General features: G+C 40.9%; 3 protein-coding genes and 1 non-coding gene across 26 annotated transcripts; 3 read left to right on the top strand and 1 right to left on the bottom strand.

Moving 5' to 3' along the window:
* Positions 1–28,639: 28,639 nt before the first annotated feature.
* Positions 28,640–108,685, top strand: Ddc (dopa decarboxylase). The gene is made up of 14 exons (XM_027953369.2): positions 28,640–28,840; positions 32,226–32,339; positions 35,387–35,506; positions 41,605–41,739; positions 49,192–49,335; positions 65,965–66,031; positions 72,313–72,407; positions 76,869–76,936; positions 89,963–90,039; positions 95,677–95,696; positions 99,607–99,705; positions 102,451–102,552; positions 106,167–106,385; positions 108,304–108,685. The coding sequence occupies exons 1-13, from the start codon at positions 28,640–28,642 to the stop codon at positions 106,365–106,367; spliced, it is 1,443 nt and encodes a 480-aa protein (XP_027809170.2). The 3' UTR covers positions 106,368–106,385; positions 108,304–108,685.
* Trnaa-ugc (transfer RNA alanine (anticodon UGC)) lies at positions 35,176–35,249 on the top strand. Its single transcript has one exon. It is a non-coding gene; the product is annotated as a tRNA-Ala (tRNA).
* A 3,375-nt stretch (positions 108,686–112,060) lies between the features above and the next one.
* On the top strand, positions 112,061–118,924 carry Fignl1 (fidgetin like 1). Of its 3 annotated transcripts, none has more exons than XM_027953380.1 (2): positions 112,061–112,068; positions 116,201–118,924. In XM_027953380.1, exons 1-2 carry the CDS (start codon positions 112,061–112,063, stop codon positions 118,239–118,241), a joined length of 2,049 nt encoding a protein of 682 aa, XP_027809181.1. In that variant the 3' UTR covers positions 118,242–118,924. The 3 variants fall into 3 exon arrangements, with proteins under 3 accessions (XP_027809181.1, XP_027809180.1, XP_027809179.1); XM_027953379.1 differs by lacking the exon at positions 112,061–112,068 and adding an exon at positions 113,101–113,130; XM_027953378.1 differs by lacking the exon at positions 112,061–112,068 and adding an exon at positions 115,609–115,655.
* A 13,812-nt stretch (positions 118,925–132,736) lies between these two features.
* Ikzf1 (IKAROS family zinc finger 1) lies at positions 132,737–260,214 on the bottom strand. Of its 21 annotated transcripts, none has more exons than XM_071614698.1 (11): positions 260,165–260,210; positions 245,232–245,285; positions 238,396–238,515; positions 198,642–198,701; positions 190,877–191,137; positions 184,980–185,147; positions 180,501–180,626; positions 175,321–175,455; positions 165,418–166,072; positions 134,063–134,153; positions 132,737–133,283 (listed from the first exon to the last, which is right to left on the bottom strand). In XM_071614698.1, exons 2-11 carry the CDS (start codon positions 245,269–245,271, stop codon positions 133,164–133,166), a joined length of 1,776 nt encoding a protein of 591 aa, XP_071470799.1. In that variant the 5' UTR covers positions 245,272–245,285; positions 260,165–260,210; the 3' UTR covers positions 132,737–133,163. The 21 variants fall into 21 exon arrangements, with proteins under 21 accessions (XP_071470799.1, XP_027809162.1, XP_027809163.1 ...); XM_027953361.3 differs by lacking the exon at positions 260,165–260,210 and adding an exon at positions 259,588–259,621; XM_027953362.3 differs by lacking the exon at positions 260,165–260,210 and adding an exon at positions 259,382–259,581.
* Positions 260,215–261,761: the final 1,547 nt, after the last annotated feature.

Genomic DNA, 261,761 nt, shown 5'->3' with positions numbered 1-261,761 from the left:
CCATCAGGGTAAAGCAGAGAAACTGGTGTTACTGGGTGTGGGTTCCCACAAAGGGATGTTCGAGGCAGGTTGCATTCTACCGCCAGTGAGGGAAAGATCATATGAGGAGAAGTTGAGAGGGACTGCGGCCAGGAGGGGCCTTTCCAGGGAGGCACAAAGAAAACAGTTTTTGGGATTTAGAATGGGGACTGTAGTGTTTAGAAATGCCAGTGTATTTTGGATGATTTTGATCCAGGTATGGATTTGAGAACTGGGTTTGGAGGGGTCTGAGGAGGAGGGACCTTGGAGTTCCTCTATCTGCTTATTTAGGACTTTTTCAGAGTGCTGTATGTCTGAGGTGAGGATCGTTGACTCAGATGAGGTTTGTGTTACTATGCTTCTCCCTATCCATAAATATCCAGAGGGCTTGGTCTGGTAGTTAGCCCAAAAGGCGGCTCCTGTGACTCCTAAGGCCCATTGTGGGTGGGCTGGGCCATAGATTTTTAGTGCAAAATGGTATTTTCTCTTTCTACCCTGTGCTCTGGCCTCTTTCCAAGTCTCCTCAGGTATCAAATGGAACATACTGGTATGTGATTTCCTGTCATAATGATGGATTCTACATGACCAGTAAGGACAGCCTTTATAGGTGTCTGGCCACCATGTACAATAATCTTCAGTCTGATCGAATAGAAAGCAGAGATAGGGTCCTATTGAGGCTGTTTTGTAAAATCGAGAATTTGCAAGGGAAATGGTCATGGGGGCAGTTGAGTTGAGGGGCATATCAAAAGTGGCAATTTGTTCAGTTTTTAATATGGATCCATCTTTCCATTGATCAACTATTGTGAATCTCCATATGTAGGATCCTGAGGAGATATGGAAAAGAGAGGCATAGGCTAAGAGGAGGTAAGGGAGGTGGACCCAGATCTGGAAGTTATTCATTGTTTTTTTTGGAGGACCTGGTGAAACGAAGTTTCAGTGGGTTGGTGGGAGAAGGGCTGCAGGCATATGCCGGTGAAGAAGAGGTATCCGCAGACTCAGGCTCAGGAGCTGATGCAGGTTTTAACCTGGAAATGTGAATCCAGGGAGTTAGCTTTGTTGGAGACTCCTGAAGCCTTGCAGCGGTGGGGGTACATAGGGTAACTTGTAAGGGACCTTCCCATTTTGGTGATAAGGGACAATCTCGGTGTTGTGGGGGAGAGAAGAATACCCAGGTTCCTGGTGTTAGGGAAAAAGAAGTGTGGGGCCTTTGGGGGTCTGGGAGTAGGTTTTCTTGTTTTTTTTTTTCCAGAGCTGAGAGCATATAAAAGAAAGAAGAGGGAAAGAAAGACTTTCTGGTAGAGTCCACTCAGAAGCTGCAACACCAGGGGGAAGGGCAGGGCAGCCGTACATAACCTCAAACGGGAAGAGAAGGGTGGGTTTCCTTGGTAATACTCTAAGTTGGAATAGGGCAAGGGGAAGGAGTTTGGTCCAATCTAGGTGAATCTCAAGTGTAAGCTTGGTTAGAATTTCTTTTATTGTTCGGTTGGTACGTTCCACCTTTCCAGATGACTGTGGATGATAGGGGATGTGCAGGTGCCATGGGATGTTAAGAGCTTTAGCAACATGCTGTGTGATCTGAGAAATGAACTCGGGTCCGTTGTCTGACTGAAAAGAGGTGGGTACTCCAAATCTGGGTATAATCTCAGAGACAAGGATAGAGGCAACTGTGGTAGCCCACTTGTTGGCAGTTGGAAAGGCTTCAACCCATCCTGAGAAAGTGTCCACTAGAACTAGTAGGTATTTAAGTTTGCGGACAGGTGGCATGTTGGTAAAGTCTAGCTGCCAGTCGGCTGCTGGAGTGGCCCCGTGCTTGATGTGTGGGGAAGGTTCCTGGCTTTAAAGGGGTTTGAGGATTTGTTCTTTTACAGCTGGGGCAGTTAGAAGTTAGCTGTTGCAGAAAGTGAACAGCCTCGGGGCTGAGTGTGAGAAATGAGCTTGTAAAAGCTTTGAGGCTTTGGGAGTTAGTGTGAAAGATGGAGTGGAGATATGAGAGCATGGATCGGGTTGACACTGGGGATTTGGGTTGGGGGATAACGGGTGCTAGGGTACAATATGGGGCAAGGGCTGCTAATCGGGCTTCCTGATCAGCCCTTGAATTGCCTCTTATGATAGGTGAAGAGTCATGTTGGTGTGAGCGACAGTGTGTGATCCCGATTTTAGTGGGAAGGAGTGAGGCTTTAAGGAGATCAGTGATGAGCTTAGCATTGGTGACTGCAGAGCCCTTAGTTGTAAGGAGTCCTCTTTCTTTCCATATGGCAGAATGGGAGAGGATTATGTGATAAACATATTTAGAGTCTGTGTATAAGTTTAGGGAATGGTCAGCTGCCAGGTGGAATGCCCTAGTGACAGCTATTAATTCAGCTTATTGGTTGGTGGTGTGTGGAGGCAGGGATTTTGCCTCTACTGTAGAAAATTTTATGCTGAGTGGATCAGCCAAGGAGATAACAGCCTAGCCTGCATAATGATGACCATCTAGTGTGAAGGCGCTGCCGTCAGTAAACCAAGTGTAAGTGGCATCAGGCAAAGGCCCTTCGTGGATATGAGTGGGGCAGGGCATAAGGTTTTTTAGTATTTCAAGGCAGTGATGGGAGGGAGGTGTTTCAGTTTTGGGAAGAAGAGTTGCTGGGTTTAGGGCTGAGCAAGCCCTAAAAGAAATAGAGGGATCGTGGAGGAATGAGACTAGAAGGGAAAGGATGCGGCAGGGAGGAAGGGTCTTTAAGCTTTTGTAGGTGAGAAGATCCTCTAGAGTGTGAGGGGAAATGATAATAGTTTGTGCTCCGAAAGTTAGTTTCTTTGTCTCCTGTAGTAAAACGTGTGCTGCAGCCAGAGCACGCAGGCATGGGGCCCACCCCCTAACAGTTGGATCTAGTTGTTTGGAAAGGTAAGCCACAGGGGCAAAGGTGGGCCCTTTATTTTGACCTGACACCCCAAGGGCTAAGCCTGTTTTTTCATGGACATAAAGAAGAAAGGTTTGTTGGATATCTGGGAGATGTAGGGCTGGTGCTTGGAGGAGGGCTTGTTGTATAGAGAGAAAATAAGATTTAGGTGACGAGGGGAGGGGATCCTGTTTGTCCCCTTTGGCCATTTCATATAGTGATCTGGCCAGGAGTGAGAAATTGGGAATCCAGGCCCTAAAATATCCTGCTAGACCCAGGAAAGATAAAATTTCTTCCTTAGTTTTTGGGATGGGGTAGTCACGAATTAGAGCTTTTCCATCTAGAGTGATTGCCTTTGGAATCTTGGGAGAGTTGGACTCCAAGGTAGGTGACCTGAGGTTGTGATAATTGTACTTTTTGAGGAGACACCCGATAACCCTTGTCAGCCAGAAAGTTAAGAAGCGTGTTGGTGTCAGTTTTGGAAATGTTTAGAGTGGGACTGCAGAGGAGTAGGTCATCTACATATTGGAGAAGAGTTGAAAGAGGGGGGTTGAGGCCCTTTAGATCGGGCGGACAATGTCTGACCAAAGAGGTGTGGGCTGTCTCTAAAGCCTTGAGGGGGACAGTCCATGTTAGCTGCTGAGATTGTTGAGTATCTGGATCTGTCCAGGTAAAGGCAAAGAGGTCTTGGGAAGGTGGAGCCAAGGGAATAGTAAAAAAGGCATCCTTTAAATCTATAACAGAAAAATAGGAAGTTGAGGCCGGAATAAGGGACAGGAGAGTGTATGGGCTTGGAACTAGTGGGTGGATAGGTTTAATTGCCTCGTTCATGAGACGAAGATCTTGGACCAGGCGGTAAGTCCCATTGGGTTTTTTGACTGCAAGAATGGGAGTATTATATGGTGAATGTGTGGGCCTAAGGAAGCCCTTTTTAAGAAGGCTGGAAATGATGGGTTGTAGTCCCTTTTGACTGGACCTCGGGAGGGGATATTGAGGCTTATTTGGAATGTGATAGGTATTTTTTAAGTGAACCTCAACTGGGGGACATTTAGCCAGGGATGGAGTCCAATGGGTTTACTTGGTCTTGTGGAAGCGGAAGGGGATGATCTGGTGTAGCCTGTAGGGCAGCCATGGCTATAACTGAGGGAGGGAGGATGGTGGAAACAGCAGAAAGGAAATCATGGCCTTAAATTTAGATAGAACATCCCTGCCTAAAAGGGGAATGGGGCATTGGGGCATCACCAGGAAGGAGTGTGAGAATGAGTGGCCTGAAAATAAACAGGGTAGGGGTGGGGTGGTTTGGGGATATATTGCTTGTCCACCTATCCCAACAATAGGGGACTGAGAGGGAAGTAAGGATCCCCAAAACTCCTGTAAGACCGAGAATGTTGCTCCAGTGTCTATTAAAAAGAGAATTTTGTGACCATCAACCGTCACTTGGACCCTGGGTTCCTGCATGGTGATTGGACTTGTTGGGACAAGAGTCTTGAGGCCCCATCAATCGTCAGTGGCTAGTCCCATGAGATTATGGGGGCAGCTAGGGCCTGACCGTGCACCCCTTCAGGTACGAGGACAGTCCTTCGAAGCCCAGTGGCCTATCATGGAACATTTTGGGCAGGGTCTGGTAGGTGACCTTGGATTGGGGCAGGCTCTGCTCCAATGTCCTTCTGGTCCACACTTAAAGCAAGCCCCAGGGGGTTCTGGTTTTAGGGGATGGTCTTGCCACATGGGAGATGAGTTTTGAGAGGGCCCACGGAAGGCCTGAGCCAGCATTTGGCACTTTAGGCGTTTAGCCCTTCTCATCTCGACTGTGATAGACCTTAAAAGCAGTAGCAAGAATCTCCGTCTGGGGAGTGAGGGGCCTCGTTCTAATTTTTTTAAGTTTGATCCGAATATCAGGAAAACTTTGGGCAAAGAAATAAGTCATTAGTAACTGTCGGCCATCAGGGGTTTCTGGGTCCAAATTAGTGTATTGCAGGAGGCAGTCTAGAAAGGCTGATGGGTTCTCATGTTTATCTTGGATGATTTCCTGAAGTTTTTCAAAATTAACTGCTTTTTGGGCTGCCCTTGTTAGGCCTGCCAGAATACAAGTGGTGAAATGATCTCTGTTTGTGATGCCGTTATTGGTGTTGTAATCCCAGAGGGGTCTTGGTCTGGGACGGCTTGGGGCCCAATGGGATGTGCCGGGTTGGTCTGATGGATCTCCTCTGCATGAGTGCGAGCCTGTTCCCAAGCCCATCTTCTCTCCTCAGGAAGTAAAGTATGGAGAGGATCATATAGACATCATGGAAGGTGAGGCTATAGGCCTGTGTTAAATATTGGAATTCTTTGGTATATACAACTGGGTTGGTAGTATATGAGCCTGGTCGTTTTTCAATTTGGGAGAGGTCAGCCATAGAAAAGGGGACATGTATTCGGATAATGCCTTCAGCACCTGCTACCTTACGCAAGGGGGCAATTATTTGAGGAAGGGCATTGGTTTGGGTTTTTGATCTAGTGAGTGGAGGGGAGAAGTCAGGTTGCTGAGGTGAGGGTGACGGCGGAGAGTCTGGGGCAGAAGGTTGAGGGTGAGAATCTATTGGAGCTGGGCGATAGGGTGGAGGTTCATCAGCAGGGTCAAAAGTAGTGGATGAGTCTGGAGAAGGAGAAAGTTGGGGATCGGTGGTAGGGAGGGTTGGCTTGTAGGCTAGAAGAATTTGTAGAGGTTTGCAAGAGATGCAGAGAGCGGGATTGGAACGGAGCAAGAAGAAAGCCTGGACATAAGCGATCTCTACCCATTTTTTCGAATGCTCACAGTAATTGTAGAGATCCCTTAGAATGGAGGGATCTAGGGACCCAAAAGGGGGCCATCTGCTTTGGTTGTCTAAGGGATAAGTGGGCCAGGCTTGGGTGCTATATTTGATCAATTTTTTGGGTTTGATGTCTGGTGTCAAGGAGAGGGTTTTGAGGTTATCCAAGAGGCATTGTAGGGGAGAGTCGACCGGCAGAGAGGACACATTACCCATGTCGCAAACGTAGTATAAGGAGGAGGGAAGAGGACGCAAACGTAGTATAAGGGAGAGGGAAGGAGACGCAAAGATAGTATAAGAGAGAAGGAGGAAACTGATTTATTGGCAAAAGGGGCGTACCTGCTAGAGCCAAAAATCAGGATTGCCTTAGTGGCAGGTTCGAGCTGCAGAGATTGGTCATCACCGAATCCTGACAGTCGAAGCTCTCGTCCTGGACGGAGCCGGAGCCGTGGGAGACCTTGGCCAAGGCTTTTCGGGACCCCTCCTGGAGAGGCCGGATACTCCCAGGGCCGGAAAGAGAGAGACAGGGGAAGAGAGAGGAAGGGGAGGGTAAGGTTCTCTCTGGCGGCGGAGTCTTGAAGTTGAGGACTAGGACTTTAGGAAAGCCACTGAGACCATGAAGGTCTGGGTGGGATGTGATGTTCAGTTCTCTGTTATGTGTCCCTGGAGGTTACACAGTCCTTTGAGGGAGACCTACAAAGCCTTTGCTGGTAAAGTACCAGCTGGGAAGGGGAAGGGGAATAATTTTGAACCCAGGAGTCTAATCTGCCCTAGGAAGGAGTCCCTGAGGGCCACCGTAGCCTTGAAGGCTATGGTGGGGTGTTTTCCTCCCCACAGGTGGGCAAAGAGGTTTGCCGGACAATCAACGGTCAAATCCTCCTGACACCATCATAGGGTTTAGGACTCCAGGAAGGGGAAACTCACCAATCGAAGGCCGGTGGTGGATGGAGTTCTGGCGATCGAGAAAATGGGTTCAGGTTGTCCGGTGAGTGGCACTTCCGAAGGAAGAGGGACCCAAAAGTGGGTTTTAACCCTCTCCCGGGTTTTCGGCACCAATGAAAGGAAAGTGACCACAACACTCGGAGAAACCAAGAGATCTTTATTGCAGCAGTGCAACAAAGAGAAAAGAAAGAAGGAAAGAAGTGGGAGGGGGCAGCTGGGGAAGGCTTTTATAGCCCTTCTGCTGTGCTGCCTAAATCTAACAGGGTCTCTGGGTTTGCAAGCTGCCTTGTTGGCACACAAGGGGGTTAAGTGCTTGGCCTTGAGCGGCAGGCTACGTGTTCAGCCTTGAGCAGGAGGGCGAAGCGCTCAGCCTTGATTGGGGGCTTGGGCGTTTGGGCTTGAAGCAAACAGGTGATAAAGAATCAGACAGAGGGTTTGAGCGGCCAGGTCACCCTGCAGCTAACTTTGTTTGGCATGCCCTGCAGACAGCTTACTCAGCCTGTCCTGCACCTAACACATAACAGTAGAATCTACTTTGACATAATTATACAAACATGGAATTTATCTTATGCTAATTAAAATGCAAGGCATTATTATGGTGACTCTTTATGAAATGGAAGTTTCCACTCACAGCACCATTCCCCGGGTCTAGGCATTTGTATCCAACTCCTCACCATAACCTGGGCTTTTGTGTGTAGCCAGTATTATTTGGTATCCTGTTCTGGATAGAGCTATGTGTTCTTCAACAACCCACTGGAGTCCTGTGTGCACATATTTAGCTTAATGGAGTCCCCCAAGCTCCTGGTCAATCCTGCACTCCAAGTTCCCCACTTGATCACAGGTATCTGAGCAAGGTCAAGCCTGGGCTGCCTTTGTACCTCAGGACAGGGAGGTGTTAGCTTAGGAGACTATTTGTTCAGCTTGATACTGGCTCTTCCTGCAGAGCTCCAGTCCTGCCTCTCCTCTGTGGTCAGGGCTGAGCTCCATATGGGAGCCTGAGCCATCCTCCTTTCTGTTCCCAGCTCACCCTGATGGTGGCGCCTGGGGCGCTCAGGAGCTCCCATCTGTGCAGACCAGCCTAATCCCCTTATGCCTTTCTGCTCCACGTGGCTGCTGCCCACCCCACCCGTAGGACCAGGTCCTCTCAGTTATCCTCAGCCATTCCCTGCTCCTTGCACTGCAGCCCTGCCGCCTTGTGAATCCTGATGCCCTGGAGGGCTCTGCCTGCATCCTGGCTCCTGCTCCTGTGCAGAGATCCTGCTTAAAGCTGGAGTTGGACAACTCTCCTCATGGAAGTCATGACTCAGGACTGTGCCATGGCCCTGAACATGTATATGCGTGTGTGTGGCCCTGAATATGTATATGTGTTGTGCCTGTATGTGTGTGTACATGCATGTGTTAAAGTGTACTCATATGTGCTTTAGTGCATGTGTGGCAAATGTGTGCATATGGACACATGTGTGTGCATGCATGTGTGAGTGTGGGACAGAGGAACCTGCATGCTGCTGCTTATCTGACTTGACTCCTATTCTCCACCCTTCCTCATCTGCACAACCCAGACCCTTTGCTAGGCTCACATGATTGTGTGCACATTAAAGAGAAACTAAATTCAGCCCCTTGAATTGCACTATCAGCCTGGATGCTTCTTCCCATTATAGCCCACGGGCAGAGGAGAGATAAGTGCTGCTTTGAACATCAGCAGGCTGAAGGGTCGCAGAACAGGGCTTGGAGTGAGATGATCCTGGGTTCAAATCCTAATCTGCTCCTGGTTTCATTTTCTGATCCAGGAAGCAGCTTGGCACCCTGCATCTCTCTCCCTCCTGCATAAGGAGAGTCACAGTAGTCTCCCACAGAAGGAGCAGACCCCGAGAAGGGCTCCTCATATGCGGGGCTGACCATTTATTTACCCATGGAATGGAGCCTGTGGTTTCTGAGTAGCCAGAAGAGTGCCCGGGAGTGCTGGCCCTGAATCCCATACAGGGACCAGGAACTCGGGGCTCATATTTCCCTGGCCACTTCCACGGCCCCCACAGACTGCACTGTTCCACTTCGTCCTGCCGGGCTCCTGGATGACTCTCACATCCTGTGGGGGGCAGGAGGTGCTGGGAGAGTGGGAGATGCTCTGGGTAAATAATGCAGAGCAAGCTGCGCTGATTGGCTTCAGGGAGGCGGACACTTTGTCTACATAAATGGCAATCGCATCCTCTGTGTCTTTTAACTGTCACCAAGGAGAAGGGAGAGAGAGAGCGGACAGAGAGAAGCAACTCCCGGCTGCCTGTGAGTACGATTCTTTGTCCTCATGGCTCAGGGCCAGACCTTAGCGTCCACATCCTGGAAGGCTGCAAACCTGGGGGTCAGGGTGGGTGCTTTGCAGTTGGCTCTACCTGTCTGACTCCCTCTCCTTCAGAAGGAAGGCTAAGACTGCCAGAGGAGACAGCTGAACATCTAGTGTGTGCAGGTGGTGGGGGTGCTATGGGAACTTTTTAAGAAATTAGGTACCAACCTAGGTCAGCCTAATTCTTTTGAGTCTTCTCTGAGCAACAAGTACAACAAAGAATCTGGAACTTTGAATGTTATTTTTTAGCACATGTTCTTTGAGCCATGATAGCAGCATAACCAAGTGAGTGGAAATTGATTTCCAGGCTGGTTCCTGTGCACATAGAGCCCTAGAGGCTGTGGAGTGAGGTGGGGAAGGAGGAGGCTGTGGGGCTCAGGGACCGGGTGTGCTCTGCAGGTGAAGGAGAGCTACTAGCATCTTCCACACGGGACTGGAGTAAAATATAAATAAAATAGGAGGTCTGATTTTATAAAGGGTCAGGCACGCAGTAGGTGCTCAATAATTGGGAGCAAGTAAATGACAAGATGCTGCTGAGTGGTCCACTGAAATTCAGCAGGTGACCTGGATTTTCCCCTTAATCATCTTTCTCTCTCAAAGGCTTGCAGGGTTCTGCTCCCTACAGATAATTTCTCATTCACATAAGCAGTGTTACTCCATCTGAAACAGAATCAAAATAAAGGTGCACCTGCTGTGTAACCACTGACCCTCTTTGCAGTTGTCAAGGGTGTCAGAGAGAAACAGACTCTTTTTGTTGAGGGCCACCCCATGCTCCAGCTGGTGGTCTTACGAGCCCTAAGCAAGGACAGCAGACATCCCGGAACAACGATGCAGTAGCATATAGAGGTGTCTGGATGTTTTTTAAGGAGACAAAATCCTGTCTACCTCATCCTCTTTTTCTCTCTCCTGGGCACAGGGTGGGTAAGCTTCTGTGCACAGTCAGTGTGAATAAAATAATTAAAATAAAATTCTCCTTTCAATCCTCCGTGCATTGGAAGAAATGGCGGGGGATCTGGTGATATTTGTTTTCCCTTCTTGGAAATGTCAATTATTCTGTAGGCTTTACCCAATGCTCTTGGAACCTCAACTTGTGTCTTGTGGGAAGTCTGGGGAAAGGTTCTGGGGAAATTAGAACCCTAAGCAATTTAGAAGAATGGTCTTGATGTTTTTCTCAGTGCTTATAAACATTTCTGAATGGAGACACTCAGGGACACAAATACACCTTGCCAGGATAGGGAGCATCCATTGGCACATGGGCTTCTAGGAAATATTGAAATCCCACGGCATTCTGAGTGGTGGCTGAGGGACCCTAGGCAAGAGGGAAATGGGCTTGTCTTCCATATGTAAAAAAGCCATATGTAAAAAACCACTCTGGAGCTGCATGGGCTGAGATAAGCATGTGCTTGCCCAAGTTGATTTCCTCTTTTCTAAGGGTGGAGTGGGGGGCGATGTTGCTGCTTTGCAGAGCTGATGTTCAAATAGAGAAAACAGGCAGAGTGCTTGCATGGTGCTCTGTACGGCACCCATTCAACCCACTTTATTTTGGAGAAGATGAGAACAAGCACCTCTTTGGGGCCACAAAGGAGACCAGAGTTTGTTCAGTCTCTGTTTCCACTGAGATCAACCCATGTGAAGAGGCGGATGAGGAGGCTCATACTTCTTACTGGAAGCCACGTTCTCCTATTCTCCTGTGTGGGGTGAATGGGCAGGATCCCTAGAACTGCATTTCAGTTGCAGATACTGCCTTCCCAGCCTGTGTGGAAGGCCCTGTTGGGGTCTGGGATCTATGTGATAGACTCTCAAGCTATCATAACACTGGCTTGTGAGAATATGACACTTTCTTGTGCACTTGATGGCCTAATAGTAATAATAATAATAATAATACTCAGCTTGCTGTTTTGTTGAGTGATAAATGAGAAAATACATACCAAATGTTTAGTGGGAGGTTAGGCAAAACTGATTTTTTTTTGACAATAGAAGCTGGCAAGCAAATGTAAATGTGTTCTTGGGATTTGACTTGGAAGAGCCTCAAATCTAGGCTTCTTGGCAACATCGGGTAATAAGCCGGCAACTGTGCAATATAAGGAATAATGAAGGGTCACAGTGAACTGGGAAGTCAATATTTACTACTGATCTGGCTCATGAAAAAAAAATGAGACTCCCCAACGAGAGTGCCAAGGCATACCAAGTAGATTCACAATGCCAGGTGTCCAATATTTATAATAGATGATAAACCAATATATGACATGGTCACAGGATGTTATTAATGTTTTGAAAAGAAGCAACTAGCTAGAACATAATTCAAATCATGTCAAGCCTATAAGAAAAGCAGATGGCTATGATCTCTTATAGACTATTAATGTGACTTCAAAAGCGTAAGAGAAAGAGGGAAAGAATTGAGGGGGTGAATAAGGAATAAAACAAACATGTTTAAGAAGGTGGGAGAATGCTTTCTATCTAAGGAAAATCTTTCCTGGCATAACACTGAAATAAAATGGGAACGAGGGAGAAATGTTAAAATTAAAATGACATAGTAGTTCTTATCTAAACTTTTAAAAATAGCAAACATGAATGAAAGTGATAAGATTCAAATGATTTTGAATTTAAATGTTTTACAATTTAAAATTTAAAATTTGAATGGATGAGAAAAACTAACAGAGACTGGCGTTCATGCTTATAATCCCTCCATGGTGGTCTTTCTGTGCTCTCCTGTTTTTTTTCCTGAAAGAAATGTGACAACTCACAGAAAGAACTGCACAACTCCCTCCTCTTGAGGGCACTGGGGAATTAATATCCTTGAGGGACAGATTGGGTGGGTGTCACCTGCATCATGGTGCTGTAGTGCACGACTCTCTTAACACAAGCAGTGCTGTTCATAAGAGTAAGTGCCTGCAGACATACTGAAGGGGGCAGACGGGATCCTGGTGACACTGAGAAATCCCTGCCCAGCAGTTGTAAGCAGGGCAAATTGGCATACTATGTCCATGTAATTATGTATATTGTAATCAGGCACACAGGGACAATGTCAAGTGCAAGAAGGCTCCCCAACCCCACAAATATTTTCACTGCAACTATTTGAAATGTCTTTGGTCAGGACTCAATTGAAATAATATCAATATCCCAGACATTCTTTGTTTTGCTTAAGTTATGGATTTTTTCAGCCGTCTCTTCAATGCAGGCTACCGCATGTTTCCAGAGATGTGATTAGAAATAGTGGCATTTTCCCACAAGAGTGAATGTGAAAATCATCACTTTCTGTGTGGTTCTATGCCATAGTGAATTGTCAACCAAGAAAATACCCAAATGGGGCATTATTGGTTAAACGGGGAATGAATGAGGAATCATGGTCAAATCCCCAGAAGAGAAAGTCATTCCCATGGATTTTGATCTTAGTGGTGATTTTCTCCCTTTGGTCTCCTGTTTCCATGGCTGTTCCTATCACAGTGAAATCATCTGACCAGCTCAGGGGTACAGGCTCCCACCTTGCTTTCATAACATCAACAATAACACACACTAGACACGTATTTGAAATCCAAATTGCTTTCTGCCTACATCATTTCTCTGTCCTGTTTTGCTTTACAAATGAGGTAACTAACTGAGACTCAGAGAGGGCAAGGCATTGGCCAACAGCAGCACAGACTCCTACACCAGAGCTGGACTCAAGGAGGGTTTCCTCTTAACGCAAATCTACTGCTCTTTCTATTCCCTGTGGCCGTGGAGAGAAAGAATGCTGTCATAGAGAACTGTGATATTGAAAAGTACAATATTGTAAAGTGCAGGTCCCCCTGTAGAGGAGACACTAAAGTGAGTCCTTATCCCTCATTTCATATGAAGGCATGGGGAGAAGTCAGCAGTTCACCGTCTAAGAGGAGACTTCACAAGAACCTGTTCATGATCTTAGACCCCAATGCCCCCCACCCCCGGGACTTTGCAAAATGAATATTTGTGGTTTATAAGCCACCCGGTCTGTGGTACTTTGTATAGCAGCCTGAATGGACTAAAAGAGGAGACCAGAGAGCTCAATGGGCTTAGCTATGGTCACACCTCCAGCAAAGAGCTGTCCAAACCCACCCCTTTATGCTTTGCTTTTCCATTGGCAATGAACATGATCCCTTAGCCAATCCCTTAGCCATAGAGCCCCCCTGCTGTGTCCTCTAGGAACTCATTAGCAATTAGGCTCTGGGAGAAGCTGGGTTTTTAAACCTCTCATCCTGAAGTTGCCTTTCTGCAGGGTTCATCAACACACAGGCATTTGCCAGATCTGTTAGGCATGCTCTCTGAGTTTGAGTCCAGAGCCTTCACTTGAGCAAGTGCCTACAGAAACTGCCCCAGTTCAGCTGTGACCTGACCATGCCAGCTGTGGAGTCTTGGTCTAGTTGCTTAGCCATTCTGTGCCTCAAACTTACCATCTGTTAAAGAGGATAAGAATCTGGAAGAATCTTTTATTTGTGAAGATTATAAGCAAAGACCTTAACATAGTGGTTGCCCACACCCTCCGGTGTGTCTGCAGGCACTTACTGTGATGAACAGCACCGCCTGTGTTAAGAGGGTCTTGCACCACAGCACTGTGATGCAGGTGACACCCACTGAATCTGTCCCTCAAGGACGTTAATTTCCCAGTCCCCTCAAGAGGAGTTCCAGTTCACACAGGAGCTGGAGCTGGACAATTAGAAAGTGGCTCCTGTGGCTTATTTAAGGGGGTCCATCAAAGGCCGGGGTAAGGTTTCAAGTGTGGAGTCTTGCTTTGGGACATCCTGCAATTAGTGGTTGGCACTTAAAGAGAGGGCTTACTTAAAGAACTCTGTGATTTATATAAAAGCAATTGTATGAGTACAAGAAAGTGATAAGTGTGCGTGAGTGCATGTGTGGTATTTGGTATGATGTTCACTGGCTTAATTTTTTGAATTCTAATAGAGGAAATTCGGCATAAAGGACAAAGGAAACCTTGAGTTCTGCCTTATCTTTGCTACCAACCAGCATCACGTCTCTAGATTTCAGATTCCTCCCCTGTAAAATGAGGAAAGTGATTGTGCCTGCGGAACACCGCATCGACAAATTAAAGCTATCTTCTCCTCTCAGGTCTCTGCCTACAGATATAGTCCTGTCTCTGCCCTCCTGACCCTCAAAGATTGTCTCTCGGATTCCAGCACCCCTGATTTCTGGGACCATTTTGCTATTGCCTTTTAAGGTGGCAGTTCTGCACCAACAGCCTGAGCCCTGGCCCCAGGAGCAGTGCCCTCTAGTCTGGAGCCAGGGTGGGGGGGTGAGGCACCGAAGCTCAGAGAGGTTAATAAGTTTCACAGGTCACCAGAGGTAACTAGTTGATAAGCAGTGATAAGATAAGACCCAAACTGAGAACTCTGGACCCCTGGAGTCCACTCTCCACCCACAGCCAGAGCCATAGCCACCTCCAGGGACATTTTATCTTTCTGTTGCTGTGATATCAACCCTCTTTTCCCACCTTCTCGAGGGAGGAGTCCATGGCCGTCCCTCTGCAGTTGTTAAAGATCACTATGCAGAGGACCTGAGTGAGATTACATTTAGATGTGGGACAAGACCTGAGAGCTAAGCTCTTGCCCCAGTTCCCCGACCTTGTTTTGGGGTGCTATTTGGTGCTGTGGATGGAACCAAGGGCCTGGCACATGCTAGGCAAGATCTGTACCCCTGAGCTATACTCCCCTCCCATCTTGACACTTATTAAATAATCTGACTAAACAGCACTGAGTCTCCAGAAAAACAAAGAAAAATTAAAAAAAAAACAACAACAGCGGTTTCAGAACAGTGATTTCTGCGTTGTAAACAGATGAATTTGTGAGACAGGGAAGAGAATTGCACATGAAATCATGATTCCTAGAGGAAAAAAGAAAGGAGCTCCCAAATCATCTAAAGTCAGAAAGCGGGGTACTCTTCCTCCATTAATATCTGATTGGTTTGGGCTTTCACTTTTTTAAAAAAAAATAATTAAGATATTCAGAGCCATTTCTGGTTTGCAGGAAATTTTTTCCTTGTCTTGAAATTTCTCTCAAGTAGTGCATTTTCTGGGCTCCAAATTAACATGGGGTGGCCAGCACCTTGTCTGGGCATTCTTGCCTGCTTGGAGGAATAAGCCTCCTGAGGAATTAAACTCTAGAACAATTAGTGAAGAACAAAAAAACAAAGAGTTAGAAAGGATAGTTTCAAAGATGGAAGCCCCTGATAGGTCCAGTCCACACAGGAGCTGGAGCCAGACAATTGGAAAATGGCTCCTGTGGTTTATTTAAGGGCGTCCATGAAAGGCGAGGTAGGGTTTCAAGGGTGGAGGCTTGCTTGAGGGTGTCTTGCAGTCAGCAGGTTGATTGGCATCTAGGCAGGTCATACCCATCTCAGAGAGGCTGTGTAGCTACAGCAGGTCACCCCATCTCCAGTGCTGTGTGGGACCTTTCTAGCAGAGCGAGGGATTGGAGGAGGGGTGTCACATGCATTGATTGGGTGGTTTTCTCTGTGGAAGAGTCACAGGAAGTTCCAAATGCCAGACCTATTCCCTCCCTGGCTGCGATGCCAAGAAAATGTCCTCATGCATTTCACCGATGGCTTCCCACAGGTTTGGGTTTTCACTTAAGGAAAAAAAAAAAAAAAAAGAGAGAGAGAGAGATGTTTAGAGCTGTTTCTGGTTTGCAGGAAAATTGAGCAGAAGTACAGAGTATTTTCCTATATTGTCTATTCCCTCACACAGCACTTCCTCTGTTGCTAGTAAAAGTTTTTACTGAGCATGGGCTGTGCCTGGGTACGTAACACACCACTTTGTGCATGTGTCCCAGCAGCGCTCCATGGAAGGTATTTTCATGCCTGCTCACCTTTGCAGAGGCTTTCAGAAAGCCCTGGAAAGGTTGGAGATTGAAGGACAAACAGTAACGGAACTTGAGGTGCTCCTTGACCTCAGGTCTGCCTGACACTTCATGGAGTACCCCATTTCACTCTTGTGAACTGATTGGATTATTCATGCCCTTTGCGGTTCCTGGCAAAAATGCTCACCTAAAGCTGCTTAATAACATGTTTAATAAGTGTATTAAGAGTTCAAAAGTAATTAGAGGATTGGAGGATTTTTTTTTATTTTATGCAAGGTATCAGAGTCATTCTTCCAATTCACAATCTCTTGTGGTTAGAAACTTCTTCATGGTCTTGATTGGAAACATTTCTCCCATTGTATTTATTTATGCTCTTTGAATGCACAAAGAACATGTTTATCAAGAAACCAGTTGATTCAGGGGAAAAGCAGCCAAATTATATTTTTGTAAAAGTTTTTAATTTGTTTTAATTATTTATGCATGACAGTAGAATGTATTTATACACTTTGATATATCATACATAGATGGGACATAATTTCTCATTTTTCTGAGAGTACATGTTGCAGAATCGAATCGTATTGGTCATGTAGTCACATATATACATACAGTAATAATGTCTGTTTCATTCTACTATCTTTCCTATCCCCACATCCCTGCACCTCCCCTTCCCATCACTTCCCTCTACCTAATCTAAGGTAATGCAAAGGGCCTAAGTCTTTGATCTACTTTGAGTTGACTTTTGTGCAGGGTGAATGATAGAGGTTTAATTTCATTTTGCTACATATAGATTTCCCAGTTTTGCCAGTACCGTTTGTTGAATAGGATATCTTTTCTCCAGTGAATATTTTTGGCACCCTTGTCTAGTATGAGATAACCATATTCATGTGGGTTTGTCTCTGTGTCCTCTATTTCTGTACCATTGCTCTACAAGTCTATTTTTGTGCCAATACCATGCTGTTTTTGTTACTATAGTTCTGTAGTATAGTGTAAGTTCTGGTATTGTGATGCCTCTTGCTTCACTTTTCTTAATAAGGATTGCTTTAGCTATTCTGGTTCTCTTATTTTTCCAAATTTCATGATTGCTTTTTCTAATTCTATAAAGAATGTCATTGGGATTTTAATAGTAATTGCACTAAATCTGTATAACACTTTTGGTAGTATGGTCATTTTGACAATATTAATTCTGCCTATCGAAGAGCATGGGAGATCTTCCCATCTTCTGAGATTTTCTTAAATTTCTTTCTTTAGTGTTCTGTAGTTTTCATTGTAGAAGTGTTTCACCTCTTTTGTTAGATTGATTCCCAGGTATTTTATGTTTTTTGAGGCTATTGTGAATGGAGTAGTTTTTCTAATTTCTCTTTCAGTGGGTTCATCACTGAGGTATAGGGATGAGTTTGATTTATGGGTGTTGATTTTATAACCTGTTATTTTGCTGAATTCATTTATTAGTTCTACAAATTTTCTGGTGGAATTTTTTTGGATCTTCTAGATATAGAATCATGTCATCAGCAAATAGTGTAGTTTTGAGTACTTCTTTACCTATTTATATCCCTTTAATTTCTTTCTTTTGTTTAATTGCTCTGGCTAGAGTTTCAAGGATGATGTTGAATAGAAGTGGTGAAAGAGGACATCCTTGTCTTATTCCAGTTTTTAGTGGAAATGCTTTCAATTTTTCTCCATTTAGAATGATACTGGCCTTGGTTTTAGCATATACAGCTTTTACAATGTTGAGGAATGTTCCTACTATCCCTAGATTTTCTAGTGTTTTGAACATGAAGGTGTGCTGTATTTTGTCAAATGTTTTTTCTGCATCTATTGAGATGATCATAGGATTCTTGTTTATAAGTCCATTAATATGATAAATTACATTTATTGATTTCTGTATGTTGAACCAACCCTAAATCCCTGGGATGAATCTCACTTGATCATAGTGCACTATTTTTTTTAACCTTTTTGTATGTGATTTGCCAGAATTTTATTGAGAATTTTTGCAGCTATGTTCATCAAGGATATTGGTTTGAAGTTTTCTTTCCTTGATGTGTCTTTGTCTGGTTCTGGTATCAGGGTGATATTAGCCTCATAGAATGAGTTTGAAAGGGTTCCCTCCTTTCTCTTTCATGGAATACTTTAAGGCGTATTGGCATTAATTCTTCTTTGATAGTCTTGTAGAACTCAGATAAGAATCCATCTGGTCCTGGGCTTTTCTTGGTTGGTAGGTTTTTGATGGTGTTTTCTATTTCATTACTTGAAATTGACCTGTTTAAATCATATGACCTTCTCATTCAGTTTGGGTAGGTCATATGTGTCTAGAAATTTGTCAAAGTCTTTGATATTTTCTATATTATTAGAGTATAAATGTTCAAAATAGTTTCTAATTATCTTCTATATTTCAGACATGTCCATTGTGATATTTACTTCTTCATCATGTATTTTAGTAATTTGAGTTTTCTCTTCATTAGCATGGCCAGGGATTTAACTATTTTATTTATTTTTTCAAATAACCAACTTTTTGTTTTCTCAAATTTTTCAATTGTTCCTTTTGTTTCACTTTTATTTCCTCTTAGTACTGCCTTCATAGTGTTCCAGAGATTTTGATATGTTGTGTCAGTGTTCTCATTTACCTCTAAGAATTTTTTATTTCATCCTGATTTCTTCTACTATCCATTCATAATTCAATTGCATATTATTTAGTCTCCATTTGTTACAGTAGCCTCTTATTTTTTATTTATCACTGACTTCTAATTTCATTCCATTGTGGTCTGATAGAATGCAGGGTATTATCTCTGTTTCTTTTTTAAAATTTATTTACTAAGAGTTGCATAAGATATGGTCTACTTTAGAGAAGGAGCCATGTGCTGCTGAGAAGAAATGGATGAAATATTCTGTATGTATGTGTATATATATATATATATATATATATATATATATATATATATATAAATTATTGATTGTGTTTTTTCGTTCCATAGTTTCCTTATTTAGTTTTTGTTTGGGAGATCTGTCCAGTAATGAGAGAGGTGTGTTAAAGTCACCCAGTTTTATTGTATTGTTGTCTATTTGACTCTTGAAAATGAGAAAGGTTTGTTTGATGTACATAGATGCTCTATTGCTTGGGGCATAAATATTTATAATTGTTATATCCTGCTTATATATACTTCCCTTAAGAAGTATAAAATGTTTTTCTTTGTCTCTTCTGATTAACTTGGTTTGAAGTCTACTTTATCTGAAATGAGAATGGAAATCCCTGCTTGTTTAAGCAATTCATATGAGTGATAAGCTTTTTCCCATACTTTCACCTTCAGCCTATGGATGTCTTTGCCCATGAGGTGAGTCTCTTGAAGACAGAACATTATTGGCTCTTGCCTTTTAATCCAATTTTCCAATCTACGTTTTTTTATTGATGAGTTTAGGCCATCAACATTCAAGGTTACTATTGAGATATGATTTGTATTCCCTGTCATTTTGATTTATTTCTGATTTGTCTTAGTTTCCCATTTGGTTGAATATCCCTTTAGTGTAGATCCTCCCTTTCTGGTTTTCACTTTTTTTTCACCTCATCCTCATGGAATATTTTGTTGAGAATGCTCGGTAGTGTAGACTTTCTAGTTGTAAATTCTTTAATTTTTGCTTATCATGGAAAGTTTTAATTTCACCTTTAAATATGAAACTTAGTTTGCTGGATATAAAATTCTTGGTTGGCATCAGTTTTCTTTTAGAGCTTGAATGATATTATTCCAGAACCTCCTAGCTTGAGAGTCTGGGTTGGGAAATCAGCTGAGATCCAAATTGGTTTCCCCCTACACGTAATTTGATTTTTTTTTTCTCTCACAGCCTAAGATTTTATCTTTATTTTCTGTGTTAGTCATTCTCATTATAAATGTATTGGCATGGGTCTGCTGTAAATTTGTACATTGGGGATCCTGTAAGCCTCTTGTATTTGATTTTCCACTCCATTCTTTAGGTTTGGGAAATTTTTTGCTATTATATAACTGAAAAGATTGTGCATTCCTTTGATTTGTATCTCTACTCCTTCATCTATTCCAATAACTCTTAAATTTTATCTTTTCATGTTATCCCATAATTCTTGGATGTTCTGTTCATGGTTTCTTACCATCTTCTCCAAATGCTCAACTCTACTCTCAAGATTAGAGGTTCTTTCTGAGGTTCTGTCTTCCAAGTGGTCTAGTCTGTTGGTGATGTTTTTATTGAATTTATAGTTTGGTTTACTGATTCATTCATTTTGAGGATTTCTGCTTGTGGTTTTTTTTCATGATCTCTAACTCTTTATTAGAGTGGGTCTTTCACTTCTTGTAGTTTTTATTTGATTTCACTCCTCATACTATCCTTTAGTTTACATATTACTGTTAATGATGTATAATCTGAACTCCTTCTTGGACATTTCTTCTACTGAGTTATCAATAGCTTCTGTTTTTGAAGCATCTTGGTTTGTTTGGGGCACTTTATTCCCTTGTTTTTTCATGTTGTTAGTGTGCTTTCACATCTAAAAGTATGGATCTAAGGCAGGATAAATGCTATTCTGTAGATTTTTAGTGTCCCTTTTCCAGCACTTCACCTTTACTTGTGAGACCAATATCAACCACACCCAGCATACACATTTATAGCCTTAAGCCTAATAGCTCCCACTAAGGCATCTACTGCTTTCTCACATTAAACCAAAATGATGAGTTCAATAACTATCTATAGTACAAATAGAATATCTGTTAAAATGTTTTAGAATTTTAAGTAGTGGATGAGAGAACAGTGGTAATGTAGTATGCAATATTCATGAGGGAGGAAGAAAGAATCTAGAAGTAAAATTTGCAGGAAGAGTGGAAGAGGAGCTGACAGAGATTGGCTATTGGTTGGAGAAAAGTTGGAAAGAAAATAGATGAGAGAGGAAGAATACAAACAAAGAGAAAAAACTAAAGACATAGAATACAACAAAAATGCAAACCACCATTCATATATCATTGTCCTCCACACCCTGATGCATAAAAAACATTCTGTTCCAAATATGGTAGGAAGATTAGTGAATCAAAAAATAAAATAAAACAAAATAGATCTTGCTGGAAAGTCAAACTGTCTGTCAGTGTTCAACAGTTTCTCAGCCCTGTCTCTGACATCTCCGGGGATCATCAAATCCAGATCAGCCCTCACAAACCCAGTCTCTATCCCACAGATCTGGGCTTCAGATATCTCAGGCTTGGCCACACTGAAGTCCCAAGATGTCAATGCTACTCCTAGTTGCAGAGAGACCACCAGGGATATACTTATACAAAGGAGCAACTCTGAGTTGCAGCAGCAAGAAGGGCCACCAGCACTCTCAGCAGGAAGACTCCAGGCTCCTCCAAACCCTCAGGCACCCCCACACTAGACCTGCAGGTGCCAGCTGGAGTCCCCAGACAGAGGCCCTTGTGGTGGTAACCTGTTGACACCCAGGCCCCAGGCCCAGGCTGGTGTCCCAAAATGGGTGCAGCCATGTACAACCAAACCTGGAGTCTCCCCCAAAGCAGTCCTCTAGGCCATGGCAGCAGAGGTAGTAGTGATGGTTGTTGGCAGCAGGCAGAGGGTCAGCAGTAGCAGCAGCTGCATGGGGCATCTGAAACTGCAGCTATGGGAGCAGCTTGACCAGGCAATCTCCAGGGGTCAACAGCAGTGTCAGCTTCAGTTGCAGCTGGGGCAACAGTTTCTTCTGTGGCAGCAGCACCCAGAAAGAAGACCTCCAGGAGATCTCAGGCTGGCAGCAGTGGAATCAGAGGCAGCAGCAATGGCAATAGTGGTACAGGCCCCAAATTAGATTTATACATATATACTCAAGCAGAGGGCGGGCAGGGGGGAGAGACTCTCCCAGTTCCAAAGGGATCAGTGTTTTTGAAATATAAATTATGGTTCATATTGTTTCCTGGAAAATAGTATAAAAATGTTAACAATATTCTTTTCATCAAGATAGGAAATGAAAGTCTAGAGGGGTTAAATGCAGTCTCCAGGGTTACAAGGTTTGAAGTAAACTGTCCTGTGTGAAATAATAGGCAGGACCATGGACAGATACAAAGCACTTTGTGGCTGTCCTATCCCTCAGCATGCAAGAAAGTGACTGGCTCATAGACACAGCAGTGGGGCTTGGTTGGTCCTGTGAGATTCAGGTTTGTAATCCCCAGCAACAGTACGTCCCATGGAGGCAGAATTCCCACTTCACATCCGTGGTCTGTACAAATATCATCCAGAGGGCTGGATCATGTTCTGGGCAAGTGGCTGTGGCAGAGGAGTCTAAGGAGTGAAATTCCAGTGTCTGAGAGTTGAGTCAGAGGTGTTGGGTGGTAGAAATGGGTCAGAATTCCATAGTGGAAGAGGACTGCTGTTTCCAAGTCATTAATGTCTCTGGGACTCTTGTGGCAGAGATGTGATAGGCTGCTGGTGTGGGGTGTCTTAAATTTAGAAAGTAGGGTCAAATATAGCATATAACCAGAAATAAAATAGAGGACCAACTTTCTTTCTTTCATTCATTCATTCATTCATCATTCAGCAAACCTCCACAGTGCTTCCTATGGCCTGTAGCCTGTGATTGACCCTGAGAATATAAAAATACATGAGCTGAGGACCCTGCTTGGAGAATCCTATGGTTAGCAAATAATATCTTTGGGAAAAAAATATATATGTTTATATAAAAATCTCATGATTGAAGGTTGATCAGGAGATCTGAGGGAGTTCATATCTTCCTGAAGCACATGGGGTTAGAGTTGGACTCTATCACTGAAATAAAGTACTGAGCCAGAAATCTAGGGAAGTAACTGACTCACTATGCATGCACAGCACACAACAGGGGCTGCATGTAAAATAGTGTGGAGTGCAGCTGCTGCAGACACACATCAGATTATGTCAACAGAAGCTCTTTCAAGGGCCTGGAGAGGCATAAGCCATCGCTGTTATCATAGTCTACATCTTCCAGCTAATATTTGCCAAGCTTGGGGGCATGAAATATCAAACAGCTTCAGAATGAGCATAAGATTCTCTGTGGCTTTGCACTAACAGCCTTCTGAAAAGGTCTTGGTGGAAAATAATCTGTGAATAAATGACAGAGGATGATTTAAAAAAGAATAACCAGGTCCTATCCTACAATTTGACTGGTAATATTTCTTTTGGTGTAAAATTCGTATGTGTTTGTTTGTTTATTTCCTACAGCCTTTCATTTTGGGTTATGTTATAGTCTATTACTGTTACAAAGAGGCAATTGATCTCTGAGAAGCCAAGCATCTTTCTTAATTTCACACATCTCCTTCCGAGTCTTCAGTTTATTGAATTGTATGTGCTTCCTCTCAGTAGGGTAAATAGAGACTATTAGAATACACATTTTAAAAGGCATTTCTCATAGTCATATACACGGTCCGAACCATAAAGAAAAGATTATAAGATTTTGCTACATTGAAATTAAAATTCTTTTAGGTTGGGAGAAAAATCATAACCAAAATTAAGTCAAAAAATGAAGAAAATGTAAAATATGCTAGAGATGTAATAGTGGGTGGCAGTGTTAATATATTAGGACTCTTGCAATTAAGTAAGAAATAGCTAGTACCCTAGTAGAAGAGTACACGCTGAACAAGTAAGTCATCAAAGTATACATAAAAATGGCAAAGAAACATAAGACAACTGTTCAATGTCATTGGAATAGATTAAAATTAACACTCAAATCCAGTGATTATATAGCAAAATGAGCATTCTTACAGTCTCACTATTAAGAGTAAAATTTGGTGAAACAATGTTCCAGGGAGAAATTTTGCAATGTAATTTTAAAACACTAAAAATATTTATATTTAGAAAAAAAATCTATTCTAAAGGAATTATAAGATAAATGTTCTCCTTTTTAGGAATATTTTATGCAAAACAAGTGTGCAAAGATGGAAATAAGAGGGGGTATTTTTAAAAAATTCATTCTAATTAGTCGTACATGATATCAGAATGCATTTTGGCACATTGTACGTAAATAGAGTATAACTTTTCTATTATTACAAAGGGTAATAATGTCTGATTTATTCCACCCTCCTTCCTACCTCCATAGCCCCTCCCCTCCTTTCACTCCCCCACTGTCTAATCCAAAGTACCTCTATTTTTCCCTAGCACCACACCACCATTATGAATTGGCATCTGCATATCAGAGAAAAAATTAGGTAGGCCTTTGGTTTGGGGATTGCCAGCTCCACCCATGTACCTTCAAATATCAAAATTTCATTCTTTTTTAAGGTTGAGTAATATTGCATTGTGTAGATATACTACATTTTCTTTATCCATTCATCTGTTAAAGGCCATCTAGCTTGGTCCCTTAGTTTGGCTATTGTGAATTGAGCTGCTATCAACATTGATGTGGCAACATCACTGTAGTATGCTGATTTTAAGTACTTTGGATAAAAATGAGGAGTGCGATAACTGGGTCAAATGGTAGTTCCATTCCAAGTTTTCTGAGGAATCTCCATACTGCTTTCCATTTGGTTGTACCAATTTGCAGTCCCACCAACAATTTAAGAGTGTGCCTTTTCCCGCACATCCTTGGCAACATTTATTGTTGCTTGTATTCTTGATAATTGCCATTCTGACTGGAGTTAAATGAAATCTTGGAAGCACATTCACAATCCATGAGTTGTAATCAGGAGAGCTCAGACTTTTTTATTTTATCTTTATGTGGTGCGGAGGATCTAACCCAGCGCCCCGCGCATGCCAGGCGAGCGCGCTACTGCTTGAGCCACGAGCCCAGCCCATTAGATGAAATCTTAATAGAATAGTTTTGATTTTTATCTCTCCAATTGGTAGTGATATTTTTAATTTTATTAAGAAATATGAATGCAGTAATCCCTCCTTATTCTCAAGGTGATATATTCCAAGACACTCAGTGGATGCTTGAAACCAAGAATAGTACTGAAATACATATGTACAATGTGTTTTCCCTATACACGCATACCTGTCTATGATAAGGTTTAACTTATTAATTAGACATAGTAAGATATTAACAATAATTAATTAGTAAAATAGAACAATTACTGCATTAAATAAAATAGGGGTTACTTAAATATCAAGCACTAGAATATCATGACAATTGATCTAAAAACTAAGGCAGCCACCAAGTAATTAACGGGCAGGTATCCTATACAGTGTGAGCGTGCTGGACAAAGGGACAATGTTTCCTATCCTGAAGGAGATGGAACAAAGCTTTCATCATGCTACTCAAAATGGTACACAGTTTGAAACCAATTAACTACTTATTTCTATAATTTTCCATTCAATATTTTTGGACCAGGGTTGACTGGGAGTAACTGAAACCTTAGAAATTGAAATTGCAGAAAAGTGGGGACCACTATAACTGATATTTATTGAGAGGTTATTTTATACCACTGTTCTAAACTTTTTCCAAGCACTTCCTTAATGATCACAAAAATTCCTCAAGATACTACTACTGTTACCGTGATTTATGTTTTCAGTTTAGGAAAATAAGATTTAACATGTTAGCAATTTATGCAGGATAAATATGAATCAGGGTCTCATTCTTGAGTCTGTCAGCTCTAGATCCTGGCAAGTCAGCCCCTAGGACCCCACTCACTCACTTGTCCCGTGTCTTTTTTCTTTTGGGGATTGAATCCAGAGGTGTTTTTGCAACTGAACTACATCTCCAGTCCTTTTTATTTTTTGAGACGGTTTCTCCCTAAGTTACTCATGCTGGCCTCCAACTTGTGATCCCCCTTCAACAGCCTCCCCAGTAGTTGGAATTACACACATATCACCATGTCTGGCCTTCTCACATCTAATAAATATAAGATTCAGGATATGACTCTGAGTCCTTCAGCTCTCGATGCTGAAGAGTTGGCCCCTAAGATCCATGTACTTTTCCCACTAATATAAGTGGAAACTGAAAATCATCCAAATGTTCAGCAATAGAGGCACACATTGTGAACATCATTAGAAATCACATGACAGAAAAAAAGTGTATCACTGTTGAAAAGGGACTCAGTAATTATATAATGAGAACCTGAACTTGCAAAAAGAGTTTTGGTGTGAGACATTTTGGTTGAATTCTAAGAATCTCACTTTCAAGTCCCTTTCACTTAAGGTGAAAACAGTTTCATTCTGTGTCCAAACTTTGAAATAAGCTGAGTCACTTCAAATAAAAAAATTAATTTTGAAAGCTATAAGACACTAAGAATTGTGAACCAGAAGTTTTACCACATGGCTCTGATATTTTAGCTGAGGAGTGGAACCGTACACAGCCCTTAGTTTATGAAGTGCAAAGATGCAATGTAAATTCAAACTGTCAATGTGGGTTTTCTCATGCTGTTAGTTTGGTATTAGCTGTTGCTATAATTTAGAGTCTTATCTTAAGTCCCAATCACTGCTTCTCACTCACTGAAAAATGTGCACCCAAATAATAACTTTAAAATGGGATTGAATCTAATGGCAGACCTTGAAGTAACCTACAAAATGCTATACATTGTTCATTTATCAGAGATCATTCTGAAGAAGGATGCTTATAAAGATTGCTGAGAGAAGAAAAACCATCTTCCAGCAGGTTCACCTTGGACAAAGGCTCAGTCCTTCAGCCAGTCTCCCTGATTCCTCTTCTTGTTTGGTTTTCTCTAGATTGCTGACACCAATTTTAGCAGGAAATCCTGATAAGCCAGTTTGGTAACAAGGCCCCATCCTATATATCCAATCAAGTTCATCTACTTTCACCCCTGGCATCTAATCAAGCTCTGCTTCCTCTTCACCCTTGAGATTAACCACATTACTCCTACTAATTTTCTATCCACTAACTCTCTCATCTGCCCCTTTGGCTGTTGTATTGAAAGTTAAGTTCAATAGTCTCTCCCCTATTGCAATAATCTTCAAAAAAATCTGTCTTACTACTTTTAACAAGTTATTGGTAAATAGATTTTCAACACCTTAACATCACAAAAAAATGTCAAAAATCCCAGAATGGACAATGAGGAACATGGAAAAATGCTGAGAATTTAATGTCAGGGTCATCCCTATTGCTAATTACAGTAGGTGTTGATTCACCCCTGAACTCTTCACAGGGAAATTCGTCTTGAATTATGAGGTTTTGGACTATGGAAGGAATCAGAACTGCATCCCTTGCTTACCATATAATTGTCTAACACAAATATAGGAAATAATCTGAAAGAAGATGTGCCAGAATTTTTGGCGGTGCCTTTCTAGATACCTGTTTTGACAATGCAATCTGTTCTTCCTATCTGAAGATTCCATACATGCAAATTCTCCTACTAGCTAAAATGTATTGATCCTTGTAATCAATGCTTTGTGACCACATATGCAGCAAGGGAAAAAATTTGAGTCACCAGATGTGCATGTTCACAGCTGAGGTTGAACAAGGCGATAATCTACCCTCTGGTTTCAGCTTTCATACTAATAGCAAGTGTTCTGCTTTCCATATATTTAGTGTGACATTCTTTACAATTCTGTGCTTTTTCTTGGTGTTTTTCCATTTAAAATGATCTCCAAAAATGTAGTGCAGAAGTGCTGTCTAGGGTTCCTAAGCAGACTGTGATGTGCCTCATGTAGAAATATGTGTTACACAAACTTCCTTTGGGCATGAATTATAGTGTGAGTGGCTGTAGATTTAATGATTAACATTAAATACATATTAATCATTCAATACATATTACATAAGGTGTCTTTTAAAGCAACACACAAAATGGTCATGTATTGAAAAAAATATATACTCTTGATTACTCTCCAGGAACCTAACCCTGTGTTTTCCCTATGAGGTCTGGTATAGTGTTCACTAATTCAGAATTCATGGCAATTTTTTTAGGACATAATTAATCATTAGAATTGCCTTATGTAATAATTATTACTTATGTAATAAAAGTGCATTATTTCTGAAAATCAGGTTGTATGTTGTTTTAGTCAGCTTTTTGGCTGCTGTGATTTAAGGACCCAACCAGAACAATTGTGGAGGAGGAAAAGTTTATTTAAGGGCTCTTGGTTTGGGAAGTCTTAGCCCATAGAAGTCTGGCTCCATTTCTCTGGGCTTGAGATGAGGCTGAACATCATTGTGGGAGTGTGGCTGAGGGAAGCAAAAAGAGACAGACTCCACTCTCCAGATACAAAATATATACCCCATAGCCAAGCCTGCCTTGAACCACTTCCTCCAGCCACACCCCACCTGCCTCCAGTCCCACTCAGTTAATCCCATCAAGGATTAATTCACTGATTGTGTTGAGACTCTCACAATCCAATCATTTCTCCTCTTAACCTTCTTGCATTGTCTCACATGTGACCTTTTGGGGGACATCTCACATCTGAACCATAACATGTAGCGGCACAGGTCCACCTGAAGATGGAATCCAGAGGAAAGAAGATGGTTGTGGACTGAGCCTAGGTAGAATGTTCAACCTCAGCCTTCCTCAGAGGTCGGAGCTGTTACAGTCATCCCTCAGCTGGGAAGTGAGGCTCAGGGGTGGAACTTGTCTCTGTCAAATGACCAGGCAGAACCTGGACCAGTGTTTGTCATTGAAGTTGGAATGGACCATGATTATAAATGCATGCTTCTAGTGCATTTTATCAGTGTAGAAAATTAAATAAAGAGATGTTGTGCTGTCTTCAGTTGAGTAGCTGGCAAAGAATAGAATGAGCTACAGGACCCAAAGCCTATGTCCTGTCCGCCTCATCCACTCACAAAAGGAAAGGAGAACTGACTCTGTACTTGGGTGGCCTCCAGGGTATCGGGTCACTGCCCATGTACTTCTAACAGCTGACTTGGAATTGCCCTCCTCCAGACCAGAGGCTGTTATGTTTTGTCAGCTGATTTCTTCTCTCTCTTTGCAGTTCCACCTCTGAAAGAGCTCAGTCACCATGAATGTAAGTGAATTCCGGAGGAGAGGGAAAGAAATGGTGGATTACGTGGCTGACTACTTGGAAGGCATCGAGGGGCGCCCCGTCTACCCTAATGTGGAGCCTGGCTACCTGCGGCCCCTGATCCCTACTGAGGCTCCCCAGGAGCCAGAAGCATTTGAGGACGTTATCAATGACATTGAAAAGATAATCATGCCAGGGGTAAGTGTATATCCAAAGTCAGAGAAGAGGAAAGCTAGTGCTAATGTAGCACCTACTGGACGCTGTGCAATTCACATATATTATTTCCAAGAATTCTCAGAACAGGTTAGAGAGAAATTTCTATCATTTTTATCTTATATCAGAGGCAACTGAATCTCAAGAGATTAGGTGCTCCACTTAAGTTCACACATCTAGTAAATGGGGGGAGCTTGGGTGCCAATCCAGATCATGCAGACTCCAAGTATCACAAGTGGGCTATCTTCTGAGGCTCAGTCCCTGCCGCAAGACACTTGGTACCTGCAGTGTGTTATCATATGCTGGTAAGAGGAAACAAGTCCCTGATTTACTGATTGCAACTAATTAATTGCCCCAAACAAAGCATACTCCTATCATTGTTGTGCTCACCAAATGATAGATCATATGGATAGAGAAAAAAATTTGTTCATTTTGTTTGAGTGGGCAACATGACACTGCTTCACTCCAGAGAGTGCAGATCAGCCCAGCCCCAAAGAAGCAGGACCTGTTGCCATCCCTGAAACCCAGTGAGGGGAGCAGAGGGTTGGCATGAGACCTCATTTCAGATCTGTGTTTCTACAGTATGATTTTCCCCATCAAGGAATTCATCTCAAAGCCCTTGAATTACTGTGGTTCTCTGAACAGGCCGGCCTCCCCCTGGCACATGGATGAGGATGGTCAAACCTGTCATCCTGTGTGGCTACTTTAATTTCCACAAACAATATGCAAAGTCCTAGTCTGGCACTGGTGGCGTTGGCAGATGGATCCCAACCCTCTGCGCTTCTGTGGTTGCAAGATCAATAAAAAGCAAATGTATTAGACACAGAGCAGGAGGAATCTAGGATCATTGAGATTCAGTCCCTCATATCAGACAGAATGCAGAGGCCCTGAGGTGGACCCAGGTCCAGGGCCTGGGGGCTGAGACTTAGGTCCTCAACTTCAGAGACAGTTCCTTGAAACAGGGCACTTCTTATGGCACCCTCCTTTCATAATACATAAAACCCAGACAGAGGAGTATGGGAGGGGGACATTAAAGTCCTCCTGCTTGACTAGACAGGAGTATTTACTGCTCAGAGCAAAGCTGGGAAACACATGGCTGTGGGGCTGGGTCCCTGGGGGTAGTTCCAGGCCTCCCTGTTGCAGGTCTGTGGTTGCAGGGAAAGTAGGTGAGTGCTCTGCTCTAAGTAGAGAGTGAGATTGGGACCATCAGCCCAATGTGGTTGTGATTCTTAGCAGAGAGTGAAGCAAAAAAGTACATGTCCCAGTCAGGAACGACTCTTGCCTTCCCCAGGTTTCCAGAAGCAGGTAAGGGGGGAAGAGAGCTGGAAGCAGTGTGGGGCTTCTTGTTCCCTGAAGGGAGGCTAAGACCCCAGGCCACAGTCTTACTGTCATGGGCCCTGGGAACTTGTACCTTTTTAGGCTCCTTTCTTCATAGAAATATGCAAAATTAAGCTGAATATATTAGTGTTATAGGTACATTTTTTCCCCTTTTGACTAGCAAGTTCACATTTTTTTCTGATCTTAAAAGAAAGCATGTCCTGGCCCCTAAATCTTTTGTGGACCCCCAGTCTGCTGTAATGAATGCAGCATTTCACCTGTGCAGCTCCTCATGGCTCTAAGATTCACTGTCACCTTCCACATTAGAACCTCAGCCCAAATGCACTAAGCATCTTCCCCTCCCTCTCTCCCTTCATGGATCCCTAGTCCTGGCTGATTTGGAAGTGTCCATAGTTTCAGTGGGACCTATGGAACACTCTCAGCTCTTGGTGAGCTTTCTTAGTCAACTACCTTCCCAATCAAGATTTCTCATGCCACATCTTGGACATTATATACTTAATAACTAGTTTCATGGAGAAAATTAATATTTGCATCTTTGTCCAGACTGTATGAAATGATGTCTCAGTCAGGTTTCTGTCACTATAACAAACACCTGAGATAATCATTTTATAAAGAGAAAAGGTTTGTTTTACATCACAGCCTCATATGTTTCAATTCACGGTCAGTCGGTCCTATTGCTTTAGGTCTGTGGTGAAGTAGCACATCATGTGGGGGAGCACATGGTGGAGCAAAAAACCACTCATCTCATGGCTGAAAGAGAAAACAGGAAGGGACCAAGGTCCCACACTCCCCTTCATGGGCATAACTTCAATGACCTAAAGACTTCCTTCTAGGCCTTACCTCCTAAGGGCTCCACCACCTTCCAATAGCACCACCCTGGGGAGTGAGCTGCTAACACAGGAGCCTTTGGGGAAAACTTAAGAACCAAACTCTAGCAGCGGGTCAGAACAAAGGCTGTGCCTACTTAGGTGGCTTCAACGACATTGATTTCTCACAGCTCTAGAGGCTGGAAGCCTGAGATCAAGGTGTTAGGTTCTGGGAGGCCCTCTTCCTGGGTAACAGAAGACTTCAGATATTCTCACATGGAGGAAGAGAGCTAACTCTCTGGTCTCTTCTCAGAAAAGCCCTAATCCTGTCAGGAGGACTCACTGCCATCATTTGATGGGTTGGAGTTTCAACCTGTGAATTTGGTGTGGGCGGGGGAGGGGGGAGAAACATTCAATCCATGGCCACCAATGTTGGCTTGAGGTGGCTTCCTTGCTACTCTGGCTCCCAGCACCCCTGGGCCCCTAAGGGTACTAACTAGGTCACAGAATGGTGACTGTCAGTTTATGGACCTCCTCCTCTTGTCCACCTTGAGCTTTTCCTCTGTGCCTAATTCAGGTCTGGCACAGAGCAGGTGTTTCCTTGGACTGGGATGGAGGAAGGCAGGCAGCTGGGGTTCAGTGGCCAGTCTGAGGGACGGAGGGGGCAGGGAGTATGCCAGAGGGATGCTTGGCAGGAGGGACTGGTTTGTACAGGAGAGAGTTAGGAGGCGGCCGTGAGACAAGATGTGTGTTTGGGATCTGACCGAAGAAACCTAAAAAATCAGAAATTAAAAAAAAAAAAAAAGAGAGAGAGATTTAGATTTGATTTTTTAGAGCCCTCAAGAGAACAGTGCCTTCTCTGACCAGACACCCTGCTAAGAACTTAAAACACGAGGCCATTTTTAGAGACTTCACTTGTTATGGCTGTTTCATTTTAACCAGTGATAATGATGTTCCATTTTTACTTTAAGGATATAGTATTTCCTTCTAACCTAGCAAATATATACAAATATAAAATAAAAAGAGTTCCTTTACTGTAGTATCAGGTGAAACGTAGATGCTACAAAATGTTTGGAGGAAGGTCTTAGGATGACTGAAATTGAAGACATGCATCCAAGCCAAGCTCAGATGCTCCACCAGCCAGGAGCACAGAGGGCACCTGAGTCCCTGCTCCTGGTGTGGCCTGCTTCCCCTCTCCCCTGAGTAATTGCTCCGCCTTTCCACAGGTGACCCACTGGCACAGCCCCTATTTCTTCGCCTACTTCCCCACGGCCAGCTCGTACCCATCCATGCTCGCAGACATGCTGTGTGGAGCCGTCGGCTGCATAGGCTTCTCTTGGGTGAGTGTCCTGGTGATCCTCGGGGGGCAGTCCCTGTATAGGGAGATGGCCTCTGTATACACAGGACATGAGCAGATGGCTGTGCTGCCTGTGGGCTGCAGGTCATTTTGCAGGGAGGAGGAAAGGATTAGCTCCAAGAGGGTGCCTTTAAAGGAGGGAGATTTCCAATGGGGAGAAGTTGACAGAGAAGCAAGAGTGCTTTATGGAAAGGTCTCCACAACCTGAGGTCAATCCTACACACTGATGTTTTTTATAAGCATTTAGTTTAAATTAAAACCACAGCCCAAGGCTGGGAATCTGCATTTCCCTAAAACAGACAAGAGGATTTCTACACATTCCAACGTTTGAGACCGATACTGCCCCTGTCTCATTCCATCTGCCTTTCCCCAGGGCTACTGCCCCAAGAAAGGCCCCAGCCCAGCAGATGGGCCCAGTGTGCAGTGTGCGGGTGTCTGGAAATGGGCCCATTGCCTGCATGATGGCCACTAGTCTCATCTATCTGGCATAAGATGCCTAGAAAGTTCCTTGCTCAGAAAGCAGTAAGCCTGGCTCTTCCTGTGGTTCTCTGCACCAGCACAGAGCTTCAGGGAAGATTCCTTTCAAAATTCAGAGAGGTCAGAAGCAAAAATTCCTGCTGACCATCACTGGGCCCAGGGATGCCCATGCTGTGAGGAGTTCTACCAAACTTGGAGTCTGTCTCGGACCTTCTAAGTCTAGAGTGTTCTCCTGATCTGTGCCTGGGAGTGGATGGCCTTCTGTATATTAACTCATGTTGAGGGCCTGGGATACTGAAAGGAGAGGCTGATTTTTTTTTTCAATTCACAGCACCAAGAAGCAGGGCTCAGCTCAGCTGGTGGCTTTATCTACTCAGCACCAATTGTTCTTTCGACTGGAGGTCAGCAGGTGCTGGTGCTGGGTCAGCAGGTGCTGGTGCTGGGTCAGCAGGTGCTGGGCCAACAGGAAGGGCTGATGAGGTTCATCCAGTTCCTACCACAGCTGACTGCATTGCTCCTCTGTTGAGAACCCGGGCTGCCTTCCTTGTGAGTCATAGCTGGCCCCGGGCACTAGCAGTGTAACCAGGCCTGGCACAGCCTCTTCGAAAGAACATTTTCTTTTCATTAGATAGTGTAGCAAGTTTTGTGTGCTTCTGCTAGTCCCAAGCTTTCTGTTCCTCCAGGGCGACTTGGCACATCAATCTCCAATTATATCTGTTCTTTCTAGGATAGTCTGATTCTCTTGGGCCTTTGAAGGGGTACATCCCTGTCTTGGAGGCTGTGTTGCCTGAAAGCTATAGTTCCTATCAGGGAGTACATCTTCCTATGCCTGAATCTAAATTAAGTCAGGATGGGGTATAACCTACCAGGATGGAGCTGACCTGACCAGCAGGGAGAAGGACCTCACTTCTTTTTATGCAACGCATCATCATGCTGATGTACACAGGGAGACATGAGAACACCCTTAGCACCACATTTGGGTCCTTTACGTGGAGCCTTAGATGAAGATGGAGGCTTAATCCATCTTTGGATGGGAACAAGGCCCACCTGCCACCTCCTGTTTGCAATAAGGGAGAGTCCATAGGCCCAGGTCATCAGGAGCTTAAAATACAAGATCAATGGCTTATCCAGGGATGTCCAGTGGATAAAAGCAGCCCAGCACCCACTTCCTTAACTCCATCCTATACTCTTTCTATTCTCTTGTGACCATGGAGGACGGCCCACCAGTGGGTCTTTCTAGATCCTTCTATAAGCAATGAATACTGAGCAAGTATGCAGTGCCCATGGAGTGAAGCACACTGGAGTAAGGTTCACGGTGGTACCCATGCACTTTTTCCCAGCCTTGCATGGTTCTTAGTTAAGTAGCACATATTTGAGACTTGTTTCAGCTATTTAATGATATCTGAAATTGGGTGATTTTTATCTAGGGTTCAGCAGGTGTTTAATTCCTTCTGCTCCTCCCAAAATTATGTGGCATCTGGCTTCCTTGCTCTGGCAAATGGCCCCTAGACAATCCATGATTGTGTGTGTGTGTGTGTGTGTGTGTGTGTGTGTGTGTGTGTTCGAGGTGACATCTCTAGGCACAGTTCAGGGATCACCTCATGTGACCCAAGTCTGTGATGGAGAAATGATAAGGATGGTAAGTTCACCATGTCAGGAAGGGCCACTGAGACATCCAGAGACTTGCACATAGGAAGCACATCACTTCTAGTGGCAGATCTAGGAATTTTTCCAAGTGAAGGACAGGGAGGCAAACTCCCCTTTATGAAGGTCTCAGCACGGTTGCTCAGAATAGTCCTTTAGTTATATATTAGTCTGGGAGAGACGTGGAACCCTACTGCCAGCCCTCCCATGGAGTAAGGTACTGCCAGCCCTCCCATGGAGTAGGCTGCTGGTTCTCTGAAACTAAGAAGGGAGAGCATACCCTTGTCTTTGTCCATTTTCTGATACTATAGCAGAATGTAAGAGACTGGGTAATTTGTAGACAATTGAAATTCATTTGGCTTAGAGTTCTGTAGGCTGGGAAGTCCAAGAACTTGGTGTGGTATCTGGCCTTTTTGCTGCATCATAACATGGTGGAGGAGCAAGTGAGCATGCCTGAGACAGACTGGACATCCGGCTACACTCCTCCCTTTTAAAACTAATGCACTAATTCATTCATGAGGGTTATGCCCCCATGACCTCATCACTCTTAAAGGCCCCAACTCTTGATACTCTCACATAGGGAGTTCCATTTTATGCAATTTGGGGAAACATATTCAGATCATAGCAAGCATACGACTAATTCCTACCCAGGAGTGGATGTTTTAAATAATTTAAAAACTTTTTTAAAAAAATAGGGCTGGGGATATAGCTCAGTTGGTAGAGTGTTTGCCTTGCATGCACAAGGCCCTGGGTTCAATCCCCAGCACCACAAAAAAAAAAAAAAAAAAAGAAAAGAAAGAAAAAGAAAACAGATCGAAATAAGTTACCCTTTGTCTTTCCCTTGTATTCCAAGCAGACAAGAAGCAGAGGGCAGCTGCCCTTGGTTTATCCCTTCTCTCTCACCCACAGGCAGCGAGTCCAGCATGCACAGAACTGGAGACAGTGATGATGGACTGGCTTGGAAAGATGCTGCAGCTGCCAGAGGAGTTTTTGGCTGGAAAAGCTGGAGAAGGGGGAGGAGTGATCCAGGTAAGACAGGGTAAGGTGGGGAGGGCAGCTTGATGGGATTCATGGGTTCCACAATGGCCACAAATGTGGGTGGAAAAGGGGGCACGTGTGCAGCTTTCTGCTGTGTCCTCTTTATTTCTTCCAGAGAATAAACAAAGCTGAGCTCTGAGGAAAATCCAGGTCTTGGAGAAGGCAGGATCTGGATTTGGATTCCAAGCTGTCTGTCACTAGCTTTAGGCAGGACACTGACTTCCCCAGGCTCCCAGTCATGATTGGTAGCATAGTGGCTAATACATTGCATAGTGGAGCAGGTGCACAGAAATAGAAACAACCAAATTTATGTTGGTTTTTCCATTGCCTAGATCCCGGCCATGTAAGCTCCATCACATAGTCATTCCCAACAGATATATGTCCAGTGTTAATAATCCTTTAATTTTCATAACAGCACAATGAATTAGGGAGCCCTATTTTACAGAAGATGAAACTGAGGCACAGAACATCAGTTAACTTCCCTTTCGCTCCAGGTGGTAATTTATAGGCCATATCTTTGTGACACAGAGACTGTAATCTCACCACCACCACCACAGGACCCTGTTCCCACCTTAAGTGATAGTTGTGGCTGCATTTCAATGAAGATAAATGTCACTTATCTATGAACCAATTGTTCACCTAAAGATGCTGCTGTTTCTATGCATACATTTAATTCATTCTCTTCACTTAATATGTATCCTAATTAAACTAGGAGGCAATCTCCAGTACTGAGACTACTCAACAGGACTAAGGGTTTTAAACCCACATCTATTAGGTTTCTATTGCTGCCTAACACATTACCACCCGCATAACACATGTTAGTGAATTCAAACAAATTTATTATTATCTTACAGTTCTGCTACTCAGAAGTCTGACCTGGGTCTTATAGGGTAAAATCAAGGTTGACACTTTGGAGGTCCAAGGGAAGAATCCATTTCCTCACCTTTCCCATCTTTGAGAGACTTCTGGAAATCCTTGTCCCATGCCCACACCTCCATCTGCAAAGCCACTATGCTACTGCTCTCTAACCTTTCTTTCATGGTCACTTTTTCTTACCACAAATGAGAAAGTGGGTCAAAACACCCATGTGATTGGATTGGGTCCACTCAATAATCTAAGATAATCTCCCCAAGTCAAGGTTCTTAACTTAATCACATCAGCAAAGTCACTTTTCCCTGTGAGGCAAATAGTCACAGGTTTGGGGGACTGACACCTGAAATCTTTGGGGATGGGAGATACATTATCTCAGTAGCCAGTATGAGCTATGGGAGAACGTGTGTACATGTTCAAATTCAACAGATCTTTGATGGGTGCAGCCCTGTGAATTCTAATTCCTTCTGATGCAAAATGAGCAGGTCACACCAGTGATGGATGGTTTACTTCTCTGTGACCACCTGACCATGGACACACTCAAAACTGTTCCCTCTGTGAGCTCATCTCACCCCACACATTCTCTGGTTACCTCACTCTAGCACATATAAGTCATTCTGAATGGGAAGCTGATGAAAATGAAATATTAGCTATATTGTAAGCTTTGATAGGATGGTGTGAACCCCACTTTTAAATACAACAGTGACAACATTCTTGCAAATTCAAAATACCTCAGCTCCCCAAGACAGGTTTCTTCTTATCAGAGATAATGAGGCCACTCCCATACTCTCTGGTCAAGGTCAAAGAAAAGACACCATGTATGGGCTGGGGTTGTGGCTCAGTGATTCAGTACAGTGCTTGCCTAGCATATGTGAGGCACTGGGTTCGATTCTCAGCCCTGCATATATATCGATAAAATAAAGGTCCATTGACAACTAAAAAAATATTTTAAAAATAATAATAAAAGACATCATGTCACAGGTGCCCTTTGGTCTTGTGGGCAGGCTGCTGCTCCTGGGCCCCACAATGGCTGGTCAGTTTCATTTCCCCGGGGTGAAGTGCAGACAGGTTTCTCATTTCTGGTATTTGAGTCCTGATTCTCCATAGGATGCTGTTTGTCCTCCTTGTCAAAAAAGAGCAAACCTGAGTGTTCAGAGACAGAAAAAAAGGCAGCTGCGATCAGGATGGGAGTGGTGCAGAGGAACTGCTCACAGGGGCCCTGGGTTTGGCTCTAGTTGACCCAATCCCAAGCTGGTCTCACCCTTCACAACAGGCTTGATGCTGGAGGCAGACTCACTTTTTATTGTATTCCCATACATTTTGCCAAGATCTACTTTTCCATTAGTTCATTCACTTGGGCCCCTTAGCATTTGGTAACTCCTACTAATCCAAGACTCAACTTACATTAGAAGATTTTTCTTCTAATGTATCTTAGTTAATGTTTTAAGTCACTTCTACTCTGTTTTTCACATGCTTCAATTTCTACATAGTGGAAAATGCCTCTTCCATAATTTCTGTCTTTAAATAATTTCCTTTGTTTTTGTCATTTTCTTCTGTATATTTTAGGGAGAATTAGAAAGGGGGAAATTAGACATTCATTGTAAAAATAAATGAATACAGTAACCATTTTGGGGCATGATTCCCCTCAGAGTTATTAGTGTTTTTTTAATACCTACATAGCTACACACACACACACACACACACACAAACATACATTTGCAACAAAATTGAGGTAATACAATACAAATATGCTTTCTGTATGATGTTCCATTTTATATTAATTGTGAGCGTTTTCCATTTTTAAAATATTCTCTAAGAACGTTTTTATGCATGATTTCCTATGATGTGACAAAATTTATATAACTAATACCTTATATATATATTTATTTTAATTTTTATTCTTAAAAATAACATTTCAAATGATATCCTATAGGGTGGGGTATGATAGTCTTATTGGTTTCCTCTTGGAGGCTCCTAGTTGTAGTCCATGTGAAACATTCACGCCGTTCCCAAACTTAAAAGAGCACTACCCCAACAACAAGAGAACTTTTCTGGGCTATTGGATCCTGTTCTTGTTGTTGTTTATTTTTAATTTTTTTTGTGTGTGTGGTGTTGGCAATCGAACCCAGGGCCTTGCATATACTAGATAAGTGCTTTACCACTGAGTTACATCCCCAGCTCCTCAATGGATCTTATAATAAAAACACTTTTATGTTTATATCTTTTCCAGCACCCCAAGATAAGTCTTATGATTTGATACATCTCAAAGAAGTTAAAAATACCCCATAATCTGAAGTGTGTCTACTATAATAATAGCTACATTTATTGAACACCAGCTACAAACTTGGCTATGTTTTAGCTTATTTCTTATACTTTGTTATCACTTTTTATCCTCAAAATAGTTAGTGGATTGATTGCATTATCAAGAATCTTTTGCATAATTGAGGAAATTGAGGCCCAGAGTGGTAGTGTAGTATGCATGTTCCAAGAGCAAAAGCTATTTAAAGACAAAGCTATTACGGTGGATCCCTGATCATTTGTTAGGGCTAGTAACCAGAGGTGTACATGCTATCATGGGTTAAAATATCTTTTTATTAAAGATGATCCCATTTTTGAAGCAAAAAAAGAGGGGAGAGATCCTAACATGTGGTTAGGAATAGTCCTGGTATCTCAGCTCAGGCTTCAACACAATCCCTCTGTGCCCATCCCACTCAGTTTTGCTGGAAAAAAGCAGACTGCCAGACCCGTGTTTGTGGCAGGAAGCTTGCCTTTCCCAGATGACAAGGCTGATTGACTGTAATTTGCAAGACCCCAAAGAGCACCGAGGCTTTGGGTAACAGCCGGTGAGCCAGCCTGCCGCATCGATTCCCTAAGAGCTATAATCACAGCTACTGGGCATCTGCACAGTGATGGGCTTCTGAGCCAAGTGGCAAAGCATCATTGTGAAGCTGAACAAATGTCACCTGGAAGAATGGTCTCCAAATTAGCTTAAAAGCGCTCATGGAAGAAAAGCTCCCAATTTCTTGCCCTGTATGGGGCGACACTTGAAAAAAAACAACAGAAGATGAAAAGGCAGTTCTGCTCATGACATCAGCAGCCCCAGCATCAGCTCTCGCCACCATTCCCTCCTGTATCCTGAGCAGGCTCACCATGGCAACCGTGGTCTACCGGAAGCAAAGCCATCAGGCACCCTCACTGCTCTCTTACCAAAGAACAGTCGCCCTCCCTACTCTTAACTCAGCAAAGCTCTGCTTCCAGCAAAAGACAAAGATCCACTTGCCTTCCTGCTCAAATCTGCCAAAACCTGCTGGTTGCACTGGACCTGTTGTGGTCTGGATGCCATACCAACAATTGGTTTCATTGAGTGTTGTTGTTGTTTTCATTTTTTTGTTACCTAAAGGAGGAGAATTTTTTCTCAGGACCTGGAAAGTGCCCCCCTCCCAGCCCATGATGAATCAGCATGGTGACTCAAAGCCTTTCATTAGATCAGAGAATGAACATTTGGAATCCAAAGCTTCAAGCAGCGTAGAATTTAGATAAGAAAGTTGCAATCATAGCTCAGTTTAAGGGAAACTGGTCTTCCTGGGCCAGCCGTTTCATCTTCCTCAGGTGCATTTCTTTCATATGTTCTAAAACCATGTTTAAAATAATTTCTCATCAAAATACAGCTTGAAGACCCATTTTAGATGTTGAATTAAGAGGATTCTCTTCTGTATATTTGAGCTCAAGCATTGGAGCTACAGAAACATGAATAAATGAATTTATCTTCAAATCTTATCCATCTCTCTAAGGGATATAACTTGGTTCAAAGAATAAGTAAAAGCAGTGGAATGGGAAAATCAAAATGGAAAAACAGGCTCCATGAAAGGAGGATAAAATGTTAATAAGAGATGTGGACATTTCTATGTAATTATTCCATTGTATTTTTCTCTGTATAACGCTGTAACTTTGTAAACCTCCTTCATAGTCAGAAAAAAAAAAGCTACCTTCTTTTATTTGTCATTTCTAATGTTAGTACTGGCCAGCGGGTGGTTGTCTTCTGGGACTGGCTGAAGAGGAAAGTGCACACAAATGCAGGGAGGCTGGAGCCATCCCTGAAAGGCCAGATGTGTGTCCACTGTTGACCATGCCACTCCCTAGCTACTGATTTGAGGGAAGTTGTGTAATGTCTCTGAGCATCAGTTTTCCCGTCTGTACGCGCCAACGTTTAAAAATGAGCTTTTGCAAATTAAATGGGATAACGTCATAGACACTGAATCCATATCATGCACCACTGTTAACTTCAAAGGAGAAATTTTGAATAGTTCTTTACTACTTTTTGCTAAAATAAGTTGTTGAAATTAGTTGTATTAGTTTGTCAGGGCTGCCTTAAAAAAAACAAAACAAAAAAAAAAAACAGAAATTCATTGTCTCAGAGTTCTGGAGGCTGAAAGTCCAAGATCAAGGCATTAACAGGTTCTATTTCTGCTGAGGCCTCTCCTTGGCTTGCACCTGGCTGCCTCCTCGCAGTGTTCACGTGGTTTTTCCTGTGTATGTGTGCATGAATCTGGTGGCTAATTTCTTCCTCTTATTGAGATACCAGTCAATTTAGACTAGCATCCACACTAAAGACCCCCTTTTAACCTAGATCCTATTAAAGATCCTATTTCTAAATAGCTACATTTTGAGATATTGAGGTTTAGGGCTTCAACATATGAATTTGGGGGCAGGGTACAATTCAGCATGTAAATTCGGGATTAAAATAAGTACTATAAGGCCATCTCAGCGTATCAAGGAAAATGTACCTGTATTTTATATACAAATTGCTCTGTCTGAGAGTATATGAATACATAGGTGCCTTGGACCAGTCTCCTTTGCTGGAGATATGAACAGTATATCCCTGGCCAGGCTTGAGGTGCCCACAGGAGAATGCCTGCACAGCCAGTTTAACAATGCAATGTGTGGCACATGCTTAGTGTTTGCAACTGTTGGCTACTGCTGATATGGGGGATAGACAAAGCAATGCTAAACTCACTGTATGAACTAAAGAGGCCTCCACAGGTGTTAGATTGTGTTAGATTGTTCCTTTACAAAAAATAAAAATAAAAAAAGAGTGAGCTTTGCAATTTCAGGTTTATCTTTTAAGAAAACAATGGATAAAAAGTATGTCTTGCAACGGTTCAGACACTGATTCTTTGACTGCATTTTGAATTTCATTTGGACCTTTCTCCTGGATTTAGGGGAGTGCCAGTGAAGCCACCCTGGTTGCCCTGCTGGCTGCTAGGACAAAAGTGACCCGGCGGCTCCAGGCAGCATCTCCAGAGTTGTCGCAGGCTGCCATCATGGAAAAGCTGGTAGCCTACTTCTCTGATCAGGTGAGTAAGTGCATGTGTTGGGAGGTATTGGGCTATAGCCCCACAGACATTCAAGGTCTGAATCCAAACAAACGTTACTATCGTTTCAAATCCAAGAACAGTTCCTCACAGATCACTAGGACAGAGACTTATACTAATTCTCAGGTGGGAACTTGAGAGATCAAGTTGAAAAGAAAATGTATGTACTGAGAACTCCCCAATGCTGACTTGTTACCATATGTAGCAGCATGGACTTAGATTACACTCATCTGGCCCACCTTCAGAGCAGCATTGTGTAGTAATTGGATGTTAGACTCAACAACCTAATCGCAAATCCCAGTTCTGCGTTTTTAAGCTTTGTGATCTCAGGCAAATCACGTAAATTGTGAGAGCCTCTCTTTCCCTCCTATCAAACAGGGATAAAAGCATCCATCCTTGGTATAGCTGCTCAGCTCAGCTTGTGGCTGAGCATAAGGGGAAAGATTTAAAGAATTTTGTAAGGTTTAGAAAACTCTGCAAATAGAAATATCTAATCTGATTCCATTGGTCAACCCATTAGAAAATGGTAAACAACAGCAACAAAACAAAGCCCAGAATTATGGGGAAAGGAGCAAGTGGAAAGAGAATTGATCAGCATGAAGAGAATAACTCTATTAGAGAAACTATGATCAAGAGGGCATAAAAAGAATAAAAACTGTGCCACCTTCAAGAAATTAGATTGCACAGGGAATTGCCAACTTAGGTTTGTCAATATTTTTATTTTCAGTGAATTCCTTAAGCCACACATTTGAACTATAACCATTTTTTCTAGGAAGTACTTAGCCTGAAATAAATACAATACCCATATTTCAGACCTAATTAGGAGGATTATATCTTTGTATCCTAATTCCATCCATTAAGATTCTACTTACATATGAAGAAAATTGTTCATTTGTACTTAGGACTCCCTTGTTTCCCAGAAGACTTAAAAAAATTAACACATAGGCACTCAATAAGTATATACTGATATCCACTGCTATGAATGTTAGGGTTTAGCCTGTCCAGCAGGGCTTCTGTGAAGGAGCTTATCTCACCAGGAAGTGGCTGGGCGAGACAGAACTAGCATCATTCCAGATGCCCAGCAGCTCAGGATGCCAAGGACGCTATAGCATCTTTCTATGGATCTCTGTTAGGTTCCCCAGGAACTATACAGGGCTTGTGTCAATTTTTTTTTCTTTTCACTGTTTTTATTCTCATTTTCCATTTTGACATTTTGTAATTCTGTGTAAATTAAGTCACCATCACATTTTAAGTACGAGGTCAGCTGAATTAAGAAAACAGAACAAAGAAGCCAGAATGACAATGTTTTTAGAAGGAAATGGCAGTATTCATATCCATATTCATACTAACTTTAATTGAGTAGCTGAAAGGGGAGTTAGAACACAATGCAAACATGGTGGTTCATGGAGAATTCCCATCTCTATTCTGTGCTGCAGTATCTCATGGGTACATTCATCATTAAGATCTAAATTAGGAATGAAAGTAATAAAACAAATGAGAGATCTAAACTTTAGTTCAAATAAATGAAAAGCTGTGGGCTGAGATCTACTTTGTTCCCCGAGAAAAAGAAAGATACAAATGAGGATTATTATGAGTTTGGGGGACCCAATGATCACAAGTCAGCTGTAGGAATGCACTCTGTAGCAGCATATGTTGTTGTATCAATGCCCTCAGCAGAAAGTTCATGCTTGTGTGGAGGTACTGCTTGGACCAAGCTGGTGTACATCTTCTGCAAAAACTGTGCTAACTGTGAAGCAGGCATATAGTCATCTGTGGCCTTGTCTTCCCCGCTTTTTAAAAATTCACTTTAGTTTTACATAACTATACATAGTTATACAAGCATGAAATATAATTTGCTCTAATTCAGTATGCAGTAATTTCCCCTTCCTCATTCCACCTCTCTCCCCCTGCCTTCCCTTTCTCTATGCTACTGATCTTTCTGCTATTTATTTATAGTTTTGTTTTAAACTAGTGCCTTGTAGATATACATAAGGTGAGATTCATTGTGGTATATTCATATATGTACATAGGTAACTTAGGTCAGATTCACAGTTCTTCCCTTATTCATTCCTTCTCCCTACCCCCAACCCCTTTCTCTACTCCACTGATCTCTATTCTATTTGATTGACACTCCCCCTCCCCACCTAGCTTCTGCATATCAGAGAAACATTCAACCTTTGACCTTCTGGGTCTGGTTTATTTCACTCAGCATTGTGGTCTCTCCAGTTCCACCCATTTACCAGCAAATGGCATAATTGTGTTCTTATTTATGTCTGAGTCATATTTCATTATGTATATACAACACATTTTCTTTCTCCATTCATCTGTTGATGGATTCCTAGTTTGGTTCCATAGCTTGGCTAATGTGAACTGTGCTGCTATATACATTGATGTGTCTGTGTCCCTATAATATGCTGATTTTAGATCTCAGGAGTGGAATAGCTAGCTAGGTCATATGGTGGTTTCATTCCTAGTTTTTTGAGGAGTCTCTATACTGCTTTCCAGAGAGGTTGCACTAATTTTTAGTCCCACCAACAATGTATGAGTGCACTCTTTCTCCATGTCCTCCCTAACATTTATATTATTTGTATTCTTGATAATTGCCATTCTGACTGGAGTGAGATGAAATCTCAATATAATTTTTTTTTAATTTTTAAAGAGAGAGAGAGAGAATTTTAATATTTATTTTTTTAGTTTTCGGCGGACACAATATCTTTATTTGTATGTGGTGCTGAGGATCGAACCCTGGCCGCACGCATGCCAGGCGAGCACACTACTACCGCTTGAGCCACATCCCCAGCCCTCTCAATATACTTTTAATTTGCATTTCCCTGATTGCCAGAGATGTTGAAAATTTTTTTTTATATATTTACTGGCCATTTGTATTTCTTCTTTTGAAATTTATTCACTGGGCTATTTGGTTTTTTGGTTCTAAGTTTTTTGAGTTCTTTATATTTTCTGGATATGAATATCCTATTTGAGGAGCAAGTGGCAAAGTTGTCTCATTCTGTGGGCCTCCTCTTCACACTCTTTGTTGTGCAGAAGCTTTTTAGTTTAATGCCATTGAATTTTTATTTTATTTCTTATGCTTTAGATGTTTTATTAAGGAAGTTGATGCCTGTGCCAATATGTTGGAGCGTTGACCTACATTTTCTTCTATCAATTGCAGAATTTCTGGTCTAATTTCTAGGTCTTTGATCCACTTTTGAGTTGGCTTTTGTGCAGGGTGAGAGATATGGATCCAGTTTTATTCTTCTACATATGGATATACTGTTTTCCTAGTACAATTTTTTTAAAGACTATCTTTTCTCAGAGTATATTTTTGGCACTTTAGTGTAGTATGAGATAACCATATTTATATGGGTTTTTCCCTGTGTCTTCTATTCTTTTCCATTAGTCTTCCTGTCTGTTTGGGGGCCAATACCATGTTGTTTTTGTTACTATAGCCCTGTAGTGTAATTTAAGGTATGGTATTATGATGCCTCCAGCATTGCTCTTCTTGCTCGGGATTACTTTGGTTATACTCTTTTATTCTTCCAACTGAATTTTAGAACTGTTTTTTCTAGTTCTGCAAAGAATGTCATTGGCATTTTGATGGAGGTTGCACTCAATCTGTATAATGCTTTTGGTAATATGTCCACTTTGACAATATTAATTTTGTCTATCCAAGAACATAGATGATGTTTTCATATTCTAAGGTGTTCTTCAATTTATTTCTTCAGTATTCTATAGTTTTCATTGTAGAGGTCTTTCACTTCTTTGTTAGATTAATTCCCAAGTACTTTACTTTTTGAGGTACAGTTTTCCTAATTTGTTTTTCACCAGATTCACTGGAATATAGGAAAATAATTGATTTTTGTATGTTGATCTTGTATCCTGCTACTTTACTAAATTGTTATCAGCTCTAGAAATTTTCTGCTGGAGTTTTTAAAAATATTCTAAATATAAGATTATGTCATCAGCAAGAAGAAAATTTGACCTCATCTTTTCCTATGTGTGTTCATTTAATTTCCTTCTTTTGCATGATGGCTCTGGCTAGAGTTTCAAGGACTCTGTTAAGTAGGAGATGTGAGAGTGTATACCCTTGTCTTGTTCCTATATTTAGAGGAAATATTTTCTGGTTTTTCTCCATCTGGTAAGAAGTTGGCCTTGGGTTTGTCATATATAGCCTTTACAATGTTGAGGTAAGTTCATTTTATCCCTAGTTTCTCTAGTGTTTTAAATATAAATGGATGCTAGACTTTGTCAAATGCTTTTTCTGAATCTTTGAGATAACCATGTGATTATTGTCCTTAACTTCATTTATGTGATGAATTACATTTATTGATTTTCTCATGTTGAACCAACCATGAAAACCCCAGTGATGAAATCCACTTGACCATGGTGCACTGTCTTTTCAATGTGTTTTTGTATGTGGTTTGCCAATATTAATAAGAATTTTTGCATCTATGTTCAAAGCATATTAGCCTGTAGTTTTCTTTCCTCAATGCAGCTTTGTTTGGTTTTGGTATCAGGATGACACTGGCTACATAAAATGAATTTGGCAGTTTTCTCTCCTTTTCTGTTTCATGGAATAATTTGAGAAGGATTGGTATTAGTTCTTCTTTAAAGATTACGTAGAACTTGGCTGAGAATTTGTTGGGTTCTGGGCTTTTCTTTGTTGGAAAACTTTTAAAAGCTGTCTCAATTTCATTACATAATATTGGTCTGCTTAAGTTTTCTATATTCTCATGGTACAATTTGGGTAGGTCATGTGTCTGTGTCTCTAGGAATTTGTCAATACTTCCAGATTTTTCTAGCTTATTGGAGTATAATTTTTCAAAATAATTTTTAATGATTCTCTGGATTTCAGGTGATATTTCCCTTTTTATATAATTTTGTTAATTTGAGTCTTCTCTTTCTTTTGGTTAGTTAAGTCTATCAATCTTGTTTATCCTTTCAAAAAAGTCAACATTTTGTTTCATTGATCCTGTATAATTTTTTTATTCTTAATTTTATTGATTTCAGCTCTGATTGTAATTATTTTTTATCTTCTACCAATTTGGGTGATAGTTTGTTATTTTCTAGGACCTTGAGGTATAACTAGATTATTCATTTGGTATCTTTCTATTTTTTTAATGTAGAAACTCAGTGCTATAAACTTCCCTTTTAGAACTGTTTTCACACTGTCCCAGAGATTTTGATATGTTGTATCACTATTTTTTAAGAATTTTTTTCTATAATATCTTATGATACCCATTTCTTATATGTCCACCATTTACTGAGGGACTACTCACTGGAGTGAGGACCTAGAGAAGTGAAGTCAAGTAGGGAGAGGAGAAAACAAGGATATGGTCTCTGGGAAACTCTAGATCAGCCTTGTGCATAGGAAATGCTATAGAGTGTGAACTGTTCCCTTTTTGGGCACAGAACTGAACTGTTCCCTCCCTGGTCAAGTGCCAACTTTTTGTGCGTTGTACAGTTTGTCCTGCAGTGGGTTTGTGGCAAGCTCACCCTGTGAGGAGAGGTGGCTCTCCAAAAGAGGGGACAGCTGATCAGCCAACATCCACTGCAGCTTGGCATGCACAGCTTTGTCAAGGGGACCCTGGAGCATCACACAGGAGGGAGGAGCACATGCAAAGAACTCTCTCTTAGGGACAACTTAAACTCCTGTTGTCATACTCCTCTCCACTGCCCACACATCCTTCTGTGACAGCCTGCCTCCCATTGTCTCCTCCTGAGTTTAGTCTGCATTGCAGGCCAGCACACACCCCAGAAAGCTTGGGGTCAAGGTTTTGTCATAAGTTAATAAATTTATCACCTCCCTCAGCCTCTAAAGGGTAGAATGATGCACAAAGATTATGAAAAGTACAACTTCCTAATGTGTCGCAAGTTTCACAGGTGATTTTTCAAGCCTAGTAAAAGAAGAAGAATCTTAGTTTAATTTTTCTATGCAAGAAACCTGCCTGACACACCTTGTTGTTGTTGATCACAACTATACTTTGAAGTGGGTATTTTCTGTTTCTCATTGTTTCCACAAGATCACAGAGGGTCACTGTGCAGAGTAACCTGGCAAGGGTCCCACAAGAAAGGTCTGAAGCTGGGAGCCCCAGGGGCTCAGAAGCTGAACATTATCTTCTGGAGCTCCTCTGCTAGAAGAGATGTTCAAAGAACAGCCAGGGAGCAGCAGGCCCCACAAAGGATCAAAGCTAGAGACAATGGGTGCTTCAGGGCAGAAGTGGCAGCTTCAGTAAGAATCCACTTTCCTGGGAGTCTCTGAGAAGGGTGGACCCACCATCCAGTGAAGTGCCACATCATTTGCCATTCATCTCAGAAGATTCCATGTCCATGGATTCAACAACCACAGATCAAAAATATTTTTTAAAAATTGTGTCTGGATTGAACATTTATGGACATTTTTTCTTGTTATTATTCCCTAAATGATACAGTATGACAACTACTTATATAGCATACCATTTGTATTGCATTAGGTATTATAAGTAATCCAGAGATGATTTAAAATATATGGGAAGATATAAATTGATCATAGGCAGATACTATACCATTGCCATTTTATATAAGGACTTGGGCTTCTGTGGATTTTTGTATCCACAGAAGCCCTGGAACCAGTTTCTCATGGATGCCAATGAATGACTGTAGCATCTATTGACTGAGCTTAGCCACCAAGCTGCGAAAGTCTCCACAGGGAAAGGCAGGGTTTGAATCTGAACCCAAGATTTCTAAGTCCACCCATGAGCATGCTTTCCAGGATCTCACTGCTAACTCTTGAGTTCAAACAAATGAATGAACTCATCACTTTATGGTTCTAAGTGCTTAATTAATTATATTTGTGGTTTAGATCTGAGGTGTCCTCTGAAACCTCACATGAGAGACAATGCAAGAACATTCAGAGGTGAAATGATTAGATTATGAGAGGTATAACCTAATTGGTGAGTTAATCTACTGATAAGAATCAACTGGGTGGTAACTATAGGCAGGTAAGTTGTGACTAGAGGAAGTAGGTCACTGGGGTGTGACTTTGGAGTTTATCTTTTGTCCTTGTGAGTGGAGCTCTCTCTCTTCTTCTTTATCACCACATCCTGAGCTGCTTCCCTCTGCCATGCTTTTGCTCCATGATGTTCTGCCTCACCTACCTTAGGTTCAGAGCTATGGCGTCAGCCAACCATGGACTGAACCTCTGAAACCATGAACCAAAATAATCTTCTTCTACTTTCATTTGTTCTTGTCAGGTATTTTGGTCACAGCAAAGAAAAAAAAAGTACTAACTAAAACAAAACTTAAAGAGCAAGGTTCCACATAAATAGAATAACAACTCCAGGAAAAAGAGGTGCCGCTGTGGTGTCAGGTGTCAGGTGTCAGGTACCCACTGCAGAACCAGGAACTTAGCCTGTGTGAGCAAACCTGCACCGATCTAACTCTAATCTTTCTTTCTAGGCACACTCCTCTGTGGAAAGAGCTGGATTAATTGGTGGAGTGCAAATGAAAGCAATCCCTTCTGATGGCAAATTTGCCATGCGTGCTTCTGCCCTGCAGGAGGCCCTGGAACAAGACAAGGCAGCTGGCCTGATCCCATTCCTTGTAAGTCTATCAGTACATGTTGCAGATGGTACCATGGGAGCCTCTCCCCCGCTGCCTAGGGCGTGTGTGTGTGTGTGTGGGGGGGGGGGGGGTGTATGCAGTGTATATGCCAGGGTCACTTTCTAGGCTGCTGTGATAGTCACAGGCCAGGCATGAATTTTGTTATCTCCTTGAGGAAAGCTAGAAACTCCACTTGTTTTTTTTTTTTTTTTTTTTCTTTCCACATGCTTTAATCTCAAAAACAAGTTACTACAACATCCCAATTTGGAGGATTGTACTAAGCCAAGGAGTATAGTTTCTGTTTGTTGTCCAAAGGGACAGCTATCCCTTAGCAGCCCTTTGTGCCATGGTAGATGCTCTAAGCAGTATGATGAGTGAACCAAACTGAAAATGCAAAACAGGCTTTGCTTCGTACATTAGTGGTTCAGAGTAGTTAATAAGATGTGTCATCTGTAAAAGGTTTGTTGCAAGCAGGCAGTGACTAATCCCAGATAAAATATCTAATTAACCAAATGACAGGCTGGTTCTCTTGCTCCCAGATATGCATTTTCCAATGGGGAAGAGTTACTTAGTATTGAAACTGAATTGTGGGAATTGTCACATTCCTGGCATGGTCCCAGCAGTATGTCATACATGGGACTGATACATCTTGTGTGATGCAATCAAAATGTCATGAGTATGGCCATACTTGGGCATTCAACCTAGCCACACATTAGAGTCACCTGGTAAGTTACTAAAAAGTCTAATGTCCAGGAATTCCCCCTGACTGATCTTGCCAGAATCTCTAGGGATGGAAGCAGGCATTGGAAAAATGTTTACAACATTAAGATTCTGATGAGCATATAGGTTTTAGAAACATGCTCATGGGGATACTCCTCAGTGTCAGGATACTCCTCATTTCTTAATCATTAGAGCAATCTACGTTGGATAGATGTTTTATGGGCCACACATTAATAACATCCACCACTTTTCTTTTGAGAATTAATCTTTTTAAATGCTTTCCTTTCTCTGAAACATTTTTTGCCAATTAAAATCAATAATCATTTGGTGAATATCTAACACACGTCTGTACTGAGGAAGTCACAGAAGGTATGATTTTAATATAAGTCTATCCTAATCTAAGGAGCTCACAGGAGAATCGGGAGCATAAACACATGTTTATAGTAGAAGAATTGGCAAGTTTCAAAGGTAGCCCAGAGAATGAAATGACAATCAAGTGAGTTTGAAGGAGACAGAAATCAAACTGTGGGTACAGATTCAACTTCCACCTTGCCCTAGACATCTTTCTCAGTCCCCTTAACCCTGCTTGATTTTTCCCCATTGCATGCATCACTCCCTGCAATACCCATTTATTTACTGCCTTCTTCCCAACAGAATGTACACAAAGGGAGGGTTCATTTTGATCACTACTTTATCTCCACTGCAGGAATAGTACAGAACTGATACCAGGAGAAATTCAATTAATACAGTTGTTCCTTGGTATACACAGGACATCTGCTCTAGGACCCTTCACAGATACCCAAACTCTTGGATGCTCGAGTCCCTTATATAAAATGACATAGTATTTGCATATAACCCATATACATCCTCCCACATACTATTTTAAAAAAAAAACATTTATTTTTTAGTTATAGGTAGACACAATACCTTTATTCCATTTTTATATGGTGCTGAGTATGGAACCCAGCAGCCCATGCATGCTAGGCTCTCCCTCTGAGCCACAACCCCAGCTCCATCCTTCCACATACTTTAAATCATCAGTAGATTACTTGTCCTACCTAATGGAAATGATGTAAATAGTTTTTTAGGGAACTATGACAAGAAAAGAAAGTGTGTGTTCAGTACATTAAAAAAACAAAAACACATTTTAGAACCATGTTTGGTTGAATCCATGATTGTGGAATCCATGGATATGGAGGGTCAACTCTAGTTGTCAAATATAGAAAGATTTGAAAAGATCATCTTTAAAAATCCCAATTATAAACCGGGCACAGTGGTGCATGCCTGTAATCCCAGCCACTCAGGAGGCTGAAGGAGGAGGATTGCAAGTTCAAAGTCAGCCTCAGCAATAAGCAAGGGGCTAAGCAACTCACTGAGTTGCTTATTAGTGAGTTGCCTCGAAATAAAATACAAAACAGGACTGGGGATGTGGCTTAGTGGTCAAGTGCCCTGAGTTCAATCCCTCATACTCCACTCCCCCAAAATCCCAATTATAGCTGGGTGTGGTGACGCATACCTGTAATCCCAGTAGCTTGGGAGGCTGAGACAGAAGAATCCCAAGTTCAAAGCCAGCCTCAGCAACAGCGAGGCACTAAGTGACTCAGTGAGACCCTGTCACTAAATAAAATACAAAAAAAAAAAAAAAGGGCTGGGGATGTGGCTCAGTGGTTGAGTGCTCCTGAATTCAACACCTGATACCAAAAATAAATAAATCCCAATTACAAGTTTAGTGCACTTTTGAAGGATTTTATTTAAATGAAGTAAAATATTTTTAAACCTGTAGTGTCAATTTTAAGTCACTGAAATTTTATATCTAGGGAAAATATATATATTGAAACATACTCCTTCATATTTGAAGAATGAAAGCAATGGAGAATACATCACATAAATGATGAAAATATTTTATAAAAATTACAAAGCTCATAACTAATAGTAAAAGGCAAATGTGGGTAGGAACTACTGATAGGACATATTATAAAGTAAATCTTAAAAAAAAGAAGGCTTACATATCAATAAGTAAGGAAGGAACATTTCAATGATAAACATGCAAAATATATATAAGAAATCAATTCCACATTCAAACACACACACACACAAAAAAAAAATATAGACACAAAACCATTCTGATCATGCAATAATCAAAGAAATGCAAATTAATTAGTGGTTACAGAGGTGTCAGTTTCTTTTATATCTCTAAACTTTACACAAATTCTAAAGGTCAGTGATGGGGTATATGCAGATTTAGAATCGTCATCTTCTCCAGAGAAATGACTATCTATTCTTAGGAAAGACTAACATCTAACTATCTGGATGGATATACATGTTCATTTCTCTGGGATGAATGCCCAAGATTGTGCAATTAAGGATCATTTTGTAGTTATGTGTTTTAAAGAAACTGATAAAATCTTTACTGGAATGGCTGTACTATTTCACATTTCTTCTAGCAGTGCCTAAAACAATCAAGTGTATTTTTTGTTTTCATTTTCACCCATGTTTGGTATTATCATTATATTTTTTCATCTTACCTGAATTAATAGGTGTATAGTAATATCTCATCACACTCATAATTTTCATTTTCCTAAAGACTAATGAAGTTGAACATTTTTTTCATCTGCTTATTAACCATTAACACATCCTTTTTTTAGTAAAACATAAATCTATGTCTTTGTCCACATTCCAATTGGATGATGGATTGATTTTTTAAATTAACAGATTTATGTTAGAACAGTTTTAGAACAGTAAGCATAATTAAAGAGAGTTCCAGCACTTACTTAAATGTTTTACAAATACTTCCTCTCAATCTGTGGCTTTTGGTTTCATTTTCCGAGCAATGGTCTTTTGCCAGTCAAAAATTTTCAATTTCACTGATGTTCAGTTTATCAAATTCTTTCATGGATTATGCCTTTATTGTTACATCTAAAAACTTACTGCTGAACCCAAGATCATCTAGATTTTCTCCTGTGCTATCTTATAGACATTTTGCATTCTATAATTTAAGTCTACTATGTATTTTCAGTTAATTTTTGTGAAAGGTGTAAAGTCTGTGTCTAGATTCTTTTCTCTTTTTTCTGCATTGGGATGTCTAGCTGTTCCAGCATCTGTTGAAAGGCTACTCTTCCTCCACTAAATTGCTTTTGCTCTTTGTCAAATGTTAGTTGACCTCATGTATAGATCTAATTCTTTTCCATCAATAAGTTTATCTCCTTTCCCAAGATCACACTGTTTTGATTATTTAAGGTTTATACTAAAGTTGGGTAAGGTCAGATATGACCTCAGTCATTAGTCAATATTATGTTCAATATTATGTTCTTTTTAGTCTTTTGAATTTTTATATAAAATTTAGAATCAATTTGCCAATGTGTACCACATAACTCACTGTATTATTAAATATGATTGCAATGAATCTATAGATCTAGTTGGAAGAGCTGACATCTTCATGATATTGAGACTTCCTGTCCATGTACATAGAATCTTTCTGTATTTATTTATCTCTTTTAAAAAGTAGTTGCATCAGAGTTTGTAGTTTTCTTCATGATTATTGTATACATATTTTGGTAGATTTATATGTATTCCTTTTTCCCCTTTCTGTGCTAAATGTAAAGGCAATTATGGTTTTTTAACTTCAAATTCTATTTTTTTTATTTTTATTGTTGGTTGTTCAAAACATTACATAGTTCTTGATATATCATATTTCACACTTTGATTCAAGTGGGTTATGAACTCCCATTTTTACCCCGTATACAGATTGCAGAATCACATCAGTTACACATCCATTGATTTACATATTGCCATACTAGTGTCTGTTGTATTCTGCTGCCTTTCCTATCCTCTACTATCCCCCCTCCCCTCCCCTCCCCTCCCCTCTTCTCTCTCTACCCCCTCTACTATAATTCATTTCTCCCCCTTGTATTTTTTTTCCCTTTCCCCTCACTTCCTCTTGTATGTAATTTTGTATAACCCTGAGGGTCTCCTTCCATTTCCATGCAATTTCCCTTCTCTCTCCCTTTCCCTCCCACCTCTCATCCCTGTTTAATGTTAATCTTCTTCTCATGCTCTTCGTCCCTACTCTGCTCTTAGTTACTCTCCTTATATCAAAGAAGACATTTGGTATTTGTTTTTTAGGGATTGGCTAGCTTCACTTAGCATAATCTGCTCTAATGCCATCCATTTCCCTGCAAATTCTATGATTTTGTCATTTTTTAATGCAGAGTAATACTCCATTGTGTATAAATGCCACATTTTTTTTTTATCCATTCGTCTATTGAAGGGCATCTAGGTTGGTTCCACAGTCTTGCTACTGTGAATTGTGCTGCTATGAACATCGATGTAGCAGTGTCCCTGTAGCATGCTCTTTTTAGGTCTTTAGGGAATAGACCGAGAAGGGGAATAGCTGGGTCAAATGGTGGTTCCATTCCCGGCTTTCCAAGAAATCTCCATACTGCTTTCCAAATTGGCTGCACCAATTTGCAGTCCCACCAGCAATGTACAAGTGTACCCTTTTCCCCACATCCTCGCCAGCACTTGTTGTTGTTTGACTTCATAATGGCTGCCAATCTTACTGGAGTGAGATGGTATCTTAGGGTGGTTTTGATTTGCATTTCTCTGACTGCTAGAGATGGTGAGCATTTTTTCATGTACTAGTTGATTGATTGTATGTCCTCCTCTGAGAAGTGTCTGTTCAAGTCCTTGGCCCATTTGTTGATTGGGTTATTTGTTTTCTTATTGTTTAATTTTTTGAGTTCTTTGTATACTCTGGATATTAGGGCTCTATCTGAAGTGTGAGGAGTAAAGATTTGTTCCCAGGATGTAGGCTCCCTATTTACCTCTCTTATTGTTTCTTTTGCTGAGAAAAAACTTTTTAGTTTGAGTAAGTCCCATTTGTTGATTCTAGTTATTAACTCTTGTGCTATGGGTGTCCTATTGAGGAATTTGGAGCCCGACCCCACAGTATGTAGATCGTAGCCAACTTTTTCTTCTATCAGATGCCATGTCTCTGATTTGATATCAAGCTCCTTGATCCATTTTGAGTTAACTTTTGTGCATGGCGAGAGAAAGGGATTCAGTTTCATTTTGTTGTCAAATTCTATTTTTTAAAATATTTTTTTTTAGTTGTAGATGGACAAACTGCTTTTATTTATTTGTTTGTTTGTTTGTTTGTTTTTATGTGATGCTGAGGATCTAATCTAGTTCCTTACATTTGCTAGGCACGTACTCTACCACTGAACTATAACTCAGCCCTCAAATTCCATTTCTTATGCTAAAACATAAGAAATAAATTAATTTTTATCTATTGCATGTTTATCTTCCTATAATTGCTCATTAGTTCCCAGAGGACTTGCCTTTGGTTTATTCTTTGGTATTTCTACATTGACAGCCATGTCATAATGATCTATCTTTTATTGTTTAGTCATATCACACTAACTAGATATATAATGTTAAAAAAGGTGTTGAGAACAAATATCCTTCCCTGATTTCTAATCTTAGATGAAAAACATGTAGTTTCTCATCTTAAAGTATGTTAGCAGTTGTTGTTTTTGTTTTTGTTTTCTGATGTCAGTTATCAAGTAAGTTCCACTATAATCCTAGTTTGCTAAGAGATTTTTTTTTTTTTTTTGGTGTATTTGTTTGTTGTAAATCATGAATGGATGCTGGATTTTGTCAAATGGTTTTTGTGTCTCTATTTATTTAATATGATTTTCTTCTTTAGCCTGTAGATATGATAAGCTATGTTAATTTATTTTCAACTATTGAATTGGTCTCCATGCTTTAATCAATCAAATTCCACTTAATGGCATATAATATTCTTAAGTATTGGACTCAATTTGATAGTCTTCTTGAGACTACGGATCTATAATTTCTTTTTGCAATGTCTTTGTCTAGTGTTGGTATTAGAGTAATGCTAGCCTTGTTGAGTTAGGAAGTATTCTTTTTTGCTTCTATTTCTATAACAGATTGTAGAGAATTGATGAGATTTCTTCCTGTGCTTACCAGTGAACCTAATTGGGCATGGTGCTTTCTGTTTTAGAAAGTTATTAATGATTGACAGATATAGCCCTATTGAGAAGATCTTTCTCTTTCTGTGAGTTTTGGTAGATTAAATCTTCAAAGGAATTTGTTCTTTTCATTTGCATTTTCAAATTTGTGAGCAGAGTCCATAATATTCCTTTCCTATCCTTTTAATGTTTAGGAAATCAGTAGAGATGGCTCCATTTTCATTCCTGATATTAGTAATTGTGTTTTCTGTTTTTTTCTTAGTTAACCTGGTTAGAGATTTATCAAATTTAATCTTTTCAGAGAACCAACTTTTTCTCTATTGATTTCCTGTTTCCCATTTCTTTGATTTCTACCTTAATGATGAATATTTTAATTTTTTCTTATGCTTACTTTATATTTAATTTGCTTCTTGCACAAATTTTCTTTATTATTTATAAAGTGGAAGCTTAGTTTATAGATTTTAGATTTTTCCTATTTTTCTAACATATGCGTTTAATGCTAAAAATTTCTCTTTAAACAACTGTATCCACAATATTGATGAATTATATTGTCGTTTTCATTGAGGGCAAAGTATATTTTAATTTCTCTTGAGAATTCTTGTAGGACCTTCAGAACCATATTGAGTTTGGTAGTATTCCAGCCACATTTTAAATTATTGATTTCTAATTTAATTCCTTTTCAAATGTTTTTAGTAGTTGCCCTTGAGTTTGCAGTACACATTTACAACTCATCTATGTCCTCTTTCTAATAACCCTGTTATACTTCATGGGTAATGCAAATACCTTGTAAAAGAGTATTCCCATTCATCCCTCCCACCATTCTCACATAAACATTGTTAACAATCATTTTAGGTATCTCTAAGCTAGGATAAATGAATACATTGTCACTCTTATTATTTTGAAAAAAAACCTCCTTATCTCTGAGACCAGAAAAATAGAGATTCTATTTTATCTTCACATCCTCCTAGAATGCTCTTGCTTTCTTTATGTAGGTCCACATATCTAACAGAAATAATTTTTCTTCCTTCTGAAGAATTTCTTTTAATATTTATTGCAAGGCAGGCCTACTGGTTACCAATTCCCTTAATTTTTGTTTGTCTGAAAAAGTATTTCTTTTTCACCTTGGAGGGTAATTTTGTTAAACACAGAATTCTAGGTTGTTGGTTCTCCACTTTTAACACTTTAAATGTTCCACTCCATTCCCTTCTGTCTTTCATGATTTCTAAACAGGAATCTGACACAATTCTCGTCTTTGCTCCACTGCAGATAAGGTATTTCTTTCTCTTGTATTCTCATCCCTTCAGTAGCTTGTCTAGAATCACTAGTTTGCTACAAGCTAGTATGTCATAGCTAGAAGCTAATCTGGAAATGCAAATAAACCAGAGTCTCATAACACTCCATTCTTTCTTCTTTTTCTCCTCCTTCTTCTTCTTTCCTCCTTTTCCTCTTCCTCTCCTCCTCTTTTTTTCTCTCCATCCTTCCTCTTCTGGTGCTAAGAATCCAAGCCAAGGACTCATGCATGCTAGGCATGCCCTTCACCACTGAGCTATATCCTCAGCAAAAGTGTATTTCTTTTTTAAATTTTATATATATGTGTGTGTGTGTATATATATATATATATATATATATAAATTTTTAAATTTGTTTTAGTTAGTTATACCTGACAGTAGAATGCATTTATGCACTTTGATATATCATACATAGATGGGATACAATTTCTCATTTTTCTGAGTGTACATGTTGCAGAATCATATTGGTCATGTAGTCACATATATACATACAGTGATAATGTCTGTTTCATTCTATGTCTTTCCTATCCCCACATCCTTTCCCCTCCCCTCTTATCACTTCCCTCTACCTAATCTAAGGTAACGCCATTCTTCCCTAGTGCCCCCCAGCCTTATTGTGAATTAGTATCTGCATATTAGAGAAAATATTTGGCCTTTGGTTTTGTGGGATTGGCTTCTTTCACTTAGCATGATATTCTCCAACTCTAATCATTTACTGGCAAATTCCATAACTTTACTATTCTTTAAAGCTGAGTAATATTCCCTTGAGTATATATACCACATTTTCTTTATCCATTCATTTATTGAGGGACACCCAGGTTGGGTCCATAGTTTAGCTATTGTGAATTGAGCTGCTGTAAACATTGATGTGGCTGTGTCACTATAGTATACTGATTTTAAGTCCTTTGGGTATAAATCAAGGAGTGGGATAGCTTGGTCAAATGGTGGTTCCATTCCCAATTTTCTGAGGAATCTCCATACTGCTTTCCATAGTGGTTGCATCAATTTCAGTCCCACCAGCAATGTATAAGTGCACCTTTTTCACCACATCCTCACCAACAATTATTGTTGCCTGTATTCTTGATGATTGCCATTCTGACAGGAATGAGATGAAATCTTAGAGTAGTTTTGATTTGCATTTCTCTAATTAGAGATGTTCAACACTTTTTCATATATTTATTGATCAATTGTATTTCTTCTTCTGTGACGTGTCTGTTCAGTTCCTTATCCCATTTATTGATTGGGTTACGTGTGTGTGTGTGTGTGTGTGTGTGTGTGTGTGTTTTGGTATTAAGTATTTTGAGTTTTTTATGTATTCTAGAGATTAATGATTTATTGGAAGTGGATGTGGTAAAGATTTTCTCCCAATCTATAGGCTATCTCCTCACTTTATTTTTTTCCTTTGCTGAGAAAACCTTTTTAATTTGAACTCTTCCCATTTATTAATTCCTGATTTTACTTCTTGAGCTTTAGGAGTCTTGTTAAGGAAGTCAGATCCTAGGCTGATGTGGTGAAGATTTGGGCCTACTGTTTCTTCTATTAGGTGCAGTGTCTCTGTTCTAGGGCCTAAGTCTTTGATTCACTTTGAGTTGATTTTTGTGCAGGGTGAGAAATAGAGGTTTAATTTCATTTTGCTATATATGGGTTTCCAGTTTTGCCAGCACCATTTATTGAATAGGCTATCTTTTCTCCAGTGAATGTTTTTGGCACCTTTGTCTAGTATGACATAACCATATTTATGTGTGTTTGTCTCTGTGTCCTCTATTCTGTACCATTTGTCTACAAGTCTATTTTGGTGCCAATACCATGCTGTTTTGCTACTATAGCTCTGTAGTATGGTTTAAGGTCTAGTATTGTGATGCCTACTGCTTCACTTTTCTTGCTAAGGATTGCTTTGGCTATTTTTTGTTTCTTATTTTTTCAAATAAATTTCATGATTGCTTTTTTTAATTCTATGAAGAATGTCATTGGGATTTTAATAGGAATTGCATTAAATCTGTGTAATGTTTTTGATAGTATGGCCATTTTGATAATATTAATTCTGCCTAAAAGTGTATTATTTAAAAAATATATTTATTTTTTAGTTGTAGTTGTACACAATACCTTTATTTTATTTATTTATTTTTATGTGGTGCTGAGAATCAAACCCAGGGCCTCACACATGCAAGGTGAACACTCTACCACTGAGCCACAACCCCAGCCCTAAAAAGTGTATTCTTAATGAAGAAAAAATCTTCCATTTTTATTATACATTTTTCCTGATTTTAAATGTTAATCAATTTATAAATCTTGTTTTATTTTTTTTTAATTTGGTAGTCATAGGAAAGCATAAGAAGTCAAATAAAACCTAAAGGAAAAACATGTTAACATTTTGATTTACATCTTTAGGCCCCTTTCTCTTTAAGATATACTAATATATATCTGTCTCATCCCTAATTTGTGATTTTCTTTCTTCATTTCATACATTTTAAATATTTCCCCAGGTTGTTATACATTATATGAAATGATATTCTGTTTAAAAGTTTCACAGCACTCCATTATATTTCTATTTTCTCTTTCTCCATGCATGCACACACACACACACACACTCACATATGGATAGCATACATAAATAAAATATTATTCTTTTCATAGGAATTTCCAGGAGAGCAGCATCCTCTGTTAAACATTTAGACTATTTATCTTACATTGCTTCTTGTAATAATTAGTGTGTGTAAAATATTGTACTTACTTACTTGTTTCCTCATCTTATATCTGTCAGCATTTCCTTGGGAACTGTTTCTAGCCCTGGAATTACTTGACCAAAGAGATGTTTTTCCCCCCAAGATTTTTGATATGCATAGCTGTATGCACTTTCACAAAAATTGTATCAATTGACACCAAATGCTTTATTAAAAGCTACTAAAACAGTTGTGAAATAGTGACTTCCATGGTAAGAAATCTAATGGTAGTGATAATGTTGTGAGGGAGAGTGATGAATTATTTATTAGAAATTTCCCGTGCTCCCTTTTGCCCATTTTGTGTTCTTTTATTAGAATCTTAATTTTTCACTTGCATTAAAATTTATATTTTAATCAAAGTCATATGTGAACCAATCTTCAATTTGTTCTGTGCATCTTACAATACCAAACCAAAACACAGGGTCCACTGAACAGTACCACCCTCCTCACTCATGATCTTTCTTCTCTAAAGGCTATACAGCTTTCTTTGCTTTTAGTGTTTCTTGTGATCCTTTGAAAGGAATTGAAATGTATGGATTGAGAAATATAAGGTTAAAAGAGAGTTATACAGATAGACAGATTTGGAGAAGCTGCTAACGTTTTAACACCTGGAGCACAATGTGAATGGAGGGATGTGTGATACTGTAGAGGACACCGTGGAGGGACCAAAATGAACATTAACCTAAGTACAATGGGCAGTCAATGAAGGGCTTTTAAGACAGGAAGCAACACGTAAGATTTGTACAGTTGACCCTGTGTGTCTGTAGGTTCTGCATCCATAGATTTAACAAACCATGAATTGAAAGCATTCTTAAAAAAAAATAAATAAAACAAAACTGTTTTTGTATTGAGCATTTACAGAATTTTTTCTTGTGGTTATTTCTTAAACAATACAGTCTAACAACTATTAACATAGTAATCACATTGTATTAGGTATTATAAGTAATCAAGCGTGATTTAAAATATACCAGAAGATATACAGAGGTTATCTGCCAATACTATACATTTTATATGATGGATTTGAACATCTGTGGAAATTCATATATATTATTAGGCCCAGGTAAGGAAGGGGTGGTAGCTTGGGCTTTGTCTTGATGCCCACTTGTCCTGGGGTGGTTGTAGCTCTGTGTGTGTGCATAATGAACACACGCACCCTCTTGAAATGCAGAGGCATAGCCTTCAGAATACTCTCAAAGGGGTCACAGTCCTCTCCAAGTTCAAGACCTGCCACTGAGAGCAAGGGGTATATTTGGCAGAGTCTGAATCAGGCAAACTAAATCTTTGCCCCTTCATGAACTCACTTGGGTCATGTGGTAAAGTTTTCCTATTTAACTCAGGATGTTTTGCTTCTCTCACGAGTTGACTTAATAACATCAGGCCACCGACAAAAGGCAGTGCCTGCGAGGCAAGTACGTGAGGAGACCAGGCTGGAGGATGGGGCCAGGACAGCAGCGGGGGAGGTCACGCTAGTCTCTGCCACCAGCAGGAAAGCCCCAGGCTCTCAGAGATGGAGACTTGTGCCATCTCTTGCCCCTCCCTCCCCTGTTCAAATGTGATTATGTCTCCCAGAGCAGACGGAAATCAGGTTAGTGTCACTGAGCAATGCTGAGCTGAGGTAATAAGAGCCCGCAGCAGAGCAGGTGCTAGCTGTAATGTGGCTTCGGAGAATTAGGACAAGCTGACTTGTAGCTCAGTGCCTCGTGGACATTGGAGGAGTCATTTCGAACACTGTCCACGCGGCCCCTTGCTGCTTCTGCAGCCTGGATCCCTAACACCTGCCCACTGTCCTCCCTCTCGAGCTACAACATGCTGGGGCTTGTTGGAAGTACATCTGGCGCTACCCCAAACACTGAGTTCTTTAACTGGCAGCTCAGGGACAATGCTCCAGGAATCCTCTCTTTAGGTGTGACAGGACAACAAGGTTAACTAAACCTGATGTCACTTTTGGTCTGTTCCTGCTTTTGTGTTTTCTTGGACAATTACCTACCTCTGGGACTCTACATAAATTGACTATAAAGTAGGAATTTTGATCCCATCTAATTCATTAAGGCTGCTGGGGTGATTAAATATGATTTAGAAAAAGCTCCTGACACCCAGCCTGCCATCAAGTAAACACTCAAAAAGTATCATCCCTTTCTAGTCTCAACTGAGGCTGAGCTCAACAACAGGTAAGGGGTTTAAAATGTAAGGTGTATTCATAAAAATGTCATATAGCTTTAGATCATATTTTCTTAAAAATTAGTTCATGAGGGCTGGGGATGTAGCTCGAGTGGTGTTGCGCTTACCTGGCATGCGCGAGGTGCTGGGTTCGATCCTTAGCACCACATACAAATAAGATAAAGATGTTATGTCCACCAAAAAATAAATATTAAAAAAAATTCTCTCTCTCTCTCTTTAAAAAAATTAGTTCATGATATGGCTAAATCATCACAAAATGAAATAAAAATGCAAGATGCCGAGTCATATCTTAATTACTTTAATTTGCTGAAAGAAAAATTGTAAAATTACATAACCTGCCGTATTGTATATTACTTGCGTGACCTTGGGCCTATCACTTATCTTTTGAACTTCAGTCTCCACTGCTCTCAAGGGACAATCATAACACTTGCCATGCCTTTCCTAAAGAGTCAAATGAGATATATTCTTGGAAAGCACGAGACCAGTGCAAAGTATCGCCCACATCCCGTTGGGCGATGGAATCGGGATCACTCTGCTTGGTTCCCGCTGGCGTGAAAAGACCACAGGGACACGGAAGTAGTTTTTTCACAAAGAGGGCTTTGCAGATGGCTCTGTGACCTCAAGGGTCCTCTTCCATTCTGGAAGGCAAGAGAGCGAGTGCACCTGGATCCCCTTTATTTATAGGGAAAAGACATTTGATAGAATATTCTACCCAAAATAAGGCAGGGGATAAGTTTTCAAAGGGGGTTGCCCAATCCTATTGGGTAACACTGAAGCCCAGAGCTGAAGCACTTCTTTGTCGAGGAAGGTAAAAGCCACTTACTTAGTACATAGCGCTTGGCATGCGATGCCAGTCTGATACCCGCTTTACTCAAGGTTGAAAGGGGATGCTTAGCTCATGGGCAAGGCGCCCTCCCCTCTCCCCCGTCACCCACAGCAAAGGACGAGGCATAATTTTATGGTTTCTACAGAAATGTTTCATGCTTATTACAAATAAATCAATAATTACATTAGAGTGTAAAAAAAAAGGTGTGTGTTAACCAGAATCTCATCTCAGGAGATGAGCAGTCATAATAATTGGTGAACATCATTCTAGAGACTCTTCTATGCATACAGTAATAGATAAAAATAATTTTAACAAGGGAATATTTAATATGTATGCAATTTTAATAGCAGAAGTTATTGCATTTAGTCCAATTAGCATTTAGCAGAGAATCATTAGCTGAAACTGAAAGAATTGCTACACTACAGTTAAATCATTTCCAAAAGACTGGTAAAATGGAGAAAACACAATAACAAGCAATATTAATGTCTTGAGTCATTCTGTGGTTTTATCAAGTACATAATTTTCACTTTTAATGACACAGACAAAGCATTCTAACAGTATCATCTCTACCAACTGAGCTAACCAGGTGCCTTAAAGCATTTTAACATTCAATTAAATATCAGGATGAAATTGCAAATATCAGAGAAAAATAACACACTCAGTTGATTCCCACTAAATGCCCCAACTTGTCTAAGTAGAACAAGTGTGGAGAATGTTGGATGCTTGCAATGAGACAGGCGCACATAGAAAGATGGACAAAGAGGTTTGAGGTTGCCAGGAAAAGTGGAGCTATGGGACTTTAAGTCCATGGGCACCTTTTTCAAGGGTGGGTCCCACGTGTGCTGTATGCTGGGAAGACTGGAGCCCAGCAAGGTGCCTGCCAATATAACACAGAGCTGAGTCACCAACCCAGATCTTTTTGTTCCAAATACATGGCTTAATTTTGAATTAATCTTGCTTTTTTAATTTTCTGTGTTTCTGATGCTTTAACATCTTTGGGACTTACTGAGGAGGGACTGCCTCTCCTGGGCTAGCCAATTCCCATTGATATTCAAAGATTTGCTAGACCTTTCATATGCAGACTAAGCTATCCAGAGCTCCAGGCTTGCTTCCCTCCACCTCCACTGCATTTATGAAGCTCTAACTCTGGGCCATTGTCTACCTACTCTGATCGCCTCAAACTAGGTACCACAGAACAGGCTGCATCCCCTGTGCCCCAGAGCCCAGTGACATTGTTCAAAGCAGCCAATGCTAAACCTGCCTCATCTGTAATTCTCCACAAAAACCACAATAAAGGCTTTTGCTCACATTTTCTCCTCACTCTTCCATCTCTTGACCAATCCTGATGTGTCCCTGTATGCCCCCCCCCACCCATGGCATGGCATGGTCCCCCTCTTGGGTACCATGAAAGACAAGCTAACTTCACTGGCAGTCATCTCCTGATCTACTGGGCTCACCAAACTTAAATAATGATAAAACCCACATTTTGCAACAGCCTGCCTCTTCTGGGCCTGTGAGTAACCTCTTGTGGAGTTGACTCTGCTTGGGCACAGCTCAATGATAAGGGAACTATGCCCAAACAGCACCTGAACATCCTATGAATGACTGGGCAGCAGGGGAACTCTGGTGCTCCGACATTATTTTGCCCAGACAGGACCAGTTGGATGAGCTACCCAAAGGCAGATGCCATGCTACCTTGGCAAAAACATATTGATTCTCACTGAAGTGAATTTGTCTCTCAGATCAATCGAAGGTAGTCATAGGTGAGATGGAACCAGGAAGACCTACGCTTGGGGTTCTTACATGTGAATTCCTGACCTCTCCAACTTTATCCTTATGGCTCATGGTGTTGCTGAGACCTTAGTGGGGGCTTGATAAAGGCTGCATACATTGTGTTAAGTTTTACACTATTGTCATATATAAGGAATAACTTCATTGTCCAGACAGTATAGGACATCCATAAATCAATTAGACTCTTTGCTTTTGGAAATGTTATTTTTTTTCCTTTGGAGAGAATTTCAACTCAGCAAATATATTTAAGCATCTATTCTGTGTTATGCATAGAGCAAATTTCCAGCATTACAAAGAAATAAGACACAGACCGTGGTTTCAGGAGCATCATGGGTCTAGAGAGACAGTGAGTGAGTCATAGGAGAACAGCATAGGTAGTGCTGGTGTAGTCACAGCAGCTCAAGGTGGTCAGGGGACAGGACAGAGCCCAGTGAATGCTGGACCACATTTCCTAGTTATGTGATCTACAGCTCTCAGTGCTTTTTCAGAACACTGCTTTCATAATTATTTTCAACATCAGCGTGCTTCCTCATGAATCTTCTGACAGCCCAAGTTAATCTTTTGGGAAGAGTATCAGGATGGGAAGTGGGGCAGATAAAAGTTAGTGTCAGATACTCTTGGTCAATGCCCTGATGTGGTTCTTAACAGATCCCAAAGATTCTTCTAAAAGAATCATTTCACTGACGCCTTGGGCAATTCCAGCCTTGCGGAACAAGGATTATTTCTGATGTGTAGTTCTCTGCTCTGCCCACACACTCCTGCCTAACCCCAAGTGCAGAAAAAACTTTCATCAGAGTAGAAACTATGTTCTTATATTAAATAGATATGTTTAAAAAATAGAATATAGGATTATCTATCCATAGCCTAAGGCAACATACATGGGAAATCTTTTCCAAGTTCTCTATTATCTAATTTTACTTCTCAGGTTTCTGTCTGCAAGTTTGTTTCTCTTAACCTGCAAGGATACTTTCATTAAGCATACATTTTTGGATTTCCATTCATTGAGCACCAAGTTAAGATCCTGGGCTAGCCCCTGGCAATGGTTGTACATGTGGAAGTTACAGCAATGACTAACACAAGAGAGTTTCAAAGGTTGTCTCTCTACTCTCCAGGTGGTTGCTACTCTGGGGACCACGTCTTGCTGCTCTTTTGACAATCTATTAGAAGTCGGCCCTATCTGTAAGTATCTAATTCCATATTCTTTTTAAAAACTGTTCTTAGCCAACCTTTCTTTTTGGATTTTATTCCTTATCATTCACTTCATATTGTGATGATTTTTCGAACTCTTCTTGCATTTCCAATACTACAACCTCATTGACTAGAATTCTAAAAACTCAGAATTTGGTATAGTTGGACAAGAGCTGAGCTTAAGTACACCAACATTCTATCTGCATGGAAAAAAAATGCTACAAGCAATATCATAATGTTACAAAATTGCAGGCTATGCTGGCCCTGTTGAGGAGAATAAATTCTTCAACATCTTAAAGCAACTACCATTATATGAGGTTTCATTATATATACGTGACATCTATATTGCTCTCGCTTACATTGAGTTTTGTGGCATATTTTTTAGCACTACCCCCCCTCCCTGCCATTTTAATATTACAATCATGCACTATATAACATTTCTATTGAGGACAGACCACATATAGGATGGTATATGCCATATGGCCTCGGTATGCAGCAGCCTGGACCATCTAGGTTTGTGTAAGAACTCTATGATGTTCTCACAGTGACAAAATCGCCAAATGACCAACTTATTTCTCAGGACCTAGCCCATCATTCAACAACACATGGCTGTGCTGAATGTACTTAAGCAGATTGCTTAAAGTAATTTAGCAAATCAATAGGTTGAAACTGGATTTCTCCAAAGAATACTCTGTGATTCACATGATGTGCTGACTCACGCCTACCTCTTCCTCCCTTCAAGCACTTTGGTTTTCTCATGGAGACTATGATTCTGCTTCCCAAGGTACAACATGAATAAGTGGCTGTGTTTGTAAAGTTTCAACTTCAATGGGAGACTCTGGAAACTCCACAGGCCTTGGAGCTCTTTCTAAGGATGGGAAAACTCTCCTTGGGCACCAAGGAGACACTGGTCCATGAAACTCTCCCTTTCTTTGTCCCTCGGATATAAACATTCCAGGTAGAGCTGCCTCAAAGTCAGGCTCTCAGGCTGAGCATGGTGTCGTACACCTATAATCCTGGGGCTCAGGAGGCTGAAGCAGGAGGACTGCAAATTCAAACTCAGCCTCATCAACTTAACACGCCCCTAAGTAACCCAGTGAGACTCTGTCTCAAAATAAGAAAATAAAAAGGGCTGGGGGATGTGACTCAGTGGTTATTGAACCTCTGGGTTCAATCCCTGGTACCAAAAATAAATAAATAAATAAATAAATAAAAGAACAAAAAATGTCAGACTATCATGCCTATGTCTTGTGCCAAGCAACATGCCACTTGCTTGGCACTAGGCCCAATTCTCGGTCTGCATACATCAAGTACGTTTCTCATATCTCCTAACCCAGGTTGCTCCTGTGCTCTGTTCTCAGGAGTGGATCCTCCTCCCCAGGACTACTGTCCTCTGGTTAGTGTCTGGGGAAAGTGGGTGCTTTAGGTACTCTGCAGTGATGGTGGGAGACCATGGCCCTGGCCACAGAGAAGCTGTGGTCCATCCAGCCCAGGCCTGCCCCTTACAGCTGTGTGCCTTAAATTCTGAATTTCATTTTCCATATTTCAAAATTGGAGGGAAAATCATCAGTTGTCATTGAAAAAAAAAAAAATTTCCTTCGGAGGATTGTTCCGAGAACGAGATAATGCAGGGGGACGACTTGTTAAAGGTGGACAGTGTTGCTTGTGCTATAGGGAATGCAATGCTAGTTACGTACTCTGGGAAGTGGGGTGGGTACACACTTTCCCGTTCACCCAGGATTTTGCTCCACCCATTATGAACTATGGCTGAAGGCAGCCAAACACAACCAGGTGGAGAAGAAGAGACAGAACTAACTGGCCGGCACAGGGTTTCGGTGTAGCATTGGCCTCCTTAACTGCAAACCTTCACTGGCTCAGCCAAGCAACTCAAAGTCCTCTGACTCAGATGTCAGGCTAAAAACTGAATGTCCTGGCCAAAAGCTGGGTCATGTAATTCCCTAGGGCTATCAAATTTAAAGGGCCAAGGTCTTCTGTGGCTGCTGCCTCCTTAGCAGATCGCTGTCCACCAGTGGAAGCAGGTGATGATAACCAGCAGGTGACATCTGCCATTTGTGATGACCCAGTGATTGCATCTCCACGGTCCTGCTGTCCTGGTTCCCTCTGCTTTGCAGGGTCTGGAGACTGTGGGTAGAGCTTGGTTTTTGTTTATGTTTGGTTGAAGCCCAGAGGTTGCTTCTAGGTTATGCTTGGGGAGCTGACACAGGTGAAGGCAAAACCCTTTCATCCATTGCCATAGTTTTGTACTTGAAGATGAAATTACTAACTTTGGGTTGGTATTGCCTTAGCAATTCAGACAGTACCTTTTTAACCTAATTTTCCTCATCTCATACCTCTCATTTGACTATCCTCAAAGAGTTACCATTCTTCAAACCCAAGCTGCCTTTTCTGAGACCCTGAGCTGACCTCACCTTAGAGTATGATTAAAATAATCTATTAAAACAATTCAAGGAAGTTTTTCAACCACCATCATTTGACAAAGAAACAAAGCAGAAGATGATTGCCCTCAAATTTCTGTCTTAGGAAAGACAGTTTCTTTTTAGTCACTTTGAAAATGAATTCCCCAAAAAAGTGGTTGCTACTAGTTCACTTGGACAAGGTAGTTGCCCAGGAAGGTTCTAGTGAGATACAACAAGAAGATACTTGATGACAGTTAGAAGCCAGGTGTGCAAGTGTGGAAACTGAGACTGAGACATGGCTGAATAGGTGAGGTGGTCTCATGGAATGAGGAAGGGGAACAGTGTAGGGGAGGCAGACAAAATTCTGTCCTGAGGGTCAGGATGGCCGTGAGGAGAGCATGAAGCTGGAGGGGCAACCTGGCCTTGTAAGAAAACAGGTGCCTGTAGCAGGAGGCTGTGGAGGTAGCCCCTGTCCTCTCCACCCAGGTGACCTTGCTCAAGGGCTAGTTGTATCACCGACCCATGCAACTCCTCTAGCTCTGGCTGTGGATCTTCTGTGTCCACCCAGTTCCTAGATGTGCCCACATATGTGGGAAGGAAATGTGTGTGTCAACCAATCACGTACAAGGTGCACATGACAGAGGTGGCATCAACCAGGCTTTTCTTCCCCAGGCAGAAGAGAAGCCGACATGGAAAGAACTTACAAGGAGTGTCTATGAGTTCCCTTCTGTTGGAATTTTAGGCCAATACAAGCTTAAAGGGTGGTCCATAAGACCACCTTGCTCTGACTGCCCTCACTCTGACACCTATTCCAAGTTCAAATCTTCCCCACCAATTCCTTGAGGTTTGATCATCTTCTAAAAGACTAACAGTATTCAGTAAAAGCTATGCTCCTGGTTATGGTTTATGGCAGGGATTAAAATCATCCAAGGAGGAGACACACAGGTCAGAGACCAGGAGTGTGCGAACATGGAGCTTCTGGTGATCCTCTTCCATGGAGTCATGAGGGCATGGACTCTCTCAGTCACAATGTCTAACCATATGCATAGAGAAGGGAGATTTTTCTAGCATGCAAATTCACCAGACTCTTTTCTGTTGGATTTACTTTTATTCTTTTTAAAAAATATTTTTGTGGTGCTAGAGATTGAACTCCCGGCCTCATTCATGCCAGGCAAGAGTTCTACCACTGAGCCATGTTCCTAGGTCTCTTGTCAGTTCTCATAGGGCCTTGATCATACTCTGCCTGCTTGGCTGACCTTTGGTCTCCAGTTCCTCTTGGAAGCCCAGCTAATACCTTTAGTAATCAATTTCTCAAAAGGTCAGAACTGATATGGCATAGTCCAATGCCCCCATCATAAATCATATTGAGATTATCTGAGGCCAAAGGCCCAGGCAAAAAAAAGGAACTTGTATTAAGCAGGACATTCTTGTATTAAGCAGTGGCCCAACTCCCAGGAGCCAAGGGCAAAGGCTAGATGCTTTGGTAGTAAGTTACATCTTTATTGCATATCTTTTATCTGGTGCCCCCTTCCCTTCTCTCACTAGTTCCCTTGGTCTTTTCTTACCCATCACCCCCTCCCCAGGTGTCTGATGCATTCTGGGATGGCTTGGGTGCTGACATCCTTCTTGATCCCATCCTGGGGTTCAGGACCTCATCTCCCCTCTGGACATTCTGGAGGAGGTGCTGTGAACTGAGGGGTTGTGGGACTGAGTGCCTTTCTTTCTCTTCTCTATTTTGCTGTGTTACCCACCAATGCCTATGCATGGTGGCTATGGGAGGAAGAACAAGGAGTAAGAAAGAAAGAGAAGCTCCTTGACTCCATCTGGATCCTGCCCCTTGCTCCTCCCATCCTGTGTCTGGTGTGTTCATCCATCTTCCTGTCCAGTCTCGGAGTCTTGCTCTGCCTCCTGCCTTCATCCAACAGTCCTGAACTGAACACAAACATTGACATCTATCAAATTCTACCAGAGGGCCTCAAAGAGAAAAGGAAATTCCATCACTAAAAGTCTGTGTGTGGCCCAAGCAGCTCCCATGGGAAGACCAAAATTGCCCGTAGTCCATCTGGGCTGCTTAACAAAATACCATAGACCAGGTGGCTTATAAACAACAGAAACTTGTTACCTCATATTCCTGGTGGCTGAAAATACAAGATCAATGCTCTGGCAGATTCAATGTCTGGTGAGAACCCATTTCCTGGTTCACAAATGGTGCCATCTGTGTGTCTTTACATGATGACAGGCATGGGGCTCTCTGGGGTCTCTTTTATGAGAATGCTAATCCCATTTTTAGAGGTCTACTCTGATGAGCTAACTAACTCCCAAGGGCCCCACTCCTAACAGCATTTCCCCTGGGGTTAGGATTTCAACATATGGTTTGGGAGGAACACAAGCATTCAGACCATAGCATGCTATGAAATTCTGTGCCCTCTCTTATAAAGGAATGTGAAGTTTCTATTGACCCCACACACATCTGAGCTGTAGCTGTTCTAGTCATCCTGTCATCATCTCCTGAATGACTCTTCAGGAAGAAGCCCCATATTATGCTAGGGCCTTGTCTCCTGCCTCATGCACATGGGGTCATGTGACCACCAGTTGGGTCTGATTGTTGGAGAGGTGATGAACCCAGACATCTTGGCCAATAAGCCTTCCTTCAGGCCATTCAGGTCACCCTCTGCACAACGGTCTTTGGCTATGGTGCCCTGACGTGTGCCCTTACAACACATTTGATCTTGATCCAACTGAGAGTTTTAATCCTGAAGATCAAACCGAGTCAAAGATTTAAGATGTCTTTTGTATCTTTTATCAGCAGAGTTCAGAGTGACTTATCTCTCCTCAAAGTACACTGGTTCATGAGAATCATATATGGAAAAGTGAAGGGTGGCTCTGCTGATCAGCACAAGTACGGGTGCTGACTCTGACATCTGGCACCCTCATCTGTACAGGGCACAGCTTCCTCCCACCCGCTCCGCAATTCTCACTTATCTTGTGATTAACTGGTGCCTGGAATGAGGAAAGACTAGTCATGGAAAATGCATTTATTTCTCACCAGCCTTGTGCTGAGGGTTGTGATAGGCATGCTGTGAAGATTACTTAATTTATTGCTCAGAGTTATGGGTACAACTTGGATGTCCATTTTGCCTTTGAGGAGAATGGACCTTGGAGGAAGCAGACAAAATCATAAAGCTTCTGAGCAATTGGAGCAGGAGCTGAACCCAGATATGTCCAAATTTGGGGAGCATCCCTGTGCATGAGGCTCTCTCACTCCCCACAAAAGCTTCGCCCCTGCTTCCAGGCTCTTTTGGTATGATTGGAAAACAGAAATCCACTTCATGATTAAAGATAGTGTAAGATGACTAACTTCATGGTGGTGATGGAATGGGGCAGAGCATGTGGATTGTGTGCCAGACCTTTCCTTAGAGGATGTTGTGAGAACTTGAGAATGGGTTGGCAAAGAGGATAGGGGAGGAAATTCTGGGTGGATGAGATCAGGGAGGACTGTAAAGGGTGGTGTTCCTTGAAGACAGTGAAAGGGTAAAAAAGGGGGGCAGAGGTGGCGCTTGCTGGCTCCTAAGCACTGTACTGAGCAGTGAGGGTTTGGCAATGGATTCTGTCTCCCTTACTTTCCAATCACTCACTGAGCAGCTGGCGTGTGTCCAGGGCCAACGGCACACACCTCTGCTCTCAGCTTCAGTACTTCTAAGGACAGGGGCCCTTTGGGGATCCATTCATTAATTCCACAAATACTATGGATGAGCTATATTTACAAGAAGGATCCTGGGTAGGATGAGGTCATCTATCCGACTACACATGGACAGGGTGACCATGTAAGAACTCAACAATTGTTTCTGGCTTCAGGCAAGAAGGAGGACATGTGGCTACACATTGATGCTGCATACGCAGGCAGTGCCTTCATCTGCCCTGAGTTCCGGCATCTTCTGAACGGAGTGGAGGTGGGTGAGATTTTTGCTGTGTAATAAGGTGAATTTTCTTTTTGTTTGTTTGTTTTACATCTGTGTGAGGTGCTGGCAGTCAAACCCAGAGCCTTACACATGCTGGATAACACTATACCACTGAGCTATGCCTCCCAGACCAAGTTTTTTTTTTTTTTTTTTTTTTTTTTTAAGCACTATGTTTATCCTTTATGAAGATCTGACACTCAATTTCTCACTGTTGTGGTTTGTTTCAGCAAGTCATTTTCCAATCAATTCCACTGATTATTGGAAATTATGCTTCCTCAGGGTAAGGGCTGAGAACTTTCTCCAGTCCTACAAGTCAAACAGCCTGTCTTTTTGAGGTCCTCCAGATTTTGACAGCTATTTTTCAGTCTACGACATCCTGGGCAGAGTTATGCTTAATAGGTTACATTTAACTTACAAAATTATGGGAAAGTATTTAGTAACAAAATAAAAATTTAATGCATTTTATTCACAAGATAATTTGAAGTCCCAACCTGGAATCATCTACAATCTGGCTCATTGTGTTATTCACATTCTACTCCTACATCTGAGCATGATGGTTACTTTAACCAACATCAGCAGCTACCAAAGCTTTTAAAGTCCCCATGCACCCTTCAGGAAATTATAAAATGTGGCCCATAAAACCAAGTAAAATACCTGCTTCACTTGAGAAATAGCAATCAAAATTATTGATCAGTTCTCTGCTTTTCCAGAGAACTATGGAACATGAAGTGGTACAGACTTGCACCTGTGGCTATGCTGACTTGTTATTTTAGACTCGTCCTTGTAACAACTCACAGGGTACAAAGCCTTCCTCCCCAGAAAGCAATGAAGGGTTCTAAGAAGCTGCTGTTGGAAATGTGTCCAGGGAAGGAGATACTGAATCAGGGGAGTCGTAGTATTGACCAGGAAATAATTGCTTTCTGCTTATGGGTGGAAGGCTTGGTGAGATCTCCCCCTGCATGTGATTAGGATGAATGGTGCAAGTTTTTCCATTAGAATCCCTGGTTTTGTTACCAGAATTGCAGGTTCTGCTCTTGTAGTTCAACTAAAGTTGAGAGGGCAGAGGTTGATGAAGGAAAACAAGTTTATTCAAAACTGGCGCTGGGGAAGATAGAAGAAACCTCTTCTGTTTCGAATCTACATTTTGCGAGGGCTCAAAGGCATGAACAGCTTTTATGAGAGGAATGGGATACAGTGGACAAGATAGGAAGTATGCATATGTAGATTTAATTGAGCAGCTAGCCAAATAATATGCTAGGATTTATGATTCCAGGAGTTAGAGTTAGGATTCGAGCTTTTCTTTTCCTTTTTTTTTTTTTTTTTTTGATTTCAGGAATTGAACCCAGGGGCACTCAGCCACTGAGCCACATGGCCAGCCCCTACCCTTTAAAATATTATTTTATTTAGAGGCAGGTTCTTGCTAAGTTGCTTAGGGCTTTGCTAAGTTGCTGAAGCCGGCTTTGAACTCAAAATTCTCCTGCTTCAGCTCCCCAAGCCTCTGGGATTATAGGTGTACACCACAGTGCCTCACTGATTCCAGTGTTTCAACCTTTGATGGTACCCACCAAGATTTGGGGGCCAGTTCCTCAGTTTCCATCCTCAGCTTAAGGAATTTCAGCCACCAAAAAAGAAAAAAAATTAATCAGGATACTGGGGAGACTGGGGCTCTGTTACAGTTTTGATCATTTAGAACTAGCTGTGCACCCTTGGGCAAGTTAGGTATTCTCTCTATGTCTCATAAAATGTATTTCATAATGATGCTTCTTTTATGAGGTTGTCATAACGAGTAGATGAGTCAATCATATTTAAAGGGCTTAAGAACAGTCTGGCACACAGGAAGTACTGAGCATGCATTAGATGCTTTTATTATTTTTCACCACTGCTTAGAGAATTTTCCTTAAAACCTCTCTCTGCTTGCATGTCAGGGTCAGGCTTACCAATCAATTTTCTAATTACTGTTTTGAATTCTCATAGTGCTGTAAAACCAGAAAAGTGAATGTCTGAGGTATAGAATACAAAAGCCCCATCTTTGAAGAGAATAATCCCCTTATTACTAATGAATAAAGTGTCATTCTTGTTTATATCTCATCATATTTATTCATTCACCAATTGCTTATCAAGTGCTTCATACATGCTAGGGCTTAGAGGGATCCCTGAGGATAAATGAAGCTTCCAGAAACATATGTAAGTCCTGGAGTGGGGGTTAGCTTGCAAGATGTTCTCATAATGTGATGGGAATACCAGCCCCTCTATAGTTCATTGCTGATAGCTAGTTTTGTGGATGCTTAGTGCTAGAAAATGAAGAATAAATTTCTATATAGATTGAGCACTCCTAATCTAAAAATCCAGATTCCAAGATCTGAAGCTTTTTGATCTCTGACATGACATCACAAATGGAAATTTTCACACTGTGAAACTTTGCTTCACACACAAAACTTTAAAAATATTGTATAAAATTACCTTCAGGCTATGTGTATAAAGCGTATCTTGAAACATATTTGAATTTCATATTTGGACTTGGGTCCCTTCAACCAAGCTCTCTCATTATGTATATGCAAATATTCTGAAATGCAAGAAATCCGAAATCAGAAACACTTCTGGTCCCAAGAATTTGGATAAAGGATACTCAACCTGTGCCATGCAAATACCTTTAATTATGGAGATAATACTCATTGCTTGGAAAGACTGTCCCTGGACAGCTTCAGGGAAATTCTTCTTGAATTTATGTGCTTCTCTCCAGAGCAGGGCCTGGGCCAGAAGCTCCAATCTAACTCCAGGTGTCAGGTTTGAGAGTTTTATGATCTTTTCTTTTCCCCATGGATTGACAACTTGAAGTTTTTCCTTTCATAGAAGGGTGCCTAGCAGTCAGACCACCTCCGAGATGAGCACTCCCACCAGATCCTATCAACAGCAGACAGTGTTTCGTGCCCAACAAGGAGTCATTTCAATTTTTCCTCCATTATTGTTCTGGACTCTCTCCTCGCCTGGCTGAGGGCTTTGCTGCTCAGTGGGTCAGATAAGCGAGCTGCAATATCCTGTGGTGGCCCTACCCTTGGAGATAAGAGCCTTTCTCTCTGTCAGCGGGAGGAAAATGTCACTGTTGGGTAATGAAAGAAGTTTAAACAGATCAGCCTCAGAGGAGGGAACTAATAAAATTCCTAGCAAACAAAGCTCCTCTTTAACCTTTTGTTTCCTTTTATCAACAAATGAAACTTGCTGTAATTTCCTGTCTCTTTCTCAAAATTACTTTTTTTGAAACCTGGAAGGAAATGAATATGTACCTCCAGAGTAGGTCGATGTGGAAGGTTGCCATCTGCTGACCAAATGTCTCCCTGCTGATGCTGACCTGGCCTCTTCAATCTTTGCTGCCTCCTCAGTGCCCATCCCAGGAACCAAATAGAGAAGATGGGTCAAGGCTTGGACAGATTGAGAATTTTTCCCGTTAGAAGATGGGGCCAGACTGGCTGCACAATGGCACCTCCCTCTATTTCTGCTTCATTGTGTCTTTAGACATGTGTCCAAATCCCCTGCATTTCTGATGAACTTAGTTCCTATTTATCAATCAGATGGTAAACCAGAGGGTGTATTTTGAAAAATCGAAGAAAGTCTCATGTATGGCAGTTCAGTGAGGATGAACAGTGCCCTCCGCAGCCACTCGAGGTAGTTGAAATCTCTCTTTTTCTCCTTGAAAATATGGTGGATGAAGCTGCTGCTTGGTTGTTTGCAGCTGCTACACATGATCTTCCAGCCATGGAATCTATAACTTTTAGGAATACAATAAACTTGGATATTGTTTTTAAGAATAGAGAAAAATACTTAGGTAAAGGGGAAGAGTTGTAATCTTATGGCATGTTGGCAAAGGAACTAATCAATTGCATGAAAAAAATGAGTTTCTAATTACTGTAAATTAGTTATGAAATTTTCACTTTCTCCTGGTTCATGATGATACATATAATCTAAGAACTCTGCTTGCTACATCATGGAGTTGAAAGAACTGTGGACATAAAAGTATTTCATGAGCACAGTAAGTACAATTTCTAGACATAGTACTTGTGAATTGAATATTCCAAATATCCTAGTACTTTGAAATACAATAAAGATACATTTTTAAAAAATGTATTTTTAGTTGTAGATGGATACAATGCCTTTATTCTATTTATTTATCTTTATGTGGTGCTGAAGATTAAACCCAGTGCCTCCCATGACAGGACAAGTGTTCTACCACTGAGCTACAATTCCAGCCCAAAATATGGAAAATTTTGATGTGACTTTAGACTATGTAAAATCTGAAAGTGCTTTCATTTGGAATATAAACTCTATTTATTTTGATTCCCTGTAGTATATTTTAACTGTACTTTTTTATCCTTTGAAAAATGTAAACTTTTAAAGGTCTTCTTTTATACTGAAACATCTATAACTAGTTTACTTTTTATTGTTCTTATTCTTTGACAGTTTGCAGATTCATTTAATTTTAATCCCCACAAGTGGCTTTTGGTGAATTTTGACTGCTCCGCCATGTGGTAAGTTCCCTTTCACTGGACACCAGTTACAGGCACCCCCTGCTCTGCAGAGATGATAGCCCACCTGAGGGAAATCTGGCAGAGAAGGATGAGACAGCTGAGGGGGCTCACCTAGTCGCTCAGCTCACTGCTGCTTTCGTTTCTGAACCATTGATGGAGTTCTTACTAAATCTTACCCTGGCTGTAAACTTTCATCTAGAACATGTTGCAACATACTGGCATGAGAAAAGAGAAGGCAAAGAGAGACAGTCTGAAATATGGTTGATGTAGCAGAAGAGAAAACAAATCCAAGGAAATTTCAGTGCATACATTTAATTAGATTGCTTCTGCATTTTAAATCTTGGATTCATCATCATTCTTGGTCTGATGCTAAGTTTAAGCAATCCAAGTCTAAATGCTTGGAAGCATTTGCTAAGAGAAAACAAGAGCAATTCTGTGCTCTGAAATAAATTTCCCTGGAAATTCTTAATAACAGTGCCACATACATCACTTTGGCTTTATTTAGAAGTAGAAAAAGAACTCAAAAATTAAAGTGAGTGATATTGTCCTACAATAGATGGTGTTTAAAGAAATAATGATGACTAGAAGTGGCACTAGATAAAACACAGAAACTTGTTCTTACAATTTTTTTAGAGTAAAAAATTGATTTATCAATCATAAGACCAAGGGGTCTTGCATGAATTTTATACAGTATGCAAGATGGCAAATTTTCAGCACTTCCAGTTATGCTTTGCTTTGCAAAATTGTTCAGTATGTAATCAAATGAATGATTTTTTTAACCTTAAAAAATGAGGAGGAATATAGCTCTCACACAATCAAACTCATGTCAGGTCTCTCATTTAAACAAATGAATAGTTTATTCTTTTACTGGTTTATCTAAAAGCAAACCTCATTTACAATTCTTTTGTTCACATCAAATTCTTTGTGTCACAGTCTTTTCCCCCAAACTTTTGATATGTGATTTTAAAAACTAATTGGCATATGGGCATTTCAGATTTAGTTTTGTCTGAAATACTAATCAGGATTTGTAAAATCTTCAGCTCTTTTGAATGTGAGTGCTCTTTTGTACTCGTGTGGATGTGTTCTTCCATTTTATTGAAAGAAGAGCACAGCGGTGATCCCTCATACAGTGTGTCAAAAATCTCTTTTGTCAAGTTTAATTTTAGTAGAAATTAATTTGGGGGGCGGGCTGAGATATTTGGTCCATTAGAAAGCTGGTAAGGAACTAGAGTTTTGAGAACTCTGTCAGAGAGCCAACAGGGGCTCACTCACTAGAACAGGTACAGTTAGCATCCTTAGATGAGAGGGAGGCTTCCAGAAGAATAAGACACAAAACCATTCTGAGCTGGGTATCATGGAGCACACCTGTAATCCCACCTACTTGGGAGGTTGAGGCAGGAGGATTGCAAGATCAAAGCCGGCATGGGCAACTTAGAAAGACTTTGTCTCAAAACAAAATAATAATAACTTTTTAAAGGATAGGGATGCAGCTTAGAGGTAGAGCACTTGCTTAGCATGTGTGAGACCAGGATTCAATTCCCAGCACTGAACAAAAACAAATCCTGCCAGGAGTTGCTGTGTGAGGGCTGTTGGGGAAGGGATGGAGATCTGCCTGGCAGAGTTGGCCAGAGGAAGGACTCTTGGTGTGACAAGAGTTTTATCACAACCTGTATAAACCAATAACCTCCACAGTAGTTATACAGCAAGAATCAAATAGGTGTGGGCTTCATTCTAAATCCTGTACTTAGGTAGCTCAATAGAACCTCCTGAGCAGCCCTTGGAGGACAGGAAATTACTATGCCCTACCTTTACAGATGAGGAAACTAAAGCTATCATGGACCAAAAATATTTGGGACCAAAAAATATTTGGCCTATAATAAAAATACTGAATCTGCTAAGGAGGATTATAATAAATGGGGTATCTTGCTTCTTGTTCTGGACAAGCAGTGCATTCAATAAGGCTGAGAAAGCATTCTGTACCAGTGATGCGGTGAGAAACATTTGAGCCTTCCCCAGGCCACTGTGTGCTTGTCCCCAGAGCTGAGGTTACCCAGGATGTCAGTCTTTCTGGAGCAGATGCTAGGAGAACTGAAACTGGGTTTTCATACGTCTCAGACAGACTCTACCTAGCATTCAGACACCAATCTGTAAAGAGAAATTGGATAAAGTGGAGATGACATAGGGAGGAGACACAGGAAATGTGTTATCCTGAGCCCAGGTCATTTGGAGAAGGAAAGGAAGAGAGTAGGATCACTTGTAGAAACAAACACGAGTCCCAAGACACAGAAGTGGCCTCTGGTGTCTGAGAGCTTGCCTGAGAAGGTGATGGAGTTGGGGTGAGGAAAGCCAAGGGAGGGGTTGTTTGCAGGGTTTCAATACTTGATAAATTTTCTACTTCCCCATGGATTTTAAAGGCCAAAATGTTGTATTTAAATTATAATAGGAAATGTGCTCTTTCTCTTCTGAGCTGGCGGGTTCTGAATAGAATGGTTGTCAAGAATTTTTTGTGAGAGTCTTAGGAAAATGAAAAAAAATAAAAAACAAAAAACAAAAAAACAGCCTCTCCCAAACCCAAGATATTGTTCATGACACCAAAAATTGCATGAATGTTGACTGATGGAATCTGAGTTTGAATAGTGTGTTAATATAAATATTGCTAAATATTTACTATTTGGGACACTGTGCTTGTTTTGGTTGGTTTGCCAGACCTGTCATAACAAAGTACCACAGACTATACAGTTTACATGGCTGAGATTCCTTCTGGGGGACCTGGAGGCTGGAATTCCAACATCAAGGTGTCCATAGGGCTGGTTTCTCTGAGGCCTCTCTCCTGGGCTTGCAAATGATGCCTTTTCCTATGTGTTCCACATTGTTGCCCCTCTGAGCGTCTGGGTCCTAATCTTTTTTCCTTGTAAAGACGCCTGTCATATTGGAGTAGTGCCCATCCCTATAGCCTCATTTTAGCTTAATTAACTCCCAAAGGCCCTATTTCCAAATACAATTACAATTTGAAGTCCTGGGTCTTGGGGTTTCAACAGGTGAATTTGGGGAGTACACAATTCAGACCTTAACAGTGCTTAGAAGAAATGACTGAAGCTTTAAGATTAATATCTAGAGATTTAAACCTGATTAGCTTAGTTTAAACCCCATAATCCGAATCACGCCAACTACTTCCTGCTTTGTTTATTTGATTCTTACTAAACTTATGTTTCTTTTCGTCTCACTTACACCTAAATATACAATTTCTTATTTTTTTCCTCGTTGTTCTTTTCACCAAAGAAATTGTATTTTCCTTTTCATGGTGAATACTTTTCATATTGCCGTTACAGTGATGGCATCGTTGCTTGTGCCATAGCCTTTCAAACATCTGTCTAGGCTCTGCTCCCGGAATTACAGTGCAGGTGAAGCTGGACAAGCAGTTTCTGAATTAGGAGTAGCCCAGGTGTGGTTTTAGTCTGATTTCTAATACTATAATCAAATAAATGAGATAACCCATTTAAAAAGAAGAAAGGTTTATTTTGGCTCACGGTCTCACAAGTTTCAGTCCAAGATGGATTGGTCCAGTTGCTTTGGGGCCTGTGGTGAAGCAACATGTGGTAGAATAAACCACTCATCTTATGGCTAAGACATGAAAGAGAGATAGCAAGGGGCTGACTATGCACATCCCCTTTAAGGGCATACTCCCTTGTGACCAGAAGACTTCCAACTAGGTCCAATCTCTTAAAGGTTTCATCAGTTCCCAATACTGCCATGACTAGGGACCTGAGTTAATGGGCATCTGGGAAATATTGATCTCAGTTATACTAGGCATCTTATTCCATTTGGGTTGCTATAATAAAATACCATAGATAGTTGACTTACAACCAAGGAAACTTATTTCTCACAGTTCTGGAAGCTAGAAAGGCTTGACTTTGATCAAGGCTCTGGCAGATTTTGTGTTGGTTGAGGGTCTACTTCTTCACAGATGACAACCTTTTTTGATGTCTCCTCACCTAGGGAAAGGGATGAGGAAGTTTTCTGGGTTCTCTTTTTTAAGGGCACTATTTTGATCAGCTTAGCATGGCTGTGACTAAAATATCTGACAAGAAAAATCTTAGAGGGGCTGGGGTTGTGACTCAGCGGTAGAGCGCTCGCCTTGCACATGTGAGACCCTGGGTTCGATCCTCAGCACCACATAAAAATGAATAAGTGAAATAAAGGTCTTGCGTCCAACTACAACTAAAAACTAAATATTTAAAAAAAAATCTTAGAGGAGGAAGTTTATCTTGGCTCATGTTTCAGAGGTTCAGTCCAGGCTTGGTGGCCTCCATAGTTCTAAGGTGAGGCAGAACATCATGGCAGAAGGGTGTGGAGGAGGAAAGCAGCTGAGGGCATGGCATCCAGGAAGCAAAGAGAGTACTCCACTCACCCAGGACAAAATGTCAACCCTAAAGCAATCATATCCTACCTGCCTCTTGTTACCACCCAGCTAATCTGTATCAGTGGATCAATCCACAGATTAGTTCACAACTCCCCTAATCTAATCATTTCACCTCTGAACATTCTCGCACCTGTCTCACACATGAGGTTTTGGGGAACACCTCCCATCCAACCCTTAACAGGCCCTTATCCCATTCCTGAAGGCTCCATCCTCATGAGGTAATCACCTCCCAAGTCTTAGTTTTGCGTTAGTTTTCAGACAAAACTAAACTGAATCTGCTAAGGAGGATTGTAATAAATGGGGTATCTTGCTTCTTGTTCTGGACAAGCAGTACATCCTAAGATCATCACCTTAGGGGAGATGGTTTCAACATATAATTCTGGGCAGAGACAAAGCATTCAGAACATAGCAAGAGGGAAAAAGTCACCATTTAGTCGAAAGGGCATTTGATTTTTGAACATTTTGGAATTAAAACTGGAGCAATTATTTTTATACTTTGGGAGTCTGATCCAGGGGATGGAGTTTCCAGAATATAGATTACAACTGAAATAAATTAAGAAACTAATAAAATAAATTACAGGCCAATGCAGGTGGTGAGCCAGGTGATTAGAAAGATGTGAAGGGAGGGGCTTGGAAAGACAAGAGAGAGATTTAGGTAGAAAACAAGAAAAGGACCCATAGGACAGACAGTGAATTAACTCTATTATTCATTGAGTGATTGTTTGTGATAGGAAAGTCTGGAGAAGCTTCTTTGGTGAAGGGGCATTTGACCAGAGAGCTGCATGGGGAAAGAGCAAAAGGGAGTGAGTGCATAATGTGCAAAGGCACTGAGGTACGGAGAACATGACACTTAATTCATATCAGCTAAAAGACTTATAGATCATTTTGTTTGGTCCACGTGGGTTTAAATTTATTTTGAGTAAGCTACATATATGTAAAAAAATTGATTTTTTTAAATAAATAATTTTTTAATAGCCCTATAAATAAAGAGGGCTCTTTAAAGTGTCATTTCCATAGTTACAGTGATCTGGAGCAAAGCAGCCCTAGGCAGGGCACCCGCTTTCTAATTTGGCATAGCCTGACTGGCCTGCCACACACAGGCTGTAAACCTTTCCCTGTACACATTTGAGTGTGAGGCTCCTGGAGAACACACTTGGAAGATTGACAGCTCCTCACAAAATACTTCTGTTTTGAAGAAGTGCTATGCCAAGTTAAATTACAGCATCAGGATTCTACAAAGAAGCAGAATATAAGCCTAAGTTCTCAGGCTCTCTGGAGAGAATCCCCCTACTCTATTCCAGGTCCTTCCTGTAATTTGGCAAAGTGGTGCATCTAAACCCTCCAGGAAGGGAACCTGATTCTGACATTTATTGCAACAATAGTGCCTTCTGAACAGTACCTGCTATTTATGTAGCACTTCCTTTTCCGGTGCATCAGCACATCTAATCCTCTCAGCAGCTTCCTTGGGGTAGCAATTATTAATTATTCCTACTTATAGATGAGGAAACTGGAATTCAAGATGTTTAATCTAGCAGAAAATAATGATACTTGCAGTCCAAACTACTGGGGTGGGGCTGGGGTCTGAGGCCAGAGGTTCACTTGAGCCAAGGAGTTTGAGACTAGCCTGGGCAACAGTGAAACCATTTTTCAAAAAAGAAAAAAAGACAACAAAAAATTTAATCCATTCTCAAAGGGCACGTGGTTACCCATGTCAGAGCTGGCGTCACAGATGCAATGTTTAATGGCAACAGGAGTGAAAAACATTGTATAATCTAATTTTTAGAAAGAAGAGTAGATAGAATTCTGTATCTCAAGGCTAACCTCATGAGGTTTAAATTTCTAGATATTAATCAGGTTTAAATCTCTAGATATAAATCTCTAGATATTAATCTTAAAGCTTTAGTCATTTCTTGTAAGCACTAAACTAAAAGTCCATGCCTGCAAAGGGATTCCCATTTTACAAACACACAGATGATGTTGAGATCATTCCTTGTGGATACAAAAGAAGTTGAAGAAAAAGGGCTGTTTTAAGTGAATTAACCAAAACCATGTTCCCCTTCTATTTACACTTTTACTCAATTTGTTAATTGATTTTGATTTTTCTCTGAATTCTGAAAATAGCCCTCAATTTTAGCCCAGGAGGTACAGCCTAATGGCAAAGGATGTAGATCATCCCTTTTTCTTCATTCACCTAGCTGAGAAGTCAGATCTATTGAGCATGCTCAGTCAAGGATGGTCCCACTGCCTGTCTGCAGAAGGTATGAAGGCAGATGGCATTTTTGCAAGGTAGCAACAGGAAATGGAGAGAATGAAGTCTGAGAATTTATTCAGAGGCCCCTTGCACTGAACTGAGTACACATGGAATAAAAGCTAAATATTTTTCTAGTCTCAGAAATTATTGCAGTAATGTGAACTACTGCATCACAATAGAGTATAGATTATAAAGATGCTTATAAAAATCAGAATTCAGAGAAGGGCAATTTTTTTTTTAAGATTTCACTAATACAGCAAAATCACATTTAAATGGACTTTTTTATTGCTTTCATTGGCTTTTTTTGTATTCTTTAAAAAATAGTGTCTTTCTTTTGTTTAATGAAATTTTACCAATGGTTAGTCCATAATTTAACATAAACACTTTGGTCCTATTCTTTAAATATTGAAATGGACAAGATAATTGAAGTTCTAAAATTGGCAATCATTATAAGCACAGTAAATACATTTCCTAATGAATTCATTATCCTGTTCATAAGTGTTTTACTGTTCATTTGATATTTTGAATCTTTTATATGTAAATGTGAACAGCTCTGCTCAGAGCTTAATATCCCTTTAGTATCAAATATCTTTCAAAGAAAGTCTCAACATCCACGTACCCCAAAGGTATATATTATCCCTATGTTTTTAAAAGGTATGAGTCCCCAAATTAAATTTTATCACAAATTGTTTTATAGTTTTTGTACACCTACATTACACAGGAGATTTCTCCTCATCTTCTCTTCCTCCTTCTCCTTCTAATCTAGTTACTTTGAAACAGTTTTAATCACTTCAGTTATGGTAAGACTTTATTCTTGAACTTGTTTCACTAATGGAAGGTTTTCTATATATCTTTTTGATTCCTTGCCTAATTTTGTAGACTTTTGGGCAGGGGGGAGAGAGTTAATTGGGGATTGAACCCAAAGATACTTTACCACGGAGCTATATCCCCAGCTCTTTTGAGACAGGGTCTCACTAAATTGCTTAGTGCCTTGCTAAGTCGCAGAGGATGACCTTGAACTTGCAATCCTCCTGTCTCAAGTCTCTGGAACTGCTGGCATTACAGATGTGCACCACTGTCAGAAGAAGCTAGACTTCCAAACCAAAACAAAGGCCATTTCCTCAACCCTTAAGAATTTTCTGGTGATAGAGAAGGGCCCATGCAATGTGAGATGACTCTGATGCCACAAAAGCAATCTTTCTGTGTGTGTATATCTCTTATGTAGAGGTATATGAGCCTCCCCCACACACTTATTTATTAAAATAAAATTTATTCTCTTTATAGTATTCATTAAATGCTACAAGGAAATGCAAAGTTGTCACCTAAATATCGAAGAGGAGATCACTATAGGCCCATTAGAAATGGGTCAATGAATAAAATATAATGGGAAATTGGAAGTATTTTGAAGTACCAAGAACCAAGAAAAAAATAAAGATGCAACAAAACTTGTGTCATGCAACTGCTGTACAACTTAGAGAACAGATTTAACTAGAAAAGAAGAAAGCCAGAAAGTCATGAGCTCAGGATACAATGAAGCCAGGAGACAGTGTATAATTAAACCCTCAAACAGTAAATGGAGGAGAACAGTTAAAGTTAACAGAGGTAGTAAAATTGACACAGTAGGGAGAGCCAACAATGCCAAATATTGCTCCCTGACCTGGCAATTAAATAAATGATCTCTGGAAACACCAAACAGATATAAAAAGAGGACCGGGGATGGATCTCAGTGGCCTAGCATGTGCAAGGCCCTGGGTTCAATCCCTTCGAAATAAAATAAAATAAAAGGAGAAATCACTGATAAACTGCTGTAGAAAAAAAAAAAGGTCTTCACTGTAGTATGTAGCTATACATCCTTACCTGTATGTACTTTAGAGATTTCAAAAAATCATAAGGGAGAACTTATGAGTAAAATCTTGCCAAGAATTGCCCCACAAAATACACATCATTACAAAAAACACTTTTATCAAAACTGACTCAAGAATAACAAAAACCTGAACAATCTTACAAAGTTCCAATAAAATTTTCCTACAGCAGAAATATCTGTATTCTTTTAACAGTGAGTATCCTACTCAACTGCCAGGGGAGATTTCTATCCAATCTCAAATTTGATTCACAGAGAACAGCAAGTGTCACTTATGTCATAGAGTGGGTTTTGCAGCGATTCTAAAATCAGGTGAGAAGCAGAGAAAGAAAATCTGTAGAACAAACTCAAACTTAAAAGTTAAAATTCAAAGTCAAATGTCAGCAATAAAATCCAATGATTTAAAAAAAAATAGTATTACATGACCAAATTGTGTTTATTCCAAATATGCTAGGGTGGTTTAATATTAGGTTAGTAAATGTCATGCTGAAGGAGAAACAAAGTTATCAACACATCAGGCACCCCCCCAAAAAAAACTACATAAAATTCAATACCCAGGTAGGACAAAAAGTTTTAGTAAAGCAGGAACAGAAGAGAATTTAAACTGATAAAATGTATCTACTGAAGAACTATAGTAAACCCATTCTTAATGGTGAAATATTAGAAGCATTCTTTTAAGATCAGGAAAAAAATTATTCCTATCATCATCACTTCTATTCAACATTGTGCATTCCTAACATGCATAGTAAAAGACAGAGAAGTGCAAATATAGGAATTGGAATGGAAGATACAAAACTCTCATTATTCTCAAATGAAATGACTGAAATAAAGAGAATCTTCAAGGCGTTGTCGTTAATAAGAGAAACAGAAAAATTTCTAAGTAAAATAACTTTTAAAGTTGCATTTTTTGTGTGTCTACAATTAACAACACATGAAATTTAAAAATCCTTTTTATAATACTAAGAAAAGATATGAGGTTATTATGTATAAATATATCAAAATCTATTCAAACTTTTATGACAAAAATTCTGTATTTTTGGGGAATTCATTAAAGAAGTCCTGACTACATAGAGTGATGTGTTATATGCATGGGTAGGAAGCCTTAATATTTATTTTAATAAATATCCCAACTGCCATAATATTTTTATGGGCCAAGAATAATGAAGAGAATTGTTAAGAAAAATATGGTAGAGACTTTGCCTAATCAAGTTTCAGTGCATGTAAAGCAACTGATTGAGCTGATCTTGTATAGGACAGGTGTGACAGAGAGATTAGACCACAGGAGAACCTGGAGCAGGCCAACCAAGTATGCAAATTAGTATTCCTAATAATTCCATTCCATTATGACAGAGACAAGCAATCACACAGAAATATGAACAAACTTTTCCTCACCAAATAGGAAACTCTAGATATGGCTTCTTAGTGAATGCAGAGTTACTCAACCTCATTCATTATCAGCAATGCAAATTAAGCACCATTAAGCACTATGAATTTTTGGAAATGAAATCTCTCCAAATGATATTTGGTCAGGATATGGAACCAGAGGAACTTGTACACTGCACAACCATTGTGGAGACTAATTTAGTGCTATTTGTCCAGTAAGGTTGTAGACATATTCGTACAACCTTAAGAGTACTCTGTGCCATTTCCGTGAAGAGATGAATATTCTACAAACACAGTGGAGATGTGCTGGAATGCCCACAGAAGCAGATACTAACAAATGGGAAACAACACAAGAATGAATGGGTTGTAATATGTTTGTACAATGAAATCCAATTAGATAATAAGAGAGAATGAACCAACAGGTGTGGAGATACACACCTGTAATCTCAGCTACTTAGGAAGCTGAAGCAGGAGGATCACAAGTTTGAAGCCAGCCTGAGAAATTTAATGAGACCATGTCTCAAAAAAAAGTGCTGAAGCTCAGTGGTAGAGAACTTATCTAGCATAGGAGACTAGGAGAGGCCCTGGGTTTGGTTCCCCAGTACAGAAAGGGGAAAAAGAAGTGAATGAATGCGATGGGTACGGTGACACATGCCTGTAATCCCAGTGGCTCGGGAGGCTGAGGCAGGAAGATCTTGAGTTCAAAGCCAGCCTCAGCAAAAGTGAGGTGCTAAGCAACTCAGTGAGACCCTGTCTCTAAATAAAATACAAAATAAGGCTGGGATGTGACTCAGTGGCTGAGTTCAATCCCCAGTACCAAGAAAAAAAAAAAAAAACACCAAAAGTTAATGAGTGCAAGTGACTTGTGTGAATGAGTGTGAAATTCAGTCTGTTTTTATAAGAAAAAGTAAGTTGTAGAAAAATACGCAGAGAAGGATGACATTCATATTTAAACACCTTAAGTTGTTACAGTCTATTTAGAAACAAAACCATACTATAGATTACTTGGGGATTTGTGCAAAAGATTTTGTAGAATGACGTAGGCATGGTAAACCCAAATTCAAGATTGTGGCCTCTGTCATGGACTCCAGAGAGGAAGGGGCTAAGGGGAAGGACACACAGGAAGAATTTCTTTTACTTAAAAGTCAAATTTTATTTCGTAATCGGGGGACAGAGAAATTGTTCTTTCTGCCTTTTATATGACTTCATAATATTTTTAAATTAAAAAATAATGAGTTCAGGGCTGGAGTTGTGGCTCAGTGTTAGAGGGCTTGCCTAGCATGTGTGAGGCACTGGGTTCAATTCTCAGCACCACATAAAAATAAATAAAATAAAGGTCCTTGAACAACTAAAAAAATAATGAGTTCAAACATCATTTCTGGAGTCATTAATGAGAGAATTCTGGTCTTCATGAAGAAGGAATTCTATTGATAGCTGTAGATAATCATACCCCTTCTTCTTTTTCTTTGTCCATGCTCTTTAACGCTAGGCTCAGAGCTTCCCCTAATACAGAGGGACCCAAAGAAAAATCCTCCAGGGACTTCTTAGAAAAGGCTCATGATGTAGCAAAATGCCCATGTGCACACACACACACAATGTTTGGTACAATAGATTTTCTTCCATGCGCCAAAGAGAGAATATACACTAGACAACTTATGATTGCCCACTGACATGGTCTGTCTTTTAACCCTTTAAAGAAACAAAGCCTCAATTATCTTCCATAAATAAATCTAACCTCTTTCTCTCCCATCTCCTCATTGTTAAGCCTCATCTGGGCATCCTATTTCATGCTCACTGGATTGGATCTCTCAGGGACTCTCACACTGTATTTGTTTTCAAGCCCAAACTACAATCAGATTAACATTTCTTCTCCAGTTGGTGCCTAGGATACTTTATTTGCCATAAAATGGCTTTGAGATGATGTCCCCACTGCCAAATGAAGCAGAGCAGCAATTAGCATAATTGCCCTTCAAATCCAAGTCCTAGTGAGTGTTGGACCCAAGTTATCCAGAATGGCGATTGCTGTGAGCACTCCACAGGCAGAGAGGTGGACAGAGATCCATGTGCACAGCACTAGGCATCTCTCAGTGTTCATCCAGTGTACAGTCACTGACACCATCAGGGGCCAAGTGTTGCACTGGGCCCAGGAGCCACAGAGGAATAAATACAACTACAGAGCTTTCTTCGGTCCTGACACCAGTTGTCCAACTCTGCAGACATCAGTGGGGTGTTTCACAAATCAATTCTATTCTGTTTGCAACAGACCCCACAGGTTTTGGGATTCAGCCCCACAAGATGGCTTCAATTTCAAGTACCAGTCTCAAAAACCAGACCCCCCGAGTAGCACCCTTCTGTCCAACATAGCTTTGATGCTGGGGGTTCTCATAATCCCCCACTCTGAGTTGGATAAATTGCTAGAACAACTAAGAACTCAACAAAATGTTCTACTTATGTTAACAGGTTTATTATAAAAGTTACAAATGAACAGGCAATGAATAAATGCACAGGACAAAGTGTAGAACCAGGCAGGCAAGAGGGCTAGGTTTGGAACTTCCACATCGTCTCTGGAAAGAGAGCACCTCAAAATGTCAATCAACCCAGAAACTCTTAGGTCTCTGATTTTCAGGACTTTTTCACAGAGATTTCCTTACTTAGCATGATTGATTAAAACGACCAACTCAGTCTCCAATCCATCTTCCTTCCCCAGAGACTGAAGAGGGGGCCTGAAAGTTTGACCTGAGTCAGTTTATGCCATGAGTTTTTTGGCGAGAAGTCCCCATCTGAAACTATGTAGGATCCCCAGCCATTAGTCATCTCACCAAACTCTTATCACCACCAAACTTTTAGGAGCTGTGTGCCAAGAACCAGGAACAAAACCTACTATTTATTTATTTATCTATCCCCTTCTCCCTATTTCTGGAAGCGGTGCATGCTGGGCTGGAGTGAGACCAGGGAACTGGGGACAGAGGAGGCCATGTATATACAGAAGTATGTCCAGAGAGGGCCCTGGAGGCAGGTGCCTAAGCAGAGCCACAAGGGGACAGCAGACAACATGGACCAATCCAAAATCCTACATCTTGAGCCCTATCATTTCTTTTTTTCTAAACCCAGGGTGAAAAAGAGAACAGACTTAACAGGAGCCTTTAAACTGGACCCTGTTTACTTGAAGCACAGCCATCAGGATTCAGGTAAGTTGGGTGCTTGCTCTTGCAATCTGTTCCCACATATGTTTTCATCAAAGCTGCATTCGAAGGATCTAAGAGCCAGGAGTCGGTCGTTCAAGTCTGGGGAGACACCAGAGTGGTTGGGTGCTGCGTGTATCTGTACTTGCCCCTCACATCTCTTTTTTGTGCTGGGAAATCCAAAGATCCCTTAACCCATCTATGGAGCCAGCACTGATCAGGACTGGGGCAGAAGCAGCATCTGGAGCCAGTGGTGCAGCCAGGGGACTTCAGTATAGGTACAGATACTTCCTGTTAATAAGGAAACACCTTTACAAAATGTCTGCTCTAACGTCTTTCCAAAAAAAGAATTTTCATGCCTTCCAAGAGGAGGGAAGAAAGTAAATGAAGAAGATTCTACAGGGGAGGAGAGTAAAGAAAAAATATGACAAAGCCCTGGGAAGGTTCAGTACACCAATATGCATGTCACTTGTTTAATGGCAGGCCCTCTGTGCCAGACACTGGTGACAGAAGTGGTGACAAAGACCCAGTGCCTGCATAACCCAGTGAGGAAGGTGATGAGCACACAGTATAGTGAGTGCCCACATCATAAGCCAGGAAGCAGAGAGAGAGAGAGGCAAAGAGAGAAAGAGAGGACTGGCAGAATGCCACACTCCCCTTTGAGGGCACACCCCCAATAACCTAAGAGACTCCCTTGAGTCTCCACCTCTAAAAGGCCCACAGCACCTTCTTACAGTGTTACCCTGAGGACAAAGGCTTTACATACCTTTGAGAATTATTATTCCTATGAGACCATTACAGTGGTTTAGGGTTAGAACTTTTCTTACAACAGAGATGCCTCCATGCCTTCTCATAAAAAGCATTTCTAAAAGGCAGCAGAATTCCTACAAAACATAAAACATCATGTTCTACACAATTACTACTCTTGTTCATAGGCCACAATCAAATGCCAAATCACGAGTTAGCACAGCAGGGTTCTGAGAGGGCACCCAGGATGTGGAAATCCAAATTTCCCTGAAAGGCAGTGCCGTTTAAAGTCTGATAATGATGAGAATGACCTCAGCAACACCAAAATGTGTGGAGTGGAAAATTTCAAAATGTTCACAGTGCTCACATCGAGATGCTGCAATTATTTGTAAATGCTCTCAATTTTCTCTATGCTTTCAAAAACAGAATCATTAGCAATATTATCCTTAAATGTCAAGGCTCATGCATGCAGCACAGAAAGCCACCTACATGATCCCTAAATACAGGGCACTATGCACAGTGGACCCCTGACAGCAAGGAGACTCAGCTCACCATTAGTCATTTTCAGTCTTCTCCTCCTTTTGGTTTCCTCTCCATCACTCAGAGACAGGATCCCTGGGTCTTGGTTAGTTGTGGCTGTGTTCATCCTTCCTTAACCATGCATCCTAACTGAGCCTGCCTGGTACAGCCCCATGTGTACCAGGGCTCATGCCCCTTCTATTCCCATCTGGTCTCCTTTAACATTTCTTCTCAGTTGTCTTCAACCACTCCAAACTGTCTTTTTTTCCTTTCCCTGTAACTTCCTTTCAGCCAGAAATACCCTTCCTGGTGCCTGTGTTGCCTACCTATTGAAATTTTAAGGATTTCTAAAAGAACACAACTTTATTAAAAATATAAAATTGCTATACATTTATTATCTTAACTGTTGAACAAAGCATTTTCTTACCCAAGGAGGAATAAAATAATACTTTCACCAATTAAAGAAATGTAATACATATATCATCATCACATTGAGTGCTGTACTACCATGAAAACATTCTTTTGAGGTCAGAAATAAGGGTGTTTATTATCACCACTTCTATTACTGGGCACTTTCAGAAGGATCCAGCCATTGTTATACCACATTAAAGGAATACATCTTTTAGTGTAAGTTTTTGTTTGTTTGTTTGTTTTGTTTTGTTTTGTTTTTTTAGGGATCATTTGAGATCCTGGTCAAGTAAAATGTATAAGAGCAACCTAAGCCAACACCCTCCAGTGAATTATTATGCTACTTTTAATCAACCTATGAGGGTAGTTGCATATGTATCTCTCCCTGAGACACAGCACCTCCTGATGGCAGATCAATTTTCTCATTCCTTTTGAAATCTCTCATTGCTGCCAGCTTGGTGGCTGTGTGTGGGCTATCTTGGGGCCTGATGCAGCACAGAGTGTGAATTAGTGAGTGAATGACAGGCCACATCTTGGGGAACTTCTATTATCTTCAAGAGTTCTTGGGTCCACAGAACCATAAAATATTAGTGAGAGAAGAAACCTTACAGAACACTTGATCCCACCACTTCAATTTATGGGGGAGGAAATAAACTCTGGACTGGAAAAGGATGTAATTTTGGTCCCTGGGTAGAGCACTGAGCAGTGTAACAGAAGTGAAGGCAGAGGCGCCAATGTCTGCCAGCCAAAATGGCAGCAAACTAAGACTTTTGCCTCCCAGCAAACAGGTTGGCCTTAGGAAAAGATGATAATGTATTGCCTGGTCTTCCTTCCATTGCAAGGCTCTGTGGAAAAACACACTCTGGCTTTCTGCCTGGCCCTGGAAGCCTGTCCCTTTTCTATACACAACACCCTCAACTGGTCCCTGCATGGGCATTCTCCAGAGGCCTCAGGATGGATGTGTTCTCCTTGATGAGGTCTTTCTGGGCCTTCCCATGGCCACAGGGCCCTTGTCTCAGCAGCCTCAGGTCACTCTGTGCTCTTCCTGGATCTTGTCTCCAGCTGCAATCATATAGCTCCCTGGTTTCTTGTCTGTTGTTCATCTTGCCCACCAGAACACTATATCTGCAAGCAAGAGCCTTGCCATCCTGTTCACATCTCCAACAGGAGCTGAGTGAATGGAGCACACCCAGCAGCAGGTGTTACCAGGACGATGATCAACCCCCGTGTTAAGGCTGCACTTCACACATGTGGTCTCAGCTCACCCGGGCCAGTAGAGTTGGCCTTACATAACCATAGGTCTTGCTCCACTAATCCAACCAACTGTGAATAAAAAAAATGCTCAAAAACAAAAACAATTGCACCTGAGCAAAGCAATTACAGACTTATTTCTTGACATTATTCCCTATGAAATACAGTATAAATATTAACATAGCATTTACACTGTATTAGATATGATAAGTAATCTACCGATGATTTAAAGTCTACAAGGTGATGTATGTAGGGTATATGCAAATACTATGCCATTTTATGTAAGAAACTTATGCATCCTTAGATTTTGACTCCCACAGTAGGTCCTGGGAACAATTCCCCTTGGATAACAAATCAGTGTCCACAGATGCTTAGTGGAAGACATTGAGCTAGAGTCAAAATAAATGAGTGTTTTCTTTATAACAGAAAGTTCTGTCAGAATTCTAGTGAGAAGGGAAAGTGGTCACTCCTGTTACACAGGCTTTTCAGATAGTCTTAATTATTAAAGGTTTATATTTGGAAAACAGAAAACAGTCAATGCTAAGCCAGAAGATTTCACAATCCAACCACTCAAATGCCAACATTATTGATATATTGTTGTATTTCTCAGCAAGTCTTCTTTTATGCCTTGTTTAGTTGTACTGTTTTATCTATACATCATTTGAAATTTATAAGCTGCTCACACCACATATATCTTATGAAGTTTTAATCTCACCATCATGTACATTCACAAGTCACTAATTTAACAAAAAATAACTATAAGTAAATAGCAGAAAGATCAGTAGAGTAGAGAGAAGGAAAAAGGGAGTGGGAGGAAGGAAGGGGAAGTACTGGGGACCAAATTAGAACCAATTATATTCCATGCTTTTATAATTATGTAAAAATAAATTCTATTGTCATGTCTAGCTAAAAAGAACCAATAAAATAATAAATAAATAAATGACAGTAGGCACATAAGACCTATTAAGACACATTAAGCTCTTAAGACAGTGTAAGTGTAAGTAAGATCATTGTCATGGGAAAATAATGGTTTATAGGAATTCATTATTGTTTACAGTAAATGATTGTTCAAGGAAGCTCCAAAGTTGAGCCAGTTCTTCAAGGAGTCCTTAAAGAAGAAAGCAGATTCACTGAGAAGCCAATTCCATCTTTCATCAATGGTGTTTTGCTATACTAGCTGCTGTGTCTGAATCCTTATCTTTGAAACTACAAGTTGCACTGTACAATAAAATTTTCTACAGTAAAGGAAACATTCTATAATTTTGCACTGTCCAATATGGTAGACAAGGGTGGCAGGTGAAACCTTGAAATGTGGTTCATCACACTAAAAAACTACTTTTTACAATTTTCTATAGTTTTAACTACCTAAAGTTTCAATAGCCACATGTGGCTATTGGCTACCATATTAGATAGAATAGTCATATAAACTCATTTATTCATTTTTTATTTATGACAGTCATCTGGGTATTTAACAAGTTCTCTGAGTATCTACAACATGCCAAGTACCGTGGCCTCTGTGAATCACTGTCAGTTTCCTTCTGATGACTCTGCTACTATGTTTTATTTATTTAAGAACTCTGTTACTAATGAGAGACCACAGGGTATAAAGGAATGAGAGAATTGGGCAGGAGTTGAGACAGGCTATGTGACTGTGGGCTTCCATATCAGGGTCTTCCAAATCATTAAATAAGGGACTGATACTGATGGTCCTACATTTTTCTCCAACACTGCCATTCTTATCCTAGCTGAGAAAAATACCTGGTCTTTCCAGGGAACCAGATGCAGTCAGGGAATGACTTCAGATTTCTTGTAAATATAGCGTGGACATTCCTTTGTAGTGGATGTGGGTTCTATTAGGTTGCTTGTCCTGGCTGAACATGGTGAAGTTCTGCTACAACCACTCTGCAGTCGATATTGCACAGGAAATAGGGGATGCCTACAATGTGCCTTGCCTGGTCTACGTTGGTGGAAAAGATTTCCATAGCTCGTAACTCCTCTACCAAGCGGTGTAGCTACTACTGCATATCCTTATAACTCTTACCTGATCCTTTGACAGGGTTACTTGTAGAAACTCATCTGAGTCCTCACCCAGGGTACTTTTCCCATGTGATCCTGGGATGTATTGCTTTAGGTGTGAGGGAAGATTAACGTTCAAAACATCCATTTTTTTTATAACCAATGTGGAGCCACTGAATCCAGAATGAGGAAACTGACTCGTTAGATACATATTCATGGAACATCTGCTGTGCGTCAGATGCTGAACTAGATCTGTGAATACCGAGATGAATACTCCCATCAGGTTCCATTTTTTTCTTTATTATTTTTATCACTCTTTGAATCACCAATTCACCTTCCCATGCATGAATGAATGGATGATGAATGATTTACATGATTTGAATGTAACTTACTACTGGGCACTAGATGAAATCTCAGCTTTCCATTCTTCTGCAACTGCAGAAAACAAAACTAATGGTGCTTCATTAATAATTCAGCATTTTCAATGTGCATCCTGAACATAGTGCTTTCAGAGGACTCCCTTGGAATCTGTTACCTTGAGATGTGCCACAGGGAACTCCCAGGCCCAGTCAACCCTCGAGCAGTTTTACATCTGCCTCAAAAGATTGTGTTTGTGATACAGAAATATACCTTGAAGATGAAAATGATTATGTATGTTAACATTTTTGTCTAATGGTTTCTTTTTCTTTCTCTTTTCTCCAGGGCTTATCACTGACTACAGGGTAAGTGGACAACTTGTCTCATCAAACTAGGTCCATTATAATCCAAAATGTGAATGGCATGCTGTCCCTCACTCTCCTGAGCAGGATTCCTCTGCAGAGCACCTTCTAATTGGGTCTCAACTGACCAATCAGGTGGGCTCTGTCAGGCACTGGGTGGATCTGCTGAGCTCACTATTCAGGGGTTCCAGGTTAGGTAGAATAACCTTGAATGCACCCTTAGACAGGGGGAAGGAACTTCTGCACCCCTATTCCTCTGGAAGGAAGGCTCTCTCTCCTGAGACAATGCAGCCCCTTCTTTCTTTGTTGCAGTTATGTTGCTGAGGTGGCATCCTGAGGAGTGAGAGAATACACAGATACCAGCAAAGGTGCTCAGACAGAAGGACAGTTATCTCAAATCCTTGCCTCAAATTGCTTTGCTTCTCTCTTCTTTTTATTTGACACAGTGTTCCATAAAGTTTATTTTGAAAATACCGGGTTGTCCTAGCCTTACTCTGGAAAGGTATTTGAAACAATAAATAGAGTTTGGAGACTTATCACGTGAGTAGGAGCTGGGGACACGCAGGAGAAAAGAGGTAGGGTCACAGCATTGGCTGCTTCCCCCTCATGACTTGTACCCAATTCTTTTTGTGTCAACTCAGAGGTGATCTGAGCCGATTCTTTTTGTGGTGGGCTTAAGATGTCATCAAGGCAAGGGCTGAGCTGTCCTGACAGAGGTTATGTGGCTGAACTGTCAGGGCCAGCATGTCTCCAGCTGATAAGCTAGCAGGGGCTGTGCCTCAAAGGCATACCTTTTCCTTTCCTTTTCCTGTAGTAGCTACAAGCTGGGAGTGCAGGGGACCAGGAAGCCTTCCCAAGCCATCATGGTTTATCCTAGGACAGAGTTTTGGTGAAGTTTTCCAGGAACCATCCAGTTGTATGCCAGGGAGAAAGACCAGGGTATATGAGAATAGGGGCATGACAGGGAGATATGAACATGAATGATATCATTGTTTCTTTCAGAGACTGGAAAACCAAACTGAAGACCATCAGAGCCACCAGGCAGGGGAAAGGACTCCCAGGACAGAATGTTGCCCACTGGGCTAGTCAGGGAAGTGAGGGATGACAGAAGTGAACAGGGTGAGGCAGGTCTGTGGACCCACCACTGAATGAGGGCATGAGGAGACAGTGTTAGATCTAAGAGGTGGCTGTTCAGGACATATGGTTTGGCAAAGTCATTTTGCATTCTTTCTGGTTATGAACTGAAGACCAAAGAGGTAAGGATAGCATCATTTGCCCAAAATTTACATGATTATGGGCAAAGTGGGTATCCTTATGCTCATTGCATAGGTGAGGAGATAGAGGTTCAAAAAAGTTAGAGAAATTTCAGAACCCAATTGAAAGAAAAAACATAGGACCCAGGTCACCAGCTCATCCCATTGAGCTGTACCTTTCCCCAAACTATTTGGATGAGGAAACTGCAACTACTGGTACATGTTGGTAGCTTACCAAGAGTGGTTCAGTGTACTGGTTTTTAAATTGTTGATTATAGAGGAAGAATGTCCCAAGAAATAGATGACTAATGTCTGGAGACTCACATCGAAGCACCAGAGGTATAGCTCAGTGGTAGAGTGCTTGCCCATATGCACAAGGCTCTGGGTTCCATCCCCACCACCTCCTAAGAGACAATACAAACTGACTTCCACATGCAGAGTCATTTTGGGTGACCCATGTGAGAAGGTAGAGGGATTTTCTTGCTGATTGCTTCAGTATGTAAGTCAACAATATTCCCTAAGGTGAGGATGGGCTGCTCTGAGTCATACCAGGTGCTGGGCTTGGGGCCAGGAATAAAGTAGCAAACTAGACAGAGTCCCTTTCTACAAAACTTACATTCTAGCAGGAGGTGAGGCTGATTGCACAGGAAATCACAGCCCTCCTGATGAGTTACACTCTAGTCTCATGCAGGTGAAAAGGAGTGGTGGGCGGGGGCATCTCATCCAGGCCTGTGTCAGGCTCAGAGAGGCAGTACAGGCATTAGGGAGTCATGTTTGAATGAGCAAACAATAAAACTGTGCACATTTTCACTCAAGTGTCATAAAAATTACGTTTGCCTTGTTTTTCCTCCAAACGTTGGACTTAAATCACATTTCGATTGTCAGGAGGTTGACTTGGCAAGGGATGGTTTTGGAACGCCACCTCCGTGCTGAACAATGGCAGGGAGCCATTGCTTCACTGGCTGTTAGTTAGTTGTGTGGTGAGAGGTTCCTCTTTTAGATTTTCCAAAAAGGTAAGTTAGCCTAATTCTTCCTGAACCTCCCAACAGCTTGCAGACACATGGTTAAATCACAAACAGCTGTGTGTACGCAGGTACGATTCCAGCTCTGCCACATTCTAGGTTGGTGACATTAGACATCTCATCCTCCGTGCCTGCTTTCCATCCCATAAAGGGAAGATCTGAACCCCTATTCCATAGCACTGTTAGGAAGATGAAATGTGATGAAGTGTGAATACACTTAGCACAGTGTCCTGCATAAAATCAGAGGGAAACCACTGTAATCACTTCTGAGCCTAGCTATTGGGTCCATGTTTCTCTTTGCAACTTGAGAAGCTTTTCCAGTTTGGACATGGCTGCTCTTCATTCATTTTACACACTCTGTAGTCATTCCCACTTAACCACAGTTTCACTTTCTGTGGTTTCAGTTACTCATGATAAAGGGCAATCTGAAACTGTTAAGTACAAAATTCCAGAAATAACAATTCGTAAGTTTGAAATAACTTTTATTACAGCATACTGTTACAATTGTTCTGTTTTATTCTTAGTCATTGTGTTAATCTGTCTCTCTCTGAGGCTAATTTCTAAATTCAACTATCACAGGTGTGCATGTACAGGAAAGAACAGAATATGTAGGGCTCAGTACTATCTGTGGTTTCACACCTCCACTGGGGGTTTTGGAACGTGTCCCCAGTGCATGGCGGGTGACTGTATTTAAAATACACCTATGCCCTTCCACTCAGGAGCCGTGCTGGGCTTAGGCTGAGCTTCTCTGGAGCCCCAGGTGACAGGCAGTCCCAGTGAGTCTGGGGGTCCTTCCTCACCTTATCATGACACCCTGCACCCAGCAGGGGGCCCTCTCTCATTCCTCAAGGAAGAGAAGATACAAAAGAGTTGCCATCAGCATCTTGCTAAGTTCTCATAGAATATTAATGTTTTTTTTTTTAAAAAAGCCATGATATGCTACCAGACGGTCTTCACGAATTGCCCATCCTTCTCTTCCCTGTCCTTTTCCAACTTACTTTGTTACATTTTCAACCTTCCAAGAGTCACACCGGATGCAAAGTGCAGTCAGCCAGGAAAGTCTGAAAATTCAAGGGAAAGCAGAGGGAACACTTCTTTGAGGACCAACACATGGACACATGCTATGTCTTTCAGTAGAGGGGTCTTGGGTGTCACTCCCCTGCAGCCACTGAGATAAGAAAGGAATCAGTATTGGTCTAGAAAACAGTGTCAGGACATCATGGGAAGCATATGGCAGACAAATGTGGGTTTCAGCTTTCTCCATCCCTGCAGACAGAGACACCAGTGCAAAACTCTGCTTGCCCCCACTGGTGGTAAGCTTCCTAGAAATAGGGCCACATCTTTCCTGTTAGCTCGCTGACGAGCCTTTTTCCCAGAACAGTTGTGAACTCAGCAAACATTTGTTGAGTGAAAACAATAATCATCAATGCCTCCCAAGTCAATAATCCCTGTCCTCATTTCCCTCAGAGGAGGTTTGCAAAGGCAGCCTCCCTCTGTGGCCCCCCTGCTCATACCCCAGGATGGAAAATGTGCAGCCAGAGTGGGGTAGACACAGGGAACTAGTTGCCTTTAAGAGAAACAAGCCAACCAGTGGGTTAGAAAGGAAGCACTGATACCCCATATTATATTTTATTTCAGCACTGGCAGATCCCACTGGGTCGAAGATTCCGCTCTTTGAAATTGTGGTTTGTCTTTAGAATGTATGGAGTTAAAGGACTGCAGGCTCATATCCGGAAGGTACTGTCTTCATTCTTTATCTCAGTAATACTATGGAGGGCTTAGGGGACTTAGAAATGAATTCAGATGTCTTAGTAAGTAAATACAAGCACGCATTACTTAACAACGTGGATAGGTTGTGAGAAATGCATCATTAGGTGGTTTTGTCATTGTGCCAACATCATAGAATGTACTCGCACAAACTAGGATGACTAGGACCATATTGGAAGATACAGTCCATGGGGACCACCATGGCACATGTGGTCCATTGTTGACTGAAATGTCACTACACAGATTGGGGCTGTATATGGTAAAGGATGCAAACTGTACTTTGGGTTGTCGAATGCACAATTATGGATCTTTGAGGACACCTCTATTAGGATTACAGGTTATCAGCTCCAGGGTGATGATTGTTTTAGTTAGCCTTTATACTGCTGTGACTAAAAGACCTGACCAGAACAATTGTAGAGGAGGAAACGTTTATTTGAGAGCTGATGGTTGGTTTCAGAGGGCTCAGAACATAGACAGCCAGCTCTATTCCTTCAGGACTCAAAGTGACGCTGAACATCATGGTAAAAGAGTATGGAGGGAAGCAGCTCACATGATGATCAGAAAGGGAGGGGGAGAGAGAAAGAGAGATATCTTATCAGACACAAATAATATATACCCCAAAACCATACGCCCATTGCCCCACCTCCCCACCTGCCTTCAGTGACCACTCAATTAATCCCATCAGGTGATTAATTCACTGATTGGGTTAAGGCTCTCACAACCCAATCATTTCTCCTCCAAACCTTCTTGCCGTGTCTCACACATCAGCTTTTGGGGGACATCTCACATTCAAAACATAACAATGGTCAAAGTAAAAACATTATGTAGGTTGTACTTTTGGCACAGTGAGTTTCAGTGAGCAAAGAAGCAAAAGTGAGAATATAATGTGTTTTTCTTCAGAAGATTGCCAAAATAGGAGAATTTTAGAGTTGGTGTGGAATAGATACCATCTACACCAATTGTTCTCAAACACAGTTCCTGACCTACAGTGCCAGTGGCCTACGGCAGGTCCCAGCAACCTGCTTTAACAAGCAGTCTAGTCACATAATATGCACTTAAATTTGACAACCACTGATCTACTTCAAATCCCACTACTCTACCATTTTTGTTCATCAGCTGGGGAAACCGAGGCCTGAATATGAACCAGGACTTGCCTAAGGCCCACCCAGTTTGCCAGATGCAGGAGGCATGCTGACTTCAAGCTGGGTCCTTCCTTCTTCTGATCCTTTCTAAGCCAAGGCCTCATCCTGATGGTCAAAAGTCCCCAGGCTTCACAGGAAAGGCATGCCTGTAGTTTCTAACCCTAATGATATGACAATGCTTAACTTTAAGTCCTGGTGCTGCTGCATCACCAACTGTGCAGCTAAGGGCAGGGGTCAGATATGTTAGGGTCCTCCCTGTGACAGAGATGCAGAAATGCATCTATTTTCAAGCATTTGCTAAATGCTTGAAGCCACAAACTGGTACCTGTCTGCTTCAAGCCCATTCTAAGAAAATTTATGGAGCATCAAGCACTATGAGAGTCTATCTGGTTAAAAAAAAAACTAGAAAAGGAACATGTGTATGAATTTATAAATAATGTATCTTATGTTCTTAATTGAGAAAAGTAGCAGGAGAATTGAATTCAAATTATTTGGAGAAAGAAGGCTAAAACATTAGTGGCTTATCTATCCACAATGATTTCATCCATAAGCTCAAGGACAATGAGCTGTGATTATGCTGCCTCATGTTATAAACACATCACGCCTCTTTTTGAAAGGATTCCCAGTCCTACCTTAGCAGGAATGTGGGAAAGGGCTGGATCAAAACCTCCTCCCTAGGCAGGAGCCTGCTTTGGGGATACCTGAGTCCAAAGTCTTTGGCGCCCTCTGGTGGTCATAAGAGGGATTGCTTATTTCCCAGCAAGCTTTGGTCCAGAACTTGCGCAGAGCTCCTCTGGTGCATTTACCACGTGATGGTGACCAGAAGCGCGCTGGATGCTCAAGGTTCTGGATGAAGGACAACTCCTAATCCGCGAGAGGTTTTTCTCCATGGATCACAGATAATTCGAATCAGTTTTTGAGTTCTTAACATCTAGGAGTTAAATCAGGTTGACATCAACCTTATTCAGTGACAGGAAGGCAGCTCTTGAATGTGATGGTGTATGTGTGGTTTCTGTGTCTCTGGGGCAAGCACCATGGAACTAGAGCCACACCAACCGCAGAACTGAAAGTCTCATATTAGCTGCATTCGAATCCTAGCTCCGAAGGCATGGCAATAGGATATTGGGCATGTTAACTCTCTGACCCTGTTTCCTGAACTGGAAAATGGGTATAAACCAGTATCCATCACTATGTTGTGAGTTGTCATGAGGAAGAAGTGGTAGATGAAGGTTAGCCTTTATATCTTCTACAGTGTTCCAGCACCTCTTTGCAATTTTGTTATAAAATTATAAAAGACAGATTTTTCAGGGGCAAGGGTGTAGAAATAGCCCCATGAACAGAAGAAAATGGTGTTATTTTTTTTTTCTGAGGACATTAAGCCTTTCTTCATAGTAATGAATGAGTTTCTTTGGGAACAGCTGGTGAGGGGACAGCACAAACACTTGAAGAAAATTGCAGAGAGTATGTAAATGAATTATGGATGTGCAGTTTAATAGGGTTTTCTAGATGGTTAAGTTTTGAATTCAGTGATGATGAGAAACTCAAGCACCTTTCCCCCTCTCTCTCTCTCAAGCACGTCCAGCTGGCTCAAAAGTTTGAGTCTTTGGTGCGCCAGGATTCCCGCTTTGAGATCTGTGCAGAAGTCACTCTGGGGCTAGTCTGCTTCCGGCTAAAGGTTTGTTTATGTCTATCATCGACCTCATCATTTTCTTTGAATGGGACAGAGGGGCAAGTCCCATTCTGACCTCCACACTCAGATGTCTTCATCAGCAGCGTCCCAGGAACACTGAACAAAAACCATGGTATTTAGCCCACAGCCCTGAGGAAATCTGGCTTCCTGGGAGGCCCTGCCCAGATTGTCCTGCATGGACCATTGATGTTCAGCTTTCTTGGAGACATACTTGTAGACTTCTTGCTCCTTAGTCCTAGATTTCTCCCTATCTTTTCCATCCCCAAGACTCTGTCCCACCACTGAAATTCTCTACGGGACGCCCATCTGTGGCCTCACTAACTTGAGCTTCTCTGTGGAAGCATGGGCCCCATCTGGGAGCTGGTTAGAAAAGTAAATCTCCCCAACCTAGCCACCCTGACTCCATATCTCAACAAGACCCCACACAGGAGGGTGAGGTATTCCAGGCTGTGTGTTCCATGTGCATTCACTAGGTGAAGGAGTCTGGTCCTGGGGAGTCAAGATGAAAGTCATCTTGTTGAGATTCTTGATAATATTTCTCAAAAGGACCTATGGCGTACTGCATGCATACCCCATTAATCTTTGTGGTGTAAATGAAGTCAGATGAGAATTAACAACCAACTCTCGGACATCTACAGAGATGGCTTTTAGTACAATGAGAGGATTTTATTGTCACTGTTTCAGTGCTGGGGATCCAACCCAGGTCCACACACACACACACACACACACACACACAGACAAATGCTCTATTACTGAGCTAAACCCCTAGCTCCCTTACCCTTTGGGTTTTGCTGTGTTTCCCAGCTGGTGGGGAATTTGAAATCTTCCTAAGTAATTGGGAGGTACATGCTACCACGTTTTACTGGCGTATAGTTTCTGAATCAGTTTGAGGTCTTCCCATAAGGCCTCCTATTTCCAATCACAGACAGAAATCAGGAACAGGAACAGACTGGGTTGTGTCATTGTCATGGTACTGTCACTCAAAGTGTGGCACTGCCCCTCCATGTATTGTCTCCTTTCCCTCACCTGATTCTTGGAGCTTTGCAGTGAGGATGAGATCCAGGTATGGAAAAGTCCGGAGGCAGCAGGACTAGAGGGGCCTTATAACAAGAGAGAAGCCTTGGGTGATGGTGTCCAGAACATGGTTATGCAGATGACATGATGTGGCAGTTCCATCAAAGTTGGGGACTGGCATTTTGCTCAGACTTGTCTGCCCCCAAGTGGTTGCATTGTTTTTATTGCCAGTATTCTTGCAGGAACTTTTTATTTTAATTTTTATGATTTATTGAGATGTAATTCACTTAAATTGCCCATTTGTGTGATTTCTACTGTATTCACAGGGCTGTGCAGACATCACTAATTTTAGAGCATCTTCACCCTAAAAAACAAAACTCTCACCCATGAGCACTCATCCTCCATTCCCCAGCTTAGGTTGATTAATCTGATCTCTGTCTCTAGACATTTGCCTATTCCAGACATTCATATAAATGGACTTTTAAATATACGTTGGCTTTTGCCACTGACTTCTTTCAGTTAGCATAATGTTGTCAAGGTTAAGACTTTCATTCTAGTGGCATAATTTACTAATTATGCCAAACCTATCTGTGCCTTAGTCCTTTCTTCTCAAGTGAACTGTAATGTGTGTGGCTCTTACATGCAGGAAACTCAGGGAAGTTTTCAGTTAACAAGCTGCTTCCATCCCATGAATCTGGTTTCTTCTTGAAGAAGCACGTTAGTTAAACGTTATGGTTCATTTTTCTGCCACTGTAACTATTATATTCTCATTATTTTCTCCTCATCCTATTCCTCTCCAGTAGGAGTTTCAAGTCCTCCACATCACTTACTACCTTAACATACACTTGGCTCTTTATTTAAGCTGAAGCATGTGATGTTGTGATTGTGTAACTGATTCTCTTTCCCTCCATCCTTACCCTGGTCAGTCTCCTCCTCTGTCTCATTCAGCTATTTTTGTCTTTGTTTCACCTCTGACCATTTTTCCTGTTTGCCATCTTGCCTTTACTTACACATATCTAGTCCAATTCATTTGGAAATTGCAAGCAATTTTTTTCCCTAAATCATTTGCCTTCTTTTCTGCACTATATAAATTTCAGACTCATACTTAATCTCTTTAATAAAATTCCATTCCCTTGGTATCAATTTTTTTCTTTCCTTCCTCCCTCCCTTCTTTCCTTCTTTTTGTTCTCCACCTTGAATTTGTCTACCTGGTATACAAGGCAGCAATTTCTCTATTGTCTGTGGCCCCTTCACTGTGCACTTGGGCTCTGAAGGCAGCCACATTCTAGCTCATAGCCAGAGTCGTGGTGGATTTGTCCAAGGCCAAAGCCATTTTCCAGTATTGAGCAGGTGTTCAGCTAGAGTGGACTGCCAAGTAGACTGGGCACTTCCCTCCTCCCTCTTCTTCTTTCTCTGGACTTTGAAGAAAGGGCCAGAAGAAGTAGCACAAGTCTAAAAGGGTCATATGACTAAGATGCAATGCTCTACATCCAGCCCTTTCTATTTTCCACTTAGAGGAAGGGGGGCCACTATGAGAAAACTAGACAGAGGCAGAAACTAGAAAGGGCAAAGAAGAGCCTTAAGCCTGGCTGGCTGAGTGCACCAGCGGTTAGTAGGGGAAGCACTGACTTCCCATGTACTGTTTGATACAGACCTCTCAGCCCTGATTAGTAAGCAGGAGCTGTGCACGTGGCCCCTGGCCCCCAAGCTGGTTAGCTGTTCTCTTCCTAAGGGGCTGTGTGGAGGCCACCAATGATCCCTCGATCCTGTGGTTCATGGACATCTTCCCAGATTTGAACAATAGCTTGACTATTGTGCTTCATTTTCTCTGTTGTTGAGATTTTCTCTGTGTTTCAGTACGAATTTAGACTCCCACTCTGGTGCTATTCAGAATCCTCAGGCATGTTGTTTAAACTCATTCATTTGAAATCAATTAAAAAAAATAAAGATATAGGTCAAAAACAATAGTTATAAAATTAATAGGGCTTACTAATTTTAATAAAATTTTATATTATATATGCAGATTAAAAAAAGCAAAACTCATTCATTTGTAGATGACATCTCTAGGGATCTTCATTTTTCTTAAACAAACTTGGACCATATGAGGGTCATCTTTTGGGGGGGTGGGAGGTACTGGGGATTTAACTCAGGGGCCACTGAACCACATTTCCAGCCCTATTTTTTATATATATATTATTTAGAGATAGGGTCTCACCGAGTTGCGTAGCTCCTCCCTTTTGCTGAGGCTGGCTTTGAACTTGCTATCTTCCTGCCTCAGCCACCTGAGCCGCTGGGATTACAGGTATGTGCCACCCCGCCCAGTGGGGGGGTGGGGTCATCTTTAGACAGTACATTAGAACTTGGAGGAATGATTTTTGTGAGGAGAGGAGATGGTCTTTTAGCCTGTGTTACTATTATTTTATGGAACTTAAAAACACTGTAAATGAAAGGTGGATTGGGAAGGTCTTTTTCACCGGGCATCCTAGTCTTACCAGACTTGGTGTTACCCAATGATGAGATGAGTTGAATTTTAGGGACCTCAGAGGAGTGAACGTAGTTTTTTCCCTTCGAATCCCTCCCTCCAGGGTTCCAACCAACTGAATGAAGCTCTTCTGCAAAGAATAAACAATGCCAAAAAAATCCACTTGGTTCCGTGTCACCTCCGAGACAAGTTCGTGCTGCGTTTTGCCATCTGCTCTAGCATGGTGGAATCTGCCCACGTGCAATTTGCCTGGGAGCACATCAGAGAGCTGGGGGAAGACGTGCTGAGAGCAGAGAAGGAGTGAAAGTGAAGCCCGCTGCAGGTAAGCCACGTGTGCCAGGAACATCCTGTCCTCCTGGAGTCAGGGTCAGAGTGGGGATCCCCGACTGGCTCAGTTCTGGCTCTGCCCCTCAGCGCTGCTGTGGACCGAATTTTCTCTTTGGTAAAGTCAGAGAAAATTCTATCATGCTTGGTCCAGAGGAGTGGAAAGAGTGCTATCTGTAATGATTCTCTACAGATTTTTGGTTATTTATTTTAAATGAGAACATCGTTTTCTATCATTCTTTCCCTTCAGATTTCCCCAGTTAATTAAGCTAACTTGCTATCATAATGAGCTTACATATCAAACTGGCAAGCTTTAGATAAATGAAAACAATAAAACAGGAATTTCATGTGAGTGATAATTTACTGTCAGGAAGGACCCAGGTCTTGATGGTTTAGAGAAAGAGCCTATTTAGACGACTGGGCTTCTTGGTAATAATGAGGGGTTTTAACTACATCAATTAAGCCCTGCAGAGAGCACACAGGTAACTCATAAGGACAATGTTTTAAGCAAACGCAGCACTGGCAACAGGAAGACTATTTAAAATTATATGTGTGGGAGTTAAAACAATCTTAAACGACTTCATTAGATTATTTTAAGAATATCATTCAGAAAGGGAAGGTACTGGAGAATGAAATCAACCAAATTATGTTATGTGCATGTACAAATATGGCATAATGAATTCCACTATTATATATGATTTTAATGCACCAATTTAAAAAACAAGAACACACCCAACAGCAGCCCTCCCCACCAAGAATGTCATTCAATTGGAATTTTCTACTTTTTTCTGTGTCTATCATTTCTTTCTTTTTGCCCCATTTGGGGGAAGGGTAGTAGACCCCCCTAACCTCTGCTTGTCTTTGTCTCTCTCCTCTTCATTTCTCCATTGACCTCATTCATAACCCATCATAGATGCAGAACATAGGGGTATAGTGTAATTTATTTGACCAATTGCATGCAACTTTATCTTCCTTGCTCCTAATTTTAATTGAGAATTCCTGAAATATAGTGCTTAAAAAATCCAATAATAAAATTGTATTTTATTACATGAGTGAACAGCCTATGGATGGTCGATTTCAGTAAGGTTAGGCCAAAGAAACCACCTTCTCAGTGGAAATATGCCCAGTAATACAAGGCCCTTTTCCTGGTGTGGTAAGGGCCTTCCTCCACGCCTAAATTAAGAGACCTCCCTCCCCAGAACAACTCGATCATACATCCAATATCTCTGGAAGTTATCAGGAAGAAGCTCATACTTTGATAGTATTCCATTGCTCTAAGCATATGTTAGTATACACAAAACAAGCAACCCTACAAGCAAGTACTACTGATTAGCCTTTCTGCAAACCTATAATTGCAGATATCTAACAAGTATCTATTATGTCAGAATCTTATTCCCATATGCTCAAAATGATACACAGAGAGACTATAGCTCTGGAAAATAACGTGGGGAGACTGTAGCTCACAGGCATATTTTCAATAGAAATCATAATTCCTGTGGTGTCATTATTTGCTGCAGATTCAAAAGGTAAAAATAAGCTTCAATTTTCTTAACAAATATATAGAGGATACCATAGTAAAGTATAATGCATGTATATTGTTTTGACCAGATTAATTGGAATAATGAAAATCTTAACACCTTGGATTTACTTGTAACTACTTGATGTTGTCATATCATTTTTAGGTAATCACAGTTCTAAGAGAAAGTAGGAGCTGTTTCTATTTTACAGAGGGTGGGAAATTAGAAAGTCTATTTGATGTTGATAAAATTTGTCAGTTTGTTAATAAAAGTTCCTTTCTTTCAATTCAAACTATTTTACATTTACAATTGACCTCCTTCACTGGAGAAATAGTATGCAAATTTTTATTCTTTATTTTCTTAATGTAGCCATATGCTCATTGTATTTTTTTTCTATAGAGATGAAAAGTTGAAAGGACATATATCTGAAAACTGAAATAAGAAGAAAATAAATATCATCCTGATTCTGTGGAACTGAGTCTGTATGTGATCTCCCATGTCTGCTCCAAAGTTAACCAGACACCTGTCATTATGTCTTTTAACATTAATCAAAGTTAATCAGACCTGTCATAGCGTCTCATCAGTGAACAAATATTTACTATATGGAAAGTTTATCTCAGTGACTACAGTTTTCATTTCTTATTTAACTATGGTTTTTCATGATTAAAAATCATAAGTTTTCATGCTTTTGAATCAATCAGTGTGGCAAAAGAGGCTTATTGAAATATTTTCCAGGGCAGTCTATGATCATAACTAGAGATTATACCTGTGCTCCTAAATTATCCTGTCATGTGACTAAATGCTTAATAAACAGTTGATGTGAAATGCTAATTGTGGTGGGTAATCATCTTGTTCTACATTATATCAATGGAATCTTTTGATATAAACTTATTCTTTCAACTAGCCCAAAACAGCATTCTTGGATATTATCAAATTCATTCATTTTTTCAAACATATGTTATTGAGAGCCTTGTATGCATTAAAAAAAATCTATTCTAGATGCATTCAAAAGCACATCTTACTTGGAGATGACTTCAACTTCTAGGGAAATAAATTCAGAACACTAGACAACCTGGATTCAAACAATGAGCTCAAGAGTTATATGACTTTCTGGGCCATGGCTTTCTTGTCTGATGAATCCATCTGCTATATTGTATCATGACTAATAAGCAATGGAAGAGCACCCATAGAAACATAAATTCTAATAAGGATGTGGTATTTATTGAAATAAGTTCCTATCTTTATTTGGAACCATTTTTCTTTTAGAAACGTGTTGTTATTCTAAGGTTAGTTATTATCCTCTAGATAATAACTGATAACTATGTAAAGTAATTGAATGATATGATCTGTTATTCCTAAATCTGGAAATTCACCAGATGCTATGTAGTTCTCCATCTGATTTTGGGAGGATATTTGTTCATCAGTGAACCAGATCTGAGTTCTGTCATGGGGTGGGGACATGGGATGGTCCATTAGGCTCCACTGGGGTTATATGTGGTAGAGTGTGTGTGGGTGTGGAGACCTCAGATCATTGAGTTGAGGCCGGAGCACCTAAATTTTACAATGAGATGTTTTTGCACCTGAGTGTGTCCTTGTGTTAAGATTACTGTAGCCTGGCAAGATTGCTATAGCCTGGCACAGTGATACACACCTATAATTCCAGTGGTTCTGGAGGCTGAGGCAGAAGAATCACAAGTTCAAGACCAGTCCCAGCAATTTAGCAAGGCTCTAAACATATTAGCAAGATCCTGTCTCAAAATAAAAAATAAAAAGGGCTGGGAACATGGCTCAGTGGTAAGGCTATAAGACTCCAAGATGAGCCACTAGTCACTGTTATTAGCCTTCAGATTTTTGCAGCAGCTCCATCCAGCCTGGATCATAAATATACTTTGGGAAGATGGCTGAGACCTAAATTCAAGACAGGGGCCTAGGCAGAAGTAGCACTAGAGATATTGCACAGATGGAAGGCAGGAGATTAGCTGTCTTCCAACTTTAATTTGGAAAGCCTTCTCTGTAGCTCCAAAGAGTGACTGATAAAAAGACAGGTCTATTAAACATGAAGAAAAACTTAAAAGTCAACCCATCAGCAAATGAAATATGTTTTCTTATAGGGGAGAGAATTCTCCACCATTGTGGAGACTCAAGTTGAGATGGGGAAAATCAAGGTTTGGGAAGTGGTAAGGAACATTCTTGCATGAGACAGAAGTTGGACTAGAAAGTAGGCAACCTTCTATGTAAGCCCTCTCTTATGCCTGAGATTCTGATATTCTGTGAAAATAAAAGAGAATTTGGCTACATTATTAAATAGCAAGATTAAGGAGCTTAAAATGTGGAAAAACTACAACAAGGTAGGTTAGTTTTCAGTACTAACCTCTAATCAGGGAAACCTCCATGTTACAAAGGGATGGCTTCAACATAATAACAACCCCAACACATAGGCAGTGCTAACTGGGGCCCAGGCAATGGTCTAAGTGCTATTTAGGCACTGACTATGTTTATTCCCAGCAACACTTGGTAGTGACTGGTGAGCTGCAGAGTAGGCACTTGAACCCTGGAAAATCAACCCCACAGGCCCTATGATCCTGTCCCTTTACAATTCCTCTGGTGCTATAAGAAGAGGTATTAGTTTCCTGGAGCTAATAACAAAGTACCACAATCTTGGAGTCTTTAAACAAGAAAAAATTATTCTCTTACAGTTCTGGAGACTAGAAGCCCCAAATTAAGGTGTCACCAGGCCACTTCACCTCCAGGTCCAACTTCTGGTAACCCCAGACATTCACTGGCTTCTGAGGAATCACTCCAATCTGCTTGTGCCTGCCATCTTCCCTCTGTGTATCTCTTCCTTGTGTTTATAAGAACACCAATTGGATGACTGACTTCCCTAATCCAGTATGACCTCATCTTAACTTGTTTAAGACTCTTTAAAGACACTATTTGCAAATAAGGTCAGATATACAGATATTAGGGGTTAAGATTTCAACATAACTGTGTGGGGGACACAATTCAACCCATAACATATCAAACTAGAAGCACCTAAGAGGACAGACTCAGGTTGGTAGCATGGTTCTGGAGGAAAATAACCAAAGTAGATTGTTCCTTCCCACTCTGCCCTGCCCCATATCAGGTGTTAAGTAAAAATATAGGAGACCATTATTTTGGGCTGAGCTCCTTCACTAAGCCCCAACAGACCAGACCAAACCAAAATGGAGTCACTCATGCCAAGTGCTCTGTAATCAAACTGAAACTTTAAAGAAAGAGGATCCCCAAACAGACCAGTTCTTCCTGGAAACAGGATATTTACGGAAACTAACTGGAGAGAACTCAGTTTACCTGAGTCAGCAGAATAAGCAAGTCCCTCTACTATAACCCTTACTTGAAAAGTAACTTGACATAACCTGAGGTTAACCCATCAGTTCTTTTTCTATTGTCCTGCTTCCCTATTCTGACCTTACAAAATCCACCCTTCTGCTTTTGCCCAATGGAAGCACTCATTGTGCCTCTGGCTCAACGTGCCTCTAATTCATGAACTGCAAATAAAAGCTAGTTAGAACTTCGGTTAAATTTGTGGGCATTCTGTCTTCTGACATAGGGAAAGGTACCACCTCCCAACTCATGGGTTCTGTTTAAGATGGTGATGCCAGGTATAGCCTCTTCGTATCCCTTTATGATTTTCTGTGCTGCTGATGAAAATCTCTCACTAGAATTGTGAATTTCCTCTACTCCAGGGCAGCATGTCTTCTTTATTGGAGGGCTAAATACTGTCTCTTAATCCTCATTCTGCCTTCTTCCTCACCACAGAATTAGGAAGCTGAAAGGTTTGGGTTATCATTGGGAATCTAGCTACATTCAGGGAATCCCACAGAAAAGGAACTAGATTTAAATTTGTCTTATCTGCTTTCCTATCTCCTCAAGGCATTGGTCTCCCAAACCCACCTACAAACACATCTCACTAAACTTTTACAAAGTAAATCTCCTGGCAGAAAAGGATGCACATTATTTGGGGCCATACTATCCCTCTGTTCAAAAACAAATGAGCTCACTGAACAAACACTAGCATTATCCAGAGACCATGTTTACAGCATTCATGAATATGGAAATGAATAAATAGCTCCCAGAATCCCTCACACCAAAAGGACTGGCACTCTGTCTGCAGTAGATGGAAACGTCTTCCCTGAAGGTTAACTACTAACCAGGAGAAAAAAAAAGAGTCTATTACACTGTGTTCTTGGAAGGAAAGACTAATATTTATATAGCTCAAGCTAGTGCTTTCATATTATGTTAAATTATTAGGATGCTATTACAACATGTCAGGTTTTAAAAAGATGGAAAAGTCTTGTATAGCATAAGGTTTTGAATCCCAGTAATGGCATTTTTAGTAACAATAAAAATTAAAGAAAAAAAAGATATCACATCTTCTGTTAAATGTCTGCCACGTGCCAGTTACTGCTTTGATATCTCCAATTGATTGTGGACTTTACAATAGCATTCTGAGTCACAGATTATTTCTGTCTGAAAGAGGAGGAGATAGGGAACCTACTAATGGTCCGCGAGGAGAGAGATCCCCAGGCTACAGCGAAGGCAAGGGGTTGGCAGGCCCCAGGACTCAGCCTAAGGACGTCTTGAATAATTCCTAACTTAAACGCAGTCACTCCTCCACCCCCGCATGCCCCCACCCCTCTTTGCTTCTAGCGCAGAAGGCGGGCGGTTTGCTCACCCAGGTGAGTCCTGGAAAATCACAATCTATCGGAATCCTTCGAAATTTCATTCAGCTCTCATCACTACTTCTCTCTATTTTGGAGCACTTTAAAAATTTATGCTTCAACTCATTGAAACGAAGACACTTAAGGTAAATCCATCCACATCACTTAAGGTAAATCCGCCCCGGCTGGACAGATCGCAAGTCTCCGTTCGCAGAATATCTGCAACAAGTCTCCTTTATCAAAATGTCACCATCCAGCACCGCAAAAATAAATAAACAAAAAGACAAGAAAAAGAAAGTGAGAGAAAGAATGCATGAATGAATGAATGAAAAGGAAAAGAAAAAAAAAAAAACCCGCTCGCGGCCCCCCATAGAGCCGCGGCCTGGCGCGCGCCCCCGCCTCCGCCGCGCACGCGCCCCCGCTCGCACGCATGCACGCACGGCGCGGGCACGAGCACGTCACGCTACGCAGGCGCACGTCGGACCCCGCGCTTTTCGGAGGCTGAGAGCGACTCGGCCAGCTGCAAGTAGGCTGTGGTGAGTCCCGCGGGGTTGGAGACTCGGGCGCCTGGCAGGTAGTCTGCAGAAAAATCTCTGTGGGCCTGTGGGGCGCGAGCAGGGGCTCCGTGGGAGGCCAGTGACAGGTCAGAGTCCAGCAAGTGGCTGCGGGTTTTCTTTTGGGGCTGTATCTTCCGTGCCCCATTCTTTCACGTTTGTCGTACGGGACGGTGTGGTCTTGGGAAGTTAGGATGAGGTGACGATTGGTAAACCGGAGTGGGCTTGGCGGCGGGCTGAGAGCGGTTGGGTGCGGTTGAGGACAGGTTTGGGGCTGTGTCTGCCACCGCTAACTTCAGCAAAGACTGGGAGGGCTGGAGCCATTATTGTGTAAACGTACTGAGTCTCAGTATCTTCTACCATTATCGGCAATACTCGTAGTACAGGTAGAACATCCTTCATCAGAAAACCCGTATTGCTGCAGAGTCTGAAACTTTTTGAGCCCTTACACGACATTACACGTGGAAAACGTTGCACCATGAAACTTTCCTTAACAAAATTGTTAATATTGTATAAAATTAACCTTCAGGCTGTGCTTATAAGGTACATATGTAGGTCTCTCCCTAAGATAGTTCATCTTATATATACACGTGTATTTATATATATGCATATGTGTGTGTATACACCCAGTATTCATATATATACACACACACACACCCACGCCACGAATTTTTTTATTTTCAGAAATCATAAACACTTCTGGTCTTAAGCATTTTGGATAAGGGATGTGCAACCTGCAGTAAGTCAGAGCTGCTTTCTGCTGGTCCCTGACCATATGTATTTCCTATAGATTGAGGCAGTCGGTTAACTTCTGTGGTGAGAAAGAAATGCTAATATCTCATTGTGAAGAATAATAAGACATATTTTATCTATTGCTGAGAAGTGTTTTGCAGAACTAAAAGACGGTGTCAGCTAGTTAGTTGCATTTTTTTTTTTTTTCAAATATGTGAAAACAGACACACATTAAGAGACCTACCCAAGGTCAGTGCTGGATGATAATGGAGCCAGTATCTGAACATAGTCAGCCAGTATTCAGATCCTGTGCTCTTATTTCCTGTGCTATTTTTGCCTTTGGGAAATAGTTCTATAAAGGACCTATACAGTGTCTGCCATATGGTAGGAGCTGTACCAGTACTCTATTGCTATTATTTTAGTGGATACCAGATAGTCTATGTTTTGAGAGAATGTAAATGTGATAGAAAAATAGTTCCTATTAGCAGAAGCTAACTATCCAGTTTGGAAGGCAAATATATTCAGTGGATAATTAGAAAATTATAAATAAAGGGAATTTTGAAACAGTTCTTATGTCAATGCTAATTAACCATAATTTTTAAGTCTAGGAAAGGCCATAAAAGTTAAATTGACTTAGAAATGGTAAATAGGATAAAACTGCCATTTAGTAGTGATGGCCAGTTTTGGGTTAACTGTCTTTATAATTGTTGGATAGATAATTGAATTAAAGGAAGAAGAAAGACTTGGGAGATGAATATTGAAGAAAAGTTGATAACGGAAAGGAGAAAGGAGAGTTTCCTGAGAATAGTGACTAGAACTCTGAGAGGTTGGAATTATTCCAGGATTGCACATGATAAACTGGAATGAAGTCATGCAGAGGAAGAGGATTATTATAAAAGTTGTGGAAATATTTATTATCGTAATTGTGATAAATATTTTCCAAATTATTTCTCTCAATTTCTTGATTCCAGTATTGTATAAAGGAGATTAAAATAAGAGCAAAATGGTATGGTGAAAGCAGGGTGACCTGCTTTTCAGGAGGAATGCTTGCATAGTGTTGATTCTAATTTATTAAGCTTTAAAGCTTTAAATAGATTAGTCTCAATGGATGTTAAGTTTTCTCTTTTTTTTTTTAAACAAAGATTTATGAACACCTATCTATAATGTGACAAATAGTTTGCAAGGCATTGTTGGATGTGCAAAATTGTATTGAACATGGCTCTTGCACAAAAAGAATTTATTGATAATTAAGCTATACCTCCAGGTAATTTGGGAGGGAAAATTTAAAATACTTAAATTCTTAATTTTTAATTTATTGAAGTACTCTTAGGAAACTGAAAAGATTTCTCATAACTTGTTTTTGTAGGTAAATTCTTAGGTCCAACAACATGATACTTTCATCTATGATTCTGTTCAGGTATAAATGTGAAGAGGTTGATGAAAATAACCTGAGAAAAAATCTAAAGTAAAAAGCATTTTGTAGTAGATGATTTGGCTTGTTCTCATAATTCATGTGTCATAACACTTTCAATTGTTAATACTTTATGTGAAATTGGGAAATTGTGATTCTGCAACTTTTTTATGTGATTTATTTATGAGTAAGTCATTAAAACATTAATTATTCCATATTTATGATCTGTGCAGCTCAATCTGTGACATTTGGAAGCATCAAGGAACACTAAGTACATGGGAAAGTGCACAAGCACCCAGAATGAAACTGTATATTTGATTGTGGCTTGATTCATAACTGTCTCTGTGATTTCCAGTAAGTTTCTTAACTCTCTCAGCTTCAGTTTCTACATTTTTACAATAGAAATAGCATTAGTAGTTTTCAGACTGTTTTCATATTCATTACTGACTTGGTTGTCAAAATGGTTCCTTTCACTTGACAGATAAGGAAACCCAGAGATAGTAAAAGCCTTGCTCAGTCTATCTCTTATTTTATTTATTTATTTAAAGAGGCTACATGTAAACTCTGGTTTGTTGTCTGTATCTGCCATTCCTTTGTTCTTTCATATTGCCTTTCTTTTGGTGATTAGTTTTAAATTTTTTCCATTTAAACCTTACAAATGCTTTTCTCTGTTTTGGGGGGAAATTGTTATATAATTAAAATAGTTTTACTCATAAAAATCACTATGAAATCTTTAATTTTGAGATTATATTAATATATCTTTATATTAAAAATTTATATATATATATATAAAATCCAGTGTGCCTTTCTTACCAGAGATTTTTTAAAGCTACATTCAAAGCATTGTGTTTGTTTTCTTCTTGCTACTGATTTGTTTTCATTTTTGCCATTTGTTATAGAAACTCGAACATGCAGACCTCCAGCTCTAGGTCTATACATCTGAGTGAATGGCAGAAGAATTACTTTGCAATTACATCTGACATATGTACATCAGGACAGAGGGCTGATGCGTATCGTGCACAGATATTACGCATTCAGTATGCATGGGCAAACTCTGAGATCTCCCAGGTCTGTGCTACCAGATTGTTCAAAAGATACGCAGAGAAATATTCTGCAATTGTTGATTCTGACAATGTTGAAACTGGCTTGAATAACTATGCAGAAAACATTTTAGCTTTGGCAAGATCTCAAACTAACAGTGAAAAGTGGCAGTCTGGGTTGTCAATAAATAATGTTTTCAAAATGGATAATGTACAGAAGATGATGCAAGCTGGCAAAAAATTTAAAGATTCTATTTTGGAACCTGGTGATGCATCAGTAATAATCCACAAGGAGGTTGCTGCCTTTGATCTTCCTAAATTTAATGTTCGTGGAGCTCCTGGAGAGGGTGACCTATTACCTAACTTAATTCATGACACAGATAGGGTCCAAGACAACCCAGGAAACAACCCTTTGAGGTGCCCTCAGGTTGTCCAGCCACCTGTAGTGACTAACACCACCACTAAGACTTGTTGCATGTCTTCAGTGCCTTTAGGTGAGTCATCCACTGCAAAAGTACATGCTGCACCATTATTTGGAAATGTCAAAAAGGAAAATCACAGCTTTCCCAAAGCCAACATAGGACTAAATATGTTCTCATCTAATCAGTCTTGTTTTCCTTCTGGCTCTGAAAATCCACGGGAAAGGAAGGGTTTTTATGATTCTGGAATCATTGATACCCTTTCCAATCCAGTACTGAATAAGGGTTTTAGTAAAATGGAAGATAATGGCCAAAGGGAGGATAGCAATCTGCCCACCTTTAAAACTGCAAAAGAACAATTATGGGTAGATCAACAAAAAAAGGGCCACCAACTCCAGCGTGCATCAGGGTCTTCCTATGGTAGTGTTAAAAAGTCTCTGGGAGCTGGTAGATCTCGAGGGATATTTGGAAAATTTGTTCCTCCTATACCTAAGCAAGATGGGGGAGAACATAATGGAGGAATGCAGTATAAGCCTTATGGGGCAGGAACTGCAGAACCAGCACATCCCATTGATGAGCGTCTGAAGAACTTAGAGCCAAAGATGATTGAACTTATTATGAGTGAGATCATGGATCATGGGCCTCCAGTACATTGGGAAGATATTGCAGGAGTGGAATTTGCAAAAGCCACAATAAAGGAAATAGTTGTGTGGCCCATGATGAGGCCAGACATCTTCACTGGGTTACGGGGACCTCCGAAAGGAATTCTGCTCTTCGGTCCTCCTGGGACTGGTAAAACTCTAATTGGAAAGTGCATTGCTAGTCAGTCTGGGGCAACATTCTTTAGCATTTCTGCTTCATCCTTGACTTCTAAATGGGTAGGTGAGGGGGAGAAAATGGTACGGGCTTTGTTTGCTGTTGCAAGGTGTCAGCAACCAGCTGTGATATTTATTGATGAAATTGATTCCCTGTTATCTCAACGAGGAGATGGTGAACATGAATCTTCTAGAAGAATAAAAACTGAGTTTTTAGTTCAGTTAGATGGAGCAACGACATCTTCTGAAGACCGCATTCTAGTGGTGGGAGCAACAAATCGGCCACAAGAGATTGATGAGGCTGCCCGGAGAAGATTGGTGAAAAGGCTTTATATTCCTCTCCCAGAAGCTTCAGGCAGGAAGCAGATAGTAATTAATCTAATGTCCAAGGAGCAGTGTCACCTCAGTGAAGAAGAAATTGAATGGGTTGTCCAGCAGTCTGATGGATTCTCTGGAGCAGACATGACACAACTTTGTAGAGAGGCTTCTCTTGGCCCTATTCGCAGTTTACAAACTGCTGACATTGCTACCATAACACCAGATCAAGTTCGACCCATAGCTTATATTGATTTTGAAAATGCTTTTAGAACTGTGCGACCTAGTGTGTCTCCAAAAGATTTAGAGCTTTATGAAAACTGGAACAAAACATTTGGTTGTGGAAAGTAAATGGGACACTTGAAATTAAAAGGTGGCTTCTTTGTAGTACATTCTTTTTTGGATTTTAGCATAGAATGCTGGGAGTGTACTAATTGCTTTTTTTAAAAAAATCTGAATTGTACCTCAAATAAGACAAACAATAACTCAGATTTTTATGATCTACATAGCTTATGTTAATACATGTTTTTGCCTTCCTATTATTTAATGTGTAAGCCTATATAAATAGAATGAGAATGAAATTTTTGTTCAGTTTCTGTGAAGTCATTGAAGATGTATAATATGAATAGTAAGCTCAAATAATCTGAAGATTGCATTTAGGATATGTCTAATTTTATTCACTTTTTATTGAAGAAAGTTCTGTCTGAAAGCCCCATAATTTTTAATGTTGGCTAGTATAATGGTTTACATTCAAAGCAACATTGCTTACTGTTTAGATAGATTTAAAATCTCACCAAAAATTAAAATGAAAGTACCAGTTTTTACTTTCTTCTGCTGGACTATAACCTATTTTGTGATTTTCTTTCCTTACCAAAACAAACTAATAAAAACATGTTCAGAAATGGCAAGGTATAATCTAGTATCAGAGACATATCCACATAACCAAAAGGTGAATAATAATATATTTTTTCAGGGGATGTTTATCATTAATATGGTGTTTATCATTAATACTATATCTGATATTACTTCACAGCCTGTAGCATTGCTCTATTTAAAAAATAAATGTTTTCAGATTTCTATAATGGACCATTTTTTATAAATACATGTTCATGTACAAATAAAACTGATCACTTTTATATTACCACTTTGGGGTACACATTATTTCTTTTCTTTTTTTTCAGTTGTTCAAAACATTACATAGCTCTTGACATATTTCATACATTTGATTCAAGTGGGTTATGAACTCCCATTTTTACCCCGTGTACAGATTGCAGAATCACATCGGTTATACATCCACGTTTTTACATACTGCCATACTAGTGTCTGTTGTATTCTGCTGCCTTTCCTATCCTCTACTGTCCCCCCTCCCCTCCCCTCCCCTCCCCTCCCATCTTCTCTCTCTACCCCATCTACTGTAATTCATTTCTCTCCCTTTTTTCCCCTTTCCCCTCACTTCCTCTTATATGTAATTTTGTAGAAAAATGAGGGTCTTCTTCCATCTTCCGTGCAATTTCCCTTCTCTTCCTTTCCCTCCCACCTCTCATCCCTGTTTAATGTTAATCTTCTTCTCATGCTCTTCCTCCCTACTCTGTTCTTAGTTGCTCTCCTTATATCAAAGAAGACATTTGGCATTTGTTTTTTAGGAATTGGCTAGCTTCACTTAGCATAATGTGCTCTAGTGCCATCCATTTCCCTGCAAATGCCATGATTTTGTCAGTTTTTAGTGCTGCGTAATACTCCATTGTGTATAAATGCCACATTTTTTTTATCCATTCATCTATTGAAGGGCATCTAGGTTGGTTCCACAGTCTAGCTATTGTGAATTGTGCTGCTATGATCATTGATGTGGCAGTATCCCTATAGTATGCTCTTTTAAGGTCCTCAGGGAATAGTCCGAGAAGGGCTATAGCTGGGTCAAATGGTGGTTCCATTCCCAGCTTTCCAAGGAATCTCCATACTGCTTTCCAAATTGGCCGCACTAATTTGCAGTCCCACCAGCAATGTACAAGTGTGGGGTACACATTATTTCAGCAGAAATTATTTTAGGTATTTTTTAAATATAGAAGTGGGGATTATATTAGCATTCTCTTACGTAGTCTGCTCTTTCAACTATATTATCACTTTCCATGTTAACAAATGTCTACAATAGTCTATAAGATTGCATAGGAGTCCATTGATTGGATGAACTGGATAATTGATTTGATCTTCTGTTAGAGTTCATTTAGGGTAAATATTAGGGTATCTTTTGTTTATTATAAACAAAAATATGTTGACTGTCATTTAGTGATTTTGTGTGTGTGTGTGTGTGTATACACACATAAATATATATACAAATTTATATATATAAATTTTTTAGTAGAATTCTTGGAATAAGAATATGCATATTTTAAAATCTTTTAGCATGTCTAAATTGTCTTCTAGGAAAATAGTGCCTGTTTAGAATTTTCGTATGTACTAAATGAAAGGGACTGTTTATCTGCACTGTGGCAACACTGGGCAGTAGGCAGTTTTAGTTTTTTGTTAGCATTCTTTTCCCGTTCATTCCTTCAAAAATTGAATGCCGGAGTGTTCTAGATGCTGAACACAGATCACTAAACCATACAGACATGTATGCTTGTTTTACATTCAAGTTCTAATGTTTTGTTGAATAAACACTGAAACTTGAGGTGGAATTTGAAATATTTTTAATAGGTGAATTTAGACCTTGTGTGTATGTGGATTTTTATAGAATATAAATAAATTTGGGGGCTGGGGTCGTGGCTCAGTGGTAAAGTGCTTGCCTAGCATGTGGGAGGTGCTGGGTTTGATTCTCAGCACTGCATATAAAGAAATAAAATCAAGGTCCATTAACATTAAAAAAAATTTACTCTGGGTTTGCCTTTTTATACTGTTTTAAAAACTTTATAGTTGCAACTTTTAGTTTTCCCCTTTGCTATATGATTGTCTTTTATCAGAATGTGGATGTTAAACTTTATGTTTAGTTTTTAGTTATATTTTCTAACATTTTAAATTTTTAATACTTTGTCCCATTTCTATATAAAAACAATATAACCTTGGATTCTTGCGTATTCTTAGTCAAGAAATTCTCTCTAGTTTTTCTTTCCTATTATTTATTAATTCTCTTTAATAAATAATTAAGACTTCCATCCTCTGGGATCTTTCAATCACCCTAATTATTTAGATTTATCAGCAATTGCTCACTAGGTATTAGCATTTTATTTAACTCTGTAATTTAGTCTTGGTGTTAATAGTTTTTTTCAACTACAATTTATGTCAATCCTGACTTTCTGTTCCTATGATCACCAACCATGGGGCTACTTTCTCTATTCAGAGATTAGATTATGTACAAGAGAGAATTTTACCTCATCTTGGATTAGGCAGAGATCATGTCTCTCCTTAGCATGTGAAATGGATCCTTCCAAAATAAGTATACTGAGTAAGAATCTAAACCTGAAATGAGTGGTCAAGTAGGATAATTTAAAACTGGAAAGAAAATTTGAGCTAGGGTAGTGACGGTTGTCTACATAATGTCACATCAAAGCATTCTTTCTCTCATCCCTTTGTAATTCTGTTTCTGAGGCAGTTAGTTGAGTAAGGACTTTTCTGAAACTTTCACTCAAGATTGTGAAGATATGGTAATCTTGGATTATTTTCTCTCAAGTGTCGGCATTATATCTCTAAGCCATTGTTTGAGAAAAATGAATGCTAACCTGACTAAATGTCCTTGAAAGTTAATATTTTTGAAAAAAAAAATGCACATTTTACCAACATGTCCCCTGGTTGTGGTACTAATTCTTCAGAATTTTGGTAGGAATATAGTTGTTTATCCATTTTTATAATATCAGCCATTTATTTGCTAATTTCTGGGTTTTATTTTATGCTTAGACAATCATCCATTCTACATTCTAATTTTTTCTTAATTTGAGTCCACATTATTTTTTTATTTTTTAACTGATAAAAATAATTACACATTGATGTGATTTTTCATTTATGCATACATTGTATAATGTTTAATTCAGGTTAAACATGTCTGTCTCCCTAAACATTTTTCATTGTTTTCATGGTGGAAACATTCAGTTTCTTTCTTGCTTTTTGAGATATACTGTACTTAATTGTTATCCAATAGTTACTCTACCTTGCTATGCTGCACCAGAGAGTCTCACTCATGTTTAGTGGTAACTTGGTATCCATTGAAAACCTTTCCCCATCCATCTCTCCTCCTTATCCACCACTTTCCCCCTATCCCTGCCACCTCTAATATCCTCTGTTCTACTCTGAAGTTCCAGATAATATTTTTTTTCTTTTATTCGTGCATAATTGTTGTGTTCATTTGGACAAAATCATACATGAATGTAATTCGATTTACTCCATTTCAGTCCCCAATACCCCCCATCATCCCTTCCCTCCTCCCTTCTATTCTCCTTACTCTTATTGGTCTCCTTTCACTCATTTATTTATTTTTGATTGGTGCTTTATAGATACATATAAAGGAATTCACTGTGGTATATTTATACATGCACATAGTGTGATTTTGTTAAGTTTATTCCACATTTCCTCCCTTTCCATCTCCTACTTCACTGTCTTCACTACATTTTTATGAAATCTCACCACCACCCCTTTTCTCATTTTACTCTAGCTTTTGCATATGACAACAAGTATTCGAACCTTGATTTTCTGAGTTAGGCTTATTTCACTTAGCATGATGTTTTCAATTCCATCCCTTTACCAACCAATGTTATAATTTCATTCTCTATGGCTGGATAAAATGTCATTGCATGCATATATATATATATATATATATATATATATATATACACACACACACACACATATACACATACACACATATGTATATATCACATCCACTTATCTATTGATAGCATTTGGGATGGTTCCATAATTTGGCTATTATGAATTATGCTGCTATGAACACTGATGTGGCTGTATCACTATAGTATGCTGATTTTATTTCTTTTGGATAAATATCAAGGAGTAGGAAAATGGTCTTCTTGTTTTATTGCCCTTCTTTCTGGAGTGGGGTGATAGCTCATTGTTTTGATTTGCATTTTCCTAAAGACTAGTGTTGAACAGTTTTACATATACCTGTGACTCATTTGTATGTCTCATTTGTATTTGAAAAATGTCTTTTTTCCTATTGTTTTTTTCTGTTGTTTTTGTTTAGTTCCATGTATTACTGGATGTTGACCTCTTGTTTGCAAATATTTTCTCCCATTTCATAGGCCTTTTCTTCATTCTAATGGTTATTTTACTGTGCAAAGCTTTTTTGGGGGGGAATACTTTGGCTCATTAGAGAAACGGAATGGGAAAACATGAATCAAGCATATATAACATGCTATTGAATAGATAAACCATTTAAGTAAAGGGAGAAAAGAAATAAAGTCCATTTAAGGTGAATTTTAGGTAGCCTGCTGTGGTTGAAGGATGCCACGAACATTGGTGCTTGACAGTAGCTGAGTCAGGAGTCTGTTATCAGCAAAGTGCCTTCTGACAAATGGAGTCTACCCAGGTTAGAGAAGCCCAGGTTTATACATTATATATTTATACCCAGAAATTTACAAATGATTTAGGGGAAAACAGGCAGGTCCCAGGTTCTTATGGCCAGGGCCAGCTCCCTGATAGCACAACAGGTACAGAATCAATGCAGAGCAAAACCTTGTCCCCACTTCCCCCTTTCTCATGCCTACCAACTGCTCTGAACTGTCAGACCCAAGTTCCCATCTCCAGGTGTCACTCAGACTTGCAGTGCCAGAGAGAGCCTTCCTTTTGGTTGGTCCCAGTTTTTGGTGTCAGACTTGTTCCTTTGTATTCAAGATATGCAGAAGTGCAGCTTAGCCTTTCCTTGAAATGCTTTTATTTATAACTACGCCAGCTCCCCAACAAACCCCACCTTTTTCAAAAATAAAATACTAGTTTATTAAGATGTTGTATGGAGATTACTATTTAAGATATAGACTAAGCTACAGATTCGCTTTTCCTACCCTTGTGTGCAAAATTCTCATTGAAACGAAAAGACAAAAGTAGAGTAGAAGAAGGAAAGAATGGCCTTTTCAAATGTGATATTTTAGGTATTTCTGAGTTACAAGGCAAATGATGAGTAGGTTGTTGAAATCTCAGAGCTAAGAAACCTACAGTCTAAAAGCATTGTGGGAAGGCCTGCTGATTGATCTTCAGCACAGTACCCAGGCTGCCCTGATTCAGGCAGCAGAGCAGGCTGTGAGCCAACAGTCTGGTATTTGAAAGGATTGTGGAAACTATCCTGAGGACTCATGTCCTATTCTGTTCACATTGGAACCAATGGGAAGCAGACTTCCATAAGTCAGGCAGGATTTATAGTATCCTTGTTTTTATGGGCCCTGTGGCCCAAGAAATGTGTCAAGATGTCAGTTAACTTCAGATTGTCGCATTACACAGAAGTGTAAGAATTTGATGAAACTGAAAGTTTCCTTCGTACCCCTATCTCATTGTGTAAATGGTGACCTACTTAGTCATTTTTTAGGACCAACCACCTTTCCTGTTAGCCTCTGAAGAGAGGTCCCCTCTTTATGTTCCTCCCACTAACATACATGCAGACACTTGGGCACACAAAGAAGATCATGCCAACCTCCTGGTTAAAAAACCCTTCTCATCCAAGGCCTTGCTGAACAAAATAACAGACAATTGTGAAAGAAAAGTTTTCCCATTCACTGTACTGACCAATTTAAAGTATAAATTAGTTTGTTTACTTTCCCTGTGGGAGGAAAAAATCCTCCAATAGATTTCTGTTGAAATAAAAATAAAACCAAAATCACTACTTAAAGCTGAACATTTCATTTTCCTTCTTTTTGCTTTATTGCTATGGTCTTTTATCCATGTTTTAATGTCACCTGGAATTTTTACTTATTAAAATAGTTCTTATAGATAGACCCAGATGTACCTGTCTTTATCATATAGTCCTTTTGAAGGCTCCTGCTTTCTGCTCAGTTTTTCAGAGTCTTGATTTCTTCCACGTAAAATTCAGCAAAAGCTTCAAGGAGTAAGGTGGCTCAGGGTATCAATCTCACTTCAGGGGCCTTCTCTTCTCCCTAAAATCCTGGCTGCCTAAATCCTAGCTGATTTACTCTTGTTTAATTACCAGAACTATGGTAGGCTGAATCTTAGGTGTTCTTCCAAGATTCCTGTATCCTGGTTATTTAATCAAACATTAATTTAGATATTTCTAGGAAAGAACTTGGCAGATAAAATATAGTTATAGATCTTAAAATAGGGAGGTTATCTTAGATTATTTATGTAGGCCTAATCTAATTATGTAAGTCCTTACAAGAAAAGAATGTTCTTTGTCTGGTAAAGAAAGGGAAGGGAGAAATGGAAGCTAGAGATTCCAATTGTGAGAAAAATTTGACCTATCTTTGCAACTATGAGATGTAGGAACCTATGTGCAAGGACTGGAGAGAGGACTTGAGGAACTAACCATGGATCTAGGACACAGCCAGCAAAGAAAGACAGGCCTCAGTGCTACAACACATAAAATTAAATTTTGCCAACAATTTCAATGAGCCTGGATGCCTCCCTTTGGGGACTGCAGACAAGAACCCAAGCTGGTTGACACCGATTTCAGTTTTACTTGACCCAGAGCAGAGAAACCAGCAGAGCCACCTTATTGGATGGGGCTGGTCTAGAATATTGAGCATCAGTAACTACATAATTAAGTGAGGCAGTTTCTCTTAACTCTGCTGTATATTTGCAGAAAGCCTCTTGCACTGGAAAATAATTTCTATACCTTTAAGGTACAAATTGAGAATCTGTTTTTGAGAATTAGTGTGCCTCACAGAAACAGACTTGTTGTTACCTCAGTGTTGCTATAAATTTGAATGCTGGTCTTTAAAAACCCTCAGCCTTCATTGTTAGGCATTTTGTTATAATCTGTGCTCATTCTGTCATCCAAAATCGTGGTTTTTGAATTGTATTACAGAAATTATTTTCAGTGGAAAAACTTTAAAAATAATATTTTATAAATAATTTAGAAGTACTATGCATTGGAAAAAAATAGAAGACTATAAAATATAAAAATAAAAATGATAAAAATAATGCTATGATGTAAATTTTTATTGAAAAATGTCTCTAAAATTATTGGATTAGAATTTAGAACTCTTAAGGTAGTTTGTATCTAACATTGCATTTTAACTTACTGTAAGTAAGTTATGGTAAGTTATTTGTTGTAAAACAGTAAGTTAATATTGGGGTGAGGTGACTGATTAATGAATTATCAACTGTTTTCACATGAAATCCCTCCTTTAAATCGAAACAATATGATTCCAATAGTCTTGAATAAATGTATAATTAGATATTATATATGTAATATGTAAATAAATGTATATGTAAATATATGTATCTAAGAGCAAAACAAAACTTGTGTGTGCACATGTGCATGCATGTGCATATTTAAATATATCTATCTAAAATGTAGGTGTAAAAATGTTAAATGACATTAGAACATATATCAGAAATAGAAAATGAAACCTAAGTCATAAAAGGAAAAAAAGAAACAATTCAGTGAAAAAATATTTTTAAAATCTGAAGAAAAATTAATAAAATTTTAATGAAGATAAAATTTTAAATAAAATGTCAGGAAAAAGATCACACATTCCAAGGTTCACAATAAATGCAAGGAACTCATTGATTAATAAATAAAATCTCATAAATTAGTAAAAAAGCAAAGTTCAATTACGATTTGTGGGGAGGCATATGAGAAATTAAACCCAGGGATACTTAACCACTGATTGAGCCACTTTATTTTGAGACAGGATCTCGCTAAGTTACTTAAGTCTTCACTTAGTTGCTAAGGCTGGCTTTGAACTTGGAATTCTCCTGTCTCAGCCAGCTGGGATTACAGGCATGTGTCACTATACCTGGCTTAATTATATATGTATGTATTTGTAGAATGTAACAAATGCTGAAAATAATAGGAAAGTATAACAAAAGGATAAAAGAGAAATCAAGACAAAAAGCATTTAGTTAGTTGGAAAAAGAATATTTTAGCTGGATAAGTGTGATTGCCTTTTATAACAGTCACAAACTATTGCACATTCAGTTGGAAGTGTGAAAATGTAAAACTTTAAAAATTCTTAAAAATACTAGCAAAAAATGAAAATATTAAAATATTTAGTGTTGGTAAAGGTTTGGTGAGTAAGGTGCTGGCATGCATTGTTGGAGAGAATCTATGTAAGTCTAGACTTTTTGGAAGGCAGTTTAGTAAAAGCTACCAAAAATGATTCCACTTCTAGGAATTGATACTACATAAATTAACTCATTGAAATAGTTTATAAAAAATAAGCAACCTAAATATCCATTAATGGAGAATGAAAAAATTCATTCTATGGGTTTCTATACAATGGTTTTAGTAAGTCAAGTAGATGTACATGCACTGATATGAGAAGAGCTCCAAGTTCTATTGTTCAATGAAAAAACAAGTTACACAATAATTCATATATATCATTAAGTGCATGATTTTTTTTTTAAATATTTATTTTTTAGTTTTCGGCAGACACAACATCTTTGTTGAAAGATGTGTCCGTTTTTGGCGGACACAACATCTTTGTTTGTATGTGGTGCTGAGGATCGAACCCAGGCCGCACACATACCAGGCGAGCGCGCTACCGCTTGAGCCACATCCCCAGCCCATAAGTGCATGATTTTACTTACATAAGTGTTAAAATGCAAAAAAAAGCTTCAAAAGGATATACAAGGTGGTTTACCTCTCTGTGGGCAGGAGTTGGGTAAAGGGAAAGGAATTTCCATATTTGAATTTACATATACAGTATGGTTGTTTTGATAATTTACAACATTAATGTACTTTTTGAAATTGTAAAAGCTCAACAAAATAGTATTTTTAAAAGCATTGAACATGGTTTTTAAAAATAATTAGTATTATTTAAAAATCAGAGCCATTAGATTTGTTAGTAGGTAACAGAGAGGCAGGATGTAAGAATTGAAAGCGCCTATTATAAATTCCTCTTAGAAAACATTATGCATTACTTATAGGAAATGCAACTGAAAAGATAACCAAACAAAAATGTAACTTTAAAATACTGACTGAATGCCTTCATGTTTTGCACATATATAAGATTGTATTTTAAAGTAAACAGAATCAGAATCCATAGCAAATAATAATTCATCCAACTCCAAATTGAGCAAAGCTATCAAAATTGCTTTAAAAAGTAGCTGTGAGGCAAATACAGATTTCATCTGCATTTTAAAAAACTGAATGTTCAGAAAGCCATTTTACAAAGGAATCTTTGGGCAAGCAACATATATGCATAACATTACATCTGTGACTATAGAAGTGGATAAATTCTATTTCATCAACATTTGGTATAGAGATAATGTTGAGCTCTCAAATCTGGAAGAAATGGCCTAGCTATATACATGCTTCCGACCCAGTGGAACAATGCAACCTCCAATGCATGATAAGCTTCTGGAGACATAATTTCACAAAACATAGAAAATTGCTTTAAAACGAGGGCATGATTGCAATTTGAGGGAAATGGTGCAGATAAATCTATTTTAATGGATAAGCTTAGTAGATGCAAAATAAATATGTCAGTACTTCATTATTTATTCCTTTCAGCTCATCTAAATTAGAGTAGAAATGCACATAATATCTACTCTAAAATTGTACACATAGAAATGGAAAAAAAAGGTGCTTTTCCTAAGTCATTTTAGTACTTTGGAAAAACTTAATCCTAGTATATAATTAATTTCAAAGGCTTTGCTGTACTCTCAATTCCATGGCATGATCTATTGTGTGTTATTTGTGTCTCAGAATTGCCTAGACAATCAAGTTGCTGACCACTGGATGGAGTTCGCAATTTCCTTTTGATGAAGTGAGTCTTTTTATACTAGAGTCAGTAATTTCATTTAGCAAAAAATAAGTTAGTGAGACTAACACTAGAAATCTAGTATTAAGTCTAACACTAAGCCTAAAACTAACAAAGAGATCTGCTTGGCATTGTTGCCAGTCAAAAGAACAATTAGTGATGTCCAATCCAGATACCCTTAAAAGACTTGATACCTTCCAACTTGGTAAGTTTTGATTTATTAAGTAGTAATACTAAGAAAGACTTATATTTCTTGCAGCCTATACAATAGATTAAGAAGGGGTAGGAGTTAACCTTTATTATTTAAGGACCCCATAAAACTATCTATTAACTAACTATTTAGAAATCAGTCGCAGGTATTGATTCTGAGAAATGGGGGAATTCATTAAAGTATTTCTTTTATTGAATGAAATGTGCCATTTTTTGTAAAGCGTAATACTTTATAAGATTGTAGAGAAAATATGACATTCAAAAAATATATAGAAACAAGCTTCCTGAAAACTTGATATATGATGTTATCAGCTTAAGATAATTGAAGGCTTCTAAGATTAGTTAACAGTTTTAAGTAAGGCAAGGCTTAATTTTGCATGAGGAAAAAAAAAAAAAACCTCAGCATTTCTTAGGTAACCATAAAAAGTATGTATAGAACACAGGTCAAAAAATAAAACAACCTAGCTCTAAAAGATACTAGAATTTAACAATCTTTTTATTCCTTGTCTCTTCTTGATTTTTCTTATGGTTTAATTTTTGTGAGGGTAATGGTCTCTACTTTAAAGGTTACTATAAGAAGTAAATAAGAAATATGAATTTGAAAATATCAGGTAAAGGCTTAATATATATTAAAATACTTTTATTCCTTCTACTCTGCTTTCTTTCTTCTCTGTAGTTTTGTTCAAGATTGTTTGAAGCTTCCTGATTAGTATTTGGTCAAATAAGGTAGTTTAATGTTTTTTTTAAATAGGAACAATTAAAATTCAAAAAATTTACCTTTATAAAAATCTCACCTTGAAGTTACAGTTCAATGTCTCTTTATGGTTCCTGTAATAAGTTTCCACTACAGATTTTCCCACTCCTAACAACTGGTGAAATCCTAGTTGTAAAAAATGTTTTAATGTATATAGTGAATTTACTGTAATACATTTTCATTGACTAAAATTTGAAAAGTACAAAATGTATAATGGAAAAAATAAAATTCACAACTCACAATATTTTGGTATATTTCTCTCAAGGGTCATTCTCTCTGTATATACACAAACACAGTATGATACATTTTTATATAGCTAAAATTATACTGTAATTATAGGCATAATTAAAATATAATGTACTATATATACAATCTCCCCTTTCTAAAAACTGTTTAGGGTTGTGTAGGTCAGTTAGTTCTGGGTATCTCAGGATTTAACATACCATAGATTGAACCTATGTTCAAACAAAAAATTTTTGCATATGTGCAAACATTTACAGATTGTTCCTGTCATTCCCTAGACAATATAGTGTAATAACTATGTACTTAGTTTTTACATTCTATCAGGTATTATAAGCAATCTAGAGATGATTTAAAGTATACAAGAGGATGCATGTAGATTACATGCAAATACTATCCCACTTTATATGAGGTAATTAAGCATCCATAGATTTTGGTATCCACAGGTGCCCAGGAAGCAATCTCTTGCAGATACAGGGATAACTGTATCTCATTAAATAGTTCTACCATACTTTATTCAATCCCTAATGTCTGACTAGTATAGAGAACAAGTTTGTTAGATGTTGAGAAATTTCTTAAGAACAGCAGGGAACTATAAAGGTTGAAGAGAAGTAAGAGGCTGATAACCTTAACAATGCTGTCAGTTTTATTTCTTCAGCACCTTAATTACTAGGGAACGTTTTCCATGATTCAGCAGCACCTTCATCACCTGGAGCCACCCCAGACCCACTGAATCAATAATCTGCATTTTAACAGGTAGTAATTTACATGCGTGTTACTTTGAAAAGCTCTGATTAATGCAACTGAGGAAATTATGCCATCCAGAAAATTCCAATATTTTTAAATGGTGTAAACATCAACTTTTGAGAAACATTTTAAAAATATTTCATGTCATAATATTGTTCACAAATATATCAGGTTAGATTAGAAATAGGATTGAAGTTCAGAACATCTCAGTGGAAAGTTGGACTGAAATGGAAGAGGTAATCATCTTGGAAATGGATTTTTTAAATAAAAGTCAAACCTTCAAATCTGTGTTTTATAACTTCTATTGCATTTAGTTTAGAAAGTATTTTTTTCTAGCTGGAGATGGACTATTCTGATTAGCTGTTAGATTTAAATTCTCATGTACCTTTTTGTCTAGATAATCTTAGTGTTCAATATGATATGAGGCAGTAGATTGATTTTTTTATAGTAGCTTAATAATTTTATAGAAGTATTAAATAATTTTTTCCTGTTTAGTTTTCAGTGTGTTTTTGATCTGTGTGTTCTTTGATATCAGTAGTTTTCAGAGTGGGGTTTACAGACCCTATCTCCTTTCAGGGGAGGTGCAAAGTCAAGGCTCAGGCATGATTCAGACATTACTTGCTGTCACCCTGTGTGATGGTGGGTAAAAGTGTGAGCACCTAGGCTGAATCATGGCAGTGGCTTCACATTGCTCTCATATCCATTGTATTCTAATTGTCATGCATACACATTTTTAAAATACCACCCTGATAAGCTGTAAAATTTATTAGTTTTATTATATCTCATCCCTTGAGTGTACCTCTTTTTTGTTGTTGTTGAGGCAAAATGGGAAGTACACATAGAGTGATTCTACAGTCACTGAAGGACTGGTTTTCTGGAAGAAAAGCACTTGTCCAATTGTTGAACTGAGAGCTAACCTAACCACTTTTCTCTGTGGAACACCTTTTTACAGGAGATATGTTGGGGGCCGCAATCAAGTCAAGGTGGCGCCTGGCAGTTTGCCAGGAGGAGTGGTTTGTGAGGCAACGCCACCGAGCCATTAAGATGGTGGGGATTCCTTATTGGCTGATTGCTGTATCTGGATGATGCTAATTGAGTCAAGCTGTGTGTAATCAGTTAGGTATATATACCTCTGCTGTCCCGCAATAAAGTAGTTCCCGCTTCAACCTTCAAGTTGCTTGTCACCTCCCGGTTATTTTGCCCAGCCGGACTGCGGCAGAGATACTGACAGGAGACATATGGTTATTCGGTCTTGGGCATTTGGCACTGTGTTACAGAGCAGTGGCCCACTGCAGAGACCAGCAGCCATGGTGGTCCTCAGTTACTGGTTCTTGAGATCATGCTGGAAAGATTTCAGACATGTTTGGAGCAGCAGACATATGTTCATTAGAAGGGATAGGAAAAGGGAAATACTCTCAAGGGAGAGAGTGGGTCCTCTCAGAGACCCCTCCTGTTTTTTGGAGGGGTCCCAGGGAAGTTCCTAGAGAGTCTTGCCTAGGTCCATCTCTTTACTTTTGGCTGACAGCAGGATTATATCAGACTTTCAAGTCCCTACTGCACATGGTCTTATACCATGGAAGGGAGATTTTCTAAATATCCAAGGCAACTCTGGTTCACTTTGGTCCATACTGCCTGGTTCTAATTGGTACTTATTCTTACAGATTTTACTGTTAGGCAGTTTTGCCTTATGTCCCTGAGTTCTGAAACCAGGTCTGCGTAAAGGTTACCAAAGTCCCCCCTTCAGGGTAACTTGTGTTCTTCTTATTGGCAGGGAGGAGCCTTTGGGGCCTGCATTTCTTCTACAGATAACAGGTTGTTTGATGAGGAATGTAACATATCTTATTAAATTAAGCCTGGCAGGGCTGCTGGTAAATTGCTTCTAAAAAGAAAGTTTGTTTGGGGTTCAGCACAATGGGCACAGTTTATAAAATTATCCCCTTAGCCTCATGTTCCCACTGCTCTTGTCTGTGTTAACTATCAGGAAATGTTTTTCTTATAAATGAATGGAGCAAGCCTGTTACTTCAAGGAAAATAACTCACAGTATTTATTGCAGATAATCAAATTCAACTTTTCAAAGAAAAATATGAGTTTTAGGGAACTTTCATTTGCCATTCAGAGCAGCTCATTAACAATTTAAAAACTTTTCTGATGAGATCAGTAGTGGACACTTTCATGTGACCTTCATGACTCTTGCTTCATGGTGTCCATGCCTGTCTTTGAATATGAGTGGTACTTTGTGGATTGCTTCTGGCCAGTAGAATGTGGCAAAAGTGATGGGATATCATTGCCATGATTATATTATCTGAGACTCAGTCTTGCTGGAAGATTTGTTCTCACTCTCTTGCTGACCTTGAAGAAGCATGCAGCCAAGTTGTGAACTGCTTAGGGGGCTTCTGGAAGCTGATGGCTGCATTTGGCCTATTAGCAACAAAAAACTAAAGTGTCAGTCATATAACTACAAGGAAATCAATTCTGCCACTGCCTGACTGAGCTTGAAGTAGACACTTTTTCTGTTGATCTTCCAGAGGAGAATTCAGCTGACACCTTGATTGCAGTCTTGTGAGATCCTGAAACCGAGGACACAGCTCAGTTAGGTCTAGACTCTGGCTGCATAGCCACTCTGTTATTTTAAGCTGCTTAAGTTGTAGTAATTTATTCTGCAACACTAGATACCTAACACAGATTTTGGTATCTGGAGGCAGATGGTGGCCATCACAAAGACCTTCAGATGTGGGAGTGGTTTGGGAAGCAGGCCACAGTGGGAGGCTAGAAAGATTTGGGAATAAAATAAATAAAGCTTACACAGACTTCAACAGACTGTTATTAGCTATGTGGATTTTGGCATTGCCATAGAGTCCTCTAAAGGAGGGAGGAACATGGTTAGTAGAAACCAGAAGAAGAGGAATTCTATCGTATAGTGGCCGAAAGCTTAGTGAAGTTGTGTTCTGAAGTTTGGAAAAAGCAGAGCTTTAGGTGATTAACTTGGCATCTAGTTTAAAGGGGTTTCCACACAAAGTATTGAAGATGCTGCCTGACTTATGATTTTTGCTTAGAAGAATTGCTACATCGGATAGAATCAGGACTTGATGATATTGAATACTTTAACCGCCATCTCTAGGTGGCAATTAAGGGATATATTGTCAGGAAAATGTGCTCTAGAGGAAAAGCAAAGGAGTAACTATACAGTGTTTGCCAAAATCTCAGAAGAATGGAAAGTTCAGAATATATGATCATATAAAAGACCCTCTTGTGCTTCACAGGCCTTCTCAAACTAGAGGGTCTTTGGGGAGGTTATGGCCACTGTTTCTTAGCCATGACAAGGGGACTAAGCTGGAAAAGAAGTTACCTGATAAAGGTGTCTAGGTGTGACTTGTGTCCAATGGTGTATGCCCACTGACATGCACAGGAGGCCTGTAGAATTTCTGAGAAAACATTTTCTGCAAAAAAATACAGCACAGATTGATGGGAACCAAGAGAGAAAAAATGAAAGGCAGCTGTCACACTCCCAAATTATACTGGCAGGAAACAGATGGATAAAACTACTCACCTTCAAATTCTTTTTATGAAAACTGAAAGATGACTCAGAGAGTAGAATTAAAAATTCAGAAGACAAGCTATTCTCAGGCCTCAAAACTTAATCAAGAAACTCCCAGCATTTGCCTACTTGGATTTCAGAACGTGGACCACTGACTTCTTATTTCTCCTTCGGTGTCCCCTTTTTGAGTGAGAATGTGTATGGATGCTCTTCTCTGCTTGTCTTACCATTGTACAAACTGTATGTAATGGGGGCAGATAGCTCAGTTCTTTCATTTCATACCCCAGGGACTTTACTTAATGCACTACACCCTGGGAGTCCTTTCTGAACCTGGACTTGATTTGGATTAAAGGACTTTGATCTTTTTGTTGAACTCTAAGTGGAATGGGACACCTGGGTACCTCAGAAGAGGTGAATGTATTTTGCATATGTCAGGGATATGAATCATGAGGGGCCAGAGGGTGGACTCAGCCCCATTGAATAAAGTGGCTTACAAGAACCCTGTCTTCTGCTATCCAAATTTTTTATGGAATCTCCTCACCTGGGGAGTGTGGGGACTTGGCTTTCTTCTAATGAACAGGACACAGAGAAAGTGATAGAATCTTACTTCCATGATTAGTTTACAAAAAACTGTGGCTTCTAGATTGTTCATCTGCTCATGCTCTCTCATCCAAATGAGAGCCAGCTGCCATACTATAAAGTGTCCTTTGGAGAGGCCCACATGGCAAAGAACAGCAGGAAGACTCTGGCCAAAAGCCAGGAAAGAATTGAGGTTCTTGGCCCAACAGCTTGAGAGGAACTGAACCTGATAGTCATTAAATGAGTTTGAAAGTGAATCTTCTTCTAGTTGAGACTTCACACAAGATCTCAGCACATTAAACTCTTCTGTAACCTTCTCAACCATCCTGAGCCTGAAAACTCAGCTAAACCATATCTGAGTTCCTAAATCCCAGAAACTGTTAGATAATAATATGTTTTCAAATTTAAGCTCCTAAATTTGGGAATAAATTATATGTATCAACTTATTAGATACCTAGTAAAGCTGGTAAAATGTAAAGCCTTCCATACTTAAGTTGATACCCCCAAATTCAAACACATTGCACTATTCATCAGTTCACATCTAAGCATATTTTTTGTAGTAAAAGACAGTTAGCCTTCATAAATTCCACATTTACTTTCCAATAGCAACTATTTGCTAAAAAACTTAAGAGATTCTAGAGCTTATTAAAAGGTTGCTCACTTATTCACATTTTTAAAACATTTTTTAAGTGACCACATACCTTTTATTTTGTTTATTTTTTTATATGGTGCTGAGGATCAAACTCAGTGACTCACCCATGCTAGGCAAGCATGCTACCACTGAGCCACAACCCTAAGTATAATTAAAATATATCCTACCCTACTCATTTAAAAATGCTTTTTTAAAAAAACTTTATACACAAAAGAAATTTCAAAAGCAGTGCAGAGCTAGGTGTGATGGTGCACAACTATAATCCCAGTGACTGGGGAGGCTGAGTCAGGAGGATTACAAGTTCAAGGTCAGTCTCAGAAATTTAACAAGGCCCTAAGCAACTTAGCTGAGGCCATGTCGCTAAATAAAAAATAAAAAGGGCTGGAGGATATAGCTCAGTGGTAAATTATCCCTGGGTTTCAAGCCCCATACCAAAAACCAAATAAAGAGAAAATCACAACTTCTGGGACAGGAGTTCTCTGTGTTTCTCCTTTGTAAGCAAAGCAATAAAACTTCTTTTTCCTTTTTCTCAAAACAGTGTCCTCATTATTGGTTTGGCATCAGGGACAAGAACCAAGCTTTGAGTAACAAATTTGGTACCCCAGGTGGAACCTGAAAACAGACCCCACTCCAGATTTCTTGAGCAGGCTTGCTTCTCTAAGGAACTTCACTTCCATGCTAAGGATGGAAGGTGACTGGTGAAGTTGTTGAGAGACAACTGCAGGAGAGTTAGGAGATGGGTGAGTTTGCCTCATGTTGAACTGGAGGAGCTAGTTCGTCCAGTAAAGGGAGGCACTGAGGGACAGTCTTAGCGGCTGCTGAAGCTCCTTTGGCTTTGGGGAACTCCTACCTTCTTTCCTTGAATGGTACAAGTTGCTCCATCATAGTCCACTTTGAGTAAAAGGAAACTGAACTTTGTAAAGTCTCAAAACCCTTGGCCATTTGGTAAGTCCCCTGGTGTGCACGCAAGACCCTTGATTCCATACATCTGGTTCCTCTTCATGGGAGCATCTGGTCCCTCTTTGTGGGGACATCTGTGGCACCACTGGTGTAGGAGTTGTGGTTAAGCAGGAATCTAGAACCTAGAGATATTTACTTCCTTCCAGTCTGTTCTAGGTTCTCATCTCTTTGTTGGCCTTGGGTTTGGGGATTCCCTCTGGTTGTCTGTCTGTACTTTTGTTTATATCTGTTACTGCCCCTTTTAAGACATGGCCAGTACTGCATTAATACTATAGGTAGTCTCTTGGGAAAGATCTTGGCTAGTCAATTTAAAGGTTCTCATCTGATGGTCATGGTTTTGGGGCTCCTCTCTGGTTGTCTGTCTGCATTTCTTTTTTTGTATAATCTTACAATTAGAGTTGTTCTGACAGAGGTAAGGCAAGTTGAAGAAAGGGCCACCTAGAGGTATAAGCCTGTTTAAGATAATGTTTTACTGTAACTGGTTTTTGAATAGCTTTCTGGATTATTATGTAATCTTGCAGTTGGAGTTGATCTGTCAAAGGTAAAGTAAGTGGAAGAAATGCTGAGGCCTGCATGCTGAGGATGCAAGGTGGCTGGAGAACTTGTTGAGAATGCAGAAGGTCTGTCTGTTTTAAAGGTTCCTGTCTGTCAGCCCTGGTTTTTAGTGATAGTCTCTTGTCTGTGTTTCTTGAATCAGTTACTAGCCCTTTAAGACATGGGCCATGCTGAGTTGATCTTAAGCAGGGAGTAGTCTCTTGAGCAGAGAGATCTTGGCTGAAGGGGCCACCTGTAGGTAGAAGCCTGTCTAAGAGAAAGATGGTTTACTGTAATGCAAACTGGCCTTTGGATGGGTTTTCTGGGTTATTATACAGTCTTGATGTTGAAGTTGGTCTGTCAGTGGTAAAATGTATGAAAGAGATTCTTTTTATACAGGCATTATGTGGTTACATGATAAGGGGTCTGAACAATCAGGAACTAAGTTGTGCTAAAAGACATTGCTTCTGGTGTGCATGGATAGCAGGAAACCAGAAGAAAGGGTTTCAAAAGATTTCAATCCTTTTAACCCAGTACTGGCACTCCCAGTGCTGTTTCTCAGCCTGGCCCCACCCAGCCACAGACCATGTCACTGTGGGCCATGGATACTAGCCTTAAGCTGGGGTAAAAAAAATTCCAGAAAAGCTGTCTGGACTGTAGAAAAATGGTCGAATCTGTTTAAAGATGACATTGTAAAACATGGAAGCATTTTGCTGCTTTTTCCACATAAAAAGTTAAAAACTCCCTTAGCCTTTTTTTTTTATTCAGCTGTAATGCTATATTGTGTTATTTGTCAAGAGCCCCACCTTACTTGAGATAAGGCTCTGCCTCTCAACTTACTCCATGTTAGAATGGCTCCAAAATAGGTTAGACTTCACCTTATTTAAAGTGTTCAAAGATGGATTTTTGTTGTAAAGATTACTGTGATCTCAAAAGAAACAGGGGATAAATATATAATTAAAGGTTTAAAATTATAAAAATCATTTTTGTGGTTCATAGCCATTACACAAATTGAATATTATTTTACTGTTAATTATATTTTGCATTTTCCTTGTAAACTTTGTAACTGTTGACTATTAATGTTTTTGTTTCTGTTTTGGGATACTGGGGATTGAACTCAGGGACATTCAAGCACAGAGTTACATCCTCAGCCCTATTTTGTATTTTATTTAGAGACAAGTTCTCACTGAGTTGCTTAACACCTCGCTTTTGCAGAGCAAATATTTAGACATTCCTTCTAACAAAGGTAGAACTTGAGACCCTCCTGCCTCAGCCTCCAGAGCTGCTGGGATTATAGGTGTGTACCACCATGCGTGGCTGCCTGTTAGTGTTTTGATAAACGTGATCTGATTTTTCAGTGATATGAATATGAGTTACTGTCTTCATGGTTTTCAGAGACTGGCTGAAATACTAATTGCCTTTGTGCTAATTATATACAAAAAAGTAAGCTTTGCTGTCTTCTTTATTGTTGTCTTAGCATGATCCCTGCCCTGTGTATGCCTTGTTCGGTCACCTGCCACTGTGGACCTCTGAACTGCTCTGATGCTGAATACCCCACACTGTCCATGCCCCGAGAACAAGGACTTTGGGCTACTTCCCCCAACTTCACTCTCTTTCAGCAGGAAGCAGTTTGGAGATGTCATTGCCTATTTTTTTCCATATAAATGGAATGTAGAAATTGACAGCAGGGAAATGTAACAGTGGTCCACTTTATGCTTTGAATATAGCCCTTGCCCTTCTGCCACCATGACTTATTTTTAAAATGGACACACTTCTTTCTCTTCCTCTCTCCCTATTCCTCCCTTATCTCTCCTCCTTCTTAATCTCTGGGGAAACAGGATTATCTTTCTTTCTCATCTGAGGCAGATGGGAAAGTGTGTACTTAAAGTACACAATCACCATAGGAACAAAGTAACCAGACTTTGGAGATGGTACTAGAAGATCTCAGAAATGACTGTCTCCCAAATTAACAAGTGAATTACAACTTCAATAGAGAATATGTGGAATGTAGCCTTTGAGTCATATTCTCTCTCTCTCTCTCTCTCTCTCTCTCTCTCTCTCTCTCTCTCTATATATATATATATATATACACACACACACACACACACACACACACACACACACACACACACGCCAGGCAAGTGCACTTCCACTGAGCCCTAGCCCTAGCCCCTGAATCACCTCTTTAAAAGTCCCGGTTGCTGCTGAAGAGCAAAATCACAATCTGTGGGATAAGAGTTCCCTGCGTTTCTCCCTTGCGAGAAAAGCAATAAAAGTTATTTTTCCTTTAAAAAAATAATGACAACAAACAAACAAACAGTACAGAGTGGGCTCAGAAGATGGTGGAGCAGGTTGCACATGTCCCACCTCCTCTGCTGTTCAGAATTGAAATAGCTACTTAGATTAGTAATAGAGAGTTCACTGAATTTCAATACTGGACTTTCTGAGACTTGGAAAGACTCTGAGACCCATATTATTGGAATAGTGAGAAAGAGCTAATCAGATTTGAATCTACACTGGCAGCCAGGAGCAGGGTAGTGTAGAGATGAGGGGTCACATAAAGGTAGAGAAAGAGATGTATGACATAATTGTTGCAAAACCGTGCAGAAGGGAAAGTCAGTGTGAATTTAGTTGGACCTGAAGCTGCATACTGAGCATAGTAAGTACTCAACTTTTCTCAATTTATAAGGATGGAACTGTGGCAGAGAGCCATCTTGATGGGCTCCCTAAGTTTTATTCCCTAAGCATGCACCTTAGAGAAATAATCCCATGCATCTTCATCTCTCCTAGAGATCAGCAGCAATAAGTACCATGGGAAAGTGAAATAGTAGCAAGCTATCTGAATAATTTATACAGTGAGATTGCAGCAATCCTAAATCCTGTGAAATTAGCCAGCCATCAGAAGGAAGGGAACAAGGCCCGCTCTGCTACCCAGGAGCACAAGCACTTCTCCCTGCACACCAATGATTCTAGAGAATATACACAAAGCACCCTGCCCACGTCCAAGTGGGCTTATTTGGCTGAGCAGGGGATGTCCTGGCCCCAGAGCTTCCATAATTTGAGTAGGTCCACAGGTTTTCTACCAGTCTGGAATTTTCAGAGCTACCTAGGTCCCACTAGAAGAGGGTAAGGTCTTCGTGATCAATTTTGGTCCATGGTGCCTCTCTCTGAGCACCAAGAAAATCTGAAGAGCACACAAATCTGCCACCTGCACTGGTGAAGACCCTGCATACCTAAAGTCAATGAAACCTGTTATCTGTGCTGCAGACAAAGGGTCCCACCCACTCCAGAGAGGGTTGGGTCTGCTGGGCAGGGGAATTTCCCTGCACCAGCCACTTGGTGAAAATATCCCCCACCCCCCACCCTAGCCCCAGGTACCTATTCCATCTGTGGAGTCTCCAGAGCCACAGAAGAGAAGGACATGGAGAAGCCTTTGTGATTAACTCAGGCCCATAGTATTCCTTGCCTGCACCAAAGAGGGATCTGGCGACTGGACTGGAAGCAGCACAGTCCCTAGGGGGAACACTGATCTACATCAGAATACCAAGAGCTGCCTGAGTTTGTGCCAGATCAGGAATAGGACTAGTGAAGACTGGGTGTGTAGGCTACAGTGGCTGGACTCTTCACAGTTTTTTGAAGCAAGAGCCTGATCTAAACCTGGGAAAAACCAAAAACACAACCCTCACCCTAATGCTGAACGGAGCAGTTTCATTGCTGCCTCCACACCCATAGCCAGTCATGGAGGTCATGCAATCAAGGCTCAAATATTGACCATGCTCTGGTGACTGGTGATTTCAAAGCTACAAGTACCTGAAAGAAGTCTCTGTGTGTTAAATACCTTGGCAGAGAAAAAGTTGAGTCTTTTTTATATGTGCTTTTGATTTGACCTATGTTGGTATGTTTGGTTTCCTAATATTACTTGTTATTTCAAAATTTTATATGATTTTAAATATTTTTAATTTATCAATTGGATTTTTCTTTTTTCTTTTCTCTCATATGTATTACCTCACTTTGTTTTTTTTCCTCTTTTTGTTTTCTATCCCTCTTCCCTCCCCAACATCTTTGTTAATTTTTTTATTTATTTTAATTAGTTATACATGACAGTATAATGCATTTATGTACTTTGATATATCATACATAAATGGGATATAATTTCTCATTTTTCTGAGTGTACATGTTGTAGAATCACATTGGTCATGTAGTAACATATATACATAAAGTAAAAATGTCTGTTTTGTTTTATTATCCTTCTTATCCCCATATCCCCTCCCTTCCCCTCCCTTTACTTTCCTCTATCTAATCTAAGGTAACTCTATTCTTCTCTAGTGCCCACCCACATTGTGAATTAGCATCCACATATTAGAGAAAACATTTGGCCTTTGGTTTTTTGGGATTGGCATATTTCACTTAGCTTGATATTCTCTGACTCCAACCATTTATTGGCAAATGCCATAATTTCATTCTTCTTTAAAACTTAGTAATATTTCATTGAATATATATGCCACATTTTCTTTATTCATTTATCTATTGAAGAACACCTAGGTTATATCCATAGTTTAGCTATTGTGAATTGAGCTGCTATAAATATTGATGTAGTATGCTGATTTTAAGTCCTTTGGGTATAAACTGAGGAGTGGGATAGCTGAGTCAAATAGTGGTTCCATTCCAAGTTTTCTGAGGAATCTTCATACTGTTTTCCATAGTGGTTGTACCAATTCATAGTTCCACCTGCAATATAAGAGTGTATCTTTCCCCCCACATCCTCCTCAACATTTATTGTTGTCTCTATTCTTGATGATTCTGACTGGAATGAGATGAAATCTTAGTGTAGTTTTGATTTTCATTTCTCTAATTGCTAGAGATGTTGAACACTTTTTCATATATTTGTTGATCAACTGTATTTATTCTTCTGTGAAGTGTCTGTTCAGTTCCTTTGCCCATTTATTGATTGGGTTATTTGATATTTTGGTTTTAAGTTTCCTGAGTTCTTTATATGTCCTGGATATTAATGCTTTATTGGAGGTGCATGTGGTAAAGATTTTTCCCCATTCTGTAGGCTCTCTCCTTACATTATTGATTGTTTCATTTGCTAAGAAAAAAGCTTTTTCATTTAAATCTATCCCATTTATTGATTCTTGATTTTACTTATTGAGCTTTAGGGATGTTGTTAAGGAAGTCAGATCCTAGGCTGACCTGGTGAAGATTTGGGCCTACTTTTTCTTCTATTAGGCACAGTGTCTCTCTTCTAGTGCCTAAGTCTTTGATCCACTTTGAGTTGATTTTTGTGCAGGGTGAGAGGTAGAGGTTTAATTTCATTTACTTTTTTCTATTTCTCTCTTCTTTCCTCCTCCTTCCAATTTTCCTCTATTTTCCATGCAGGTTAATTTTACTTTCTCTATTATCTGATATTTTAGTCTATTCTATATAATCACTTTCCCTTTTTCTCTTTGGTTAGTGGAAGGTAGAGATCATTTTTCAATAAGTTTTTATTGTATGTGGATATGTGGTTTGCTTTAAAGCTGCAGCTCTTACTGATGCTTATTCACTTCTCTCAAAGTAGAGCTAGTGATTGAACATAGCACTTTGAACACTTTGCTTTGAGACTAAGATGAATCCCTAGATCAGGGCATATTATAAAGAGACAGTAGCTTTCTAAAAAGATTCTCACATAACAGTGCTGGAGAGATCTACTGTAACAGGAGAACAAATTTCAACATACAACAAGAATAACAAGAATAACTGTAACAGGAGAACAAATTTCAACATACAACAAGAATAACAAGGCAATGAAATGCATTCAAGTGTTCAAAACTCTCTGCCAATTAAATCCAGAGATACTAAAGTAGAGGAAATGCTGGACAAACAATTCAAAGAGTAGATTGTTCAAATGACCAAGGAATTAAAAGAAAATCTAAGCAATGAGCTGAGGATATGAAAGAGCATTTCAATAAAGAGAGAAATTCTGAAAATGAATCAGAAATCTTGGAAATGAAAAACTCAATCAAATAAAAACCTAGTGGAGAGTCTCACCAGCAGATTAGATCAAGCAGAAGGAAAAATATTAGGGCTAGAAGATAAGGTGCAGAAACTAATGCTCTGACAGTAATAAAGAAAATACCCAGAATCAGATGAAGATGGAAATAACAGAGTCCCTGGAATGCAGTTGAAGGCAGTGGAAGAGGGGAGTTATAGAGAAGTGCCTACATTAAAAACCAGAGCAATTTCAAATAAATAACCTCCTCCTGCATCTTAACGTCTTAGAAAAACAAAAAACAAACCTATCCTAAATCCAGTAGAAGTAAGTAAACAATGAAAACCTGAAATTAACAAAATAGAAAGTAAAAGAATAATATAAATAGACCAATTACAAGCAATGAGATTGATACAATGTGTGTGTATGTGCATGCCCATATCTCATTTTCATCATGAGTTTTAATTTATATTATCCCTGATGCTGATTTTTAAAATTTTTAATATTTTCTTATATAGGAGGAAGGATGGTTTTTGAGATATTGACTATTTTTCCAATGTCCTTTTCTTCTTTCCCTGCTTATAACAGTAATTAAGTCTATAGTTTCTTCCTTGGGAAGGTGTTCCAACAAAAATAAAAAGCCCAGAACTTGTTAGATGGATAGCTGAATTTTACCAGATCTTTAAACAGAGCTGATGTTAATACTCCTCAAATAATTCCATGAAATTGAAAAGTAAGGAATTCCTTCATATTCATCCTATGATGCATTTATCCCCCTGATTCCAAAGACCCAAATATATTTCAAGAAAAGAAAAGTACAGGCCAATACCATCGATACAAAAATCTTTAATAAATTACTACAATTATCGCCTGCCCCCCGTCTTGGAACCTCTTTCCCCATGATAATGCAAAAGAGATGATATTTATTTTCAATTCTCCCTCTAATGCAGAGTACTAGGTTCCTCTTGAAAGATGCCAAAACACAGCTAACACAGAGCTATAGTGTTAAGCTAGAATTTTCTGAAAATTTAGGAGTAAATAGAAGTTAAAATACTTACAATGGAAAGCCTTAAATAATATAGGAAATATTACTGTTTCTAGAATTCACTGACCACAAACTCCATAGAGGGCTCCCTTGGGCTATCCTTCTCCAATTGTTGCTTGCCTCCTTGGTGCAGAAGGGCCCTTTAGCCTTGTCTTTCACCCAAAACCCAGATCCAATTGCTTCAAGCTTCCAAAGAGCCCTTCACAAATTTCTTCCTTTCTAGTTCTGGGGCAGTTGCAGAACAAATGGTCATTCCCTGTTTGGATGTGAGCTGTTCCCCCAAAGCTCCTATTAATGCAAGAATGTTCAGAGGTAAAATGATTAGTTTATGAAATCTGTAATTAATTGGTTCATCCAAATTTGAATGACTGACAGGATGGTAACTGTAGGCAGGTAGATGTGTGGCTGGAGGAGGTGCGTCACTGGGAGTACACTCTGGAAGGATTGCTATTCCAGTAGCCTGTCTCTCCCTCCCCCAACCCTCTTTTTCTTTCTCCTTCTCTTTCCTTCTTTCTCTCTCTGCTTTCTAATTTGTTCTTTTTAGATATTATGACAGTAGAGTGTATGCATACATGTATACATACACGTATAGACATACATGTATACATACACGTATAGACATACATGTATACATACATGTATACATAATGTATACATGTATATACATATGCATGTATATGTATTCACGCATGCACGTATATGTATACATACACGCATGCATGCACACATGCAGGCATGCACACATGCATACACACATGCACACATGCATACACACACACATACACATATACACACATACACACCCACATATATACATGCATACACACATGCATACATGCATACACACTGTATAGATGCATACACACAGTATACATGCATACACACTGTATAGATGCATACACACAGTATACATGCATACACACAGTATACATGCATACATACATGTATACATGCATACACACATGTATATATGAACTTATTCTAATTAGGATCCCATCTTACAGTTTTGTTTGAAGTCACAGAAAGGAAAAATTCCTCTGTATGCTGAATTTTCCTAAATGAGGGAATTTTTAAGACTGGGGACATTTTCCAGGGAACTTAGAACTCTGTGTGTGTGTGTGTGTGTGTGTGTGTGTGTGTGTATGTGCATGCCCATATCTCATTTTCATCATGAGTTTTAATTTATATTATCCCTGATGCTGATTTTTAAAATTGTTAATATTTTCTTATATGGAGGAAGGATGGTTTTTGAGATATTGACTATTTTTCCAATGTCCTTTTCTTCTTTCCCTGCTTATAACAGTAAGTAAGTCTATAGGTTCTTCCTTGGGAAGGTGTTTAAGACAGGTTCCCTTGGTCTAATAAAGAGACTAGGGTGTGGGAAAAGAGGAGTGCTGAGGAAAATACAGAGGAGGAAAGCAGCCCTTCTCTGGACTGGGGGAAGGAGAGAGAAAAGGGGAAAGGGGAGAAGAGAGAGAAAGGGGAGAGAGAGATCCTTTGTGGTAGCATTTTGGCAGTGCCCTAGAACAGTGGAAAGATTTCAGAGTCCTGGTGCCCACCATACAACAGAAAGGGTGATGTCATCTCTGCAATGACTCCCTCACTCACCCTGGCCTTAGAGCAAAAGAGCCAGCAGGGCCTGAGTGACCCAAGAGGAAGAAATCAGGGTGGACAGAAGGAGATGATGTTGGTGCCTCTTGGATTCATGCTGTGGTGTGAGGCCTCAAGATAACTCAGACTGACTTTTCTGAATAGATCTGGAGATAAAAATCAAGATGATTCATTTGATAAAGGGAAAATACAGAAGGAAATGTGCTTTCTTTATGCTCCTAATATTTAAAATCATCTCAAAGGACTTCTGAGCTGAAGTGATTAGTACATTGATTAGGCCAATAAAATTAAACATAAAAGTATACCCTAGATTTTCTCTGACCAGCACATCAATACCTGTAAGTTCATATCAGATATATAACCCAGGGCTTCACAACTGTATCATAACTTCTGAATATTCTCCTGAGATGTGGTGTCTTCTGTTTTCTTCTGCGATAACCGAATACCACACACAGGAATTTATAAAGAAAAGAAATTTTCTTCTGAAGGTTCTAAAGCTTGGGAAGTCCAAGATCAAAGGGCCACATCTGGTATGGACTTCCCACAATGGAAGACACACATGGCAAGGGATCCTGGGCAAAAGAGTGGACAAGGATCAGCAAGAGAGCCAAGGAGCTGGCAGATTTTATCATCAACCATCTCCCCAGAATTCATCCATTCTTGAGGACAGAGCCTTCATGACCTAATACACTCTTAAAGATTTCACCTCCTAGTACCATCACAATGATGATTACATTACAACATAAGTTTTGGAGGGAACATTCCAACCATAGCAGAGGGTGTCATGTAAATCATCTCTGAAGGTCTTCAAGGAATTCAGCAAGATTCTCAGAAAAGCCCTCAAAAATATGTTGCAGTTCCAAAATAACTGCAACCCAGATATCTTAATTTTTAAAATGGCAGCACAATTTGCATGAGCCAAACTATGGAACTAGCCTAGGTGTCCATCATGGATGAATGGATAAAGAAATTGTGGTCTATATACACAATGGAGTTTTATTCAGCCATAAAGAAAAATGAAATTATGGCATTTGCAGCCAAGTGAATAAGAACTCGAGAACATCATGTTAAGTGAAATAAGTCAAAAGGGTAAGTTATGGGTCAGATATTTTCTCTAATATGTGGAAGCTATAGAAGAAAAAGAAAAACAAAGATGGGGGTGGATCTTTTAAAAATCAAAGGGAGCTGGGCATGGTGGCACACACCTGTAATTCCAGTGGCTTGGTAGGCTGAGACAGAAGAATCTCGAGTTCAAAGTCAGCCTCAGCAAAAAGTAAGGTGCTAAGCAATTCAGTTAGACTCTGTCTCTAAATAAAATACAAAGAATAGGGTTGGATGTTGCTCATTGGTCAAGTGCCCCTGAGATAAATCCCTGGTACGAGGTGGGGAGAGAGCGGGGAAATACTGGAGAGTGATATTGGTCAAATTATATGGTTATATTGTGTGCATGTACAAATATGCAGCAGCAAATCCCATCATTATTTGCAACTATAGTGCACCAATCAAATGAAAAAAATTTGAAAAGCAATAAAAATATAAATGGAAAAATGTAGTTTTATTGTGATGGAATACAAGAAACTGCACAATTTGATAATTTTAATAAGTGTACACACAGTTTAAACCAGGACCACTTTCAAAATAAAGTACACATCATGACTCCAGAAGTATCTTTGCATCCTTTTGTAATTCCCTCTTCCAACCTGTTGCTCCCCACTGCAACCCCCAAATTCAGACAACAACTTGCTACTCTTTTGACTTAGACATTAGTTTGCATTTTTTTATAATTTTATATAAATGTAATCTCACAATATTTGTTCTTCTAACTTCTTCCATGGAAGGTAAGTATTCTGCAGTTCATTCACGTTGTTGCATGTATCAATTGTTTATTCCTTTTCCTTGGGGAATAGTATTTTCCATGGTGTGAATATGCCACAATTTTTCATCCATTCACATTGATGGATGTTAGAATCCTTTGTCTATTACCAATAAAACTGGTCTAAATGCTTCTGGGTGATTTGTATCAATTTAATTGCCTATTGAAAATTACAAGAAAGCCATCAAGAGGGAAATGAAGGCTTCTCACAGAACAACGCTTGTTTCATGAAGATATTATAGGAAATGGGTACAGTAGATGGGTTAGTACCATGTGCTCCAAGTGCATGCCTCCCTTCCCCACAACTCTACCAGTCAGAAAGCTGAGACTCTCACTTCTAGCTTAATTTTGATAATTAGGTCACCGGTTCTAAATAATGTCAAGGGTGTGGAAGAAAATGGGAGGCTAAGGAATGGGAGCTACCTTTCCCCAAGGGTCTTCCATGGGCCAGCACTATGATTTCCTATGACACTGCATTCCATCTTCACAGCCACCTTCGAGACAGTGATTATTATCGTGCCAGTTTCACAGACAAATCAACAAAGTCCTGCAGACAGTGAACAATGTGCTCCGGCTCACCTATGCTAACATTTGCAGACTTGGAATCTGAGTCCATATCTGTCATCATCTGGGGCTCATGTCATCCATACTCCACGGGGAGGCCTCTCCTGGGATGGTCAGTGGAGGTGACCAGCATCAGCAGCAAGGTGGGGGACCAGCTATTGAAAAGTCTTTGTTCTGTATACGGGGTAAAAATGGGAGTTCATAACCCACTTGAATCAAAGTGTGAAATATGATATATCAAGAACTATGTAATGTTTTGAACAACCAACAATAAAAATTTTAAAAAAAAGAAAAGTCTTTGTTCTGAGCTAGGCTGTTATTGCAGGCAGGCTCTTTCTACCCTTCCTTCAGGCATGGGCGAGGTGCAACAGAGGTCAGGGTGAGTCCAGGCGAGTTGGACATGAGCATCTGGCAAGGTTTAGAAGTATTCTGGGCCACAGAATGAGGATGTCACCATAGCCCCTATGGGTGTGGGAAAGATCCCTGATCTTGATGTTAACAGGGTTTATACAGGAATTGATTTTATAAGGAACACTAGTTGGATAACTGATTTTAAGGGAACTTTCAAAATCAAGCCACAAACAAGGAGACAGATAAAACTCATTCATCTGGATGACAATTGGTAGTGACGTAGGTGCATTCCCTGCTGCCCCTGAGCTCAGCTTCGCCCTCTCCTCATGGGGAGATGAGCTTTACTCCAGCTGTGGCATGGCATCTCCTGGGAACCTTTGGCTGTCAGCTACTCTGTTCCCTCCAGTCTTGCATCCCTTCACCACTAGGTGGAGAGCGTCTCCCAGGTTTCCCCAGGGCTCTGTGAACCACTACAGTGGTTGTGTCCCTCGTGGTATTTTGAGTATCGATGCCATTCTGAGGAATTCCAGCTCATGTTAGAATTATTCATTGGCTTGCTAAAAAGTTCAGATTTTATGTTTCTTTCATTCTTGTCTGTTTTAATATAGTGCACTTAGATTTTTAAAACATTTATACTTATTTAATTATACTTAATTCATTTTAATTAACTTATTTAATTTACTAGACTTAAAAATGCTCTGGCCTATATGAATTACTTGGGAGATTTCCAGAAGACTTTCTTTACAGATTTTTTTTTTTTTATAACGGTGAAAAGTGCTTCGAATTCCTTTTAAGTGAATTGTTTTCTCCTGGATCAACAGAGGTAATGAGATGGTAGAGATTCAGGAGGGAGGTAGAGGCTAGCTCTTGTTCCTGATGTGCTTTTAAGACTTCTGTTACCTGTATTCATAAGTCCTCAGCACAGATAAGACTGTGCTCATAACGGTGCTCAACAGTGAATTGATTGCCGTTTTAGGCATTTTGCAAGTACTTCCTTCATGTCTTTGATCTTATTGATAGTAGGAAAGACCCTATTCCTCTAAGAATAAGAGGAAGAAGATGAAGCTATTACTAACTATTCAGGTCCTCTCTTGCTCCCCAACATTCAAGATATCCAAGCACAGGTTAAGGTTAGGAAACACACTTGACTTCATGTGTCCTTGAGTGTAGGACTGGTCTGGCTTTCTCAACTCCTGAATTATGCAGCAGGGGCCCAGAGAAGCACTACCATTTCAGGTGGCTATATTTCCTTATATGGTGATGGCCAAGCTATGAGATCTCCAGCCTCCAGAAGGAACCTTCTAGAGCTGAGTCCTGCCCATCCCTAGGGTCCAATGGAGGCCAACATTTAACACTGAAAGTATCCAATGATTTCAGCCAATCTGACTTGCACAGGTGCATTGGTGTTTGTCTTCAAGTGGAGATGCACGGACAACTTAAACTACTGGGACAGAGGGAAGTTGGAAATGTAAATGCCTTCCAGAGCCCCAGAATTCACAGTGTGTGAATGTGTGGAAATAGTGGCTTTCACAAGGAACATTTCTTTAACTGCAAAGGAAATTAGGCAAGCAGTTTATTTAGGAGAAGCAGAAGCAAGAGGAAAGTGATTTGCCTTTTTTTCCTCTTTTCTCCCGAGAGGAGGATGATCCTGCAAGAATCAACCAGCAGGGTGTAGGGACTCCTTCCCTATTTGCTGGAAATCCCTCCCTCCTGATACTGCTCATCACAGTTTCTGTTTTGCAGGTTGCTAACTGTCGGGAGGCAGCTGGAGGTCACAGGATCCCACCAGGGCTCAGACCAACAGGGAGGTGGGGTCGAGTCTGAGCCATCCCAGGGGTACCTTGGCATGGAGGGAAGAGAGTTGGTACATCAGCAAGCACCTTGAGAGGGACCAGTGTGAACACTTTTTGTAAAGCACATGTCCTCAGGCAAATGCCATTTCCCTTTCAGGCAAAGTGAAGGGCCTGGTCACAGAGGGGGAAGTGAAACTTGCTGTAAACTTTGAGTACTGAAGACAGCCTTCAGGATTCAGCACCCCACAACAGGGCTTCACTGGGAAACATTTTGGGAAGGCATGGTTTACTTGCGGGAACAACTCTTATTTGTCAATCACCAGCCCCCATGCTAGAAATTGGGGAGATATGAGGAGCAAGACAGGCACCCATCAGGGTCCCCTCAGCACTACCCTACAGAGCTTGCTACAATGATGTTGCTGTTCCATATCTGTGTGGTCAAATATGGCAGCCAGAGCCACAGTCACATCCAGTTTATGGAGCCTTTGGAGTGTTTACAACTGAGAAATGGAACTTCGTATTTTATTTAACTTTAAATTTAATAACTACATGTAGTTATGCCCATGGCATAGCACTGTTCTACACAGATCCACCATTTGTGGAAGGAAATAACTGTGCGGTATTTTAGATCCTGGCATCTCAATGTTACAAGTATAGAACTAATGCTCCATTTTTTTCCAAGCAAACAATCAAGACATAGGATTACTGTTTGCTTCTGTCAGGCATCCCTTTTCAATTACTCCCTATTTAATCTCTCCATGTATTAATCGCAGCCCAAATGGGATGTGTGTGTATCAGTAACGTGACCAAGAAATTCTTAGGATAAGAAAAATTTCCTCTTTTTTGGTTGTTCAATGTAATCCTGCTGTAGATGAGTCCTAGTTCACATTATTAGGAGTATGAGCTGCTCACTGAGCCCTTGAGGATGGTGAGAGGCACAGCTCTCACTAGCTTGGGGACCTTACCTGAGGTCCCTGACAAGCTCAGTCTCTTTCTTCTCCCTAAGGGGTGAGAATAATTATTAACTCTTTTTGTTACAGCTTAGTTGTCAGGACTCCCCCGTGGTGTTGCTTTTTTTCTCTGTGTCTGGCCCCCAGAGATATTCATTCAGTAATTGGGGGTCATTGTCTACTAAGAGGAGCTTTATTCAACTTCACAAAGGGAAAGCAAGTTGTTCCCTAGGTCCAGAGGCCTTTGTAAGGAAGGCCCAGCAGTGAGAAATACTTTCCTTTGCAGTCAATGCTGGAAAAGCTGGAGGAGGCTGACAACTTCATTCAGGTCAATAGTTTCTTACTCTTTTGGATATTAGGGCAGAATTAAAGCCTCACATTCATTACGACTTGGTCTGCAGCCATTATTTGTATTCAGGAGTATTTAGATCCACAGAAAAACTGATTTTAGGATGCAAAGCAAGAGGATTACAATCATTGCACAAATATTTAATAGCAAACCTACTATGTGCTAAGTTAGGTGTTATTCCTTATGCGTGCCAGGCAGAAAGTTGGAAGGTTTTCAGCCACTTGTAGCTTTAAGAAGTTAAAGATATTTTTATATTTATTTGACACATAGTTACTGTACATATTAATGGGGTGCAGCTTGTCATTTCAAAACATGTATACACCGGGTAATGATAAGATCACAGTAATTGGCATAGCCAACATCTGGACATTTGTTATCTCTTTCTGCTGACAATGTTCAAAAACACTCTCTACTAGCTCTTCTGAAATAGTCAACTTCACTTGCAGCTTTACAAATGGGCTTTTTACAATGTAGAAATTGCCATAAGCAGGAGAGAATGAATTTTTTTTTGTAAGGTTGAGTAAGGATTTTGTGTAATATAAAGCAAGTTCTGTTGAGGAAATCCTTTTTGGATTTCTGAACCTCACTTCATCCAGGAAGATGGATTCTTGGCATCTCATGCTGTATGTCTGTTTGGTACTTGGCTAAGACTTTGAAAATAATCATGACATATTAACAAATGCAGTTGAACCTTTTTTCTGTGCTTTTATTCCACCCAAAATATCATTTCCACTACATCTGATTTTCCATCTGAACTACCACCAGCCCTTCTCAGCACTTTTCCTCCTCTGTCATCAAAGAGCCTTGTTAAATTTTTTCACACACCACAGAGATACATTGTCACATTTCTTCACAGGTTGTCTAGTACCTTGTCAAACTTCTTTATCATATTTCTCTTTCCCTAAACCATCTTGTCCTCCACCCACTCTCCGCCCAGCAACTTCCTCACACGCAGTATTGTAAGCAGGTTTTATTCTACCCAGGTGAAACATGGGGAGATTCTTCCCCATGATTTGAAACAATCTACTCTATGCTGAAAAGCCTGAGCACTGTCAAGCATAAACATGAATAATGACTAAAAGCATCAAGTTACAAGGAAATATATTTGGAAAGAAGTCAATTTATTAGCTTAAATGGTACATTTTCTTTTCTAATTTAAAAATGACATACTATATATATTATTAATATCTTCTATCACCTCAACATTGGTATATTATGCTTATTATGTTTTTGAAAATTGTATCATCCTAGTTGTCGAGTATGTGGACGTGTGGCTTTGGGAAAATTTCTTGTCCTGAGTTTAAGGATTCCATATTTGTAAATGGGTCCACTAAAACCTTGTGGGAATGTCTTCCTGCACAGTGCCTGGTGCTCCATAAAACTACTCAGCAAATGCTATTTCTCTTTCTTTTCTTATTTAATTCTGTAGTCATATCTAATGATATTTTTATCTAAGGCCTGAATTAGAAAACGTATCTGGAAATAGTATGCTGGTATCAAACCAGATTCTTAGGACCTAACTCTGTTCTGAATTTTTCAGGCCCTAGGTCAGGTCCTCAGTTTTAATGCCAAGTCTGGACATGGGCTGAGGAAGTAAATGGCTCTGCCTCTTTGTTCCCTACCATGAGAATAAGCCTTGGTGCCTACTCGATGCCCCTAACCTCAGTTCTTGAAATGTTCTATCTGTGGCACTGTGGGTAGCAGACAAAAGGGCCTCAACTCTAAGCCAGTTTGACCCACAGGAAAATACTGAATTCTGGAAGTTAGGAGAGAACTCACCGATGATGATCTTCCTGAAAGCCAGGGAACCAATGAGCCCACAGAGGGGACAGGTTCCCAGGCCACCTGGCCTCACTCCAACAATGGTCAAGTACCCCTGTGAGCAAAGCCTGTGTTTTCACTCATGATCTAGGGCTTGGCACTACAAGAAGAGAGTGACCATGTTCAGGATGTTAGTGTCCTGAAGACCAAGCCAGGCCAGGGTGGAGCCAGGGACAGGCTGATGCAGATCTGCCAGGGCTTGGTCATGGCTTTTCTTCTAGGACCCTATTCCCTAAAGTGATATGCATGTGGAAGATAATAAAAAAAAGGGTAATAAGGACTTTTGGAGCTAAATACATTTGTGGGAAACTGGATTAAATAAATCATATTCCATTCTTCTTGGGGGTTTTTCAAATGCTAAGAGATTTTTGAATCTCCAGGAGGAGGCGAGAATGTGTGGCTTTCTCTGAGCCACTTTGCACCATTCCCCTTTTTAAAATTATGCATAATATGCTTTAGGAAATATGGTTTAAGATGATCTCTGTGACATTGACCAAGGCCCTCTGTTTCCCTGGCCTTAGTTTCACTACCTGAAATTAGTGATCACACCCATTTCCACCCTTCCTCCAGAGGGTAATGCTGTCTATAACAACCCAGTAGCTATAGGGTAGAACAGGACTCATTCTTGGCCTCTTTCCTCAGCACCCTGCTTGGCTGTGATGCTGAGAGGGCCTTCTCCAGCTGAGTGGTGTATTCCTCCTCTGGTCTCCCTCAGCACCACTGAGACTAACAGACTCACAAAGCATGCCCCTCCTGCTACCTCCAACACCCCAGCCTAACCCTACCCTCTGGCCTTCCTTTAACACAACAGTCCATGTCCAAGCCTCTGGGCCTGTGTTAATGCTGCCCAAAGTTTTCTTCTCTCTTCCCCCTCCTCCCAAATAACTTCTTTCAGTTCAACTGCATCCTTACTGATTTTCTACCTCCTGGGTCTATCCATTTCTGATCGAGAGCATGGGAGTAGGTTCATCCAGCTCTACTTGAAGTTCTATCAGTTTTGACTTTATGTATTTTGAAGCTCTGTGGTTAGGCACATGCATGTTAATGATCGTTATGTTTTCTTGGAGTATCAACCCCCTTATTCATTATACAATGCCTGTCTTTACTCTTGATAACCTTTTTTGCTCTGAAGTCTGCTCTGAAATTAATAATATACCTAGTCCTGCTTTTCTTTTACCAATGTTAGCATGCAACTTCTTCATATCTTTACTTTTAATCTATGTGTCTTTATATTTAAAGTGAGAGTTAATCTATGGTAGGTCTTGTTTTTGGATCCACTCTAATAGTCTCTATCTTGTAATTGGTGTGTTTAGACCACTGACATTTAAAGTGATTATTGGTGCCATTAGATTAATATCTGCTACATCTACCAACGTTTCCTATTCTATTTGTTGCTCTTTTTCTTTCTGTCTCCAATTCTTTTTGCTTTCTCTGGTTTTAATTGAGTATTTTGTATGATCACATTGTCAGATTCTGCCATCTGGTTTTCAGAATTCCATTGACATGTATTTGATCCTGTGAATCCTGATAGGACTCAGGATTCCACCTGTGGTGTATCAAGGAGCCTGGACTTAGCTCCAGACACTCTCACCCAACACTAGCTATTGGCTTATCTATGGCTCCTCCAGAGCATCGAATTGATGTTCTCCAACATCTCCATTCCCAACCTCCAGTCCTAGAATGGCAAATGCTGGCCTGATCAGTTCTGATGGGATGGAACTGAGCCACATTTTTAGGGTAGCAATATACAAACCTACATTGATAGGAGTAAAAATATGCCTAAATGAAAAATGAAAAGAGCCCAGAAGCATTCTTGAAGGACACTCCCTCTTCCCTACATTAACTGCTGCAGTAGTTGAGGTTCTTGCATGCCTTTGGAGGGGGAGTGCCTCACTGCTCCTTTGGTCACTTCTGTAGCCTCACCCTAAATCCACTGCCGGTCCCCAGGATGAGACCCTAGATGAAGATTTTGATGCCCAGACAAGAACAGGACCCTCTGCAGAGAGCCCTAAGGATCACAGGCCATTGTGTCCAGCCCCTTTTCTCCAGAGAAGGGTTAATGCTGTCCCTGCAGCAAGTGGAAAGTCAGGGGAGGACTGCAGAAGGAAAAGTCATGGTCCTGGGTCCATATCATCATCTGGGCAAGAGAAGCCATCAGGAAGCCAGGGAGCTGGGACAGAGGCCCCCCCATCCACACAACATTGTTTTAGAGATTCTTGTATTTCTGAAACCAGCATTCTCCCTCTCTGAGCTCACAGTCTAATGGAGGAGGCCAGCTCTTTACATAAACATGAGAAAAGCCATAACACAGACTTACATAAAAGGCCTCTAGGAACACAGAAACCTGGCTTTCAGAAAACTCCCCAAACTAAGTGCCATGGGTTCTTTATTACAAAAGGGTTTGGCAGCCAGCAGTGCTTAGAGGACTCTCCAGGGCAAGCAGCACCCTGCAGTGTGAGCCTACTCAGGTATCAGGTATAATGTGAAGGTAGGAAGGAGCTGGAGAGATCATTTGGGGTCAGATCTGCCATTCTGGAGCAAGTGAATTTGACCTGTAGACAAGCCCCCACATGTCTCAGGATCCCTGAGATCACGCAGGCCTCTCTGAACTCACATGAGAGTCTGTTTATTTTTGTATTGATAAATGGGTAATTCAGAGATGTCCTAATTAAATTATAGACCAGAGAATGGAGGGAGGTCATTTTAGCTCTGCTTCAAGTGAAAACAAAAAAGCAAAAAAAAAAAAAAGACTCCACTTCCTTTCCTATATGTGGAAGATTCCCCAGCAAGACCACATTGCATTCTGCTTCTGGAACTAACCACAGAGAAACATAACCTGCTATCCCAGGGCTTTGCCTGTTGTCCTGTCCCTCTCTTTTACAGCTAATGTAGGTTCTGTGTAAATCATCTAGGTGTCTTCTCCCCAAAATCTCATTACAAAACACCCCAGTTTTTTAGGTCCAGTGAACAGTTTTTCAGCGGTCACCTGGCTGTGCTGATGGTGGCTTAGGAAATTTGTCCTAGAACTAGTCCCTTATCTTCTGGCTAGCATCAGTAATGGCTCAATAATTGTTTTATTTTCCAGAGAAATGTTAAGTCTCTAAAATTTAAATTAAGAGCACCAAATGATACCAACACATAACTGTTTTCCTGTGAGGTAGTATAGAACCAATACTTAAAAAGGAAATTGTGAGGTAGGGAGTGGGTGTAGGCAAAGGGGATCCACAGAAGGCTTAAGGAAAGGCGGTACCCCACTGGGGGTGGGGATGAGGGCCATGCCCAGAGGGGAGGAGGGCCCTGAAAGGGGAATCAAATTGAGGGGCCTTGAAACCACACACCCTCCTTGCACTGAGACTGGGCCCGCCCTCTGCCCGCAGAAAGCTGCAGGGATATTGGCAATGAGGAAGCTCATGCAGGTGCGGGGGAAGCAACAGAGTGAGATGGGCAATGGTGAGGATGTTGGCAGAGGCATACAGCGCCCAGGCCACCAGGGAACCTGGGATTCTGCATCTCCACCCCAGGGAGACAGAGGTCCTGGGGTGTTTTCCACTTGGCATGAACACATTGCAGGAGGGTCCCTTGTGGGAGTGTGAGCAGATCCCCTGTAGGCACTGGGTTGTGGCAGAGAGGAGAGAGAAGAGTCCTAGGCTGACTCATGAGGGGAGAGAAAAAAAAAAACCTTTGGACAATTCACATACTCAACGTCACATCTAGTTGGTTTGAGAAAACATGGGAAAGAAGAAGTGAAATTTGTGAACTGTACTGAGATCCATGCAGTTCACTTCAGGGGACAGTTTTGGTACCAATTTATCCCTATTATGCAAATTTCCTCCCCCAGTGGAGGGTTCCCGGTTGTGCCTGGGGACCATAGTGGGCACATCTGCTTCCCCTTGTACCGATTCACCAAGTCTCCAGGGCCCCATCTGCTGGGCCTCAGGCCAGGCGCTTGCTACTGAGGGCGGCGGGGGGGGGGGGGGGTGGTGGCTGGCAAGAGGTGGCTGCCACTTAAAGACCTGACTGACTCACTCTTGAGCTGGAAGGTGATGTGTCCTGCCATGAGCAGCCCTAACTATAGACATGGGGAAATAGAGATCAAGGGATATCCACCTTGAGGTGGACCATTCTTGGTCTCCTCAAAATGTGGGAAAAAAAACCCAAATAAACAGGGAGCTTCTCAGTGAGGCTCTACCTTCCTGCTTAGGAAAATCTAGCCAAGAACTTGGCACTTCTAAAGCACTAGGCCTCAGTGGAGCTTCAAGGCTGTGGTGCTGGGTCCTTTGCTATGTAAGTAGCTCTCTCAGGTCTGGAGCCCCTCTCCACCAACAGGGCTCTTCTTACCACTCATCACCTCCCATAGTACTTGGAGCATCCTAGATGCCTGACCAAGGGCCTTTCTCAGACACTTTCCATATTTGATCTGCTCTACTGGACTTGCATGAGAGCATCTCTTTTTGAATAAAGAAAACCTAAGATGCTATACTCCACTCATGTTCCTTCTTGAACAATCATTTTCCATTTCCTTTCTCAATTCCTTCTGTTTGTCTTCGCTTCCACATCCTCCATACAGCTTTCCCATTCCCGGAGAGCAGTCTCACATCCTGCTCACAGCTTCCATTACATTCAAGCATGTGCTGATTCCTCACAAATGCCCTAGCCATGTGCTGGAGGTACCCACAGTTGTTTAGATTAAATAAGAATCAGCTTTCTTCAAATCCTCTCCCCATTTTCTCTTTTCTTCTAGATAGGATCTGAGACTGGGGGCCAACTATGCATCTTTCCTTCAAAGTACACACTAGATTTGATAAACACAAGTAGATGATGATGCAATACCATTTATTTAGCACTTATAAGTTTCCAGAGAGTCTTATTAACACTGAGACCATGGCAGTAAATTGAAACAATAAAACAAAGAACCAATCCTGCTTTTGTATATTGCATCCCAGAGATAGAAAGTCAAGTCTTCTTGTCTCAGCTTTGCACTCCTTAGGCCTCTCTTCCCCACTCTCAGCTCCCTCTTCTCTGGTTAACCCTTCTCTTTTCTATGAGTCACCTGCTCATTTCCCTGTTCAACCTTATCTCTTATATTTTTTTCTCCTTGAATATCTTTTCCCAGCCAAGCAGAGCTATTACTACCAGACTTTCGAACCTCATACACAATGGATTTTTTCCCCATGTTCATTCTATCTTGGAAACCCCTTCTTCCTACCCTTCCCCTTTGCATGCTGAAAAATCTGTCATTCTAGAAAGCTTGGGTCACATCAGAGTTTTTCCTGGGAGCTTTCTCTAAGCGAGAAAACTTTCACTGGTCCTTGCAAGCACTTTACCACTTTAAAACACTTTTGATTGCACCTTGTTTCAAATTACCTTCATGCAGGGTCACTTCTCATGGTAGTCACTGGAGGGCAGGCTCTGGAGCCAGACTCCTGAGGTCAAACACTGGCCCTGGCACTTTCAAGCTGTATGACCCCCAGGAGGTTGCTCAGCTTTTCCAGGCTTGGAAGTCCTCACCCCTAGAATGGGAGGTAACATTGGATCTTATCTGACAGGTAAATGTGGGGCACCTTGGGAACAAGCGGCTGCTTGTAGCACAGAGCACCTGTGAGGCCCATGACCCATGCTGTAGGTGGATCTCCTCTAACCCCAGCTTGCAGCTTGGCACTGAGGAGTTCTTTCTATCTAGTGATGCCAGGAGTGTGATCAAGAAGAAATCAATTGACTTTATTTTCAATTTTCCACTCTTCCCATTTGCAACTCAAATTCTCAACAATTTAATAAATTATCTCAAGTCTTCATTGTTAACATTAGAAGCCAGGTTCAAGATGCCCTGGGGATAGAGGGAATGCAGTCAAGTCAAATGTCAAATGGGGTCACTGAGGGTGGGGCAGGGGTGAAGCCAGCGTCACCTCATTGAAGGAATCGCTACTCTTGTCTGGGTCTTGAACTTATTAATCATAAAATATATTCACCCTTGACTAGGTATCTCCTTGATCTTCTTGTGCTTTGTTTAGCTTTTGTTTCCGGTGTTCTAAAATTCCCCACTCTGCTTGGCTCACATTTCTCTTTCTGCTTCCCCACCATTTCATTTCTAGTTCAAATCCATCTTTCCATCCATCATCCTATAGACTGGCCTTTCCCACAGGCTTGGCTTTCTCCTATGCTCTGTGGGGTTGGAGGGGAGCAGAGCTCTGCAGACCCAGCCCCACTTCCCTGCTCTATGAGTCAGGATCTGTGCCTGCTCAGCCATGCACCCTGGAGACTCCTCTGTATCCTACTTCTCTAGGTGAGTCTCAGGGTTAACAACCCTCACCTAGGGCAAGGCTGAGAAATTGACATGCGACTTTGTGGATGCATGTGGTGAGGACTGGGCCAAAGGAAGACTGCTTCGGAGGCAGGTTTTTATGTGTGTGTTTCTACCCTTTCCTTGTGGCTCAAACCCACATATCCCACAAGAAGTGGATCACCAAGATGGACTGGGAGACAGCTGGAGAGGGTCCTGAACCAGGGCTTGGGACTGCTTCTGCCTTCTTGCTTTAGGACTTGGCTCCCAGATGAGTCCTGCTCTTTCACTGTGCAATGGGAACAGGAGGAAGGTTCTAGAAACTATATATTGAACAGCCACTTAGGTGATTCTGGGCTTCATCTTAGAACCAAACCTTTTGGAGACTGTGGGAAGTTTGGATGCCCAGACAAGTCTAGAGCTGGTGAGGGCAGCCTATCACAGGATGGGGTTGGCTCAGAGCTGGTTCACAGTGCGAGAAGCCAAAGACAGTCTGGGCTGCTGAGGGCAGCACTATTCTCAGGGACAAAGGGAACCCTTTTCTGCCTACTTAGAGGTAAGGAGCAGTGGATGACTTGGGGAAAGACAACTAAAACAGATGCTGTTTGGCAACAGTACTATACTAGCCCCAACTCTGCATGGGAGCGGTGCTAGCTGGTTGCTGCACTGGGCTTTGGTGCAGAGAAAGGGCCATAAGTTTCCAGAATGATGGAGGAATGTGGAGTTCCTGCTTTGGTCATCTGAGAATTTCCCCTGAGTCTTTCACCAATTGCTCAATTCTCTGAATGTCTCTTTTGCTCCTTGCTTGGTGCTGGAGTTGAGAGGCTATAACAGAAAGACTTGACCTTTGGAAAACAGCCAAAGGAACTACTTCGTGAGAATCTGAGTGCATTTGATGAGAACATATGAAGGATTCACCAAGGGGTCACAGAACCTCATGATGTTTTATTTTGATAGAAACTATGATAGATTCATTGAAAATGGGATCAGGGATCTTTGGCTTCCAGCCTCCAAGCCTAGTCTTTTAACTCCCAATCCTTAATTCCCACATTCACCATTAAAATACAGCTTGATGTTTAAATTGACACTACTCCTCAGAAGTGAAGTGAGCAGCTGTTTCCAGTTTTCTCTTCAGGCCAGAAGTAGGTAAATGAATGTAAAGGGTCTACAGCATCAAAAGGTCACGCTGAGACTAATTCTCAGGACTACTTAAAATCAAAGGTAGTGAAATGCAATTAATGAAGTATATTATTCTTTTTTTTAAGAGTTTTGGAACCTCTCCTTCGTGTCTTCACTGTGATGGTCTCCAGGATGAGCTAGTCAGTGGCTCCCTTTTGCAGGAGGCTTTCAATGCACATTAAAAAATTTTTTTTATTTGTGTTTTTAAAATTTAATTTCAATGCACATTCATTAAGCTTCCATGGAAACTGAGCTGCAAAGCTATATTCTATAGTTTTACAAATAGATCCACAGACAAGGTTCTCACTCTGTCAAACCCATCCTTTTGAATGACTTCTCCCCCTTAGTTTGAATCCAGGCTATTTAAAAAAAAAATTTATTTAGTTGTAGATGGACAGCATGCCTTTATTTATTTATTTATTTTATGTGGTGCCAAGGATCGAACCCAATGCCTCACACATGCTAGGCAAGCGCTCTCCCACTAAGCTACAGCCCCAGACTGAGACCAGGCTATTTTTAAATAATGTAGACATTCTTTTGACCTGTGATCACGGAGAATACAGAAGGTGTAACATGAAATAAATTTCTAAGTGGTGTGTAACCATGTTTATGTGTATTTGCGTGAACAACATGCTCTTCATTGAGGAAACCTGAAATGGCTGAAAATGATGCTACCTTGTTTATGAAAGTCCTCCTTGAGTGCTGTTTTCAGGGTTTGATGTGAAATCCTAATATTGTATTTATTTCCTTTGAGTTTTACATTCCTTGGCTCCAACGTCCTGCCCTGTAAACTTAATCACCTCCCCCTTATTTTCTGGATCTGAACTCAGGTGATGTTTGGCTGTTCATCTGAAAGGGACAAAGGCTTGTGACCATACAGTTCTACAGCAGAGCAAGGGCAAGGCTCATGGCATGGACCCAGCCTAGGCATGGGAAAGCAGCTTTGCAGGTACCTACCCACAGGGTATAGCCTCTGAGCTCACTCTGTCCTCTGAGCTCCCACCACTGTGGGCACATGCCACTCATGGCTTTACGGTGGTTTGCTGTGGGGAGCACAGAAGTAGTGCTTGCTGCCCCCTATCTCTACCCACTCTCAAGACTGACTTGGTTTTCCTAAGCCCTGAAGTTACAGATGGGAAGTCAGTGTGCAGAACTGAATGGCTGTACCTGCTGGAAACATCTACTTGTACTGCAACTGTCTCAAGCTTGTCTCTTCTTCTTCGAATCCTGTGATCTAACCGGGAAGGAGTCTAGAGAAGATTTTTGCTTTGTTGGGCCTTGGCATAATACTAGTGAGGACTTCACAGGATAGGGCAGACAGAGTATTTGTTGCATTTATTTGTTCTATCACTACAGAAAAAGCATTTCAAAATGTGTACAAAAGGATACTCTGTCCCTCCAGTGGTACATCCCTTGATTACAGCTAAACAGAGATAATTTAACATCATCATGGAGGCAGATTGGAAAGATGGCTGCGTTTTTTCTCATTTAGAGTCCTGTGCATGTGTACCTACCCGAAGGGAGGAGAAGAACTAAAGCTGTATTGGACACAAAGGATTTGACCTCAACAATCACCACACAGAATATTATAAAAAAGTGTATTAGAAAGTATTGGAACAATATTGCATATTAATATCTGGTTACACTTGTTCACAGTGAGTGCTCCTGCACCAAAAGCATCTGTACTTTTTTTTTTTCTGATACCTGTACATCTTAAATTTTAAGTTTAATTTTGGTTCATTTTAAAGTAAGAAACATTGAAATGGATATGCAATGAGGGAGATCTGGGTTTTAAATAGGGTTGACCCTTCATTATTGCTGGAATGGAAGAACTGAAGAATGAAGAAATACATTTGCATCATGATGGGTCTGTATAAGTCTAGTTCAACTCGATTTTGTTTTGGCAAGAAGGGGATGTTATGAGAATCACAATGCAGTCCAAACAAAACGAAAGAAGATAAAAGCACAAAACAGAAAAAAAAAAAAAAAAAAAAAAAAAAAACAACCCATAAAACAAACCCACATCTCCATAACAGGTAGCTCTCTTTCTCAGTGAAGATTCTAAGATTTATTTATTACGACTGATTCTAAATTTGAAATGGAACATGCTGGTTTCTGAAGCAATTGGTGCTGGGAAATGCCCTTTGGTGATAATGCAATGATAATGCAATGATATTTAGTGACTCTTTCACTAGGACAAGGACACACTCTAAAGTACAAATTACACAGGGAACCTGGGATAGGGAGCATAGTCCAGGCATTCCACAGGAAATAGGGATGACAGGCAGGAGAAGGGAATGAGAACCAGTGCTAGCTGTCATCCACAGCTCAAGCTGCTACTGGTGGAGCCTCCTACCTCTGGTATTTATTTGAAACACAATGGGAGTGTATGGAATGTAGGCACACTTCAGTACACAGCCGTACTTGAGACACACACTCATGCCATCATACAACAGAACAAACCACAGAAGAAAAAGTGTGAGGTCATGCAAAATCCTACTTTTACCAGCTAGAAGAAAAACTTCAGCAACTTTTGGTACAGAATATGGCCACCTTTCAAACATAATTTAATTACTCGTTGACATAATATGAAACCTTACTTTAAATACAATAGTTTCAAAATATGCTGTTACAATATAAAACCACAACAAAAGGTGTGCAAATAGACATTTATATTGGCTATAAAAGGCAGTGAGAGGAAGGGGCAAAGCATTTTAGAAAAGAACTCTCGTGACCACTATTTACAGTTCTGGCTTAAGCCTTGCTTGAATGCCATTAGAAAAAAAAAATAACTCCCTTCAACCAATTGAATTTCTGGGATGCATCAAAATGGAGAGGGTAGGTAAAATCTGCCAGCAAACTGGAAAGCTAAGAAGGTTCTCAGCTTGAGTATATGAATTTGGATAAGGCGTGTCTGTCTCTGTAACTGCATATTGACCAAAGCCATCCACAGCCCTGGTTCTTCCATCTCTTCCTTCACTCAATGCATTGGTGTAGCAGAGACTAAATTATTACAATTACAATTTTGTTTATTTCCAGTTTCAAAATGCTATACTGTTCTGGAAACAAAAGAAATCCATGACTGAAACATGACATCTTTCTGAACTCTGTCCTTTCAATGAAACTCAAGTGCACATGAGGAAGTATATTTGTGAACACTGAAAGGGAATAACTCACGTATAGAATTTATAATCATTCTAAAGGAGAACAAGTCCAACTTGAGATTGCTGACTGGGAAAAGTCTTCAAAGTGCTTTTTATCTTTGGAAAGCTGCCCAGACCTTCGACTGGTTTAGAATTCATTTAGATCAGTGGTTCCCAATTAGAGGTGATTTTTTTCCCCCAGTGGAACATTTGGAAATGTCTGGAGGCATTTGTCAATGTCAACTGTGGGTGCTGTGGGCATCTACTGGGCAGTGACCAGGGATGCTGCTAAATATTCTACAGTGCCCAGGACCAGTGCTTATCCAGCCTAAAATGTCAGTGGGGCTAAGCACTAAGAATCTCTGGATTAGACTAAATGTTGAGTTACTAACATACAATTTCCTCTCTGTTTCTACAAGTTTATGTGGACTTTGGACAGTTCTGGTGAAGACAAGTACTGTAAACATTTAAAACTGTATGCTTTTTTTTTTTTTTTTTTTGGCTGAGGTGGTAGAGAGTAATGACTTTAATGGTATGATTAATCTTGAGGAAGACCAGAGAAATGAGTGTGGAAACTGGAAGAAAGCTTTGGTTTCTGGGAAGTTAAAAAAGAATTAAGGTCCAAATTTTAGGACAAGTATTTAAAATGTAGTGATAGGTTTGGGGCCATTACAAGTATGGAAAATGACAAAGCAGAGTTTAGGGATCCCCAGATTTGCCCACAGGGACACTGAGCTCCTCCCACCTGGCATCAAGCCTCAAGAGATTCATCTGGGCAACATTTCCAACCTCAGAAGGTGAGAAGCAGTCTAAGGGCTCTCCAATCCTTCCCCTCTCCCTTTGCCTAGGGAAGCCCTGTACCACACTCTTTCCTGATTTATTTTCCTATGTAGAATATGACAATATTAACTTTTACAAAGTGCAGTCTTTCTGCTCTGGATGCTGGTGGCCCACGTCTTTGGTCTCACCATGGGTTGCTGGTCCTGCTGCTCACCGTTCAGTTTGCTGGGATGGCACACCTCTCCGGTTCTACCCACTCTTCTGGGGACTTGGATTATACCTGGGTGCATGAACCCCCATGCTTAGCACAGGGACTGCCATGCTCCTTCCCATGCACTGGCTTGTTTTACTGAACTCTTTCTGAAAATCCAGACTAATTGGAGAAGTGGGGGATGCTAGGAAGCCACAGGTGAGGGAATTTTGGCTAGCAGTCTACAGAAACGTCTAGGAAGATAACAGTTCTCAATGCTCCTGATGCAGTCCTGCCTCTAACAATAAAAATCTCGTTTTCAAAAGCAAATCATATCCCAATCAATCAACTAAAAAAGACCAAAAAAAAAAAAAAAGCCTCCTAAAAATCCATACCCCAAATTACAGGGTCCGTGAGGCCCATGCTGCCAGCAGGAGGGTGGGTGAGGGAGGCAGTCCTTGTGCTTTCTGGGTGGGGTGGGCTGCAGCTTTAGCTCATGTGGAAACGGTGCTCCCCCCTCGTGATGTGGGAGGAGAACTCGTACCTGTCCTGGCTGTGGTAGCCGCACATGTTGCACTCGAAGGGATCGCGAAAGCCATGGCAGCCCATGTGGATGGTGTACATGACGTGATCCAGGAAGAGCACCCGGCAGTGTTCGCACTTGTACACCTTCACCTGCTCGCCGCTGGTGCTGACCACGCGGAAGGCATCCTGCGAGTTCTCGGAGGCCGCCCGCAACACCTCGTAGGCCCGCTGCTCCTCCTTGAGGGCCAGCCCGTTGCGGGCATGAGGGTTGATGTGGTTGGTCAGATAGATGAGGCCGCCGCGCTGCTCCTCCGTGTTGCTCTCCGTGTCCGTCGAGTCTTGGCAGCTGTTGCTCGGGGAGGCCTCCCGCTCCGAGGAGGCCGACTTGGCCTTGGACAGCAGCAGCAAGTTCTCCACGGCACTGTCCTGAGCAGAGTGGTTAGACCTCGGGGGGCCCTCCGAGGGGGGCTTGTGCAGCTGGTACATGGGGCTGATGACGGGGACCACCTCAGAGCCCCCCGGAGGTGTCTGCACCAAGGGGCGCAGGGACTCGGCCCCCAGGTAGTTGATGGCATTGTTGATGGCCTGGTCCATCACGTGGGACGTCATCATCTCGTTCTCCTTCTCGTAGCTGGTACTGCTGTCATAGGGCATTTCTGACAGGCACTTTTCCCCTATGGAAAGTAGGTGACAGTGAGTGTTCGAGGGGGTGGACTACCAGCTAGGCCCTGCAAAACACACCATCCCCAGAGGAGGGGAGGCTGAGTGAAGCATCTGCCTGTTGGACATCTCCCCCAGGGTCCTACCATAGTAGGCACTTAAAGAAATCTGTCTGGATAAATCCATAAATGAATAAAGGAACCAAAGACTATCTGTGTCAATTTAAACTGCACATTTCAATAGACTAATACTTGTCTCTTTCATTAAACCTAAAATTAAACATTATGTTTAATTTAAAATCAATCTTTTAAATGATGCGTCTTTAGTAGAGAATTCTAACTAATTTATAATAACTTTATCATAAATGTGTTCAAAATACATAATAATTATGATTTATTCATCATATGCAATAATTATTTAAAATAGTATTATGCATATTAAATTCATACGTTTAATAATCTAGAATAAAATGTAATCAAATACACAGCGATTGAATATTATTTATAATAAAGTTATACATGTCTTATAAATAACGCAAAGGAAAGTGGGTTCCAACCTGTGATGAGTAGAAAGGATACTTAAGACTAATTATTCTGGGGCTGGGGTTGTAGCTCAGTGGTAGAGAGCTTGCCTCGCATGTGGAAGGTACTGGGTTCAATCCTCAGCACATAAAAATAAAATAAAGGTATTGTGTCCATCTACAACTATTAAAAAAAGACTAATCATTCTCTGCATCCTTCTTCTTTTACAGTCAGCAGCAGTGAAACACGGAGCAGCAGAAACATGTGGTAGAAAGTAGGAGGTGAACTGAGGAAGTTGCAGGGGAGAATAGCAGGTCTTTCATTTATTCTTCAAATATGTACCAAGCCCTCCTGACGTACAGGGAACTACTGCTGAGAACTCAGTGGTTATTGGGCCTTGATCTCTAGGAACTTATGATGTCATATCATCAGTTTGTAGGAGTAGATGAACTCTGCTATACTCTTGATCTTGAATGTCCACAAAGGCCCATGTGTTAAAGGGTTAGTCCCCAGTATAGCATTATTGAAAGGTGGGTGCACCTTTAGGAGGTGGAGCCTAGCCTGGTCAGTGGTGCAAGCCTGTAATCCCAGTGGTTTGGATCTCCAGTTCAAAGCCAGCCTCAACAAAAGCAAGGCCTTAAGCAAGTCAATGAGACTCTGTATCTAAATAAAATAATAGGTCTGGGGTCGAGCACCCTTGAGTTCAATCCCTGGTGCCCCCCACCACACAAAAAAAGAGGTGGAGCCTAGTAGGAGAATCACAGACCACTGGGGTGGGGAGAGGCTCTTGAAAGGAATAGAGGGATCCAAGCCCTCTCCTCTTCTTTTCTTTTACTTCCTGATCATGAGGTGAGTGGATTTTCTCTGCTAAGTGCTCCTATCTTGAACCTTTCCATAGACCCAAGCAGAGGGGCCAATCAGTCTTGAAATAGAACCTCCAAAACTGTGGGTCAAAATAAACCTTTTTTCTTTATAACTTGATTATCTCAAGAATTTCATTATAATGATGGGGAACTGACTAATGCAAGTTCACTTCCCCTGGTAATTGTGAAATCTGAGACTAGATTTAGCTTTATGTAATAAGCTTTGGAGTATACAGTCTAATAATGAGATAAAATTAAAGCACACCTTTTCAATATATTGTTTTTTAAGTCCAGTATGAAATCATGGCTTAATTAGCCAATTCATTGATAAAAGCAACACTTTTGCACTCTTACTGCCTGGACCACTGACTTGGGTTACATCCAGTGATGGAAATGAGTAAGTCAGATCACATGAGGCCACCTATGGCAATGTCTGAGCTCTTTTCATTTTATTCTTCATTCTGTCTCCTTCCTTTCTTCAACACAACTGAGTGCCCAGTAGGGATGAAAGGTAAGGAAGTGAAAATGTTGCCTGTCCTCAGCAGCACACAGAGAGCAAGTGGCACACACATTAAAGCATGATGGTCCAAATAATTCATCCCTAAAGGAAGGCTTGCCATGGAAGTATAACTCATGACTCTTCCTTTTGTTTGGTATCAGGATAGAACCTAGGGGTGTTTAACCACAGAGCCACATCCCCAGGCCTCTTTATATTTTATTAGAGACAGGGTCTTGCTGAGTTGCTTAGGGCCTCACTAATTTGCTGAGGTTGGGTTTGAACTTGCAATCCTCCTGCTTCAGCTTCCTGAATTGCTGGGATTATAGGCATGCACCACCGTGTCTGACTCACTCAGAATTCTTATTTCATAAGAGGCAGCCAGCTGTGCGAGCTTTTGTGTCTTGGCACTGGGACAGCCAGAGGGAAGGGAGGAAAGAAGGGGCCTGGAGCTTTGATGAGACCCAGTGAAGGTCTAGGGGCCAGAGTCCTGGGTGCAGGCATGGTATCAGAGTGGTAGGCAGGAAAGGCAGGGTCTGCTAGACAAAGTAGAGACCATCCAAAGAAAAACAGAAGCCACTGAAGGGTTTGAAGGAAGAAGTGGACTTTCCAGTCACTGTGGAGAGAACAGACTTCACAGATACATGTGCGGTGGTGACCAGGACTCTCCTCAGGTTATGGGTTATGGTTAATGGTAGCTAGTGAGGGTGGTGGCAGAGTGGAATCCCAATATGCTCTCCATTTTACCTGTGGTTCTCACCTTCACCTGAGCTACTCCTTACTAGCTTGTAAATTTACAGATAGTCCTTTAAACAGTCTGTGACCATTAAGGAGTGACCAGGAATATATGCCCTATTGTACTAAGAAGTCTCCTTAGGTTGCATTCCTTATTCTTAATGGACATGCATCATGTAACAACTTAGTTTCATTTGTTACCCTCTATTGGTGGTCAGAAGTGGCACATGCCCTGATAACATACAATTTGATCCTACAGAAAGAAAACTTGTCTGTGGCCAGTGACACTCTCTCAGAAACTGGACAAAATGAAACTTTTTGGCCATTAATGGTAGGGACCAAAGTAGTAGTATTTCCCTTCATCCAAGGTTAGACATAATTGTATAGCCAGTCCTGAAACCGTGCACATTTCTTGTTTTTTTGTGTTGAGGTTCTATATGCCTTGTTCCACTAACTCCAGAATAGAGTGAACTTACTCTGGTGTGTACCCAAGTCTATCCTCCTAACAAATCTTGGCAAAGAGAGGAGGGGAGTGGGCTTGGTACTCAATTCTGCTAAATGTAAGTGTGTAGCCACACCAAAATTGGTGCTTTCTCATGGAAACATCTTGTTTCTTCCCAAAGTCGTGGTTCTCTGGTTACCTAAGTAACCACTGAAGTCTGTTGTTTTAAAGACTTGGTATCAACAACAAATAGGTATAGGAAAAACAAACAAACCTATATCCCAGATATTATGGCATATTTGAAGCTACCCATGGAATTACTCTTCCTTAATATACAACACAAGGAGAAAAATAAAAATCAATGAAATTTACCAACAACCATCAGCTAAAGAAAAACACATTCTAATGAGATATCTCTCTTTCTCTCCAAGGAAAGAAACAAAATTCTTGCATGAGATAGAGGAAAAGCTCAGCTTTTAATCTCATTTCTGAAATGCTTAGGTATTAATCAAACCACAAGTTCAGCATTTTCCCTAATATCCTCATATTTACACAGAAACGATTCAAATAAGCATCTGTTTCCTCTTCTGATCAAGAACTGTTGAACCCTCTGTTAGCAAGAACCAGATGACACTGGAGAAGTAAGCAGATAGGCTGGTTCCCTTGGACAGAAGGAAGACATTAATGATTTAGGCCGCTGGAGAAGATGGCCCAAAGCCCCCAAAGTGTCCCCTGTGGGGACAGGAGGCACTATAGTGCTGCTGGTTTAGGGAATTTAACCAGATCTCAAAACAAGAGAGAGTGAGCCAAGGGAACATCTTCTAACAAAGGCAGCACTTTGCCTCACCTGAACTCCCCCAACCCCATCCTTGGCATTTTTTCAGGATTTAAAAACGTCGATAGCTCTCAAAGGAAAAAAAAAGTCTCAGATACAATGGGAAGAACGTTGAAACATCAATCAAGTTATATCAGACCAAGTAGAATAAGCGAGATGAAAAGGAATGTCAGGGTTACTATGAAAATATTTTCTAGCAATACAAGGGAAGAAAGAAAGTAAGACAAATCAAGTCCATCCTAGGGAACAAAAACCTAATTCAAGGAGATGAAATACCTCATAATTGCTTCATGACATGAAGTCAATGTTTAAAAATTGAGTTTTAACATTCAAAATGAACAGAATAAAAGGAAAAAAGGGAACGAATGGAAGGAAAAAGGGAAAAAAATGAATGGACTTCAGATTGGGACAGTGAAGTCCAAATCAGTATTATTATCCATTTAGTAGATGAATAAGAAACAGCAAGTTAATAAAACAAAATGTGCTAAAATTGAATTATTGACTTAAAGGGAAAACACAAGGTAATAAGAGTGAATAAATATTTAAAGACAAAGAAATAAAAATAAAACTTAAGGATATGCTAACAGATATGGAAGACAAATTATTCAATATAAGGATAACTGGATCCCTAACTAGAGATCATAACAAATAAATATAAAAGATACATAAAAGTGTATTGCTAAGAAATAAAGAGAGAAAGAGGGAAACTTCAAATTAAAATGGTAGAAAATTTTTACTTGGATGCAAAACACCAGAATGCATTCCAGTTATAGCATGTGACTTTAGTAAAGAAAGAGCTCTCAAGACATTTAGGGAAAAATGAAAATTGCTATAAAGAAAAAAAAGGACACCAGACTTAGATATCTCCATAGCAATATTCAATAAGTAATTTCAACATGACATGATCTAGAATTCTCAGAGAAAAGAGGAAGAGTTGCCCAAGAAAAAAAAGGAAGAGCCACCAAGGTCTGTCAGGATGCTCTCCTGGTACAGGGGTGACAGGCGGACATTCTCATACACAGTGATGGAGGGAATGGATTAGCTGTGGAACCTTTCCCAAAAGGTTGGTTGAATGTCAAGTCTACTCCATGAAGAGATTAACTGAAATAAAGAGAAATAGTGGCAAAAGGACTGGGCCTGATTCTTGAATCTGTTTAAATATACAGATGGTAATAAATAGCTAAACTATTGTGTCAGTAATGATTATAAGAGCAGATGTAAATATTTTGAGGTTGGACAATGTAAAAACAATAATATAACTGTGAACATTGGAAAGTGGAATAATATCCTTATTTCTCAGACAGAGAGAGCCCAAGTGCAGGACACACACACACACACACACAGAACTGGGGACTGAGCTTTTCTATTTTTTTTATTTTGAGATGGGATCTTGCTAAGTTGCCCAGGCTGGTCTCAAACTTCTGATCCTCCTGCCTCAGCCTCCCAAGTTGCTGGAATTAGAGGTGTACACCCCTATGCCCAGCCATAATAAATATTTAATCTTAGAGTAATCCTTTAAAAAATGATATTCCCATCTGAATATTTAATTGGAGATCAGCCAGTCCTCCAGTTTTATCTGGGTTCTTTATCATCTCTTAAATTTAAAATGTGTTTAACATGATAGAGTCTTTATGAAGGTATTTATTTCACATCTATCTTGATCCACCTATTCATCACCTTATTGACTCATATATAGGAGAGAGAAAAATATTTAATATTGGTAATTTATGGATGTTGGGTTTTGTGGTGATTTAAACACATTAATCTTTGCATCATTTTTTTACTATAACCATGTATCATTTTAATAATACAACAGGGTGTCTTCTTCTTGTAAAAAAGAAAATATGCCAAGATAGTTTATGAAGATTAGCAGGAATATTGATCATCATTATTTTCCTCTTTGTGATTTTTGCATTTTAAAAATGTTCCCATCCCAATCACCATACCGACTTAAGAAAAAAAAAAAAAAAGAATGAGCACCACTATTTAACATAAACTCCTTTTCCTCACTGGATTCATTGATCCTATTGACCATTTCAGATGATCTTAGAGGGCGGGCTCTTTGATGGATATAATAGTGAGGAATGTTGCTAGAAAAACAAATACTTCTTCATACTCTGCCAAGATTTGATTTAAAATTTTTAGTCATAGCTCCTATATCAATAATTTCAACTTTACCATTCTGAGCAATATGCAACATGAAAATAACACCATCTTAACCTTTTCAATGTGCTTTCTAGTGTTGAAAGCACTGCCACATGTAGTATCCCTGATGATCCTCAAAACTGCTCTGGGGAGGGGGAAGGGATGCAGACCCACCCCATTTCAGAGATGGTGACACCAAATTTAAGACTGCTCAAGACCAGCTTCCGGTCACCTGACAGGCACAGCTGGACCTGCACCCTGGAGCAACTGGACCAGAGCTCTTGCAACTGCACCATTGCTGGACCAGCAGGTAATAAATAGCTGGATTCCTACCCTCCTTCTCAGTTTACCTGTAGGATAAACAGCATTCTGGAGGTACAGAAGGGATCTTTGAGATCCATCTCCCTTGGAGAATCTGTGACAAGTTAGGAATAGTTGATGGCAATGTGCGAGAAGCACAGTTTCAGACTTGAACTGCCAATCACCAAGTCCCAGGGAAACAAGAGAAGCCAGAGAAGCTGTGAGGCCTTCCTTCCAGACTCTGCTTCTGCTACCCTGGTCCAGCTGTTCCTATGATGCTTCTTCCTCCTGTGTTAACCTTTCCCCTGAAGCCTTCACTCTCATCTGAGCTTTACTCCCTTAGAGTACTTTTTTCCCCCTTCTTCTTTTTGGTCTCATTTTTGTTTTATCCTTTGAATAGAGAGGCATGTGAATCAGGACAACATCCACACTGGTCTCACTGGGGTGGCTATGGTAGAATTTCACAGATGTTCCAATTGATTTGATGTCTCCAAAATCTAAAGCAGTTGTGCACTTATTAGATCATATGGCATTCTCCAGGTCCCTAAATTGAAAGAGGAAGTCATATCCTACTTCCCAGGGTCAGTAACTCTTCACAACCCTTGGACACACTTGCTGCTTCCTCTCTGCCCATCTTCCGGGTTGCTCCATCAAACCCTTGCTCACTGCCTATGTCAGGAGCCTCCCAGTGGTGCTTCCTGCCCAGGGAAGGAGCTGGGGACCCTGCACTTGGTGCTACAGAAGTCTCATTCACTCTAACAGCTTACCTCATTCAGCCCAGCACTTTGCTCCTACTCTGCTCAAGAAATGAAGAGTCTCCCTTGCTCTCACAGTCATACAGCTCACAATTACATCATCCCACAAGGTGTCTCCAGGTAGAATTTTTACTCATTTACTTATTTTTAAACTGAATATTTTCCTGCCCTGTTCTCCCAACCACCAATTTATGACAAACCTCTATTTAATCAATAGATCAAAATGAAATCCTACTGGGTGTGGTGACGCCTGTAATCCCAGCAGCTTGGTAGGCTGAGGCAGGAGGATCTTGAATTCAAAGCCAGCCTCAGCAACAACGAGGCACTAAGCAACTCGCTGAGACCCTATCTTAAATAAAAATACAAAATAGGGGATGTTGCTCAGGGTAGAGTTCAATCCCCAATACTCCTCCCAAATAAAATGGAACCCTATTTAAAGCTGCAAGAAGGAGGCTGTTGCCCAAGAATTTTACCTCCCCTCTATCCTTTTCTTCTTCCTGCAGTGCCCTCTGGGGCCCCAGGCTTCATTAACTATTCTTCTAGCTCCATCCCCTCTCCCAGCAACAATCTCTCATGGGCCACTCACTGAACATGGTCCTTGAAAATTAGCACATAAAACTAGAATTCCCTCTCATTCTAGCACCTGGATTTATCTTTTCTGCAAATGGTATACTACTCTACTCTAGACAGTGAAACCCACTGTTTCCTTCACCAAATCCCTGCTCTCACCCTCCATTTCTCTTTCACCAAACCTCCCTCCTGTCTCTGTTGATGCCATCACTCCCTCACTTTCCCTTTTCCAATCCATTTCTGGTCCTTGCTCTCTTTCTCAAGCTCCTATTAAAAACACGTCCATGCTTTTCCTGCCTTCTGAAAGAGGGCACATCTCTCACATTGGCATGCAAAGGCCATTCACCACGTGGCCAGAGCCTTCTGGGACAACTTTACTTTCATTGCTTCCTGGGTACATGAACTAAGGCAGAAATACGCCTGCTCCTCCATCATGACCCAGGAACCCCACTCCCTCCCCCTCCACCACTGCCATTTCGTTATCTTTATCTGTCTGTCTAGAACCCTGCCCTACTCTTCCAAATTCTATAATGTGCTGAAATCCTACTCCTCTCTCTCACATCCCTCTCATCTTCATGAATCTTCTACTGGTCATCTTTCCTGGACATGACTCTTTCCAGGATAATAGTTGAGAGGATTTCTAAACCTTCTCACATCCTTGGGGTCATGCTATGTGCACAATAACTCTGTGAGTCACATAAAAATAGAAACAAGGGGCTGGGGTTGTGGCTCAGTGGTACAGCACTTGCCTAGCATGTGTGAGGCACTGGGTTTGATTCTTAGCACTGCACATAAACAAATGAATTAAATAAACGTTCATCAACATCTAAAAAAATATTAAAAAAAAAAAAGAACCAAGGCTTGGGGAGGCTGAGTCATTTTCTGAGGCCACAGGGTTAATGAGCGGCCCTGTACTGACCTTAGGCTGGTCTCTGATCCTAATGAATGCCACTGGGACACCTGCCTCAATGTCCTCCTTGCCCTTCCAGCATCCAGCCTGGATGACAGGTATGGATGTATCTTTCTATCATCTACACTAGGCAACAGCTTCTCAAGGAAGAGGAGCCTCACTCTGCATATTTCTTCCTCTTAAGGAATGAATGCTCAAAATAATAGTCCTAGCTGTATCTCCCTTTCACTAGGCACCTCTCAGGGGCCAGTTGCTGTGCGATTCCTCTTATTAACTCTCATGGTCCCCCCACCAAGGGGAGCGCTATGGGCTTCTTGTGAAAAGTGGGAATCTGAAGCTCAAAGAGGGTATTCAGGCATGAGGGGGGTCTCACTGTGTGATGGGCCTCCAGGCTCTTGATCCTAGGCATACTAACCTGGCCACCCTCAAGAGAGACAGTGACCCCAGGCAGATCACACCAAGGGCCCCAGATGCTTGCAAAATCACATCTAAGAAAAACTGGTGGGAGAGGGAGGTCAATATAAAGAAACTTATTGGAAAAAATTTCTAAGACATATTAAGCTTACCACTTTTTGCTTTTCAAAAACTAAGATTTTTTTTCCCTTTCTTCTACCCTCAACTAATTTTCTCTTGAGTCTACAATACCCACAGTTATTTTTTTTAAGAGAGAGCAAACATTTTAACTCTTACCAAGGAATTTTTGAGGCATAGAGCTCTTACGTCTGGCGACGTTACTTGCTAGTCTGTCCAGCACGAGGGATCTCTCTGATCCTATCTTGCACAGGTCTTCTGCCATCTCACTGTGATTAGTTTCTTCTTTAATGACTAAAGTCAAAGACAGTTAGAGAGGCCAGTTTAGAAAGGCTTAGATTTAAAGGAGTCTGTCATGTCCAGTGTTACATCTGACATTTGTTAAGTGCCTAAGAGAGCCAGGACATTCCTAATTATGATTATGACTAATCTTCCCAGCAACCCTGCCAGACAGACAGAGACTTGGCTATAACAATGTCAAAGACCAGCCACCTGCTCATGCTCCTTCCTATAACCACACTTCATCCCCAAGACCAAAAGAATAATTACCACCACCATCACCCAGGGCTGGGCCTAGATTAGGTAATTGTGTTCCTCTGAAGAGTCCTTCTAACCTTTCAAAATACAAATCCACAACCTCAATCCATCCTAACAATAGCCCTCTGAGAATCAAAAAACTTTCAGATCTAGAAAAGACTTAGGACTCTGACTCCACTGACTGGCACAGAGAATTAAGATGCAGGAACATGGCCATTTGGGATCCTTTGGCACATCTTGGCAAAGTGGGGGCAGAACCCAGACCTCCTTATCCCTGAACACAGAGCAGACTCTTGGTAGTCAAATACCATCTGCACACTTTGAAGACAGAGATCCTGAAGGCAAATGCTTATGAAGGCTTTTTCTAGTCCATCTCTCTTTTTCTATATTACCTCTTTTCATAATTGAAGATACAGCTTTGCATCCTGCATAATAACATCTATTGACTTCTAGTTTTTATGGCTGGGATTTTTGAAATACAACTCTTTCATGTCCCTGAAATTTAACCCAATGTTTAAGGAAAACATAAGCTGCCCACCTTCCACATATCGAATCAATTCCCCCAACACCCATTCTGCTTTATGCTCCTTCTCAGGTACTTTGTGTTGATTATCACAAGGTCTTTAGGTGTATTCATTTCTAATATTGATTTACCTGTATATTCTTCAAAGAGTTCTACACATTATAGCCACATTTTCATATAATGCTAGACTTGCCTATTTTTTTCCAGATTCATATGTGGTTACCTAACTCCAGCAAGATTTACAAAGCAATTTTATATTAAAACCATGCCTTTATTTGGGGGGATGTCCATGGATAGTGTCCACACTGCTGTCCCTCTGCAATCTTCCACACTCTTTCTTGCCTTGTTGTGGTTTGGTCACTTTCTTTGCTACAAGGATTCCCAAGTATTTTATGTCTTTATTGGTATTATGAACACTACTTCAAAAACCCATGTTTTGGATGATATTGCTGATGTATTTATTTCATTTTCTAACAATGGAAATCTGTGAATCAAATAAGTCAAGGTGTATAGCCCACACCCCAATTTATAGGAAGGATATATATAAATCCATAAAACCCAATGCTACCGATTTTATACTTCACCTATCTAATTAACATGCTCATTTAAATGATCCTCCTCTGTAAAACAGGCCCAGTGACCTGTCTGCAATGCCCTCACGTCTCATATGGGATTTCTCCTGACCATACCACAGGCTTTGACCCCCAGAGCTGACCGCAGTAAGGGAAACGTGAACCTAAAGCTCTAGAATCTCTAGCTACATCATCCTTACTTACTCCTCAATTTGTGTTCTTGAGGTTCAAGAAACACTTATTTTTTCCATAAAGATATTAGGAAATTGCAACAGGTGACCAAAAGCCTTTTACTAAGGAAAATTATAGTCAGAAAAATAAATCTTACTTTACATTCTTTAAACTAGCCATTGTATTTACTTAATGGACCCAACTGAACAGGGGCTGGGGAGCCAAGAGATTACTCAACAGTCCCTCTGAGCACTGATGAGGGCTGATCTCTGAGGGATGTGGGGGACAAGAGAGGGGGGAAGCCAAAGAAGGTGCAGGTTCAACTGGCCCTGGCACAGCACAGCTGACATGACCAAGACCTCTGCAGGGAACTCCCCTGCCCTCCCAGTCCTGCACGTAGTCTAGCATTTAACTTTCATGAAAGTTCTTTTGATGTATCCTCTCAATGCTGCAAATTCCTTAAACTAGCACTTACTGTATGCCTGCAAGGGATAGGTGTCAACAATGGTAAAATAAAGCTATCTTTGGCTGCCCGAAGGCACACTGTTAAAGGCTTAGTCCCCAGGGTGACACTGGTGGGAGGTAGTAGAACTTTTGAGAGGTAGGGTATTAAGTGAGCCTTAGGTCACTGGGGACATGCCCTCAAAGGGCACTGTGGGGCTCCAGACCCTTACTTCCCTGCTCCCCTGGCTCATGGTGATGTCATGATTTGCTACTTTGCCATAGGTCCAAAGCATGAGGCCAACCAAGACCCGAACTTTTGTCTTTGTACATTGATTACTTTTGACACTTTATTTGATATATCAAGATATTAGGAAATTGCAACAGGTGTCAGAAAGCTCATATACACACATACTGGCTAAAGATATTTAAATTTTGCTGCACATCTTTAACAAAAGGCAGGAAAACCTCAATGTCATTAAATGCTAGCACAGCTGGCTCTGTCTGTGGCCACATTGAGATCAGATGACTGCATCTTTCTAGAGGAGCCTTCACACCTATTGAGAATAGGGACATGAGGCCATTACTGTATTGTTCCCCATTACCTGACCACCAATGGGAACAGATTAACATTTTAGGCTAAAACTGATTCTCACCACATGGAAACATGAAATAACTCTCACTGGCACACCAGCTTACTGACAAAGACATCAATGGAGAATCAAGTTGGAGGTGTCCATCCATCAGAGACTTCAACTTCTCTGTTGAGATAAGTCTGGTATGGACATCTAGGCTGCTTGTTCTCATATCTACATGTTCTCTTGTGCTTTTCTTGGGACTGCTTTGAGGATGACCAGACAGGCACTATCACTCACATTTAAAAGATGAGGCCTGGTGATGTGGTTTGGAATGTTTCCCAAAGGCACATGTGTGGAAAGCTTGGTCCCCAGCTGGTGAAGCTATTGGGAGATGGTGGAAACTTTAAAAGTTAGGGCCTAGTTGGAGATAGCAGGTCACTGGGGATGGTGGGGTATGCCCTTGAAGCCTGTATCTTGTCCCTAACCTCTTCCTCTATCTTCTAGTTCCCTGGTTGCTGTGAGGTGGGCAGCTCTGCTCTACCATGAGCTCTCTGCCATGATGTTCTGTCCTATCATGGGCCCAAAGCAATAGGGGCAAAATGACCATGGACTGAAACCTATGAAACAGCAAGCCAAAATAAATCTTTCCTCCTTTCAGCTGATTTTCTTAAGTGTTTTGTCACAGCAACGGAAAGTTGACTAACATATCCGGATTGCATTAAGAAACAGATTCAGCAATGAAACTCAATCCTGGGTCTCGTGAAATGACTGTTGTTTCTCTCCTGAAAAACAGCTCACAGGCTGCTGTAGGTGACAGCTTGTTTCTTTAGCAATGAAAAGGGTGGAAGAAAGAGACAACACTATGCACTAGGTCTGTTTATTCCACTGGTTTTGTCTTAGATCTATGTCTACATCAGATTATTTTATTCAACAGAGCTTGGTATTGCAGTTAATAAATCCTCAGTAAATATTTGTTGAGTGTATAAAATGGCTTACTAAACATTAGTGTATAAATTACATCATTAGGACCACTTGTTTCCAGAACCCATTAATTAATATTTTTTTACAGAAAAATAAAGTATCTGAGTATTCACATTTTATTTAAAAAATATATTCTCTTCCCCCATTCTTCTATCTTAGGGCTGGCCAAAAATTGATAATTGTTAAATTACCATTAAATTATTATTATTTTTCCATTCAGTGTCTCATTTTCCACTCACTCTCAATGCCTCTCCAACCTAGACCTTAGATTTTGAAGAAAGGTAAATGATAATGTCATTGAATTTTTCCATTTCACAGGTGAAAAGACTGAGGCCCAGAGAAATCATGGGCCTCAGGTCCACAGCAGATCAATAAGAGGGACCACACTAGACCACACCATCTCTTGCCATGTGATAAGTTGATGCCAAGACTAATCCGAATTAGGACTTCTGACCATTCTTTTCTCCTGCTCTCATCTGCCATTAATAATCTGAGTGTACTCTGATGAATTTTCTTTTATAAACTAATTGTCACAACATTGAGTGAGGCTTAGAAAATTTGTAACCATTAATTTGATTTCTACCCTATAATCTAATGATTACTAAATGAATAGTGTTTTGAAAGAACTTAACTTCATTTGATCTATTTATAAATCTCTAATCTCTTATGAAGTCAGAAGAGAACCTTTTATAACATTGCCACTCCTCTGAGTAAATCAGCCTTCTTCAGTACTTTCCTTACATCTTTCACTTTGCATTATCTAAAGACTTGAATCAAGTGCTATGTCGTTATGCAAAATACATAACACAGTTCAGGAGACAAATTCAACTTCCTCTACTTCCTTGACAGCCTCAATACTACTGACTGTCAGGGTCTACCAGTAAGCTTTGCCCTCACATTCCTGGCAGGTGTGGATACTCTGCCCTTGATCCGAACCTATGATGGAAATCATAGGTTGGAAGTGATATGATGGAAATCACAGTCTGGAAGTCCATATTTGATCAACTTAATAAAAAATAGATTTTAAACCAGATTTCATATCTTGTTCCAATTATTAAGTACAAAGAAACAATTATTACTCTAGACTTTTCTGTGCTTTCGTTTTTTTGCTGTGCTGAGGATCAACCCTAGGACCTCACGCATGCTAGGCAAGCACTTTATCACAGATCTACAGCCCCTGCCCACGACTCCAGATTTGAAAAAAGAAGTCAAAACCACAAAAAAACAAAAACAAAAACAAAAAAAAAACATAGCACAAATCAACACCTAAAAAACCAAAAATTTTTATGAGCCACTACTGTTTTAGGTGTTTTTACAGATTTGAACAGGGAGGGTGTTTTAAGACAAGCTCTATCTGGTCAGACCTGAGAAGTGGAGAAGAAGAACATGCTCCTAGTGAAATTGCAATGTTATTGGTCAAAAAGTTCCCTCTCAGCCATGGTGGGTAGCAGGCCCACAGCTCTGCTCCTAGGGCTGTTCATGCACAGTGCTGGGAGGGAGAGAAATCACGTCCAGCCTCGGAGCTTCAGCGCTTACCTGGGTACAGCGTGCCTGGAAGGCCCATGCTTTCCAAGTAGTTGTGGCATCGCTCTTTATGTTCCTCTAAAGAGCTTCGCTGTTTATAGCTTCGGCCACAATATCCACATTTGTGAGGCTTACCAACTGCAGAAAACACAATTGAGTTCAAGACCCCAATTAAATGCTGGCCTTCTGTGTCTTGGCAATGCATGCAATACAATTCTTACCAAAAAAAAGTAAAAAAAAAAAATATTCTACTCTTGAGAGCTAAAAGCATTATGGACTCAGTCAAAAATTACTGAACTTAAAAATGTTAATGTGCAGGGAAGTACTTGACTGTACCAAGAACTCATGTGACTCATGTTTCTTCTTAATTTGTCTATTGTATTGACTATCAAATTCTCTCCTCCACGAATCACTGACACCTGTCTTTTAACTGGAAAAAAATCAAACCACTGGAATGTTATAGTGTGGATGCCAAATAACTGGACAAAAAATAAATGAGGAAGGCTGGGTAATCTATGATTCACCCCCAGTCAAAGGCTTCCTGTCCAATTCTATGATGTAGGCCAGGTCTGGTGCAACATAGGGGCTATATCTAGTGTGACTAGGGTGAATTTAATTCAGGAGGCTAAACTGGATAAATTTATGCTTCAATGAAATGATCATTATATTTCTAGATTGCATTTTATTACATAATGCAAATATATTTTAACTTGCATTATCTATACAAAATATTTTATATAAAGATACACACAACACCTACTATATTTTCCATGAACTGAGTTTACTGTTTTCTCACCATAGAGCATTAGGATAATGTAGGTTTGAGACCAGCCCTGTTTGATATATTCAGGATTATGGAAATGTTTTCTACATGGCTGTCAAAACATGGTAGCCATAGCCCATGTGTCTACTGAAGGTCTGAATTCTGGCTTGTGACACAGATGATAGAAGTTTTAATTTTGTTTAATTTTATATTGCTAAAATTAGAAGACTACTTATGGTTAATAGCTAATGTGTTGGGCAGTGATGTTATGAAATGAGTTTAGCCCTTCTTGGATTTTAGTGAGTGGCATTTTGGGAAAAGAAGACTAGCAAGGAAACCATATCATGCCTATTTAAAGACTTTGATATAAACCATTTTTAAAGATAAAATAGCCAATATTTATTTAATCCTTAAGGAATATAAATTTCTACCCTAACACCAGGATAGGATCTTCCTGCTTGTGCTGTTTGATTTAACATATTTCAAAGTATTCAGGAATATTTGTTTGATAACTGGTTTAACCAATGTATATGTTAATTCAATCTTTTTCCTGGGTAAAATGATGCCATGATTAAAGAAGAGAAATATGAAAACCAAAATTTGACTTGGGGAACATTCAGTAGAGATAACAGGGATCTTTCTTTATCTATAGAAAGTGATGTGTCACCCAACATTAGGAAGTAATGATGAAATATGGAATGTTGCTTTAAAAGGCAATTTTATTGAGTACTATCTTAGAAATTAATAGGATACAGATAATAAATCCATGTTCTTTCCTGGAAAATCTATACCATTGGTGAATTACATTATCAAAATTTCCTCTTGTATAAATGGCATGGTGTCTAGGTATCCATTTTTCTGAGTATATGAGTGATTTTAACTCTGGAATATAAAAAATCATCACTGTAAGCAACTGAAATATATCTCCAGGAACAAAGAAAGTCTTCTAATAAAGGTTGCAACTTTCAAAGAAGGAATGAAGAAGGAAACTGCACCCCTATCCCTCCTGATCCCTCAAACTTTTCTTGATATGAGCATGGGACGAATTCTACAGCTCTAAAAATTCTATAACTAACATGTTGGCATCTGGAACTTCTGGTTACCACTGGTTGCTAGGGATAACTGTGTGGATGACTCTGGCTTTTAATAGAATGAGGGGCATAGACATTCTACAAGAGAATATAATGTGGCTACTTTTGAGTTTGCCAGATAAATTTTGTTCTGTGAAATCTTTTTGAAGAGTCCAAAATTACTGCTTTTTTTTTTTTCTTTCAAGAACTCTGTGCCAAAGTCACTTTCAGACAGTAGAATCACCAGTGTCACTGAATCTAGGACAGCTTTCTCCATTTACTCTTTGATGGAATCATAACATAATTAAACGATCGAAAGTCTGCCACCTGTTATACATAATTACTCAGAGACTTACTGAATGAAATAAGCAGGCATGGAGCCAGAATAACATACAATACTGTACTAGATTTTCCTCATTTCACAGGAGAGAAAAGAGAGAGTCATCATCTGAAGTTCTAAGGACTGATATATGCAGGAGATATTTGTATTGCAAATGAGAGTGATCCCAAGATGCTGAGGATATGGTTGGTATCAGCCTCAGAATGAGTCTGTGGTTTCCACCAACTTGGGAAGGTGTGCCTCCTATAAACCTGAGGGCACTATTGCTGTCAACTGTGTCTGTGCCTGTATGACCCCTTGCAAATGATAGACGTGAAGTTGCTTTCTGCTAGGTCACAGCATGCAGTACTGTGGGATGCGCAGATGAACCCTACAGGGGCCTTATTTGTCAGTTTGTCCTTGGCACCACCTCACCTGCAGGAGGGTCCACACATGATCATCACATGTAAACACTTGTAAGTGCTCACTGCCATGGAGTCAGGTCCCTGTCTCAGGAGAGCCTTCTATTCTCCCTATTCCCCTGCAACAAACTACTCCCCAGACTGAGCATGTTCTCTTCCAGGTGAGGAGGTCACAATCCTATTGGCACCCCCTCCTGACCAGCCCATTTTGTTAAGGAGAACAACTCCTCTGCTGGAAACTGCTCCTTTCTTGGCAGGTTTCAAGAAGCTTACCCAAATCATCACAATTTTCTGATTATAAGCCTTTTGGGAACCTCCAGCATGCTCATTACCAGGAAGGAGATGGGAACAGAGAGGGCTCACAGCCTGGGACTCCTCACCCTTTTCTCCAGGTGACTCAGTGAATGCCCTTCCCACAGGGACTACTCACCAGAAGGACCAAGCTCTTGCCAATACTTGCTAAAATGTGTAAACACTTTATTCTAGGATCACTGCAGAATCACACTCATTTAGAACTCCCCTAAAGAAACTCAGAAATGGGCCTTGGGCAGGTATTCAAGCCCTCCCCCTATTGGAATTCTCTCCCTCCTACCCAAACCTACTGTCCACCATCTGCTTTCTGTTCCACTGGGCCCTCGTATGCTCTGCCATGTCCCCTGTGAGACACTGGTGTTTTACTTGTGTGTACCTGCAACCCCTTGGAGACTGAGCACCCTGAGGGGCTCAGTAAATGTGAGACAAAGAGATGGACAGAGGAGAGGTATCTAAAACCTGCACCAGGAAATACACTTGTCACATTTGGGAAGAGGTGGCCTTAACCCTGTAAGTCTTTTGCAAAGAACACATGTCCCCACCTTCTTTGAGGGAGGATCCTCCTTATCCTGCTACTTGGGACAGCAGGGAAAAGCTGTTCTAAGGCATTCCCCCATAGCACCTGCCCAGAGTGCTGCTGTAAACGGCCTAAGAAGTGGTTGGTTGGGGCCAGACACTCCCAAAGGGAGGGACCATCAACCTCCAGTTCACAAAGTCGATCTCACATATCCCTACTGGCCAGTGTGGAAGAAACCCATGCATGTCATGTGGAGACACACTGTAGGCAAGCAACATACAACCTTTATTTCTCTGATCTTTAAGAGGATAGAGCTACTGGATAACGAAACACATAGGAAGATTTCTCAGGAGGCAGATCTAACCTAACTAAAGACTTCCTGTGTGATATAGGTTAGGAGTATTTGGACAACTGCTAATCATGATTGACCTGAGACTCCCAATAATTTGGGATATACTTAAAGACAAATACTGCTATCTAAAATCTGGTGAAAGTCCCAAACTGCCCTCTCCTGCTGAGGCCCTGACTGGTCACTGACATGAAGAATCACTCTTGGACTTGGGTGGGCATGTCCTTGGTTGGTGGGGTTATGTCCTAAGCCACTTTGATGTGTCACCTCTGCAAAGAAAACTGTCCCTACTGCTATTAAAAATACTCCATGTAAGACAGAAAAAAAGTGTATTTGGAAACATCTAGGGCATGAGCACTGCACCTGGTGAAGATACAGCTGGAAAAATTCTTTGTAAAAATCTCACTTACCTGAAAAAATGGAATAAGGAGGCCTCTTCTGAAACATGCTCCCTGAGGTGACATTTCCTGGCATGTGTGTGTGTGTGTGGTGTGTGCATGCGTTTATGATTTTCCCTGCCCATTTCCTCTGTTTCAGTGGAAAGTGAGGTACTGAGGCCCATGCTGAAATCATGGCAGCCAGTAGCCATGGAGGACTGTGTACAGGGCCAGGCGGGAAGGCAGCCAGCAAGGACAATTCCCAAGTACACGATGCATGACCTACAGCCCCACACCACTGCAGTGGAGGCTCCCCTTGCCTGGGGTACCAGACATTCCTGGCCTACGCCCAGGGGACCTACCGGAATGCGTCCTCAGGTGACCGGTGAGGGCATCCCTCCGGCGGCAGGCGTAGTTACAGAGGTGGCACTTGAAGGGCTTCTCCCCGGAGTGCAGCTTGATGTGCCGCAACAGGTTGCCTTTCTGGGTGAAGGAGGCCCCACACTGGTTGCACTGGAAAGGCCGTTCCCCTGGGATGAGGAGAGGAGAGCCGGTGATTACAAAACTCAGTGTGGGGACAAGAGGACGACGACAGCAGCGAGAAAGTTGTTTCCCACGGGGGCTCGGTGACTTCCACCGGCTGCAGGTTTGATAGAACATGAGGCTTTCAGACTAAACCTGCCAGCTCCTTAACGCTTCACTGGCTGGGTCAATTTGATCTGAAAATCTAATTTTTTTTCCCTAAATCAGAATGGCACATCACAATGCAAATTCAAACTCATTTAAATAAAGTGACTGCAACATTTTGTGATGAAGAGCCACTCTTCCTGATCAGCAGTTTTGGAATAAACCAATATCCAATTTTGCGTGTTGTGGCATTTGGTGGGGTTTTTAATGTGGCTTTTTTCAAAGGGTCTTTAAAATATGCCACTGAAGCAGCAAAATAAAAAGGAAACTCATTAAAAATGCATTTCAGGATCACAAGTTCATTTCAGCGTTACATTCTTATATTTAAATGAAAGGCACTTCATTATAACAGTTATAATAACTTCTTTTCATTTACATTTTCCCTGTATTTTCCCTTTCAATTTCTTCTCCATTACCTGTCTGTCCCTAAGCAGGCAAATCAGGAGAGAGACAGACAGAGAAAGTGAGGGTGAGAGAGGAAGAGAGAGAGAAAAAAAAGAGAGAAAGATTGAATAAAATGAGAAGTTAAGAAACAGTGAAGCAAGGACCCATTTTTCAAAGAAAAGTCCCAGATCTCCCTACGGCAGGGCATGAAGGTCAGAGTTCGTTGAGATTCCTTGTATTTTTCTTTCTTTACAACTTCTTAAGCCTTTTAAGCACTTATTTGTCTACATCCATAGATGACAAATCATATTTCAGCTACAGACAATCTGAGAGATGCCATGTCGTTATCACTGAGGGATTCTTCCAGGGTGGTACCACTGCATTTGTGACTAAGCACCTGAAACTTCTGCTTAGACTCAGGATCTGATGAAGGGGATGAACAGGTCTTTGCAAGAATGAAACAGGCTGTTGTTGTCTTACTGGGGAGTCACAGATCTTGGAATCTAACTTGATGAACGTTGCATTTGATTCCCACTGAAAGGAGTGATACATTTGTCTTGTTTAAGTAAGAAAATATTAATGTTCTTTTAAAAAATAATTGAAAAAAATGCTTCATTTATAAGAAGGGAACTATGTGACCACAATTCCTGGTACTGAGATAACCAAAAAAATGTATGTCCCAGGTAAAAAGTTTTTCATAGGAATAAAGAATGTGTTAAAATGTCTTTTCAATCGTGTTCCCAAATGATTGATCTGACTGTGATGAAGGAGACAGCACTTATCAAAAACAATTAAGTAAAGCATATCTGGTACTATTAAAATCCACACCAGATTAAATTTTAAAGTCTATATTGGCACTTGAATTTCCTGATGATCATCGCTGTTTTTCATTGTGCAGGAAAGATGTGCTACTATAAAAAGTTGAAACTAATTTGCAGTGCTATTCAATTATAGGTCAGTTGGAGGGACATGGCTCTCACTAGAATACATTCAATATTTCTCCCAAATTCCTGTCCCATTTGGACTTGGCGGAGCAGAGAGAAAGAGTTTCAAGTCAAGCAGGTTGGAAAGTAATAATAAAATGAACTCACTAACTACCTTCTTCCCTGAGTTCCAAGCCCACCTATGTAGCTGATATTGGAAGGGGAGGTTGAAATAGCTGGGAGCCAGGTAGCCCTGCAGAGCCTCCCATGAAGAGGTCAGTTAATTATTGATTAGATATACTTCTAGGCCTTCATTGTACCTGTTCATGAATATGTATGTTTAACTCCAAGTGGATAAAAAGGAGAAAGAAGACTGACTACTGTGTGCAGAGAGACCCAGACCCGGTAAATCAGAATGTGCCTCCAACCATAGGGTATTCTTATTTGGAAGGGGGCACCCTCAGGCGGGATGGGAAAGACAGTGGGGAAAGTCCATGTCACAAAAATGTTCATAGTGAGGTATGAACAAGGCAAAGGCAAAGGCAAAGGCCCTGTCCTGGAGATTGCTCTAAATGTGGGGATCCTCCTGGTGACATAAGTATGTTTGTGATATGACCCGAAGGGCCTAACACAGGAAGGACCCTTGCTGTGCTGGGGAAGAGGGGAAGAGTCAGGTCTCCCCAAGGTCTGAGCTGCTACAGGGAAGAGCTGCACTACACAGGTAGAGCCACTGCTCAGATGATTACAGGCACATCTCCCTCCTGCAGGGAGGCAAGTCAGTGTTTCTTGCAGAGTCAGACTTGTCTTCTGATTTGAGTCCACAGCCTTTGTGGATCCTGCTGTGGCCAGCTCCACTGGAAATCTATTTGCTTCTGACTGCTTGTGTGGGTGCATATGTAGCCCAGGGCCAGGGCAAGGGGTCTTGAAGATAGCATTCCTCAAAGTGAACACAGTGTTCCACTCAAGGGATCTTGCTCTTGGAGGTTTAAACCTAAGGGGGCACATCCGTGAAGTGGGGCTGCATAACAGGGCCCTGGTTCTGTATTCTCCTTCCCTTGCCAGTGGCAGCTGCCTGCCCTTGGCACGTCAGCAGCTTGTTCCTGCATCTAAGTAAAATTAAGTTTCTCCAAACTTGCATTTATATTTATTTAACTTGGATGAGGACTTTGATGATTGCAAATTCCAAGTTTAGTTTTTTATCCCAGAGACTTCTACACATTTTCCATTGTAGGGGCTCTCTGTAAGAATTTTGGAGACCCTCTTAATAATTTAATTGGGTAAAAGAGCAAGTCTTTATGGATATGTACCTCAAGAGATTTCTGAGGGCCTATCCAAAGAAGATGGATTGAAAAATGTTTGTATCCCAAGAAGGGACCTGGGCCTGTTCCTGTTGCCCCTGCACTAAGGAGCAGTATTGTGGTCAGGGAGCACAGTGCATGTGCTTTTTGACGTGACAGATTGGGACAGAGTCTGGGCATGGCAATTTCCTTTTTTTTTTTTTTTTTTAAATCTGTTTGCTCTTTATCATTTATAATAATAAAGCTACACATGTGTGTGGAGGGGTCTCCCCTCTGCATTTCCTGCTTCTTTCCTACCATTGTCCATCTGATTCTTACACTCTGAGTTGTGGGCGGAGAAGGCATTGCTGTACTCCTGAATCACAGATGTAAAATGGAGCAGCAAATAGAGGAACTGACGCCCAGCACCAATGACAATGGCACCAGTGCGACTGCACCAAAAGGGTGACACAGGCAGAGGCAAAGGCCCTGTCCTGGAGATTGCTCTAAAATCCCCTGCTTATTAGGGGAGAGTCTGGGAAACCCAGGAACCCCACTGACTGGGTCAGGGAGAGGGGTCAGGATACAAGTCCTAGCTTTCCATATGGGTCATGAATCTTAACTAAGCTCTCAAGGGAACAGCTGTCCAAATGGCCTTGCTTACTGACTGCTCCTCAATGGCACATCCCTGCCCCGTGTCTCCTAGGGGGTTTGTTAGAAATGCCCACTGTTGGCTTCTCCCTGGAATTGAATCAGAGTCTGCATTTTCACAAGATCAGAGTAATTCATTGGCCCTTTCAAGTCTGCTGCTCTATAACTCCCCTGAATATAGGGAAGGCAGACAGCATGGCTTTTCAGATGAATTCCACCCAGATCCCGGGAAAATGAAAACCATTGTAGCATGTGTAGTTGTTCAAACCTAGTTTAGCCAGACTGGGTAAACACCGATAGCTACCTGTGACCATCTGTATTTATACAAGTGGAAATGTACTGTGAAGAAAATCTCACTGTTTCAGGGTTTTCTTCTTATTGTTTTTTTTTTATTAAAGTGTCAGGCAGGAACTGTAAAGTTTATGGTATGTCCCTCTTTCTGGAAGTGATGTGCTCTGTAAGTGAAGGGCTCAGCACAAATTGGGGTGTATGTGACATTTAGTTACTATTTGTGGGGAGAAGTCAGCAGCAAAGAGCAAGTGCCACTCTGCATATCAGTTCTTGGCAGGTTTATTCATTAAATGTAATTATTCTTTTTATCAAAGGCTGCAGCCATTATAGTTTGGCAATTTAGTATGCCCGAATTTGATTCACTTATCAAATATTTATTTAAGAGAATTTTCACTATTCGATTGGGCTTTACATGAATTAGCAGAAAAGTAATTCATTTGTGAGACTGATTCCTCATCAGGAATGTATCACCACAGGTCTTAGAGTGCACTGTTAAGTGTCTGTCACAGGGTAGCCTCCTTCATGTTAATTTCCACCTCATTATAAAATGGGGATGGCAGGATTCCTCTCATGCAAGCTTTTCATAGGGTTGGATGTGATGGGTCTATTTCACTGGGTTATTTGAAGATCAAGGGGACCACTCAGAAAAGCAAATTTTGCTTAATTTTAAAAACTAAATTTTTATTAAATATGGATGACTATTAAAAATCAACTTATCTGTGATTTTTCATATGTGTTACAAATGGAATACATCATTTTGGAGACCACCTTGATTCACATATAAAAATTACAATCCCACAAATATCTGCAGTTCCTGACTTGTTTTTCTCAGTGCATTTTCTGAATTCCTGCTTACTTTTTTGATTTTTATTTGGTTCCATGTAACGAGCACACCAGGCTATAATTTTCAAGTTATCTTGCTCACTTTATTGAGATATACAATCTGCTGTTTCCATAGCAGCTTTTCTCCTCCTGGACTACAGTGGTAGATGCTATTTTCTGATGACCTAAGGATGACAGTTCACAGGCAGCAAGAGCTCAGGTGTCTACATTTTATGACTAAACTTTCTGAGACTACTACAGCTGGTGAATGTAATGTGCTTTACCCACCTTTAAGGAAGCTTCCTAAGGAAAGAAGAATTTCTGTTCAATTCCAAAGAAACCTCATGCAAGATGAGTACCATTAACATTTTACTTCTAAGAGTCCATTACTGTCAGTGGTGGTGGTGTGACAGTTCTGTTCCTAATATGTGGCTGCTCAATAGACAGGAATCACTAAGACATGAGTGGACAGGGCCATCATGGCCAACTGAGGCCCATACCCCCATGACAGGACATCTTGTGAGCCTGAGTACAGCTCTCAGATGCTGGATTCCCTATGTTTTTTCATTTTTGAACACAGAATATTACATTATTTTCTACTTCCAAAGTCTCCAGGAAAACTTTCAGTATCACGGGTTTGGCATGAAATTCTTTACCAGTTGGAAATGAAAGCAAGTGGCGATATCACAGTCCTATTCAATGTCTCAGCCGTTACAGGGTGACCCATATGAAAACTGATTCAAACTCTTTCTGATAAACTACATTTTGGCACTAGTCCATCATTAACTGATTTTTCTGAACAAGTTCTATTACTTAGAGTGTAACGAAAACACATGGTTTCTAAGTGGAAAAACTGAAGACTCTGTTTTGGTGCATTCAGATCTTTCTGACTTGCTCTTAAGCATGGATCACTTAACATGGTAACCTAACAGTGTAGCTGAGACTAGCATGTATAATACGAGGCCCTTGACAGACTTCAATGTATATGCTGTTGACTTTTCCCTTCTTATTTAGAGGGTCAGTGGCATATGTTGAGAAATCATTTTAAATATTGTTCCATGATGATGCTATGGCATCAATACAAGTTGGAGCCAATTACTTGCAACTGCTGTGCCGCCAGTCAATTTGCAATACGCTCAAAACACTCCACATAGGATATTTTGCTCTTCACCACCCCATGGGACCTTCTCAGGCCACTAAAGGAAAAACTATGCCAGGCCTTACCAGTGTGGCTTCTTTTGTGAACCATGAGCACATTGGGCCCGATGCAAATGATCCCACAGATATCACACTTTAGTTTTCCGTTAGGAAGACGAATGCCTCCAACTCCCGACAAAGCCGAGCTGCCTTGGTCCCTGTGAGAGCCATTCATTTTCTCTCCCGAGGCATCAAGCATTCGTAAATCCTCCGCACATTCTTCCCCATTCATTTCACAGGCACGCCCATTCTCTTCATCACTCTGAGTCTCTACTTTAACATTACTGGCTGAAAGAAACAATACAGGAAGCCACTCAGTGTCACTGAAAAAAAACAAAACAAAACAAAACAACACAACAGCAAAAAGACAATCAAACGGACGCAGAGAACAACTGGACAGAGTTCTTAGCATGTACCAAGTCGCAACTTTCCTTATGCTCAATCCACAGAGGGCTTGGATGGCAGCCCCTAGGATGCACCCAGGGCAGAGGGATATGGGAAGGACCTGCAGCCTTCCTTCAGAGATCTAAATAGAGAGCATCTAAAAATGCATGAAAAACTACTTATAAAATTTACACTTTAGGATTCAGCCCTTACTTTAAGCAGGTTAAGATCATCGGATCCACAATCTTGTGGACTCTCAGGAGGAATCTGGGGCTGAATTCTATGGATGCTTTGGCAGACAAGCACTTAGCATCTAGAAGGTGAATATGCAGTCACATGATCCAACTCCGGAGAATAAGTGAACTTGCTGGGAAAGTCCCTAAGAGGTGATTATCAAGCCTGAAGAACTTTTCTTACACATAATGCTACCTTTCCTTGTTTCATGTAAATATTCATAATTTGGGGGGAAAACTCATGCTTGGAGTTATGACCCCAGATCCTTTCAAGTTTCTGAAAGATCATTTTGTTTCTCTGGTTCATGAGCATTCAACTCCCTTTTCATCTTACAGTGATGTAAATCCATCTGGAGTCTTAAAGTAGAGGTGGTCTCTTACATTTCTGCATGTAAGAGATCAGGAAGAGTTTTCCAAAGGCAAATATTTTTTTTGTGGGGCAATGAACTGCTGGGGTGAATGAATACCACAGCTACCGCTAACTCTGCATGACTATTTCGGTCACACAGGGGGTAATTCTATCATTTGCATATTTTTCTTCCAAAAGAAAATATGAGACACTGTTAGCATTCTTCTGAGACACTGATAGCACACTGATGGGTCCAGCACTGTAATGAAGAGAAACTGCAGTTATCCTGAAAGCCACCATGTTTCTCACAATTTGCACAGACTCCTCAGAGTGGGTAGGTACATTTTGCTAAGTAAAACCATCAATGAAGCAGATGACAATTATGACTACGTAATTTTGGACTGAGGTTTCCCATCAACAGTCGTTAGAGTTGGGTCTTTGGAGACGTAGCCTCAGCATCAAATGCTACAAGGGCAGATGCCTGGGTCCCCCCAGACCTGCTAATTCAGAGACTTGTGTGGGCTCTGAAATCTGTGTTTTGATGAACCTTCCAGGGGACTCTAAGGTACACTCAAGACTGAAAACAACTGCTTTCAATAGTCAACCTAGTTCATACCCCTCCATCTTTGTTCACCAAATTCCTTTTTGATTTAGAGACTTAATAGTCTGGACACTGAAAGCCAAAGCCCTGGTCTGGGATCGAAGCTCCTCTGTTAAAAGCTCAGAGATCTTAGGCAAGTCATGTAATTTCTCCATGCCTTGATTTCTTCACCCATTGAAAATGGGAACTATCACAGCACTGAAGGGTAGCTGGAAGGATTAATTGGGCTAACTGCTGAGAGGTAGCTCAGGATGTGGACTGGAATATGGAAAGTAGATGCATGCTCCCCTCAGAGAGCAAGGTCCACCTAACCCCAATAAAGTTTACAGAACTTACCTGGCACTAGGCCCACAGTATTTTTAGGTGCACTTGACTATTTAACCCTGAGAAGAACTGCACAAGGGAGCTACTGTCATTATCCTATTTTAAAGTTGAAGAAGCTAAGGCACAGAAAGGTTGAATTTGTTAAGGTCACACAGCTAGTAAGTGGCAGAGCTTGGAACTAACTGCAAGGGTACCTGGCTCTGGTGCCTACCTTTCTAACCACTCTACTGCCAAGGTTTCCTTATGAGCTCTTTGGAGAAAAGACCTACAGACAAGTTAGGGAGTGAAAGGAATGAACTAGAACAGGGACCCTAGCAGCAGATTTGGAAGCCCCAGAAGTGATGATGTTCTCCTGCCCCTTACTATCAAACCTGGCATTGTGTAAGACCATCCTGAGATGGGCTTCTTCAAATGCTGTTTCTTACAGAGGTCTAGAGATTAGAGACTTAGAGCACCTTGCATCTCAGCAGCCTCTTACTTACCCTTGTGCCAAAGACAAAAGACCAAATCCTACTAATGTGGTCACAAAGGGAGATGAAGCAGGCAAGTGCGGCCCGTCTGCCATCCAGGCAAAGATGTTTCCTGACTGCTGAGTTGTCCAGAATCAGTATTCTCCAGTAGGTGCTGGTATCTTTGGGGGCAGAAGCTAATTCACTAGAAGACTCTTATCATTCAACACTGTCAGCATTAGTCTTGCCATGGTTTAAGTGTCCCCTAGAGTCTCATAGCTAAAAAGGCTTGGTTCCCAGGGTGATGGTGTTGGGAGATGGACCCTGCAAAAGGTGGTGGCAAGCACCACCCCTAGGTAATGGAGGCAGGCCATAAGGGACTGTGAGGCTCCCGTCACTCACCACATCCTGGCTCATGATGTGAAGGTCTGCTCCAATGTCTACTCCCTTCTATTGCCATCTGGCACCCTCACCAGACAGTGTTCATGGACTAGAATCTCCAGAACCATGAGCTAAATAAACCTTTTGTCTTCAGAAGTTAATTGTCTCTGGTATTTCATTTTAGTAATGCAAAGCTGACTAATGCAGTGACTTCAAGAGGAAGAAAGACCTGAGCTAGCACACCTGCTCTGTCTTCCCATGCTGCAATGCAACCATAATTCCCTCACCAGATGCCAAGCAAATACTGGAGGCATGCTCTTTAACTCCCCAGGCTTCAGAATTATGGGCCACACAAACCTTTATTTTTTTATAAATGTAAAAATATAAATCTGTTATAGCAACAGATAATGGACTGAGTCAAATGTGCACAAGAAAGATGATAAAGCTGTAAAGATCTATGTGATCCTTAAATCTAGGATTATTTTTAATTATCTACCTTGTGGGCTTTTAAAAGTGAAACTGGAGCACTCTGGAGCCCAGTGGACCAAATGACAGTTAGTGTGACAAGTTCTTCCACCTTGAGAACTAAGACACAGGGCTGTAGCAAAGCATGTGAGATAGAAGCTCCCGTGGATGGAAAAGAAGTGTGGGGGTTTTCTCATCCCCTACAGAAGAACATGGTGGTGGGATGATCCACTTAAGATGTTCCCCACTTGGCTCTATTTCATTAATTTTAGAGACAATTAGTTACAGAAAATTTCCTCTGGCTTTCCCAAGGGCCCATGTGCACATGTAGCACCTGAGCACCTTCCAGAAGTGACCCTTGCTCTTTTGCATCAAAAAGAATGGTGAGTACCCTTGTGAGTCTCTGGGTGGTCTATGGCATGTGTCACTGAAGTCTGTGTGGGCACTTTCTGCAGAGGAGCAGGACAGCAGGGAAGCATCGGCTGTGACCTCTGGGTTTCTGGAAGCAGGAACGGAAGTTCTGCCATAGCAGGTTGCTTGCATAAGGAGGGAAAGCTAAATGTCAGGAAGGAAGCAGATGAAGAAGCATGGGGGATAGCATGCAATGGATATTGCCGTGAATACCACAGACATCCTCAATGCCTGGAGACTTGATATCAACCACTAATTTTGCCTAGGGCTCATTGAAGGCAGGACTGTCATTGCTAGGCTACACAAGAGTGTAACAGACAGCTATAATAGAAGCCAGAGAGAGAGAGAGACTCAAAGGCATGAGAGTCTATCACAAATTATCCTGAGATCAATATGGATACCCAGATGGATTTGTGTAAGAATATATTTGTATAAAGAGATCCCTTACACAGATCTGTATGAACAGCAGTAAGAATTTTCAGCAATGAGAACAGGTATCTCTGAGAAGAGAATGAAAGCTGCTGAGATTTTCTTAGTCTCTGAGAAAAAGACAATATCCCAAGATCCTTGTGGGCAAAGCTAAAGAATGCTGAGTAATGGAGATGTGGTAGAGGGCTCCCCGGCAGCAGACCGAACATGGTTCTTACACAGGAGCTCGAGGGTAGCTTGCAGGAGTTCTAGAACAAAGGGTACCACAGTGGTGAGGACAAATTCTAGGCTACACTATGACTGAAAAAGTCCAAGAGGAAGGGGATGAGCCGGGGCCAGGGGAATCTGTGAGAAGTGACCAGGTGACACTCAGCACAGGGCATACCAGATCCAAGCAGTGTGGGGGTTTTCTCTAAACAGGTAGGGAAGGCCCTCACATTACTGTGTACAAATGTAAACAGCGCACTTGTCATGCAGAGGAGATCAAGAGATTTCTGTTCACTCAAAGAGGCGTCCATGAAAGTGGGGGTCTCCATGTAGAACTGCTCAGGGTGGTACTGTTTTAAAGTACTGTCACACTCTCTTTGAATATAGGGAATATACTTATAAATATTTTGTAAACCCCAACCCTACTCCACACTTAAGACATCAGTTGAGCTGATTAAATATAGAACATGAAATAGGGACTTGTGCGTTGCTTTCCCTGAATGCTCTGGCTCAAGCCAGCTTGAGCTCTTCCATTGACTGAGGGATAATGGACACGGATCCAATTTTATTATTCAACAAACATGGCTCATATTAAGAATGTTTGCAAGCTCTTAGTCAAAAGCTATGTTGACTTCTCACATGCTATTTAAAATTAGGACAAATTAAAATCCTATTGTCATGAATTTTAGAGGTCTTCTATGCTATTGGTAACCCCATAGTTGTAAGAAAGGCTCCAAGCTCTGAACATGACATGGCCCTTAGCAGATAGCAAGCTGCATTGAGGAATCCGGAGACTCCAAGGAACTCTGAGGTCAACAGAAGCCAAGAGGCCTGGATTGGCTGCCAAGCATTATGTTCACTTGTGAATAATTAAACATTTTTAATGCATAGGCATAATGTACGCTGGCAGCCCCACCTCACAAAGAGGTTGTATTTCCTCTTCATTTTCCTTTCCTTTTTAGAACATGTCTTTATATTTACTGGAAAAGTGTATTTTTGGTACCAAGAATGCATTTTGCCATTGAAAAAGTATCCTGAAAGCATCACTCCAATATAATCAGTTCAAGACAGGTAAGCTTGAAATGCACAATATTTTAAATAAAAAATGGGAGATACAAATATCCTTGATACACTAGTGATTAGTAAGTAAAAATCAAATTGAATAAAAATATTTAAGATTTACCTTGAAATTATCTATGGTAACTGACTGAAATTTGAGATGAAGAATATACACGTTACCCAAAAAGGTTTATGAAATTTAAAATATTTTAAAGGCTAATAGAATCATTTATTATAACTTATCATTATTTAAAATGTAAAGTTTTTATCTTGCCAAGGTGCATTATTTGAACTACTCTTCTTATTTGATATTTTAAGCCTTTAAATAGAATAAAGTCAGAGAGAAAGACTGTCGAAAAAAGAGAGAACATTGGAAAAGAGTATAAAAAGAATGAGTTTCAAGGATATATATATATATATATATATATATATATATATATATATATAATATGTCTTACTCAAGTATCTAAGGACACAAATTGGAATAAAGATAGTGGAGGAGGTCAAAGAGATGGTATTTTAATTTCTTCAAGAAAGAAGGAATTAGGTGTTGAAGGACATGGGAGATAATTCTTCATCATGACCACAAGGTGGTGATATTGACCTAGAACAGTTTGGTTGCTGTAGGGTGGGGGCATCATCAAAGTTAACCAAAGTTAATGGTGCAAAGGAGGATATTTACAATTTGGAAATGTTAGGGGGAGAAGTGAGTTCATATAAATATGTTATGAACACATTTTTATAAATATGTAGGCAGAAAGTATCAAAATACATATCATGACTCATAAAAGCTCTGGGAATCATATGTATTCACATGCAGCAATTTTTGCATCCTGAAGGTTGCCAAAAGATATGTTTGAATGTTATAATATTCTGGGGACTACCCCTTTCTCAAGACTTAATGGAAACATGTTAAGATGTGGGGTTTTTGTTTTTGTTTTTTTTGAACTGGGGATTGAACTCAGGGGTACTTAACCATTCAGCCCCAGCCTTTTTCTTTTTTTTTAATTAAGAGATAGAGTCTCACTGAGTTGCTTAGGACCTTGCTAAGTTGCTGAGGCTGTTTTCCTGATTCTCCTGTCTCAGACTGCAGAGCAGCTGGGATTACAGGTGTGTGCCACTGTGCCCAGAATTACCTTATGCATGTGCTGTTTCAAAACATTTTAACAGTATTGTTCATCTCATATTAATATGACTTCCCTATCCTGACACCATAATTTCCAATGTTTATATATGCACATACAGATATTCACATAAATAAATAGTTATATAGGAATACACATATATCTCACAGAAATAAATATGAAGCTACTATTCTGAAATTGAATCAAAGGGATATCAGTTGAGAAAGACTTCTATAAACTTTTAAACCTTAAGTCATTAATCTAGTATGTGAGCAAAAGTATCCTTGGATTGATAATGGTGTATCCTTTGGGTACCAAACAGACTTGTTAACTAGGGTGTCAGAAACCTTTCTTTAACTATTACTGACACCTCTTTTATATGAGACTATTTTTATAACTGTTATAGTATCAATGAGCTGGGCCTGGGGTGTAGCTCAGTGGCATAGTGCTTGCCCAGCACACTCAAGTCCCTGGGTTCAATCCTAAGCACTGAAAAATAAATCAAAAAACAAAACTCCAAACAATATTTACAAGCACAACCTGTTTTCTGATATTGTTTTGTAATATTTAGTAACAGGGGATCCAAAGACTGAAGTCCTAAGGGAGTTACCAACTTGTAATACTTTCATATTCAGATCTCTGTGCATGTTTTTTAAAAAAAAAAAAACTACATTCTCTATTCTTTAAAGTACTCCTGTAAGGCATTGCCCAAATGTATTTTATCATTTATCAGAAAAGAAAAATGAAATTAACATCTGCTTCTGGTTTAACAGTTCTGACCAGAGAATGTCCCACCCGCACCATGTGGAAATCCTGTGCTTGTTTACACCGCGAGGCACCCTGGAGAATGGCCGGGAAGCCTATGATTTCTTCTCTCAGTTCTGAAATTAATACTCCAGAGCAAGAGGAAGACAGTATGTTTCTTTCTCCTGTCCTCCAAAATTTTAAAAATTATCTTGAAAACGTTTGATGGTGAAAGAAAAAGTATGGCCATTTTTTTTCATTGCACTTGATAAAAAGGAGATAATTAAAAAATAAAACAAAAACTGTTCAACAGCATCAATGAACAACAGTTCCATCAGTACTACCCTTACCCTCTCTTTGCTTTTGCTCACTAACATGCTCACCAGCACATCTCTCAACTATCTAAACCCCACTGAGGCATTTCATTGTTTAAGAGATGAAATGTCCCGGATGGTAGATGTTTCATGGACAGGACGGTCAACATTTAACAGATAAGTTAAATAAGATAACATTTTTTTTCAAGTGCAAAGGAAAGTGTGGATGATAGAACATGCAATTCACAGTACTGACATGATGGAAACTGAGTATGAAATGAGCATGTTTCCATTTCTAGAAGCAAAACATATACTTACGAGAGAAAGATTTGGGAATTATTGCATGAAAATCCCTAAAGCCATCAGCCCCATATGTAACTGCAATAAAAAACAAGGCAAAAAGAAGCTGGATTGTAATACCATTAGAGATACAGTGAGAGTTAAAGACAGCATTATTTTTAAAAGCATCCTATTGCTCAAAATGACTGGGTACCTAATAATCTATTGTTGGCTCTCTAGCAACAGAAAAGCATTGCTCAGGCCATGACATTATTTCCTAAGAATCTGAACTCAGAGCATTACACCACAAAGGGTAGTTGGAGCAAGCTCTGAGGACTTCAACATCTTAGAGGCAGTAACCCCAAACATTTCAGAACTGTGAGAAACCTTTCATTAGTGTTGGTCTAAGATCTCAGCCTCATCATAGCATCTCAAGTGAGGCCATGTACCTCTACAAAAGCAGTATGCTTTTTTTTCATGGGTGGAGCGTATTGCAAATGTTCTTTATTCAGCTTTCTCTTAGAATCATAGAAAATGAAAAATTTTCCATGCAACACATTGGGTGGGGAAAAATTGTTTTCCCCTACTTCCAGAATGAGCTACCAATTTCGGTTGGTATTTCTTAGTAGCTGCTTTCATAAATGGTATCACCACCTCAAATGTTCAGGTTTTTAACTGTTCCACAAGACTTGTTTCCAGGGACCTATTTCCTAAGATTGGTAGATTCTGCACATGGGCATGCAGGTGTGTGCACACATGTACAACCACAAATGAACACACGTTTTTCTCTCCAAGAGTCATATTCCAGTGACTACAAGAGTTATGTGCACAATGCAGCTGCTAAATTAAACTTGTTGGATGAACTGCTGAATCAGCAGAGAGGATTCTGAAGCGACCTTAGGAAACAGACCTATTTATCAAACTCCACTGTATTCCAAACTTACCTGACCAGAGACCTTTCCTTTTCCCCCATGAAAAACTTTGTAAAATATGGAGATCATGGGCAAATGCAGTTGGAGAGACACTTTCAAACCTGCTTCTCGGCGTGACTGGCTTAATTATTTGCTAACAAACCCTTGCTCATCATCCGTTAATTTTGTTCCCTGATGGCCTAAATCCTATGGATGCGATGTGATTGATGTCTTCAAATAGCAAATAATATAATACCAATTTTATTATAACCTTTGCTGTTCTTGTCATCTTCACTGAGCTCCAAATGTTTATATAAACTCTTCAACTTCAGTTATTCTGTGTCTGGGGAGCAGGGACATCTGTCATCTTAAATAATGGGAGAAAAGGCAAATGTGTTTTAAAGGGAATTATGTTTTAAGACGGGGATATTACAATAGGCAAAAATGGTATAAAATTCTGATTAAATGACAGAACACAGAGATGCTTCTGGTAGTGATGATAGTGCAGATATGGTGCTTAAATATGACTTGATTTGGAAAGCTAACTTCCTAACCTAGCTCTCTGGCCACACAGCCACACCATAGCCACCTGCTGTATATTCACTGATAGTCATGGCAGTGGGGAGGTATTACACATGGTCACTGGTAAACTGAGAAGTAAGGGAGCAAAGAGATTAGAAGTGCATAGAGTCTGTCCCGCATTGGCCTCACCATTAGAAATGTAGACTTGTACAGTGTTGGGTAAGCTATCCATAAGCCTGGAAATATGCAATCTTGTCAGAATGCTTTCTATTGTGTGCATTACCATTTACTATAAAGACTATGACAGTGCATTACTAGACATTAAATGCTAATCACTTTCCAAAGCAATCAGATCTTTGCCTAGTGTAATTCAAATTAGCCTCATTTTTGTCTTAAATATTTAATTCCTTAAAAATGACAAAAAGTTGAAAACTAAAAATGTAACTGTCAAGTTGTTCTACTTCTGCCCAATAAAGGTGAATTGAGAAGAATGCACTCTTGCTCATGCACCATTCACGTTCATGCATACAACCTTCTGTGTTCAGGAAAAGGAGTATGTGTTATTCTGTATGGACAGGTAATGATACAAACAGCAAAAACTCTAAGCTAACTCCAGTGTCTTGTGGTGGCCAATCAATCAGAGCTTTACAAAAGTCAGTGCTTATAAAGCACTTTCCATAAACAACCTTGAATTGAACCTTAGGGCACCATTGCGCCATAAGGGGATAGGCGCCATCACCATTTTGCTGGCAAGGAAATATGAGGTCAAAGTAAATTTCTGGAATTTTCCATCTTGGTGGTTAACATGTAAACATGCAAATCGAAGACCCTGTCTAGTTAGTATCTGACAATCAGCATTCAGAACACATTTTCCGTTCCATCTTTCCTTGGCTGGCACAGGCTTTTTGGAAGCCAGGTCTGTGGTGCTTGAGAGGCACTGGAAAGTATGTAGGTTACTGCAGTTGTGTAAACGTGAATACACACAGGTGTGCACACATGCTCATGCAGTTACACTCATCTGTACACGGGCACACAGGAGTAACAATGCACTTACCAACAGTCTCTCAAACAATGAAGAAACTGCCAACCGATGACATGAAGGGTGTGGCCAATATGACCTCCCCTGCTCCACCCCTTGGGTGGACCTCAAAACAAAGCCTACATTCCTTACTGTCCATACAGGTAGGGGCCAGAACAAAGACTGAAGGGAGGCACATACCCAGTGATCACTGAGAGTGCCTCATGCTCCATGAGCTGGCTGTAGTGCCTGGCAATATTCCCACACTGCTGCTGGCAAGCTGGGAAACAGGCCATAGAACCTCATCACTCCTTTGAAGAGCTGTGCAGGTGCAGTGCTGCTCTGCTCCTACATCTAAGGCTTATCATACAGTTCAACTTTTTGCTCCTCTTACAAGCAGTCATGGGGGGGCGTGGGATCCTGGAAGTCATTGGGCGATTCACTCTCAGCCTGTTCCTCATTTCTTTAGTAAATTCTGCCCCGAATTTAAAGCCATAGTTTTATGAAAAGGCACAGATAACAAAATGCATTGAAGTCTTTTTCCAAGTTTTCTAAACTTCATGAAATACATTTTTCTTATCAAGAATTAAATTTAACTCATTTGGTGGGAATTTCTGTTTCCAAACGTGTTGTGAAATTTTTCATATAGAATGCTGTGAGCACCTTGGATTCTGAGTCCTATTCAGATTGCCAAATTGATTAACATTGCAGGAGGAAAAAAAAAAAGGCGGGGGGACATGCCCACAAGAACACATTTCAGTTTGCATTTACCTGTGTATATCATTATAAACTTCTGCTGTTTCACCTGAGAGAGAGGCTAAAACCTACTTGAGATTTTTGAAATGAGAGAAAGGAAATATGCTTCCCTTTCAAGTCTAAGGACAGTGACAGTTTTCTAGTGAAGGTAAATTATTTCAGTTTGTTTTTAGGAGAATTTAGAAATATGCTGTAGCTTGACGTTTATGGGTATGCCTTAAGTCGTATTAATCTGTTAGTTACAATCAAGTCATTACTCTTTTTAAAAAACATTTATTTTTTAGAATACCTTTATTTTATTTGTTTATTTTTATGTGGTGCTGAGGATTGAACCCAGGGCCTCGCATGTGCTAGATGAGCGCTCTACCGCTGAGCCACAATCCCAGCCCCAAGTCATTACTCTTTTATGAACTTGCCTACATATGGTTTGCAATTACCTATAGGGTAGAGGCACAGCTTAACCCAGTGGATCAGCTACCAAGAGAATCACAGGATTGGGGCAGCAAATGAAAGGCAAGAGGAGGATCAGGTCTCCCACAGAACACCTGGGCATGTTAATGCTTGGGTACTGGTCATATCCTGAGTAGAGGCCAAAGCCAGAGGCTATTAAAATTGTTCCATACCTAGACATCTCACAAATGGATGGGATTTCTCCTGGGAAGTGAATGCTACATAGCTGGCATTTGCCATTGCTTGTTCAAGGAAGGTATTGCCATTTCAGTCTTTTCAGTCTTATGGAAGAGGCAGCTTACCTACAAACAACTCCAATGTCATGGCTTTTGAGACAAAGCTGTGGAATATTGATGTGAGGTCTCACATCTATAATGACTTACCTTTCTGCTGCCCTTTCCACTGCTCACCTAACTACAGGGCAGGAATGGCTTTAACTACTGTCTCTTCTCCCTTTCCCTATCCACCAGTTCCTTCTGATCAGACTTAAAGGGTGTTCTGTCTGGGGGTCCTCTGCAGCCCTATGTTCTGCATGTCCCCAACAAAGTATCTTTGAGCCAGAGGGTTCAAAAGTGTGAAACAGAAGGCAAGAAGATCTATGTCCAGGGGCTCTGATGGCAGAATCCACCTGGGCTTCATCTTGCTTACTGCTCTTTCATCCCTCCAGGCTCCAGAATGGCAACACCCCACTCTAAATGCATCCTCTTCCCGGACACAGCTTCCTTCCTACGTCCTCACATGTGCTAGTGTGATTGATCTAGATTCCATCCATTCTTACACATGTGGGTTTCACCTCTATCCTCACCTCCCATAGCCATATTATCTCAGTTCTTTGCAAATGTCTCCCTTACTGTTCTCCAATCCCATCCCATCTCACATATCCACAAAGTCACTGGCATTGTTTACCCAAGGCTGCAGTCCATATCATCTCCTGTGTGTATTTCCTGCCCACCATTTAGCATTTGGCTGGTACATGTGTGCATCATAGGGCCCTTGCTTTCAGGGTCTCTTGCCATCTATCCTGCCCAGTGGACTAGATAATCATCCTCAATGTACACTTACTGGGTCATATATAACTTCCATTATTTCTACTGTTAAGATGAAACAAACTCTCCAGTCCTGGGTCAAAATCTGTCTCTTCAGAAACTGGACCTCCTACAGCCCTGCTGTCTCCATTTGAACCTCTCTAGGATGAATGCCCAGCTCTGGAAGTTAGCTGTCCCCAGCCTAATTCTATGCCCAGATAATGGTCATGAGCACATGGCATCTTCTCTTCCCACTTGCTCTCTGGCATAAGTAACAAATTTCATACTATTACTTTCTTATGATAACTATAGAAATTGAACATTTTCAGAAATACATTGCAGAAAGTTTGGTTTCTCATGCTGGTAACTTGGTGCAGTTCCCAGGAAACATGGTGCCTTCAGACCAAGTTAGCAACAGGGATGATCATTCTTGCCATTATTTGGTGTTGTCTGTTATTTCAGCCCACATGGACTGCTCTCTGTTTGAATGGGTCCTCTGGCTTCCTTTGGCCTGTGTCCACACATTCCTTCCGTCTCTGAACCTGGATAGTCATAAGTTACCAGATTACAACAGTGGCCGTCAACTCATTCATGGAAGGAAGAGGTGGCTGGGCAGTGGAACAAGCATGAGTGTCAGGGCCAGAGGACAGCTTGACATTGAGTACTGCCTCCCACTAGCTGTGTGAACTTGGTTAAGTGCTAACTACTCAAGAGACTCAGTTTCCTCATCAATCAAATGGGAATAAACATGTCTGGCTTGGCAGGTTTGTGGGAAGACTCATTGTAACACTCATAAAGTCCCTCCTTGCTCTTCAGCAGGCACCACAGGGACAACGGCACTGTCACTATCTGCTTAGTAGAAAGCCACGAAGAGATAACACAGTATCTTCTTCTCAGCAAAGTCTCCAGGTCCTATGGCATTAGCTACACCCAAGTAACATTCACCAAGTTTCTCAAGTGGGAACAACAGTAGGGAGCATGCTTTGTAGTCCACCAAAGGTGAAGGAGCAAAGACAGAGGACCTGGGGGAACACTCCATGTGTCCTTCAACCCTGAGCATGTGCAGCTGCCCCTTCAACTCCCATTGCTCCCAGTACTGACCAGCTCCATCTGGGATGTGGTCAAGGTGACCTTCCTAAGCACCTCATTTGCCCTCACGGTGTTTCAAGCTGACAGGTTGAAAGACCTCTGTGGTTGCTTCAAGAGGGACTTGCCAATGATGGCCAAAATCACTTTGCTTAATTCCTAGATCCAGGTATCCGATCTGTCTTCCAGAGCAGACAGCATACAGAAGGTAACGGAAGATGGGAGAGACTGATGTCTGTCCGTCTCACTCTCAATGTGGCTCAACTGGTCCACCTGTCCTACTGTTGTTTACATTTAATTAACACAATATTAAGTTTCCCAGTATGCTAATTAGGCTAGAAAAAGCTCTGATTGATAAACACAGGGCTTAGAAAGGGAAACGTGCACCAAGATTTTTCTACAGAGTACAATACAAGGAAAGAACAGGTACAAAAATGATGGTTCCATTTATGGAATTATCTTTTAATAGTCATTTGGTCTGATCACCTTAGAATCATGATATGGTGGGGTGTACGTTCAACAGGCTTAAAAGAAACCTTAGGGATATTTCCTAATACTATATTCTTGCTTTTTTTCATCTTCCTTTTTTAAAGATCTATTACCTTTTTAATAAAAATCATATTTACTTGTTTTCATTTACTCGAAGAACACCAGCAAAGTTTCTAAACACCACTTCCAAGTTCTACGGTTTCAGGAGAATCATGTGAAAACGAGAAAAGGGGAGAAGAATAACAAAAACACTGAGAGAACTTAGGTCAAGCTCTAAAAACAGAGAAGGAAATGGGACGTTCAGGCTTACTCCTTATTTATCATTTATCATAAAAAGACAATGAAAATGGGAGAGGAATAATCATAACACACCCCCCTGCCCCGTTCCCATGAGGGTGACAGTGAGGTCCCAGATCGAAGTAAAAAATTAAATTTTAACTAATTTCTCATTTCAAATTTTACCCCAGTAAGGGACATTTCTACTGGTCACACACAGGACAACATGGTAAGGGAGGGAGATCGTAGTAAATAACAGTTGCACAACACAGCGTGGACTGAGGGGACTGGCAGCAAATACTGTAAGAATATTTCTATGGCCAGCAGGACTCTGTGCTTCTCCTTCCAATGTCTGGGTCCTAGAAGGTCAGACCAGAGACAGCAAAGGCCCCCTCTGCACTGCCAATGGATGGCGGTGTTCATGTGTGACATGGAGCCACAGGGGAAGAAGGGCACAAGACAGGGACATAGGGTTGCAGAGCTCAGCAGTCAATAGGGTACCCATGGTATAGGTCACAGATCAAGAGCTTGATCCACTGCCTGGGATGTGCTTTGGCTGATGCATCTGCTTATGGGAGCTCTTAGTCTGGCAAAACCAAGGACTGAAGGCAGAAGGAAAAAAGTTGACTGTTAAACTTGACCTGACTTCCCGAAATATGGTCAACACAGCAATGAGTTATAGGATGTATCACTCCGTGATCTAAAACGAGGGCACACATGCAAAGAGAAGGCTGAGGAATAAGCCCAATTCTGTTGCCTTTGGCCCCTGAAGCAGTCAAGTGACGAGGACATCAAGCGGCTCGGCTCCTCTGAAGCCTCTGCCAACACTCACGGCTATTCCCTCCCATACCCAGCACTGGCTCTGTGTCAGCCTAAAGATTCCAGAAGCCCAGGCTCTGCTTCAGGGAGGCCAGAGATAAAGTAATCTCCCCCAGGACACACAGAGGGTGGATCCTCTGCTGTCCCTCCCTTCCAGAAGCCCAACGGGTCCCTGTCAGAATTCCAAGCAAAGGGTGACTCAGCAGAGGAGGAGGAGGGAGAGGAAGGATGTCTCAGGGCTGCATGGCCCATGCCCACAGGTGTGGTCCTGCACACTGTGGGTTTGCGGATGGTTGCTGATCTTTAAGGAAAGAGTGTACTAGTGAATAAGGCATGCTCAGAAACCCTGGGGAGTCAGCAGGCCTCCAATGGCTTTAACACACTGCAGGTGGCGATGAAGCCTCATTCTGGCCTTAGCCACTTCTTCCTGTGCTCCTCCCATGAAGCCTGTTTCTCAGGCTTCAGCTGCAGTAGTGAGCCTCTGGGTAGTGTGGAGTGGAAAGTATAAGGCCGCTTGGCATGCCTGTGACTGAGCTGGTTATCTGTGGAAGGGAGCAAGTTTGGGAGATGTGGCTGGAACTGTTGCACAAGGGTTGGGGTGGATACACCTGGCCTGGTAAACTAGCACACACAGGCATGTGTATAGGAGTGGTCATAGGTGTTTATGCAGGGTATATATGTGAGCTGGCATGTGGCACACCAAGATTGTTCTTCCTGCACATAAATTTACCAAGGCAGTTCAGTAAAGTAGCATCAGTGGACGGCCCAATATAAAGACTTTTCCATTAAGGAGGACAGCATTGCAGACAAGTTATATGACCGCTGATGTTCTGAGCCCCAGGTCAACTGCACATCACCGTGGGATACATTCCCACAAATCCTAGTTCTGGGAGCAGGAGGTTACAGAAAATGCTCAGAAGTCAAACTGGGCCTCTATCTTATTAAGAAGATGCCGTAAAGTTCATGTTCCTTCCATTTCTGAACCAGGACACATTCCTGTGGAGGCTTCTGGCCAAGGGACTGTGACTTGGGGCAGAATTCTGTACTGTGACAAGTCAGAATGAGAAGACCCAACATAAGGGATGTGGAGACTTTAAGCCCTTCAGCCTCCAGTGTTAACCTACTGCTAACTTTGGTAAGATAAACCCCAAAGATTTCTTCTCCTAAGGAATAGTTTAAAGCTTTTTTCTTTTTTCACTTTTTCTTCATTTCTTTTTCCTTTTCCTTTTCTTTTCTTTCACCTCTCCCCCCTCCCCAAATTATTTCTAACCTTTAACATTGCTTTACAAACGCTGAGCATATGTTCTTGCATTTGACCATGACCAAGCCTCCAGGTATCACCCATTAGCACTGGATTGTGTGGACTGCTCCAGCCACCGGCAGTGCTACTGAAATGGATGTGTTCCTGGCCCTTCCTCTACCTCCCAGTGGCTCTTGGACCTGAGAGAGTCACATGACATCACCAAGCCTCAGCTTCCTCACATGTGAAACCCCATAAAAAGCCAGTCTCAGGACTCCATACAACTATAGGGACACAAAGACATCAGCCTCTGCCACCCCTTCTCCTGACCAAGCCCCACCCACCACCTTCTTCTGAGCTCAGCTTATTACTCAGAAACCTATGGCTTCCTGGCACTTCTATCAAAATATCACATCTCTTGGGAAGAACCTTCAAATGCCACATTATTTTTCCAAGTAGATACCAGCTGTTTCTTAGGATTACAGTGTCTCAAAAAGCCCTGTCCTTCACAGCAATAACATTTCTTTGAAATGGGTAGTTCCTCCCTTTCTTTCCTATCTTTTTAGTTTCATAATTCAATAACACTTTATTGGGAAATGTATGGAAATGACCTATTTAGGTCATATATTCTTCCCATTTTAAAATGGGAAGCATGAGGCATGTAATATCTAAGTCAAGGCTGCTGGCTCGCCAAGCTGTCCCCATAGGAGCCTGTGAGCTTTCTGTGTAAAGGTCCTCTGTTAAATGTGCCCTTCACACTCTCTTTTTTAAATCCTTGAAGCATCCCTGTCAGGAAATATTCCTCCCACTTTGACAATTAGAGAAATAAGACTCACAGAGTCTCACTGAGCTGCCCAAGGTCACCAGGTAAGAAATGACAAGAAAGGATCAGAATCCAAGTTCACAGGGCTCCACAGCCCACTTCTTCTTCCTGCATTTATTCCCTCTCCTAAGTCCTGAACCAATTCTTACAAACGTTGCTCTCTTAGCAGTTCATACATTATGAAATGAAGCCCTTTGAATAAGCCATTTAAGGTACTGCTGGAGGAGCCATGTCCACCTCAGGTATTCCACACATGTGCACGCCAAGCCCCAAGGGAGTAGCCACAGAAATCATAAAGAGAGAACATGGTCCCTCCACCAGGGAGTTTTCAGTCTAGGAGCACGAGGAGGAGAATGTACCAGAACGTATGGGCCTGGATTCTTCAGAGGTCAATGTGGGAGAGGTGTTAGGAGTCACATAGGGTTTGGCTTCCCAGAAGGAGGCCATTCAAAAAGCAGAGCAGAAAGAGGGCATTCCAACAAGCCATAATGCAGCCCGGGGCAGGTTAGCAGCAGGCATGGGGTGAGGCTAGGAGTGGTCCTCGGCCAGCTCAGAGAGTCTTGGGGACAGTGACCTGGGATGCAGGAAAGATGGCAGTCTGGGCCTGATTCTAGAGCCTCTGGAGCTGACACATGATGTCCCCAGGTAAGGGGTACCATTTGAGGTGCCTGCCCAGTGATCACGTGGGAACTGGTTAGGGATTAGTCTCAAGGATGGAGAAGCCTGAGGGAAGGGGAGACTCTGACCGGTGGTGACACCCCACAAGTAGAAAGAGGGAAGTTAGGAGCCAGCAAGTGGTTTGAGGGAAAAGCAGGATCATGAGGTGCTGAGAGAAGGGGCCCTGTCCCTGAAGGCAAAAGCACATGCCCCACCCACTCAAGGGTAACTCTGCTTCAGAGAAATGCCACCAGCCAGCAGGAGACCCTGAGCTTCCACAGCTCCACTTCTCTATTCTGTCCCACCTCCCCACCTCTCCAGCCTCATCCAGATGCATTGTCCCCAGGAGGTAGGCCCACGGACAGCGATTGTGACACTGTGCCGTGTGTCATATTGTAACTGAGTTTCCACATCCTCCTGGCTGTATTGTAAGAGCCCAAGAAGAGGAACAAGGGCAAATAATGAAATATAGGAATGCAGGAAAAGAGGAAGCCGCCCAAGACATCAGCCCAACTGAAATGTGAAGAATTATGGAGAAGTGACAGAAAGGGAAGTAAGAGCAAGGAATTGCATTCAGTGGCTCAGTAGAGTGTGCACACACACACACACACACACAAAACACACAGACACACATGGACACACCAAGACAGACATAGATATACACAGATACTCACAATCATACAGACACAAACACAGAGACACAAGGAGAGACACATACAACCACCCAGACTTAAAGACAGATGTAAACACAAAGACACATTTTCACTCACAATCACACAGACATATACAGACATACAAAAACACAGATACATGCAAACACAGACACATACAAACAGACACAAGTGTACACAGACACACATATCTTCACTTATACTTCAAAGACACACACATACTGAATTACACATGATACACTCTCATACGCATAAACGAAACAGATACACACTAACAAACATACACTCACTCACACAGAGGCACACACATCCTCAGCCATAGACTCACAAACACACACAGGGCACCCCCCATTCATTTAAAGAAGAGACACAAAGATATATGCACTCTTTCATACCACAACAAATGTGCCCTCACTCAGACATAAGCAGATACAGAGACCCACACTCACATGAACACATACACCTTTAATCAACCTTTAATCTGATACCTTTAATCAAACGTTTCAGACTGAGCTCTTAGTTCTGAGCCTCAGAGGGAGAGTAGAACTGGCCTGCCTTAATCCAGCTACCTGAGGGGTCTAACCCGAGAGTGCTCTAGACATCTGCTCTTAAATGGTACTAGATCCTGGAAATGCCAAATTCCTAATGATTCTAATAGAGGCCTTTCTGGTTTTTCTTTTTTCTTCTCTTACATTTAAAGAAGTCAGAGTATAAACATAGAAAAACTTTCTTAATTTTATGATCAAAAAATCTAATTTTGAGGCTGAGATTTTAAAAAGGGGACTAATAGAACAGAAAGCTTAAGTATATTTAGATAGACAAAACACATTTAGGAACCTCCAGATATCATTTTTTTTTTAAAGAAAGGGAACAGAAAAGAGAGAAAAGACTGGAAAAATAAGAACAAAATAGCAAATTAACCCGTTTGTCTGTGGCATTTTCTGTTTGGGGAGATAACCGGTACTGAGCTCTGAGTCAAAGACATCCCCACCGGAGGAGCTTGGAGGTTGCTTAGAAAAAAAAATTCTTATCTAGTGTTTTCACAGGCACATGGCAGGAGTGGGCAGGGGCCCACCAAGGAGGCATGTAGCCTGTCCTGCTGTGGAGGCCCCTGGATATGGATGGAAAGTTCCCTTAGCAGCACAGGTTTTGAAGTTGAGGCACCGTTGTCCCTCTTCCCTACTTCCCAACAGAAACAGGGGTTACCCAGAGGACTGCTACTGTTCTGATAAGAAACTACAGATGAGCTGTGGAGACTTAAAATGTAAGCAGTACTTTCTGAGGACTGTTTATCTCCATTTGTTATATATTTTTTGCAAACCATCACTTTAAACTTTGCAATGAACTTAAAACAAGACACTGTGAACTGATTTGGACAGAAGCTTGGACCATGGCCCCTTAGTTTGCCACCAATGTACACAGTGTTCAGTGGATGTCTGGGCCTGGAGTGGGGCATGCTTCTGGCAGGAGGGAACTCTCCTCTGCTCACTGGTGTCTTGACCACTCCTTACACAGGACACTCCCCTGCTGCGCTCAACCCTTCACTGAGGATGTCACCATACAGGTTCCTGTCCCTGTGTGTGAGAAGGAGAGTCTACGTCCTTGGCTGGAAGCTGGTTAAGATTTGCCTATGGAACCTGATGGAATGGGCTGCCCATAGGGAAGTCCAAAGCCCAACTGCCTGCACCTTCCTGGGAGATCCAGGCTCATCCTCCTCACACCAGATTACTCCTAATGGGAGCGCTCCTGGGACAATCACTCTGGATGTCATTTCTGCAAGGCACTTATTGTTCTTACCTGTCATAACACTTTTGACATTGAAGTGAAACTCTGCAGCTGGCCATGCATGCCACTGAAATCCCAAACATCAATTTTCCCACTGAGATAAGTTTAAATGCACTCTAGAGGCACCTAGTAAGCCCAGGGGGATGCTGACTCCGTGCCAATTCCTAAGGAGTCTCTGCCCCCTCCCAGGGAGACACCCCTGTGAACACAGGACCTGCAAGCAAGAGCACTGCTGAGTTTCTCTTCAAATTCTTTACCAATACTAGTGGCAATGCTAGAGAGGATACGAAAGATCTGAGTCTCTAAAATTTTGGCCTTCTCTTTTTTGCCTTCAGTTTTGGCCAATAAGTTTCTCATCTTCAAACTTTGCTTTTTGGCTCTAGTTAAGAAGGATACCTTATACAAAGACAACTGCTGAGGTGTTGTGTCCCCAGCTTTTCTGGAACTTATTAGCTTACATTCAGGAGAGGAGACCTAGTGCTCTCACCCAGATGTCACTTGCTTTCTGCTCTGAAGTCCTGAGGCTGCCAGGAGGGCTCTGTTCACACAGGTGCACTTCATTATGCTACTCTGACATCAAGGTGCCATGGTACTGTGCAGAGGTTCTGGTGGGACAGATGCCTGCTCACCAATAGCAGTGACCAATGGACACCCTTTGCATTGGCTCTCTCTTTATCCTCTTCCAATGTACCCCAGAATCACCATTCAAATAAACTAACTCTGCATGTGTCCCTGTAGGCTGGGAGAACCACTGATTCCTACCATGCCAGGGAGAATTGCTAAAGATATACTACAAATATACAAAGGCAAATGTGAGTGTATTTTTTTTTTTTTTTTTGCAAATGTGGGTTTTTAAAATCCTATGTTACTGATAAACACAACATAACCCACAAGTCAGTGCCTTCCAGGAAGATGCCAGGAAGATTCTGCTTTCTCTGCAGAATGGGTCTCTGCTCACTGGGTCTCCTTCCTGTCAACAGAGATGCTGGCAGGGGGGAGCTTTTGGGACAACAGGGTCTGCCCTGCAGAAACAGGCCTGAGGCTCTGGGAAATGTAATACTCTTGGGCAAAAATATGTAAGAGGGTTGTTGATAAATTTAGAGATTAATGGAAAAAGGGTTCCTTTAAATAAAAACAAAATAGTTAAAAATTTACCTTGGAGCAAAAGCTTTAGCATGCCCCTCACAGTCTCTAGGAGTCCAAGAGACCTCCTGAGCTCACCTGGGAGCTAACTCTTGTAGCATAAATGCTCTTCCCTCTGTCACCTGGATGTCCTCACCTGTGTCATCTGTATCACCTAAATGTTTTTTTCCTGTGTCACCATGATATCCTCATATGCATCATCTGTGTCACTTGGATGTCCTTGCCTATATCATATGGAGGCCCTTACCTGTATCACCTGTCTTCTGGGTGGTCTCACCTGTCATGTGGGTCTCCTTACCTGTAACACCTGTAACCCAGATGGTAATGTCACAGAGATCATTTAACTAGGGTCACCTATGTCACTTGGTACTGGCCTAGATGGTCAGTTCTTCAGTGTGCTAACATCAGAGCACCCCTGATGTCATGCTGGAGATGAGACAAGAAGGAAAAGGGACACTCCTTTTTCTGCACTCCCTCAGGGCCAACTGGTTCTCTGCAGGAAAAAAAAGAAAGTAGGGGCCAGCAGACATCTGAAGGTTCCAGATGCCAGGCCTGTTTGGGGAGATATGGTGGCCTGGGAAGGCTAAAATAGCTCATTATGAAAAGAGAACTGGCTGAAAGAACTGAGGCAAGAGAGGGGCACATCTCTCTTTTTCTCTCTCACTCTCCTTTAAATGCACAGGGTCCTGAAAACCTTGAAAACAGAAATGTCAATGCTTTTAATGCAGGAGTGCATGTTCTCAATGTGTCCTGTGCCTGGGCTTTGGGCACTGCCTCCTGACTGATCACCCTGCAGGCCCACGAGCTTCCAGCCCTTTCCTTGAAGTGACTCTACCACAAAAGCTAAGCCTTAACCATGTGGGAAGCCATAATCTTGCTTATGAGCAATATTTCATTTTCAGACAACAAAATATAAAAACATTTAAAAATATGCAAGAAGGGAAAATATATATTACATGTAGCTCACAGAAAGTTTTACTCTCTGAAGTTGCAGAATATTCAAATCTAGGTTACTTATTATGACAACATATGTTAGGTAGAGGACCAAGCAAAATAAAAATTGTAAAAAATAATATAAGCATATTTGTACTTTAGCTGAGAAAACATTCATATTCTATTTCAATTCAGAGGCTTCAGGTTTAAGTGACTGAAGTATAAGAAAAGCTTAAACTGGAAAGATCTGCATAAAGACCAAAGATATTGAGGAAGTCAGTCCTTTGGTCTCCTTTTAAATTGCTACATTTAAAGTATATATACTTGAAAAGATCAACACTGTCAGGAGCTGATGTCATCCCCTCCCACTGACATTATTCTTACTCAGAAGTTAAAAACCTCCATCTGTATCCACCAGTGACAACAGGCCCAGAATGAGAAAGAAAGTAAAACTGACCTCTGAGCCAAGGCCCAAAGGAGAAGTAAAAAACCCCTGAACTACAATTCATACGCTTACTCATGGGTGAGTCCCTGAGACCCTCATTCCTAGTTTGTATTCCCTTATTTTATGAAAAGACAACTAAAGGATTCTCATTTTAATTTTCACCAGGTGAGAAGCTGCAACTCAGAAAGCAGAGGAAGAGACCAAAAGCGCCATTCAAACAGATAAGAGAACTCAAAGCCAGCAGCATTCAGGGTACAGTCATCTCTACAGGCAAAATGACTTTTTCTTTCTGATGCTCAGAACCTTTGGGTTAAAAAACACAAGTATATTCTGGCCTCAGAAACACATTTTAGATCTGGACCGCTGTGGAAAATCCAAAATCAACAGCCTTACGACATGGGAGGCAAGAGAAAGGAACCAATAAATGAATAATGAAGGCTGGGAGTGGCAGAGCACACACTTGCCTAGCATGTGGGAGGTCCTGGGTTGAATCCCAGGACTACCACCCTCTGCCACTAAAAGAGTAGGTGCCTACAAATAATCTCCCTGTAACACTGAAGTTATTATTCATAATAGCAAACTTGAGTTAAGAAGAAAAGACAAAGTATTTTTAGAGCAGTTTTTAAAGGGCCGGGGTGTGTAGTTCCCTAGTAGAGCGCTTACTGAGCATACACAGGGCCCTGCATTCAATCCCTATCACCATCACACACATACACACTTATACAAAATAGTCTTTAAAAAAATCTTGGGTAGGGAATATTTCCTATTCAAAAGAGTTAAAGTATACTGGAAACAAAGAAGACAAAGCAGGGTAGGCTTCAGTCGTTTAGAAACTTTAGGCTTAAAAAATTCTCCCTGCCTCCAAAGTGCTACATTAAAGAGGTACTGGCTGAGGTGGCCTGCAAGCAAGGGTACTTGTGTCAGACCTGGCACAGCACCAAGTATGACAGCGGCTCCAGAGGCTTCTGCTGCAAATGAAGCGCTCGCCAGTCACTGGCTGAGTGATTTCACACATGATTGGGACAATGGGTTTTGCCTCATAGATCCATTTTGGTGCAAATATATTGTAGATGTGATTGCAACTATCTGCCAAGTGCCTAAATCTCAGGTAGGGGCAAAAGGGTTCGGTGTCAATCACTTCCAGGGTTCTGTTGCCGGGAAAGTAGACATGGAGGAAATACAGAACATTCTGAGATTAAAAACAGGAAATGGGTGAATTCAGTGCCCCTTCTGGGAAATGATGAAATGAAATGTGTTTCAACCTTAAGGTGTAATCATGCAAAACTTAGTTTATCAAGGTTATTAAGACATATGACTTCTCATCAAGATAAATGACTTTTTAAATTTAAAAACCCAATTAAGATAAAGCCTACTCCTCTGATATCATAAATGTATAGTGATCATGTCTGCAACCCACTCTTCATATCATAAAAACTACATAAAATGGAGCAGTATCTAATGTACTGTGATATGATAAATGTTTCAGTGACCTCAAGCCAAAACTTACAAAGTTCATAATTAGTTGGTTTCCACAATCTTTTTCAGAGATGGAATGCACGAATTGAGTGAAACTAGAATTACTGTGTTAAAGCATAAATCCCTTATGCTAGAAAGCACAGCTCATGTTTTCAAAGCAGGTTTGAAACTGGTAAATATGTCAAATAAAAGTACACTTTAGCTTGCTCCTTGGAACTAGTATGTATGCCTGTGTCACCACCTGTGGCTCAGTCACTGACACCCAGCATGCAAGAATGAGGGGCACCAAGAACCCAACCCGCACAGTGATCCTTGTTCACAGATTGACACCTGGGGCAGTTGTATAAATCATACCAAAGATCTACATTTATGAGTAACCAATGCAAATGAGAGGGAATGAAAGAACAGAAATGATGGGAAACCTAACAGCATAAATATTTTCACACTTCAATGACACATTTCTAACGGTCAGGAGCGAGGCAGAGTTATCTGTGTGCAAGGTTAGCGTCTCTCAGCATAATGAGTTATCAGCACCCAATTTACCCTCCCCCGCCTGCCTCTGCATCCTGCCTGAGGATTCGCCAGGTAGCTGCAAGCCCCCCCGAAGCACACTCTCTTTCAGAATTGGGGGTGAGGGGTAGGAGTTGCTGGTGGTTCCGAGGTGCTACTTGTTCAGGGCACTACATTCCCACATGAGCCTTGCAAACCAAACCTGGCATCTGCACCATCAAAGCAGAAGGTGGGTGGGAAAGGGTAGGAAGTAAGGAGAGAAGGTATGCACTTATTCTCGAGAAATGGAGTTAGGGACCAGGCTCAATAGCTGGCCTGCTCCTCAAAGGGGCAATGCATAGAACTTCTGGGTACTCCACCTGGGTGTGTATCCCAGAATTTACAACAGTCCTCCACAACGGGTGCCATCGGCATGTAGCTGCTTGGAGAGGAGGAAGCTACTCAAAGCCACATGGTGGCCAAGGGCTGACATGGGATTCACCCATATCCACCATATCCAGAGCCCATTTCAGGCCTAGCCCACTATCCTTCTCACTGCCCTTATTTTCCTGGCTCTGCTGAAACCCCTTTCCAAAGTTGGGGATCATTTTATGTTTCTCACCTAATTTCTCATAGTTAACTTTGGTAAGTTCATCCCTACAGATTTCTAAATGAATTTATAAAATAAGACAGATGAGCTGTCTTGTTTCCAGAGCTTTGACTCGAACTATGCATGGAGGGTCACTATATGTCCCAAACTTATTTCTCATAGATCCTTTAACATACTTTTGTTTGTTTGTTTATTTTTATTTGTTTCTGACATGCATTTTTTTTTTTTTTTGTAGTACTGGGTAATGAACGCAGGGCCTTGAGCATGCTAAGCATGTGTTCTACACTGAAAAATTCTTCCAGCCCCTGTAACATGTTTTAAAATGTTATGAATTAATGCTCTCAGTGCAACAGGGTTTTAATTAGGGTGAGAGGGGGGTGTAAGCTTTCTTGGTAATAGGCAATAATGGAAGAAATGATGTGAACTAGGAAATGTTTGAGGGTAGAAAAGCCAGCCACCAATGACTCCCCATCACCTCCACTTCTGGCCCAGCTTACTCATGCCTTCAGAGCAAGTTTATGGGGGCCTACCTCGGGTGTCAGCCCTCCTCCTAGGGTCTGCTCCTCCACCCACACAAACCACACCTGGTAGGCAAACCACTAAAGTACACCTGAAGTCCCTATTCTCAGCCATCACCGTCTTCCATCAATCTGTTTTAAAATTCTAGTCATTCTTGAAGATTCAGAATATAACTCATCTTTTAAAAAGCCTGCAAAGGGTCTCAACAAAACTGATTTCTGTCCTTGCTTATTTTGTGGGTTTTTATACCTTCACTGCACTTTGCATAATCTGCTCCCTTCAAAAACCTCAGGCCATATCTCATTCATCCTCTTTATTCTGCACTATATGCTCAACAAATATTTTATGAATGGAGCTAGACTGGATCATAGAAACCATGGCCAAGTTTTCCTATAGGTTTACTAATGATATTTAGAATACAATAATAATATGTCTCAATATGTAATTCAGCCAATTCAGTTCTTTTGATGGTAACAGAGGTCATAAACACGTGGCTTAAACTTTAAAAAATGGTAACAACTAAGGAGTCCCATGAGCCCCAAATTTAGAATCAGAAAACTTGGGTTAGTACAAGTAGGATGATTTAAAGATGACTTAATTAAACCTCTTTAGTTTTATAAATTGACCAAGCAGTAGCCAAGCAGGAAGTGTGGCAATGCTAAGAAGTGAATGCCATTTCTAGGCCAAGCTAGGGCCTTGGGCATGTGCTGGGAAAGGGCTTCATCTGTGCAGCAGGAAGAGAGAAATAGGGAGGACTAAGTTCACAAGCCATGGCCAGCACACTTCTCTTCCTCCAGTTGTATATTATTCAAGATGCTCAGTTGTATATCTGAGTATCTTCTACACATGCTTCTGGTGCCTTTTATTAAATGTCTGGGTGCTGTTACTACACAATGTAACAAAATCACTTATTGGATTTGTTTCCTCCTATCTCAAGTCCTATCTGGTTCATTTTTCTCCATGTCTGTCTTTAGGAGTGTGGTGGACTGTGTCCACTCCAGGTCCAGTGCCCCCAGTTGGTTCATTCATAAAACAAAATGGAGGCCCATTTTATTTGTCTAGGGGTCAGGGCCTCTGTGCTGCTGTGGATGATGTCCACGGTCTCAAAACCACTGTGTTCTCGTTCTAATCTTGGCACCATAACAATAAGGAAGCAGCACCTTAAAGAGGTGTTTTACCTCAAGGGATGTGCCAAAAATAACTGTTTCTTGATGTACACATCCTACTTATTTTTCTTTTTGAGGTGAGAATTTTTCAAATGGTCCATTTGTGGAGCATCTCATAAAATCACTAATCGGCAAACCTTCTTTTCCTTCTCCTTTGGCTTGAACTCAAAGGGATTCTGAAAAATGTTGGATGTGCTGTTTCAAGAGGCAGCCATTTAAGACTTCAAAAATGTTACTATTCTGACAAACTTTCTATCACTATTTAACAAATGCGAAGCTATGGCTTACTGATAGGAAATTAAATAAGGGAATTCTCTTAGAAATGCCCGTGGCTTATCTTAGCAGAAACTCAGGTTTGTTTGGGTTTTTTTTTTGTTGTTGTTATTTCCTTTTTTTTAAAATTTAAAATTTATTTATTCTATTTTTTTATACATGACAGCAGAATGCATTTTAATTCATAGTACACACATAGAGCACAATTTTTCATATCTCTGGTTGTACACAAAGTAGAGTCACACCCTTTGTGTCTTCATACATATACTTGGGGTATACATACATATACTCAATCCACTATCTTTCCTACCCCCATGCCCCCTCCCTTCCCTTTGCCCTGTCTAAAGTGCCTCCATTCCTCCCATGCTCCCCCTGGTCCCCAATATAGATATTTTATTATTATTTCTAAATAAAGAAAAGTACATACATTATACTCTGAGTATAGTAACATGTCCCTCCTCTCTGCCAGGCCTCTGTTTCTTTATGGGCCTTGGAATATGAGCCTTCCAGGCCCCAAAGAGTCAGGGGAATGGGAAAGGGACTTCACCAGTAGGCCCATGACATAGGAGGATGGCGCAAACACTGAAACGAATCTATCCACATAGAGTACTCTGAAGCTCAGCTTCTACCTCATTCCCCTTTTACTTGAACTTTCTAAGAAATCGTTCGTGTCCATGGCATGCATACCACTTGCCCTTGAGTGGTTCAATGACTGCACCCCAGAAATTCTGGCTCTTAGGAGAAGATGAATTATCTTAAAGATAATATTTTCATTCACCAAAGTAAAAATTAAAATCAATTAAAAATCTGATAGAGTTAACTATAAGACTTGTTTCACTGGAATAAGGATTATTGAAGGAGTATTTCCATGGGGACAGTGGCAAGTTTTTCTTCTCTTGCTTAGGCACATAGTGTGATTTTTTTTTTTTTTTTTTGCTCCTTTAAACACTTGCAAAAACTTAATTTTCAATGATTTCTTTAAAAAAGCTTGGCTTTGAACTTAAGCTTGATTCCCTGAAAAATGATCAAGAACTACTTCCTCCTGGAGGTGTTTGTGCCGGTGGGGAAGCTGGGGATCAGAGCAGAGTTCTTAGAAGGTCAGGAATGCTAATTTCATCCTCATCATCAATTTTTTAAAAAAATATCATTTTGGATGTTGATGAACCTTTATTTCATTCATTTATTTATATGCGGTGCTGAGAATTGAACCTCATGCCTCACACATGCTAGGCAGCGCTCTACCACTGAGCCACAACCCCAGCCCTCATCATCAGTTTTAACAGAGCCATCATCATCATTATCAATTTTAGCCGATGATTAGACTGTTTAAAAGAAGCTGTTTTCAGCCAGGCCTCCTATGAAGTTTTAGAAATGAGTCTATCAAAGGCAGGAATTCTGTCTAACATTTCCAGAAGATTTTTATGGACTGAAATGAGACATACTGAATCCAATGAGACAACAAGAATTGGAAGATCCTGTCCTTCCATCCAAATATGAAAGGCTTTAACACAAGGTGACGGTGGTTTCCCAGAGCTCTTCCTGAGAAATTGACTCATGAGCTCTTGGTTCACAGGTAACACGGGATGTGGCTGAAAACCTCTCACACAATCTTGTGGGCATACATGTGCCGCCTCAGGAGGAGCAAAGGAAGTCTGCTCCTTCAGAACTGAACATAATATAAATTTGGAAAGCACTGAAGATGTGCTTAAGATCCCACATGTTTAGCAGTAGTGAGACCCATGGAACTGCACAGCTTGAGTCAATGTGCTCTCTTCTAGTACACCCTGAGGGTGCAGGCAGATGTGGACACAGAGCTCCTTGCCAGGCAGGGGCTGTGCTTTCTCTTTCATTCTGCATTCCTTGCCAAGACCGCTGAGGTTATATGGGTGCCGTGTTCTAGGAGGGACTTGGACACACTGAAGAATGCCAAGATAGAGCAAGAACAGGGAGAAAAAGCAAGACCCATGATATTGTGGTAGATATTTCATTGTATCCTGAGGAAACTAGTAAACATTAGCTAGGAAAAGAAAATATTCACATGGCGTGCTATAGCTGTTTACAACAATCAGAAGGGGGCTCTAATATTTGGGAGAAGAGAAAATAACTGTGTTGCAGAAGGATGCAAGGATGGTTGCAGATAGGCAGATTTCAGTGTCTAATCTTCAGAGTTTTCCTCAGTCTACAGCAGGCTGCCTCTTTTTTATGCATTTATTTATGCATTTATTTATTTATGCATTTAGTGATTAGTTGTTTTTAGATATACATGACAGTAGGGTGTATTTGGACATATTATACATACATGCAGTGTAACCCATTCCAACTTTGATCCCATTCTTGATTTATACATGATTTGGCATTACATGATGGTGTATTCATATATGAGCACAAGAAAATTATGTCTGACATTCTACTGTCTTTCCTATTCCCATCCCAGCAGGCTACCTCTTGATATGTGCCAACAGGTGGGTGATCACCTGTTAAGAATACTAAAGAAGAATTTATGCAAATGCCTAATGATTTCTCAATGACTTTTATCTAATATGTTTCATGGGAATAGGGTCTTTCTACACAGCAACAACATACAAAGCTCAAAATGTACATATTGCCTGCTTTACGGGCACTGGAGGTGGGAGGAAGGTGTCAGTGTTAAAGGCCCTTTGGTATTTCTGTTTCATTCATGTGAAGACAGAAGCTACTATAGTCATACACATGTCACTAACAATGGGGATATGTTCCAAGAAATGCATCATTAAATGATTTGGTCTTGTGCAAACATCACAGAGTAGGCTTAACAGACTAAGATGGCTAGGACATTACCAGGCAATATAATCTTTTGGGATCACTGTCATGTGTGCAATCTCTTGACTAAATGACTAAAATGACATTACATAGTGCATGACTTTCTACCAGAATAGCCAAACTACAATCGGTGCATTCAATAAAAGTAGTTATGAACTTCAGTGTGTCAGGCTAAATATTTAATTAAATATCTTAATTGAAGCAGATGTTCAAAACCAAGCAGAATGGTTGTTGGGATAAGGAGATAGCTTATTCTCTTATTCTCCTTATTCCATATTTTATTTCTAGCTTTTTTTTTTTTTTTTTTTTTGTATTGGGGATTGAACCCAGGGGTACTCAATCACTAAGCCACATCCTCACCTGTTTTTTTTTTTTTTTAATGTTATTTACAGACAACATCTCACTGAGTGGCTTAGGGTCTGGCCAAGTTGCTGAGTCTGGCTTTGAATTCGTGATCCTCCTGCCTCAGCTTCCTGAGCTGCTGGGATTGCAGGCATGCATCACTGCACACAGCTATTTCTAGCTTTTCTTTTTAACATTTTCCTCTCTATCTGCCCAGTTGTATTCTTCCTCTCTCCCAACAGAAGGTAAACTCTTTGACCCCATGTACCTATCTTCCTTGTTGACCCCTGTGCCTAGTAGGGTGCGTGGGACAGCAAAGGTGCCTAAGCATCTGTCTCATTAACTGATATGGCAAAGAGGCTCACCAATCTTTTGCTTGGTCCCTTGCATTCTGGAATTCTGACACAATTCAAAACCTGCTCCTCATTTACCTCCAAATCTAGAGTGAAGTGTGATAAAAGGCTCCTTTTTAGGTCTCCACAGTTTATTGGACTTCTTGAAGGAATGAATTCTAATATATCTTTGACTTTCCATAACATTTAGTCTAATGGCTTGCAATGGATTTAGTGATTACGTTGGAGAACCATATGGGTTTGAGAAATTTGTCAGTAATTCAGATCTCCTTTCAGTTTTCAGGACTAATACAATAAAATAAATTGTAGTATATAACTACGAACATTTTAATAAGATGGTAAACAATGGAGACAACACAAACCATTTCTGAGATCCCAGAATGCTATCAATTTGGATTTATTTGTATCCATAAGGGCTGGGAGAAGGCCAGAGGGTGTCGCCTTCACAGACTCCAAACTGCAAAGTGATTTCTCATTATATAGCAAAACTTAAAATAGTCATTCCTCTTATTTTTTTCCCACCTATATTTAATTCAAAAAATTTTAGATGACTCATTTTATTTTTTTCCCAATTGTTTCAGCACTGCTGTCTTCCCTTTTGATTTAAATATTTTCACCCTAATGGTTAAAATGTTGAATTCTAACTTTCAATTCCTTACAAAGATGGCTTTCTATTTCAACAGCCAATCTCATGGGTCCTATGAAAAGGATTTCCACAATACATTGAACTTCATGTCTCTACATGTCAACATGTTCATGCCATTTATACTTTTTACCCCAAGCTGTGTTATGTGGCTGAGAAACAATACAAGGTGCCCAACCGCCTGGAAGGATCTTGTCATCCACCTGCACTTAAGGTACAAAGTAAGTGGGGTACAACCTATAGTAGCTCATGTCCAGATGACAGGCTGTGGGCTTCACCAACCTCTTCTTCTATGCTATTTGTGCTTTCAGCATTGGGACAAAGCAGTGCAAGAGTTGTAGAATGTGCTCAGATGGACTCAGGCAAACAGTCTGAAAGTTGTAAAATCTGTTTTCAAAAATGCCAAGGATATAAAGGTGAGATGTGGACAATGGCCCAAAGAGTGGGTGATGTTTGGAGAAAAGGATCTTAAGAATTCAGCTGGCCAAATCAAAAGAGATTCTTTGGGAAGGACAGAGAAATGAAGGCGGAGGCCAGCAGAGGATGTGGCCTGGGCACCCACGAAGAGGAAAATGTGTGCAGTGAGCACAGTCAAAAGGGTCATCCTTTCTAACCCAGTTATGCAAACCAACACATTTTTGAAATATCACTTTACACATCATATGAAAAAAAATGATTTCATTCAATGGATTTGCAAGCAAAGAAAGAGGGGCTCTTAGGCAGGATTGCCCCACACATCACAACTCTAGAGGGGTGGAGAGCTGAGACTGAATGCCAGAATTTCTTCAAAATCAGGTACAATAAACTGGGCTCATCTTCTAAAGCTTTAACATTTTGTTTTGTTTTAAGGATGAATTTATATCATTCCAGAACATAATTCTTACTACTTCATGACTAAATCTTGTTTTTGCATAAAAAAGCCATATCCACCAGTTTAATTCAACATTTATTCAAAGGTATAGATTCTAATAGAACTTTTTACTATTTCTAAAAGAAAAAGAACACCCAGCCTAGAATATTCACAAGCATGTGCCTGAGTCTCTGAGGGCCATCATAGGAGGGAGATGCAAAATAAGCGTAAGCAATAAAAAATTTTGATCCCCCAAGGTCAAGTCCACTGGGCATGTGTCCATGCCTGCTCACAATATCAACCTCTTGGTATTCTCAGCTAAGATGTGTATGATTTCCATAGCCAGATTCAGTAACTTTTAAACCACAAAAGTTTTTTTTTTTTTTTTTCACTGTCAATAAACCCTGAACCAGGTAATCCCCGACTAACTAATTTAACAAGCAGTAAAAAGTAAGAGCTAGTAAATGGGAGACTTGTGTGGCTTTGATTCTTCCAATTGCTGCCAGCTACACCACTAGCTTATGATACTTATCCCACAGGGATCTGTACCTGACTATCTTGGGCAGCCTGTTCTCTACGACTTGAGGGGAAAAACGTTCACTGCTGGGCAAAGCAGTTCAGTCACTGGTCCTTACATCCACATAACAGAAATTTGATGAGAATGGAAACATGATCAAATTATTGGAAGGTAGCAGGCAGTGGGTAAAATAAAGGAAGGTAAGAGAAAAGAAGGAAGGAGAGAAGGAGGGAAAGTAGAGAGGAAGGGAGAGAGGGAGGAAGGATAAAAGAAGAAAGGAAGGAAAGAGTGAGGGAAGGAAGGAGAGAATGAAGGAAGTAGAGAGGAAGGGAAGGAGGGAGAGAGGGAAGGAAGGAAGAAAGGAGAGAGGGAGTGACAAAGGGAACTAAGTAGAGAGGAAGAAAGGAAGGGAGGAAAGGAGGAGGAAGGCGAAAGAGAAAAAGGAAGGGAGAAAAGGAGGAAGAGAAAGAAAGAGAGAGGGAGGAGAGAGAGAGAAAGATCAAAAGACAATAACAGCACAATGAAAGCCACAATGAGTCTCAGTGTTTTCTGGATCATGGTGTGCTCAGGAAACCCAGCAGCCACAAAAGCAGGAGCAGTGAGCACACCCTGTCTCCTGATCTGCAAACAGAGCCCCAGTGGCAGCGGAAGGCGTACCTTTCACAGGAAGGCTGGGGTCTGTACCAGCAAGTGGGGCCAAATGCCAGGGTCACCCATGCATGTGCTGTCAGGACATGGGTGCTGGGGTGAAATAGCAGGCTGGTGAGTTCTCTCTTGAAAACTAGCCTTTCCTTCACGCTGTTCCTTCACTCCAATAGCTTGCAGCAACATTTTTTTTTTTTTTTTTTATGAAGCTAGAGGCTCCAGTCGCAGCCATCTTTGCAAAAACAATTTCACAGATGTGATGGTATCTGTTTTTGAAGCTTAGTTTACCTGGGAGACTCCCCAGCATGCTCATGCACATGAAGCAATTACCTTATTTCAAGAAAATTTAATGGAAGAAACGAAATACCTCAACACAGAAAAGTGACCACATATCACACAACTAGAAATGAAGTGATAAAAAGAAAACTAAAAGTCATTTTTTTTTTTTATTTAACTCAGCTGCTATGCTTTGGGAAATTGATTGGTTTTACATGTTTCCATTTTGCTATATTCTTATTACTTTATACTAAGCAAATGCCAACGAAATCTATAGCTGAAGTTAATTTTAACTGAAGTTAAAATTGGATCGGATATAGACTTTCTACAAACCAAATGTGGGCAAAAAAATAGACGAACTAAAAAGCAAAATTTCACATGCACTTATGATACCCATTGAGAAAACATTTTAAAAAGTAAATTGATTTAAAACTAATTTTTAAGAGTTGATAAATGACTAGTCTCTGGGTAAAATTCCACAAAGATTAACTTTAAAAAGTTTTCTAGGGCTTGGGATGTGGCTGAAGCAGTAGTGCGCTCACCTGGCATGAGCCGGGTGCTGGATTCAATCCTCAGCACCACATAAAAATAAAAAAAATAAAGATGTTGTGTCCACCGAAAACTAAAAAATAAATATTAAAAAATTCTCTCTCTCTCTCTAAAAAAAAAAAAAAACCAGTTTTCTATAATGTAACAATACACTTTTCTCAGGAGCTCTTGAGATCTGTCCCATCCAAAAGGTAATGTCATTTGGCTTATTAGACCCCTGATCATATAAAATGTGGTCAATCCAAACTGAGATATGCTTCAACCATAAAATACACACTGGGTTTCAAAGACTCTGTACAATAAAAAAGTAAAATCTGTCTCTAACAATTGTTTGCCTTAAGCATATGTTCAAAATATCAGTATTTTGGGTATACTGAGTTAAGTAAAATATATTAAAATTAATTTCACATGTGTCACTTTTCTTTTCTTTTTTTTTTCCTTTTTATTAGAAAATTGAGAAAGTACTTATGCAGGTCCCATTATATTTCCACTAGAGAGTGCTTCCCTAGAATATGTGATTCACCTATTATACAAATATATTCCAGAAATGCTGGTTATCACTCACCCAGGAAGCCTCAGTCTCCCATACAAGGACTGTCCTGGTAGCTGCATTTTATAAGACAGGCTGAGGCTGTCTGCCTGAGATCTGATTAGAAAGACCCCCTACCTAACCGTTAGCTCCTGTGTGCATGAGTATGTGGAGCGTATGCACAGAACAGGCTGATTTTAAGGACAGGTCTTACGGAGATACCCCATCAATAAAAGTATTTTTTAAAAATTTAAAAAGTAGTTATAGAAATAGAAAAAAATAACAAACACAAACCTTAACATAAATTCTCACACCCACAACTATAAAGTCAAATATAAAAACCAATGTGGAGACCATATATGAGAAGAAATATTCCTTTAAAATCGTGAGTAAATGTGGCCTTTAGAATGACAAAAATAACTCTATTGTCCTCTTAGGATTAAAGCCTCTTCACTAACCCTCACCTTCTCTATTAAACACTAATTTCACTAAAGACTGTTTCAACCATAGTGTTAAGATTAAATAAGTAGTAGCTACACCAGGTAATATTTAATTGTCATTATTCAACATTATGGTAGAAACAGAAGCCTAGAGAAGTGCTCTGGGGTCACTGGAAGATTCTTATTTTTATTGCAACCAAGTTCAACTGGAGAGCATAGAGATATTGCGAAAGCAGTCAACATTCTGCCAGGTTCCAAGAATAATAATAAAAATAATCATATGGCTGCCTGCAGGGCTATAATAAAAGTCCTTTTCTCATTTCAGCAGGATTTCACTTCTAAGGTAACTGTCTTTCATTCTGAAAAAAGAGAATGCCCATTGCAACTGGTTTGGAGGCCTTCCATCTATCACACCCTGCCTGCTGGGGAGAGACACCGGATGTTCAGGGCTTCACCGGAATCATTGCCCAGTGACTTCAGTGGAAATTGACAGCCTGCAGCCACATCCCCTGTAGGGGAAGTACTCTCCTGGCAGCTGGTCTTGCAGAGACACGCCCCAGACCTGCCGCCAAAGATGCCTGCCCTGAACTCACTCCTGAAAGTAGGGCATAAACAGCTCTTCAGTTAATGGAATGAGTTCCAGCAAGTGTCAGGTGCATCTGAGCCCAGATGTGCCAAGAGTGTCTCCAGGCCTTCCGCAGTAGGTTTAGTTTTTTGATTATCCCCCTAGACATTTGCATATTGCTAAGCCCTTACTGAGAAAGTGTCCTCAGGGTGCCACTACAGATACAAGAACAATTGAAGTGGTCACCTCTCAGATCTGTGTACACACTTCAAGGTTGCATTTTATTGATGGGAGGCACCAAAAATTCTCTGGAAAGGACCAAATTAATCCCATGGTTTGAAGAATACTGTGAGGCTGAGAATTTTCTAGAAAAATCATTATAATTTAGTAACATGCTAATGCAATTTAGACTAGGTCTTGATTTGCATTTTAAAGTTCTTCAAACTAATACGACAGCTATAGTAATAAGGATAGCTCATAATAAGACACAAATTCTTTTCTAATCATTCCCCCAGCAACCAAATTAAATGCTACAGAAGTATTCTACGTATTAATATGAAGAATCCAGCTGCTTCAATATTTCCAGTTTGTGATATCAATAACAAAGAGTCAGTGGCAACGAATTCTTGTTGGAAAAATTTTATTTTCCCATTACTACCCCACAGCCCTACCAAAGTCCTACTCTTTCATAATACTCCCTCCACAGAACACACAGATACACAGCTGTCCACAAAACAAGTCCTTCTTTCAAATTTCATTGTAGCTGTGAAGATATTAAAATTGTATTAAGCCAGTACAGATACAGCAACTCTCAAAACCAAAACCAAACCAAAACAAAAGAGCCCCAGTTTGTAGCATCTGCTGGAGTATGTGGTGTAAATGCTTCTAATCACGGTTGACTTCAACAGTTTAAACAACAGCTTATCCGGTATGATGGATCCCTGCAAACTGCAGCACGCTTTTTCAGTACCCTATATGTTTCTGTTACCCCACACATCCTAACAGGTAAAGGACTTAAAATTGGGAGCAGACCTGTGGTAATTTGTGATATGTAGTTCCTGTTAAGACTGAAGAAAACTGGGGCTTATCTGGTGGGGTACAGTAGCCAGACTCAACCCATGCACTACTGGCCAGACAAGGCAAAGAGAAGGTGGCTTCCTGAGTGACCCACTGCCCCAGAGCATTCAGCATTTCATTCAACTGCTTCTGCATAATCTTTACAGGGCAATGGTTAGGGCTCTGCTTTGTGTCTCTGTTTAAACCTTTTTACTTTTGCATAAAAGGAGGGGAAGCTTTTTTTTTTTTCTTTTTCTTTCTGGGTTATATTTATACTTCCCAAATCAGAAAATGTCCTAACCAGATAGGAGGACAGGTGGCAACTGGCAACCACAGCTCAAAACCTTTTCTTTTCTTTTCTTTTTTTTTTTCCATTTCTTTCTGAAACCCCATGTAGAAGGAAAGTTAACGAAATGTCGGTTGGTCGTTTTATACACAGAGCTAACATGTCTTTCAACACAAGAGAGAACAAAGAAGAAAATAAAATTGGGACAAAAAGCCGGAAACAGACAATGGCATTTATTCTCTGATAGCACTTTTAATCTTGGAATCTTATTTATTTCTCCAAGTGATGCAATGAAGTACAAGGTGATCCAGAATTTGAGTTGTTAGAATAAAATGAAGATAAGATTAGTATTGGTTTTGTTAATAATAAAAAAAACACTTTCTATAGTTATGGTCCTATAGACACAAAATGAAAACGGAAGGCATGGTTTAAAAATGAGAGGATGGTATTTTTTTTAACCTCTTCTGGTCTAATTTTCTATAGGTATTCCTTTTTAGGGACATTGACAATAGTAAAAATATATATAGACGTGTGTGTGTGTGTGTGTGTGTGTGTGTATCTCAGCCAAAAAAGATTTCCCCTCTGCATTTGTAACTTTCATGCATGGAAGGTGCCAAGGGAAGTGAAGATGAACATGTGCAGGCTGAAGGGTGGCATTTAAATCAGCTGCTCACCTGGGAGATATGTAGAACTATCTAGTCTCAAATGACCTGGGTGAGGTAGCTAGCACCATTGGGGATGTGGGTTGTTGAATACCCTGCAATGGGAGGAACAGTCTCACCAAAAAGAGAACCCCCTCTTTTCCCAACACTAGCTGTGCCTATTGAGAAACAGTGACCTGAAATAACCAAGATGATGGACATGAGATACCAGCCCTAAGCTTCCTCCCTCTCCATTTGGAGTTCTCTCGCCCACCCTCTGCTCTCCCTTTACCATTCTCTCTTTGAGGAAGCAACACAACACCATTCCATCTATTCCCTCACTGCATGTTTATCGGACACCTCCCTACTCTAGAGGATGCCAGGTGCCTAGGACACCATATAGAGCAAATCACAGCCACATCCTTCATCTGGAAGTGAGGATATGTGCCGCTAAATAGAAAAATAAGATGGGGTAAGTCTAGAAGTGACAAGACTGCTCTCGGATCATGTGGCCCAGAAGAATGATGTTTCTTATGTGGGGCTCCTCAATCAAGACTTGAATGAAGAGAGGAGGGTACCACAGGAGCCCAGGAAAACATGGTGGACCGGGATGCCATCATTTCTAGCTCTTAGGTGACAAATTTCTGCTTGACTTCAGGCTCCTCCTGGGCTCTTAAGACACTGATCTTGTCTTCTCTGTTAGTTCTTTCCTATTGAGCTTCAAACATATTTAAATATTTTCCCTCTAAAAACATCAACCTATAAATCCCACCTCCCCAGTCATTCAATGTCCTCTATCCTGAAATCCCCTACAATCTTCTTTCTCTTCCTCCCTCAGTATGTCTTCTCTTCATCACCCACAGATGTTGTCCTCCCATCCCTTACCCACCCACCTCTCCCCTCTCCTTGGCAGTTTGGCTTCTGTCTGCACCCTGCTGAGCTACTTTTGGGAAATGCACCAGTGACCTCCACCCAAGGCTCCTTGGAGGGCACCTCCTGCTCACCCTTTGATTCTTCTCACCTTCATTGAAATCTCTTTCCTGTGGGTTCCATGCCATATTCCTTTCTAGAAAATTATCCTGAATCAAATAACTTATTCTCTGTCTCCTTCTTTGCTTTCTCTTCTAGACAGTTAAAGATGAACCTTCCCCGAGGCCTTTGGTGTTCCTGATGGTTCCTCCCACTGTCCCTCCTCAATAGCTAGTTTCACTATTACTTCCCTGAATTCCATACAGTTCCTTGGCTAGGAACCATCGTTGGATCTCACCTTCATTCCCACTCCATGATTACTACCCATTTTGCTCAACAGAACCACTGCTGCCCCAATCAACAAGATAGAAGCTACAGCCACTCCACCTGTAGACCTACATTCAGTGAGTGGACAAACACCATGGCTGTTGCTGAGAGGTGACAGCTTTACCTGCCCCCTTTCTCTCTGGTGCAGGACCGAAGGCCTCACTGGTCTCAACTCTTGCCTATTACAAGAGGGATCTTTCCAACACAGAGATCTGCTGGGGTTATTTTCCACATCAAAACATTTGGAGGGTCCCCTTCTGAACTCCATTCTTCTCATCTCAGCACAAGCTACAGAAGCCTTTTGCACCTCTACTCCTTTGTCGACTTTGGTTTCTTCCACCTTTTCCCCACCCTTCCTAAAGTCAAAATATAATTCACTTTCATGCCACTGTTCAAACTTCAGTCTTCTCCAATCCTTCACCCCACATTCCTGCCCACCTTCCAGCCCACATTCCTGAAGAAAACACTCTTAAATTCTTATGAGTTTGGTTTTGCATTAGCCATTCTCCAGTCTTTAACTGCAGGTCTAAAGGGCAGGTGCATCCACCTGGCACAGCAAAGGGCTCAGAAAATAATGCTGTGATTGGTAGGAATTCACTCATTTCTGGAGGGTCAGAGAAAAACTAAAATTCAAACAAAACACAAACCTGACCTACGTGGTATTTCCATAATCCTAAAGTGAATTCAGCAGGGATGGGAGTGAAAGGAGGAAGGGCAGCACCTCATTCAGCAGGAACTCTGCTTTGGGTCAAACACTGGAGAACTTTTAGGGCTTTGTGGCCACTAAACTTAACACAAGGAAGTGGGGACACGGTTGGCTTTTATGTGCAGGAAGCGACTAGCTCAAAGTGTGAGCCTGTGTTCTTTGCAGGTCCCTCCATCAGCACACTCGCTCTCCCTCCTTCCCTGCCAGGGCCAGGAGGGGCCTGGTTCAACTCTTTGTATCTCAGTGGTTCCAGGTGGAGATCCAGATGTGAAGCTTGCTGGGTTTTTTTCAGGGAACCTCTAGGTCTACCCAGCCTGAGCTCTGTTGCCCTCTGTGTCCTATGACTAGGAACCTTGCGTCTCACATTGGGCTCAATGTGCCAGTACTTTCGTCCCGAGTCACCTGCTAACAGGGTCCCTCGGGGACAGGTCTATACAGTCCCAAAGACATGGAGCACACCATGTTGAAAACAGGGACAAGATCAACATTGGCAGTCAGATGACCATCTATGTTGTGCTACACCCCAGGGCATACCTTACGCATATCACAGCCAGGGTTGAGGTGACTCCCCAGCTCTCACAGGTGCGAAAAGGACACAAAGTCACTGCCAGGACTAATGAACTAAGACACACAGAGCCAGGGGCCCTGACTATCTGCAAAGCTCCCAGGCAGAGAGTGAACAAGAGAAGAGCTGTGGTCTTTTAACAAGTACAACATACACCCCACACTCCCACATCCCCACCCATACACCACACAAACATATATATATATATATATACTACACCCCATATAAATACATATCCCACACACATATATGCCACATGTATATATATCACACACACATATATATGCCACATATACATACACATTACACACACACATACACAAATACACACCACACAAACATATATATGCCACACCTTCCACATATACATACACACCACACATACCACACACATATATATGCCACACACCCCCATATATACACATGACACTACACATACCACACATTAATATACACACCACCCACACACTACCACAACACACCACAAACACACTACACACCACATACACACATATACCACATGCACATCCCCCCCAAACACTACCCACATATACATATCACATACACACACAACACATGTATACCACACACAGACCACAACACACCACATATGCATACCCCATATACACATATATATACAACACATGCCACAGACACATACCGAATACCAACAGGGATACCCACATATATCTATCACATATATACACACATGAACACATGAACCCCATGCACACATTAATATAAATACACACGGAGACATACACAAGTCAGTTTCAGTTTTCGCCAAGGAACATTCTTAAACCTCTGCTGCCTGGTCTCACCTATCTACACCAAAACCTAGCACAAGATGGTAACTGACACAACATAAAATCTAAATTTTCGTGTCCCAAAACTGTTAGGGAGTTCTGTAAGGATCCTCACCACTCCCAAACCTTTTGCGCTGACTGACAAATTAGGGGTATAAAAAACAGAAAGGCAATGCAGAAAGTTTGTAATTTTAAGTTTATTTTGAAGTGGGAAGGAATCACCTGTCACAGAATAGCCTCTCTGGCCAGATATGGAAAGAGGGTGGGAGGATAATTTTTCTATTGCTGTTATTGAACATTTGGGGCAATTTACAAATGAGAAAGACTTGCCACCTGGGTAGAAATGTCCATGGTAACAATACTGATGTTTTCATAAAGCAGGCCCAAGATAGAGGCAGTAAATTGCAAGCTGAATAATACAGATTTTTAAATTTGCCCCATCAAAACCACTGCACTCATTCAACTCTGAAGAGGGGCAAGGAACCAACACAAGGAAGGTGAATGGGCATCCAAATGACATGCTTTTAGTTTTCCTCAAAGAAAGGAAAACAACAGCAACCAAACAGCCACCTGGGGTGGGCAAACAGTCCCCGGCTTGCGACTTGTTTCACATTTGAACATGCTTAAGCTCCGCTGCAGCTATTGCTCAGATTCTGCTAGATAATATTTCTCCCCAGCTAAAATTGGGTTTATCGGTTCAGAAGAGATGCATTTCACAGATAAAAACAACTTCCTCTAGCTGCCGATTAGATAAGCAGGCTCACATCCGTACTCAAAACCCTGCTGCCCAATCTCCAGCAAGACCAGAGCCCGCTGCTCTCTTCCCAGGGTGAAAACCTGTCTCCAGCCTCTCTTCCCTCCGCAGGCCTGGAGATGACTGTCCCCCACCCCCACCCCCCCAGTACTGCTCTGGTTTCCTGTCTAACACTTTAAGATGAAGGACAGATATGGCACCAGGATGACTAATTAAACTATATACAAATCCAACAATTCCCATGTCAGACCTAAAATTCATGGCTGAGTTGAGGGGTTTTGACTTCAACGGAGAATTTTTTTTTTTAAAGGAAGATTTATAATTTCACACACACTCTTTTTTTTTTTTTTCCTGGATTCTGGGGATGGAGTGGGGTGGATTTGGATTTTTTTTCCTATCTTTTTTTGTTTGTTTTTCAATTTTGCTAGGATGAATCAAACAAACCCTGGTCAGAGTATTCAACATGGTAGACCAAAGTTGTGCTGATGCAGTTTCTCTCTCAGAGCCATGTGCCTCTGAATATCCACTGGGAGATGTGAGCTACAGGGCAAAGAACCTGTCCTGCAATGAACCACTCAGGAAACAAGGGCCAACTCCTCACAACGGTGGGAAGCCATTCAGGTGCACCGAACCGAAGGAGCACATTCTAGAATGTGATAGGAATATGTAGAAATGCTTTCTCTCTCCACATCCAGACTCACAGTTCCTTCTACCTTGGAGCAAGTGGTGCACAAGACTGTAGAGATGACCAGTCCATGTGCCAAGTTGTACTGAAGCCATATTGTCTCAATTCTTTGGCTGAGCTAGCTCCATGCCCATCCCCCTTAAATCATGGTTCTAATTCAGCTCTAGAGCACTCCTGTGCTTCTGCCCCTAAATTCTTCCTTGAATTCGACTCTAAACCCTAAATCTGCATGGCATCCTCCTCAGGGGTGGTCATCCTATTTTTAGCCTCAAATCTCTGTCCTCTGGCCCTTCGTGTTCCTTGTGCTGTAGCCGACCAAAACTCCTGCCCCTGGTCTGCACTCAGGTGCAGGCAAGAGGCGGAGTGGGGCTGGGGGGTCCTCTCGAATGGTCAATCCTGTGGCACAGTTCCCAGCTCTCCCAGTCAGAGGGGCATCATGGGTACTTGTCAAAGAGAATCCAAGGACATGGAAACATGGAAGGAAGGAAAAGGCAAGAATTCAAGCTGTAAAGAAAAAGGTATGGAACTATGGTTGAGTAAACGAAGAAAATCACGTCTTTAGTATTTTTTTTTAAATACAAAACACCCATCTGCTCTCTAGATATTAATCCTGACATAATTCCTAAGGGAAAGTTTCTTAAGAGCTCCTGGTCAAGAGCTCTCAGAGTAAATCTCTATCGATTTTTCACTTCTTTAATATTGGTGCTCTGGCTGCTTGAATAAATTTGGGGTTGCCTTAAGAGGTCACTGAGTGCTTTCTCGGCTTCAAACTGTTTCAGACACAACCACTTCAGAGAGCTGAGAGTTTTCTCCTTTTTAAAGAGACCACTTCAGAAGAAAAAGCTACAATCTCATTAAGGAGATGTTCTGATGACTAAATCTCTCCTTGCCAGAAAGTTCTTCTTTGACTCTAACTGAAAATTCTTCAAGTTGTGCTTTAAATCCGTTATTTCCTCTTATTCAGACCTGGAAGAAAATGGTGGCCAACTAAGGGCTCGCATCTTGCTCTGACTTAAGGCCATCACCTGGTTTCCCATATTTATATGTGGATCTAGAGTATCCCTGCAATGCTGGATGAAGCAATGAGGTGTGGCACTGTTATTCTTCTTGTCCTGGGACCAACCCACCAACCAGTATAACCTCCCACCTCCTCAGCAGGAGGTTGATTTCTACCATTTCCCACCAATTCCTTGTTCTGGTCTGTTCTTGTTAATGATTGGATTCTTCTAAAACTGAATGAAGCCTCTGGCAATAAAGACTCACAGCTTTTCAAAAGCATGCCTTGCCTCTTTCTAGAAAAGACACCCTTGCCATCCATTATGACCAAGCGTTTTTCCCATCTTTGACCGTCTCACTGATCCTCCCTGACTGTATCCTGAATCTCACGGCCAGTACCCTTCATCTCTCCCGTACTCCTTCCTTCTAACTCCTTCCTCTCTTCTCTTCACTTTGCATATTTTACGGATTAGTTTTCTAAACTAATAAATTTCTCTTCTATCCTTGGGGCTGCAAAGTTATCAGCTCTCTTTCCCTTTTCTCAACTGAAGCTTACAGGGGGCTCCCTCCACCCTTCTTATTAATCTGTAAGACTTCTGCTCTGTACAAGCTGCATCTTTTCCGGTCTTTTTTTCTTCTTCTAACTTTATGTCTTTGCTATACTGTTTTCAACAAAGCAAGTCCACAGAGTTTCCATGGAACCTACAAAGTCACTCTGGGACACAAGTTTAGTTGCTACTGCTCCTTAAAATGAGGAACTGAGCTGGGAGTGGTGGCAAGTGCCTGTAATCCAAGCATCTCAGGAGGCTGAGGCAGGAGGATTTCAAGTTCCAAGTCAGCCTCAGCAACTTAGTGAGACCCTGTCTCAAAAGAAAAAAAAAAAAAAAAAAAAAAAAAAAAAAAAAAAAAAATATATATATATATATATATATATGAAAGGGCAGAGAATGCAGCTCAGTGGTCTAGAGTCCCTGGGTTCAATCCCTAGAACCAAAAAAAAAAAAAAAAAAAAAAACCTGAGGCTCAGAGAGGAAAACCTGCCCTGAGTCACAAGAAGGGTTCTGGCTTGTCACATTCTCTGCCAGGCCACCACTCCTTTTATATACCCTTTCCTACTGCCTACCTTACACTTTTGTCTCAGTGAGGGAATTCTTCTAGTTTCCTGGGTCTGTTTTTTATATACCTTTGTTCTATTGACCCACTTCCATTGAATAATTTGATGAAACATAGCATCAAATGTATTTCCTTTAATCTATGAATTTTCCCTAACTTTTCATATTGTTTCCTACATACTCCTTTTATTTAATGCTACACACTACAAATTACCTTACAAACAACTTATGATCACATACTAATGCTTGCTCATTTCCTTAAAGAATCACATAGGACAGTCTCTAAATGTAGTCGCCTTGTAGCATGGTTTCTCCTGACATCTGTTTCTATGGGTGGGTCTTCTGGGTCCTCTCACTCCTACTTCCTGTCCCCACACCTCTCCTGTCTGGTGTTTGATGTGACTTCTGGGCTTTTGCAGCCTTTGCTTCCTGGCTCTGAAGAATCGCTCCTTGGCCTCCAGTAGCCCACAAGGACCTCTACGCTGCAGATATCCCTGGGCCCACATCAAACAGCTCTTCCTGCCTGTCCACAGAGGGAGGTCAACTGCTACTCTCTAACCCAGCAAAGAGGTTTTCCAGGGTCTTTCAATCTCACAACTCTGAAATTCCTGCTTTCTAAACTTCATCCGGAAAGGAAAACTGGCCTAAAAATCAAGTCACACATGACAAGGGGCACTGAAATGAGCCCCCAAGAAGTGACGAGCCCCCAGGAAGTGACAAGCCCACCCCAACTCCAGGCAAATGCTTGCACTAGTTAAATCTGGGACTGAGCACTGGACTCTGAATGAAGGGAACACCACCCCGGCAGCCAGCCAGCAGTTCCAACTGAGGCTGGGAGATCCTCACCCAGAGGCAATTCCCCTCAGTGCAAAGTTCCTAAGGGAGACATCACCAGGCTATTTTGCAGGTATTTATAATAATGATTTATTTATCTATCCCAAGTGAATTGCATGCTTGTCTCTACTCTCCAGGAATCAGCCTGACTTTCAGTTCCCCAAAGGATGCCCACACTGTGAGGGCTCTGAGGGCATCGTGGAGGCTCCACAATAGCTACAGAGATTTCAGGGTTGAGTCTACCGCTTTCTCCATAAGGACCCAGAGCCAGCTCCTAACTCAGATGACTGGGCTCACAGTATATTGCATGGTCAATGGATAATTTTGGTTCCTGGTCCCTAAGCCCCTTGTTTGGCTATATGAGCATCTCAGGCATGAGCATTTTGGTTTATGCTCAGAGTAAGTGGGAAGAACACTACTCCCATTGCACTGGGTGCATCAGGGACTAAACCAATGAGGAAACCCTGGGGCAACCCCACATTAGTTATTCATATGTCACTAATGCAAATTTTTACTGTGTATATGTACCATCAGTGTCTTAATGTTTTTATTTAAATTAACCTTTCAACTTACATAAATGTGTTTTGAAAGTCTATGGGAACACCAGTATCACTTAACAGTAAATCAAAGGTAATCTTAAAAATAAGAACATCCATTAAAAAACTGTGTGATCATCTGAATCTCAACTTGGGGAAATTCTGAAATGATGTATGTGGCTGTCTTCGCAGAACAGAAGAATGATGGACAGGTGTTAAATTTCTCTTCCCATCTACCTTCCCACACAAGAGTAGCCATTTACTAAAAGGGAGAAAAGAATTTATAAAGGTACTCATTCTCTGTGTTCATCTACACCATATGATTTTAGCCACTATCCTTATTTACTTGAGCCAGAAGGTACAGCTAAATTAAAAGACAGTCATTATACCCAAAGTAAACTTTGTTTCTAGGACACATGAAAACATACAGGAAGTTTCTCAGTTGTTGTGTCAGGATGTCCTATAGAAAGACATGCAGTGAGGGCTTATGGAGCTAAGATATATCCATCCAGCCTCCCTGACTTCTGTATCTTTGTACCTTCATGACATGATTTTGTATAAGTAGGTGCTCTTATATCATAGATTTATCTTTTTTTCAAAAAAGAAAAATTACTATTCCAGGGAACTAATGACTCATTAGCTCATGAGAACATGGTATAGTAGAGTGAAAACTAATCTTTGAGTCAGACAATGAGTTTAATTCTGACTCCACCATTTGACGTTGGTGAGTTCACTGAATTTCTCTGGGCCTCTGTCTTCTTGTAATGAGAAAAGGAGGACAAAGTTTTCTAAACATGAACAGTAGCATGTATAAGTTAACTAGTAAAGTGATTTCAGAAGGTTCCATACCCATCCCTTTAGGGAAAATGTATGTAAATGTTTGCTAACTTAGATAATCTATATTTTTTCCTTTAACATTAAAAAAATTCCCATCTGTCACTTCCTATTTCCAGTTAAATATGCCACATAAGAACTAGAGATTAGAAGGATAAAATAAAATGGCCCAGATGAGACTCCTTCTAATCCAAAGCTCCAGAGAAAAGAATAGCCCTATTGTTATAACACATAAAATATGTAATTTTCATTATCTACAACCAATAAAATTTAATATTCCTGAAAGTGCATCAAGAACAGAGGAGCGTGATGGAGACATATCCCATGGCAGGGTGGGTGACCCTCACCTCTGCTATTTTGCTGACATGTGGGTCTTAAGGCCATACTGGCCTGTGAGGGTTCCTCCTCCTTCATACCAAAGGACCCCATCCTGCCAATCTCTGCACCACTTTTCCTTAACATGATGGCTGAGGGAAAACAGTGAAGAAAAAGACTCATATCTCTTAATCGTTGTCTTGGAAGGACATAGAGAGACGGAGGTTTCACAGAAACAGAGCAGGTGACAGCCTGCAGGATGCCAGGATGACCTGACTTACCCACTCCTCTTTCACTCTTGGAATTCTGCTGTCCTCCAGAGGTAGTGGAAAGGTCTTCAGGGACAGGCATGGGCTCGTCACCATCATCCGGAGTGTCACTTACTGGGGGACTCTCCTTTCCTGAGGAGATAAGTAGGAGCTTGAGTTTCTGGCTGTGGCTGTTACCAGCAGGGTGCCTGGGCTTCCCCTTGGTGGCTTGAGAGGGTGGCATAAGGAGGTAGTAATTGGATTGAGTGTTTCCCTATAAAATAATTTTTTCTTTCTAAAAAAGAATATCATTTTGTCCCCTCAACCCAAACACAAAACAAATGTATAAACAAAGATGCAAAAAGGAAAAACAAAAATAGAAACTCGAGATTTCCACTATTAAAGTTACAGAATGGGTATGTATGCACACATACATACATAATACGGGGTGATATATTTTGTTTCTTCAAAATGAACTAGCTCTTGGACATTCTTATGCACGTATTTCCATACCAGGGCCCATACCTCTACAGTTTTGCATATAATGGGTACTTCAGGATTTATTTAAATCCTTTTTCTAACTTTGAACTTATATTGCTTCCCATCCTTTTTGATTATTAAACAACACCGATGAACACCTACCAGCCAGTCTTTGTACATATCCCTAATAATTACCACTGTGTAAATCTCCAGAAGTTTTCTGACTGGGTCCAAAGGCATCTACATTTTTAAAGTTCTTCACATGTTTCAATGAAGCTTTCCCCAATAAAGTGGTTCCCTTTCATTCCCCACAAGCCTGCCCCACCCACCCTCATGCTAGGATCCTGCTCAGACCCATGCATCCTGGGTTTGTTTACTTTCTTTTCAAGAGCCATGAACTCTTTTGACAGCCGCCCAACTTAACCTGGTAGGCAGAAGATGCCTGGAGAGGGATGGAAGGGCTCCATGCCTACTGGAGCAACAAGTCCCTCCCTGCATGCAAAAAAAAAAAAAAAAAAAAAAAAAGTCTATCAATGAAACTTCACTTTGAAATAGGAATAAAATATAATTCATGAAAACACAAAGGTTCTTCACAATTCACGAAGTATGATTTGCCAAATGAAATTGGGCTTTATAGGATATCATCTTTATTTTGATTAGAATTAAGTTTAGCCAAACCCTCTAGGAATGGGGAACTCTTTCCCATTCTGAGGAATCCAATATTGGGAAGGCATAACCGGTTTAAAAAAAAAAATGCTCTCTACCCATGGAGATTGAAACTCCTATAGCTTCTACCCTTTCAGAGCTAACTTAAACTCCAGTTATAAGGCATAGATTATACCCAAGACATGGCAGAGAAGGACCAAAGCAGATGCAAACTAACCTATCACAGCTTCTTGCAGAAGATCAGTTTGGATGAATATCCTAAAGGAAGTCCAATAGAACAACAGATTGGGGTTGTATGCTTGCTGAGCTGGCCACCAGGTTTTACAGACAATGTGAGCTTCCCACAGAGAAAACCCAGACTTTTACAAAAGCATGTAAATGACAAATCAAATGTTAAAATTTCTAGAAAACATGACTAGATATGGTGTAAAATTTCCTTGTAAGTTTGAGTAAACAACCTCCTACAAGAATTAATTTTAGGGGACTGGCAAGACCAATAAAATCATTCCCAATACATGAAACAACCTTTACTGGAATCTTTAAAATAGAACCTGCACAGGCACCAAGGATATACTTTGGGGAATAATACTGCATTCTCTAGGAAACAGACATCACAATTTAATATTCCAGCTTAGCTGTAATTAGTGCAATTGGCATATTTTCAGAAGGAGCATTATTGGGTATATTTGGATAGCCAATACAAGATGAATAGTTAAAGATAGGGTAGGATTAGAAGAATTTCCCAAAGAAAAACAAAAGGCCAGAGATAAATTGATTGAAAGTGCTCAGGTTACGCAAAAGCCTTGGACATGTGCACTAAGTCAGTACTATTTTCTTTGCCCTAAACAGAAGGCCTTAAATATAACCATAGTTAAATGTCTTAGTGTTGGTTTCTTCACCTCTTTCATAAATGAGAAAAAAACTCTGAATAGGAGGATGTGGGAGGGATATGAACCCTCTGACTACTTTTACTTCCCTAAGATGGTGACCTAGAATAATGGTTTTCAAACTCTAAGGACTTTAGGAAGGTGGTAAAAGGAATTTTATTTATTTATTTATTTTTGGTAAGAATAGCACCATAATCTCATACAGAACTTTAATATATAAAATATATAAGTATGAACACTTCAGGGTGGGACAGATGGAGTGCATGCACACTGATAGGCTACCTCGGAGGCCCCAGCTTTTCATTTCAAAGACCCACTAAAGGATCAGATAGTGGAGTCTCTGGCCCATGATTTAAAGCGTACAAGGCCAGCCAGACGCACTTTCATCTCTGGGATTAATCAGGTGTCATCATTGTGGAATGGGGGTGGAGGCTAAGAAACAACCTTTTGGACTTATCTTTTTATATGATCTTCCCTATAAATTTGGTGTCTTTTATGACCCTCTGGGCCCGTGTAGGTGCTAGAGCACCTAAGTGCCAAAGGACAATGATAAAGAATTGTGACTTAGCCAATGAAGGAATGTCATACTTTTTGCTCAATTCATGCTAAAATGCATCTTTAAAAAAAACTCTCTAATATTACTCTTTTAAAAATTTAAGGGATACATCTGTTAGGGAACAATACTAATTACAGCTTGTGGAGGATGTTCATAATAATAAATGTGCTTCTTAAAACTTATATCTGTCTTAAGTTTCTGCACTGAAATGCCAGCTCTCCAGTGTCCCTGACCTTGTTATCTTAGTACTTTTATTTTTTCCTGCATGGGGGCAAAAAGGAGTAATGAAAACAGTAGGGATCATGATTCTAAAATACCGTGATTTAGAATGATCAATAGGAGCTCCCTATGCAGAAGAAACCACATGGAGAAAAGGGAGGATAAAAAACCTATCTCAGTGCGCCAGGGGCATCATGCAAAAAGGCAGAACCAGAAGGAGCAAAGTTGGATATATTCACATGCCCTCCAAGAGCTTGGTCTTAATTCAGCCTTGCCTCCACTTAACTCAGGGATGGTTTTTAAGAGATCATCTGATTTGCCTAAAAGCTCCCCAGTGTGAGTCACCGTTACTGAGACATTAATCCCTCAGGTAAGCCTCTGTACCCAGGAACCCTTGGATTCTTTTACCGCTGGAAGATCTCCAGGAGAAAAATTTATGGTTTCATGAAAACTTTCATGATGGCAAATTCGTTTTACATGTTGACTTTCAACATATTTGCCCAGTTAACCATTCAAATACAAGACCATATAAAGATGACAAAAGATTTAGAAAATGATGTGTTAAATCAAGTCAACACATCCCCAAATATGAACAAGGGGTGATAAGGAGGCTGTGGACCTGGAATACAATTCTGGTTTCACCAGTCTGGAAGACTGATGGGAACATGAGATGGGTCACACCTTAAAAACTCTTACCCTAAGTGTAAAAGGAAGCTAAAAACATGATTTTGGCCTAATTCATAGGGTTGTAGTGAAGACGAAAATAAAAATGATGAATATGAAGTCTAATATTTGGTAACCTGTAACATACTACAGAAACACACAACAGGTATAATTATCAGCTCCCCTCTTTTCCTGCAGTGCATGCACACTGATAGGCTACCTCAAAGATGCAGCCAGCAAGACAGCAAGTATTAACAGTCATGATAATTTAGAAAAGGTGATAAAACTTCACTTGGAAAAATGAAAGAAACTTCTAGCTAAATTATAAATATACGGACTTATATTTAGTTTATTATTGCCTATGTGTCAAATGAAGCATTGCCTATGAGAAGTTTTTGTGGGCCACTTAGATGAGAAATTGTATCATTTGCTTATCAGATTCAAGCAATGATTTCTCAAATTATAATTTACCCAGCAAAATTCTGCGAACTCTCCCCTGCTCCCAAATGCACAAGTTTTTTTTTTTTTTTAATATTTTTTTAGTTGTCAATGAACCTTTATTTATTTATATATGGTGCTGAGAATTGTACCCAGTGCCTCACACATGCTAGGCAAGCACTTTGCCACTGAACCACAATCCCAGTCCCACAAGTTTTTAAAATATATAATTACATGATAGAATATAAATCCTGGGGTAAATAAAAGTTCAGAACATAGAAACCCAGCTCCATAGATGAGTAGAGGCATCTGCGCTCTGGGGCTCAGGTGAGGCTCATGCCCCATAGGGATATTGGGTTTTCTTGTCAGTCATTTAAACTCTGAGTCTCAGCTACCTATAATTTGGAGATGTTAACTGTATCTCTTTCAGTAGGTCCTGGTAAGATAAAATGAGGAATCTCTTAGGACAGCATTTGGTTAATGTAAGGTGTTTAATCAATGTGATTTACTATGATTAACTAGATAAATATTTCCATTTCTATTTCAATATATATAAGCTTCCTTTCCCTAATCAGATTCTGTATATTTACAGGGCGTGTTTATGTCCATGTTTCAACAAACATATTAAAAAGATCTTTAAGGATATATCCAATACAGGGCCTGGGGTTGTGGATCAGTGGTAGAGCACTTGCCTTGCATGTATGAGGAACTCAGTTCAATCTTCAGCAACACATAAAAATAAATAAATAAAATAAAGGTATTGTGTCCATCTACAACTAAAAAAAAATTATTTAAAAGAAAAGAATATATTCAATACATAGTTAGGGTTCTAATAATCTGAGGAACTTTAAAGACCAACTGTTACAGATTTACTGTTACTGTTTCCATCTTTCCTGTTACAGATGCTACAGTGATCCAGGAGGCAAAGCCTTGGGTACCACAGCTGGAGCCAGAGATGCATGCTAGGATAGGTCTCTTAACATCCTTCACTCTTCCAGACTGACTCTTTCTTCAGAAACCAAATGAAAAACATAATGCATATGCATACTAAATATTTGGAAAGAATGCTGAGAAAGAACAAGACAACACAAATGTTACCCAAAGACTTAGTGAGATGTACCTTAAAGGAAAGGAAAGCTTGCTTTAGGCATACTCTCCTCCAAGCCTACCAATAACATTTTCCTAATTTACATGGATTCAAGTCAGTAAACATTTATTGAGCACCTACTATCTGCAAGATACTGAGGACGTGGTCCACAATTTTAGGATAGAGCCAAAAAAAAAAAAAAAGGAAGCGAGTGGTTTGAAAAAAGGCAAATAGTAAGTATTTTGCTATTTTTCAAGTATTCAGGTGGAATCCTAAGAAACTGCTGATATTTGACTTTTTATGAAAAAGGGGATGATTCAGTAACATGTCAACTTCTGTTAGGCTAAGTGTGTATACTTATACCATAACTAACTCACCTCTTTCCTTCCAACACCCATCTTCTAAGAGGGAATCCAACTTAATAAATACCACTCCAGAATTTTCATAAACATATATGTAAGCATATAGAAAAAGTGTGTATGTGTGTAAAATTTGTGGTTTTTGCAAATAATGGGATCATACTTCACATGCCTTTTCATTTTCATAATATTTTCTTTCTATACATGTATATTCATATCCTCCTCATTTTTAAGAGCTATTATGTAAGAGTGCATGGATACATCACAGATTTTAAGTATTTATAACAATGCTACAACAACACATGCTTAAATATTCTTTATACTTGTGAGACTCTATTCTCAAAGTAAATTTCTTAAAGAGAAGTTGCTAAATTGTAGAATACATACAATTTTAGCTTGTGCAGAAAATGATGCACTTGTAGACCAATTTTTACTTGTTCCAGTTGTATACGAAGCATCTGAAGGCCACATTTTAAAAGTTGGCTTTTTTTTTTCTTTGCATCTTGGGGAGTTTATGTCCAAAATGTTACAAGGGAAAAGGTGGAGATGGCAGAGTAGAGGAGGGAGACACCTGTGACTTGCCATAATTCTGTCTCCAGTTTGATGGCACCTGAATATTTTCTGCACATTCTCCAGTAAGCAGCCATGGGATAGGGAGGCACCTTGTAGATGTCCGTTACAAACACTGACTTAGACTAAAATTCAAAATTCAATAAAAACTTCAAAACAGGAGGGGGCAGTTTAGCCAAGGACCCCATGGCATTGACTGACCAGTGTGACATGAAGGCCTGTTTTCCTGGATTGGTAATAAGCCTGTGAAGTTCTAAAACATAAAATACTGAAAACTCCAAAGTCCAGGAAGCTTCTACTACTTCCTGGTACTGTCCAGGTACAGTGCCAGACAAATGGACTTCCTGTGTTATCCATTTGGGAGCTGTGCAGGTCTTGCTACGCTGGCTAGTGGCCCATCCTCAGTGGTGCTGAACAGGACAGTCTGTTACCCACCCTTAAGGTCTCCATTAGTGACTTCTCCACTTTCTGGGCTTCCTAAGATGACAAGAGCTTTTCCCAGAATGTTTTGAAAAGATATAATTTAAAATGGATCCATGTTATTTCTATTCTTACCAAATATTCAAATAATTCCAGGCACTATTGGGTTTTTCAAGTTATTTTTCTCCTCTTTTCTGTCTCCCCCCTCCCTCCCTTTATTTTAAATACTATCTTTGGAATGTCCTTAGGTTCTAGGGTGGACCCATATGCAACTGTTTCTCCTAGAAGTGCAACATATATTTAATTATTTCCAACTTACTATCAGATTTAACACTTAAATTAATTATGTTATGGGTTTTTTTTTCCCTGTTCAGGTTCTCAAACTGGGATCATTTGTTAAAGTTGAAGTAAACAGACACAAATTCCAGCTGGGTCTTATCTTTTGCAGAATAGCCCCTCTGCCTCCCCATGAGCATTGCAGATGCCTTGACTCCTGGCTATACAGGTATCCCATAAGGTCTCACCTGAAACTTGGGACATGTCTTGACCCTCATCAGCATCCATTGTCTCCAGGTTATCTGAGAAAGAGAGGAAGGGATTTTTTAGTTTAAAGCAAAAATACTAATATGTGTGTGTGAGAGAGACAGAGAGAAAAAGAGAGGGGGAGAGAGAGATAAAGAACCCTTATGCTATTTAACAACAAGGTTATCTAGCAAGAATAATGCATTTTCCTCCTCACATACTTGCTGGAGTATCTGACTGGCACAGACCTTGATCCTTTTAAAAACAGCATTACAAAGATTTATAAAAATATCATTACAAGCACAGGAGGACCAAATTTGTTATTTATTGTTAATTTCCTACTGCATAATAACCCAAAATGCAAACTGACTGCAACAAAATTAAGCAGAAAATTAAATGGCCCTGGGTCATTGTAGGCACAGAATTCATTCTCTTGGCTGATCCATAGTTATGTTCTTTCTAATTTACTGAGCATGCATCGATGAACCTTGAGTCAGCTTGGTGACACGCGTACAATCAGCAATCAAAAAACGAAGCAATTTGCTGAAGAATGTCTCATTTACCCAGGCAAGGCTGCATATCTGAGCAGCAACTGCACTACCTCCATCAATAATGAATACACCTCCAGCCTGGCAGATGGGCAACGCAGGCACTGCTGTCCTTGTCCCTCACTCTTCCTCAGACCTGGCCCTCAAACTCTACCAGCAAGCACTCTTATTCAGGGAGAAGTGACGGCAGTGCAAGCCAGGAGAGGGCCCAACCCTTCCTGTTTTGCTGACAGGGGGCTGGCTTCTCAGATCGGTTTAAATTTACAAATACAAACAGGAGAGATGCTGCCCTATAGTGGCCACAGGGAATGTACCACAGGCTGCACTGTGAGGCACTACAAATGGGAAGGGACCCAATATCAGTGGGGTAGAAGTTAGGGGAGTGCTGTGCTTTGCACTTGGGCTCCTGGCCTGCAACTCTCTGGCACCCATAATATATGACATCTGGCAGCTCTGTAGATAAGAAATCTGTGGCCAGCAGAAAGTGACCTCAACAAAGTCTGATCATTATACTCTCTGCTTAGAAAGCCTTTGGAAGAGACCCCTCACTAACTAGCAAACTGAAGCTATTTGTTGACTCTAAACCAGCCCCCACCCCCGTTTTTTCTTTGCTATCTCTGTCTCTTGGGTTCAGATGTGTGGATGTGAGCTGAAGCCTGTTTTCAGCAGAGATCTGGAAACTGATGGAAGATTCAGGGTCCTTACCCTCTCTCTGTTAGGCTGAATAGTGTGTGGGAAGATATTTAAAATTTTATGTATTATAGTTACATGTGTTATACATATAACCTTATATAGCTTTACATCTTTAAAATCTTTAATGGTACATGTGGAATATGTATTCTCAATTTCAGGAATACCAGTATTAGTCACGAAGAGGACATAAATGACAGTTCCTTTTTCTGTATGGGGAAAGGTTTTGTCTATTTTTGAAAGGCACTGAACTGGTCTGAGTGTGCTGTGAACTTTCAAGGTGGGTGCATGGCTTAGGAGAACTGCCTGAGCCAGAGAAGAGAAAAAGACCCTATATCTCACATGTGCTCCAGTCCCAGAGTGAGGGTCACTAGCAACTGATACAAGACAAAGCAGACCCAGAGCCAACCACAGAAAAGCCATGTGCCTAGCATTGCCTGCACTTCTCTGTAAAAAAAAAAAAAAAAAGCAGTATCCTAGGATTCTTCTGAAACAGTCCAAACATTATCATAATAAAGAAATGAGACTCAACTGAGAACAATCTTAGTACTTTCTGTATAGCACTCACATGAGAAGTAAGGACTTAATTATGGTGGTATGTAACAAACCCCTTCCCAACTGTCCCAGCATTGCTGAGTGAAGACTACAAAAGTCAAATCTTATTGGAACAATGACTTGAACACAAAATTTCTGGAATGCCTACTTTGAATTTTTTGCTACATGACAGATAGAGGTTTTGACAACTTAAACAAAGAAAAAAAAAAAAAAAAGGAGACAATGCTTTTAATCCCCACCACTTAAAACTAATATTTTTTTCCATGTGTTTCTGTGCTCTTTTAAAAAGAAAGTACATTTATATTCCAAATGTACTATTTCAAAATATTTTTCATTTAATACACATCTTTTTATTTAACCAATATGCATCATTGCCATCATTATTTTTAAGGGCTATGGCCACTCAATTGATTTATTTAACAATTGATTAAAACCTATTATTGTACTCAATAAAAGATTGAGTACTCATTAAAAGATGAGTTCTCATTAAAAGATGAAAATGTTTCCAAAGGCCTGGCTAAAGGCTACCCCACCCAAGCACCAAAGGAGAAAACACCTGCCAAGAGATGGTGGATGACCCTCTAGATGTGCTGTCTGGGGCAGAATTGCTGGACACTGTGTTCCACTGGACACATTTGCCTGATCGTTCAGGTGGCAAGATGTGTGAATATATTACAAGCCAGAATCTCCACCATCTGCCCTGTGGCTGGTCCCCAGTCAGACCCTGCCCTGTGGTAACCCCTACTCCAGACAGTCATGTCACAAAGAGAATGCAGATGTCTCTTGGAGGGAACTGGGGGGAGAGGGGAAGGTGAAGCTGCAGAGAACACCACCTAGAGCGAATTTAGTGAGAACCCTGGGGACAGCGGTGCATGGGAGGAACCTGAAGCTCTACCTCTGTGCTTTGTCATTAAAGCTCTAGAACCACTTCCCGCCCTGGTAATGTGGACCTTTGTGATGCAATCCACCACACTTCAATTTTCATGCACACTTTCAGCCAAACCTTCTCTGGCATTGGGGAACTTCATGGACTTGTGACCAGTGCAGTTACTCAGGGGCCCATGCTCAGAGGGTCCCTCGGTGTAATGTCTGTTCATGCCCTTATGTAGAAATTCTTAATAATTTCTGAGCTGGGGCCCAGGAGCCAGTCTGTATAGGGCCAGTGACTTCTGTGGTTGACATGTCTCACTTCACAGTATTGACTTACCAAGCTTCTCCAAACTCCCCTCACTCTAAATGTGCATCACTTAGGATGATAAAAACAGTGACTTGAAGGGTACTTAAATCCCAACCCGTCCCCTCGTAACCATGAGTCCCACCTAGGCTTTGCACCCAGTTTATAAAGCACCAAGTTAGCCCCTCTGATGCCACGTGGAAGGAATGCAAGTGTCAAACAGAAAATGGGATTGGTCTCAACTAAAAAAGGAGCTGATTCAGTGAATGGAGTTAATCACAAAAATAAATTTTTGGTGTGTTTCCACAAAGTTTCACCAAAACGAAAAATCAAGACCATTAGGTCTATAAAGGGAGATGCCAGAAGGAATTATTTCACAAAAATATTCTGTGATTTTCTACTTTGCATGGGAAACCCAAACAATTCCAGGCAAAATCTAACCAAATCAATAGAAAACACAGCAATATCAGTACACTAACTTTTTTACCTGTGCAATTCGTATAACCATGAATGCTTTTATTGTTTCTTTGGAGCAAGCAGTTCTGAATCTTGCACAAGGGGAAATAGATGCAGAGATAAGTTTAGGCCAATGTGACAGAGGCTGTTCAGGGCTGACCCTGTAGGGGAACTGACAGTGAAGCTTCTGTTAGAATCCACCATCTCTCCAAATCTCTTTGCCTTTCCTGTGTCTCCTTCATCTCCTTCTCCTCCCATCTCTCCCTCTCTCTGTCTCCCACTTACTCTCTCCCCCCTCTACCTCTTTTTTCCCTTCCTCTGTCTCTCTCCTTCTGATCAAACAGGGACGAAAAAATCTTACTTTCCTGTTTCATTCAAAGGAGTCAATGTATCACCAACTTTAGAGAACAGGAGCAAAAGAAGTAAGAATGGACTCCAGGCAGGGAAGTGCAGACTCACTGTCTCTGCAGACACATGGGGGACCAGGAGCCTTTCCTGAAACCACCTCCTGCACCTTGCCTTTCCTCCTTCCACACAGAGGCTGGACTGGAACCTGGCTGGCTACGAGAGAGAAGCATCCAACAGCCCTGGGCAGTTGCTGCTTCCAAGTGAGGAGATGGGCTTGTCTTCCTTGGAGTGGCCCCATTTCTAACCCAAGCAGCCCAGAGAAGGACACAACCAGAGTCCCCTAAGCATGCAAGCTTGCAGGACCACTGGGGAGCAGCTTCCAAATGTCCTTCAGCTTCCTCCAGTGAGCACCTCCCTCCACGGCTTGCTATGAAACACAGGGCCTGTTGCAGAATTCTCATATGCTGAGTCTGGATTAATGAATTTAGAAGGAAAATCCAGACCCCTGTGAAGAATTATAACTTTCTTATTTTTCAAGCTGTTAAAGAACTACCAAGTATGGGTCCTGCCAAACTTCCTGAAGGAAATACTGAGGGTCGGTCAAAATTAGCCCATTCGCTGGTAGCATGCAGTACTTATCACATGCCTTAAAAAACGCTCTCTGAGATTTAAACAATCTCCTTGTGCTTTTTTGTTTGTTTTCTAAGCAAATGCCTCCTTCTCATCCCTGATACTGTACAGGTAATTCTTGCACAGTGATGTTTCATTACATTTCTTGCCTTGTGTATGACAGAATAAAGCAGAAATGGATGCTAGTTCTATCTAGCTTTGTTCAGGCAATGTATTAAATGTCTTGCATTGAGAGGTAAACTGTTAAGCCTCACAGGAACGTCCTCTGTCTTGCCCACCATTCTACTGGGAAGCCCTGACCCAGTGTCCAACTTAGAGCTCGGATTCCTATTTGTTAAATGTGTCTTTAACATTCACAATCAATCCCAAAGGATCCATATCATTTCCATTTTACAGAAGAGAAAACTGAGGTAAAACAGATACAGCCTGACCAAGGTTATCTGTCTAATAAAAAAACAGAGCTGAAGTTGGAACCTGTGGACATGTGATGGAGATGTCTTCCCTCTAGCACTTCTGCTCATTAAGAACTTCACAGCCTCGTGCAGTGGTCAAAACATTCAAATATCTGATAGATGAGGAATGGATTCTACTTATATTTTACCAGAAAATAAACATATTGCATGTAATACTTTGAAATCAAGCCAAACTTTATCTTGGAATTTCTACTGTATTAGTTAAGTTCTAGTTATTCAGTCCAATATCTGCTCCTAGTTTTTCTTACTCCCCAACAAATAAAAGCTGCACTAGAGTTACTTTGCGGGGTTATTTCCTTAAACACTTAATGATGCTTATTTTGAAGGGAGAGGGATGGGGCAGGGTGGACAGGACAAGACTATAATCTATTTAAAATGCCTAGGTCACAGACCTCTTTAATAAAATGCATTATTCCTGCTTAGAGACAAGTTCTTTCATCTTCAGACTGGGAAGATTTTATTTTTGAAAATCTATCATATCACCATGAATTACACTGTATCTTAAAAAAGGAAATATTCCAAAAGAAAGATAAGGCAATATGCAAAGTCTTTGTATCTAGTCAAAGAGACCTTCTTGGTTTGCCTAACAATTTGACAAAACAGGGTGGGAGAATATAAAAACTTCTGAGCATTCTTATTTCATTTCTGACTCTTTTCATTTAAAAAAAATTAGCTGCCAATCTGCACATTTTCATGATTATTCCACAGAGCACTGCTGGTACAAATAACAATGAAAAACAAGATTTAAACAGGAAAGCAGGAATCCAATTTGGCGTTCACACGGCCCCTCCCCCCACATTAAACTGAACCACAGAAAACTCCAACAATTTGTTCTTCTGTGAACCTTCGTCTTGAGGGCAAATTAGCTCAGATATGCAGTTCTGTCCTTGCATTTTCCCCCCTATGGGTAGGAACTGATATGTAAAAGGGGAAGGGTCAAAGGGAACTGAGGAAGACTTAAAACTAGATCCCAAAACCATGATGTTTGAAAGCCTTTTTAGTCAAGACATATTCCAGACTGAAGGGAAACTACACACATGCACACATGTACACACACGAGTATTTTAAAATAGATATTGCATTAGAAAAACTGTTTTAAAACAGGGAAAGTAGAGTGGGAGACATTTCTCTGTACTTATATATTTGCTATTGTCACAGGACCAGAGCTGGACGTCCAGTGGCCCATGAATGTCCTTATGTTATATCACATTGTGTTGTTTTTATTCTCGCATAGTGCACCCTGTTTATATAAAGAAGAGGGGTTTCCCTTCTATATTCTTGCACCATCTGATCTCAAACTACTCACAGACAGTATGGGAGAGACATAAAGTCAAAGCTGACATATTTTTTAATAGAGTTTCTCCTGACACAAACATTGGCCACCTCCTACATAGTTTCCTCAAATATAAATGGCTCTTATGCTTTATCACTTAAATTTAAAAAAAAAAAAAAAGTTTAGGGCTGGGGTTGTAGCTCAGTAGCAGAGTGCTTAAAACTTAAGTTTAGGGCTGAGGTTGTGACTCAGTGGCAGAGCGCTTGCTTAGCACATGTGAGACCCTGGGTTCTATCCTCAGCACCACATAAAAATAAATAAATAAACTAAAGGCATTAAAAAGAAAAAAAAAAAAACTTTAGTTTAGAATGATCTTCTTCTCACTGATTTTGGAAGACCTTCATGCATGGCTAGGAACTGTGCAAAAAAAAAATGAAGTGCAATGAAAATAAGATCTATATCTTTAAAAAAATATAGCAACTGCTTCCAAAGTAATGCTTTACAGTCTCTCTCCAAAGTGCTGATGGCTTGTGATTTATTATTGTAAATTAAAGAGACAGAGGAACCCAGGAATAGATTATGTGTTCCTATTATTTCCAGATTGTTTTTCATTTTTTAAAGAAATAAATGTGAATTTAAAATATTAGCTAAATTATTTTACTTAGCAAGGATTTGTGGTGTCACAAAGAATACAGAATCTCTTTTAGCCCCTCTAGCTTTGAATTTAGCTTAACATACCAGTAAATTATTTCACGTGGACATTTTAAAACTCAAAATTTAAAACCATAGCTGGTAGAAAAATCCACTTGCACACCCATAACATTTCCAAACAATGCACCCTACTGCAATATTGATATTTCTACAAGGCCATTCTACTTCAATTGCATGAATTTATTTGGCAAAAGTTATGTTTTATTTAGACCCAAAGAAGTAGGATCATCCGGATCGCCACAGGAACATCCTGCTCTCTGCAAACCCATACATATACTATGTATTAAAATTTGAAAAGTCATTATTAATTGAATTGCCTTCTGAAGATACTTTCCCAGGTACTACAAACTTGTCATTTTACTTATAGTAAAATCTAGCTGGTGGTGAGTCATGATCTACGAATCTAGATATAAACACAGAAAAAAATGTTTCAGATCAAATAGTTTATGGGATTCACTGTAACATACATATCTATTTATTCTTATTCTTTCCAATAGGAAAGGCCACTTTGATCCCACCTATTTATAATAAGGCTATTCAGCCACTGCTTTAGGGAAGAGCAAGAAGGATAGATATGTTACTTGCTGCCTCCAAGTTAGGATAGGCCTCATGCAAAAGGTAGAAACTTTCCCTAAAGCATTAGAATTGTGAGCTCAGTTCCACTTACAATACCCACAAAATCATCAACTATCATCAATTACAATGAGATAACTTTTTCATAAAAACTATACATAATAAAAACCTATGCTCATAGTACACAGAACAAGGATTCAAAAATTAGGTTCCTGAAACCATGGCTTGGTCTCTTAATGGTTTTAGTACTTTGAAAATTCACCCCAACTTCCAGTGGTTTCAGCTGAAGTCAGAGCAAGCTGTATCTAAGAAGGGTAAAAGGACCAATAAATGTATCAATTAAATAATCACTGCCATGGACCAAAACCAAAGAACAGAAAAAAAAAAATCCCTCAATCATTTGCACTGGTTCTTCAATTGGATAATGTTAGCAAAAAAGGTCTAGATTTTTATTTTATTCTGTGATAGAGAGCTTGGCACTTGCATCCTCTGACCCAAACCTGGAAGCATCCTCATAGCCAGCAGCATGAACCATGCAACAAAATCCATTTGAAACGTGGGTGCCGGGTCCAAATCAGGATTGTTTGGGCTGATTCTGTAATCCTTCACCTTCAGCCTACAATGTCCTCATGCAAATCCAGGGAGGACAGGGTCATTGGTACAACCACACAGAACCTTTCTACTTCCTCATTTGTATGTCTACAAAAATCATCATGTCTTTATTTATAATCTGGAAGAAAATGCTCATGCCATCAGAGAGTTAAATACAAGAAAGCTGATTTTAGTCATATTTTCGGCAGCCCTTAAGTAAATTGAAATAATATATTTTCAATGTTTTATATTAAGTATTCTTTTTTAGCAAATTTTATTACTTTTACAAAAACCCTGTCTGTTCTTAATTGAAAATTCTTTAAATTCAGGCAAACATATACAACCTTCATAGTATAGTAGGAAGACACTCATAGCAGAAAACTACAAGAAATTTCCAAACCAATTTTTAAATGGTAATTAACCACCTTGTATATAAGGACCTGAGATAATGAGCAGTTGGTTTTAATTTAATGAAGTGAGATAAACAATCTGTCAATATGTTTTTAGAATGAATCTCTTTGAATATCACTTTAATTTTCTGCCCTACGCAAAATTCAGCACAAACAAGAAGGAAAAAGGTCACTTTTCAGGCTAAAAGTGGGGCTCGCAGTAGGGGGTCGATGGCTTTCTCTAGTTTCCATTAAAAGCACTGGAACACATTTCAGAGTGCCTCAGAAGTAAGCTAAAGGTCAATTCCTCATTTTCATGTCTTCAAAAGATTCAAAATTAAACATTTTCCCTATTAGGTCCAGGGAGGTATCTTTTGTGGAATTTTATTTGTCCCAGTGAAAGTGTGATGATATAACAAATTAAAAAAATATCAAAAACTATCAAAAAATCAGTAGTCATCATAGAATCCCTAGCTTTGGAAAAAGACTAACTCAGAGCATATTGTTCATTTTCAAACAGTTTCAAATTAACAGAAAGTGGTGTAAAGTGTAGATTTTTGTGTGTGATCTCAAAAATGGAGCACAAAAATCTACTTCAATATAGACCATGCCTTACAAACACTTCCTGCAGTTCTTAGTTATTTAAGTGTGTCCCCAAACCACACATATGACATAAAGAAAGAAAAGAAGGCAGGAGAAAGAGGGAAAGAAAGAAAGACAGACAAGGCAGACAGGGCACGAGAGTGGTGGATTCCCTCTTCACAATGCACTGCTGTCCATAATATGTAACCATCCATCCATTATCATTAACTTCTGGTGAGAAAATGGCGGGAAGAGTCAGATTTTCTGTAGCAGTGAGCTGCTTGCTGAAGAAAAATGAATCACTGCACACTTGAATGAGAAAATATGAAGAAAGCACTTTGGCACTAATTAGTGCCCACTTTAAGCAATTCGTTAAGCCATGGCCCTGCGCCACAAGCCATCAGGAGGTGGAGCATGGGGCCAACCCGAAAGCAGAACGTGCAGATGGAGCATAATGATGCTCTCCATCACCCCAAGACAGTGAGCCCAGACAGGGTGCAGGGTGCCACTCTGAGAGCAGGCCACCCACCACAAAAAAAAAGAGAAACAGAGGACCACACTGGCTATTCCAATCCATACAAGCACAGCAAAGACACTCAGTGACACTCACCAACCAACTTGCCTCCTCACAGCCAAGCAAATCCCGACTTTGAGACCCTGCTTCTCAGAGTCCCTCTCTGACCCAGCCACCTGGAAGGATCCTGGTGCCTGGTGGTAGGGCCTCAGCGCCCTCCTTGTCTTCCTCAAAGGTCCTACTACCCGTCTTGACACTCCACTGGGGCACAGAGAAAGGTGGAACCAGTTGCCAAATATGCAAAAAAGGAGGGAAGCTAGTTTTCTCTCAGGAAAGCACACACAGGAAGGGAGCCTGGGCTTCCTGTCCTAACCAAAAACGAGTTCAGAAATTATTTGAACGTCTGATTTGTCAGGCTTGTGGTGGAAAAGGGTGTTCTTTTAGTCAACAGGAATTATGAGTTCGCCAAAGGCACAAAATGGCCAAGGAAGAAAAGAAAAAGGGTCAGGCCTCAGAAGGAGAAGACAAATGGGTTCCACACCTGTGACTTGGGGTTTTCAGCATTTTTAACAGTTTTTCACCAGGTGGCTGGCTGAAGACACCTCTTGCATCCACCTATTTATCACAGGCAACCATGAGAAAGAGAAAATGTCAACTGAAACGATGTGCCAATTGTCTACAGATTAGGCTTCAGTTGCTCTCCCTATGGGCCCTTTTCAGGAGTAACCACCAGCACACAACAAAATAGGGGTAGGCACCCACACCCCCACTTTGAAACCTTTTGCAAACCTTCTTTTAGTGGCTGTTGTATTTCATCTGTAATGTGCAGCACTACATCCTTGGTGTTTCATCATGTCTTAAAGATATTTGTTAGAATATTTAAGAACAGTTAAGAGCTATGTCAAAAGCTATTAAAGCAATGGCACTATAAATCTAAAAACTGGAACATATATTCCAAGGAGATGGAGGTATGAAGGCACTTATTAAGATGAAAAAAAATACAATGAAGCCAGAGTTGACATGAAGAACCCCAGTGTGAGCATTTAATCAGCACCAGAGTTCAAGACAGTTTTTTTTTTTTTTTTTTAATTCAAGACAGTTTTATTGCTATTTATGTAGTTTAGTTTGGGGTGTCCTAGGACCCTAACAAAATCCCAGTTCTCCTTAGCACCTTATCTGAATTTTAAGAGAAAGAGTATGTCTGTGTGTCTCTGTGTGTGAGACAGAAAGAGTGATTTAATGCTGACCCAGATCAAAAAGGTACTTGTGCCTTTTTTTTGAACCAAATAAACTGACTTCTTTCAAGACGTGAAGTGGATTCATATTTTTGCTTCTATGCTTTAAGAATGGGTCACTTGTTGCTTTTGCAACTCATCTTTCTTCCCATAAAGTGGAAAGATTATACCATGCATATAAGAAATGAAATAGTTCTGAGTTCTATGTAAATACAAATACATAAGGATACTGGTCAGGGAGTGGTGTTCACAGTCAGAGAAGGAGCTTCAGCAACTCTGTGGTGAGAAGTAGGAGCCCCAAATGCTTGTCAGTCTTAAAAATAGGCAGCAAAAGTCAAGGTTTCCAGAGAACCTCAGAGGGCTCTTCATTTGCTTTCTACGAGCTGGATCCACTTACAAGACTCTTCCTTAGAATACAGCACAAGAACCAGTACTTATTTCATAGTGAAATTGCTATGTAATTTCAAAGATTTGAGAAGGAGAAAAATAACACTGAACAGTGCTATTCTTTATGAATCCTCAGCTAACTGCAGTTACATGAGATGAAAACACAAAATTAGGCAAACAATCAAAATACTATTATCATTTACATTGAAACTCACCATTCTAAATAGAGAAATTCATTTTGTTTTTGTAAAAGGTAAAAAAAAAATGGTAGCTATATTACTCATGTTAGGTCTGTATGATTTAAAACTCTTCCACACTGCGTGCATGCCTCACTCCACACTGTGTGCATGCTATGTGTGTGTGTGTATGCATGTACATATGTAATTTATTTACTGTATGTATTAGTATACATAATCTTGATATAAAAGACATGTAATTCTCTTAGGTTTTAAAGGTTTAACATTATACTGATAATATGCTACTGCATTAAGCAAATCTGATGCTCACCAATACAAATCAAGAGAAAATATTCCCCAAACCAAAGAACCACCATTCTCACTCTAAGTCTTCGGCCAAGTAAAGAAAATACAGTGGCCTACAACTCTGCTGGGCTTTAGACCTCTTGGTCAATAAATTCACTGTGATATTAACTTTCGAACAAAGGAATCATCTCCATGGATGGCCACAGTTTACCTTTTGTTTAGGAGACTGTGCACAAACTTCTCAAAAGAGTCAAACACAGTACACTTTTATTTGTAGCCACTGTGGTCTCCTGTGAGACCACAATGGTGGGCTATTATTGCTAAAATGCTCCTGAATTTGGGGAGGAAGATGTAGTTTTCTCAGATGAAGAACTCTAATTAAGGCACTGATGAATTAAACAAACAAGCACTGTGCTGTTTCTAAACTCCAGCCTTCAACTATCACCAGGATACAAAAGGGGAAGAAAACAGGACCATTTAACTCAAAATATTTTTGTCACCAGCTCTGGTGGGTTGCAAGACTGAGAAGCTCACTTTTTCCCCCATGTAAAAAGGTATGTTCATGGGAAAATGTGAAATTAAAAATATTCTATCAAATGAGATGGTACAGTTTTTAAAATGAGAAATCATAGTTATTACTGTAACATGTTCTGCATGTTACAGTATGCCACTGTAAGCAGGTGAATCTTCCTATCATGAATATTTGTCCCTGTTTAAATTTTAAGCCGTATACCAAATAATCCAATGTGTCACTGAAGCAATTCAGACACATTCTAATATAAATGATGCTTAACCTGTTATTTTTTAAAATCCCATATAAAAGATGATCCAATTAACCTCACTGAACAAACACCTTCTAACAAAGAAATTCAAGAGGGCGCAGGCATTTTCTTGAAGGTGTCACTCCCCCCTCAACTGATAACCCTACCCGAATGAACCACTCTTAAAAGCATTTGAATTTCCATTAAAGTTAAAAATATTATACATATTAAGTATTTTCAACTTTTATAAATTTTCCTTTCTTACCAGAAACTGATTTCACTAGTAAGAAGATATTTCTTTAACATCATTTTGTCTCTGGAAGTTTAAACAAGGTACTTCAAAGATGAAATACACTCTGCAGCAGGGTGGGAAATCATGCGAGGGTAAAATTCACTCCGAGTTAAAATTCACTCCGGGTGGGTTACAGTCCCCAAAGGGAAGGGAAACTGCATGTGAAGCCTGTGCAGCTTCAGACCTTATGGAATCGTTAGTTTTTTGGCCACTGGATGTGATATTGTATGCCTCCAAATTAGAAGGAAAAACAGTCATCTGCTTCTGAGATTCCTGAGGAATCACCAATGATGCTTGACAGATTTTAAAAATACATTTCAAATAAACCTCAAGTGATCTGATGTTTTACTATTATTGAGAGTTTTCCTGAGAAGGTTTTCTGACCCACAGGGAGCAAAGGTACCAAGTTTTCAAAACCGGGATAATTCTGTTTTTCAGAAAGCAAGCTCAGGCTAAATAGAAGCAAAATGCTTTTACCTCAAAAATAAGAAAAGTTTTTAATTAATTTTTTTTTACAAATGGCTTTATAAATGATTTTATAAAGTTGAATTCTGTGATCCCACTATATGTGTATATATGAATTTAAATATGAGCAGGAGCTAGAACATCTTCGTGGTGACAGCGGAGCTGTTCAGAAGTGTCCGGTGTTGGCCTGATCCTGCACCTACAGTCACAGCCTAAAGCGGCAGAGGCTTTCACAAAACTCATCGCTCTCGCTGTCCTCAGAATGGAGAGGCATACGTGAGCAACACCGACACCAGGGATTACGAATGTTACCGCCTAGTCTGTCCTTTCCAGCTCTCAGGGAAAAAAAAAAAAATCAAATTCACCAGTTACCCAAGTTTTCCTACTGAAATTGAAAACACTCACGTGGATTTGTGCGTCGCACTTTGGGGGCCAAGACTGATCCTCCGCGTGAAGAGCGACCTTGGAGCCGGGCTCCCTCTGCCCTGTGGGTCTCGACCGGGTCACCCGCCCTGCCGCGGTCCCGCGTCCCGCCCGGGCTGTACTACGCTGGCTGCTCAGGGGCCCAGAGCTGTCCCCGCGTCGCCACTTTGGGCGCGGGCCGCGCAGGCACTTGTTAGAGTGCCCTGCTAACTTGGCCGCGGAGCTCTTCCCAGCTTTCTTTCACAATGACTTCCTGAAGTTGCTCACTCGCATTGTTCCCCATTTCTCCGCCACACTCCCCGCCCCCCGCCGGCTCCGACCCGGCTTCGAGCTCCCTGCCGACCGGCTGCCCCGCGCGCACAGCGCCGCCCGCGGGTAAGCGCACTTCGTTCCCTCCGCCGCGGCCGCCCCCGTCGCGCCCGCGCGTCTCCACCTGCGGCCGCCCAGAACGGCGGTGGCCCGAGCGCGCGCGCCCCCGCCTTGCGCTCCGAAAACTTTGGGGTGGCGCACACTGCCAGTGTCCAGCTTGACTTGCCCTCAGTCCGCCCGGCCCAGAGCGTGCCTTGGCCGCCTCTGGGTGCGCTGCTCCGGTATACGGACCGATGAGCGGAGCTGAAAACAGAACGGGACGCGGAGAGGTGCGCGCCGTCCCGTCTCAGTCCCCACCGCTGGATCCCAGCTTGCCGGACGCGCGTCCCAACAGCAACTCTGGGGCCTGCTGTGGCGCGCGCACAAACTTTGTAACGGCGTCGGACTGGGGCCAAGATCCCCAAATCTGCCTGGGCGGCGGCGGGCACGGGCCGTACCTGCTGGCGCCGCCGCCGGCTGCAGCCCGTTCGCCCGCGCCGGGCCCGCTCGGCGCGCCGCCGCCACCCCCGCGCGCAGCGCGCCCGGGCCCTCCCCTTGCAGCCAAGCTTCCTCATTCCAGCGCAGCATCGCGCCGCGGCCCGGCACGGGATGCCGCGGCCGGCGCTTTGCCCGCGGGCCAGGCAGCCCAGCTCGGCCACGATGCTGCAGGACCCGCGCGTAACCCGGGGTGGAGGGGGGCGGCGGCGAGGGCTACATGTGCTGGCCCGCCAAGAAGGGGAGGGGTTCGCGCGCTGCTTGGCCGGCAACCCTGTGCGCCAAGCCAACTGGTCGGTTTCAATACCAGCTCATTTGCCCCACAGGAGACTTAAGGGGCTGGGGACGCTGTAAAACACTTTTCTCAGGGTCTACCAGCGTTTGCTGCCCTCCCAGCTCCAAGACCCTGGAACTGGAACCCATTGGCTCCCAGATACGGGCTGTGGCTAGTGCCCAACCAAAGGGGTGGGAAAAGTTGATCTTCCGCGAGTGAGGAGAAGATGCAATTCATTTTCCCAGACAAGACAACCAATGGAATACCTCTCGTCTCTCTTCCCTCCCACCTGCGCAAGGCAGAAGTTAGGATGGCGCCTTCCATCTTGGCCTGTGTGCACATGCAAGTGTGGAAGGGGATCTGTGGGCGGAGGTGACAGCAAAGGCAGTTCTGCAGTCCCGCTCGACGGCGCTTTGCACCATAGACCTCTCTGTGGCGTGTAAGATACCAGGTGCCTGGGTGGAAATAGGAATGCCACCTCTGACAGCGCACCCCTCAAGGAACCTCTCGTTCTGATTAGCTGGGCCCCACCCCGAGCGGGGACCAAACGTGTGTTCTCAGCCTTAACAGAAGAGGAGGAATCACTAATTCCACAAACAAAGCCAGGTCCCCGCCGCCGGGTGGCAGGGGAGGGAACTCAGAGGGGAGAGATGCGCCCCTTGTCTTTCCAGGCTTGCTGGAGCCCTCAACAAAGCACAAAATAAAGATGGAGCTGTCCTGTGAGGGCTGCACACAGTCACAGGGTGCCTGCTGGGACATGGTAGCTCCAGGAAGGCTCGTGTTAGGATGTGCAGGGGTAGATGAAGGCACAGTCCTTCCAGGTAGAACAGCTGGGCAGCCAGAAAATACAGAAAATGTCACTTAAGGGTAATTGAGAGTGACTGGGATCACAGCTGCCCAGCTGAAGCATATCCTGGGGGTGTGGCCTGGCTGAGAAGACTGGTGTGGTAGGGCCCCCAGCACACACCTCAGAGATCAGTTTTGCCTCTGCATTCCCTGGGAGAAGTCCCCACTATCCACCAGGAACCCCAACACCACCTGAGCAAAAGTTTTGCTGCACCACTTAAATAACATCTACTACTCAGTTTGTCCCGGCAGACATTCAACTGCGCAGAGCCCAAGCAAGTTAACTTGGTGATAAAGCCCAGACTAGTGAAAGTTCTATTTCTAGTCCTCCCCTTCACTTTGTGACCTTGGGTAAGTTCTTGAAACTCCTGAGCTTCATCTTCTGTATTTGTAGAAGAAATGCATGTTATTAACCATAGAGAGTCCTTATCAGGATTCCATGAGGCAATAACTACAGGGTATAAGACCCAAAGGAAGCCAATGATGTAGGGAAGGGGTCATGGGACATCTCTGGTTCTTGGATATGGAATAGGCTTTGCTCTTTAAATATGTGCATTAGTCCCCAGGAATAGATTCAGGTATGGTCTCCCACCAAGGCATGTGAGGCTCTCAACCCAGATAATTTGGGCTGTATGCTATTGTTGGAAATCCTTAGCCTTTCTAACCTGTTTCCCCATTTATAAATTGGTGGCAGTCTTTCTTCTGGGATTGTTTGTGAGTTAAATAGATCATATATGGAAAATCTTGTTATGTGCCTAACCAAGGAGGACTCCGTATATAGTGATACTTTTGTATTCACCCCACTAACTACCAATGTCCTATTGAGATGGGAAGAGTGCTGCAGAGTTAGACCCCACTTTTTACTCCTTACTCCCCCCACCCACCCCCAAGCAAGTAGAATTGAAGTAACTGTGTTTGTAACCTGGGTCTTGAGGAGAGACACCACGAGACCAGAGAGTTCAGTGAAATCAAATGCCGAAGCCCTAAGACACAGCAATTAAAGTATGTTGGAGGGGA

Source organism: Marmota flaviventris, chromosome 1 (assembly GCF_047511675.1).
Source record: "Marmota flaviventris isolate mMarFla1 chromosome 1, mMarFla1.hap1, whole genome shotgun sequence".
Lineage (NCBI taxonomy): Eukaryota > Metazoa > Chordata > Mammalia > Rodentia > Sciuridae > Marmota > Marmota flaviventris.
The sequence above is the reverse complement of the archived record's forward strand: the minus strand, read 5'-3'. Positions and strand labels throughout refer to the sequence as shown.

Coding starts and splice junctions, on each gene's coding strand:
- Ddc (XM_027953369.2), top strand. CDS start 28,640: ATGAATGTAAGTGAATTCCGGAGGAGAGGGAAAGAAATGGTGGATTAC. Junction 49,336..65,964: donor CTGGCCTGATCCCATTCCTT/GTAAGTCTATCA, acceptor TCTACTCTCCAG/GTGGTTGCTACTCTGGGGAC. Junction 66,032..72,312: donor ATTAGAAGTCGGCCCTATCT/GTAAGTATCTAA, acceptor TTCTGGCTTCAG/GCAAGAAGGAGGACATGTGG.
- Ikzf1 (XM_071614698.1), bottom strand. CDS start 245,271: ATGGATGCTGATGAGGGTCAAGACATGTCCCAAGTTTCAG. Junction 238,516..245,231: donor AGACATGTCCCAAGTTTCAG/GTGAGACCTTAT, acceptor TTATCTCCTCAG/GAAAGGAGAGTCCCCCAGTA. Junction 133,284..134,062: donor CACCTAGACACCTTTATCAG/GTAACTTCTTTT, acceptor CCTCGGTTTCAG/GATCTCACAAGACTGCAATC.